The sequence below is a fragment of the Calliphora vicina genome, chromosome 1 (genome assembly GCF_958450345.1).
Source record: "Calliphora vicina chromosome 1, idCalVici1.1, whole genome shotgun sequence".
In the NCBI taxonomy this organism is placed as follows: Eukaryota; Metazoa; Arthropoda; class Insecta; order Diptera; family Calliphoridae; genus Calliphora; species Calliphora vicina.
This window is the reverse complement of record NC_088780.1, coordinates 50,236,241-50,473,694: the sequence shown is the minus strand read 5'-3', so window position 1 is coordinate 50,473,694 and position 237,454 is coordinate 50,236,241. Positions and strand designations below refer to the sequence as shown.

The following is a 237,454-nucleotide window of genomic DNA, read 5'->3' as shown; positions in this document are numbered from 1 at the left end:
ATCTCTCGACGAGAAGTTTGAGCAATTCCACATAAAGATTATTTGGATTTCAGGATACAGGGGCTTACTCTTTTGAGACTGTCGATGCACCTTAAATTATTTCAAGTTGTAACAAGTAGCGTCATCTTTATGACACTGCCGGATGAGTAGCAGATTGGTAATATGATCAATGACAATGATTTTTATTCTCTGAAGATGATGACGATTACTTTCCTCCAGAAGTTATTAGAGCTCTTCAGCAATCTGAGTAATATAAGGGATATGGAAACTGGGCTAGATGCTTAAGAACAAGCTATCAACTCACCACGTTTATTCCCGAATATATTCTACTCTTTTTTTAAATATTTGGATCTAGGCTTTTAAAAACAAGTAGTAGAAAAAAATCAACGTATGTTAGGCACAAAATCGCAAGCTTAAATAAATATTAACTATATTTAGATGATAAGTTTTGCTGGTGATAATGGGCACATTATCTTCCCTTAAAGGAAGTGCTATTGAAATGAAGACATTACCAGCTACATACCGGAGTTACAATTAACCGCAACATATTATTTGAGATCAGAAAAAATCAGCAGTTTTTATATAGCAATCACCGAAATGGCGATGATAAACTTTGGCAAATTACAGCCAAAACATTCCTTCTAAGATAACTTAAACCAGAAACCAAGCCTTACAGATTTTTACTTCAGCGAAAGACTGAGAAGGACAAAACAAAAATGCAAAATTGACAGACCTTTTAAATCAGTGCACAACCTCGGTACCATAGAGAACATAGAGCGGAAACTAGAAAAAACTCAAACAAAAAAATTACTCAAAATAATCATACATACGAGTGTTGTTTTTGTTTTCAAAGTGGGTTCTCTACTGAAACAAACTAATCTGAAACAAACTAATTTTAATAAAAATTAAGAAATATTTAAAGTATTACTTTAATAATCACCCCTAACGCGAATCAATATTTCACATGAAATATTTTCCCTTTTTTCGTTCATCAACTTTGTTCACGTGAAAAAATTCGCCTTGTTGTTAAATTTTTAAATGGAATTTTGTAAACAATAAACAGCTGTTACGAACAAAATTCACTATTGTGAATGAAAAGTTCAGGATAATATCACGATAGCAATTTTCCCTTCGAGGGAAATGGATATTTCATGGGAACATACATTTCACATGTTTTTCACGATAGGGGTGAATATTAATATTGTGTCACTCCTAGTTTATCTTAATTCCTGAATTATTATATCGTTTCCTAAATGAATTTAAACAATAATATAATGACTTTGGGAATTTTCAAGCAAAAATGAATAATATTGTTGTATTTAAACATTTCATAATTTGAAGGTGAGGATAACAGGATTGTTTTTGAGAAATTCATATATTTTTTTCTAAAATATTGAAATTTTAAATTTAAAGTTTTTTTTACGAAAATGCAGTCTATAATTTATACTTAATAATTATACATAAATTGTTGAAATTTATTTTATTTATTTGGTTTCCAACTTAATTTTTTATGTATTTTTTAAAAAAAACTACAAAATATTTAAGCTTGTTTTTTTTGGGGGGAGAAGGGTACTGGTTTTGGGGTCGTTTTTAAAGCATTTTGTTTTAAATTCTAATTGTTTTGTATTCAATTTAATACTCATTATATTTTTAATCATAATAATAATACCAACTACCATAAAAAAATGTGGTTTAGTAATTTAGTTTAATATAAATTTTTATAAATTTTTGCACAATTAAAGTTGTATTTTATTTTTGTTATATGCATAATGTTTGGTCTCATCATTTTTATTTAGAAGATGTTTAATTTAAATTTTTTGGGGGGTTTTTCTAGTTGATTACAATATACAAAATGATCAAAAAAAAAGTAACACTAGAGTTTGTTTTAGTGAATACAAATACGAGTATTAATGGCACACCCTGTAGTATGTATGTATACATTATTTTTAATGTTGTTGTAATGTAGAGAAAAGGCTCTAATAGACCTTTCATTTAATGTATATTTATATGTAGTTTAGAATACTAATTTTAAATTAGTGTTTATATGTATTTAGGTATTGTAATTAGTTTTACATATTTATTGTTAGTATTTATCATATTTATATTGTTTTTAGGCGTGTATAATAATATATTTTCATTAAATTTTTCTAAAAAAAACCCATAAAGCATTTAATTATTTATTAATTTACATGTTAAGTCTTTTTATTTATTTGTTTTTTTTTTGCAAACATTTTACCAAAAAAAAAAAATATTTGTTTTTATGTTTGTTTATCTAAAGCTCAATTGTATTTGTTTTAAATTTTCCATCTAAAAACTGGCTAAAATAAATTATACGATTATAGTTTAAAATACATACAATTATTTCACTGATAGTCTTCTACACATTTACAAAAGTAACGAAAATCGTAACGGAAAAAAATCAACATTCATATTCAAAATTTTCCACATTGTAAATAATATCGGTTTAAATATTTATTTATTTATATATCTATATCTATAGTATATATGTTTTATAAGTTTCTCTATGTATATATTTATATATAATTACAACATTAATTATGTGTGGTGAGTTGGGATTCGAAATTTTATTTTTTTTAATTTTATTCCGTTTCAATATTTAGAATGTTCAAAGTGCAAAAAACGTTTAAGCTACTTTTTTCTTGTATATAAAATTTGTTATTATTACATATTTTAATTTTGTTTAATGAAAAATTATAAATAATTTTTAGTTTCGAATCAGTTTTCACTCAATTTTTATTTGATTTTGTTCCGAAATATTTTGTGTGCGCGTTTGTTTTTATTTTATTTCTTTAATCATTAATGATTTATTTGATTTTGTGATTAAAAACTTAAGATTTATTAAATAACATAATAGAAAAAATCTTAAACATAAAATATAAGTAAGAATTTGGGTGCTGAATACTTTTCACAAGGATCATTTATTATAATCTAGTTGACCGCCCGGCTTCGCCCGGTACCATTTACTAATGTTAGTTCGCCAAGTTTTTCCAACCCTGTCTGTTCTTATTTATTTGCAAATAAAATATCTAAATTTGTACTGCATACTTTAGGGACTTTTTATTACAGATGAATGGACTCAAAAAAGCCGGTTTTAGCCGTAATTTCTTTTCTTTACAACCATCTCCTGAAAATTTCGAATCGAATAAAAAAAATCAGCCAAATCGCTCCAGCCATTCTCACGTGATGACATTACATACATGAACCATTTCATTTTTATATATATAGATACCAACGTATGAGTAATATTGATTTAAGAGATTTATTGTACGCAACGTATGAGTAATAAATATGAGGTGTAGTTGGATATTATTACTCATACGTTATCATAATAACAATTAAACAAGTACCTTTCCATTGAACTTCCTATCAGTTTTAAATGTAGTTAATGTATTCCTTAGAGACAGTAATTGTCTGATCACTTGACTGCCTCCAATTAATATATTTTGGGTCATTTGACACGTGCTCTTTGTAGTACAAATACAAGTCAATTGGTTACTTTATACATCTCAATTCAATGTGTATTTTTAGCAAGAGAATTCAATAACACTGTGTGTAATTTTATAAGTCATGGAAATATAACCATATACGGGTACCAGTACGTGATAAAAGACCATATACGGGTACCAGTACGTGATAGCATATTTATTTAATTGCAAAGAACACGTTATACGCATATCGAACTACATTTTGTTTCAGAAAAGAACACAAAGAAGGCTAAAAGGGAGGACAAAAGGCATCATTTATTCCAGAAAACGCCATTATTCGAACGTGCGGGATTTTTTTTAACTTTTGGGATTTCCTTATTTGATTTCGAATAAAAAATAAAGAAATTTATATTGATGGCAATCGAATTTTTACTCGAAAGCTAAAAACCATTCGAAATTTATTTCGATTTCGACTTTCAAATTTTCTTTAGCTTCTTTCCGAATTTTCTTTCAAACGATATAATTTTGAGTAGATAACACCAAGTTCCAAGCTATCATTGAATACAAAACTAGCTTAGTGTATCAGTAAATGTTTATTGGTAATAAAATTTAATTCCATTATCAGTAAAAATTTACTGATAACTGCATTTTTTTCAATAATCAGTAAACATTTTTGTTAGTATTGGCCGGTAAAGCAAATCTATATAATATACGGTGCTAGATTTTCGTAACACAAGCAGTGTTTTTGAAAATTTACATCGCAGTGTTTTTGCTTTTAGGAACGATTCACAATCAGAGCGAATGGAATATTTTGTTCACAACTTGGAACGTGGATCATCACTATCGAAATCTGTAATATCACTGATTTTATTTTATTTATTAACACTTGTAATAAGTATAAAGTCGATTACCGCATTTTATGTTTTATTTTTTTGTATTAAGTGCCTAAATTATTTATTTCGTGTGATGAGAGAACATTGAATTTTCAGTAAAAATTTACTGGTAATGCAAATTAAATTGCAGTATTAGAAAAAATTTATTTTTACTGCAATTTTACTGGTACTGCAAAGTACCCATCTACGATATACACATATATCAGCCCAATCATAAATAAAAAATCCGAGGAAGTTTTTTCCCTTTTCCCATTTTTAACACTGAATTTGAATAGGAAAAATGGGAAAGGGAAAATCTCCCGCGGATTTTTTATTCATGATTGGGCTGTATATCTTTTTACATAAGAAGATTAGAAAATACATTATATTCTTCGTATTAAAGAGTGAGTAAAAAAACCTTTTTTTAAAAAATATTTCTAAATCATACATTTTTATCTGTTATTTCGGTCACCGAAAGAAAAATACGTGATAAAACAATTAAAACTTTTCAAAAAATCCAATATGGACTTTCAAAAATAGCAAAAGTTTTGAAGGTTCATTGTCACACTGTTTCAAATCCATTAAAGGAAGACCTGGACCAGGAAGAAAAAAAGATCTAACAGATATTGGCAAGGCAAAAAAAATCGTACAACTGTTTTGAAGAGCACCGAACACTTCTATCGGAAAAGCTGCTCGCAAAGTTAAATGCTCTGATTCTTTTGTGAGCAGAGCCAAAGCTAATGCTGGGTTGAAATCGTATAAAGTTCAGAAAGTTCTAGATCGCAATGCGGTAAAGAACTTATAAGCAAAAGAAGAGCGAACAAATTGAGGTACAATTTTATAAAAAAAACACCTCTTGTATGATGAATGACGAAACTTATGTACTGTCAGACTTTCAACATCTTCCGGGTCAATATTTCTATGTGGCTGATGGACGAGGTAATATTCAAGAATAATAACGGACAAAAAATACAAGGAAAATTCACCTAGAAGTTTTTGAGGTAGCAAACAATTTGCAGTTGTGGCAAAAGAATACGATAACACAGAAATATATGTATATTACGAAGAGTCTACAGAAACGGTGTTTATCTTTCTAAAGCCGTCTTCATATTTCTGGCCCGATTTGGCATCATTCCGTCAAATGGTGGTATTCAAAGAATCACCCCTACCACGAATCAATGTTTCACATGAAATATGTTCCCTTTTCTCATTTTTCGTTCATCAACATTGTACACATGAAAAAATCTCCCATGTTGTGAAATTTTTAGATGGAATTTTGTAAACAATAAACAGCTGTTACGAACAAAATTAACTATTGTGAATGTAAAGTTCATGGGAATATCACGATAGCAATTTTCCCTTCGAGGGAAATGGATGTTTCATGGGAACATAAATTTCACATGTTATTGTCGATAGGGATGAATAATCAGCCCAATTATGAATAAAATTTTCCCGGGAGTTTTTCCCCTTTTCTCATTTTTCCTATTCAAATTCAATGGGAAAAAACTCCCGGGGAACAAACTTCCGCGGAATTTTTTATTCATAATTGGGCAGAATGTCAATTTTGTACCAAATCCACTCAACTGTCCAGGCATGTTGAAAGGTATTGGGGCTCTAAAGAATTAAATAACCCAGGAAAGGTATCCCAGGACATGTCCAATTTTAAGCGTCAGTGGACAACATTGTCCAAAAAGGTAACGGAAGCAACTATAAAACCTTTAATGGCAGGATTTCCGGAAAAAGTATATATATGTATAAATACCCAGTAATATGCCAATATTTTTTTATGTTTAATGAATTTATACAATATTTTAATAAATTTGCGTATTTTTGAGAATTTTTATATTGAACGGTTTAAGTTTTATTTAACTTATTACAAGTATAAGTTTTTTTTTGGCTCACTCTTTCAAAGAAATCAAATTTTACGGAGAAAATTCTAGTAAAAAATTTCTGAAATAACAAAAATATCTTTGTCAAAAACTCAATCCGCTTAAGATGAAGAACAGTGCTCCTCAAGCTTATTAACACTAGTCTTATTTAGTTTGTCTTTAAAATCTCTGTAGTACAAAGTATTGCAACATTTTAAAATTTTATTAGAAAATTAGATCCAATATCCCACCTTCAACGATTACTAACAAAGTATAAGTTTTAAAGAAAAAAAAAAAAATAAAACCATAAATATTAAAATTATAATTTTTTCATTTATTTTCATGTAAAAACAAAAAAAAATAAATGTGTTTTTTGCTTTATTGTTTATTTTAAAATTAAATGGCTTAACTAAAAACATTTTTAAAAAAATTAAAATGAAAAAAAAAATCACTTGCTTGTTTTTTGTTTGATTACACTAAACATTAGTTAATTTATAATTCTTATTGTTGAGTTTTCTTTTTTTTTTTTTGGAGAAAAAACTTTTACTTAACGTTTACCAATTCTTTTGTTTAACTGGCTAAACAAATGTTTCTGTAGGGTTATTTTAATTTTGGATTTTCTTGTCTTCATTTTTTTGTTGTTGTATGATAATTGCACAAGTTTTTTTGTTGTTGTAAATAATTTAACAATTCTTTTTGTTTGTTTTATAAATTTTGCAATGCATACTTATGTATTTTTTTATTTCATTTTGTTGAAGTTTTAAATAATTTTTTTTTCGTTTTTGCTGGTTTGTTTAACATAAAAATGTTCGCTTTTAAATAATTGTGGTTAATGCATAGTTAATATTTCTTGCTGTTGTTGTTATTTAAATAATTTAGTTTAGTTAGTTTTTTTTTTTGTTTGTTTAAATTAATAAAATGTGGGTTTAAATTCACGACAAAAGAAAATCATTTAATTATGTATTTTGTTTTGTTGGTTTTCTTCTATATATGTATATAATAATATTATTAATTAGTTGTTGTTTTCTTTGAGGTCTAAATAAACTTATAATTGAACTTAAATTCTAAAAAAAAATAATTAAGAGAAATAATAATAAAGAATTCTTTGTATCAAATGTATGATGTATAATGGATGGATGCATATGAGGGAAAAATAATAAGTATAATATAATGTCCAGATGTATGTAAATATATAATATTTGCAAAATTAACAATCAAGACAAAATCGATAAAAATTGAAGAACATGATGAATGATATTGTTGACGACAGAGAGACATCTGACTGTCTTTTATTGATGAAGGCAAATTTCTTGATGATGAGACAATACAATAATTATTTTAATGTTTATTTAATGCTTTAAATTGCTGTTATTTTTAGCTTGTGGTTTTTTTCTTTTTTTTTCTTTTTCATCTAAATATTTTTGTAGCTGTTTCAATTAATATTTTGTTTTTATAACAACAATTAAAATCAAGACTTGTTGTATAATTTTTTTGTAAACATTTCATATTTAAGCGCTTGTTTTTTGAAACGTTTAAATTATTTGTATAATAAGTATAATAATTATTTGTTTTGTTTTGTTTTTTTAATATATAAAAATATTTTAAATTAATGGTTTTCTTGTTGTTTTCATTTAATAAAAAATATATATGTTTGTATGTGGTAAATAAAATGGTGGTTGTTTTTGAGGGGGAGTTTTGGATTGGTGGAGATGATGACAAAAATACATCATAAACAAAAATTATATGAATTATTATTAATTTCTGTTTCTGTTTTTTGTTTTGTTAGTTATTTTTTTAAACAAATGCCCAGCATTCGAGTGTTTTTATAACAAAATCTTCTTGTGGCGCCAATGGCTCATTGCCGTATGTACTGCAGGATTGTGAACGACCTTGATTTAAATCACCATCAAGCCATAAACCAAAACGGCCACTATAAATAGAAAGAAGTTGAAAGGAAATGATTAATAAAAGGGTTAATATTTAGAAAAGTTAAGTTAAAATAAAACTCTGATCTAAAATTGTAAGTATTTTTAAATTAAATTCTATTTCAGCTGAAAAGTTCGTCGCTCTCTGCCTACTTATTCACTTCGATTTATATTAAAAACCTTTCGTATCGAAAAATAATTTCGATAGGGAAGTTATAACAAAATGTCCTAGATTTCTTATTCTATATCGATTGACATAATCTCATAAAGGAAAACTACGATAAATTGTATTAGAGGAGTTCATAATTAAAAGAAAATGTTGCTAGGAAATCTTGCATTTGTAATTTCCCAAAATCATTTGCTGTTACTGCTGAACTCCCTACTATATTTTCATTAATAACAAATTGTAACATTGTAAATAAATTGTTATTGTCATTATAGACCACTTAATTGCAATTAAAAGTTTATTAATTTGAGTTAAATTTGGAAACAATTTAAAACTACAAATTCAATTAGTGTGAAAAACTTGTGGCTTTTAATAATTATAAATTTAATTTGTACTATTCTAACCAAATTCTTCCGCTAATAATAAAATTACTAAAGCTTTCTATAATTGAATTAATAATAAATTAAATTAAACAAAAAAATACTTACTCTCCAGCACCAATTGACAAACTTTCCACATTGCCTTTAATAAAGTATAAATTTTCACCAGTCCAGTGGAAAACTTTAAAGCTGGGATTGAATTTGTATAACAGGGATTCGCCGGTACCATAAAAATGATCTGATACATGCAGGGAACAGGAGGTTAATGCACCGAAAACCTACAAAAATAACAAAGAAGATATGATTAATAAAAATTTAAAAAAAAAACTAATTAAAAATAGAATAAATTTGAAATTGAATAAAATATTTAAATTAATTTACAAAATTTGTTTTATAAATATTTAATAAATTTGAAACTTTATTAGTCCCCGCTGTTCTATGAGACAAATCTGAGTAACATTTTCGTTTTTAAACGATTCACACTATTTGCTCATTTTAATTTCGAGTAAACAAACATGCTAAATCGAACAATTTGCAGAACTTTAATTTGACTATTTTATTCGTTTTTGAAATCACTCGATTTACAGAACAGTGAGGGTAGTCGATTTTGAAAATCAGACGATTTCGAAATTACTCTATTTATAGAACAGTAATTATAATGGAAATATTCTAAATTTAACAAAAATTCTTTATTTTATCGTTGGTACTTCTTCCTCTTTCTTTAATGCAATTTACCGTGATAAACATAAACAAAGTGCTACCAAGTTTTTGCCTCACATTGCTGCATTTTTGCAGCTTGATTGGCAACGCTGTTATGAGTACACTGTCAAAATATTTATTTTAGGAGTTTAATTTTAAAAGTATTTATTCTTTATAGTTTTATGTTATTTAAAGTGTTAAATAATTATTTATTTTTAAAAAAAGTAATAAAATTTACTTACATTCTGTTCTGTGTCTTGTATAACTATGAGTATGGGACTCTCAAGTCTCTGCATTTTACGATAAAGGGAATTTAATGAGAATCCATGTTGAGATGTGCTAAATACCAAAGACCAGGAATAACCTTCAGCGCGGGCAGGTAAATGGCCACAAAGTTTTTCACTAAAGTTAAGAAAACATATTTATAAAATTATAAATTTGATTTAAGTATGAATAAGTTCAAATAATTGGCAAATCAAATGACAATTTACTTATAAGAATAATACGAAATGCTTTATTTACATTTTGACAGTATTTTCCGGAATAGATATAAAATAACTTCTTTTGTGTTTTCAATATTTTGTGTCATCAATATATAAAGCATTTCGAAATACTCCCATAACATTAATTAATAAACATTTTACGAATATGTAAATGAAAAACTTACCGATGCTCTTCTGTTAAAATTTCTGTTGTTCCAATTAGATCTGGTATGGGGAAATCTAAATCAAATGAACCTGTCTGGAATATTGAAGATTTACGATAATCTTCACTGCTCATAGACAGCACCTTTAAATAGTAAATAAAAACAAAAAGAAAAACAAAACGAAATTAGTTTAAAAATCGTAAATAAAAATCAATTGACAGCAAAATTCAACAATTATAGAAAGAAAACAGGTGGTGTGTTTCAAATAAAACATCCTAGCTTATAAATTGGTGAGTTTTACAATAAAATTACAAACTAAACTAAATAAATAATACAAATAAATAAATAATTGATACAACTTAAAATTTAACTAGGGTGTTTTTAAAAACATTTAGTTTTTCTTGGTTTTTTTTAACAGCACACATTGAAATAAAACAGAAAAATTTCAAAAGCTTACACACAATAATTTCTGTGAGTGTAAATAAAATACACTACAAATCAAGACGACAGACAGTAAGTGGTTGTAGTGGAAACTACTTGTTCAATTTAAATCAAATCAATATCAACTAAAAATAACTTTTTATAATTCTTTAATAAATTACATATCTATAAATGGCGTTTATTGTTTTTTTTATGTGCTGGTTTGATGATTAAAAATTATAAAAAAAGATGAAGATGTTTAACGAGTATAGTGGAAAATTTCTGATGGTTATGATTATTTACAATGTTTTGTAAGGTTATGGTTGTTATTGTTTTGGTTTTTAATTGAAAATGTATTAATAATTTATTAAGTAGTATTTATTGGCTGCTTATTTTATAATTTGTTTACGTTTTTTTCTTAAGTATTATTTATTGTAGATTTTTTAATCAATTGTATTAACACGTTTCTTGTGGTTGTCATACTACATATATAATGTGTAATTGACCACGTGTTTTTGTTTCATCTGTATTTAATGTTAATTGGTTTAGACAATTGTGAAATTTTTTTACGTCTAGTTTTTTTTTGTTTTCTTTATCTAGTTGAATTTTTCAATCCCTCACTATTAACTAAATTTAGTAGTGATTTCTGTTTAAATAATTAAAGGGAATTAGTTTTTACAATTAATAAGGAAATTATTATATTTATGTCAGTAAATCGGGTACTTTTTAGTTTTTAACTCTTTATAAATTATAAACTTTTATTTAAATTAATATTTGCATAAACCCATGTCTATACTTGATACATATTATTCTTTATTTTAACGTTGGTACTTCTTCTTTCTTTAATGCAATTTACCGTGATTAACATAAACAAAGTGCTACCAAGTTTTTGCCTAACATTGCTGCATTGACAAAATCATGATATTCTTGAAAATAGTTGTCAAGAGAAAAACTATTTTTTATATTCTTCAGTACGTCAATGATCATAGTTTTCTTTGAAATTTTTTAAAATGGCTGTCCTTTTGTGTGAAAATGACATTTGATGTCAGACATAATTGTGCTAACAATTGTTCTGACAACGTTGTTCGAAGAAGAACATAACATCGATCACAGTTGTGCGAACACAAAATGTTGCGCTGTGTGAATAAATTGATGTCTTGTCAAGACGGTCACGTTTGACGTGAACCAGATAAATTGCTTTTTATCTTGCTAAACTTGTATTATGAAGCAGTGGTTTAACATTATCATTATTGTTTCACGAATATCGATATTTCTTTATTTTCATAATCCATATGATCTAAGATCGGACAATTTCCAAAAATCAGTTTTACAAATTTTGGCAAGTTTTCTTTAATTAATATTTAATACTAAAATATCCAGACAATATCCTAAAACTCACATCAACTCGTTCTAAAATCTGTGATGTTTGATAAGACCATAGCTTTCCTATGCAGTTTCTTTCATAATGATTTTCCTACAGCTATTTCTCAATTGTTGAAAACCACTTAAATTCTGATTGTAACCATAAAATGGATAAGATTTTAATTCTATTGTTTCTAAATTATACATATTTTCTTTCATATGCAATTACGTAGTAACCCCCCAGGTTTATCACATCTATTTAAAGCACTTTTATCAGCACCATCTATGTCAACATCTTTATTTAATTTTTTTTTTCTGTTTAATTTAAAATTATGGCTCAAAATTTTAAACGTAAATCTTATTAAATCATGATAATGATTTTTTATTAACGCTCTTCTTTATTTTTGCTCAAAACGTGATATTGCTTTATTAACACATTCAAAATTCATACAAACTGGAGTAAAATTTTGGGAATTACAAATCAAAATTTACATATTTCCATTGAGTTTTATAATATACCGCAGGGGACAAATGTCAATATTTGAATAGTGCTTGAAAGTGGAAAAATAAATAAGAATAAAACGTAATTGTTATAATAAATAATTTGTTTATTGTTTAACAGCAAGATAAATAGATTTTTTTTCAGATGACACACATTCAAATTAACTATAAATGGTCGAATAGTAATTGAGTGTCACGAATATCGATTGTCAGGGGAGTTAAGAAGAAATTAAATTTAGTGGATAGAATGTGTCTTCTTTAGGAAAAAATAGTGTCAATTGTTTTAAACGCAGAAGTGTCGTGCCAAATGGTCATATCACTCAAGTCGCAAAAATCAATTATGGTGGAATTCTAGTTAAAAATAAGTATAATTCCAGCCTTGAGTCCAGTGTAAAGTAATTTAATTTTAGTTAAATTCCAAGAAAATGTTCAAATGCTAGATTTTTTAAAGTTTTTAGTGGTTTGAATGTCTTAAAATAATGACACTTTATCAATTAATTTTAATAATTTGGTAAAAAAATATCAATTTGTTTTAATATTTTAGATACAATTTTTATAACAACCACGTTTTACTAGTTCAGAGTGACCAGTCACAGAGTTTGCCATGTTAAAGTGACAAGCATTTGTATATGATGAATAAAAGGAAAAATTAAAAATTGTTACACATTATATTTTTACATTGCTACATCACAGTTCTGTTAATATGCTAATATGGTTGGCAACGTTGCAGATGACATGTTACCAACACATCAAATAAAGACACATTTTCCGGTTTTTGGGACTTATCAATTTGCTTATTTTTCACATTTTTCAAACTATTGTATTAATTATGATACATTTTGTAATAAATTTAGTAACCATATTTAAAACAAATAAATTACTTTTATTAACGAATTTTCTAAATGACTTTTATTTGTTTTCTTTTTTTGTTTGATGCACTTAGTATTTTTCAATTGTTTTAAACACACCACCATTACTCATTTTATTATTTATGAAAATAACAATAAATCACTTTTATTTAATTAATTAATTCCTGCTTAAACGTGCTGTAAGTCATATAACAACCACGTTTTACTAGTTCAGAGTGACCAGTCACAGAGTTTGCCATGTTAAAGTGACAAGCATTTGTATATGATGAATAAAAGGAAAAATTAAAAATTGTTACACATTATATTTTTACATTGCTACATCACAGTTCTGTTAATATGCTAATATGGTTGGCAACGTTGCAGATGACATGTTACCAACACATCAAATAAAGACACATTTTCCGGTTTTTGGGACTTATCAATTTGCTTATTTTTCACATTTTTCAAACTATTGTATTAATTATGATACATTTTGTAATAAATTTAGTAACCATATTTAAAACAAATAAATTACTTTTATTAACGAATTTTCTAAATGACTTTTATTTGTTTTCTTTTTTTGTTTGATGCACTTAGTATTTTTCAATTGTTTTAAACACACCACCATTACTCATTTTATTATTTATGAAAATAACAATAAATCACTTTTATTTAATTAATTAATTCCTGCTTAAACTTACAGCACGTTTGCGAGGATAGAAAAACGAACGTCTTCGGGGACGTTCCGGTTGTGTTTCTAGAATTGTACTTTTAACCATTTTTACAAGAGTATTATTGAATAACGAATGATTAAAGTCTTTGCAAAGTACGAACATTTATAGGGAAATCTTTACACTCAAAAAGCAGTAGCTATTAGTAATGGCTGCGAAACCCAAATAAAACCCACACTCCAACAAAATCAATTTTGTTAAACAAAAAAATAAATCGTTAAATAGTGCCATAAATTGATAAAGAATTGTATAGACGAATAGAATGGAATTGGGGAATTGGAGAGGAGGTTTTTTGGCATGTTATATATGAGTTATTAACCACTCGAAAATACTACGTAGCATTTATTAATATTTCAAATCACAGTAGTTGTCAATATTAGCTAAAAGTTGATAAGAAACGCACGGTCCTAAAAAAAAGTTTTTAAAAAAATGGCTAAAATGTTTAAAATTAGAACATTATTCGTGTATTCTAATTGTTATTAGAGCAATACATGACAATATTTATTGTTAAGCATAACAAGACTTGAGTAATGGCAAAAGATATCATCTATAATTTATGGTTGGTCAAAGTGTTAAATTAAAACACATTTTAAATACAATTTGTTAAGGCGTAAAAATAATTTAAGCAATTTTATTTTGCTTGTTTTGTGCCATAAATTATAATTTAAAAAGATAAGTAATCGCTAACTGAGATTTTGGTTGCTTAAAAACGTGAAACACAGCCATAATCGATTATGATATATTAATGTTTAATGAGTAATCGATTAAATTATTTAATCCATGTTATTGTTTTTCTCTAACCACCAAAATTTTGTCAAATAATTGTTACCAAGAGTTCCTAACAGCTAATGAGTTTAATGAAATATTTGTTGTGGTATTAAAAAATAACACACACTATCGGTTGGCATCGTTGTGTACAACAATAATAAATATGAGTTGGCAACTGTAAAAAAGTCACGTTTACCTTTTGCATACACAGTGGACGTGCAGTAAACAAAGTAATTTTAAATTTTGTTTTTAAAACCAATAAATAATTAACTATTTATAGATTAATCTTAAAAAGAAATCTTGATAATAATTATAAGACATAAAATACTTTATTATAAAATCATATTTCATAAAATTTTAAAAATAAATCAGAAGTTTAATGATTTTCTTAAGTATTATAAACAAATTAAGGTTTTTTAGTTTGAAAAGTCTATTTTTGTTAAGGTTATTGGTTAAAAATATTAACAAAAATATTTAAGTATGTTTAAGCAAATGTTTAGCACCGATTAAGTAGAAATTTTAACAATGTTTAGTTGAGTTTTGCTTAAAATAAAATTCAAGTGTATGATATTTTTATTTTTTGTATAAAGTAGTAGTAAATCAATTGTCACCATTTGTTCGAAAGCGTTAATGAAGCTTATCTGACAATAGGCTAATTTCCAACACATGTTTTCAAAGAATTTTCAATGTTTATATTATATGTCAACAATACCTATATTTTGTGTGTTATCTCAACAATTTTTAGATGTTTCTGAAATTGTCATCCAAAGAGAGACATATTAAAAAAATTCTGTATAAAGTTATTTTTGTAAAATTCATAGTACAGATATACCCTTCAACAAATTATACTTCAAAATACAAATTTTAAATATTTTTAGGTAAACAAAATTTATTTTTATTTTTCCAAAGTTTTTTAATTTTTAAATTTTTTTTTTCGAATTGTTATTTTAATTTTTTTTTTTAATTTAAAAAAATCACCCTTATCGCGAATCAATATTTCACATGAAATATTTCCCATTTTTAGTTCATAAACTTTGCTCACGTGAAAAAATTCCCCATGTTGGGAAATTTTTAGATGGAACTTTGTAAACAATAAACAGCTGTTACGAACAATCAACTATTGTGAATGAAAAGTTCAATGCAGTGCAATATCACGATAGCAATTTTTCCTTCAAGGGAAATCGATATTTCATGGGAACATAAATTTCACATGTTTTTCATGATAGGGGTGAATGTTTGGTTTTTTAATATTTTTTTTTGGTGAAAAAAAAACAATTCGAGTTAAAAAATATTTTTTCCGATTTTGACCCATTGTAGGTCCAACTTACTATGGTCTTATATACGTCGTTGCAAAGGTCTTTGAAATATCTATCATTAGATATCGTTATTGTCTATATTAATGACTTAGTAATCCATATATAAGTCAAAAATCGAGGTTGTCCTGGTTTTTTCCTCATATCTCAGCCATTTGTGAACAGATTTTTTAAATAGGAAACTTCTCGAAAGCATTTCTGGCAGAATTATTGAAGATTTGGATACCGAAGATATCTGGGGTATTCAGAAAATTGATTTCAACAGACAGACAGACGGGCATGGCTTAATCGACTCCGCTATCTATAAGGATCCAGAATATATATACTTTATAGGGTCGGAAAATTATATTGTGGAAATTACAAACGGAATGACAAACTTATATATACCCTTCTCACGAAGGTGAAAGGTATAAAAAGGTATAAAAAGCGGTGAATAAATTTGATCTCGAAAATACTAAAAATGCTTAAAAATTAGCAAACTAGGCGTACATAGCTTACGAATCCATCGAATAAAATGTACAACATAAACAATTTTAAAATATTTAATCTCGGTGTTCTTCATGAAAGTTAACAAACATTTGTATAAACTATCATAATATATTAGGACAATGGGCCTTTTCGGAAATGCATCACTGCGCTGCATCTGATGCGCAGTACGTTCTAAAATGCAAAAGTTTACGTTCTAAACTGCAAATGTTTTGAGTTCTAAAAAGCAACAGCAAGAGCATCAGCTGATTTACATATGCATCGCAAACTAATCACAGATGCGCATCAAATGCAGTGCAATGATGCATTTCCGAAAAGGCCCAATATGATTTAATAGCAGACCGTTTGAATCCTGAATTATTTTCATGGTATTTAACTAATTTGATTATTTAAATCAAAACTTTTCAGCCCGCCCTCATACCAACACAGTTTCCATGGAGGAAGCGAAACAACTATTATATAAATTAAGGTAAATTAAGGTAAATTTTTTCAAACATAAAAAAGAAATGTAAAACAATATTACGCAAAAAACGTTGCTCTATCATAATGTCTGCTAATTAATAAAAAAAACTCAGTCAAGGTTTGTTTTGTATTTATTTTTTGTGTAACATTTGTGCACTACAATGGATTGAATTAGTCAGTGTAAAACGTATTTTCCCACATGTTCTTGATTGACCCTCTTTTTTTTAATTAAAAACATATTTATATTTATATAAAAAAAGCGTTTTAATTGTAAACTAATTATAACAATTTAAGTTAAAATAAATACAGAAAAACCACTACAAAAATAACAACAGAAAAACGTAGTTAAAATTACATAGTTTGATATCATAATAGACAAATAGACGTCATAGATAGACACGGATGTTATAACACGTTGAACTGAACTATAAAAAAAAACAATTTCCATTGTGGCATTGCTCGTGCATGCATTGTATGCTTTATAACAATTTGTTTTTTTATTGTTAGAAATTCCTGGCGCCATTCGCGCGCCTTCTGTTCTAAATGCTTTGTTTCTATACAAATATTTAGTTATTTAAAAATAATAAAAAATGAAAAATAAAATGTGCATAAATTTCAATTTGACTTTGAAATCTGAAAAATCGTTTTTAAACATGTGTAACAACAGACTTTGCTTGCTGTTTGTTGCATTCATATAAATAAGAGTAGTTTATGTACATAGTAATTAAATTGTTTAAAAAGAGTCTTAAAATTTATAAATATTTTAAATTAAATTGTTTAATATCAATGTTAAAAATTTGCTTGTACCGAACGAATATTCTTTTTATATAGCTTTACCTGGAACTTGTAAAGTTTTATTGCTTCATAATAATAATAATAGTAATTAAAAAATCGTTTAAGTAAAATTTATTTGAAATATAAAATAAAAGAGAAAGTATGTTCAAGTACTAATGCAAAGAAATATTAATTAATTTTGCGAAGAATATCGTATAACGTTAATATTGTGTCACTTTTAATAGTTTGCATTGTACACTTCACGTACAGACAAACAATAATATTTACATTCTTAATTGAACTACCTACACTGAAAATTACACAGTGTTAAATAGTGTTTTTATTAGCAGTAATGTCAACTAATGTTTTAATTACAATTTGAGATTATCTGATTATTACAGGATTGTTGCAGTAAGATGTTAATTTCCCCGAAAACTTTAAGTCCGGGAAATACATTCTAACATTTTTCCCAATTTACAAGGAAAATAAGAAATTCTATTTAATTAATTAACAAATTGTTGTATTTTTTATAACAAATTAATAAATGACTAATAAATTTACTCATCTTTAAATACAATTCTAATCAAATTGTTTTTCTTTTCATTATTTAAAGATAAAAATCAATTACACATTTTCATTTGTTTAACATTGTTTATAACAATATTATTTTAGTTGTAAATAACTATTAAAGTATTGTAAATTATACAAAGATAACATAGTTAAGTTATCTTCACAAAAAAAAAACTGAAATTAAATAATAAATAGTAAACATCTTCATTTATTATTATTGATTTGAATTTATAAAAGGGAGATAATGAAAACAACAATAAATTGCATGGCATAAATTATTTATTAAATAAACGTATAATTATGTTTTATTTATTGTTTGCAGTTAATCTTCAGAATGTTGCGTTTTGTTTTTGAAATAAAACAAAATCATTAATAAAGGTTTGTTATTGTTTAAAAAAGGGGGTAATAAACTGTTGTTGTTTTTTTCAAGTGTATGTACTTGTCTATAGATTTTCAGTGTAATATTTTTTCTTATTATAATTTTGTATTGAAAACAATTCAATAGTTGAGTGACATGGTAATGGCTCATATAGAACACAACTGTTACTGTCAAATGTGACATTTTTTTTAAAGGTTTGATTGAAAATAATTGAGTTGTAATTTATATAAAATTAAAGTCAAACAATGTCAAAGCAATTTGTTAAAGTATAATATTGAATTTATTAAAACTATAATGCAACAATATATCAGATAATTTAATGAAATTGAACTATTCCTACACAGATTACACAGATATGAATTCCAGTAATATGGTAATAGAAACAAACAAAAGAAAATGTCAAAATGGTTGTGGTTTGGAAAGAGGGATAATCGTTGCCAACTGAAAATTTTATTTTTTCTCTTGTTCTGCAAACCACAACGATTGAAAAGTGTTTTTTTAAAGTCAAAATAACCAAGATAACTGTCACTTGTCATATAATTTTTTTTATTTGTCACAATTGGTCTCCAAACTATAAAGCAATAAATGTAAATTTAGGCCAACTTAACCTAATAATAAATTACATATAAACTAAACTTTCACCACACTATTTATAAGTAATATTTGCTAAAATATATATAGAAATCTCTGCAATTTCTAAATAGTTGAATTAATTGTCCCCTAAATGTCAATAGTTATAATTATTTGTTATAACCTCTATGAGAGTTAATTATTAATTCTCACAATTAAACGGTGTCATTCGTTTCAATTGTTTAAATTCCTTTCTGCTGTAAAAATATTTATTTAAAATAAAACAAGCCCAATAAACATTCTTACTGGAATTTAAGTTTAAAACAGGTGCATTGAATTAAAGTTATATTACACTTTATACAGGCGCGGATCCAGAGGGGGTGAAATAGGAAATTCCCCCCCCCAAAAAAACCGAAAAATTTTCATATAAAAAAAGGAATAAAAAGAAAAATGTAGAACAAATTTTCATTTTTACCACCCCCCAAATGACCTGGATCCGCGCTGATTTTATATACACATAGAAAACAGAATCGTGACAGCAACCGAATTTGTTACCTTAGTGGGCGAATTCTACAGTTGTGGCCACAAAATTTTAGAAGGGATAACAAAAGTTTGGTTGCTTCAATATTCAGGAAACAGTTTAAAAACTATTTTTTAAACTGTTTCAATTTATATATTTATAAGATATTCAACTAGTTTCAATTGATTCGTAATTTAATCGAGCCTTTTGTTTTATATGAAGGGAATCGAACTCACAACCCTCACATCGATAGTGTAGCACACTATAGTCTAGTCTATCGGGGTTAAAAAACAAAATTGTCTACCAAATTTTAAGTATTGAATTTTATAATTTGAGCTAATGTTCCGGGTTTTATTCATAAAAAGCTATCATCACAATTTATAAGAAATATAATAAATATAATAAAATATATAAATTTTCAAAACAAAAATTCGGCAGAAATTAAGCTATAAAATATGATTTAATCCCATTTATTTTATGCCTGGGAATTAATAAAAGTTTGATTTGACATTAAAGGTCATTCTAGATTATAATTTAAACACAATTTGTTTATTAAAAGAAATCTGCAGGTTCTTTAACTTTTGTTTCTTTTATTTATTTATGTTTTTTTCTGCGAATTTTAAGCAAATAATATTCTTTTAACAAATTGCTGCTTCATGGGAGAAATGAGTCATTTTATATTTGAAAAATATTATTCAGGTTTTGTTTATTGTTTGGTTTCTTAATCAGTCGAAAAGTTCAATTCGGTTGAAAGAACAACAAACGTTAAATAAAACCACTTTTTAAATAAGCTTTTAATGGAAAAACCTTCACAATTCTAATAACGAATTTAAATACTTATATTTTTTTTTAAATAATTTTAACCGCAATTCAAATTAATTTAGGAAAAAATTTGAATATTTTCAGTTTTAAACCACAATTCAAATTAACTTTGGGAAACATTTTAATATTTTCAGTTATAATGGAAATTTTTGAAAATAATTGGTCAAAAAGAAGACGCCTTAAATAATGTGACACATCAATTGTTTTTTATGTTTTTATTATTCTCAAAACTGTTTAAAGGTTTCATTTAACTAATAAAATAATATCAATATTTTTATCAACAATAAATTTAAATTGAAGAGTTCTATATTTTCAAAATCGTTAATCATTTGTTGAATGTCGGTACCTATGTTAGAAGTTATAAAGACAGGACTTTGCAGGATATTTAAATTTGTATGCTTTGATAATTTTCTCGTAATTAGAGCTTCATCCTTCCCAGTGTTTTAAACCAGTAATTCTAAGAACACTATTGTTACTAAATTTCTTTACTCAAACCTGTTAACTATCTTTTGATATTTCGTATATGTCAAAAGTTATAAAGTTTCGATGTTGCTGTATTTTTATATTTGTATGCTTTGTTATTTCTCACATATTTGGAGCTTAATTTTTGTGTTTCAAATCTGCAATTGAGCTAAAACAATACAAGATTTTTCTGGAAAGATTTTTTTTTAAATAAAATAGGTATAATTTATTTTCACTCACTTCTACGCGTTTAACGTTTGTTTAGTAACAAACGTAATATTTTATTAATATTAACTGTATTTCTATAAAATATAATTTAAAATAAATTGCTGTATAATAAAAATAATTTGTTCAAGTTAACTATTATAACTATTGTTCAAGAATATCGATTGCGGAAATGAAAAAAAAAACTGCAAACAGTTTGATTTTATTTTATTTTTTGTTGACAAACACATTTAAACAGGTCACGCTTTTGTTGAAAATAAAAAAAGTTTAACAAAAGAAAACAAACATAAAATAAAAATTTTAAACTAAAAATTTAGTTTAATGACAAAATTAGTTGAAAACGAAAAAAAAGTAAAGCTTCACCCAATATTTAGAAAAAAATACAAAGAAAATTTTAACAAATATAAAACGAAATTAACTCGTGCTTTAAATACTATTACAATTTATTAACATTAATATGTTTGTTATTTTTACCTCACAATCCATGGCGGGATTTAAGATTAATTCACACATATTTTAAAAGTCTTTCTTTTTTTTATTTCAACACTTTTATTCAAAAGGGGTTCAATTGCTTAAATTAAAAGCGTGGTATTTATTTTTCAAATATATGCTAAATGCAAACGATTAAAAAGTTTTATTGTTTATTTATATAGAAATACGTATTCTGTATTCTTAATTTTGCATTTATAAATATAACAACGTAATTTATTATTATTATTAGCTGTTTGTTAAATGTTATATTTTATTTCAAATTTCTAGAAGCAACAAAATTCTTGTAATGCACTATTTAACCGAATAATTTTAATTTTAACTGTAAACATTAAAATTAGCCATCTGTCTACAGACTGTCACCGGCAACTGACACATCAATATTTGTTTGATTTGGTTTTTAACACTGGTTATTGTTGTTTTTGTTTATTTTTTCATTCCATAATCATATCGTATTTCACTTGTAGTTGTTGTACAACAAAGAATTGTTGTTTATTTACGTTTGTTAGCGAATGTGTAATTTAGTTGGCAACGCTCGTTGTACACCATAATACACGTCTGTAAAGTTTTACGTTTGCGAATAAACTGACTCAATGACTACATGTATCATTTTATTCGTAGTGTCTTGTCTGTAGTAGGTCTGTCTGTTATTCCATTGTATCTAACAGAAAGCCGACGACTGACTCAATCATGCTTTTTTTTCTCTGTATTTAATTCATACCGGTTTATTTTATTTATTTATTTTGTTTTTTATTTTCTTGTTTTTCTTACTCATTCACAGATTTTGTTATTGTTGTTGGTTCGGGATTCGTTCTCTGTTTGAGTAAAAATAAAGACGAACTTTTTTTTTTTTTTTTTTGAAAAGTCTAAGCCATTCCAAGTTTTAAGTATAGCTATTGTAGTTGAGAATTATTTAGGAGTTTTTACAACTTAAAATTACGTGATATTAAAAAATGTGCATTCTCTAGATACATATTTACTTGAGTTTTTAATTAAATTTACATAAACATTTTATTGATAAAAGATTTTATGCGGACTTTGACACATCATTAAAAAATTAAACATTTTATCAATGTCAATAAGGCAGTGGGTCGATACAACTGTATTGCTTTGACAACCGTGGAATATTCTTTAGAAAACGAAAAGAATAGAGATTTAAAATTTGTTTACAGAGTTAAATATTGGCAATTTGCCTCACATAGTAATTAACTGCTTTTGTAGGTCAGTACTAAAAATAAATGGGAATTTTTATTGGAAAATTGTACTTTTATTAGGAATTTTAATTCCATTTATTAAAATTAATGATATTGAAATAATTTATTATAATAAATGACATTAAAATTCTTAATAAAAGTACAATTTTCGAATAAAAATTCCCATTTACTTTTAGTACTGACCTACAAAAGCAATTAATTATTATTTAATAATTATTATATTAAATACATATTTTAAACATTTCAAGTCGTTACAATCTGATTAAAGGGCAATGAGTAAAGTTCTTTAAATAACATTAATTTAAAAAAAAAATTTTGGGGCCATATAAAGTAGACATTGGTATATCAAAGCTTCCAAAGAATTAATTCTTAATTCTATATTCAAAATCAAATAAAATATTATCTCATATACATTACGAATTAATTCATGGCCTTAATTCTTTATTACTTCAAACGAATTGATTTCATTCCCTTGAGAATTTATTCTTTATAGAATTAATTCTGTATTGAATCATTAAAAATTTATTTAATTCAAATCCATTAAAACCTTTGAATTCTAATGACAAAATTAAATACTTAGGGCCATTTTCTCATTAAGTGATTATCTTTTTTCCCAACGAAAAACTGCAGATTAAAGAAATTTGGTTTTTTCAATGTCTCATTTGCTTTTATTCTGTCGCAAAGCTAACCCGACCTCATCTGTCAATTATTTATTTATTTATCGTACAGATAAATTCAATCAGCTGACTGCTGTTCATAGATTTTAATTGTGTTTGTGTTTTTTTAAACGAAATTAAATAGATTTTATAAAAAAAAAGTTTAATGGAGGAATTAACATTAATTTGATGGAGGATGAACTCGAAGAACATGAGTTCCAAGTGAATGCTGAAAGAGTTTATCATGCCAGGCCTAACTACCTGACATACATGCAGGATAATGAATTTTTCAAAAGATTCCGACTGTCGATGGCCACATTAAACAGCTGATTTATGTTTGTCACTTGAAGGCAGGGTTCCCAACTTTCACATCTATTTTGAGAGGTATTGCCAACTGAAAATAATGTTTTTTGTCGGTATATTGAGAAAATCAATATTGCTAACGGACAGTTTATCGTTACATTTAGTAACAGGCAGTTTGTCGATACATTGAGAAAACGGGCCTTATACTTTTTCAAATTCAAATTAATTTCTGTACATTTTTTAATAATTTCCGTCATAATGGAAATTTTTCAAAAGAAGTTTGCCAACTTTAAATAAATAGAAGAGAACCCGATTTTGGAAAAATATTTTTCTATTACATTTTTTTAAGAAAATCTTGAAAAAATCGTCTGGTGTGCAGGAAATCGTTGATGCGGGGAACTGCTGCTGCAGTAGTTCGACAAAATGTTTGGTCACTGCCAATGAAACCTAAATCGATCCTGCTTTTGTGCTTTATAATCGGTCCCAGAGTGTAGAAGAGTTAAATATATCTATTTGAGGTCGATATTGGACATTTCATGTTGAAGAGTTCAATTTAAAAAGCCTTAATAGAGATTGGCTTAAATGAGGGCATAACGATTAATTAAAGACGTGTGTAGGGAAACTCCCTGTTGTCCAATCAATTTGAGTCTTCATATCAAAAAAGTGATGTTTTTTTTATAAAAACATCCCACAAATGTGATATTGCAAACATATAGTAGTAAAATTTATTGAGGTCTTGACATGTTTTGTTTTTTAAAAAACACAATTGAAAAAAATTAAACTAATGGATGCTATAAAAAACGTGCCACTTAAGTGATAAAGAAAGTTAAACAAATAAAAGTGTGATTTCATAAATATTTCCCTTGATAATTAAGTACGATTAAAATAAATTATAAACAATATTGCACGAAAACATTTGTCAAGGGGTCACAGCGTCATAGACCTATAGCTTTAGGCAAACGCCTAGAAATATTATTTAATATGGCCACATATCTTTATAATGTTGAAAACATAACTGAGAGATTAAAGAATAAAAATGAATATAATACAAATGTGGGGATTTTTATTCGATCATATCATAAAGGGAATTTCACATTATAATGTAATCGTTAACCATTTTAAAAATGTATTTCCATTATGCGTATTATTATTAAAATCAGCACTTCAATTTCTTAGTATTTCATTAGAATTATACGTATTTCCGAAATTATTTTTAATTTAGTTTAAATAAAAAATCGACACATAATTAATTAAAATAAAAATAATAATAATGACACTTGAAATAATAATAATAATAATCTCTACAATAATAAATAGTAGTACATATGTATATAAAAGTATATTAACAGATAATCTTATAAGTTCTTTTTTTTTGTTTTTTTAATAAAGGCCCAAAGTCAACTAAAATATTATTTCCTAATTATGATAATATAATCAATACCCATTTAAGTATGTATATTTGTGTATTTGCTTAAACTTTAATAATTATTTATTAAATATATTAATTAAAACAAAAGATAAGCTGATATTTTGAAAGGGGTTTGGTGTCTTTTGCCCGTTAAACGATTAAATACAAGTTTAACATCTACGCAATCATTTGTTTTGTTTATAAAAATTTTCGAAAAAAAATCATATTCTAAATAAGTATATTTATATTTGTACCCAAAATTGATTAAAATGTTTTATTAAATGCACTAAAACAATTGTGAAATACAAAGCAAGTGCCCTAAATTTAATATTTCATTAAATTTATGGTTTTTTTTTCAATAAACTGATAAAATAGATAGGAATACAAATAATATACTATTTATTTTGATTTTATATGTGATTTCAATATTTTGTTTAAATACGTTTTAAATTGTAGGAAAATTACCCTTACTTTCACTTTGTTTCAAATTTTAATTTGTTAAACCAAAACTTATGCTCTACATAATAAATGACACAGAAACTTTTTTCTTTTTCACTTTTTTAAACAAGAAATTTAAATTTTTGTGTCGTGGATTGGTACCTTTTGTGCAGTTTGTATAGCTGTTGTAAACATTTTCTTTTTTGTTTAATTTATTTTTTTAGTTTTATTGTTTGTTTTGAACTTCTTAAGGTTTAATATTCGACTGTTTAACTCTTTATTAAATAATTTTAAAAGTGTCAACAAATGGTTGGTGGTGTTATTTTACATATTTTTTTTGCAATTACAACTAGTTTTGTTGTTGTTATTTTTGTTGTAGTTGTGGGTAATCAAAACTATTGCACAAAATGGTGTTGATTTGCATTGACTCTTTGGCATGTCTTTTTTTTTTTTTGGTCTCATTCATTCACTTTGTCGCTCACTTGCGCTCAGTGTTGCCACTGCTAGAAAAATTCCCTTTACAGATGGTAAATGCCAATAACTGGGATTTTTTTCTAAGAACTTGTAAAAATAAGGTTTTCGTGATGAATTGTAAAATAATTTCCGTTACCATTTTCAATGGATTCATTTATATTTGAATAATATAACTCAAATGGATTAATCTATTTATTTATACACGGACAAATTTTAACCCAAATTACAATTGATATAAATGCTAGGTTTCTTTTAATTTATTTTGAATTTACAGAATAATAATTTTCAAACCCAATTTTAAACAAGTTTAAACAAATGTGCGAAAGAAAAGGTTTATAAAACAGATTTTCCATGCAAAATTTGTTTTATAAACATGTAATAATTTAAAAAATTGATTATGAATAAGGCCTATAATTTTAAAAATCAAATTACATTTTATGTCTTAAATATTTCATTAAAGAATTCATAATGTAAGGTGTTGATTTCATCCCTTGAAAATACATTCTTTATTAGGGCTATAACTTTTTTTTTGCATAATCGAAGAGACCAATGAAAGTTATTTTATAAAATGGTATTACTTTTTCGCGGTTGTCAAATAAGTTCACCCACAAAACGCGGTAAAGTTCAATTCATATCAATCTATATTTAAAATTTGCGGTAACGGGAAATAATCCGCCGTTTTACTATAAAAAAATAAAAATGTAATAAAAATTTGAGAAAATTTGGACTTTAAAATATCGTTTTTGTGGCTGAGGTTTTTATTCCAAAATGACACGAAGATAATGTTATCGTAAATAACACAACATTTGGCATCGCGGGGTGCTAGGGCCAAAATTTAGTTATAGCTTTATTCTTTATAAATTTAATTATTTATTGAATCATTCAGATTTTCTTTAATTCACATCAATTGCAAAAAGCTTAATAAAACTAGTTGAATGTTTAAATTTTTCTTCAATTCAAATCTATTACAAATAGGCATTAGACTATTTTTTATACCCTTCACCTTCATGAGAAGGGTATACTATATAAGTTTGTCATTCCGTTTGTAATTTCCACAATATAATTTTCCGACCGTATAAAGTATATATATTCTGGATCCTTATAGATAGCAGAGTCGATTAAGCCATGTCCATCTGTCTGTTGAAATCAATTTTCTGAAGACCCCAGATATCTTCTCAGCAAAATCGGTCCACAAATGGCTGAGATATGAGGAAAAAACCGGGACAACCTCGATTTTTGACCTATATCTGGATTACTAAGTCATTAATATAGACAATATGGATATCTAATGATAGATATTTCAAAGACCTTTGCAACGACGTATATAAGACCATAGTAAGTTGGACCTACAATCGGTCAAAATCGTAAAAAATATTTTTTTACACGAATTTTTTTATCACCAAAAAACAAAATTTTTTTTTTTAAATTTAAAAAAATTAAAATTTAAAAAGAAAAATTTTAAATTTAAAAATAAAAAAAATTAAATTTAAAATAACAATTCGAAATTTTTTTTCCAAAAATTAAAAAAAACAACTTTGATAAAAAAAAAATATTTTGTTTACCTAAAAATATTTAAAATTTTTATTTTAAAGTATAATTTGGTGAAGGGTATATAAGAAAATAGCTCTCTAAAAACCAAAATGAATTAAAACAAGTAATTTAATTCATTTTGGTTTTTAGACAAATTTTAAAAATTTGTTTTGTAAATGATTAAAAACTTTTATCATTCAATTTGTTTTTGTATTGAATAAAGAAAATATATTTTCATTCAATTTGGATTAGATTTGAATAAATTTTGTTATTAATAAAATTAAATTATGAATGAAAACAACAACGAATGAATTATATTTATAAAAGAACCTTTGAATAAAGCTAAAGATTTTATTTTGTTAGGAATGGTTTTATGGAATTCATGCTAAATTTTTTTAATTCTGAATTAAAATTTTAATGAATTAAGCTAAAATTGAGTTAATTAATTCTAAACTCAGTTTTGATTGTTTTATGAAAATATGAGAGATTATTGGACGTTATAGTTTTTTCACGCCAAACGATTTAAATCCATAATCTGCATAGCAAGCACATCAATCACATCTTCAAAGATTGAATAACATTAACTTGGAAGTTGTGGGAATAAAACGGAATCAAATCCAGACTGTACACGACTGTATCGATGGCATGATTTCCAATATTATGCTCTCATATTTTCGTTTCGATACCGAAGGAGAAGTGACTAGGTGGCAAACAGTTTCCCTTTTCCAAATCCGAGTAATGTTTTCGGCTTTTAAACAAATGCACATCTTTTCAAGTAATAAAACCTTATTTAATCGTACGATTTTCAGAAAATTCAAATATAAATAAATAAAGAAAAGCAGTACATAAATTGTCAATGAGTAAATGTACTGAAAATGTACAATAGTACTAAATTCTCCATCCCTGTTACACACTACATACATACATACATACATATTTCGCTATTTTTTGTAACCTAATACTCGTAATATTATCACCAAAGTTTTTCTACATTGTTGCATTAATAAGCTGCCGAAGACCACATTCGAATTAAAAGACGTAACAAAATTTTGTCATAGAACCTCTATGATAAAATATGAATGAAGGTTTTTAGTTTAATGAGCTTAGGAATCGAACAGAATACAAAAGTCAATACATAATTCATTGAAACGCAAAAGAATTCATAAAAAACAAATACCAAGAAAATTACAAGTTTTTTTTCTGCAAATATTAAACAAAAATGCCCTACATTCAATGGTTTAAAAGTAATTGCAGACATATATATTTAAATGAATTGTGCAGTAGAAATTAGCAACACTGCCAATCAATGGCTTTAAAAAGTGTCATTAAGTTTGACGTAATGCAGTGATGCCAAAATAGTCTTTTTTCAACGCTAAACTTTTACTTTGCTGCAGTGATGCAATGACCCCTTTCACACTAGGCAATTTAGTTGCGCAAGTCTCTTGCCCAACAACAAAACAGCATGTAAATTTGTCTTCTCCTTAACCCGACATTACCTCTGGCATCTACAAACACAAGAGACTTGCGCAACTAAATTGCTTAGTGTGAAAGGGGTCAATATTACGGCATTTACAAAAGCAGTTAGATTTTAGATCTAAAAATTGTTCTAACTTGTTGAAATATGTTTCACAATCAACATATTATGAATTATAACTAAAAAGTTAGGTTAGAAAAATGGTTCATTCTAATTAAATTGTAGAACAATTTTGAAATTCCTTTTGAAATTTATTGCACCGCTTAATTATTAGAATATTTCTACAATATTTTTGTTAAACATTTAATTATTAAAATAACTACAGCAACTTGCTTTGTTCTATAATAATGCCAAGGTAAAAATAATTTACCAGGGTTATTAACTTGTAAATCCATCATTTTGTTTTAGCAACTTTGTAACACTCTCCCATCAATTTCAGTTAATAAACAATTAGTCTACATTTATAACAGTTAAAACAAAAAACAAAAAAAAATAGCAAACGAAATTGAAAATTTAAAATATAGACAGTCATATGTTAATACGTAAATGTATGTATGTGAACAAAGTAATAACAATAAATTTCGTGTACAAATATTTCAAACATTTAATTAAAAACAATTAAACTATAAAATCATTAATTAATTATTGTTTAGTAACACAAATGTTTCTCTGTTTCGCAGGTTTTTCGAAAATGAATGCAAATATTGCATGATGTCTTTTAAAAGTTCTATAGAAATTAATCAGCTGACTTGAACAATTTTAAATATTATATAGCAAAATCATAAATATAAAAAAGCTTTGAATTTGCAATACACTAAGTCATATTTAATAACTGAGTACACAAATAAAACGAAAAAAAAAACTTAAATAGTTTTGACAAATAAACAAATAGAGATATTGTTAAACTTCAAAAAAAAAGTAGGCTTACAATTATTTAAAAAAAAAAATAAATAGGGTTTCTAGTGAACAAATAAATTTGTTTTTTTATACTAAACAAGTAAGAGTGCTATATTCGGCTGTCCCGAATCGTATATACCCTCCACCAAGTATAATTTAAGAAGAAAGATATTTTATTAAAAACTATTTTTGGTGAAATAAAAAATTATGGTGAAAAAAAATTTGTTGAAAACAAACTTTTTGATTAAACAAACGCGCCTATCGGCAATAACATGTGAAAGTTAGTATGTTCCCATGAAATATCCATTTCCCTCGAAGGGAAAATTGCTATCGTGATATTCCCATGAACTTTTCATTCACAATAGTTGATTTTGTTCGTAACAGCTGTTTATTGTTTACAAAATTCCATTTAAAAATTTCACAACATGATGAATTTTTTCACGTTGATGAACGAAAAATAAAAAAATACAAATCGAGGAATTCGCGTTTTTATTAGTTTTTTGTTTATATCTCAGCCATTTGTGAGCCGACTTTCTCGATTTTAAATAACAATCAATAACGAATGGAACTTTTTTGAGGGCGTCGCAAAGTTGATTTCAACAGAAAGATGGACATGTCCGTATCGACTCCGTTGTATATTACGATCCAGAATATATACTTTATGGGCTGGCAAATGAAAAATGAAGAAATTACAAACTGAATGACTGAATTCCATGAGTGGTTTCATGGAATTGTGAGTCCAAAATTCTCAGACCGGTTTTTTCGAAATTTGTTTAATGTTCAATTGTATTTAAATTACACAAAAATGTATTATTCAGGTCTGTCACAGAATTTTTACGAAAATGGAAATAATCGTATGATCCAATTCGTAACGTTGTCAGCTTTCGCAAAAACCTTTTGCTATAAAAACGTCACATGCCTTAAGGCGCAACTTATAAATTTTTACGAAAGAAATATTTATGTGTCACTTTTTTATTACTTTATATTTCATACGAATTTAATGTCTGTGACATACCTTATTGTTTTATTTTTATTTCCAATTAAAACAATCCAACTCAAATATTTGCTATCAAAATAATAATAAAAAAAAAAACATATTAAAATTTGTGGTTAAATAAATTTGTATTTCTACAAACACACACGTGTTTCATATTAATATGACATTAAAATAATAAAAAAATACATATTTGTATATTTTTAACTGTATAATTTTAAGTACATCATTTTGAAAAACATTTTTTAATTACTTCTAATGGCATGTTTTCGATTGAATCATACAGTAAACAAAACAAATATATTATAAAGAATTTACTTCTATAAATTTAACAATAAATTTATGTACTTTTTTTCAAAAACAAAGACTAAATGTCATAAAGGGTCAAATAATATGATGCAATTTTCATTTAAATTTCATATTTATGCGAATACAACAAAATGGCTTCCAATATTTTGATATCGATTGGTAAATTATTAGTATCAAATTATAACCACAATAGGCGAAATTTTTAATTTTTACAAAAAGTCCTTTACATTGTTTCATAAACATTAGACTTTGATTCTTATGATGCTCCCAAAAATAGTTTTATTAAAATTTGCAGCCATTAAGGCAAGCGGAAATATTTCAAATCTTCCCCCATTTTCTATGTCGATATAATCACTATTTCCTTTCAAGTAGGTCAAGGTTACATGGATATCTCGCAATAAACGAATACAGGCCTTTTGAAATTTGATCACATTCATTTGTCAAAGTTTTATAAAAAAAAAATTTGTATGGAATCTTTGTTTTATAAACCTTAGATAATTTTAAAAATTGATTATGAATATGAGGGTTAATATGTATTTCAAATTTAAAAAAAAAAATAGTTTGATTACAATAATATTTCGACTTGTTGTGGTTTAACATGTTTTTGCCATTAACCCTTCAATTTTATCAATTCTCTACAATAAAACTCTTAAGCTCTCTGCAGAATGTAGTTTCAATAAAAGCTTTTAAAAATACCATCAAATGTAGTTTGTATGTAAGCTTTTATTTTTTTAAAAAAAATGTGTTTTTGTTAAAGCCATTAATTCCAAAAAGAATTTAACTCAAGTGGTATAGCAACATGTGATTTGAATATTTAAATATGTATCTTTATTTGATGTCTGAGGAATATAAATTGTGTACTTATTTAGTATAAAACTGTCCAAATTATTTATAAAAAAAATCATGGTTAAATTCCTTTGTAGGAATTTAAATGAATTGGCAGGAATTATTGGAGTGCATAGGTATTTTAAGTTTTTATTATTTCTTTAAATGATTATATTATACCTAATAGATATTCAACGTAATACATACTCAATTTATATTTTATTATAGCAGTTAAGGTAACAGAGATTATTTGATATTGCTTTAATTTATGCTAAAAAAAATCTTATTCCTTTTTTATTGAAATTGTATTTGAAACTTAATTTGTATGTAATAAAATTATATGAGGATCTGCGGGTACTTTTTGAAAATTTAATAATTTTATAAAATGATTTTTTGGTATTTTTATATTTGGGTTGTAATCTCCTAGAAAAAATCAATTTCGAAAAATACCAAAAAATCAATTTATAAAAAAATCGAAAAAGTACATTTTGTTCTGTGGCTTCTCATATAAATTAGTAGTTTAAATTCTGCAAAAGTAATTTTTGACATATTGGAAAGTGGCAACGCGATGTTTAAAATAACTGTAAACGCCTTTGTGAGAGGATATTTTGGAAAAATTGAATGCAAAGAGAAACTTTAGCAAGGCGTATATAGTTAACCAAGGCGTATATAGTTAACTGACTGTTTTTTGCTCTACTCATGTTTACCTTATGAAATGTCAAAAACTTGTTTACTAAATTTTTTTAAATTTGTTATAAGAGTAAAAAGATTATATTATATTTAAAAAATTATGTTTTTGTCACCGCTTTATGTACCTAACATATTTTAAAGTGACAAAAAAAACTATTTCATTTTAAAAAGTGTGTTTTTATGAATTTTGTTTTTGACAGTTTAGAAGGTAAAAATGCCAATTGTTCTTGTATGTTGTAATTGTTGTAGTTACGCTGCCACCTGGTTAATACATCTTGAACTTTAGTACCTATTTTTAGTAGAATTGTAAAGGATTTTTTATACAAGTTATTTTCAAGTATTTTATTGTATAATATTAAAGCAAATATTGATTCATTTGTATAAATATATAAAACTGCCACTGTTTACCATAAAAATAGATACCTATCTACATTATAATAGCAATCAATCAAAGAAGAATTTGTAATAGGTATCGTAAATTAAATCAACAAGATTAGCAAGTGTAAGACCGAACACCTTCAACTTGTTGAAAAATATAAACAAAAAAACAGCGATAACATTCAAATAAAGTAAACAATTTTGAAGAGCCACTTGTTTACAACAATATGATAAAAACAAATACGTTTCATTCAAACATTTCAAGTGTTTTTTAGTTCAAAAAATCCAACTTGGACTTACCGTTTCATGCATTTCCCCACTTTCATCCAATAAACCCTCTAGGGTTTCATCATTTTTCACCACCGATGGCGAAAGTGGTGGGGTGGGGGCACGATTTTTTGCAGCCAACATGGAACGGGGCAATATGAAGCGACCATAACGTAAATAAAGCCAACGACCCCATTTACGACCGGCCAAGGCAAAACCAATGGCACAAACACAAAAGGAGATAAGGAACCACATTTTGTAGGATTTTAATATAGGAGTGTTGCCACACGTTAGTTTCAATAGTCAAAACAAAAATCAACAAGTTGTTGTGGTTGTTATTTTTAAATGTAAACAATCACAAACAAAAATAGCTTTTCATTTAATAAGAAAAAAGCCGGTTGCTGTTGTAGTTTTTAAGGGAAAAAAAGCTTTTTTTAATGTTTACTTTTTTCTTTTGGTTTGAGATTGTTGTGAATGAAAAAGGTAAACAAAATCCCAAAGCTTTTAATTTTAAGCGCACACTCTTTCATCACATTGATTTGTTGCTCTCATTCTTCTTCTTTTTCTTATTAATAACAACTTGTTTTCTAGTTTGTTTTATTTTCTCATTCTTCCATACTTTGTGTATGTTTATTCTGTTTATCTCTAATTTCGTTTTATTTTTTTTGGTGTATAGTCTTGTGACTTGTTTTTCCTTTTGCTTTATTCTTCTTGTTCTTCTTTCATTAAATGACGTTTAACAAAAAAATATTTATCAGACACAAAAAAAATAAAATGTATGCATTTAGAAAGTTGTGTCTTAATTTTTGTTTAAACCAAACAATTAATTTCACTTTTTTAATATATAAATAACACTTTATATTTAAATAATTTAATTGTAATATCTTTTTATAGGTTTACACATTTATAAGAAACACTATTGATTGTAAGATTCCAGAGTAACTTTTTAGAGTGCGTGCTGACAGCTAAAAAAAAAAGTACTAGCCAGCCAGTCGGCTGTCATAAACTGTGGGTAGAGAGTGTGGCATGTAACAGTGTGTGTATAGATTATTTTCGTTAAATGTCAAGTTATAAACTACACAATAAAAGCTTTTTTTAAGTTTCCATAAAAGTAGACAACGAATAAAACAAAATTGAAGAGCAGCTCTCTTAAATTTTTTCCCGATTTTACTCTTTCAATTTGTAAATGTGCAAATTTTATGAGCAATTTTTATGTTACTTTTTGTTGTTAACTAAAGAAAACAAGATTTTTTTGTGTTAAAGCCATTCCTTTTTTATTTTTATTTCATAAGCATTGGGTATAGACTTGATCTGTTGGCATTTTCAACTTTTATTCCAACATTCTGTAGGAATTTATTACTGGTTTCACACAAAAATTATTAACAACAAAAAACCGACCAACAACTTGTGTAAAGTGGTTCAGTATTTTAACAATAACAAAACTGGTTTGCTTATATTTTAATTGTTATTATTATTATTAGTGAGGGGAGAGTTTAGTATAATTGTTTTATTATAAACAACAAAAAAAGACTTATGATCCCTTTAATTAAGTCAAATTAATTGGGTGGCGGTGATGAGTACAACAACATTGATATTGAGTGGTGAAAACAAGTTTTTAAACAAATATGCTTACATTTGTACACTTGAACGTATAATTAATATTTCATAGAATAACGGACGATTTTTAGTTTTCTGGGTTTAACTGAAAAATTATATGGCAACATTATCAGTGACAGTCTAATTCTAGTGTTGCCAACTATGGGAAAGAAAAATGCATGCCAAATGGTCAAAAAGGACCAAATTAAAAAGCTTAAACTAAATTTGTAGAAAACATAATTAAAAGCGTAAAATTCAAGTGGACAGATATTAGTCATACTATAACACAAGCAACAATAATCTATAACTATTGATTTTTAAAATTAAAGTTGCGTTTCAATGATCTTTTTCATTAGAATAACCGAATATTTCGAGCTTTTTGTAGGGTTATTTTAAAAGATACTATTTTAGATTGCAAAAAATAAATCGATGGAAACTTTATCAGATAAGGTTATAAGGGAATGCCCACATATTTGAAAGGAGACGATTGAATCTTCAATTAGTTCAATGCATCGTCGCTGTGAAGTAGTAATAAATAACAAGGTATATCCAACAAAACACTGAGCTCCCACAATGGCTGGGAAATGTTTGCAAAAATGAAACCTAGGTTTCCAATGTACGTGTTTTAAAGAGGCCTGCCCAAACGCCAGATCTCAATCCCATAGAAAACATTTTGAAAATTGTAAATCTAAATAATGACTCAAAATTAAGGAAGGCACGGTCCAAATCAATAGTTTGGAGGGAAAAATAAAGGAAAATTTATTTTACATTTTTATTTTTTTCCTTTATTATATTAAAACTTTTCGGTTTTGGGGGCGATCCACGCCTGTATAAGGGAACAGACAAATATTTGAAAGGAGACGATTGACTCTTTAATTGGATCAGTGCAAAGCCATTCTTATAATTCTTATTCTTATATAGTAAATAAAAGTATATATTAATGAAATACTACATTTTGAAATACTTTGCTTTGGGCCTATTAATTGAACATTTGGAAAAGTTTCCATTGTATTTTGAACCACTGTATTTCAATATTTTCAAATGCTTTTGCTTCAATACTCTAATTACTTTTTTTCAATATAATAAATTTCACCCAAGCCCCAGTAATTGTTATATTATTTTAATGAATGTATGATTTTATCCAATTAATTCATAAAATCCGCATTCTATACAACTTTAATTGTTATATTGTTTGTTTTTGCCACTGATATGTTGGCATTAAATAGATTTCTAGAGCATGTTTTCTAATTAATTATATTAAATTAGAGTTATTTATATGATTTAGTATAACTGTATAACAATTAGAATCAGACAGACAAGCAGAACAATAATTTTAGAAATGGCAAAGTGAAATAATAAAACACATGGCGTCATAATTTCATAATATTGTTAAAACAAGTTTAATAAAAAAATAATAAATATTTGTTTTATTATTAGAAAAAAAAATGAGGAGAAGTATTCCCCTATTAAAGAGTTTAAATAGTGGAAAAGTTTTGAGGCTGGTTTCAGGTTTTTAAAATTATAATACTACGTCTATACTTAACAAATATTTGTCATGATATATTTCAAAATGATTGTCAAGAGTAAAAATTATCAGCTATAGTCTGCATTTATTAGTGTTATTGTATCGGTATGACAAAATTGTCAGAGTTACAGAACAGGCATTTTTGTCTTGATAACAAATGTCATTAAGAGATAAATATTTTGTGTATATTTTTCACATAAAATCTGTAAATTAATTAAAATATTCTTGAAATTTTAAACAAGTTTGATTTATGGTTATGCTTCTCTGTTTTTAAAAATATCTTTGCTATAATAAATAAAATAAAAGAATGATATTATGTTTTATATTTAATGAAACAGCTTGTTTTGAAATCATTTCAAGTGTATGAGCTAGATATTGCTGTTTAAGCAATTATAATAAATTCTTTAGATAGGTACACATTATTGATAGGTACACATTATTGAATTAGATAATTGGAATTACGATCACAGGCGCCAACAAAGTACGTGTAGCTTTACCTACGATTATTTACTGAAATGTAAAAATTACTTAAATATGCTGAAGGCGGTCTAGTTTTTCCTAGGTGGTTTCTAAATAGAGTTAAAAAAGATCTCAGCTGAGTCATATAATTTGGCAAATCAACGATTGTATGCACTATTTCCAGATGTTCTCTATGGAATTATAAGAGAATTAACGTTTTCGTTCACATATTTGGTGCTACGCAAATAGAAATCTGTCCAAAATCGTGTCAATTATTCGTTTACTAAAATCGATCGGTTTTGAATTCACTCTATTTATTTCCATTTCAAATTCTAGCTTAATTTATTATCTGGTTAAGTTACCACTTACAAAAAACAAACAACAACGTAATTGAAACATAATCTCTTTAAGTAAACAAATATAAATTCTTGATTTAATTTTGTAAACAACCACATAAATTAAACGCCATCAATTGTAGTTTGAAACAAATAATCTCCAATGACAAATTCCTAACCCATGTTTTCTGTTTTGTGTCATTATTTCTATATGAGACGATCACAGTACAATTTAAATTGTTTAATTATGAAAAGTAACCAGAAAATCAAATATTTGTTTGACTAATTGTTCAATAAGTTTCAAGTGTGAAAGGCTGTCATTAATTTAAAACACTTTTAAATTGTTTACATTGTAAAAAGGGAAATATGTATATTAGAGTGCTCCAAAAAAATAAAATTGCGAATTTTGACCGCCCCCCCCTCTAGAATTGTTCTATGTATTGTAGAAACACATTGTGTAAAATATTAGGATGATAGGATAACGTTAACTGGTGGCGCAACGACGCTGAAGTTTTGAGGTGCATTTACAAGGGGAAAATACGCAATTTTTTCAGTTTTTGTAAAAATTTTGCCATTAAATAATGACTTTTACAATTTAATTTAAAAGAATCGAAATGTGTACGTAATTGTCGTTATAATAAGATATAAAAGACAAAAATTGGTGAAAAAATGTTAATGTTATTAAAAAATCGCCAGGCCATTAACGTGTCTCAGGCCACTAGAACAAGAAATTTATGAACAAAATTAACATATTTTGAGAAATATTAAAATAAAAGCTTATTTTTACTTAAAATATATCCATATTTACTTGTATATGCAGGTATTACCAAAAAAATTAAATTTTTTTAACGGCAGTTTCAAAACTCCAATTTCAAATTTTTAAAAATTTTGTTAAACAAATTTCAGAATTTTTTGATCATCACATGGGGATTTATTAACAACATAATAGGGAATAAAAATGTGAAAAAAGTATGTCAAGACCTCCTATAGTTTTTCCGTACCTGCGATATAAATTTTGCGATTTTCGAGAAAAACTAATTTTTTGGCCAAATTTTGGGTAATGACCAGAATTTCCTTACTGTAATGATTTTTAAGTAAAAGCTATTCAGAATAATATAGTCCAGGTAATTTTAAATATAGTCTGAAAGTTTTACTAAAATCGGAAAACTTTAACCCTTAAATCGTGAAGGTCAATTTTTTCAATATTTGGAATTTCTCGTGGAAAGATAGCGAAATATTATATATTTTTGGGCCGATTTTGATGAAACTTACGAAAAATATAAAATGAAGTCTAGTATTCACAATAACAGTACAAAAATTGAAATTAACCCTTAAGAGTACTTTAGGCCAAAATGACTGTGTTTTTCGTGATTTTAAAAGTTGAGGGTCATTTGGACCCCAAGTGCTATTAAGGGTTAATTTCCATTTTTGTACTGTTATTGTGAATACTAGACTTCATTTTATATTTTTCGTAAGTTTCATCAAAATCGGCCCAAAAATATATAATATTTCGCTATCTTTCCACGAGAAATTCCAAATATTGAAAAAATTGACCTTTGACCTTCACGATTTAAGGGTTAAAGTTTTCCGATTTTAGTAAAACTTTCAGACTATATTTAAAATTACCTGAACTATATTATTCTGAATAGCTTTTACTTAAAAATCATTACAGTAAGAAAATTCTGGTCATTCCCCAAAATATGGCCAAAAAATTAGTTTTTCTCGAAAATCGCAAAATTTATATCGCAGGTACGGAAAAACTATTGGAGGTATTGACATACTTTTTTCACATTTTTATTCCCTATTATGTTGTCAATAAATCCCCATGTGATGATCAAAAAATTCTGCAATTTGTTTAACAAAATTTTTAAAAATTTGAAATTGTAGTTTTGAAACTGCCGTTAAAAAAATTTTATTTTTTTGGTCATACCTGCGAATAGGTTAAAGGTATCCTACGAGGACAAAAACTCATATACAATTAAATATGGATATATGTTAAGTAAAAATAAGCTTTCATTTTAATATTTCTCAAAATATGTTAATTTTGTTCATAAATTTCTTGTTCTAGTGGCCTGAGACACGTTAATGGCCTGGCGATTTTTTAATAACTTTAACATTTTTTCACCAATTTTTGTCTTTTATATCTTATTATAACGACAATTACGTACACATTTCGATTCTTTTAAATTAAATTGTAAAAGTCATTATTTAATGGCAAAATTTTTACAAAAACTGAAAAAATTGCATATTTTCCCCTTGTAAATGCACCTCAAAACTTCAGCGTCGTTGCGCCACCAGTTAACGTTATCCTATCATCCTAATATTTTACACAACGTGTTTCTACAATACATAGAACAATTCTAGAGGGGGGGACGGCCTGTACCTAGAAAGTTTTTTTCGTCCATACAATCTTGGAGCACTCTAATGTATATACAGTGAGTATTAGATAAATTTTCCATTTACATAGGAAATTTTGTATGACAAATATTGATTTTACATAATTATTTGTATAAAACAAGACTTGATTACTCCCTTGGAATAAACAAGTGTTTTAAGAAAAATATGATAAAAACAATAAATGTTTCAAAATTCACACGATTTAAGTAATAAATGTACAATAATTTCAAGTTTAATTCATCATCTACTATGATATCAAGTTTCATGCAGCTCGAATAAACAATTTTGAAGTTTTATATTTATAAATATTTATTGCAAAATCGAGCCCACGGTGTGAGAATTTTACTTGTTAATAGTTGGCAACACCAAAAGAAATTACACGTAAAGTAAACAGACTGGAATAACGGTACAAAACGTCACTAACTTTTTAAACAAATTGTTGTTGGTAGATAACCTTGAAAAACAGATTTATTAGAATAAATCTGCAAATAATTGAATACATATTCAAATAAATCAAACATAAATTTATGCTTTCAATTTGAAATAAAATTTTCCTTAGTTTTGCTACTTTTATTTCAAAAACATATTTACCTAAAGATAAGTCAATAACTTTTGTTAAATATTTTTTGTTTACAGTAAATATTTAACATTTTATAAACTAAACGTGTCTGCATTAAAATAGATGGTGGCTGAATGGCAGGCTGGTTTATTGAACATACAAATGTCTCCGATTGATAAGATTTTAAATATTTACTAGGAGCGCTCTATAAGGTGCCCCTTTGTCCAAGTTGTATACTTTACACAAGTCACGTTTACAACCTGACTTACATAAATAATTAACCACACACATTACATATTAATTTACAAGCAATAGCTAGATGATGTCGGCGATATTTATTGGAATTAGCGTACCAGTCTATAGATGGTGTAAAATTGATTTCCAATTTTGGCATTAAGAATAATTTGGACAACAAAAAAAATGTTTATATAATTTGTTTTTAAAGGAAGGTGAATTATTGCGTAGATTATATTATGGGGAAGTTTTAGTTTGGATATAATATTTGTACATAAATATTTCATAAATATATAATTTGAAAGTAAATTTTTAATTAGGCTTAAGTTCATTTATATTATAATTTATTTGTAATAATCAGGGAAACCGGAAATATGCTCTTAAAAAAGCGTTTTAGGCGCTTTAAATATGCAGTAAAAACTTTAAAATATGCTCTTAAAATTTAAAAAATATGCTCTTAAAAAAACAAACTTTTACATAATTTTTAACCAAAAAAATTTACTTAAATTTTCAAATAAAAATCGTTGTCTATTGGATCTGAAAACATTTTTATACATAGAAAATGTTCTTTCGAAATCAACTGATGTTACAGGAGCAAATTTAAAAGACAATATTTCTTTAACACTTCGAACGGTTAAGTTTGAATTAGAACTAAAATTTGATATTTAGATGGAGCTATTATTGCCGAATCTTATATACCCGTCACCTAATTATACTTCAAAATAAAAAATTTAAATATTTTTAGGTGAACAAAATTTTTTTTTCAGTTTTTTAATTTTTTGGAAAAAAATTTTTTTTTTTTTAGGTGATAATTTTTTCAGTTTTTTAATTTTTTAGAATTGTTATTTTAAATTTAAAAAAAAAATTTCTGTTTTTTAATTTTTCAGTTTTGAATTTTAAACAAAGGAAGTAAAACCTGTAACACAACAGCGAAAAATAAGTAAGACAAAATTTGTTTTTGATAAACTCAAAATATGCTATTAAACAGTAAAATATGCTCTAAAAACGCAAAATATGACATAAATATGTTCTTAAAACAAATATATGCAAAAATATGTATTTAAGGGTAAAATATGCAAAAATATGCACTAACAAATCGATGCCAAAATTCTTAAATAGTTCTGAAACGTGTAAATATCTTATCCATGTGCTCATTAGACTCACCAGAAAAAACATGCATTTGCATATTTTGGTTTCCCTGGTAATAATTCATAAAAAGTTGTTAATTAAAATGTGGTACACCTGGAGATTTAGTTGTACTAACTAAAAACAATAAATTTTATTAACAGCTAAGACTCAGTAACTCCGACATTTCATTAAACAGCCAGTGTTCAATATCGTCCCTTGGAAATATGAATATGGAGTTTAAATATTGTTTCAAATATATATCCCAATTAGGGTTCTAATTTCCCGTACTTTTAAATATTCACCCCTATCGGCAATAACATGTGAAATTTAGGTTCCCATGAAATATCCATTTCCCTCGAAGGGAAAATTGCTATCGTGATATTCTCATGAACGTTTCATTCACAATAGTTGATTTTGTTCGTAACAGCTGTTTATTGTTTACAAAATTCCATCTAAAAATGTCACAACATGGGGAACTTTCACGTGAACAAAGATGATGAATGAAAAATTGGTAAAGGAAACATATTAAAAAATCAGTTCACCTGGAATTCCCGGTAAGTTTTTATTCAAATACCTGTAACATTTTTCAAATCTGTCATTTATTCCCACTTAGTTATTAATAGGGTATTCAATCGATTAACCGTTAATCGGTTAACCGATTAATTTGTGTCGATTAACCGATTAACCGAAATTCCTTTTTTTTGCACTTTAACTTATTTTTACAAATGTCAAAGTAAAATTACATATTTTTTCGAACATCCAATAACAACTGACATATTTAATTTACGTGTATGTACATATTTGTTGGATGAAAACATTATAATTGACGAAACTGGAGACTTTACTGAAACGAGTCTTTTATCAGAACTTGTAGAAATTATTGAAAGTATTCAAAATCTAAAAAATTCAAAAAGGACTTCAATGGTATAAAGGACGATTTTATATGCTTAGAAAAAATAAAAAAAAAATACTGAGATGTTGGATATTCTTTATCATGCCTTATTTTCGATTTCTATAACATCTACAATCAGCGAGAGTTTTTTCCAAGTCGAGTTTTATTAAAACTCAGGAAAATTATTTATTTTTTGGCTGAATTGTTATGTTTTGTTTATTTTTATGTTTTTGTTCTTTTTATTAATAAAATACTTAAATAAATACACAAAATTCGTGGTTTATTTTCAGTTTGTAACTTAAATATAAATTATTCGGTTAATCGAATAATTTAAAATTAACCGATTATTAACCGATTAAATCTAAACCCCGATTAATTATTTGCTCGATTAACCGATTAAACCAGTAACCCGATTAATTGAATACCCTAGTTATTAAACATTATAGGGCAAACAACAATGTTTTTTTTTTGCTTCGAAAATGTCAAATTTTGTACCAACAAACCGTCATATGCGGGAAGTTTTGCTTTACTTCTTTAATTGAAAAAGCTTATGGTGAATGTATTCCATCGGTTTCAACGTGCGAGAGTATGTTTTTTTCGTTTCAGAAGTGGTGATTTTGACACGGAAGACAAAAATTGCCCAGGCCAGCCAAAAAATTTTGAAGACCAAGATTTAGAGATTTGGAGGCATTACTCAAGAAGAGCTTGCAAAATAATTGGGTGCTACTCAAGAAGCAATTTCAAAACGTTTGCGAGCAGCAGGGAAATCGGTTACCATACGAATTGAAGTCGAGAGACCTTGAAAGTCGATTTTGCACGTCCGAAATGATGCTTGAACGCTATAAAATAAAATCATTTTAGCCCCGAATTATTACTTGCAAATAAAAAATGGATCCATTACAATAATCCGAAGCGTAAGAGGTCGTATTTGAAGACCGGCCAATCAGCCGAATCGACACCAAAGCCAAATAACCATGGCGATTAGGTAATTCTCTGTATTTGGTGGGAGTCAAAGGGACAGACATTACAGGGAACCTGTACCTAACGCAACTGTTTCGTTTGAAGAACAGAATTGGCTGAAAAACGCCCAGAATATGTTGCCAGAAAGATGGGTGAAAAACTTCAGCATTTTTAAGTCATACACCCAATAAATAAACATTTACCCTAATTTCAATTGAAGTATTAATTCAAATATTGGAAATTCTCTTTATAATTTCTCCCGAAAAAGTGTTTTTATTTCAAACCCGTAATCAATTGACAATTTCTTTACAAAATTTCAATTGAAGGTTGGTAAATTTCAATCCAAATGTAAATTAAACTGTAAATTTTATTAAAGATATTTAAAATTTTAGAAACCTAATGAACTTGGGGCAAAATATAATTATTATAATTAACAGAAGCCATTATCAATTGAGAGCACACCGGTGTATAAATTAATTGCTATTTTTCTACAAATTGTATTTAAAAATCACACAGAGTTGTATTCGTTTTTACTTTATTTGATGAGCCAACTTTGACCCACTTACTTAAAGTGTTAATGTCAAGGTTTTTTCTTACATTTTAAACATCAGATTATTAACGTTTAAAGTGCTGTTAACTTGGTTTATTACTCAAAACAAGTGTGTGAATCCAATTTAATATTTTAAAATGTTAGAGGTATTAATTAATATTTTAACTACAATTTAAGTAAGCTAAAAAAATTAACATTAATAATAATGAGATGACAGCTAAGAATACTCATTAAGTTTGTGAGAACATATAATTTGTTTTGTTTAAAGTCCAGAGGCAAATGTAAATAACTCAAAAATTCTATAAAGTTTTAAAATATTGTAACATAATACTAAACTGAGAGCTAAACAAAATACTAAATAGCTATTAAATATAAATTTAAATATTTTATAGTCCTATTACAAATCTAGTAAATAATATTATCTCATATTATATACTACATGAGCTAATCATTTAATTTAATTTTGTTTTTTAATAAAATGTTTCTTAACAATTTAATTAATTTAATAGTCAAAATCTAAGAATCGTGACAAATTTTTACAAAATAATCGTTAGCATTTAAGTTAAATTGTTTTTCTCAATTGATTTTTTTTTTTGTTCATTTCAAAATTTTAATAGAAATTTTATTCAAATTTTTGCTCAAAATCGTAATTAGAAACCGCCATCGCAAGTGCATTTAATTTCTTTTAAAAGTTTTTGCATGTAAAGATTTTTTTTTAATGAATTCGTTTGTGAAAATAAAATATAAAAAAACAGCAGCAATAACAATCAACCATATTATATAATAAAATAATAAAAAAAAACTGCGAAACAAGACAAAACGTTTAAAATGAAAATAATTTGTAAGATAATAAGAGGAACACAAAATAATAACCAAAACATATGTTGAAATGAAAAAAATTAATAATTTTTTAAACACATTTCCTTAAAAAAACGAAATATGAAGGTTATACACCATTTCTCAAGTTATATTTTTCGGTTTTTATGGAAAATATTTTTAAAAAAAATATAAGAAACTGTAAATGTATCTTCTTCAAGAAATCCTAATACATATTTATGTTAAATGTAGCAACACTCAATTCCTTTATTATATACAAAAGCTTGGGGCTACAGATACCTGTCAAATGTTGCAATGTTGTCTATTAACATTTCGTTCTTTGATTACTGTTTAGCCGCACTCAACATTTTTAGGAAATTTATCTTAAATATCGATTGGTGTGTCATTTTTATCAAACCGGGTATATTAGAAGATTCAGACATCGATTCTAATTTATAATAATATGCGGACGTTAAAAAATTACTAAATATTGAATACACATTCGCCAGGAGAGCCAAACACGGCCCAGGAGGACAAACTTTAATCATTACGAATCCCAAAAAAACTCTCAACAAAGAATTTAAAATAAACACACAATTCATCAGTAGCATGCTAGGTTTTTTGAAATTTTAAATACTTAAAGGAATTATTAAGGTGATAAACATTAAACCCCTAAGGATATTTAGAGAAAATAATGATAATAATGCTGGCCTAAATTGATTTGAAAACGAAACGATTTACATTTTTTTTTTTGAAAAATTTGACTGGTTTTGGCTCAATTTAGAATTACAAAATTCCCGGTAATTAACAGATTTTTTATTATTTCCCGGGAATGGAAACAGTCCGGAAAATAATAGGAAACGTAGTTCTAATACGAAACATTAATGTAATAAATGTCTAATATAAAAAAGAGAGAGAGAGAACTGCCTATTTTCTGTTACTATTGAATTATCCAAGAGACATGAATTAAAGTGTTTTAAAACATCCCTGTTGAAATTGCATTTCATTTATAGATCATTCGAATCAAGGCTCATTTTAATGATCACTGTAATTATGGAGAATATTACAACAAAATCATTCCTATTCTAATAGATCTATATCTCGAGGTCAACATGGCCCGTATACGAGCAAATAAGGCTAATTTGTACTTTTATTACAGGACACTGCATAATTGGAAGACATGCTAGAAGAATGGGCCAACGGTTTAACGATTACCGTAGAAGCTGCCAAAACGAAAAAGAGGAGGAGACTGTGTTCCATCTATTCTGCCAATGCCCGTTTCTGACGTATTCTTGGAAACCCCTTCCTCTCGTGTTTAGATGAGTTATCAAGGATGAATCTGAGACGCATCCATTCCTACATCAGAGAATCTGGTTGGTTCACTATGGAAACAACGGAAGTACTATAAATGTTCTGCTATTTACTTCTTGGGTATCACAATAGGATAAGTTTTTAATAGACTCATGAAAGCTGCTTGGAACCTGACCTAACCTTTAGGTCTATATATTGAAATATGTCACATGCCACAAGTTTGGTTGCTTTAACCGAAATTCTTCTTTGTCAACTGACTTTCTGTTGATAGAACCGAAAAATTCTATGTGTGCAACCGAATCATTCGATTGGCAACAAATTCGGTTGCTATCATGAATCTCTTTTCTCTGAGTAGTAAATGTAAGAGAGACATGCTCAAAATGAAGATGTTTTAAAAATGGGTGTAATGTCTTGATGAGCTATCGTTTTGTTCATGTTCCCCACTGTGGGGAAAACGTGTCAATGTTCATGTCATTAATTTTTTGGTAATTTTTAAAAATGGCTGTCTTTTTATGTGAAAATTACATTATATTTGAGCTAACAAATGTTCTGACAACGTTGTTCGAACAAGGGCATAACATCGACAAGAGTTGTCCACACGAGTTAAATTCATGTGCGGACAAGAAACTGTTCGCGGGTCTAAAACACCATTTAAAAGAAAGCAGAGTTAGCAAATAGGTTTCTGTCGAAAAATAACATTTACCAGCAGATAAATTTACCTAGAAGTTAACTTCACATTAATTTAAAATTTACCAAATATTTTTACTCCATAATGTACTAGGTTTTAAAAAGAAAACGTTACTCGGATTTGGTTTACAGAACAGGGGAATTATTTCGATGACAAAACAGAGTCTGAATTGCTGAATGTATTCCCTGCATTCAACAGTTTCGGTGAATTCTATGTTTTCAGTCTTAAAAATGTCTGGATTATAAAATATTTTTCAACAATGGCGATGTGCCGTTTGCAAATCTAAAATAATGAAATATTTTCGTAATTATACCCTTCTCCATGAGTGGCAACTTACATACATGATTCATACTTCGACAAAATCGGCCCACAAATGGCTGAGATATAAGGAAAAAACCGGGAAAACCTCGTTTTTGGCCTATTTTTGATCTAGTATATCTGGATTTCTAAATCATTAATATAGACAATATCTAATGATAGATATTTTAAAGTCCATTGCAACGTTGTATAAAAAGCTATAGTAAGTTGGATCTACAATGGGTCAAAATCGGGAAAAATATATTTTAAACCGAATTTTTTTTTTCATAAAATTTTTTTTTTTAATTTTTAAAAAATTTATGAGAAAAATTTTTTTTTTATTTATAAAATTAAAAAAAGAGTTTCGAAAAGAAAAAATTTTAAACAAATTTAAAAAAAAAAAAATTTAATTTTGTTTACCTAAAAATATTTAAAAAAAATTATTTTTTAAATATAATTTGGTGAAGGGTATCTAAGATTCGGCACCGCCGAATATAGCTCTCTTACTTGTTTTATTTTAATTCGTTAGACTGATTTGGGAAACATTTTGATGGAGCGAATGATATTTTGAAAATCCGGAAAATAATAATAAATTTTTTTTAAAAAAATTGCTAGAAAATACATTTTCAAAGCGGCATATGAAACAAAACATCGTTTTAAATTGATTTCAAACTTAATTTTCATTGAAATAAACCAGTAATCAAGTCACAAACTTTTGAATTAATTAGTCCTGAAATGATGTTAGTGTGATATTTTGCTATTCAACTACATTTAAAAATCAAAAATAAAAGAAATATTTAACATATACTAGTGATATTTAAACATTTAAACTAACAAAATAACACATTAAGAATAAATACCGGTTTATGGTTAATCGATTGAAACGAATCGTTTGTATTACTGCACCAGAATTATATGAAATATAAACAATGATGCGTTTTGAATGTTTAAAAAATACAAAATTTAAATTAAAAACCACACAAATACACTTAAATATTTAAAGAATTTGCAAAACACTATTGACTAATTAGTTTATGTTGTTTAAATATAATAAATAAGAAATAATTTATTTAAAATTAATTACTTTTTTATTTAAAGACATGATGGATGCTATTTTATTGATTTAAAGAAACACACTGTTAACAAATTTATTTTAAAAACTTATTTAGTTAATAGCAAAGAAGATGAGAAAAAATACAAATTCTAAACACGTTACTAAACAGTTTTTTTGAAATAAATTATTTATGGTTTTCATAAATTTTAATAAATTTAAAACTTTCACTTTGTTTTTATTTTTATTTTAAATAAATTTTGAAAATTGTGTAATTTTTGCTTATAGCTTTAGAAACCGATATGATGATGGTATTTATAATGAATTAGTTTTGTAAAACTTCAATGTTTTTGGCAAAAATTTGTTTAAACAACTAAACAATTGTGCTGATGTTTCTTTCTAACAAAATTTTATTTTAGGCCAAATGCTTAAAAACAGATGTGGGCTTTTTTCACTTTTTTTTTCTTCTTTACAAATAAAAATAGATAAAACAAAATCATTATAATAAATAAAATAGACAAAAAATAAATGAAAAAAAGAACTGATGAGTTGTTTATTTTGTGTATTATTTTTCAGTTTCTTTTACCTTTTTCTTAATGTATTTGGCAATTTTTGACAGTTTCTTTGACTTGGCGCTCATTTTGGTGGCAAGCAATTAAAACACACACACAATATACACTATTAAAGTTAAATCTGGATGACGTTTAAGCTTTTTTTTATTAAATTAATTTTCACAAATATTTTGTAATTCAATTAAATAATTAGGAATATATGTTTAACAGATATCACAGTAACGAAATAAATTTTTTAAAAAAATTAAAACTTTTTTTAAATATTAAAAATTTTGCAGACATTTACTTTTTAAAATTTAAAATTAAGTCACATTTTGTCACAAAATTTTGCTTTTCTTTTAAATAACACTTTTATTGAAAATTTTTTATTTACGAAAAATTGATTTATTTCTTTAAATTTATTTCTGTCAAACATCAACAAAAAGATCTACATGAAACGCGTAAGAAGCACAAGTTGTGACTGCGCATAAAATAAATAAATAAATGGTGGTTGTGTGGTATTCGACTTGACTGTATAAAAGAAACTTGGCTCAGTTATCTGTCAGTTAGTCAGTACGTCCGTCTGTCTGCCAAGTTTTTGTATGTGTGTTGCTGTTGTTCGGCGCTCAATTCAGTTCAACTCTGTTCAGTTGATTTTTCAATTTTGAAGTATAAATAAAATAAAAACATTTAAATTTCTTTGTAGTTGCTGCTTTTTATTGCTGTTGTTGTTGGCGGGCGTTTGGTATGTGTTTTAAATTTCAATAGAAGTCAGCAGCCAACAAGTGGATACAAAAAAAATTGAAAGTAGCCAATATATGTAATCAATACACACGCACACCGAGTCACACTGACGTGACCACCGGCACAATTGATTTGTTACAAATGCGAATTTATTCGAAGATGTTGCACCTAAATTATTCTACCAACTACATAATAACAAATTCATACTCTCATGTATTTGTACTCTGTACAAGATCATCGTAATTGATCGATCGTTTAGCTCGCGACGTTAGGGGCAATAAGATTTTTTTTCTAATCGTTTAAATATAATTGACACTACCCCCTATATGGTCAATTGATTTGTTCTTTGTTTATAATAATATAAATAAATACATATGTATAAACATTAGCTTAAACACAATATGAGCAACAGACGATAAAATAGAGGTGTTCAATAGAGTCATAATTAAGCTTTCGAATTGAAATTCAGATGAACCATACATTTTTCAATTTTGTTTTCATTTTATTGTGAATATTAAATTATTATTTTTTATCACATTTAAACAATAATTTATTTTTTTGAATTTCTTTCTTTAAATATTTAAGCAAGATTTGTATGGTTTTTAAACATTAAAAACGCATCATTGTTTGGCGTCTATAAGTATATTTGCTGCAGTGTAATCGATATTATGATCATCGAAATCCACTTTAAATTTCAAAATAATGTCAAGAAACTTACTTTTTTTTATTTTTAAATACAGTTAAATTGCTAAATATCACACTAAGGTCATTTAAGGACTAATTGAATCGTTTATTTCAAAAACCAGTCAAGCAACAAATTATTGATTTTGAGTAAATCAAAGAAACCTAAAAATTACTTTTAGAAAATATACATTTTTTCTATGAAAATTATCCATTTGTGTAACTGTTTGATAAACATAAAACTTATATTTAAAAAAATAATATGAAGTTTGCACTTGACTGGTTTCTGAAACAAACAACTGTCACTATTATAAATTTCATACGAAATATTAAAATTTTATGAGCAACTTAAAAAGTAAAATGATAAATGAACTTTTTAAAGAGTTTAACATCATATTCATGTATACATGTTTGTTCTGAAATAACAGTCAAGCGCTGTCACTTGACTTTTTTCTGCACTAAACACGGATTTCTCGGCTTTACTTCACCATAATAGAGGGGCAGTATTTTTTTTTTTTGCATTAAACCATGCATTTACCTTTACAAAACAGTAATCGCTTAATAACTCAATTTTAGATTTTTTGGTGCTTGACTGGTTGGTTTTTGAAATAAACGATTCCATTGTAGTAAACAGTTCGTTCCTGGTCCAGTTCGTTACCATTTTGGCACAATATAAAAATTGATTTTAGTTCTCAAAATAGGGAACAAAATAAAAAGTATTTATTCACCCCTGTTTGTTCACGTGAAAAAATTCCCCTTGTTGTGAAATTATTAGATGAAATTTTGTAAACAATAAACAGCTGTTACGAAAATCAACTATTGTGAATGAAAAGTTCATGGGAATATCACGATGAATATTTCATGGCAACAAAATTTCACATGTTATTGCCGATAGGGGTGATTATTTATTTTAGTGTTAATGCTTCAAAGCGACGATGCATTACACCTATTTAGGATTCAATAATCTCTTTTGAAATATTTTGCCACTAGCTTACGCATCTGATAAATCTTCCTTCGTGATATAATTTTGAGTCCGTATTTTGCAATCTACAATTTCAATGGTAACCATGACCTGGCTCATTTGCACTGTAGCCAAGAGATCTAGAACTAATTTGGTTTTTAAACTTTCATAATCTTTGATCTAGCATTTTTACTTCTATAAATGTACGAGGACAGGCCAATAAGTCCGTGACCTTTTGAATTTTCCGTCTCTTAACTAAAAGGGCAACACTACTCCTGTCAACAGGCAACTGTCAGTTGACTCCAGTCTAAATTTGAACAAGCTATGTCATTTAGTTTTTATTTGACAGCCATAGACAGCAGGCTAACGTGTGACTTCAGGAGAAAATGGAAAAAAGTGAATTTCGTGTGCTCAAAAAACATTGCTCAAACCAAGGCTAAGTTTAATAAATGAATTGGGAACTCTTCATCATCAATTTCAATGATAAAAGAATTTCGTTGTGGCCATACTAGCACGTTAGATGTCGAATGTTCTGGACACCCAGTTGAAGTCTCTACATCCGAAACAATTGAAAAAATTCATGCCGATCGGATATGGAAGGTGCGAAAGATCGTGAGAGCCATAGGTAGGTATCTCACATGGATCAGTGGTTTCAATTTTGAATGATCACTTGGTTATGAGAAAGCTTTACGCAGTCAAAACAGTGGGTTTCTCGGAGCGAATGCCTATTTCGATGATTTCGACAAATCTTATATTTTGGAAGGAATAAAAAAATTGGAGAAACTTTGGACAAGATGTATATAGCTTAAAGGATATTATCTTGAAACAAAATTATTTTTTATCCAAAAACTTGTGTTTAATTCAAAAAGTTACGGAGCTATTGGACCGCCCTAGTATTTTTGTTAAACTTTAATGCTGAAAATTTCAATATTTTAATATAAAACTTAGTAAATTTTAATTTATCTTAGAAATATTTTTTTGTTTTTCTCATTCTTATTTTGGCTGGGGAGCCATAACTAGAAGTATTGAGTATGAATTGAAATAATTTGTTGTTTTTTTTTAATTTTATATATCTTTATTCAGGAATAAATCTTGTAATATATGTTAATTGGCCTAGGAAGGCTTTTTTATATTACTGTGAATAAATAAATAAATTCAAAAAATTCAATGTACAATTTTCATAAAATTCATTTAGTTAACAACTAAATTAATCACAGATACACTTCATATTTCAAGCAGTGAAACATAGGGTAACATAGAGACGAGTCGTAATTGTCAAAAACATAAGTCTGTTGTCAATGTATTTTGTTGTTGTTGTATCAAACATATGATTTGTTGTATTTTTGTTTGATAAATCGGAGTGTCTCGTCTCTATGTATAATTCTCTATGCAGTGAAGCATTTCCGAACACTTTTGTTATTTTAATATCATGTGTGTCTTTGACGCCCGCAGTCCTAATGTAATTTTATTTATTTTAGGTGTGTAATAATTGTTAATAAAGACATCATAATCATCAAATTTTTTAAATAACAAAACAAGATTGAAGTCTATCTTATTTAATTTGGATTTTAACACCTTAAAAAAGTTCACACTTTCAAATATTTGTAGACAAAGATGGCTATTACTCATAACAACTAAATGCAACTGGTTAATAAAGGGAAATTATTAGATTTCTATAAAACTTAATAAATTGTTGTGGTTAAGTTTAAAGAAATATTAACGAAGATTAAGATTTCAAAGTTGTTTTCTAAGCAATAACTTAACTTGGAACTAAGAATGAGGTTTTTTTTATTATTAAATTAAAGTTTCACAGAAACTGATATAAATGTAGATTTATTTTACAGAAACAAAGTTTAAATTTAGTTTAGGAAATAAGAAACTAATTTCACCAATTTTTTTAAAAATTTTTTTTTTGGGATTTAATCGGCAATAACAGTGAAATTTATGTTCTCATGAAATAGCCATTTCCCTCGAAGGGAAAATTGCTCTCGTGATATTCCCCTGAAATTTTCATTCACAATAGTTGATTTTGTTCGTAAAAGCTGTTTATTGTTTACAAAATTCCATCAGTCGTAAACTCGCGCGTCAATATTAACGAAGATTAAGATTTCAAAGTTGTTTTCTAAGCAATAACTTAACTTGGAACTAAGAATGAGGTTTTTTTTATTATTAAATTAAAGTTTCACAGAAACTGATATAAATGTAGATTTATTTTACAGAAACAAAGTTTAAATTTAGTTTAGGAAATAAGAAACTAATTTCACCAATTTTTTTAAAAATTTTTTTTTTGGGATTTAATCGGCAATAACAGTGAAATTTATGTTCTCATGAAATAGCCATTTCCCTCGAAGGGAAAATTGCTCTCGTGATATTCCCCTGAAATTTTCATTCACAATAGTTGATTTTGTTCGTAAAAGCTGTTTATTGTTTACAAAATTCCATCAGTCGTAAACTCGCGCGTCATTGCAATTATTTTTTAAGTGCAATCAGGCCCTTTTTAGTTTTTTTGCCTTCGACAATTTTGCGTCTCACTCTGGCACGTGTGTGATGTAAGGCTTCGTATAACGGTTCCTGTTTTACGTCGTTTGCACCAACCGCGTGTCTTTTAATTTGTTAGACCCTGGTGGAGACCATTAAAACTCTTCGTTACTGGTGGACTCATATCGTGAAGTCTTTTAAGCGTTCCAGCTTCCTATATGAAGATATAGGTCGACTAGGGACTTACTTAAATCGTGTGGGATACCCTGGCGTTATGGTTACGTACCCTTGCCATAAATTTTGAGAATTCAAAAAAAAAAAAAAAATTTCACAATATGAAGAATTTTTTTACGTGAACGAAAAATGGGAAAAGGCAACATATTTCATGTGAAATATTGATTCGCTATAGGGGTGAATATTTATTTGTCATGCCTTCAATTGAGTGGGTGGGTGTGTTTTGTGTAGCCATCCTTTTGCCATTATCTTTAATTAAGTGGGTGTGTTCTCAAACCCAAAGTAATCGAACACTTTGGTTATGCAAAGATAAAAATTTAAACAATAAGTTCAAAAAATTAACAACAATGGTCATTATTTATTTGACAAATTACAAGTAATTAGCATGTTTACAAAGCGTTAAGTGATTAAATATACAAAATAGTGAGAATTATGTAGGCTAAACAGAGAGTTAAATAAATGGAGATATAAAATAATTGAGAGAGGCGCGATCAGTTTGACAATAAGTGGCACTATTATTTACCAATGGGATATTGGTGAAGATTTTAGGTCATTCAAAAGTTTAGATTAATAAAAAGTTATTTGAATATTCTCTTTGAGAGTAAATGCTTGAGGATTAAAATTGTATAATTTATAGAATTGTACAAGTTTAAAAATAAAATTGTAATGAAACCATAAAAGACCTCAAATTTTAACCTCGACATTAAAAAACCATATTAATATTATGGTTTTTATAAGTTCAGCCTGTCATTAACTTAAAACTGGCATTCAAATAAGTTGTTAGTTATAATAAACGCGCCTTTTATCAACTTCATCATCATCACTATTTTAACAATTGATTAAAACAGAGAACTTAAACATGTTTCATTATTTTTGTTTTGATTTAGATTAAATTGTTTTTTCTTGTATAAATAAAAAAAACTCTAACCGGTATAGCAAACAAATTAATTTTTTGCTTACTGGCAATTCTTCTCTTTTTTTCTTCTGGGCAATTTATTTTAATCGGCTTTTTTTTAATGTGATGTGATGATAACCCCCTTCCTGCTGTATTGTGCAAAAAATTAAACAAATTTTTCTATTTGTTTAAAAGCAAATATTGTTTGATTAAATTAAAAAAGTTTTCTAATATAAATTGGAATTTGCGTTATTTGTTAGAAAAATTAACAAATTGTTAAGAGATTCTAAACATTTTTTAGTAGATTACTTATTTTAATTAAGTTGGCTTTAATAATGTGAAATAATTTCAGTTTTAAAAATAGGTTTTATTTAAAATATGTGTCTATTTTTTAGTTTTTTTTTATTTTAATATTTTAAAATTTCTATTATTTTAAACCGTCACTAAAGTCAAACTTGTTTTGCGAGCTAAATTAATAACATGTTCTATTTATTTTTAATATTTTGTTTAGAAATAATTCACAATTAATAAGCAGCTGTCTAATACAATCCTGTTTCATAAATTTTCAAACATAATTATGTGTTAATGTTGTCCACATTTAAAAAACAAAATACATTTTTATTTATTAATAGTTAAAATGAGTTTTTACAACCATTTTTGGTATGTTAAAACACTTTAGTAAATTTGCCAACACTTGTGATTATAATTATTAAGTAATAAGGAAATAATTAGAAAATTTTATGAAATTAATTGGTAAACGATTAAATAGAGTGCAATGCATCTACTAGACAAGGAATTTTTAAAACAATTTATAGTTTTGAGAGGAGAGAAATGTCAGACATCATCGGCTGTGAAGTTTGATTACATTTTTAGAAGACTAAAAATAGATTTATTTTCATTTTTTTTCTCAAATTAAGTATTTAATTATAATAAAGTAATTTTTATTTAGATACTAACTCAATGGCATCATGCAGTTTCTAGCCTGCTACGACCTTCATCAGCATTCTTGTGTGCCATATAAAGGGGGGTTTTTTAAGCCAGATAGAACTTGAAATTGAAAATAAGAACACAAAAAAATAGTTTATTCGAAAGATCAATACCTGGCATTAACATTTGAAAATGATTTCGGGCACATCGGTGGCATGTTCGGCTGTTCTTGATGTCCTTGGACGTTTCGAGCATTGTTGGCCTCCAATGCGTCAATTGATGCTGTTTTATTAGCATAAAGCTCTGACAGGAAGTAATTAGAGGTGTCCATATCTCGAAATCAAGTTATCGCCAAATATTTATTTCAATAAATCGATGGTTGCGGTCATCCTGTCTCACCCCGATCAATGTCATCCATATTTTCAAACAAAAAAACCTTGATCATGGTGCGGTAATAACGATCGCCATTGATCGAAATGAAAGCTCCGGCTTCATTTTTGAAGATGATGATGAACCTCACCAAACGTTGCATTTTTCTGAATGTAATGGAGTCTAAAGGGTCTGTTGTAGGTTGGTATCAGCCCAAATGCGGCTATATTGTTTTACAAACCCGTTAAGCCAAAAAATAGCCTCATTGCTGAACATAATCACAGTAAAACTTTCAGTTTTTAAAAAAAAAAAAAACGCAAACTGCGAAGCTTTTTGCTTGTCTTCAGATACATCCAGAGTCTCTGGTGGGAATCGAAACCGCAACCCTCAGATTAATACTTCAGCACACTATCGACTTGTCTATCGGGGCATCCAAGTTCTATCGGTCTTAAAAAATACACTTTACATATTCTAATGTCAGCAGCAAATATTATCTGTTAAACTCATAAATTTTATGAAATTTATTAAAGGACTCCTTAGCAAATTTCTTTAATAATCTTTCTTTGACCCCCCAACTTCTTGTCCGCACATGAAATTGTCTCGTGTGGACAGCTCTTGTTCAAACAACGTTGTCAGAACAAGACCGCAATTTTAAAAAATTACAAATAAACTATTGAACACATTTTGATTTATAAATCTTTAATAAATTATAAATCTTATAATGAATAAGGTTCTTCAGATTTATTCCTTGGTTACAAATGGGTTAAACCATGCCAGACAGCAACTTTGGCGGATTTATACCTTGGTTCTTAATGGTTTAATCGATGCCTGACACCAACATTGCCAATTAAATTTGGATTTTTTTTTCAAACTTATTGATCTTTAGGTAGTCACTCATTGCTCTTTATTTTAATTTTTAGCCCGATCGAAACAGAAAGCTAAATAAATCGTTAAATTTTTTCTGTTTGCAGGAAGTTTTCAAATGTATGTATGAGCGAATGTTTGGCTGTAATTTTTATCTGTATATTTTCTCCTTCCAGTTTAAACTGCTTTGACATTATCAATAATTTTCAATAACAACATCATCATCAATTGATGGAGAAATACAATTTAAATGCGTTATAATTAAACAACAACAGAAACAAAAAGTAACAACAATCTTATGACATTTTATTTTATCTCTGTAAGTAATATACTTTTTATGTTCTTTCAATGTTATTGAAGAAGATGTGTTTGTTTGTTTTTTTCTTAAATAAATTATTATTATTATTATTCACTAAGAAAATTGATGTGTTAAATAAATTGACAGCAGCACATATTGATTAAAAATATGCGATGATATTATGTACGCATGGCAAATATAAATAATAAAAACTGAATTTCATTATTTGTTAGTCATATGGTAATAAGAATAAGTCCCAAAAACACAAAATATAATGACTAAAAGAATTCTAAAAATAGCTTAAAAATCACATAAGAATACGAAAATGTTGTATGGTGTGATGTTGAAACATAAACGGATTTGTTTGGAGTTTGGAGGCTTGATTTAGGGGTTTTGAACCACTTGAAATTGTTTAAGTGTAGTTCTTATTTATACGCCAATTGAATTTGAATTGTTTTAGCATCCGGCATTTATAATTTTTAATACTTTATATAATGGCAAGCCTTTTTTAAGTATTTGTTGTTATTAACAAATTATATGGGGTTTTGTTTAAAGCTTTAAATATTTAAATAAATAAATTATTCATCTACTCAAAATATTAAAAAATTTTGCAGATTATATCACTTAATGTTTCCAGTTCTGCATTTTGTTATGCCAGATCAAAAGGCTTCCACACACATTTTCTCAAATATGTTGGCAATAAGACCCCAAATCAACTCATGAGAAAAAACATTTTAATTTCACTACACGCTGCGAACAATTTTTTGCCCCCATATGAATTTGTCTCGTGTGGACAACTCATATGTCAATGTTATGTTCTTGTTCGAATAACGTTGTCAGAAAATTTGTTCGCACAACTTATATCTGACACATAGTTTATATTTTAACATAATTAATAATAATTTATACTAAATCATCTTTCCAACATGATCTGTAATACATTTTCGTTTGGAAAATATTCAAGTTACAAAATCCTTTGGATATTACGGACCTTAAACCACTTGAATATGAAAAATTGGGATTTCCAAGAAGGACATAACAATTCTCTATACATAATTTTAACCAAATATCTCTGATGTCTAGTTCATCAAATTCCCATTGCCTAAATGATACTTTTCATTCACACTTCCGGCATGCGATCCACATCAAGTGATCACTTTCTGTGGATAAAATGGATTATCTTGAAGATCATGTGGATTTGTTGCTGTCCAATAGCACATATGTATTTTACTTATTAACAAAACCATTATGCCAAAAATGAGCTTTGAAGAAAGCGTTCTTAAAGTTGTGACAACCGCCTCAGTAGTTTTGTAGTTTTTAATAATTTTTAAACGCTGCTCATTTGTGAACTCCATCCACATGAAACAAATGTAAAATAGTCAGTCAAGTTTTTTGATATTACCAGACCATAAACAAATTTTGCATTAAAATAGATGGATCTTGAACCCCCAACATTCAGGAAACTTTCGAACTCTAAAGGACACTTATTTTTTCCCTGGGTAATGATGGCATTCAAACGAAATAGTTTTTACTCGAAATATAATAAGCATTCGAAATTTATTTCGATTACGAGTGCTACAATTAGCCCCCTGTTACAGATGGCAGTATATCAGCAGACCTACAGGAGAATATCGTAATTTTGATGTTATTACTCTTACTAATCTTTAGATCAAGTCTGCGTCTGTCACATGTGCCATCAATGGGGACAACATATAAGGTAGTTTTCATTTCAAAGTAAGAAAAAACTTCACAATCTAAAGCTAAGCTTTTTAACCCAATCAGCAACTTTTTCTTTCTTTTGGAGACTATGAAATATATCGTTGATGTCTACATTAGATCAACGCTTGAATCAGCGACTTTATCCAAGGTTCAACATGCCTATAACTAGGGAAAATCGGAACGAAAATGCTTTCTATAACGTGCAAGCGGGATCAGTTACTGACACCATTTGTTGGAAACATACTCACCTTCAGGCGAATATAATCTAATTCCAACACGAGGTATACCACAGGGCGGAGTACTATCAGAACATATCTGGAAGCAAAATATTAATATTATACGCATGGCCCTGAATGAAACATGCTGCAAGTCTGCAAGCATTGGCGGCAACGTGCCAAGATTCTAGGCTACTATAGAAATTTCTGCAATCAGCGCTAAATCTATTACAAAAATGGTGCTATTGATGCGAATTGCTTGTAAATGCATATAACACATTTTACAAACCCAAAGATCGTTGCAATAACCCCCTCGCTATCCGATAATGCTAAATAATTGGGGCTATATCCGAACATTTATACGCCTCTTTTATTTCACCAATTCTGTGCTATATGGCTCCTGTTTGGTGGAGGGTGTTGGAGAAGACACATCTCAAAAGAAGGTAACGGAAGCTCTTAGGAGAACACGTACCAAGGCAGACGCAGACTGATAGGTTGGAATAAACAAATGGCTTACACGGTTGATGCCTACATATCATTGCCATTCAAAGATAGGAAATCTGAAAAATCTGGCCCCGTAGAAATGCGCGAATTGTGGTTAATCCCTCGAGACTCTATTTATGGCTCGTAGGCTACTTCCGTACATCGGCTTTTGCAGTAGCTGTAACAATGAGGAGAAGGAGACAATAGAACACCTTCCAGCCTTTATGCTCTGGTGGCAGTCGGGCAAACGGTTTAAAGTACAGAGAATAATTCCTTCACGGTTGCAATTGAGAATACTATACCAGATGGATCTCAATTGAGATGAAGTGGTTCTAGTATACTCGGCAAGTAGCCTCCCACTAACCAAGATTCCCACACAATTAGCAATGCATTCTAAGCATTCGCAAAAAACAATCGGTGCAGTCGAATGGTGTAACATCCTGGATATATGGAAGAAGTGGATCCTTATATAGAATCTTTTCTGTTAAGCTACACATTATATTGGCTGAACGGAAGCATACTGGTCTCCATCTAAATTCATTACTAGACAACACTATTAGAAATGTAACATCCTGGATATATCGAAAAAGAGGATCTTTGTGTAGAATCTGTCTGTTAAGCTAACATAATATTGACTGAACGGAAGAATACTGGTCTCCATCTACATTTGCAATACTGAGTAAATTATTTTATACTTCTAATTAATATGTTGCAATACATTACTGCACTTAGGTTGTTTGTATTATAAAGTTTAAAAAATAAAATTTTGTAAATTAACCCTTTTATGGCCTAACTGAAGCAAATTTTTAACCGACACACTTAAACTAATGCCAGTAAAAATCATTAACAATTAATTTTAATTTATCAACAGCATCTTTCAACCTACATAAACAATTGCTAATGAAAACAATAACAGGTTTTAAATGTTTATTTTTTAAGATACAAAACGATTTGTTATAACCCAAGCAAAAAAAAACTAAATAACATTTTTAAAAATAACTTAAAATTCCGTACACAGGTACCGTTCTCATTCAAGAATTGTTTATGTACATATATTAAAAAAACTCACTTATATTTTAATAAAAAAACAAACTTTAAAAAGGTGTGTTATGTTGGTTTATAAGATTTTTTTATAAAATAAATTATCCTTAAGATAATATCATAAAAACGAAAACAACAACACATTAAATGCAATGAAATGTAGGACATGTAGTGCCATTGAAAGAAATGAATGGAATTAACGATTGTATGATGAAATAGTGATGGACAAATGCGAAATCATTTTACGATCAAGATGTAATGAAAAGAAAACTATATTTTTGCTAACAAATACTTATAAATACTTTGTTTATAATATATAAAAAGGTGCCTTTGTAACATTTACAAATTAAAAAAAAAAATAATTAAATAAGTGACACAAAATCACTCTACTACTCAAAACACATTAAAAAAACGACTTTGGTGGCTTTTGTCACACAACACTACAACTTAAAATGATTTGAGAAAAAGAAACTAAAATTTTCAAATAATAAATAAAAGAAATTTAGCTAATTGTTGTAAGGAAATTTTGAAATAGATTTCAAAACATTAATTTTGGTTGTTTGTTTTTAATAATTCAATCCTAACCTCGCCGCTTAATAAATCCAAATCAGCAGATGCGGCATGAGAAGCCGTTTTAATAATGTTGTAGGTCTTTGCAAATGGAGCCTTAATAAGCTGATTTTTATGGTTTGGTTTTTTTGGTTTATCAATAATATAAAAATAAATAAATTTCAGAAAATAAATAAAAAGTTAATTTCTTTTTTTTTTGTAATAAAAATTTTTAAATTTTTTGGACAAAAAAATAAAGCGGCTTAAATAACTTTTAAATTATAAAACAATACTATTATTAATAATTAAGATTTTACCTATTTTTTTTAAATAAATTAAATACAATTTTTATGATTTTCTTAAAGTCAAATATAATAACAAACAAAATAGAAACTTTTGAACTTACCTCCCAGGATTCTCTAGTTATATCGGTGATTTCTTCACCCTCTTGGCTGCCCGAACGTGTTTTCTTGGTGCCACTTTGGGTCCATTCAGTATCGTCTTGTATCAATTCAAAGCCACGATTCTTGATTTGTTCCTCATCCAATTCACCATAGAGATGAGGAACCCAAGTATTGACAAAACGATACAATTCATCAATGCTGTAATTGTAATAAAAATTTAAATAATAATTTGAAATATTTTTGAATTAAAAACAAAACAAAAAAAACTCTTACCGATTTTTAGGTACACTGAACCAATATTCAGGTCTCAATTTATTTTTACCATACGACATTACCGATGTTGGCAATGGTATGGCCTTGCCCACTGGTTTACCCATGCGCAAGCGTAAATACAAGGGTGGATCTGGACAAGCTCGTGCCGGTCTGGGTATAAGTTCTATAAAGAAAATATTTATTCATTAAATTTCTCGGTTTCTTTTCTTCAAACATGTAAGCATTTCATGCTAATTTTATTTTAGGGGGAGAGGGGGGTTTGTTTTTAACATGTCAGGATGTCATACATTTTATTACATTTTTATGTACAATGTTTTTTATAGAGTTTTTATGTACAGCTTTCTTAAAATTATATTTTATACAAAAAATTACTTATGATGTTTTCTTTTTTACAGATTATAATGATGAAACAATCGCCAAATAGATTAACTCCTTTTTCCAGTGTTTAATACCACAGCACTTGACTAACTCCTAATTATTTACATTTATTTAATGATCTACTTTAGGTTCGATGGATTTTATGCCAAAAATTGTAAGAGAGCTATATACATAAATATTGTAGATAAAGATTCAAAACAATTTTTGTAAAAAAAATGTTTGTTCGGGTTAAACATTTTTTTCCGATATTTGTACAATGTTTTTCCAAAAAATATGAATTGTCGAGGTCACCAAAATAGGTATTTGTTTCATCGTTGGAGTCAAATCTCATTCTTCAGTTTTGGAATCAAGAAAAAGTCACTTGTGACTAAATCCAGAGAATAGGTCGGATGAGTTAGCAATTCGTTGCTAAATTCATAGATTCTTGCCATGGAAACTGCACATGGTTTAAGGTTTTTTCCGCAAAAATTCTCTTTTTTTCCATTTTCTCCTCAAGTCACCGGTAGTCTGCTATCAATGGCTGTCAAACATAAACTAAATGACGCAGCTTGCTTAAATTTTGACAGGATTCAACTAACAGATGCCTTTTGGTTAGGTTAAGTAGATGGGCATTTACATACATGTCCCATACACATTTCGGGTATGTTATTGGCTCTTAAGGAAGTGTTTTTCCCAATCTCCATAAGCCTAAACCACAGTTGTATAGCTTTTAAACATAATTTCCTCAATGTAATTACAATGATCTCCAATCCGAAATCATAATATATTCCAGGTTTTTCGTCTTTAATTCTAGTGTTTCTCAAACACTCTGCAGGTCGTATGGTAGAGCTGTACGAGCCAGATTCGTATCCAACATTGTATGTCCAGTTAACACATTAATCAGTCCTCTGAGTTTTGGCCTATTTAAGTTCAGAATCTCTTTTATTATCTTTATCTTTTATTATTATAAACCCCTAAATAGCAATTGAAGCCAATTGAGGCATTACAAAATAAAAACTAAAAAAAAAACATTTATTCTCACTTTTATCTGGCTTATGTTTTTAGGAGTTAATCTATTTGACAAGTGAGTCATCTAATTAGTATAAAGTATTTTATAAATTACAACAATTATGTACAGATTTATTGCAAAATATATATTTAAATTAATAAATATTTATAACAAAGTTTAGATTAATTTTTATAGTATTTCGAAAACATTGTCTCTTTTCAATTCCGTTTAGTTTGTACTACTTATTACATTTAAAATGTTCCTTATTACATTAAAAAACTACTTTTAAATCAAAAGTTTGATTGTTACAATAATTAAGTTTGATTGTTACAATACCAGACTAGATCTGGACAAGATCACACGAATGATTACAGGACACTGCACAGTTAGGAAGTTGGAAACTGTGGAGCATATTATTTGACAATGCCCGGGACTTCGACGCCACAGGTTAAGGTGGTTAGGTCGGCCATTTCATGAGTATGGTAGATAATTAGCACGGGAACAGATATATAATGGATTCACTTAATCAGCGACTTTTAATATTTATTCAAAGCCATACATATGGTTTGAAAAGAAACAAGTAAGAGAGCTATATTCGGATGTGCCGAATCACCAAATTATACTTCAAAATAAAAATTTTAAATATTTTTAGGTAAAAAAATTTTTTTTTTATTTTTTTGAAAAAAAAATTTTTTAATTGTTTTTTTTTAATTTAAAAAAACGTTTTTTTTTAAATTTAAAAAAATAAATAAAAATTTTTTTTAGCAAAAAAAGAACTTTGTGAAAAAAAAATCGGGTTAAAAAATATTTTTTACGATTTTGACCCCAACTTACGTCGTTGAAATATCTATCATTAGATATCCATATTGTCTATATTAATGACTTAGTAATCCAGATATATGTCAAAATGTCCCGTTTTTTCCTTATATCTCAGTGGACCGATTTTCTCGATAGAACAGAGCCGGAAGAATTCCGGAGATATTGATGTATGAGTTATTTGGGGGCTTCGGAAAGTTATTTCAACAGACAGACAGACATGGCTTAATATACTCCGCTATCTATAAGGATCCAGAATATATAGGGTCGGAAAATTATATTGTGGATATTACAAACGGAATGACAAACTTATAAATACCCTTCTCACGAAGGTGAAGGCTATAATAACTATTGGGGGATTACTCTGTAATTATATTTAAAATGATACAAAAAGGTTTTATTCATCGAATTATGGGTAAAACCCTACGTAAAGTTTATTTTTTTGAGTCATCACTTTCAATCGAACTATAAAATAGCACCCCGTACTAAAATGTAAAATCTACCAGAAATTACTTTTGGAATTACAATAATTTTTTTGTAATCAATCCTTACAAACACAGGTTCTACAAAAATTTAATCTAAAGTCCGTATAAATTTCAAATATTATGCATCAAAATATACATATATTTTCAACACAATTAAAAAAAAACTAAAATAAATTAAATTTTTATATTTTAAATACATATGTATAGTTTATTCAAACATACCAACTATATCAAAATTTGGAAAATTTGGTGCCCGTACTACAAGAGTTTTTTATGTTATTTGATATTGTGTTTTTGGCAATTGATTTTGGTTTTTGGATTTGTATTTAAACGTTGGGTGTGTGATGGTGAATTTGCAAATGAAAATGTGAGAATTTCAATTGTATAATTTTTATTAATAAGGTATATGTAATTGATTTAAGGTTAAATATAAAACAATAACATGAATGAAATAAAGAAAAAAATGGTATTTTGTTAATTAAAAGTTTCAAATCATTTGAATACAAAGTGTGCTTTGTTTATGATTTTGTAATAAAAACGGGTTTTGGTTAGATTTAAATTAAATTAAGTCTGTAATTATAACAATATTAATACGCAATTAACAGTTTAATAACCTTATAAATGTATATATTTAGAATTAACGAATATGTTTGTATTTGAAAAGCGTAACATGTTAGTAAATAATATTTATTTCTATATTACAATATATAGTATGTAAGAAGACTTTAATCTCAAATAACTTTAATTTCATTTGAATTCCCGGATCATATTTAAAAACGGTTCTGAATGTCATTTTTAATTGCTTCGTTATTGACGAATTTATTTGAATTTAGAAAGGCAGTTATAATGATTTCTAGTGTATTATTGCTGAAAATAACATTCACTTTGAACTACTTCCAATTTCTTTGGATGGGAGCGAATTAGTATTTTAAAATCCACTCAGCTTTATGATCTTATTTACTTTATTTATTAACGAACATATTAACATGTACACAATATAACAAATTAAAAAAAAAACAATTTAATAAAGTATTATTTTTAATGTTTGTTGTATAAAAAACTCATCCCTTTTAAATCCTAACATAATACCAAATTATAGTGTCAGCTCTTTTTTTAATTTTTTTTTTAAAAAATTTGTTCAATTTATGCAATTTATGAATGGTTTGGAAATAAAGTTATTCAAAAACAAGCTATATTCGGCTGAGCCGAATCTTATATACCCTTCACTACTATACTTCAAAATAAACATTTTAAAAATTTTTAGGTAAACAAAATTTATTTTTTTTTCAAATTTTTTGGAAAAAAATTTTTTGCAATTGTTATTTGATTTAACATTTGTTATTTGATTTAACAATTGTTATTTGATTTAACATTTAATTTTTAAATTTGGTTTTTCAATTCTTTTTTTTTTGTTGGTTAAAAAAAATTCGAGGTAAAAAATAGTTTTTCCGATTATGACCCATTGTAGGTCCAACTTACTATGGTATTATATACGTCGTTGCAAAGGTCTTTGAAATATCTATCATTAGATATCCATATTGTCTATATTAATGACTTAGTAATCCAGTTATAGGTCAAACATCGAGGTAGTCCTGGTTTTTTTCTCATATCTCAGGAAACTTCTCGAAAGCATGTCTGACAGAATTATAGAAGATTTGGATCCCGAAGTTATCTGGGGTCTTCAGAAAATTGATTTCAACAGACAGACAAACGGACATGGCTTAATTGACTCCGCTATCTATAAGGATCCAGAATATATATACTTTATAGGGTCGGAAAATTATATTGTGGAAATTACAAACGGAATGACAAACTTTTTATACCCTTCTCACGAAGGTGAAGGGTATAAAAAAGAGGTGAATAACCCCCTTTAATACCAATCATTTTAGCATGTGGTAAACACTGATTTGTATTATAAAGGTTTCCTGGTTTAAAGCATTTAAATAATTTAATTTCTATAACAATTTCAAATACTAGAAAAAATATTAATTGACAAAACTAAATTAACCTTAAACAATTTAAAATTATATTGATAAAATCTGTAACAGGTTTATATAATTACAAACAAAATGTATACTTACTATCGACACTGACAAATAGTCCAGGCTTATCATCCACTGAAACCATAGAACGATAATCCAATTTTGGTTGTTGCTGTTGTTTGTTATCCTTTAGCTTGGTAGTAGATGCAGTACCCTCCGAAGATAAAGGACGTATAAATGTACCTATAGAAGAACGTCTAAACGAAATAACAAACAAAATAAAAATAAAACCACAAAACCATTAATAACTTAATAAATTTTTAAACATAAAACACAACAAACCAACTAATAAACATCAATAAATATACATATTTGAATGATGAAAGAAATTGGTTGTATATTGAAAACAAAATCAAAAAAATCCCATATAATTTTGGTATTTATTTGGTACATATTGATTGATTGTCAGTGAGAATGAAAATGATGACAAAGTTAAGGCTTACTAACAATTATTGTTAAAGAATTGATTGATGATAATGACAATGGAGATACAGAAAATGTGAAAGTGAAACCTAGCAATATGAACAAATTTATTTATACAAATTAAACTTGTATAGTGGACATAAATAATTAAACAGTGCTTTAGATTATATTCAAATACGTTTTCAAACAAAAAGAAAAACGGGTGTATTTATATTTAAAAAAAAGAAAAGAGTAGGAGGAATTAACAAAAAAAAATTTGTTTACACTTTAAACAAGGCATACACAAGATTTATACTAAGAAATAAATAGAAATTAGAATTGGAAATGAATCATAATGTAAAGAAATTATATCAAACGTAGTTGTAAAGGAAACAACGTGGTGTAGAACAACAATTAACATATGTTTATGTATTTTACTTTAACAAAATAGAAAACATTATAGTTGGAAATAGATTATATATAGTAAGTAGATAGAATAGTAAGTTAAGTAGCCCCTACAACAATTGAACAACAATTTGAGGTGATTTGTTTGATTGATTGTTTGAATTCTTACCCTGACGAAATGTGACCCTCGGAATGAGTGGAATGTGGTGTCAGTGGTGGCACCGGAGAGCCACTCGAATCTTCGGACGGTGTTTTTGAAAATAAATTACCACCCAACTCTGAGACCAAAGTAATGGGTGAACTGATTTTGCGATTTTATTTTTATGTATTTTAAAACCAAAAATTTAAAACAAATCACAAAATTGTTTAAAAAATAAAAAAAGGGGGAAAGGGGACAAGTGTTTTATTTGTGACAGAGTTTTGAAATTATTAATAATGTTTGAAAGTGTCCAGTGATTTGTTGAGGGAATGTGTTACAAACAAAACATAAGTGTAAGGGAGTTGTTTAAAGCCGAATCCAAAATATGAATGCATTTTTTTTTTTTTAATTTGTAGTTGATTTTAGAATAAAAATAAAAGAAATATTGAAAATAAGTAAAAAATGACAAAGACAAATTTATATAATCAATGGCTTTTTATGAAATTTTATTCCACACTAGTTATTCAAAATAAAAAATAATAATAAAAACTTACCTAGAAAATACTTTTGAGAATACACTTTGATTAGAATCACCAGTATTGGGAGCTGATTCTTGATCCTGAGACTTGCTAACACTGCCTGCAGAATTGGGAGCACCATCGCCAGTAAGACCTTCAACCCAAGTCAAGGGATAGGAAAGACGTTTCAACATCTAAACAAAAATACCAACAAAACACATAAATAAACCCAAAATTCATTCAAATTAATAACAAACCAAACCCACCTTATTCTTTTTATCAGCATTTTTATCTTGCTGAATATTTTGATTATTGCCAGCAGCGCTGCTCTGGGGATTCTCATCATCTACACTAAAACTGACACTAGAAGTCTTTTTGCGTGTACCGCCCGCACCCATGCCCGCATCTAAGCTGGCTCTTGGTGGCGATTCGCTAAGGGGTGTTATTGCTATGGGCTTGGGTGGCACCCAATCGGAGCTTAATACAATATCAGCATCACTGTAAACAGTTTTCTTTGGTATGGGTTGTACATTTGGTATAGGATCGCGTATATCGATACCCGAATCGTAACACGATTGTTTCGACAATTCTTCCAATTGCTCTAAATCTATGGCATTCACATTACCGCTGGCTAAATTGGCCATAATACCGCTAATCGATGAAGTTGCCGAGTGAGGATCTTGACCACGAGCTCCACTATCGGCTGTGGTATTCGATTCATTGTCGCCCTCATCTTCCGATGATCTTCGAGAATTAGATAAACAAAGTCTGAGTTGTTTGGCAACAAATAACAAGTGATTTTTTTTTTTGGTTTTTTTAAATGAAAATGATGTTTTTTTTGGAAAAACAATAAACAACAATACGTTGATGTATTTGATGTGGGGTGGTGTGCATCATGATGTATTTACAGAAATTAAGTGCAGTAAATAATATAGACAACAAATGTGCAGTAATAAACGGTTTTTTGTGTATAGTTTGAAATAAATGAAAGAAAATAAATATGTGTAGTATTAAAATGAGGAATTTCATAATTTATATAAAAAAATACATAATTTATTTTATAAAAAATATAAAAGAATTTTTGTATATAAAATGCAAGGTTGGCTACCGATATTTCAATAAAAATGTTTGATTTCTAAAATTGAGTTTCTTGAATTCTAAAGAACTTAATACCAACTTTGTCAACAAAAATTTAATTTATTTCAATATGCAATTAAATTTATCATTAAAGCTACCGCTAAGCAAATACCGTTACCGAAAAAGCCAAAATACTATTACCACTAAGTTACCGTTACCGAAATAATTCAAATTAGCGTTACCGTTAACTTTTTACCGTTTTGAATCGGTAGCCAACTTTGATAAAATGTAATATACAAGTATTTTAATTTCAAGGTGCATGAATTTGTAAATGTTTCAAAATATTGTCAATGATTTTGGAGTTGTTTTTGTCCATTTTAGAAGGAAATATAATAACTTAGTTGTAGCTGTAAAAAGTCCTCTGTAGTCGACATTTTTTTCCTAAAGGATCAATCTTTAAAATCCTTTTTAAATTACTTGTTTATGTTGTTGTCTACGAAAGTTCTTCCCTGGAGAAAAAACAAAACTTCCGGTTGATACAGCTCTCGCTGAGTTGACAATCTTTGGCCGTGTAAGACTCGCGACATATCGAAGCGATGATGCAATTGTCGTGTTATCTTGTGTCTATGTTATAGGGTGGTTTAGAGAAAGGTAGAAATTATGCCAATTCAGTCGGTCAATTGAAGTGAACCAACTGTAACAAACATTAGCGTATGGTTTCTGTAGACAGACCGGCAATTATTTAAAGTGGGCATTTATGCAAAATCTACTAGAGCATTTGCTAAAGATATTAGTTCGAAGTCATGTGCGATGGCGTCCTGAATGTCATTGCTATAGCGTTGCAAATCCAATAGAATGTGTCGAGAAAGTGGATCCAGCATTAGAATCGTAACTTCTCAATTTAGTACTAAAAGTTTAATGTACTGAAAGTAGTTATTGTACATAACACTAATAGAACTCTGTACTAAAAGTACTTAGTACTAAAAGTACTTAGTACTAAAAGTACTTAGTACTAAAAGTACTTATTACTAAAAATACTTAGTACTAAAAATTAAAAATACTTAGTACTAAAAGAACTTAGTACTAAAAGCACTTAGTACTTAGTACTAAAAGTACTCAGTACTAAAAGTACTTAGTACTAAAAGCACTTAGTACTTTTACTATGAAGAGCCTTTAGTATTTTTAGTACCTTTAGTAGTAAGTACTTTTAGTACTAAAATAAACTTAGTACCAAAAGTACTACAAATGCTTAGAACTAAAACTACTTTGTTTTAAAAGTATTAAACTTATCGGTTTGGTAAACATATTGCATGTATGTATGTGGTTTTCGCTTAAATCTGTCCTCAAATAATTACAAAAACAAAACAATACATACACCATGAAATTATAAAACATAAATAAAAATAATAATAAAAGCAAAATATCGTCTAATAAACATATTTTTAAAACAAAAATCATCTCCCTTTAAACCACAACGCAACTGACCTATCTTTACTAGGAATAGCCCAATGATGATCCAACAGACTTTTACGTCTTTCTTCTAAGGTGGTACGAGAATCGGAAAGATTGTTAGATTTCTTAGCCTCGTCGTCTTCGGTGTCATTGGTGCCAGAACTGGCAGCATCAAGCTCAGTCTTCAAACTATCTTTGGCTTCCATAGATTTATCAGCAGTTTTCTATCGAAAAAAAAACAAAACATTTTTTAACTTTTCATATAAACAAATAATTTATATATGCACCACCAACCTCAGTCTCACGACCTGAACCTGAGCATATAGACTCTTGATCATCTGTTTTCTCTTTGCACTCTTCTATTTTCGTTTCCTCATTTTCCTGCTTCTCTTTGCCATCTACCTTATCCTCACCACCTTCTATGCCTTCCTCACCATCCTTGGTCTTTTGGGCATCTAATACTGTTTTGGGATAATAAATTTCGGGTTTTTCTGTTTGTGCTGCCCCACCATCGGCTGGACCGCCCGACACACGCATATGGGCTATATCATGAAAGATGGCAGCATTCACACACAATTCCATAGGAGCTATAACACCATAACTTTCGGGACCATGTTCGATAACCAAAGGATCCGAAACATTTGGATCGAACATGACGGCATTGGGTGTCACCAATAGAACACCGCCCACCACACCCTGGCCATCGGTTATGTGGCGTACATTGATTTTAAGGAAACGTTGTGTTATAACCGGATCATCGGATTTATTGGCATCTGTGCGACCGGTGGAGTCAACGCGTTCAATGTGTCCGGGTTTAGGAGAGCCAGGACGTAAACTTTCTAAGATATCTGGAAAAGTAAATAAAGTAAATATTGATTAACTAAAATACATAACATAAAGTTTAAGTGTAGATATGTTTTTAATTACATGTACTTATAAAATACACCCAATTTTATAAGTATTATTTATTCCTTGTTGTTGTTTTTAAATGATAAATTATTTTTCTATATTTTGACCGAATTTCTATTCTTTTTTTACATAGTATAATAAAACTATTGATAATTTGTTATATATTTTCGTTTATTTTGTTTAGATAAGATAAATTTCTAAATTTATTTTATTAATTACAAACAGTATGTTCTATTTAGTTCTTTTTTTATATATATTAGAGTGACAGCCGATTTTTTTTTCTTAGATTTCAAAGAGTGCCGGGTGGAATATTGTGACACTAGGCCTAAATGTTAAGTGCTGAAAATTTGAGCCAAATCGGGCAACGATTTCTGGACGCGCATCGAGGTCAAAGTTCAGATATATGCAAAATTATACTATTTATATGGAATAAATAGGTGAAACTCGTTAAATTTCTGCATTGTTTTCTAGAAATGTATAGACTTATTTATATTAATGAATATTACATTAAAAAAAATTTTTTGGAAGTTAACCCTGCATCTCCTTTGGGTCAAAATGACCCAAAAACTGTATTATCGCCAAAATTCGGGAAAAATGCAAATTTTTCAGATATTTTAAAAATTTTGCTACTAAATAAATACTTTTGCAATTGAATGCAAAATAATCGAAATGTGTACGTAATTATCGTTGTAATGAGATATAAATGACAAAATTTGGTTAAAAAATTTTAAAGTTATTACAAATTCGCCAGACCATTAACGTGTTTCAGGCCACTTGAACATAAAATTTAGAAAAAAAATTAACATATTTCGAGAAAATTTAAAATAAAGGCTAATTTTTATTTAAAATATATCCGTATTTACTTGTGTACGAGTTTTTGTCTTCGTAGGATATCGTTAACCTATTCGCTGGTATGGCCAAAAAAAAATATTTTTTTTAACGGCCGTTTCGAATCTCCATTTTCAAATTTTTAAAAATTTTGTTAAAGAAATTTCAGAATTTTTTGATCATCACATTGGGATTTATTGAGATCAAAATAGGGAATAAAAATATGAAAAAATTATGTCAATACCTCTTACAGTTTTTCCGTACCTGCGATTTAAATTTTGCGATTTTCAAGAAAAACAAATTTTTTGTCCGTATTTAGGCGAATGAGCCCAATTTCCTTAATGTTATAAACTTTAACTAAAACCTATTCATAATATTATAGTCCTTGTAATTTTAAATATGGTCTGAAAGTTTTACTAAAATCGGAAAACGATAACCTTAAATCGTGAAGGTCAAAGGTCAAATTTTTCAATATTTGGAATTTCTAAAGAAAAGATAGCGAAATGTTATATATTTTTGGGCCGATTTTAATGAAACTTGAGCAAAATATACATTGGGGTCTAACATTTACAACAACAGTGCAAAAATGGATTTAGTCCTTTAAGAGCACTTGGGGTCAAAATGGCTGTGTTTTTCGTGATTTTAAATGTTGAGGGTAATTTGGACCCCAAGTGCTGCTAAGAGTTAAATTCCATTTTTGTGCCGTTATTTTAAATTCTGGACTTTAAGTTATACTTTCCTCAAGTCTCATTAAAATCGGCCCAAAAATATATAACATTTCGCCATCTTTTCTTTAGAAATTCAAAATATTGAAAAATTTGACCTTTGACCTTCACGATTTAAGGTTATCGTTTTCCGATTTTAGTAAAACTTTCAGACCATATTTAAAATTACAGGGACTATAATATTATGAATAGGTTTTAATTAAAATTTATAACATTAAGGAAATTGGGCTCATTCGCCTAAATATGGACAAAAAATAGTTTTTCTTGAAAATCGCAAAATTTAAATCGCAGGTACGGAAAAACTGGAAGAGGTATTGACATAATTTTTTCATATTTTTATTCCCTATTTTGATCTCAATAAATCCCAATGTGATGATCAAAAAATTCTGAAATTTGTTTAACAAAATTTTTAAAAATTTGAAAATGGAGATTTGAAACAGCCGTTAAAAAAAATAATTTTTTTTGGCCATACCTGCGAATAGGTTAACGGTATCCTACGAAGACAAAAACTCATACACAAGTAAATACGGACATATTTTAAATAAAAATTAGCTTTTATTTTAATTTTTCTCGAAATATGTTAATTTTTTTTCCTAAATTTTTTGTTCAAGTGGCCTGAAACACGTTAATGGTCTGGCGAATTTGTAATAACTTTAACATTTTTTAACCAAATTTTGTCATTTATATCTCATTACAACGATAATTACGTACACATTTCGATTATTTTGCATTCAATTGCAAAAGTATTTATTTAGTAGCAAAATTTTTAAAATATCTGAAAAATTTGCATTTTTCCTCAATTTTGGCAATAATACAGTTTTTGGGTCATTTTGACCCAAAGGAGATGCAGGGTTAACTTCCAAAAAATTTTTTTTAATGTAATATTCATTAATATAAATAAATCTATACATTTCTAGAAAACAATGCAGAAATTTAACGAGTTTCACCTATTTATTCCATATAAATAGTATAATTTTGCATATATCTGAACTTTGACCTCGATGCGCGTCCAGAAATCGTTGACCGATTTGGCTCAAATTTTCAGCACTTAACTTTTAGGCATAGTGTCACAATATTCCACCCGGCACTCTTCAAAATTTTAACAAAAAATTTTTTCCATACAACTGATTGTCACTCTAATATATATATTAAAAAAGAAAAATAGAAAAAGTTGGTAATTAAAAATATTTTAATAAAAATAGTCATAGTCATCATCATCATCATTATATCATTAATAAAATATATTGCATTTATTTTATCAATAACTCTATTCATATTAGTTTTTTCAATATGTTTGTTTGTTTATTGAAAACTCATGATAATGGTTTTATTTAATTTAATTTGTTTAAACTTTTTTTTTTGCTCTTTTTCTCTTGTTATTTTAAATTTTAAGCTTTTCAACTTAATATACTAATGTAATCTATTAGCTACTCGTACAATTAGGCGAAAACTGTTTTATTATTATTTGTTATAAAACACTTATCATTAAATTATTTGTTAGTTTTTTCGTAAAGAGTTGATAAATTAATATAATTTTATTAGACACTATATAACGGTCTCAGTGTCTGCTTAAATTTATAATAAACCACAAAGAATAACGATTATTTCGCAAAGAAAATTATTAAAAAAAGCACCAAATTTTATAAAATAAAGCTAATTTTGAAAATAATTTACAAAATTAATCCATTTTGAATAACTTTCAGTATTTTTCCCTTCGGCCGTCTCAGAAATGTTTACTGCCTCTTAAATTTTATTTGGATTCATCCGAAAAGAGAACAGTATTCCATTTCTGTCTCGACCAGTTTGAATTTTCTAAAAACCGTACTACTCGTACTATAAGAGGTTTTTTGTCGTGTAGTAGCAACAGAGACTAGCTAATAGTTGCAGAACTAATTTGCAATTTTAGATTATTGATAACCTACCGGGGTTTCAGTTTTGGGAATTTCTTAAACTTTCTCCATATTAAATTATCTTGCTTTGGATGATGAGTTTCAACAGTACCTGTTCCACGAAATGTTTTTATCATTTTTAAAAATGCTGATTTATGATATGGTAGGTATTTGTTTCAATCTAGTACTAAAATCGTTTATAATTTTGGTTTTTAAATTTTCGCAAATCTTGAATCTCTAAATCTTTAAAAAACTAAAATAAATATTAAATTAAGAGCAAAACATGATGCTTTTTACATCGTTTTCTTATACATTCCTTTAGTTTTAGTCTCTATTCTTGCATAAGTTTAAAAGTTTCCATTGTTTTGCAATGCTAAGAAGTAGAACGACATTCTATAAATGTATGCTTGTTCAAAACCTAGTAAATTTTAATTTATCTTAGAAATATTAATTTATAGTTGGTAAAAGGTCGTGTTTTTGAAAAACTGACATTACGGAATATAGTTTTCAAAATAAGTTTTCCAATGTATTATTGGTAAACTAATTCATTTTGAATTATAAAAACTAGTTTTTCAAAACAATTCGTTATTTGTATAAAAAAAGAAATAAACCTTTTTTGAAATAGCACTTAAAATTTTTAAATTATATTTAAAAACATCTACAATTTCACCAAATAATAACGATTACTTCACACAATGTTTTTTAAAAAAAAAGAAAAATTTGCAAAATAAAGCTGTTTTTGAAAAAAAATTTGATTTTACAACAACAAATCTGCATGCTTACTTGTTTCAAATTGAAATGATTAACAAAATAAAGTCATTTTGTATAAGCCACAAATAAATAATGAATTTTCATTACACACACTTTAATTTAAAAATTTTAACTCAAACGGAGTTTAACAGAGATATTAGTTCATTTTTATACATATTTATTTGTATTTGAATATTTAATAAAACAATTTATTGTTGCATTGCTCTCTCCAGTCATCGTTAAACAAATAAATGTGTTTAGTGTTATGTATTTGAAAAATTAATTTAAATATTTACTTTGTAGGTTATTTAAAATACACACAAAAAAGTGTTGTATTTGAACTTTTTAAATTAATATTTAATTTAACTAAAATGTTTGTTTTTCACAGAATATTTTTAAGGTATACAAAAAATATCATAACATTTCGTATATATTAAAATTTATTACAAACACTTAAGTCAATAACATGTCTTAACGAAATGTAGTCCGAAAGAGCTAAGTTTGAAATATGACAGACAAACAAATTCAATTATTATAATACTAAGATCTAAGAAATCTAAAACAATACCTTTGTATCTTACTAATACAAGATGAGATCTAAACGTACACGACTGTGATATTTCCATTGCAAGACTAGACATTTCATAGTCAAAAGATTTAAATTACACTAGTAAAAATCCTGTATTTTAGTATATAATAATAAAATACAAAATAATACAAATCATAAATTCATAAAACTAATAAATATCGTCTAAAACTACTACTACTGTGTAGTTAGGTACAGTAGTTAACAATTTTATTTAAGCTTCAAATACTAACTGGGAACAATAAGGTGTGAGTGAGGTAAGCAATAGCACAACAACTGCAAAAAAAAACTTATCTTAATTCCTTAAAAATACAAGAACATGACATGACGAATATAAAACAAGTACAACAAAACGTTTTAATGAAAATTTAAAAGGGGGTCTTATTGAAAGATAAACATTTGATTAACTAAAGTAAGTAATCGCAAAACAAAATTATAATTTAGACTGGTTATTCAAGGTTCTTTTAATAACACTACCAGCAACTGGAACACTCACTCTTACGCCCTGGCGTAGTAGCTTAACCTCTGTAAGGCGTTTATAACTAAATACTATACAAAATGTATTAAATTATTGCACTTTTTGTTGTTAACCGAGCTACTGTTGTTTACACAAAATTTACACAGCCAATCAGACAAGTTTTTGTTTTCTTTTTTATAAAAAGAAAATGTTCATATTTCAACGTAATCATAAAGTATATTCTAATTTCAACCAAATAGTGGAATATGAAAGTAATTAACAAAGTAAATAATACACGTAAAACTAATTTTTTATCACCTCCATTCCGCCAAAATACAGCCGTATGCATTGTAGTTCAAGTTTGTTTTTTTTGCCAATTCTTGCCTTTATTTTATTGTTTGCTAACGCTTTTATTTGTTTTATTACAATTTGTAATAAAGCTTTAACAATTGCTAAGATTTTCTAATTATTCTTTATAAATAATTTACTTTTTTATTAAAGAATGTTGGAATTTTCTACACCACACACACAATAAAAAAAAACAACACCAGTAGGAGAGAAATAAACAGAACAATAATAATAAAAACATATGAAGAAAAAACTGACGGTGAATTGTCAATTCAATGTCAGAATCAAAGGGTGAAGTAAGATATAAAGGCCGTTTTTACACTATCTGAACAGCAGAACAGCTGTGTTGATTAACAGTGTAGTATGTTAGTTTAACATTTGTTTATAGGTAGATGGCGAAACTGTTATAATTAGCCTGTGTGGTGTGAGTTTGTGCTGAAGCAAAACAGGGGTTCTTAACTTGGGAAGAGGAAAAATATGAATTTGAATGGAAAATACAATAAAAAATAGGTCTGTTCATTTATTTCCCAGTAAATACTTGCAACGAGAGAATAAAATCAAAATTTACAAAATTACTCTCTTAAATTCTCAAAAATAGTAAAAAGTAAATGAACGATTTTCCAGTAACAATTGTTTTATACACACAATTTTCTTATTTTATTCCTTTTAAAATGGAAATAGCTAAAGATGTTGTATAGAAAATAGTGTTATACAGAAGATTTTCTTTAGAAAAAGGTTTTATACTGAAGATTTTCTATAGAAAATTCTGTTATACTGATGATTTTCCTTATTTAACACAAGATTTTATATATAAAATACTTTTATACAGAGGATTTTCTATTTCAAAAAGATTTTCTACATAAAATACTTTAGCTATTGTCTAATGATAATTCTGAGTATACAGGAATTTGTTGTTGTAACAGCTGTGCTGTCGTCGAAAGTGCTTCCCTGGCGAAAAAACTTCCGATTGATATATGTAGCTGTCACTGAGTTGACAATCATTGGCCGAGTGAGTCTCGGGTCCGTCCGGAGCGAAGATCCAACTGTCATAGGAATGTACAGGAACTTATCTTGTTACATAAAATAGCTTGAGAGTATCAACCGATTCTCGGGAATGCTACCACACTCTTAAATATGAAATATTAAATAATACAAAATTAAAAATTGTTTTTTTGTTTGTTGAAAAAAGTAGATAAACAATATTTTGAGTTTTTTGGTAGGTGTGTAAACGTAAAGCTTTTTCGGCATTCCAACTCTGAAGCAAGCAACATAAAGCAGGACGTGCAAAACACTCATTTTCTAAGTTTGAAAGAACCCAAATTCGTTTGAATTTTTTTTAGAAGGACTACAATTCCGTTTAAAAATTAAAATTTCAAAAATCAAATCAATTTTACCAGTTTTTACCCCCTTAAAAATAGAATTTCCAAATATCCCTTTTTAGTGGATCTATACATCGGGAGAGGTGCCTACATACAAAATTTTAAGACATACAAATTTTCAAAAGTTAAAAATTATAAAAAAAATTTTGTATGGGAAAATTCGAAAATCAGCTTCACGAATGGACCGAATGTTTTAGGTGTCTAAAACCATTTTCACAAAATTGCCTAAACCATTATAAAGCTCATAGGTTGAATGGTTTCATAGGAAGAAACATTGTTTGTGTTTTATATACTATTCAGGTATGTGATGAAAATCGATTTCGAAAAGAAACGAATTTATTATTTTTGTTTTGTAAATTTTGTAAAAATTATAATTTTGATGATTTCGAATTATTTTTTTATAACATTTCTTGAATAATTTCTGTTAATTTATTTAATTTTTGTCAGCTTTGCTAAAAATTGATATGCCTTTGGTTAAAAAATTACTCTTGAAATCAATCGAAATTCAACACACATTTCCAAAGCGTTCGTTTTGAAATCGATAGATTTTCATCACATTGTTTTAAAAGCAATCGTTTCCGTAATCTTTATTTCCATTTTTTTGTTTTATGAGTTTTATTAAATAACTAAAACCTGGAAATCTAACTAGTTCTGGAGAAGATGAATTATTTATTTCATACAATTAATCTTTAAATTTTCAAACTGGAAACTTAAAGTTTCTTTATATTTAATTGTTAACAGAGAAAATTGTTAATGCAATATAAAAGTATATGCTCTACTTGAAATAGTTTGATTCATTACATTGTAAAATTGCCCACACTTATGAAATTACTTAATACTTGGTAAAAAAAATTAAAAAATTTCTTTACAATTACGTTAGAATTTTTTACAGTTTTTCTTGGAATTTTTATATTTATTTCACAAGTGATGCTTTGCAATAATGAATGAAATTCTAACGTAAATTAAAAAAAACCTGTTTTGAAGCAATGTCTGTGTTACTATGGAAAATACTAGCTGAGACTTCTATCTAAATATGTATATATTCAATAATGTTAAGTAATCGTTTCTATATGGGGAAGTCCCTATTTAATCTCATTCAAATGTAATATTTTGCATTCATTGCTGTTTTATATTAAAATAATCTTTAGTCTAATCATTAGACTCTAATGTATTATTTATAGACATTTTTTGAATTTGAGTTCCATTTGATTATCATGTTTGTTTTAATTAAATATCAAAATATTAACCCCCTTTATCATAATCAACATTTAAATTTATAAAAGCTTTATAAGACAAAAATTCTATAAAAAATTTGTTTTAAAAACCTTTGATGAATTTATAAATTGAATAAGAAAAAGCCAAATATTTTTATTTGCTCGAAATTAGAATTGTTCAAAATGCGAATATTTCTCAACAAATTTATAATACTTACCCTCAGTAACACGAAGCCTGGTTATGCCTTAACTAGTAGTTATACTGTCGGTTAAAATTATTTTTGTATGAAAACTGTCAGTATAACTATTAGTTAATATATAACCAGCCTTCGTATTACTGGGGGTTAGGAGTATATTTTCCTTTTAACATTTCCTTTAATCGTATATGGTAATTGTTGTCATGCTAATTATTATAAAATTCTTCTGTTCCCACAATACTCACATAATCAGCTTCATGCTGGAACAAAAGAATAACTGACCATTCCATTTTTTACATACAAACTATAGCAAAAAATATGCAGTACATAGTTTGATAAAAATATTTGCATTCAACATAAGTTTCATAACGATTTAATTTTTTATACGTTTAGGAATTCGTTTTTAACTTTGAGTTAACCACAAAGATTAAAAATAAAAACTTGCCTCCAAAAGAACATTATATAAGTTATTTAAAGCAGAAAACCTCTTATCTCCATTCAATTCGATTTAATTATTTAATAAAAAAAGCCCACAAAACTAAGTGTTTAGAAAAAATATTATAAATATTAATTGATAATAACAAGCTAACCTTTCTTGACTTTAAAGTAATTTGTAACGACACTATCAAGTGTAAAATTTACTTATTGCATGGAATCATCTTTCGAACTTATTTACTTAAGGTATTTACAGACGACAATGCTGTGTATTAATACTTTTTAAATTTAAAATATTATTAAATTCATTAAATCATTTTGAAAAATACAGTTCATGTACTGTAAAAACACAAGATTTGGGAGGATGGCCTCGTAAAACTACTCCAAGGCAAGAGAGTTTAAGAAATTGACAATTGCTTCCCGTCATCTAAAATTGGAAATTAGTTCTCGAACAGTTAGCCGCAGGTTGCTATCGCCCGCAAAAAACTCTTATTTCTAAAATAAAAAACGTGCTGCTCGTATACAAATTGCCAAAGAACCTTTAAACTTTTGGGGACAGAAAGGTTTGATGTTCTCTTTTCGTATGAATCCCAATATAATTTAAGAGGCAGTGATGGAAGAACATTTGTAGGACGGCCAAAGAGAAAGAGACTAGATCCCAAGTACACAAATATGACTGTTGTTGTAATAGCATAAACTGGGGGGTTCTGCATGCTTTGACAGGATGAGTCCATAAATCCACTGGACATAGTGAAGAAGGCTAGATCTGGACAGTTGAATATTTGGGGGTGTCATGAGGACTCTGACCATATGCTGGGCATAAGTACGGTCTATGCGGGACCAAAAGTCATTAAGCAAATTGCTCCATCCTTAGTTGTGCCAAAACGACTCTTGTTTTACGTGGCAGAATCTTCTCGACGTTCGCTATCGGTATCCTGCTACCGCGGAATTGATGGCGTCTCTATGAATGTCGTTAAAAGCTGTCATATACGAGCTGCGATTAAATGAATCCTGCACATAGCTCTGTATGCTCTCCTCGTATATATGAAGGTACAGTCTGACATGCCTACAACTTTGTGATGTCGAAGTTTGGACGTCACCTCCGGTGACCTGCGGAACCTTTGTTTCCTCGTGAAGGTGGTGTTCGGAGGTAATTTGAAGGCAACATGTGTCGGCCCTTGAGGTTGCATTTTGACAACTTTAAATATTTCTCCACTGAGCATCACTCAACAAAGGCGACCTCATTGAAGCATCATTGTTGACCACTGACCGATCAATCGTATTGTACGTAGCTAGCAATGACCATTCCCCAATTGCTACCGGCTAGTGACTTGAGGACCTTGTTCCTATTTCGCAGTTTATGCGTGATTGCAGTGGCGTATGCTGAGGAGGTAAAAACCTATCAAGAGTGACACCCAACTCGACAGCCGGTTCTACGTACCGGAATGACCTGAAAATTTTCGGCCAAGGGCTGTCAAACCAGCAAAAACAAAAATATGACATTTAAGTTTGGTGGAGGCAATATTATGTGGTGTGCCTGTTTTACAGACCAAAGTACGATGTTAAAGTATACATACGATGAAAATATTCCTCTGTTTTCCACGACAATGACCCCATACACACCTCTAGGATTGTGTTTTGAAGCAGGCCATACAAAACATATGGGAAATTGTAGATAGCAAAATACAGACTCAAAATTATACCTCCAAGCTTGCTTTATCAAATGCGATTATAAGGAAATGTATAAATATTTCAAAGAAGCCGATTGACTTTTTAATTTGTTGAATGCATCGTCGCTGTGAAGCAGTAAGAGTATCCAAAACCGAAAACCGGTCAACCGGTTTTTTAATCTTTGTAAACTCCATTTTGATACCATTTTTAAAAATATTGATTTATTTTATAGAAAATTATAGCATTTGACAATATTTCATAAAAGATATAAAATAATTTCATAAAGATAGAGCCTTAAAAATTCAAATTAAAAATAAATTTAAGGAGACCTTTTTCATATTAAATAAAAATTTAATATAAACCGGTTAACCGGGTTTTTTGAAGACAAAAACCGAATGCGTTTAACCGGTTTTTTAAAAGGCAATAATCAAAACCTTTTTCGGTTAAAACGGAAACCGGTTTTTTAAATTTACAGATTTTTTGGACACTCTAGAAGCAGTAATAAAAAAAACAAGGGATATCTAACAATATACTGAATCACTAAAAGGGCCAGAATTGTTTTTTTTAAATGAAACCTAAGTTTCCATTGTTTTGTCAATACCATAATCATAGATAAATATATGTACATAGATCGAGAACTTTACTGTAAAAAACCTAACTCTGTAGAAAAAATTCTAAATTCAAACACAATTCCATTAAAAAATAACAATAATATTTAGAAGCTTTGAAATCTTCCTTCGAAAATTACTTTTACCCAAGAATAGATTTATTTTTAAATAGGTATAGGTATGTAGGTATTAATATTCTCATATCATTAAAATTTTGATGAACTTTCCGATTTGTTACAATAGAAATTTTGAAACTGATTTAACTTCATTCGTATTAAAACAACAAAGAAGACATAAAACCTAAAAAGTGCACTGATTACTGATTTCACTAAAAAATTGTGCAAGAAAAATTAAAAAAAAAAACATAAAAAAAAACTTACCATAACTTTGCTCTTCAGCCGATAGTTTGCGTTCAATCGGACTCGATTTGCCCGAAGCACTAGAACCGCCAGTTTTATCATCTGTCGAACTGGTGGATACATTATCCTTGGCACTTTTATCAGGTACCAACAATTGTTGGCCGGGGTAAATAAATGAACTATTCAAACGATTCAAATGAGTCAATTCCGAGGGGGTAGTATCAAAACGGGCTGCCACCGAAGTCAAGGTATCACGATTGCCCACCGTATAATTAACGGTGGGTATGGTTGGTAGTGAAGATTTTTTGCGCTCATCTAAAATATCGAAAATAAATATGATTTTGTTATAGTTAACGGACAAAAAAAAAAAGAAACAATAAACTTTTGCTTAGATAGTTAGAAGATTAGTAGTTTACTTATTTCATAGCTGGTTATAACAGTTTGTTCAAATATAACAAAATCTTCAAGTTCATCAAAACAATGATGATGACTGCCATAATCGTCATATTGATTTTGAAATTCTGATGTTATATAAACCACCACAAAATCTTTAGCAATTGTTTTGTGATCCTGCTCAAACGCCAGAGAACTATTGCTCATAGAACGACGATAAATTTTTATTATTTCCATTGTTTAGCATTTTATTTTTAATGCGGCTTTTTAAGGTTACAATAATAATCTATTTGAGATATCTGCACACACACAAAATACTTAGGTATCTAATTAAACGAGATAGCACTTTATACAATTGTATTTATTTCGAACAAAATCAAAAAAAAGCTTCGCCGGTCAAAATAATTTATAAACACTATCCAGCCACATTCAAAATGTAAACAACTGTTAACGAATATTTTGAGTTTTACAACAATTAGACGTCAAATAAAAACAAACTACATCTGACTACTGATATTTTGTTTTTGTTTCGGTTAAAAAAAATGAAACGAATGTAAACAAAAACTTAAAAAATAAAGAAAAGAGACTGAGAGAGAAAATCTAATGTTTTTTCACTCGTTATTAAAATCAGTGTTGCCAGAATGAATGAAGCGATTTTTAATGACTGTTACAAAAGTGCAAATCTGTTTATTTTTGCCATATATTTATTTTAATAATTTTAACCCCCTATAAATTTTTATCATGATAAATGTCAAAATCATTGTCAAGATAAAAAATTATCAGGTATAGTCTCCATTTATTAGTATTATTGCTTCGTTATGACAAAATTGTTAGTGCTTTGTCTTGACAACAAACGTCATTAATTGTTATGATAAATATTTGTCAAGTATAGACAGGGGTTAAACGTTTTTTTTTTAACAAATTCTCATTATTTTGATTTGGTTTTTTATTTCAGTGTTGCAATTAATATTATAAATAAAAAACAATTTAGCGATTTTGCTGTTTAATGTATAATTTTATGTAACTAAATTATTCAATTGAAATTGTCTTAATTTTTAACCCCCTGGTTATACCTGATCAATTTTTATCATGATAAACTTCAAAATGGTTGTCTAGATAAAAAAATTATTTTTAGTATTTTTGCTTCGTTATGATAAAATTGTTAGTGCTTTTGCTTAGACAACTTTGTCTTGGCAACAAATGCCATTTATTGTTATGATGAATATTTGTCCAGTATAGACAGGGGCTAAATGTTTGTTGAAATATGTCTTCACGGCAACACTGCTTCAGAAACGAAGCTGACTGATAAAAACGACGAATGTGCAAAATATAGTTTGTTTTGTTTTATTGTATAAACAATTTTTGCTAGCATTCGATTTCATTATTTTATGTTATTCTCATATTTCTGTCGTTAATTTTGCTCATTTGATTTGACTTGATCGCGTACATTTTTTATTTGTATTTTATTTGAATCTTGCTGCCATTGGCGTCAGTGATGGGATTTTAAATATTTTGTATAGTGCCAATTTTATCTCAAAAATGTGTCAAAATGGAAACAATAGTTCCAAATCATTCTTCAAAGGTCTGCTTCCTTTGAAATCTTCTGTACCACAGTGCTGGGATATGATTGTTAATGGATGAAACTTCTAATAGAGAATTGGACGAGATAAACGTTTCGGCTCTCGGTAGGCTAACGACTAATTATGGATAAATCTATGGTGACATCCGACGAGATAAATTCTTCAGCTCTCGTCGTCTAACACAACTTATTGGCTATGACTAGCTAATGTGTACAATCCGACGAGATAAAAGTTTCCGCTTTGGGGTACATATAGCACACCCAGTTCAAAAGTGACACAACTCAAAATTTAAATTTTTCAGAAATCGAAAATAAATATGTATGTATATACCAATTGAAACATAATGAAAGACATTCGTGTTTTTTTAGCCTCAGTTAACAACAACAGAATACACTGATATCTTTTGTATAGATAAAAAAGTGTATTGTGCATAGTTTAAGCGTAAAATTCATGAGTTGTGTCACTTTTGAACTGGGTGTTCGATATGTATATCTAGCCGAGGAGATAAATTCTTTTGCAAAAAGAACTGCACGATACAACATATCGTCATATAAAATAAAAAAAGCTGTAAGTGACATTTTAAAATGAAAAATAAAATTTTTTCAAAATTTGTTTCAGGTTAAGGTTGTTTTTTATTATAAAATGAATATGTAAAGAAACATTTTCTAATTTTTCTATTATTTATAGAGATATGAAACTTACGCCTTTGAAGATTAGTTTTTTACATATTACATGTAGGTATAAATTATTTTTAATAACAAAATGTTTGTCTAATTTTTCTTCTGAAGTTCAGTGTTTGTGCAAGATGCATTCAGTAAAGAGACCACACAAAACTTTAATCTCTGTTAGATTTGTTCTTTTTAAATGTAATAATTTATTTAAATGATACCTACATAAATATCGTTAGATATTTGTTTTAAAAGCATTATTAATACCTACAACAATATTTTAAATTATTATTCGGTAGTCCGGATAATTTGATAATTCGGATTAGGGGTAGGGTCTGCAATCAATTATCCGGATTATCAAGGGTTTACGTAGGTACATCGAATTCATTCAACCTTTGAACGTTTAAATGTTCGTTAATTCAAATCTAATCTAATGATAATATTTTTTTCTTCATTCAATTTGTTTTTGTTAAAATTTAATATCGAACAATTTTCTAAAAATAATTTGTAATAGATTTGACAGTTTGAAAATTATTTATGTCTTGTAATCAATATTAATAAAAAATTAATTCGAATTTTCTTTACAATTAATTGCTTTTTAAAACTGCATTATTTTCAAACCCCCACTTTTGTCCATAGACTCCCCAGACACAAGATTTAACTAAGCCAATGTTTGGTGAATATATGATTGTATTTTAAAGAGTTCTCATTAGTATTTATGGGATAAATAAATGATTTCATATGTAAATATTTTTAATTATTCGCGGTTTTTAATTTTAATTTAAAAAAGCCACATAATTTATACAATATATATGTATATATAAAAATGTGAATTTTATAAAAATAAAAAAAGGGTAACATTTGCTTTAGGCTACTTTAAATATTGTAAAATATACGCTTGTTTTATTAACAGAAATTTAAAAATACTTATTTCTGAAATATTGCAAGGTTTTAATCAAATTAAAGTTTATATGAGTAACTTTGTGTAATTTTTCTAACAGTTGCACAACTATCTTGTTTGACATTTTAAATCAATTTTAAATTTGTTGAAATGTACAACAAAAAAAGATAAGATAAGAAAATTCAAATGTATTTGTAACTGTGTGTTAGCAGTATTATTACCCCTTTAATTTATAAAAAGCAATAAGACAGAAACGCAAAAAGAAATACAAATTTGTATAAGTTTTTCTATTTATGAATGGACCTTATGGAGAATATCTCCTTTTAAGTTGGCAATGTAATCCACATTAAGAAATGTAGCATTGATATCTGTTGTCATTATTATACTTATGTCTACTTGCTAATGGAAGTTGTATTGCACTTAGCAGTAAGATAATGGTAGCGATCTCTGGGCACTGTTTGGAAGTCATGCGAAACGACTTAAATCATCTTTCAATGATTTCTGTCGAAGTTGCCACCAAGCTTTTATTTGTTTGACACACAACAACATTTTGTATAAACTATCATATATACGACAATATGACTTAATAGCAGACCGTTTGAATCCCCCAAATATATATTTTTGTGTCGATTATGAAACTTGAGAAAAATATATTAATACCCTAAGGGCCAACATGACCCCAAACTTTTAAAACCATGAAAAACACTGTAAATTTGATTGTGAATATTATGGTTAATATTTAGGAAAGCAATATACATTTAGCAGTTGTAGAATACAAAACATAATTGGTCTCTTAACAGTCATATTGTCATAATGTCGTAATATATCACGACTCGGCAGCATTCGGCGCAGGTCTCTGCTGGTTGGTTACGATAACACAATAAACATAGCATACAGAGTATTATTATTTTAGGACATTTTTTTGCTTGAAAATAATAAAAACCATTGTGAAATATTAGGACAATATGACATGATAAGAGACCTTGTGAATTGACCAAATAATAACGTTACACTCAGTTTATATCAACTACTACAATTTGTATTAATATTCAAATATGTATAGAAATAATTTAAGTTTGTTTAGTTATAAGCAAATAATAACAATTGAACTATTTCTTCCAGTGTATTATTTGAAAATATGTGGTTACAAAATCACACACAATTATTTGATAAACTATGAGACCACTATTGAGTGCTTTTTTATTTTAATATTTTCTTTTTGTGAACGCCTTAAGATATGCTTTAAAATATGTTAGTTTATCGTTATTATGAACAAAAAGTAAGCAACAGAAAATGTAAACAAAACAAAATCCATACATAGATTAATATTACTCATACTCACTTGATAATCTGTCAACACTCTCGAAGCGTCCTTCGACTTTTGAGCGCAACGAATCCAAATCGAAAGGTGCCGCAAGGCCATGATCAACACTGCGTGATTTACTCCTGTAAAATAACAACAATAAAAACATATATGGATTAGAAATTAGATTAAAATTAAATTATAGTCTGTAGTCAGAGCATATGATTGAGTCAAAGTTTATTATTGTTTTACAGCTTTTGGCGGGGATTTTTTTGTTTGTTTTGGTTTTTTTCAAAATCAATTTACAAGTGGAAATAACCATAAATGGTGGCATCAAAACTAAATTTCTAAAAACTTAAATTGAGATATCGATCGTGATATGTACGTAATAATTGTTGTGCTGTTGTTTGTTTTTTTTTCGAAAATTAAATGCCATTTAATTGAATTTTAATTAATTTTCATTTATATTTAGAAATTGTGATAAAAATAGCTTATATAAAAACGGAAAATTATAAACATGACAGGTGTGATAATGATTTGTTAATAAAATATGTCTATAATGCATTTATTATTTCTTAATTTATTTTATTTTCAAAGTATTTTTGCAACATTTTATGTTTATAATTCATTTGAACTATCAATAATTGTTTATTGTTAAATATTTGTTATCAATGCAAACTGCATTCAGTCCTTAAAATAGTTTAAGTTTGTTTTAAATTTTCATGAAATTTGGTATTTTGCTAATATTAACAATTTTTTAATTGTTTCCAAATAAAATGGTTTTGGAACAATTTAAATGAATTGGAAACAATAGTTTGTAACTACACCATTATAATAGAGAAATACACATAGAGCGGAAACTCCCCTGTCAAAGACCTAACTCTGTTGTCAAAAACCTAAGTCGTAAGAATGAATGGTTAAAAAAAACTATGTGAAAACAAAAACAACACTCGTATGTGAGATTGTATTGAGTAATGTTTTTGTTTGAGTATTTTTCTGGTTTCGCTCAAGGTAAATTTCTCTATGGCCGTTAACAAGGCGAATTTATATACAAGGTGGTGTCGGTGGCGAATTCAGGCAAATACGAGCGAATTCATGCATTTTTTATATATGGAGTTTGACATTCGAAACAATGAGAGTGTGGTTTGACACCACCTTGTATATAAATTCGCCTTGGCCGTTAAACTTCAGGGCCGATAAAGCAGGGGTTAACAATATTGAGATCGTAATTGTTAACGGAATATTCTTTGGGGGTTTTTAAAAGATTAAGTGCAAAATAAATCTGTGCATCAAAAGGGAATGAGGACCCCTATATTAAACCCACTCCTCTGAATTCAAGGTTATCAAATAAAAAATATTCCTAACACTTTTACATTTAGCCACTCAATTTTAAAAATATGTCTATATCAAATGATAACGAACTTCAAACGTTATTCGTTTAATAAAAATTAAAGTGTTTAATTTAATTTTAATAACAAACAATATCGTCAATAGCAAAACATCTAAAACCTAGACAATTGAAAATTACATTATTAACTACAACCACACTTGAGGAATTAATAGTGCCACATACCACTCCACTTCAATAACGAAAGCAAAGAACATTTCAATAAATGAGTTTCATTTTTGAATTCTATTAATAAAAAAAAAAACAGAAAATAGAAGCTTGACATGAAAGTAAATATTAAACACTATTCGAAAACGAAAAGTTATTGAAAATTATCTATCAGCAAAAGGAAAATAAACTAATCGAATTGAAATGAAATGCTTATCATTCGCACAAAATCTATTCAATGAGAATAAATACCAAAATGTAAATAAAATAACAACAAAACACTCTTCACACTTTAACTTTTATCACCAATATCAATAACAGCAACAACAACAACATCCCATCATCATCTCTAACGCCAAGAGAGATGTTATCGAAAGCGATAACAAAACACTATTGTTGATGGTTGAGTGGATGTAGTGTAACGATACCAAAATATACTGTGAACGTCAAGTGTACAACAACTGTAATGTTAACAAAACAAAAATGTGGAGGACAAGTGAGAAATGCAAAAACTTAAACAAACTTACATTAAATACAGTTACTTGTAGTTTGACTGTCATTCTCATAGATTGACAAAGTTAATTTCCGCAAAAATGTCTGCTACTTTCAGCATGTAAGAGTTCTAAGAATTCAATTTTCTTTATTTTTGCAGAAAATTTCATTTTATGGTTGCTTTGTTTATTAAAATTTTATACATACATATATTTTTCCATTTAATTTCATTTTTTGTACAATTTTGTTGCTTTGTAAATGCAACAATTAAGTTTTTATTGAACAAAAGTTCATTAATTAAATGTATTTGTATGTATGTTGTTGCTTGTTCAATTGATATTGCTTGATATCATACGGAAATATTGAATATTTATAAGCTATTTTTAATGAATAAATTAACAAGTGCTCGCTAAATTGTGTTATTTTGAAATTGACAAAACATTTTTGTTTTAAGGAAGTATAAATCAAACAAAATAGGAACTGTTAGAAGCTCTATAGCTACTATTTCCAGTAATCTAGTTTCTTATAAAAACTTTTTAGAATCTAATGAAAAAAAAAACAATTTCTTAGGTATTTTATAACTCATAATACAATTGCATTATTGTCATCCTAAAAAGTTTTTGAATACTTCTATTTCAAGAAAATTGCTTTGGATTTGAATTATCAAATATTTAAGAAAATAATCGCAACTAAAGGGCTTTCAAATAAGGTCGTATATATGTTGAAAGTCTGTGGTTGTTTTCGGACGATAGCGCTGTGACAGTCTCGGCATGACATATCGATGAAAAAGAGCTGCTCGCAAATGAAGTTACTCATAGGAGCTGGCGCGGATCCAGATCAACTATTTGGGGGGGGGGGGTGTTTGAAATTAAAATTTGTTCTACATTTTTCTTTTTATTCCTTTTTTTATATATAAAAAATTTTCGGTTTTGGGGGGAAATTTCTTATTTCACCCCCTCTGGATCCGCGCCTGCATAGGAGTAAGAGTTGGAGGCCATGATGTGTCTTCCAAATCACAGATTAAATATTTAAGAATCATTTTTGATGCAAGGCGAAACATCAATGCAATTGAAATAACGTAGTAGTTCTTTTCGAACTACCTCAAACGATCAGCGTATATCTTAGCGGGAATGATTTCGATAGACATTCTAGCCAACGAAGCCAAACGACTTTACGAATGGAAAAGAAGATAAGGTATGAAAACTATGTACACAATGCGGAAAGACCGGTATCACAAAATTTATGGAAGTCTAGATGTGAAAAAAGCCAAAAAGGGAGATGGACATGAACATGAAAAAAAGAAGAGGAGAGAAGACTCTACAACAAAATATAACATAGTCTAACAATGCCTTTTCGGGCCTGCGATGCAATACCTTGATAGGTGTATGGATGACGAAGGAAGTGCATTAATCCATACTGCTCAATGTCTCTGCTGTCCAACGTGGTCTCATACGGTTTCCTATCAAAGCGACTTTTGGATATAAATTTAGTCTGCTATTCTACTTTCCTTGACACTCCATTCAACTTTATAAATGTTTACTCCAGTTTCTAAGGATATACAAGGGAGGGTCAAAATATTAGTGCCTTTTTTGAATGAAACACAGGTTTTTGGATAAAAAATAATTTAATTTTTCAACATAGTCTACTTTGAGCTCCATGCACTTTGTCCCACGTTTCTCCAATATTGTGTATACCTTTCCAAAAAAATAAGATTGGTCGAGGTCATCAAAAAAGGTATTTGTTTGTGATATGATTTCATCGTTTTATTCAAATCTCTTTCCACCGAGACATTTCTTCAGGTTTGGAACTAAAAAATAGTCACTCGTGGCTAAATCCGGAGAATAGGGCGGAAGAGGGAGCATTTCGTAGCCTAATTCATGGATTTTTGCATTGGGAACTGCTCATGTGTGTACCTATTTGTGCACCCGCCGCAACCATCTTGCGGAAAGCTTTCTCATACCCAAGTGATCATTCAAAACTGAAATCTCTGAGCTGAGATGCCAATCTATCGCACTTTTAATCTCCGTATCGTTATTTTTTCAATTATTTCGGATGTAGAGACTCAACTCAACTACACGTCCAGAACATTCCGCATTGATGGTGCAGTGATGATTTTTCCGCAAGTGATGATTTTTCCCCAAAAAATAATGCTTGATGAGCAGACAAATTTCAATTTCTCTCAAGTCACGAGGTAGTCCCCACAAAACAAAGTCTGCTATCAATGGCTGTCAAACTAAATGACGCAGCTTGTTAAAATTTTGACAAGAGTCCAATGACAGGTACCTGTTGAAAGGAACAGTGCTGTCATTTCACTTAAGAGCTGGGATTTATTGACCCAGCGTTGTATGTCAGTAAAACTGAAAAAATGTCTTTTTGATTTTCAGGTACATTTGATTAAAAATTAGCTAAATATCACGTAAAGTGGAGCATCCAAAGTATCCATAATTAATTGTGTATGAATACTTTAATGCCTGTGTTCTTTAGAATCCTTGATATTTTCATAGCTATTAATTAAAAAATATATTTCTCTAAATTCGTCGCCTTTCCTATGGATTGAGCCAAAAGTACTTGAAGTCTAAAAATTCGATGGATTTCCCTGACTAATTTCAGTAATTGTTTTCTTAGTTCCACTCATCTATACTTTAGAACAGTGGTCGGCACTCATAGCCACCAGGAGCCGAACATAAATGGTTATTCGCCTTGTGGAAGCCCAAATGTCACCAAATTTTATAAAAATTATCAAATTCAAAACAAAAATCACAATCAATAGTTGAGCAAATTACAATAGAGAAAGAAAATACATAACAAAATGTTAATATTATTCATGTTCTCTTTATGATGATCACTGTTTTAGAATTTTTAGTATCACCAGGAGTCTGATCCCAAAGTTTCAAATAATTGTGAAACTATATATTCTTTTTCCATGAGATTGCCTTTCCAACATACTACTTACCCTAGGTGTATTTGGTGTCAATTAACGAAACTACTTATTGTATGTTCTTTTTAAACTCAGCTCAATTAGTAATTAATGCAATAATTAAGAGGAGATTTAAACAAACTCATGCTAGATCTATATTTTCTAGGTAAAATTTCATGTGTAAGTTTACATTTTTAGAGGACATAATAAAATGAGTGAATCAGAAAGTAAATAGAAAATTTACGCATTATAAGAGAATACTCATGCAAAAGTCCAAAACAGGATTAAAAGACAATTCTAAAGCAGAACCGCTTGTCCAAACCCAACCAAACTGACCAGAGCATTTACACATTTTATCATCGTCGAACTTTATCCGAACGTTTCTCTTACGAACATTCGGAACGACTATCGCAAACGATTCTAAAAACGAAGCAGTAAGTCCTTCTTTCTCGAAGGCTCGATAATGATATAAATAAGCAATATCGATCGAGATATGTTATAAAAAAAGTCTTTAGTTCCCATCCATACTGTGAAACATTTGCTGCAAAACATTTGAGTTTGTTGATGAAAAGGGAAAGAGGAATGGAAAAGGGCACTCTGTTTCATATACATGAAGTTTTTGTTGAGTATGTCATCCACATTTATTCGTTCGTATTCGTTCTGTAGTCTAGAATGTACCCCTGTACCAAATGTTCGTAGATTTCAAGTATATGGAAAGCATCGAGAAGAAAAGGAGTACCCCAGAAAATAACTCAAATCATCAGAGCTATGTACGAGGATGCAGAACTATCAGTTCTCCACAACGGGAATATAAGTCAACCATTTCCAACAAACGCTGAAGTAAAAGAAGGATGTCCCCTATCACCTCTGCTATTCACTATAGTGTTGGATTACATCATGAGCGAAGTCTGTTCCGAGAGAAGAGGAATGACATGGAGGGTCTCACGCCAACTCGAGGATATGGATTATGCGGATGATATTTATCTACTCTAGCATAAGATCTCCAACATGCAAGCAAAGATAGATGATTTGGAAAGATTAGTACGCAATGTTGGACTTGAGATAAATATTAAGAAAATCAAAGCTATGAGAATCAACAACGTTAGCACCGACAACAACCAGTTGAATACGTAGAAAGCTTCTGCTATTTAGACAGTAGCGTTATTCATTTTTATTGATAACTTTATTCTCATCATTTAAAATGAATCCCAAAAGGCACGCAAAACTTGAAGGGAATAGATTGTCCTGACATGAGACAGTTTATTTCTAAAATAATAGTTTAAAAAAGAGAATTACTATTACTTACTAGGATCCAATTTATTTCACAAAAGAAGTCTGGATTATTTTGGCACGTTTTAGGCACCTACTTGACACTAAATCAAAAATATTCTAATCCCATAACTGCAGACAACTTCATAAAGTTAATACAATCATTTGATAACGATGAAAATATGTAAACTAAACAAGTTTTTTATTTAATCTTTATTTTCAAGATTAACTAAACGTTATGGTTGACAGCTGACTAAAAAACAAACTTCTCCTTGTCTAAAAACACATTTGGGGCGCAATTTCAAATTTGTTATTCTTAAGCAGCAAGCAATAACACTTAAAACAGAAATATTTATAACATCTTTCCAAAAAAAAAGAGTAAAATCCCAGAATTATAAATTCTGATAAAAATAAATTTTTATCTGTTTTTTTTTCTAAGATAATAAAATAAAAGCACACTTTTGCGTGATCTAAATTCAAATATATTTGGTTATAAAACTTCATACAGACATAAGTATTTCGAATGCATAGAAGAAAAATAATCAAGTAATAAAATTGACATTTCGATAACTGTTACCCTCTCTGTCATTATGCTTTCTGTTAAATCTGCCATCCCTAAAACGAACCACTGCATTTGATAACTGTAAACAGTATCTTTATCTTTAGTTTCTTTTATAAGAATTTATATTGACGACTGTCTGCACTTACAGATAAAATCAATCCTATAAATAAAAACACTCACAAACTATCAACAACAAGTGTTTTAACATTGGATCTAAAAGAATTGTCTATGAACTACTGACATCAATATTTCTTTATAATAAATTTAATCGTTTAAGGGGCTTTGTGCTTGTCTTATGATAAAATGCAGCCGCTTTGAAATGCATGTGTTACAGGGTTAAAGTTTGTTGAGACATTTACGTTTAAGGGGAAGTCAATAAACTGTTTTTTTGTTGTTGTTTATTTTCTGTAAATGTAACTAAAATGTTGTGATTATGTGGTATTTGTGTTGTTGCAACAAACGGTAGACATTTTGTCGTTAATATGGATGGAATTCTGGCGCCACATTGGCATCGTCTATGTGGAGCCAATCTTATAAACGTGATTTTTTTTCAAACTATTTTTAAACTTAAAAGGAAATGAAATGTTATTTTTTTATTTGGTATGAAACTTTTATTGCGTTTTTAGTTTCTTGGCCAGAGTTCGGATGCAGTAAATTAAACATTGAAGAGTTTTCAAAAACGTTCTACTTTACAATTGGAGACCATAAATAAACCATCATTGTTAGAGGTGCAAGATTTGTTTGTTAAGTTTTAAGTTATCTTTTTTAGAGAATTTATGGAGAGTAATATAAAAATAATAGAACTTATTGATCAATCTTTACTCTTAACCATCTAATGCTTAAGCATGCCTCAAGGCACTCATCGCAAAATTCCAATAAATGCAATATAACTGATAATTCATTTCGAAAACTTTGAAAGCTTTTTAAAATAATTTAAGTGCATTTTTTAGCAACTGTTACATGAGTTTTATATTTGCATTTTTGCGATGAGTTCCTGGGGAATGCTTGGGCATTAGAGGTTAGATTTGCGTTTGTAGGAGTCCAAAAGAAACACTGCACTTAGAGACACAAGAAATCGGCGACTCATATAGTTTTATTCACTACGTGAACATACGTATGAGTGAGATAAAGAGAAACAAAGGCACTGGTCCTATATAAAGAACTAAAGCAGTGGTCGGCAACAGAAATACAACAGCACTTTTATACTTGTGTGTGAATTAGAGGAAAACAAAGTATAATTTAACAAGCAAGAGAGCTATATTCGTCTGTGCCGAATCTTATTTACCCTTCACCAAATTATACTTCAAAATACAAATTTTAAATATTTTTAGGTAAACAAAATTTATTTTTTTTCAAAAGTTGTTTTTTTAATTTTTTGGAAAAATTTTTCGAATTCTTATTTTAAAATTCGGGCTAAAAAATATTTTTTTCCAATTTTGACCCATTGTAGGTCCAACTAACTATAGTCTTATACACGTCGTTGTAAAGGTCTTTGAAATATCTATCATTAGATATCCATATTGTCTATATTAATGACTTAGTAATCCAGATATAGGTCAAAAATCGAGGTTGTCCTGGTATTTTCCTCATATCTCAGCCATTTGTGGACCGATTTTGCTGATTTTAAATAGGAAACTCCTCGACAGAATTATTGAAGATTTGGATCCCGAAGATATCTGGGATCTTCACAAAATTAATTTCAACAGACAGACAGACAGACGGAAATGGCTTAATCGACGCTTTCTATAGCGATCCAGAATATATATACTTTATTGGGTCGGAAATGAAAAATGTAGAAATTACAAACGGAATGACAAACTTATATATACCCTTCTCACGAAGGTGAAGGGTATAAAAATGTTTCGCAATTAATGGTGTAGATCCCATGTGTGTAAATCAAGACATAAAATACGATTTGAGGTGGGAAGCTAGCATTAAGCCGCATTTACTTCCCTCATTATAAATACAAATCTTATAGCAACATTGTGGAATTTTTTGCCGTCTTCCGGAATCCACTGAAATATAAGAATTCAGACCTCTCCTAATGCTTGGATATTATAAAATATCGAAATTTTCTCCGCAATATACTCTTGCCCACTTTTAATAAAGTACAGATATGTTTTGACTGAATTTCTGTTCATGTCTATAGATAAATTTGTACTGCAAGTCACTTGTTTTTCCAAACTCATCATAGCATCGAATATCTATTTGAATCTTAGTTCAAGTTGAAGATTTCAAGAAACAAACTATTCCCCGTAGGCTTCTTATTGACAATATGTCTGGACATATGACCTAATTTTGGATATAGCTTGGAAATATTAAAGATAATAGTTTAAAATCACTGGAAACTATCTTATACACTTCTTTTATAGAAGCTAAATATTTTAAATTATTAAAGACATGGAGAATAGACATAGTGCGGAAACTCTCCTGTCAAAGACCTAACTCAATTATCAGAAGCCTAAGTGTTGAGAATGTATTAGTAGAAAAAACTATGTGAAAACAACTCTCGTATGTGTGATTATTTTGAATAATTTTTTTGTTTGAGTTAAAGATTTTATTAGTGATTCATGTCATTTCGTATGGAATATGACATCATTAAAATTTTCGACGGGTTTTCGTACGATACCACGGATCGGAGAGGTTCAATTTTCAATAACTCTGCCGCATAGATCGTACCGAATTTGAGCAGTGGCCTGGGATATATTGACTTTGATGTCATCGGTTGATTGCTGCTTATTGGCAAAGTCGTTCAAATCGTTGATGTAGAATATCCATGTAGTTCGCTGTGGGATCGTAGCGTTGTCCTGTTGGAAACATACGTAGTTTCCAACAGGACTACGTATGTTTCAATTTCAATTCGGTTTAAAGGACATTAGTTATCAATAATCTGTATCGTAATTAGCTGATCAGCATAATTGAATCACAGACCGTTGTGATACCGTCGACCAAAAACGCATTGCTAATTGGTTAATTTCGTGAGAACTGACATGAGTTCAAGAAGATTATCAGCAGTGGAGAGCCACAGTGAAGAGGACACAAGACAAAAAAGGAATTAGCCAAGTACTCAACAAAGATACAATATCAGGAATTAATAATAAAAACTGTGAAAAGAACAAACCAAGTGTATTTAAATGAATGTAAAGGATCATGGGTGGACTGAGCTTTATCCCAGCTTGTTTGATTTTTCAGGTTGAAATGTCAAATGTCAATATTACAAATATATGGAAGCGATACTAGTTTCAACATTCATAGTCAGACTTCTTTAAAGGCCCTTAATTCTGGTAATATCAAGTCCAAAGCAGTCAGCATTGTAACGCTGTGCTGGGAATGGGAAGGCAATGAATGGGAAGTAAGAGTAGCTCTGAGTTATCGGAAGTGGATGTTTACCAGCCTATATCTCTACACAGAGAAAACCTATTTATTTTGGCAACCAGATTTAGGGTCATTCGAATGATTTGATGTTTTGGAGGTTTCTAGGGTTAGAAATAATGTTGATAAAGATGAATTACTATTGAAATAATCAAATATTTCCCATCACATGTCAAATTTAGCAGCCACTTACTATGTGAATGTCCTGGCACATATTTTTGGGCTGTCATTTTTTTCAGGATTAGAGTAATTCTTGAGTAATCTTGGCATTTTTAATGGTCTGTAAATGCAAAGCATATATACATAGAAAATATGAAAAGGTTTATCTATTTCCTTCGATATAAGACCCCTTTCACACTAGGCAATTTAGTTGCGCAAGTCTATTGTGTTTGTAGATGCCAGAGGTAATGTCGGGTTAAGGAGAAGAAAATTTTACATGCTGTTTTGTTGTTGGGCAAGAGACTTGCGCAACTAAATTGCCTAGTGTGAAAGGGGTCTTATATCGAAGGAAATAGATAAACCTTTTCATATTTTTCCTATTAAAATTCAGTGTTAAAAATGGGAAAAGAGAAAAAACTCCCTCGGATTTTTTATTGTTCTCTATGGGCATTGATTCTTCAACTTGCCGATGACATCCTTATAACCTAACCTATTTGCAAATTAGGCTTTCAAGAAGGAAAACGATTCCAATTCCTGAAACCAATTTCTAGAAAAAATCAAAATTTTCCTAACCCTGCCACTTTGATTTCAATCTCTTCACTCATTTCGTGATGGGATTTTCATCCGCTATCTTTTAGTGATGGCACACACAAATGCATTTAATGTTGACAATTGTGTTAAAAGAAAAAGTGGAAGAAATGTGCTTTTTTTTGTGATGCTGTTAAGAAATTTGCATAATTGAATCATCTAACAATGATTGGAAGTGTGTCTTAAAATGGGTTTCTATTGTTTCTTCAATTTAAAGTTTCGTGCTGCAGCCATAAAGTAGTGGCAAAATAATAAAAAAAAACTTTTTCTTTTATAATGCAAAACTATGTATAACTAAAATGAAAATCAAATAAAATTTAAATGAATTTTTTATTAATGAAATGTCATTTTTCTTTACTAAATAAATAAAAATAAAACAAATGAAATAAGAAAATGTAAATGAAATACAACACTGGGGGAATTATATTTAGCATTATCGCCACCTCTAGTTATTTATCGATAGCTGTTATCAAACAGGGTGTATATAATTTGGCTTTAATATAGCATTTTTGGTTATTTCCTCTTGTAAACCTTGACTTTTAATTTATTAGAAATTATTTTAAAAAACATATAACCATATATACAATAATGCAACATGCTGTAATTATATTAATTTAATATTATATTATATATATGATTGTGCTCAAGCATGCAAAAAAGTGTTATAATTTATATTTACAATTAACAATAATGAAAATATTTACATTTCACAAACTAACAAACATTATGCGTTTGTTTATTTGTTTTAAAATTTACTTACCTGCGTACTGGTATTGATAAATTATCAAAACTGCGTGACATAAGCGATACATCTTGACTAGCCCTACGTGACCTATAGGGGATAATGTGGCAAAAAATAAAAATAAATAAAAAAAAAAATCATAAAAGAAAACAAATCAAATAAAAACTAGAACCCAATACTATATTATATTTAGCTTGAGTATCCAGGAAAGTAAAGGAATAAATGTCTTTCGGGGGTTGACAAATTCGCTTTACTTTATTGAACACTCAATAATTATAATAGTATTTTGAAAATTTTGTGAAAATAATGCTTTCGATAAAAAAAAATCTAAATTAAAAAAAATGTTCCTCAAATATGAACAAACAAACAAATTTAAGATCAAGAATTTTTAATAATTGCAAATACGTTTTAAAATACTTCTAAAATTTAATCGTACAATTTAAGTATCCAAAATTTTACTTATTTCTATTTAACATTTAAGATTATTGACTTAACAATCTGCCTCTTTCTTCCATATGATTAATCGATAATAATCTCTAAGTTATTAATATAAGTCAGTGGTCGGCATAAAAATAACTTGGAATAATAATCATTAACAGTTATGTATTTTCTTTCTGTGATGTAAACTGTCCAGGTATTAATTTTTATTTTTGATTCTCTTTGGAACTTCGTTGACCTTCGTGTTGTTTACGTATTAGTAACCAATCATGTTCGCTTCCTGGTGGCTACGAGTGCCGAACACTGTTATAAAGTAATATGATCTGGGAGAGCATTTTTTGTTCAATAATTTTTAGGAGACAGTATTGAGATAATTTCATTAAATATAACTAAAGAAGAACAGGAAATGGCTACAAATGTAATTTAAACTAAAATTCTAATAGGAAATTCCAATTAGAATTGGAATTTCCTATTAACACGAATTTCCTATCAACACGACCAACACAACCAAATAGAGATCACATTAAATCACTTGGAATTAAACCCTCAATTGAGATTAAGAAATCAAGGACTATATTTGACACTTGCAAGGATTCTATCAAGGTGGATTAATCAAGAATGGTAGACAAAACCGGAAAACTAGAGCATTTTAGAATGACAGCTACAACTTAGGTTTATGTACTGTATAATGAAATGAGCCCGTTTTTCGGTAATATTCAAACTCAAAACCTATTAAAAGTTTTCTATTATAAAAACGAGGATAACAAAATGATGGAGCTCAATGGCTCCATCTCGTTCGAGGTCTTGCGAATTGGTATAATACTTAAAGAAATCTTACACTTGGAACTAAATCCTCAGTTGAGATTAAGAAATAAGAAATCAAGGACTATTTTAGACACTTGCAATGATTGTATCAAGGTAGCGATCAAGAACAGGATTAAATAAAATGACAGCTACAACTTAGGATTACGAACTATATAATAGATAATGAAACGAGGATACCTTAAAATGGTTGGAAGTAAATGTGTAACCAATAAGAAGGTGCTAAACTATTTACTAAATCAAATGCTGATGTAAAAGTCATGTCTAGAATTAATTTATCACAGATCCTAATCAATCTCAAACATTTGGACTTAAGTCACGAATAATTTATTAAATAAAAATGTTCTTAAAAAGCCTATGTTATCACAAGGATCCACTTCATTCGCGGAACGAATGTATAGAATATTGGGTGAATGGAATTACAGGAGTTCGAGAGTCCACACATATCGAGTCAGTATGTAGAATACTGGAAACCGATCCGTTGTATATCTATATAAAAGGTTTTCAATTCCATTCAGATTGAGCCAAATGATCCACTCAATATTAGAAGATCTAGACACTCATCTGTGATATGAAAATATCCCTTAGATAATACTAAAATCCAATACAAAACATTTCGCCAAAAGATAACTAGCAGTCTTTTAATCATAATACTAAAGGTATTAAATCATTTACCAATGAAAGTTAATGTCACGAAATGTCGATTTTTTGCAAGAAGTTGGGGATTGTAGCTCTAGACTAACACTGCGGCAACCAAGTTTAAATATTTGCGGAGTCTGATGCAGCTAGACTGTTGACTATTCCTATATTTTCAGGCTGCTTTAAAGACACTCTGCGATAGAAATATTAGAATATGGGTTGTCAGTGTGCTACAAGTTAGTTCTCAAAGATCTGTTGATCGTGTAATGAAACTGTGCATTAATTAGCAAATCTTAATATAAACATGAGTTGTGAGGATGCATATCAACCCCCGGCCATGACTTTGTATAGAAAACGATAAAGGATACATTTGGACATGATGCAGATTGTTCTCTCTCGTAATAAATCTTAGTCGGTTATCAGGTCTCAATAAGATATTGATCGAGATCTGATATTGAATATAATGCATTTTAGAGCAGATCTTGTTGTGAGGATATATTCCCTAGTCTTGATATACAGATGAAAAAAAATATATTGTTACAGACATAAATGTTACAGTTAAGTGAAATTTCATCGCTTTAATTGATCTAACTACTTTACAAATGAAAAAATCTGTGTTTACTAACGTTAAGGAAACAGTATGATCAATACGGTCAGCTCAATCAGTCTTTACAAAAGAATCTGTTGGATTATTACACCGCTTAACATTTGTTAAGAACTTTATTGTATTTATTATAAGTTTGTAGAGAAAGCATTTCCTATTAATGTTAAAATAAAACATCAATAACAAATTTACATTAAACACTGCAAAGCTCTTATACTGATATTTAACAAGATAGAACAAGTATAACATTGACAGTTATAATTGTGGCATTAATAAATAACGATCGATTAAATTAATGAATGGAATAATTAATTATTTAAGTAGAAAAGTTCATTTCTATTTGTGCTGAGTGACAGCCGTAAATTATTAGATGTTAGACAATCTCTTAACTGTCAGTGACATTTTAGATGGTTGGTGATTTTTATCTATATATTTCTAATTTAGAAATTCTTAAACATTCAGCCTTGTCACAGAGTTTTATGATTGCAACCATAGAGTATTATACATAGAGACGAGACATTCTGATTTTTCAAACAAAAATACAACAAATCATATGTCTGATACAACTACAATAAACATTGACTTTGTTGTTGCAAGAGTAAGGTTTTTGTCAAGGCGAGTTTATGTACCAGGTGGTGTCGGTGGCGAATTCAGACAAATGCGAGCGAATTCATGCATTTTTTATATATGGAGTTTGACATTCGAAACAACGAGAGAGTTGTTTTGAATGATTATTGACTTAACAATCTGCCTTTTTCATCCAAATGATTAATCGATAATCATCTCTGATATGTAGTACTTTAACACTTCATTGGCGTTATTTATATAAGTCAGTGATCGGCATGGAATAATGTTTATTAAAACATGTTATGTACTTTTTTTCTGTGTTGTGAACTGGCCAGATATTAATTTTTATTATACCCTTCACCTTCGTGTGAAACATATAAGTTTGTCATTCCGTTTGTAATTTCCACAATATAATTTTCCGACCCTATAAAGTATATATATTCTGGATTAGATTAAGCCATGTCCGTCTGTTGAAATCAATTTTCTGAAGACCGAGATTCAAATCTTCTATAATTCTGTCGGAAATGCTTTCGAGAAGTTTTCTGTTTAAAATCAGCAAAATCGGTCCACGAATGGCGGAGATATGAGGAAAAAACCAGGACAACCTCGATTTTTGACCTATATCTAGATTACTAAGTCATTAATAGAGACAATATGGATATCTAATGATAGAGGGTTGTTTTGAATGTCAAACTCCATACATACAAAATTAATGAATTCGCTCGTATTTGCCTGAATTCGCCACCGACACCACCTGGTACATAAATTCGCCTTGGTTTTTGTCAACTACGTCTCGTCTCTATTACTACGTTTATACGCCCGACTTATTCGCAAAAAAATATGTTGAAAGTAGAAAAATTAGCCGTATAAACAGTGAATTAATTTTTTATTTGCAAATAGCTAACTCACGAAAACAATTCCTGATTAACGACACTATTTGCAAATAAGATTTTAAACATTGCCATATTTTTTAATGTTTTTAGTTTTTCTTTAGTTTTTTAAATATTTCATTGCGTTTTTGCTTTAATTGGATTGCAAGACAATCAAGAACTTTAAATTCCTTAATTTTTGCATTTAAAAAAACAAGAATTTTCGTAACCAAAGTGACATATAAACAGAGAGTTAGTTAATTGCAAATTATTTTTATTTGCGAATAGGCTACGTATAAACGTAGTATATGTTACCCTATGATTGTAACATTCTCGTTATTAAGTTGCCATGTATTTTGTGTCACTATTGTGACAATACTGTTATCATTCACAATAGATCTGTGAATGTTTGTTAATACCAGGCATGGATAAATAGGAATTTAAAATAGTATTAAAATCAAACCAAAACAGTATTTTTTTAAGATTGAAAGTACTAAATTAATTTTATGTTTTCTTTACAATAGAGTTGGCAAGCATTGTGAATGTCCCGACAAACTCCATATATAAAACAAGTAAGAGAGCTATATTCGGCTGTGCCGAATCTTATATACCCATCACCAAATTATACTTCAAAATAAAAATTTTAAATATTTTTATTTGATTTAATTTTTTGTTAAAATTTTTTTTAAATTTTAATATATTTTTTTTTTTATTTTTAAAAAAAATGTTTGGTTTTTTAAATTTTTTTTTTTTGTTAAAAAAAATTCGGCTTAAAAAATATTTTTTCCGATTTTGAACCATTGTAGGTCCAACTTACTATGGTCTTATATATGTCGTTGCTAAAGTCTTTGAAATATCTATCATTAGATATCCATATTGTCTATATTTGTGACTTAGTAATCCAATTATAGGTCAAAAATCGAGGTTGTCCTGGTTTTTTCCTCATATCTCAGCCATTTGTGGAACGACTTTGCTGATTTTGAATATGAAACTTCTCGAAAGCATGTCTGACAGAATTATTGAAGATTTGAATTCCGAAGATATCTGGGGTCTTCTGAAAATTGATTTCAACAGACAGACGGACAGACAGATAGATGGACATGGCTTAATCGACTCCGCTATCTATAAGGATCCAGAATATATATACTTTATAGGGTTGGAAAATAATATTATGGAAATTACAAACGGAATGACCAACTTATATATACCCTTCTCACGAAGGTGAAGGGTATAAATAAAATGAATTCGTTAAAATTTATCTGAATTCGCCACTGCAACAACTTTGTTTAAATTCAGCTTGTACATAACCAAGTCAACAAAAAAATATTTAGCTTAAATTGGAAAAAAACAATCATTCACATTTAATTATTTTGATTTCAACAACTTCATAAAAATTATGACGGCTGATGACGATCGCCAGGGGTGTGTGTACGTGACATGCGTCATATAAAAAATTTGAAAGGAAATTCGTTAAATTAAGAAAACAAATAAAGACTATGGATATAATAAGTATTTCTACAGAATGAATGATCAAACATACACACATGTATTCTAGAAATAGTATTTGAAATAAATTCATTTATGTTTTATTAGATTGTTTGTTCATACTATGTGACACACTTCTTTCTACTTAAGTTATTTAACAAAATCTTTTATTTATTGATAAAAAAAATAGAAAAAGAAATAAATAAAACTAATTTATGGCTTACCAGAAATGAGCTGAAGGAATAAAATTTTGCATGTTTGAAGTAATTTGTTTTAAATACTTTTTATAAAAAAGATTTTAACAAAAAAAAAGGTTTTTTAAAAATCTTAATGTTTTATACAGTTAAAATTTAAACGGCGATTTTAAATTAATAGTTTCTTAAAAGACTTTAAACATTATTTCTTTTAATTTGTTTATATTTTATTTATCAGTTTTTTTTTAATATTCTATTTAACTCCTTCCACATTCTTTCTTTCAGTGTATGTAGTTTTTCACAACTATAAATAATCAACCAATTACTACCGTGTGTTCATTGCTTTTGTCACTCTGTAAATCATAATAATTATGAATTTGCTGCATTTGTTACAAGTCATATAATTAATTATAAGTTATTGTTTTTTTGTTTGTTTGTTTCGCTGTTGTGTGTTTTTTTTTAGTTTTTTAACATATGTGCATCAAAAGTTAAATATTTTATTTAAAACCAGCTGTATATAGTTTATTATTGAATTCTGTATTCTAAACAGTAGTCACGGGTTATTTCGTCAAACAGACTTTAGCGCTTTTTTATTTTCAGAAAAATTAATTTATACACTTTGGCGTTATCGCTTCAATCACGTGAATTTGCAAAAAAAAAAATATAGAAAAAAGAAACGTATTCTGTTGACAGTAGGGAAAATATTTAAAGGTACATATCAAGCCTAAATACATAAAATAACTGCAATCTAGGTAACTTCACTTTGTATTGATTCAAAATATTAAACATTTGCTGCTCTAAATATCAAGCTTTGAGGATTTGGATCCGTTATTGTTATGCTCCTTTATTTTAATTTAAATTATTGATTAAAGAGGAGATCAAACTCTCCAGTTTAAACTACATTTCGAAACTACTGGATCATCCAAATCCCCTTGCCAGGGAGTTGCTGTCATTTGAGGGTCATAGACGACTGAGGCGATTGGAAACACTGGATCTTGCCAGATAATCATTTTAACGAGCACTCATGTTGGACATTGCAGCGGCAATAACAACTTTAGTTTTAGTTTAGGTTAAAATTTTAATTATAATTGTAAATTTCTCTAAAGAAAGATTCAATAAAGAAATAGATTAAAAAAAAATGAATTTTGAAATACTTAAACAAAAATTATCTTCATCATCGGTGCAATTGTGATATTTAGAAAGAGGCCACACAGAGTCTTGAATCGTAAATCCGCTAGGTCGCTAGTGGGAAAGATGATGCACAACAGACTTCTACAGAAGTCGTAATATGGTAGATTTAAACTCATAAGTTCCTTGCCGTCCTACAAATAGTCTTAGTAGACCATCCATGTCGTTTATATGTAGTCACAGAGTTTAATCCGAATCATACGGTACTTAGAAAAATCTATCAATTGCAGAGCACCCTACATACGAACAATTGGTACTAAATCCTCAGTTGAGAATATGAAATAAGAAATCAGGGACTATATTTGACAAGAACAGGAGCAAATAGAATGACAGCTACAACCTAGAATCACGGAATATATAATAAATAATGAAACGAATGCAAAATATTCTGTCTCAAAACCAAAGTTTTGTATTATAAAAACGAGAATACCTTAAAATGGTTGGAAGTAAATGTGTTATTTAAACTATTTACTAAATCCAATGCTTATGTAAAAGTCCAGTCTAGAACAAATTTGTTTCAAATTCCAATCATCCTCAAATCGCTCATTTGCTGCAACAACGTCATAATTAAAAACTCCAAATTTCGAGATAATATTACCATTGCATAGTGAATAAGTTGTTTTAATAACTGACAGTCTTGTGAACTAGTTTCTAAAATTACACACAGGATCGCCATAGAAGCATTTTGTCCTAATTTCAGTAGAAGCCATGAATAATTTATTGAATATAAATGTCCATAACAAATCCAATATTATCACAAGGATTACTAGTATGGTGGACGTATCCATGCTTCATTCACGAAATGGATGTATAAAATATTGGGAGAATGGAATATAGTATGACAGGAGATCGATGGTCCACACCTATCGAGTTAGTATGTAGAATACTGGAAACAGATCCGTTGTATATCTATATCAAAGGCTTTTGTCTTTCAACTCAATTCAGATTGAACCAAATAATCAACTCAGTATTAGAAGATCACTCATTTGTTATATGCAAATATCCCTTAGATAATCATAAGTTCCGAAGTTCATAAGATTCTCTTATTCGCCTTACGATTCTTGACTATCTGAAGAGCACCCCAACAAGCGCACCTTACATTAGCGTTCCCACGACAATTGGATCTTCTTTTCGGAACGACTCAAGTCTCACTTGACCAAAAACCGAGGGAGAACTTTTGACGATAGCAGAGCTGATACAACAACAGTCTTTTATGAATTTAACCATCAATTCGAAGAGCTATCTATTGTTCTTTAGAACAAGCCTCACCTATTCATTCTACATGAATAAATGCCCGTAGCTGCTTTGGATACTCTACCGATTCCTAGTTTACAATATTTCAACTCTTTCGCTTGAAGTAAGTTCCACTTAATTCAATCAAAAGAGTTGAAATATTGAGATACTCCTTAATGTGTGTTCAAATTCCACGACAATTTAGAATCTGGGAACCCAGATATTTTGCATTGGCGGACAAAGTTCATAGTGTTAATATTAGGATCTTATAGTTTCTCGTGAACAGTACAAAGTCCTTCTTGCTAGGGTTTACACAGAGTCATAACCCTTTACTGCAAGCTAAAAGTGACCGCAGTGGTGATCCTATTATTAGGGAGATTGTATCCAGGTATTTCCCAGATACTGTCATGGAGACATCGTAATAGTTTTAAATCAAGCTTCATATGTAACGAGTTCATTTTGAGATTTCTCAAAAGAACTCGTTACATATGAACCACCTGGTGGATTCTCACAATTCACCATCTTAGAGATGGTGAAAACCCTCAGAAAAGTCTCTTGGAAAGCAATAGTGGATTGGTCCTCAACTAATGTGATTGGAGCTGCTCAGATCGACAATGGATTAACTTTAATATTGGGTTTATAACTTGAAAATTATTTACAACAGATGGCGTATCTTTTGAACGCGGTTTTTGTCTTTAATAATAAAACTACCGCTAAAGCACAACGATTGCTCACCACAGCAAATGTTTTTCATCAATTTCAATGTGCGAGCGATGGTTTGTGTGGTTTAGAAGTGTTGATTTTGACACGGAAGACAAAGATGGTCCAGGCCAGTCAAAAAAAAGTTTGAAAACCAAAAATTGGAGGCAATACTCCATGAAATTTTTTGTCAAACTCAATAAGAACTTGTCAAATCATTGGGAGCTACTCAAGTAGCAATTTCAAAACGTTTATGTGCAGCAGGATTCATCCAAAAGCACGGAAATTGGGGACCATTCGAATTGAAGCCAGGAGACCTTGAAAGATGATTTTGAATGTCCTAAATGCAGTTTGATCGCTATAAAAAAATCATTTTTGCACCGAATATTTACTTGGGATCTAAATTGGATTCATTACGATAGCCCGAAGCGTAAGAGATCGTATTTGAAGCCTGGCAAGCCAGCCCATCGAGGTAATTCTCTGTATTTGGTGGGAGCGAAAGGATTCTATCTATTATGAGCTGCTAAAATCTGATCAGACCATCACATGAAAGCTGAACCGAACGTAACTGATTCGTTTGAAGTGAGCATTGGCCGAAAAACTCCCAGAATATGCGACCAGACATGAAACCGTAATAATCCATTATAACAACATTCGGCCACATGAAGATTTGCCTCACCCGACTTATAGTCCAGACCTTGAATCGTCCGACTACTACTTGTTTCGATCGATACAGAACACTCTCTATGGGATACGCTTCACTTCAGAACAGATTATCCGAAATTAGCTTTATTCGTTCTTGGCCTTAAAATATGAGCAGTTCTTTTGGTACGGAATCCATATGTTGGCAGATAGATGGGAAACATGGCCAATACTTTGAATAAAGTTATATTGTACAAATGTTTGAAATACACCAAATAAAATATCCATTAATATCCAGAAATGCTATTGTATACTCCCCATTCTCAAGGAGTAATTCAATAGAGCTCACAAGTCTCAATAGATTTCCCATTCATAGGTCACTCAAAAACGTAAGGAAATTTAGTTTAAACAGGACTTGTTGCTTAAGTGACATTCCATCCAGGTTCTCGGTTACATTAAGGAAACTGAAAGTTGGATAAACCTGAATTCAGTTTTCTTTTACTTTTATTTCACTTGGTTGTTACTCATGCTTAAAATTTTGTTTAAATTGCTTTAGATTTTTTTTAAATTTTTGTTCAACATTCTTTAGTACACCTTAAATTATTACGCCCACTGTAGTTTCTTCAAAAACAATGTACATAGTAGTAAGTCTGCGTTGAAGACAGAGGTGTAGTAGACAAGTATTTTAGATAAATTAAAGATAATGAAATGAATGCTTAATTTAAATATACGTATACAACAATAACAAACACCTTATTAATAACAACGAGATAGGAATTTTAAACTGAATTCATTGAATTAATAAGTGTGCGTTGAAAGCTGTAATGAAGACTATTATTTTGTTTACAAAAATGATTGAATGGAATTCCTTTAAATAGTAAATAAATTAAATTCTAGAATATACTAAATTGCTGGTAAAAGGTAAATGTCTTTAACTTGGAAAATCAGCTATACAATTTTGATCACAAAGCAATTCTATTTTACGCGGCGGCATTTTGCGTTTGTGAAGAATAACCATCAGAGCTAGTTCGAACTAATGATTAGAATGATGACGATTATGACAAATGGACTTAACATTACTTTGTAACAGTCCAAACTCCTATCTGACCTTACCTCTGACGAGTGGTGTGATCTTGTCAAAACGAGGTCCCATTCGACTCTGATTGTTCGCACGCAGTGAACTACCATGTAAATGAACCAACAACCTATCTCTCGGGAGATCATCTCTCGAGAGATCTGCGCTACTTATTAGTCCGATCATGCTCAAGCACTGTTCACTATCCTTTGGCAAATTTAAAGCAGTATTTTTTAGAGTTATGCCGCTTAAAAACTTAAAAAACTGCGATTTAGTTCAGATCTAAATAGAATTCAAATAAATATTTTTAAAGTGTCTTCAATTGATTTTGAAATTTCTGCTTTATTTGAAGAAAAATCTTTTCTTATTTTCTTGAATTGATAAATTTATTTCCTAATTTCTTTATTGTGACATCAAAGAATTTACGCAGCCGAAAAAAAACAAAGTATGTTTGTAATAATAAAACATAAATTTTGATTGATGAAATTGTTAAAAACAAAATCATAATAATGACATTAATCAACATCTATAAACAGAGAGGAGAGACCACAACAAGTATTTATGTATGTCATTTTATATTCATTAAAAACTGTTTCTGGAGACAGACTAAACGAACGAAATTGATTTCACAATTTGTTATTGTTTTCGCAAAAATTTAATAAATTGTTATATTAAATATCAAATAATAATAATAATAATAACATCAAGCAATTGTTGGTAATTTACTTTTGAATACTAAGGAGTGTATAGATTTTGAATCGCTTAGACAGATGGTGTTTGACAAAATATTTTGCATATATTCAAATTCAAAATATATACAAATTAAAGCAATTCAGTGGGTCTTGTGTTTAAACCACGCGTTTTGTATTTATATTATTTTTTTGGGGGTTTCGATAAAAATTATTAATACAGCATACATACAATCCCCCACATATGGTTAAGTTTATTTTGGAGGCTTGTATAGCAGTGATATAAAGATATGAAATCATGAGGGTAACTAATGAATAAAGAAAAGCTATGTTAACGTATAAATGGTTTTGAATAAGTCTTTTGAAATGTTCTCAATCACAGTTATGAAAACTTCAAGAACTTAAAACTGTCTAAACATGGACAAATTTTGAAAAAAGAAATATATGAAGTTATAGCCCGATTACAAGTGGCACAAAACCAATGCGCGTTTGATCATTAAGCATGATATGGTATTTGTGGCCTGGGTTCGATTCCCAGCCGCTGCAAATCAACAACATCAGTTTATAATAATTATTAGTTTACTAATAACTATTATTTATCACAGCGCCCTCCTTCGGTGGTATAACACTAAAACCCCACCGAAGTAAAATAATTAAATAAATGTTGTTGACCAGAGGCGCTGCAACCTGCACTAATAACAAACATAACGCGCAATTGCAGAGTTGTCAATTAAAAGCTTTTCTCCTCCTTTCACCACCTTTTCCTCTACACTATATCCCCTTTCCAAAGAAAGTAACACATTTATATATAGGCATATTAATTGCCTGAGTGTTAATTCTCTTTTTTTAAAAAAAAAAAATATACCCTTCACCATATTAAACATTAAAATATTTTTTTTTAAATATTTTTAGGTAAACAAAATTTAATTTTTATAAATTGTTTTTCAAAATTTGTTTTTTTTAAATTTTTTTGGAATTTTTTTTTTTTTGGAAAAAAAATTTATGACAAACAAATTTTTTGATGAAAACAAAATTCGGGTTAAAAAATATTTTTCCCGATTTTGACCCATTCTAGGTCCAACTTACTATAGCCTTATATACATCGTTGCAACGGACTTTGAAATATCTATCATTAGATATCCATATTGTCTATATTAATGACTTAGTAATCCAGATATAGATCAAAAATAGGTCAAAAATAGAGATTGTCCCGGTTTTTTGCTCATATCTCCGTTATTTATGGACGGAAAGCATGTCTGACAGAATTATTGAAGATTTTTACTGTAAAAATGTTAGTTAAATCCTAAAATTTTATTATATTGAGATCTTTAAAAGAACTGATACCTTTCTATGTCTTTTGTGTAGCCCACAAACTTACATATATCTGTTGTTCCTCAATTTAGTTATTTAAATATTTTTTATTGATATTATCAATTAGCAGGCATGCGTAAATTTTGAGACAAGTTAACGTTTATTTGCGCTATAATTGAGTGATGGGCAGCGATGACTGACTGACGCTGCTTTGTGTTGAGCGTAGTCCGTACCTCCGTCCGTCTGTCACACAAATCGCATTCGAATTTTTGAATAATATTTTGGTTATTTTGTTTGTATTAAATCACATTAATAAATCATTCAATCAGCTGTGCTTCTTAAAAGAAAAATATGTACATTCATTAAATAATATTATTTAATGATTTTTTGTTTTCATCACTGTTGTTAAGGGGTTGGTCTTTATTGTTAACACTTTTTCTTAAAAAAATTAAGATATTTTTAGAATGTATAACGTTGTTTAGCTACAACTTAATTGAGTTGTTTTAGCTTAATAAAATTTATTGTTTTGAAATTTAAGAAATGATATCAATTAAATATTTTTAAGGAACGAACTTTTAAAATCGATGTCTTCCGATCGGGATGAAATTTGCACCAAGGTTAGACATATTGGATAGTAATTCAGACAACAAGATCGGTCAAGAACTCTCTGAGTTAGAGGGGGTCAAAATTTGACATTTTGGGCAAACATGTGTTTTTTTCTCATCCATATAACTTATTACCTATTGTTCTTAGCAAAATGTGTCCCAAATAGTTTAGATAGCTATATCTTCATTATTTCATAAAAAATATTTAAAAACAAGTAAGAGAGCTATATTCGGCTGTGCCGAATCTTATATACCCTTCACCAAACTATACTTCAAAATACAAATTTTAAATATTTGTAGGTAAACAAAATTTATTTTTCATTCCAAAGTTGTTTTTTCGAATTGTTATTTTTTTTATTCTAAAAAAAAAAAAAATTTTTTGGTTAAAAAAGTATTCGGTTTAAAAAATAATTTTTCCGATTTTGACTCATTGTTGGTCCAACTATGGTTATATACGTCATTGCAAAGGTCTTTGAAATATCTATCATTAGATATCCATATTGTCTATATTATTGACTTAATAATCCAGATATAGGTCAACAAAAGGTAAAAAATCGAGGTTGTCCTGTTTTTTTCCTCATTTCTCAGCCATTTGTGGACCGATTTTGCTGATTTTAAATAGGAAACTTCTACAAAGCATGTCTGACAGAATTATTGAAGATTTGGAACCCGAAGATATCTGGGGTCTTCAGAAAATTGATTTCAACAGACAGACGGACATGGCTTAATCGACTCCACTATCTATAATGATATATACTTTATAGGGTCGGAAAATTATATTGTGGAAATTACAAACGGAAGGACAAACTTATATATACTTTTCTCACGAAGGTGAAGGGTATAAAAAAATAAAATTAAAAACGTTTTTTTTCAAAATGGGCCCTTTTTATCTCAAAAGAAAGCTTAGATGTTTTCCTCGAAGACCAATTTGGTGGCTTAGTGGATGCGAGTTCGATATCTCTCAAAATAAATGTTTTGTAACTCAAAACATACAATTTTCGACTTTTTTTGCTAAATCAAAAACTTTGTTGACTTTTTTTTTCAAAGTGAACCCATTTTTTGCTCAAAAGAAAGCTTAGGTTTTTTCCTTGAAGACCTATTTGTCGCCTAGTGGGATGTGAGTATGCAAAATCTAACTTTTTTTTACATTATTTTTAAATATTGTTACGAAATTGTATTTGAATTCAAGACTTCTTATTGTGGACAATGTTGTTTACCGGCCGATTAATAGCAGTAAACATAACTGTGGACATTATTAAAGTATCTGTGGAACATACAACAATGGAATTCTTAAACTCTCTTGTTATATTAAATGCTCTTGTTTTATAGTAGTTTTACGAGGTTTCCTCTGAATTTTTTACACTCTCATGAAATTTTTTTATAATTTTTTAAAACTGCTGATTTATTAATGGAATATTTATCACAAATAGTTTTTTTCTTCAATCCAGCATTAGAATCGTTTATTATTTTAGTTTTTCAGTTTTAGCAAATCTTGACTATGAAAAAATTACAAAAGGAATTGATCAAAATAAATATTGAAAGTTTCCATTGTTTTACAAATGCTAAACAGTATAAATACATTCTGTAAATGTAGTTTTTGTTAAACTTGAACGTTTAGAAATGCTGAAATTCACTATATTTTAATAGAAAAGCTAGTAAATTAGAAGTTATCTTAGAAATATCCATTTATATTTGTTTTTGAAAACTGAAATTTCAGAAAATAGTTTTCAAACAAAAGTTTCTATTGTATTGTCACTCACTGTATGTATAGTAAATTGATAAGTAGTAAAAGTATGTTAAATATACTACAATTTACCAAACGTTGATTGTAATTGAATTATGATTTCTTATTTGTTTCTACATACTTATTATTGTCAATCAAAGTTATTATAATAACAAATTAAATTGTTTATATGCATTTCTAGCTTTGGCAAATTGAATTGCCAACAAGACGCAATAAATAATACACAATGGCAACGCAATTTATGACATGTTAATGACAGTAACATGAAAGAAATATGCACTAAATCAAACTGTTAAGTATTTTAACAAATAATTTCTTTAGGTGCATACTACTTATTATTATTATTATTATTAGAGGTGTGTGTTGCTACGAGTATCTAGATATCGATGAGTGTTTTTATTTGTTTATTATTAATAATAAAAATTAAATTAAAGTAGAGTAGAGTAATGAAAATATAAGATATTAATCGTAAGCATTATTAAACAATTAGCAATGAAAGAAACTTAATTTCTTTGTTGGTCTATTTTAAAAATATATTAGGACCAAAAATTATTCATATTAATTACTATCATAAAGTAATTTCAAATACGTTTTCACGCCATATGCATTTCACAGTTTTTAATAATAATGATATATAAAAAACCCCCGAAATTTAGCTAAACAATAAATTTTATGGCAGAGTAATCATGAATTTAACCACACCAGCAAAAACTTGGTAATGACTTGCAATTTTCCAAAGTACAAAACCAAACGTGACCTGGTCCTTTAACTATCCTGTCATGCCATTTTAATGCATTCTGTAAGGTCTTACTAGTAACTAGTTATTACAGTCGTTACATGTAACTAGTAATTTTAGTGATATTAAAATAAAGTCTCTATGGCAAGCCATCAATTTGTTTACTCAGCGAACACTTTTGTCATAACATTCCTGTCCACACGAGACAAATTCATGTGCGGACAACAGTAAACAAATTGAGTTAAAATGCTACAACAATATTGTATTTTTATACCATTCACCTTCGTGAGAAGGGTATATATAAGTTTGTCATTCCGTTTGTAATTTCTACATTTTTCATTTCCGACCCTATAAAGTACATATATTCTGGATCCTTATAGATCGCGGAATCGATTCCGTCTATCCGTCAGTCTGTTGAAATCAATTTTCCGAAGCCCCCAAATAACTTACATACACGATTCATACATCAATATCTCCGGCTGGTTTGCTATTTAAAATCGAGAAAATCGGTCCACAAATGGCTGAGATATAAGGAAAAAACCAGGACAACCTCGATTTTTGTCTGGATTACTAAGTCATTAATATAGACAATATGGATATCTAATGATAAATATTTCAAAGACCTTTGCAACGACGTATGTTGGACCTACAATGGGTCAAAATCTGAAAAAAATATTTTTTAACCCGAATTTTTTTTCACCAAAAGTTTTTTTTCTCTAAATATTAAAATCAAAATTGAAATATTAAAAAACAATTCGAAAAAAACTTTTCTCCAAAAAATTAAAAAACAACTTTGAAAAAAAAAATTAATTTTGTTTACCCAAAAATATTTAAAATTTTTATTTTGAAGTATAATATGGTGAAGGATATATAAGATTCGGCACAGCTGAATATAGCTCTCTTACTTGTTTTATTAATAAATTCTCACAAATAATCTATCTAAATCTGCTAAATACTTTGTAATTATGTCACAGTATTTAATCAAAATTGAAAACAGAGTTGTATACAAATCGCAACCCAACTCAAGTAGTTTGATTTCGTATTAGAATTGTTTGCTTTATCTTATGGATTTACCTAAATCTTTCTAAAATTCCTAATCATATTACGTTGTATTATGAAATCAATGATAGATTGTTAATCGAAAATATATATTTAATATTGTACTACGCACAATCATAATAAACCATGTATTTTTCACATGTTTTATTAAAATTATTCCAAATTAAAAAAGAAACAAATACAGATAAGAATTGACATAAAATTAATAGCTTAAACTGGCCATGGTTATCAAAATTATTTAGAAACAAGGTGGCGCTAAGTTATAATAAAAATTCATATAAACTCTCATATATAGTAATTTGTTTATAAAGTTGTAAGAATTTATTAAGATTTTTTATTAAATAAATTATTTACCGCATAATTTTTTTAAATTAGTTATTTTTATTAAAATAGAAAGTTGGTAATGATGCTGATAATTAAAAGTTAAGCTGGCGGTATTTTATTTCAATAAACAAATTAATTAAAATCACATATAATATTGACATTGATGGTTTTATTTAGAAATAAAATATGTAAATTTTAAATCATTAAAATAATTATAAAGTTTAATTGTTCTTGAAATGAAAAAGAAACATGTGCATGAAATACACAGAATATAAATACTTTTATTCCCTTGGTGGCACATTATTTAATATGTCTTCCCTAGATTACAATTGAATGCTGACTTAATCAGTGCGTTGCCAATTAGAGCGTTGCCAACATCGTCCCTTGGTTACTGGTTTGATTGCACTTAAATGTTTTATGAAAATAATGTTAATGAACTTGACTTGAGCCATGTGTGTGTGCACATGGATTTTTCTTGTTTGAACACCTTTTGTCAATGTTATGTTCCTGTCCACACGAGACATACTCATGTGGGGACAATAAATTGTCCGCAAAGTAAAGTAAATTGATGGCTAGTCAAGACGGGCGGTTATAATGCCCTGTCTATACTTGATAAATAATTATCATAACAATTACTTGACGTTTGTTGTCAAGACAAAGTTGTCTGAGCAAAAGCACTAACAATAACCTGATAATTTTTTATCTTGACAACCATTTTGACGTTTATAGTGACAAAAAATTATCAGTATATCCATAGTGTAAGGGTGTCTCAAAACCTCATACCATTTTGAATTTGCCGCCATTTGTGCAGTAAAGTGTTGCCAACCCAAAAAAAAATGAAGAAACAGTTTGACAGCTGACCGTTTAGATTTATTGAAAATGCAATCTTACACGAGAAAACAATTGATTTTCATTGTTGAACAAATTTTTAAATAAAATGAAGGTTTTATATTCATATAATTTCCCAGTTAAAAATCACAGCAAAAACTACTGTTTTAATTTGTTAAAGAGTTTAATTTCTAAATTGGCATTGCCTACGTTAACAAATTGCTTAAAAATTAATTATTTTTGTGTTTAAATAATGAGCAATAGTATTTAGAGTATTAACTTAACATTTTTTTTTTAAATTTTTGAGGCCATAATTTATTTAAAACACACAAATAAACACATGACGATACAGATTTCATTTTTATGGCAAGTTATTGGTCGGAAATGCAAGTCATCTCTTCATGCATTCAAAACACTTATAAAGACCACAACTTTTGGGACTCATTATACATTTTTTTTAAAGATAATTGTAAACAAGTTTTGAAAAATGCAGCTTAAATTCAATAAATTTAAATGAGAATGCACTATTTTAAGTATTGTATTGAAGTGGTATTTTTTTTGGCAAATTTTGACATTTGAAAGAAATGGAATTTCCAAGAATTTGTTTACTTTTTATACCCTTCACCTTCGTGAGAAGGGTATATATAAGTTTGTCATTCCGTTTGTAATTTCCACAATATCATTTTCCTACCCTACAAAGTATATATATTCTGGATCCTTATAGATAGCGGAGTCGATTAAGCCATGTCCGTCTGTTTGTCTGTCCGCCTGTTGAAATAAATTTTCTGAAGACCTTAGATATCTTCGGGATATAAATCTTCAATAATTCTGTCAGACATGCATTCGAGAAGTTTCATATTTAAAATCAGCACAATCGTTCCACAAACGGCTGAAATTTTTGACCTATATCTGGATTACTAAGTTATTAATATAGACAACATGGATATCTAATGATAAATATTTCAAAGACCGTTGCAACGACATATATAAGACCTACAATGGATCAAAATCGGAAAAAATATTTTTTAACCCGAATTTTTTTTTATCAAAAGTTTTTTTTCCGCTAAATATTAAAAAAAAATTGAAAAAACAATAAAAAATTAAAATTTAAAAAAACAATTCGGAACATTTTTTTCCAAAAAATTAAAAAAACAACTTTGGAAAAAAATATAAATTTTGTTTACCTAAAACCCGAATTTTTTGTTCACCAAAAAATTTTTATTTTGAAGTATAATTTGGTGAAGCTTCGGCACAGCCGAATATAGCTCTCTTACTTGTTGAAAGGTAAAAACGTAACAATATAATTAAGTTTAAGATCAGCTGAAAACGAAAAATGCTCCTGCACCTTTGGCAATTGTTAACAAAATGAGGATTATATTGATTCTTCGTATGACACTTTATAATTATTCGCCAGTGCTTTAAGGTTCTAATAAATAAGTACTTAAATATCACCTAATAAATAAGTCATAGTCGTAGACTAACTCTAAGTAATGCATGCGGTATATAGTAATCTTTGAAAACCATGTTACTCAGTAATTGCAAATCATTGCCAAGTTTTTGCTGCAATCATTATTTAATTTAAATAAATATGAATGTATTTTTATAGTTTATTAACCTCGCCAACAATTGTTTTTAAAAATTATTTTAGTTATTGAAAAATTAGGTCACCACATTAAAATCTATTCAATGTATAAAATGTCAAAATCATTATTAAATTAATTCCATTTTTTATTTATTAATGGCTGAATAATTTAAATGCTGTGTTAAAGTAATCAAATTATTCAATTCTAATCATATTTGTTAATGTGGTGTAATTTATTTGTCTGTGATTTGACGACAATTTAAAGGTGTGAAAACAATGTGTATAAAAATAGTTAATATTTGAAAGTTGGAAAAAAAATTCCATATGGCGGCAATTTATGTTTAGAAAAATTCATAACAAACTAATTTTTAGATCAAGAAATGTAAATTAAGTAACAATTTAATAATAAAATTATGACTATTATAAAATATTATTTATGGTAGTTAGGTTTATAACATATTTTTTGAGAAACTTATCATCTTAAGAAGAAAATGTTTCAATTATAGTATAATCAAAACCAACTGATTTAATTTAGTATTTGTAAAGTTTAATAAATTTCGGAGCTGTTCGTCTTACCAGTTCTTGAAAATATTTGCTCTTAACTATAATCTTCTCTATGGATAGTTTCTTTCGTAGCTAATCCTATATATCTATATATATAACAAGTAAGAGAGCTACATTCGGCTGTGCCGAATCTTATATACCCTTCACCAAATTATACTTCAAAATAAAAATATTAAATATTTTTAGGTAAACAAAAAATTTTTTTTTCCAAAGTTGTTTTATTCATTTTTGTGAAAATCTTTTTTCGAATGTTTATTTTAAATTTAAAAAAAAAAATTTTTGTTTTTTAAATTTTTTTTTGATAAAAAAAAAATCGGTTTAAAAAATATTTTTTCCGATTTTGACCCATTGTAGGTCCAACTTACTATGGTCTTTGAAATATCTATCATTAGATATCTATATTGTCTATATTAATGACTTAGTAATCCAGATATTGGTCAAAAATAGGTAAAAAATCGATGTTGTCCTGGTTTTTTCCTCATATCTCAGCCATTTGTGGACCGATTATGTTGATTTTAAATAGGAAACTTCTCGAAAGCATGTCTGACAGAATTATTGAAGATTTGGATCCCGAAGATATCTGTGGTTTTCAGAAAATTGATTTCAACAGACAGACGGACATGGCTTAATCGACTCCGCTATCTATATGGATCCAGGTCGGAAAATCAAGTCGAAATTTTCGGTAGATGGTATGTAAAAAAAAAAATCAAAAATTCCGGGTAAAACTCGGAAATTTTTTTTGGGTCCTGTCAACTGTAATAAAAAAACAACCTATAGTATGCAGTACAAATTTAGATATTTTATTTGCAAATAAATAAGAACAGGCAGGTGTATATGGGTTGGAGAAACTTGAAGAAATAACATTAGTAAATAGCTACCGGGTGAAGCCGGGGCGGTCAACTAGTTTTATATAAAAGATTCAGGGTTGCTTGTTTGTGAGATTGCAACTATTTCACGTCAAAACTACTGAACTGTTTTAATGAAATTTGGCATACATATAGGTCGTTCTCCGGAAGAAATTATAGTCTATTTTAGGTCTTAATTTATACCCACGCCCACTTTTTGCAAAATTCTATTCACATAAAATCGATCAAAAGAACTATTATGACACATTTTTGCTAGATGCCACGCCTCTATTTACGCCCAGCTTTTATAATCATAATTGTGAAAAATTCACGCCAAACTGCTTAACTAAAAAACCAGACAATGCTGGCTATAAACAGCTACATTAAGAATAAAATATTTCAAAACTTTTAATTTTCGATTTACTTTTTAAGCTGAGATAGTTAAGTATCTACAAAAATTAATAAATTCTTGACAGCTATTTTATAAAAGTGTTCTTGACCTAACTCAACAATATCCCGATTGAGTTGAAAAATTTTTTCATTTGCATCTTTTGTGTCAAACATGTTACGCGCTAATAGTTTTTAGTAATACAATGCGAAAATTTTAAATATGTTTGAAGTTTTATTTAAAAAATGCTCGAAAAAACTTTACGCTTTTGTGCAAATACAATTTTGGCACGCAAATACATCATTGGTTTCAGTAGTCGGCAGTTTTTCCAGAAAATCAGTTATAAATAATAAACTTTGAATCGAAAACTTAACGAATTCAAATCTATTTTGCCTGAAACTTAATTTATAGAGTTAAGACGGTTATGTCGCAAATGTCTGGATATAGATAGCTATTTCAATACTGTTCTCCAATCAATCAATTCGCGATGCAATCTTTAGCTCAAAGTACGAAAGTTGTGCAATTTGATATCTTCCCTTTGTTTGTCTAGTCATGAAAAATATGAGGAAATATTAATTTTTCAATACGTTGCACAGAGGGGCCAAACATACAAATTTTGCGGATTAATTGAAAAAACCAATTTCAAGTATCGTGAAAACTGAAAGTGCCAGATTAAAGAGCACAAAATTCTACATCAGCAGGCAAAAAATTAATGTGAAATATTAAAAGGTATTTTTATAGTCACGTGTTGAAATTACATATTGTGAGAAGAAAACCTAAAAAAATTATAAAAAAAAATAAAACATTGGGCAAATAAATACTATTTGTGATAGGTAATTTAAAAAAATTAACAAATCTAATTATGCATACATCAAGTTCAGGTATTTATTGATATGTTTTGGTTAAATTTAAATTTGAATTATTTGCGGAAGTAGCTTTGATATTAGTTTTTATATTGGAAGTGCAAAAAAAAAAGGAATTTTGTCAGTTCAAATGGACATAAAGTTATTAGCTGGGCTCAGCTGGGCAGAGAATTTGATATAATTTAAAAGCCTGGACAGATAGGCGTTATTTCAGAAAAAATTAGGTTGCGCATCGCTGCGCCTCAGAAGTTACATGTAAATTAGTAAAAGCTTCACCCTTTAAGTCTACCATCAAAAAGCACTTTGCGATTCTGATAAACGTTTTATTGCTGTCGTTGTTGTTGTTATTGTCATTGTTTTTTTTTTGAGATGTGCAAGTGCTGTGATTAATAATACGAGAGTCACGTGTGAGTGAGGCCTGGACGTGGCTATATCCTTGTATTATAATGAGATAAACAATAATAAACTTTTACCAATTACTTTTCTTTATTTCAGTTTAGTTTTCCATCTATTGATTTTCTAATCGTGAATGAATAGCACGCGGAATTTTAACAATTTAACTCTCATGCACTCACGCTTGTATATGCTTGTTTAAAAGTTTTTTATTGTGGTTAATACGAAGTCATCCGATAGCAGGCAATTTAGCTTAATAAAAAAGTCATGTTAGTAAGCGCGATCGCGAGAATTTTAATGTTTTATATCGGGAGCCAGTTATCACTCACGTTCAGATCTGTAGTTTTTATATTGTCACATTTCAAATATTGTGTTGTATAAATTTCACAGCAGTGCATTTAAAGTTTGCAAGTCTTTTAGTGTCATGAGTTGGGAAAGATCTCTATTATTCAACCGCCCATTACTAGTTAATATTTTAAGATGATATAAAACAATATGGTAGTTTTTTTATCAATAAAATGCATAAATTTAGTGTATCTCACTGATGTAGTTCTATAGATATAGGAGAATTAATAATTCATTTGTATGGGGGGATCCCGATTCCACCCTCGTATACCCTTCCGATTTTGGCGGAACGTGTAGTTTGTTCTTAGAGTTACCCACAGCAAAATTAGTGTGCATAACTATTGTAGTTCTATAGATATAGCACAGTTAATAATTATTTCATATGGTGGGTAATTGACTTCCCCCTCCTATATCCCTAAAATTTTGTTACAATATGCGGATTGGTCTAAGGGCTAACCACGTAAAATTTTGCGAGAGTCGCTATTATTGTTGTTGAGATATTAATAAATCCGTAAAAAAGGGGCATTTGACCCCACTGTGCGTTGTTTATTTTATTAAATTTATCTATTTACAGAAAGACTTCTTCAATTGAGTTTATTTTGAAATTATGCTAAAAAATAATATATTTCTTTAAAGAGATAGATATTTTTACCTGCTGTTATGATAAAGATAACATAATACTTGATGATAATCTTTAATTAATTACAACTATGTATGTTGAGCATAAATTAGGTGTGAATTATCAGGAGTCTTTGTTTAACTAAGTAATTCAAGGTGGTGACTTTGCAAAAAGTTTCGTGAGACTTATTATGTAAAAACTCAACAATTGGAAGAAAGACTTACTACTCTAATATAAGATAATAAAAAATTCCAAATAATGCCTCTCCGGGAGGTTATCAATAATGAATCCAAATACAATTTAAGAGGCCGTGATGGGAGAACATTTGTAAGACGCCTGAAGAGAGTGGTCCCCAAGTACAATAAATAAGAGAGTCAAATTTGGCGGTGGAAATATGGGGCTCAATTTATATCATAAAAGATACTATAACTGAAATCGGATGCAGATCAATTTTAAACGATGTAATGTATCTATACCAGCGAAATGCAATGAGCTCTCAAATGAGCTCTCTTGTTTTTATTTTCACATGTAAGCAAGCACACACATTGTATAAAAACAGTCAGTCTCGCATGAGCATTGATAGAAGCAGGTTGTGTTACGCTTTTATGCTTGTTTATTTCATTATTTCAGCTAGTTGTTTTTGTTTTTGCCAGAGAATAATTCTCAACTCATACAACTACAATATCTAAAAACTGTAGTGGTGTGCGTTTGCATTTCGCTGATCTATACTCAGAGAAAAATATGCCCCTTGTTTGGAAATTCCATCACGACAATGATCCCAAACACACTTCTAACGTTGTAACCGAGTGGTTACAATCCAATCAGATACGTGTTTTAAAATGGCCTGCCCAGTCGCCCATCGAACACCCATGGGAAATTGTAGGTCGCAAAATACGAACTTAAAATTATATCATGATGGAAGTTTTATCAGATTGCCCTTATGCGAGAAGTTTTGCTTGACTTCTTTAATTTAAAAAAAAGAAATACCGCTGAAGCACACCAATTGCTCACCAAAGCTTATGGTGAATGTGTTCCATCTGTTTCAACGTGAGATAGATGGTTTGTTCGGTTCCGAAGTGGTGATTTTGACAAGGAAAACCAAGATCGCCCAGGCCAGACAAAAAAGTTTGAAGTCCCAGAATTGGAGGCATTACTCAATGAAGTTTGTTGTAAAACTCAACCAGAGATTGCAAAATCATTAGGAGCTACTCCAAAAGCAGGGAAATTGGGTACCATACGAATTCAAGCTGAGAGACCTTGAGAGACGATTTTGTATATCTATACGCTATAAAAGAAGATCACTTTAGCACAGGATCATTACTTATGGTGAAAATGAATCCATTGCGACAAACTGAAGCGTAAGAGATCGTTTGTGAAGCCCGGCCAACCAGCCGAATCAACACCAAAGCAAAATATCCATGACGCTAAGGTCATCGTATTTGGTGGGACCAAAAGGGTCTTATCTATTATGAGCTGCTTAAATTTGGTAAGACCATCACAAGGAACCGTAATATTCCATCATGACAATTTATTATCACATGTTGCAATACCTATTAAAAACTATTTAAATAGAAGTGGTTGTGAAGTTTTGCCTCAGCCGCCTTATAGTCCTGACCTTGCCTCGTCCGACTACTATTTATTTTGATCGACGCAGAAAGCTCTCTCTGGGACACGCTTTACTTTGGATCAGAGTATCCGAAATTGGGTTGATTCGTTCTTGGCCTCAAAGGATGAGCAGTTATTTTGGCTCGGAAGCTAATATCCACTATGAAAATGGTGGTTATATTTCGTAAAAAATCATTTTTTCAGACGAAGACCATTTTCACTTTTCAGGGTATGTCAACCAGCAAAATTGTCGCATTTGGGCTTCTGAAAATCGTAAAGCGATTATTCGCCTTTGCATGCTCAACGTGTCACTGTATGGTGCCCTTTGTGGTGTGGAGGCGTGATTGGGCCGTTTTTTTTTTTTCGAAGATGAGGCTGGAAATGCGGTAACGGTCAATGGATCACGCTATCCCGAGATGTTAACAACTCAATTTAGGCCTATTATTGATGAGTGGTTTCAACAGGACGGTGTCACACAGCCAATGAAACGATTAATTTATTGCTAACCAAATTTCGCGATCGCATATTTTCACATAAATCAGCTGTTAAGTGGCCAACCAGATCGTGTGATTTAACACCACTGGATTATTTTTTGTGGGGCTATGCTAAGGCCAGTGTCTATACGGAGCCAATCGAATCGATTGCAGCCTTAAAACCCAAAATCCGTGATGTGTTTAACGAAATAGACCTGCCATTTTGCCAAAAAGTGATTAAACATTTTGTTGAAAGAATCGACATCTGTCAAGGTGGTCGTGCTGGATATTTGTCAGATATAATTATTCATTCATAATTGCAGAACTTTTCTGTTCGTAATACAATAGCGCTATTCACAATGTAGAGTACTTGGCCTGGTAATGTAGTAAAAGAGCACAATATAAAAAAAAATAAAAACAAAATACATTAGAAATTGAAATGTTTGTCAATAAATAGCTTTTCTGCTTTTTTACTAGGCTAAGTACTCTACATCGTGAATACCGCTAATAAAAATTTGAATCATTTCTTGTTGAATCAGTTCTTGTTGAAAACCCCTTTACATTTAATACATTTTTAAAGCTATTTTGTAATGAAAATTAATTAAAGACTAGTTGAGTGACTCAGTAATGAATTAATATTATAAACAATGAATCATAGATGACAACTAGATAGGTAACGGAGAGCCAAAACCTAAGGCTGCCGTCAAAAACCTAGTACGTGAGAATGTATTACGATGCATTTTGGTATTGTATTATCTATGTATATGTGTTAATTATTTATTGTATGGAATGAATTCCCAGAGCAATGAGTTCAATACGTCTGAAGTATTTAGGAATTAAGCCTTTGAATTAATTCATAATGAATTCATTAAAGGAATTATTAAAAGATACAATTTAATTTGTTTTTGAAAATTTAATGAAGAATTAATGCTTTCAAACTTTTGTTTAAGAATCATTTTTCCTAAAAATCTTTGTAAAAAAAGGAATAAATTTCATACCTTTGCTAATTCTATTATTAATTGCGCATTTATTTATTTATTATAAACATGGCTGGAATGTACCTATGTCTAAATTGTAAAAAAACCTTATTTTTTTGGTTTATGTAATTAAAATTTCATTTAAATAATACATAGTATTATTATTATTTTTATTGTATCAGCTGATTTTGTACATAACTTCTTTTTTTATTATTTGTAAAATGAAACAAACAAAAAAAAAGCTGGCAGGTATATACTATAGTAAATTAACTTTATTACTATTACTATATTTTTTTGCAAACGTAACAAACTCAGTAAATATTTATTTATTTAACAACAAAACAAACAAACACAGTACAAATATAATTGTTAACAGTAGTTGGTCCGTCTGTCTGTCACTGGCAAAATAGTGAAGTTGGCAATGCGTGAACATAATTACACAAACAAATACATACAATTTAACAAATTTGTAAACACATGGCTGCCGTATTTTAGATTTGTTGGTACATTTTAAAATTTAAATTTTAAGGAATTTAAATAAAATATATTAGGCGTTTTATCACTGTTTTTTTTTAGTTTCGTTTTTGTTGAGTTTAAATATTCAAATTAATTATTATAGATAAGACAAGCAGTTTTTATCAAAGAATAAACTTGACATTGTCAAATTTTTTTTTACTATTTCTATAATTAAGTTAAATTGTGGGTTTTAATTAAAATTTCTATTTAGAATTTTAAGTTATTGAATATTAATTGATAAATATGTTGTACTAGGTTGTTAAATAATTTGTTATCATTTAAAACACTTGGAAAATTTCACTTTTTAACGCTTTCTTAGAATAGGTATGTAGGTACTTTTAAAAGTAAAATTAAATTTTAATATTTTGTTTAATGATTGATTATTGTTATTTTGAATATTTTATTTAATGATTATTATTATTGGTAGATATTTTAAATATCAATAATATTTAAAATAATTTCTTTGTCTTTTAAGTTGTTTTTTTTTGTTGTATTTTCTTGTAAATTTCACTCGTAATATCGTGTGTGTCTCTATGGTCGACCCGTTCGCGTTAAACTAATTTAATAAAATTTGTATAATAAACTGTTGTCTCTACTTTCTGTCATAGTGTTTGTTGTTGTTTGTCATTTCCACAGTGTGAGTGATTCTTTTTAATTTCATTTTTTACAATTGTTTGTCATGGAGTTTTATTTTGTATTCATCTGCCATCCGTTCCATACAACCAACCAAAGCATGTACTATTTGTTGTTATTTCTGTGTTTTATGCGTTTTCTCTTATTTTCTCTTTCTCCTTTTTCCCTTATTTTTTTGTTTTCCAGCACTGTGTTATCATTTTGTTTTGTTTTTAGCTTCTTTATTTTATTTTTTTGATGTTTTTATTTTGTATTTGTTGCCTCCAGTTTCGTTTTTATCTTTTGCTGATATTAAATTGCCCCCGCTGCACACACAACAAACAAACAGTATGAAAATGTATGAGTTCATTCACTCACCACTAGTAGTTGAAGCACACGTCGACCCTTTTTGTAACACATTGCAATCAATACATGGCATCCCAGCTGACAGTTGATGTTCTGATTTATTTTGAAAAAGTATCAAATTGGTGACCACCATTAAGATTTGTAAATGAAAATTTAAAAAAAAACGGAATGAAAAATATTTTTTTACTTCAATTTTAACTGAAAAATGTCACATTACTAATAATAAATCAAAAATTTCGTGAGTCTGGGCTGTTCCACTAGCTTGGAGGATCCACACAAACATGAGTTTAAATACGCCTCTAGGATTGTAACCTGCAATCCTGCGAGGAAAGTGTTTTGAAGTGGCCTGGTCTCAATCCCATAGAAATTTGTAGATCTCAAAATAGATCTTTAAAACTACTGGATGATCAAAATTTTGAATATGTTAAAAAGTATTTAAATTCAACAAATATCTCTTAGTGTAGCCTTATTAAAAGGTATAGGAAAAGGTAAAAAAATTGTTTGCAAAGATCTTAGAGTTCAAATAACTTCATAAAAAGAAATCCAATGCTGTAAAACCACACGATCTAGGGGAGGTTACTGAAACGAGAGAGAACAGGACCTGGATATGTCTCATGCTTCACGGGCTGTACACATAAATATCATTATATTTAAACCTAAAGAACTCTGTTGTCATGTCGCAATATCGAGCATTACTCAGTGCTTGAGCAGTCTAATTTTCGAAGAAGTAGGGATTCAATGATGATTCCAGTTTAAAATCCTCTCCAAAAAATGACACTTGATGGATTAACAAAGCCATCAAGTAACAAGTACTTCAAATACAAACTTTAAATATTTTTAGGTAAACATTTTTTTTTTTCAAAGTTGTTTTTTTAATTTATTGGAATTTTTTTTTTGTTTTAAATTTAAATTTTTTTTTTTTAAATTTAAAAAAAAAAATTTTTGAAAAAAAAAATTCGGGAAAAAATATTTTTTCCTATTTTGAACCATTGTAGGTGTAACTTACTATGGTCTTATATATGTCGTTGCAAAGGTCTTTGAAATATTTATCATTAAATATCCATATTGTCTATATTAATGTCTTAGTAATCCAGATATAGGACAAAAATAGGTTAAAAATCGAGGTTGTCCTGGTTTTTTCCTCATATCTCAGCCATTTGTGGACCGATTTTGCTGATTTTAAATAGGAAACATGTAAAAGCATGTCTGACAGAATTATTGAAGATTTGGATCCCGAAGATATCAGGGGTCTTCAGAAAATTGATTTCAACAAACTTTTATTATAATATATTGAAAATATTGTTCAACAACTAACTGTCAGCTGTCAAACTTTAGTACTCAAATGGCGGCAAATTAAAGTTTTGCCTGAATTTAACCCTATGTCTGGATAAGTTATCAATTCTGTGTTCCCTTATGAATTTGTCTAGTTTGAAGATCTTTTGTCAATGTGTGGACCAAGGTCCATTAATAATGTCTGCGCAACTAATGTGAATTCGTCTTGAAATGTACGTTTGGTTGGGTATTGTAATCAATTGTTTTTGACAAACTCAGTATAGTTTTATAGAAACAAAAACAGTAAAACTGTTTGTTGTACAGTTGCACTGATCTATTTAATAGACCTTGGTGTGGACAAGAAATAGTCCGCTAAGTAAACAAATTAATGACTTGTCAAGACGTAGAGTTAGTACTGCCAGATAGATCTTGTCATTAAATGGCAACACTGATGCTCCAAGTTAACCATTCATGATGAGTGACAATTTAAAAAAAAACAACTGAAATAGCAGTTAATACAACTAAATAAATTAATAAAATGAATTAATACTTCATCAACACTGTCTTTACAAACTCACTCAACACATCACTAAACTTCCAGCTGTTTTTTTTATGCAAAATAATCATTAATTTTATAGGGGTCCCATTGTACATTATTATACCGTAAAATGTACATAAAATTCTACACAATTTACTACGTCCACAAACATTAATTTATAACTTAACTTAAATAATAACTAACATAAATTCATTAATTAATTTAAAAAAAAAAACAATTTTGCACCTCTTTAATTGATGACGAAAAACTTATAAATATTTATGAGAATATTACAATCTTTTCAAGAAAAATATTTAATAAAAAATTTTTTTTCATCTTTTTCATACATATTTCTTGTTATTAAGAAATAAAACGTAGAATTATTGGACATTGTAAACACATTAATTAAAAAAAGATGTTGCCTATACTTTTTTTAAAATGTTAAAACTGCCAACAAATTGTAGCTGTCTCAATCTACTACATAGTATTTGTTGTTGTTAATTTATGTCCGTCCGTCCGTCCATGTGTTTGGTGGGTTGTTTGCGTTTTAAATGCAAATTAATTGCACTGGATATCAGAAAAGTAAATAAAATTTATTATCGTTTATTTCGCAACACAAAACAACACATGTTATTTTAATGTTTTTATTATTATTATCATCATTATTATTATTGTTAAATATTACTTTAAAGTGTGCTGTTTTTAATAAAAATATATTGTAGCATTTACAATATTTGCATTTAAATAAATATTGTAGTTTACTTGCTAAATAATTAATCGATTTTTTAAACTAGGTTCAATTAAAGTCTAAATTACAATTGCGCGTAGTCTGTCTGACAGTGCCTCTGACTACGTTCAATTCTTCGATACAATTTTTATCGCTGTTCTCAGTCTTCAGAATCATATTTTTTTTATATTTTTATACAATTCACCGTCGTGAGAAGGGTAAATATAAGTTTGTCATTCCGTTTGTAATTTCTACATTTTTCATTTCCGACCCTATAAAGTATATATATTCTGGATCCTTATAGATAGCGGAGTCGATTAAGCCATGCCCGTCCGTCTGTCTGTCCGTCTGTTTGTTGAAATCAATTTTCTGAAGACCCCAGATATCTTCGGGATCCAAATCTTCAATATTTCTGTCAGACATGCTTTCAAGAAGTTTCCTATTTAAAACTTCCACAAATGGCTGAGATATGAGGAAAAAACCAGGACAACCTCGATTTTTGTCCTATATCTGGATTACTAAGACATTAATATGGATGTCTAATGATAGATATTTCAAAGACCTTTACAACGACATATATAAGACCATAGTAAGTTGGACCTACAATGGGTCAAAATCGGAAAGAATATTTTTTAACCCGAATTTTTTTTTCTCCAAAAAAAAAAATTAAAAAATTTTTTTTTTTTAATTTAAAGAAATTTAAAATAATAATTGGAAAACATTTTTTTGCAAAATGTGAAAAAACAACGGGAAAAAAAATAAATTTTTTTTACCTAAAAATAATTAAAATTTGTATTTTGAAGTATAATTTGGTGAAGGGTATATAAGATTCGGCACAGCCGAATATAGCTTTCTTACTTGCTGTTGTTAATATATGTACGTAAATAAATGTATATATAAAATACTAAAAAATACAAATTTATTAATATTTTTGGGAATTTCAACCTCTTAATTGAATATTTGGAAAAGTTTACAATGTATTATCAACGATTCTATTAATCCTTATCACTCATGGTAAGGAGTATAACAAAGATGTTTTCAAACATTAATCTATAAAATAATTTCCATTTTAGTTCTTATAAACTCAAAACAATGGGCCACGATTACAATCTCTTATAAAAACAAACACAAAATCTTTATAGTGGCCTATGAGTCCATTTATTTTATGAGTGTTATTATTGTACTACTACGAAATTAAGCTAATAAAATTTGAAATATTACTGTTTTAACGATTGCCTACGATTTAGAAGGCCAATAAAATTTTGAAAAAAAAAACAAAACACATTCCCAAGTAGTATAAATTAAATGTTAGACCAATGGAAACGATAATGTCAAGCAGAGTCATAAAACATTATAGCAATTACTTAGCTGTATAAACAAAAATTTTTAAATAATAATATATAGGAAATCCTCTTAGATAAATAAAATACAACTCTGTGGTTTATAGCAGAGTTGTAAAATTATAAATATACGACCACAACAGTAAATTAAAGATAATACAAGGTTTACCACTTGTTTAAAGAAAATAAATAACACAAAACTCAATTATAAACAATCAGTAGACATTTTCAGCATTTTAAAGAACTGTTTTAAATGACCTACATATAAAATTTCCAAGATTTTTGTTTAGTGGGCTTTAATATTTTCCTGTGGTAATCATTAATCTTAATCATTATAATTGTTATTTTACAGCATTTATTCTTTCTCATTTAAAGCTTATTAATTATGTTTATTAGTCTACCTTTAGCTAAATATTATCTTTAAAGATTAATAACATTGGCTATGGATATTTTATGGCTTTGGTTTTCATTTCAGCAAGATAAGACCATTATTTGAAATTTCCCTTTGTTTACCTTATAAACAACTTAAATTTGATAAATATTATAACATCTCTTTAAAAAAAACTACTTATACTTAATCTTACCACATTTTTTTTATTACATTGGCTTTAACAAATTATTGTTATTATTATTTTTGCATTGTTTATTTTTCAATTTATGATTTAATTGTTCAAAAAAAAAATCGCGTGCCATAAAACGTGTTTGTTTTTATATAAATATGTATTTTTTTTTTGTTTTCTTTTAAATAAAATGTTTACTTTCATTTAAACGCCAACAAACAAAAAAAAAGTTTGAAATCAAACTCAATTGACTCTTTTGGGTGGGTCTTGTAATGTAGATACAGGGTATTAATAAAACTAAAATTGCGTTGTTATATAGAAGACTATATTAGACATTAGAAATCAATTGTCAATGTAATTCTATACAGAAATATTCTCTTAATTAACTATGACTGTCTATTTTACGTTGCAATGTTGGGACTAAAGTCGCATGAATTTAGGGTTGCATTTTTAAAATGCTTATAAATAACATCTCTGTAACATTCATTAAGCTTTTTATTGCTAAACTAAACAAAAAGATCAATAAAGATGTTCTGGCTGGAATTTAATTTGCATCAATTAATAGTAAATATAGTTGTAAACAAGTATTTATATTTAAATAGGAAAATATCTATAAAATTTACAATGTAAGCAGAACTATTAAATATAATAGAAAGGAATTTGTTTACATTTCCGATCTCTATTGTTTATTTATATAAGAACTCGTTTAATGGCAACTTGGATGGTAAAGATGTTATATACTTTCGTATTCAAAATTACCGCAGCATCCCATAATTTTAAACAGAATTCAAGACTCAGAATGATGTGTTGCTCGATATAAGCATGTCCATTCATGCCGTGTTAATCTTCTTTACTTTTAATTTCGCCATATTGAAAAGAAGAGAGAAGAGAATTTTGTGTATAACAGATTTATCTATAGATAGACATTTATATGTTTACAATAGTATTTTCTATAAACAATTTTGTGTATTCTTAGTCCGTCCAGGTTCTTCTAGGGACTGCTTCCTTTAAAATCTATTTTACCTTGTGTGTTAGAAAGTTTCGTTTCAATGTGACTATGCTTCTAACACAGTATGTCGATTTTGCTATTATTAAGGATTAGTCCATATGAAGAGGTTTTGTTGGTTTATTCTCGTAATTTAAACTAGAGTCTTACTCGTGAGGACTTAAATATAGCATCTAGAAACCTATGTAATTATCTCAGACGCGTGGAGACGTGGTTTAAAAATTGGAAAATACTAGTAAATGTAATCAATAACGTTTACACTTAGTAGAGGAAGCTGTCCACCAGTGACACAAAACAGTTTGAACATCCCACAGTCTGATCATGTTATATACCATGGCCTTAGTTGGCGTCGGCACATAGAAGCCAAACGGCTCCACATTAAACTAAAAGCTTCTAATTTACACTGGCTAATCCAACATCAATCGAAATTAAATTAATTAACTGCAAAGTCATCCTGTATAAGACAGCCTTAAAGCCAATTTGGAAATATGGAATCCAATTCAAGCAATATCAGTATAGATCTCATACAATCCACAATCCAATATTCTTAGAATCATGACAGCAGCTCCATTTTACATAAGAAATGAGAACATCCACTGAGACTTAGACGTGCCTTTGGTCAAGGATGCGTAGAGCTGATAGATAGCCTTTCGCAAGGCTATCTAGGCTGCGTAGAGCTGATTTACTACTCTTCTAATTATGATTCTCCATTGAGAGAACAATAGTTGTTTAGTTGTAAGATGTAATTACTTATTGTAAATCCTAGACTTTGAAGGCAGAAACGATATTATAATAAACGTACAAAAACTGTTCACAAAAAGACAAGCTGTAAAAGACTGGCTTATTCTATAATTTTAGAAGAAAAAAAAGCCTACTTAAAATATTTGAATCTAAATATCATAGACAATGAAAACACAGACGAACTATCCAATATATTGTTACGAAATTGCATTATCAATTTGGATTTAATGGTCTGTAACGTCTGCTTGCAACATTCATCATGTTTATAAACATTCCAGTGCTTGAGACTTCTACTTATCAACAATGTTGATAACAACATTAACTAGTTCTAGAAATAGAACATTTTAGTTTTGTCCGTTAGATAATTCATGAAACTACTAGAAGATGGCACTGTGTATGTAAATAGTAACAGAGGAGTTAATATATTGTATGCATTGTTATACCTAACATCAACTGTATTACCAGTGTGTTTTTAAAGTGTGTAATATAAGTGTGTGTATTAAAAGATAGTGGTTATTTAAATTGTTGTGTAAATTTAAATAAAGAGTGGTGACGAATTTTAAACTGCTGATCGTTTTTATTTGCAATTAAAAGAATACGGTTTATTTAAAGAAAATATACCACCGATTTTAAAAGGTAAAAACTTAACAATATGTTCCACTATGGATATAGTTGTCAGCTTTAATAATGTTAAACTCTTCCGGAATTTAAAAAAAGGACACATGAAATGTGCACAGATTCATGTCACAATGACATTGAATAGACTACTGAAATACTATCGGGGAATTATGTTAAAAATAGAATGAATAAAATTCTGAATTTGAGAACACCATTATAGATCATATTGAATTGAAGTCACTGCTTATAAGCAATTGGTTCTTAGGCAATGTAGTCTGTGAAGGGGAGGACGAAACTTTTTGCCAGTATTTCAGCTTTTGGTCGAATAAGACACAAATGTTTATTAGGAGTTACAATATGCAAAGGCAACCAGAACACTAATTGGGTTGGATAGGAAAAGTCTCAGGTTAAGGTACGTTTCCGTATACACCGTAATGAAATTTCATACATTTGTACAGAAAAAAGTTCGTTTCTTAAATCGGCAACGAAAATTGGGAACGAAACGGCACCGATCAGTTCAAGTAGGTTGTTTTCGGTGCTGTAGGAACGAAATTATTTTAATTATTTTTTTATTTCAAATTTAAAGAAAATCAAAATGAATAAAAAAAATAAATTTTCTTTATTGGAAGAGGAAAAAATAATAGATTTTGTCAAAAATAATGATATTCTATTTAATGTGCGACATCCAAAATAAAAAAAAAATCGTTTCTGTTTTATGCCGCAACGCACCCAACTGAAACGAAAACGAGAAGGTGACGAACACCAACGTTTTTCAGTTTTCGTTATCGGCGCCGATTACGGTGTATGAGGAAAATTTAGACTGCAGGATCTCAGGAAAAATGGCTAGGTAAGAGGACTTTTTTTAGGTAATAGGACTCTGAGAATCCCAGTCCATACTTATATCCTGTCATTCTTTTTCTTATTTTTTCTTTGGAGTGGGTCTTTCACTTTAATTATCTTAATGACTCCTGACTTTTTTATTTTTTTTTCTCCAATTTAATTTCTTCCCTTCACTTTAAGTTCACATCGAGTTATATCTCTTAAAGGTATAACAATGGATCCTATGGGTATCCGAGTGGTGTGTACTTCCATAGATCACACCCCCTCAAATATATCTATGTATCTAAGTACAATACCAAATCTGAAACACGAAGGGACCGATCAAATGCAAACAAAACCTTAAATATATTAATGACACCGACTAGAAGACCCTGAGGTGTAACGTAGATGAAACTGGGTAATCGAAATAGTCTCTGTAGAGCGCAAAATGTAACGTATATTCGGCTATCGTGAATACCTCAACTCTGAGATATGGAATGTGGCTTTTGGGCAATGTGGTTTGTAGGGCATGTGGAGAGTATTACGAAGTGCAGAATATTACGAAGACTAATGTTTATTAAGATATAACTAACCTGTTAAGGTCTCCAACTGTAAGACTCTGAGGTTGGCCAGGATAATCTCTTAAAAGCGCGCATTTGGTAAGTAAATTCGGCTTTTGTTAAAACTTCTTTCTATGTTAATGTATTTTAAAAGTTAGGATATTTGAATTCTTTATATTTTGTTGTACCCTTTTATTTAACATACCAAAAACATTCATTAATTTCCTTGTTATATTTTCGTTAATTCTTTCCTTTTTTTTAGTTTTTTGTTAAATTTGACAGGATTAATGTATTCATTAAAAATTGAGGTTAGATTATTAATGGGAGGCATAATAAATAAAAAAATGTTAAAAAAACGTTACATAATAAAACAACAACGAAAAAACAAACAATAACAAAAGAAAACTGAAGGTTATTGAACGTTATTAACCAAAATAAAGAGAAGAAAACAGAAAAGAAATTAATAACACATATTTTAACGAATAAATTATTAAGAAACATGCCGTTATTAGGCAGCAATATATAATTCTGACTGGTCCTTGGTTAGCAGCATATTAGCATTAAATTCACAAAATTTCCAGGTTAATTAAAACAAAAAAAATTATAAAATAAAAAAAAAATAATCACCTGTTTTTAATATTCTCGGGCACAAAGATATTCCACCACGAGTGACGTTTTTGTCGGGGAAAATAAGCGGTATGATTGGGATCAACATCATCGTCGGTTATATCGACGGACGAGCCGATGCCTGTTGTACTATCATTGGTCAAATCGGTTTGTGAATTACTCTGCTCCAGTGTGGAGAAACTAACTTCGTAGTTCTTGCGACGACGTCTATCTAATTTGGTTTGCAATGAGCTGCGTCTGCGACGATTACGTTCTTTATCGATGGGCGTATCATAGGAACCGGTAACGCCCATGCCCTTAACGACACAACGTATATTGGTGCCATCATCGAAATAGGATACCTTGCCGGGTTCATTGGGCGATGAGGCGCGTATATTCTCCTCGGAACTGTACACAACATCGGGTGAGTTGGGCGTATTGGAGGCATCACTTTTTTCATGTTTAACAGCGGACTCGTAGGAATCTTTGGATGAGTGCTGGAAACAGAAAATATGAAGGTTAATAAAGGGTTTTGAATGAAAAGTTGATTTACAATGGGGCCTTCACTTGTGGCTATTAAAATGGAAATTATTAAGTTATACAGAATAAAAATTCCCCGGGAGTTTTTTCCCTTCTCTTATTATTAACATTGAATTTGAATAGGAAAAATGGGAAAAGGGAAAAAACTCCCGGGGAATTTTTATTCATCATTGGACTGATAGTTTCTGTTTGGAATTAAAGTGATTTTTAACCCTTTCAAGTCATTCAATTTTGAAACAAGTGAAATCCCTTGCAATCTTTAGAAATAAATAAATTTGTTTTTTTTTTGTTATAGTTCAATGCCTACCTTATTACTATCACGTCTCAGGAAAGCCGTTGCTATTGAACTGCGTCTCTTTTGACTCTTATCCGATTTGCTGGAGAACAAACTCAGGGCCAATGAACTGCGGCGCGGTGGTTTCTGTGGTGGCAACTTGGCATTCACATTCTCTGTTATATTCTCCGATTCATCATCATCGGCATGCTCATCGATATCGACCAATGATGGTATAGAGGCACTGGCCCAATCCTTTCTCAAACGATATTTCCCACTATCTATGATACTCATTTTGTATGGTTTCTTAGGTAGCTTTTGGGGCTCCGTTTTTGATGTTTTAATAAATTAGTAGTAGGTACACAAATTAAAATTATTAAAAAAATTAAATTTAAATAATAAAGGGGCGGGACTGCGTAATCAACCAGGATTCGCGTTTAGACACTCACAAACACACACGCACTATCGCACAATATAAAAACAAATTTTAAACGTCTTCAGCGTTTTTATTTAAAAAATGAAAATAAAAACAAAATTTTAAGCTAAAAAAAGAAAAGAAATAAAAAATATTAATAAAAAATTAAAAAAATAAAAATTTTAGGTTAAAGTTGAATTTTTGTGTAAAGAAAAAACTGTGAATACTGTAACTATTTTAAAGCTTTTAAATCTCCGTTTAAAATCTTTGCTAATTTTTAATTTGTATTTACGGTTTTATTTCTATTTGTTGTTACACGTTAATGAATTAATACTACTCAGCTATTTAGTTAAGCCCATTGCATCTGCATCTGTCAATCACCTTTTGTGTAATTTTACACTTGCACGATCACTTGTGATCGTCATCATTATCATTACGTTGTAATTATCATGTTGCCAGTTACACAGGCAGTTGGGCAAATACTATTTACATTTATATTATAAGTTTTACCCCCCCTCCCCATTTTATAGTGTAATAACTTAACAATTTATAAGAGTTTGAGTCTGTCATGATGTTAGACAGACTGAGAGACAAACAAACAAATATTTTTTTTTATTTTCTTTAATTGAAAGTGATTAGCAACTGATTATCGTAGATTTTCAAATTGCTGTCATAATCAACTTAGGAATTTTTCTAACTAGTATTTGAACAATTGAAAATTATTGTTGAAAATGAAAGTGTTAGTTTGTTATGGTTTTGGAATAAATGTTATTGTTTTTTTTTTTTTTGTTTAAGTTTAGTTTGAGGGTTAAGTTCTAAAGTGTTTAGTTAAACTTGCTTTAACTAGTTGGAATAAAATTTCAACAATTTGTTTTGAGATATTATACACCCTAATACAAAATTGCTTGCTGGTTTTATACCTTTCGCCTTCGTGAGAAGGGTATATATAAGTTTGCCATTCCGTTTGTAATTTCTACATTTTTCATTTCAGACCCTATAAAGTATATATATTCTGGATCCTTATAGATAGCGGAGTCGATTAAGCCATGTCCGTCTATCTGTCTGTTGAAATCAATTTTCTGAAGACCCCAGATATCTTCGGGTTCCAAATCTTCAATAATTCTGTCAGACATGCTTTCGAGAAGTTTCTTATTTAAAATCAGCAAAACTTTTAAAAAAAAAAAAAAAATTTTATAAAAAAATTTGGAAAAAAAAATTTAAATTTTGCTTACCTAAAAATATTTAAAAAAAATTATTTTTAACTATAATTTGGTGAAGGGTATCTAAGATTCGGTACAGCCGATTATAGTTCTCTTACTTGTTATATTTAAGCTGTTGAAAGCTGTATCATTCTAATCCATTAACTATTGTTACCTTAACTTATCTATAGAAAAAAATCACATTTAAACATATGTATGTTATATTAATTCCTCAGGGGAAAAATGTTTTAAAAATTTGCGTGCCACCATTCAAAACGTCCTAGAACCATAAATTGTTTCAACAAATATCAATTTAGTTAACTTTAAATGCAGGTTTATGAACATTAATTACCATAATTCAATTTCTATTAAAAACTTTTGTTTAACTATTATTTAATATCAGAAAAAATTACATGAATTATCATCATCATCATCATTGTCTTATTGAGAATTTCACACGAGTTTTATTTTTTTGTATTATTAAATGTGTTATATTTTCTCAGTAGATTTATAAGATATAGCTAGAGGTATTACTAAATCGCCCCCTGTAATTTGTTAATTTAGAATAAACAAAATGACTGAGATTATTTGAATAATATAAGGAAAATGTGAAAAAACTAGTAGTATTAAAAAAATATAGTAAAATCTAAGTATTATGGAAATTATTATTATTTTTATAAACAATTAGTAAAGTATTAAAGTGGCGCTATTTTAGTCTAATGACCCCATTATTCTATTAATGGCCTATGGATATTTATATTTTATGTTTTTTATAATTAATTTAAACTGCTATTATTAAATATATTAAAAACATGTGCAGTTTAAATAAATAAATACTTAAAAATATAAGTTTCCAAAATGTTTATTAAATAAAATTATTAAATAAAATTACTGTAATTTGTCAATTATTCAAATACTTAACTTAAGATAACCCATTAACAATTACTATAATCATATAAAAATCAATTTCTAATTTCGTTTAAAATTATTCTGATTAATTTCTCTGTGTTTACATAAAACATAAACACTTAGAATAAATACCTATAGAAAGGAAGGAGACAGAAATGTCAACGAAACAAAAATAAACAATAAACAAAACCAAATACATGGCAATACATTCTCATGAATTAGGTTTTTGACACATATTTTATAGACTTTAGAATAATCGTTTTAATTCTGAAAAAAGTCGAAATTGTCTTCTTGGGCTTTTCTCATCTGAACGGCAACTGGGACCCAAACGTCCCAAAGCGGCACAAAAGCCGTTAGATAAGTCCTTTAGCGAGATTGCCAAAGACAACCTGTTAGGGCAGTTATCGACAGGAGTGTCTGTAGCGGATCTCAACTTGATTGGAATATGGTGAAGCAAAAACTGGTAGGGGTGTTCTGGAAAGTTCTCAAAAAGAACCCAGGCACTCCTCCGCAATACGATGTTGATGTAAAGTTGATGTCTTGTGACGACTGTTTTTTCAAAAACACACTTGTTTGGTTAAACTGGAAACCGGTTTTTTAAATTTGCCGGTTTTTTGGACACTCTATGCTAATAAATCCGGCAACTTTGCATTTTTTGCCAGGTTCGAAAATGAAATTCGAAAACAATCAGTTTAGAAATAGTTTAAAAATCGAAATTTTATAAATAAGTCAAATTCAAAAAGTCGACTATATCAAAGAAAGTCGAAAGTTTGTTTCACCTTTAGAAACCTAATTTTGAGAACTTGTTTCTAAACCTTTTGCAAAAATTTAAAAATGTGATTTTCTCATCCAAAAATATTGTATTTTTCGTTGAAAAGAGTTAACATTTTATAAATTAGCAAAAATCAAAAAATTAACTATTCAAAAATATACAAAAGTCGTAAAGATGACTCTTCAGAAATCGAAAAAGCGTATATACGACTTTTTATTTCAACTAAAGAACCTTTGATTCATATATAGAACCCTAATTTTGAGAACTAGTTTACAAAGCGTTTGCACAAATTTAAAAAATTATTTTCTCATCCATAAACCTTGTATTTTTTCTTAAAATTTAATAAAAATCAGAATAATCGAAAAGTCGTTGAAAAGAACTGACTTTTTACAAATTAGCTAAAGTAAAAAAATCTACTATTCAAAAATATATAAAAGTCGTAAAGACGACTCTTCAAAAATCTAAAAAGCATAAAGACGACTTTTTATTTCAATTATAAAACCCTAAAATTTTGAGAACTAGTTTCTTTAAATATGTCTGGTGTAGTCATAAATTTAATTTTAGAAACATATTCTTTTATATAGTAGTTTCAATTTTGAAAGTATAAATTCTTGACATTTTTTGTTTTATTATATTTCTAATACTAATTTCATCTTGTCTTAATTTGTCTGAATTCATTAATTTTTGTTATGTTCCCATAATAATAAAAAGTAATTCGAAACTACAATCACTAATAAAAAAAAGTTTCGAATTATATATTCAGTAATTTATTCAACTTTGACACTATTTTAAAAGTAATTAAAAATACAAAAAACATTTATAAAAAAACTGACTCAATAATTGTGCAAAAAAGCACGTGCTTTTTTATTTATAAAAAAAAAAATTGTTATGACAACAAATGAAAACAATAACAACATGTTTAATAAATGACAACTGTTTATGCCTGAAATGATTTTTTGCAAAAAAAATATATAAAAAAAATTTAAAATGAAACACTAATCACGACAACAAATCTCTTTTATACTTGTTTAAATTGCTACAACATTCACGTTTTATAAACAAATACTGATTTATAATAAAATATATTAAGACAAACATAAATAAATTAATTTTTTTTAAACAAAAATCTAATAATTACAAATATTTGTATATGTTAATGTTACTGTTTTATAGCGGTAGTTTTGTGGCCAAAGAAAAACGGTTGGCAACTTGAAAAACTTGTTTATTATTAAACAGTTGTTACTTTCACACTTTAACAGCGGATAAAAATGTTTTATAAACAAGGAAGACATATTTTCTTGTTTCAAAATATTTATTATTTTAAATTATGTAGCTATAGGTCAGTCATTCCCTTATTAAAGTTATTATTTGCTTATAATTTGTTTTTTTTACATTGAAAATGCTTGTAATACGTGCTTGATTTCACATGTTGAACTTAAATTTATTTTAATTTGTTTTTAGAGGTAATTTATTAAATAAAACCCATCGTGCGCTTGAGTTAAATGTAAATAAACTAAGTTTAATTAATTATAATTATTAAGCAATACGTTTTTTTTATTTTGGTAGCATATATCTTTTGCCTGCACATGATTTTTGACATTTCGTTTGTCATGGCTTTTTCATCCGGTTTATATTTGCCTTTTTTTCAGCTTAAGAGTTTATTAAAGTTTACTTGACAATATTTCTTTTTTTAAATATCTATTTCTTTTTTTATTTGTTTATATAGTTTTCTATGTCAATGTCACGGTTACAGTGAGTAACTTTAATAATTTACAATTCAAATAAAACAAAGTTATGTGATATTCAAATGATGTCAGAAAAAAGTCGTACTAAAAATAGTTTTAAATTTTAAGAGATATAACAAATTTAAATCAAAATCCAGAAATCTCATACCACTACTTAGTAAAAGTTTAGCGTTTTAAAAAGCATATTGGTTATCACTGTTTGACGTCAAACGGTTGGCAATCCCAAAGTTAGGCAGTGATGTCACATAAGTTTGCCACCAAAGTAAATACTTAAAGTTCTCTGTAGTTACAAATTTATTTATTAAAGTCCCATTTTTGTATTTTTTCTATTTAACTAAAATTAAATGTTTCTTTAGTTTCAACCCCTTTAATTAACAAGTCTAAATGACCAATAAAAACCTCCATAAATTACTGTCAACTTCTATATATTTTATTGCTTACAATTTTAAACATTATAAATATTTATACCTATCAATAACAAAATATTTGACCCACTTCAGATTACTGATCTGATAACTTTCTTAATCATTCTCAATTGCTTGTTCATGTATTATTGAGTCATTAATTTAACGTAACACAAAAAAAAAATCCAATTTTTTTAATCTATTAAAAAAAACTAATCGCATTTAATAGAAATTACTCATAATTTATAATAATTGGTGTCAAATGTTATCTTTTTAAAATATTTAAGTTAATGTTCATGTATGCTTAACATTAATTCGGAATAAAAGAAAACTTTTAAGGGAAAACCAATTAAGAGAGCTATAATCGGCTGTGCCGAATCTTATATACCCCTTCACCAAATTATACTTTAAAATAAAAATTTTAAATATTTTTAGTTAAACAAAATTTATTTTTTTTACAAAGTTGTTTTTTCTATTTTTTGGAAAAAAAAATTTTCGAATTGTGATTTAATTTTTTTTTAAAAGTTTTTTAAATTTTTTTTTTGGTGAAAAAAAAATTCGGGTTAAATTTTTTTTTTCGATTTTCATCCATTGTAGTTCCAATTTACTATGGTCTTATATACGTCGTTGCAAATGTCTTTGAAATATCTATCATTAAATATCCATATAAATCGAGGTTGTCCTGGTTTTTTCCTCATATCTCAGCCATTTGTGGACCGATTTTGCTGATTTTAAATAGCAAACTTCTCGAAAGCATGTCTGACAGAATTATTGAAGATTTGAATCCCGAAGATATCTGGGGTCTTCAGAAAATTGATTTCAACAGACAGACAGACGGGCATGGCTTAATCGACTCCGCTATCTATAAGGATGCAGAATATATATACTTTATAGGATCGGAAAATTATATTGTGGAAATTACAAACGGAATGACAAACTGATATATGTATACCCTTCTCACGAAGGTGAAGGGTATAATAAGGTTTCCATTTAAATCTAGTGTTACTTACATCAAGTCCCTAAATGTCTTGAACAATACTTCATATTGATCTGTTGAACAAGTATTGTATAGGAATGATATTCCTAAAGCAACTGAATACTCTGGATCATCGAACATTCGAGCGGCCAGGGGCTTGTCACGAGGTTTTTGGTGTTACTCGAATGCTGTACAGGAACTAAAGTCAGTAGTCGGAACTCAAGTCTCAAATGCGCGTTTTTAGGCACAGATTTCCGATTTACGATATCCTCATCTGTTTTGTTGAGTATTTGAGAAGGGAATTGGTTAACGGTGACACTAGGATCGGTGTTTATAACCTCAACTCTCAAATGGTCGATTATCCGTCAATCTTTCAGGCAGATATACGACATCCTCTTCCTGCTCTGTTGAGAAGGAAATTGAGTGACTGTAGGATTTTTGTGATTGGTCTATCCGACCAATCCAAAAACTTGCTATATCTCGGAAAGAGAGATCCGAGAATACTTTCGGTACTTTTTCCCGTAAATTGGGGACTTGAATAATATGAATTTGCTTTGGAGACCATTCTTCTATCTTTACTATATTCCAATGTGCTAGAGAATGCTGAAATTTGTTTTTATTTCCATGAGTGGTAGCATAAATTATGAGACTTATGGCCAATAAGTTGATCATCACTTCTAATCAAAACCTTCTTAGCTGCTCTGGAAAAGTTCACATGCCTCTCTAAAGAGTCAATTAATGAAACTGCTTTGCATGAGATTGTAAGAGCAATGAAGTGATAACTGGAATGTCTTACACATACAAGTTCTTCGCTTCTCTCGAGTAGTCAAAATGTCTACCTAACGGGTCACTCAATAGAAATTGCTCTGCATGAGTTTTCAGAACCATAGGAAAATCACTCGAATATCTCACAAACATTTAAAGTTCTTCGCGGCTCTCGAGAAGACCACATGACTCTCTAATGAATCGCTCAACGGAAAATGTTCTCCATTAGGTTGTAAGAACAGAATGATTCATACATAAGAAAAAGACTTGAGAGTCCTTCGCTGCTCTCGAGTACCCAAAATCTCAACATAAAGGGTCGCTCAAAAGAGCATATTATAAGAACCATAGAAAGATCATTGGAATGACCTATATAATACAAAGATTTGTGAGGTCTTCGTTACGCTCGAATATTAATATGCCTACATGTAGAGTCCATCTTTCCATGAGTTCGTAACGTTTGTCTTTCCTAATCCTAACTCGGACTCACTCATTGACCCACAAATAAGACATACACTTGAAACTTCTTCGCTACTCTCGATTATAACCATGTCTACCAAAAGTGTCGCTCAACGGAAACTGATATCTTGAAGTTGCAAGGATCATTAAAAGATTACTGGAACGACTTACACATAGACATAGGATTAAAACTATTTCGCTGTTCGCGAGAAGTTCACATATCTCTCTAAAGAGTAGCTCAACGGAAACTGCTAGTAGAGTGATCACTGAAATGACTCACATATAAAATAATAAGAATTAAAGAATCATCTACGAGTTCTTCGCTACTCTTAAGTAGTCAAATTCCCTACCCTAAAGGTAGGTCAATAGAAACTGCTCTCCATGAGGTTGTAAGGACCATACAGAGATTACTGGAATGACTGTTCTCCATGAGGTTGTAAGAACAGTATACCAATCACTGGAATGACTCGTATTAAAGCAAATATCTAAGAGTTCTTCGCTATTCTAATGTAGTTAAAATGCATACCTAAGCGGTCGCTCTCCATGAGGCTGTAAGGACCATAGAAAGATCAATGGAAAAGTTCTTACAATAACATCAGTCAAAGTATTGATAGATTCAAAATATAATAATGCAAACTTCTGTGATCGTGAGGGTCATAAACGTAAGTCTTATTTTAACAAAAAATCATGCTTGATTTTTCTAACCTATGCTATGAGACCTTCTTTATGTTTGAATTGTTTCTTATTTTAAAATTATGTTTTTTGTTGCAATTATTTTGCTTTATTCTCTTCGTTTCGCTAGCGCCATGGTCATTTCAAAAACTATGCATTGTGTGTTGAATAAATTCAGCTGTGCAAAATTATCATTTATTGTACTTTATGAATTGAAAATACAAGAGAAGTAATGTAATGTACACTTCCATTCTTTTATTTTTATATACATATGTACATTTATTAATTGTTAATATTTGTAAAATTGTTATGGAACTCAAAGGCCATTAAACATTTTATTTTTGCAAAACTACACTTAACACTTAGAGAAAATATTTATAATCCAAAGCAACAAACCGTAAAATAATTTCATGAATTGTCAGCTGTTTTTAAAAAAGAAACATGTCAGAACTCTATCAAATACAACATTAAGCTCACAATATCATTTCTGAAAGTACGAGTACTTTGGTGGAATGGCTTTAAGACTGGATTACTCAGTCACCTTATCGTAATCAGCGGAGAGTTGGAAATATGTATAAATCATCAGTCAGATTGAGTTGGTTTAATCAAGACTTAACTGATTCCTATAGTTAAAATTTTTTCAAGTGTATTTCATCATCATTTCCACATGCATTTATTATTGACTTTTGCAAAAATACAAAAAAAGAAAACAATAAAAGACAACAACTGATGATGATGATGGAAAACTACAGTAAAAAAAATGATTTAATTGCAATACAAATTAAAAACAACAATAAAAATATGAAAAAAATCTTAAGCACGTGATAAGGAACACACTTCAACTTCCAGAAGAAGGCCCTGAGGTTTTGCAAAGCATACAAAACAAACCAACAACCCTTTCGCTGCATTGAAGCAAATCACAGAGTTTGTTTTGTTGAAAGTAATAAAGTTTGGCTTTTAATAAAATGATTGTAATATGCCCAACAAATGATTTATGGCAAAGGGAGGCCAGTTTTTTAGTTTAAGCATGTTGGTTGCCATTCATCCGTTCATTCATGAACCACTCAACCAGCCCCATCTTTCATTGATCGTATGTTTTGTTTTCTTCTGCTTTTTTGCTGCACATGATGTGTGTCAGTGCGGACGGATTGGACGACTGGTCAGTCGCATTTCATTATGATGAAATTAAGATGATGATGATGATGAGGCGAATTTTGTTTGGGGTTTTGTAATACAATTTAATGCATGTTGTTCGTTCATGATGATTGGCTGGCTGGTTATTTGGTTGGTTGGTTGGAGGTTATTGGCCTGCTAAAGATTGGTTACAGTTTCTAAAAATAGCCATTGCTGTGGCATGCAAATGGTTGCAATAACTTTTTTCTTTAAGCTTAGTCTCTGTGGCGCTATTAAATCTTCAGTAATTATTACATTAAATTTATTTGTGTTTTTTTTTCTTCTTTATATTTTATTTGAATAATAATTATTGATAACGTTTTATTATTGTCCATTTTTATGAAAAATTTCCATAAAAATTTTCCACTGCTATTGCTATTAAAAGAATTGTAACGTATTTTTATTTATTATCATTATTATTTTCTTGCTAGTTGATATCAGATGCGGCAATGATGAAATAATTGGCGGAAAATTGTAATATGATTACTAAGGAGGAAACTTTTGTTATATTTTAAAATATTGAATAAAGATTTTATAGGAATTTCTTTTTCAACACAATTTCGCTGCCCTTTCAAATTCCTTTTTCTACTGCATCGATCATTGTTCGAAATTATTGAAGACATTCACTCCTATCGGCAATTAAATGTGAAATTTTGTTCCCCTAAAAATCCATTTCCCTCGAACGGAAAATTGCTATCGTGATATTCCCATGAACTTTTCATTCACAATAGTTAATTTGTTCGTAACAGCTGTTTATTGTTTACAAAATTCCATCTAAAAATTTCACAACTTGGGGAAATGGGAACATGTTTCATGTGAAATATTGATTCGCGATATGGTGTGATTATCTCCCTGGATAAAATCTCATGGCCCTTTGATAGCTTTTCCCTTTACACATCTCATTGACCTGATGACATTATTCCTCGTATGCTGCCGATTGCAAATAGCTCCACCTCTTTCTCAACTATATTCCAAGGGATGGAAAAAGGCTTGTTTTTATTCCCAAAAATGGTAAGATAATTCCTGAGAATTCGAAAGACAAACTACAAATTAGTTCATCATCATTGCTGGCAAAGAGTTAAGGATTCTTCACATGTAAGATAATTAATTCAAAGTTCTTTGCTGCTGTCCAGAGTCCACGTGCCTTTCTAAAGGGCAGCTGAACGGAAACTTATCTTCATGAGGTTGTAATAATAAGAGAGAGAGAGATCATTGTAATGACCCACATATAAGACAAAGTCGTTAGAGTTCTTCGCTACTCTCGAGTACTCAAATGCCTACCTAAAGAGTCGCCCAATAAAAACTGTTCTGTATGATGTTGTAAGGACCATAGACACAATACTAGAATGATTCATAAATAATACAAAGACTGAAGTTATTCGCTGTTCTTGAATATTCCACATACCAACATAAAGGGTCATGTTATAGAAACTGCTCTCCATATGGTACTAATGACTATAGAGAGAGACGATGGTAGCTTTCTTACACATAGAGAGATACTTCAACAATGTGCAAATCTAGTTTAAAATATATCTGCAATAGGATAGTTTCCATGTTGCAATCGAGAATCATCCCCACAAATGTTTTCAATAGCTAGAAGTCAAAACTAGTTGAACAGGGAACGTCCCAATCTCTAATCTTAAACTTATCTTCATGAGGTTGTAATAATAAGAGAGAGAGAGATCATTGTAATGACCCACATATAAGACAAAGTCGTTAGAGTTCTTCGCTACTCTCGAGTACTCAAATGCCTACCTAAAGAGTCGCCCAATAAAAACTGTTCTCTATGATGTTGTAAGGACCATAGACACAATACTAGAATGATTCATAAATAATACAAAGACTGAAGTTATTCGCTGTTCTTGAATATTCCACATACCAACATAAAGGGTCATGTTATAGAAACTGCTCTCCATATGGTACTAATGACTATAGAGAGAGACGATGGTAGCTTTCTTACACATAGAGAGATACTTCAACAATGTGCAAATCTAGTTTAAAATATATCTGCAATAGGATAGTTTCCATGTTGCAATCGAGAATCATCCCCACAAATGTTTTCAATAGCTAGAAGTCAAAACTAGTTGAACAGGGAACGTCCCAATCTCTAATCTCTATTACTATGTATATCTGATTGTTGTTAATTCGATTCTGATGCAACTTTCTATTGGATGCGATACCATGAGCAATATTTTTGTTAATCCAAACAAAACTGCTTAAAACAACCATGGCTACGGAACTATCTGACAGATCGAAATATTATTCTACGTTATAGATTATCAACGAAAGTGAATATGCGATTTAGACTTAAGAAGAGTACGATTGGTACCAGGATATACACTAACGGATCTGTGGAAAACTTTGTCGACAAGGCTCTAATCCATGAGCATAGAACTACTGCTGGAATAGCTAACGGATGAATTAGCAAGAACGGTACTTCTAAAAGTGGAATCTTCAGAAGACTAATGATAGTCAAGAACAATAGAGAATAGAAGGATATTTCGAGATTAGTGGTAGGTAAGCATGAGCGTATACCTCTAATTCCTTTGACTAGTGATTGTCGCTAGCATCGGAATTGTGAGGAGCAGAAAATTGGTTTTCCTCTTCGTGTAATAAGATATTGATTTTTTGAACAAATATCACTAGATTATCTATCTGAGGTGTCGGAGACTAGTCTCTGTAAAGACCTTGTTAGATACCTCATTGCAAAAGATTGGATGTAGTTACTAGAATATGTTATTGATGTTGTAGCTTAATCTCAATGGTGAGCTCTTGTCAATCAATGAATCAATCAAACAATTAAATTCAATATTGAGCTTAAAACTTATTTTAAACGAGTCATTTTTTAACATAGGTTCTGAGCTTTCGGACATGAAGTTAGATTGCATCAATGCCTTTATCAGGAATTGCAATTGCCTAATCAGGCCAGACATGGGAATCTCTACGGAGAGACCTAATATCTGTCAATTGACTGGTGCATAATATTCTAATCTCCTATCTTTTTCTGACATTCTTCCTTTTCACTTCTTCTACCTCTTCATTCTATCAGACTGTCTCCTTTATTTCTATCTTTATGTTCAGGTAACACAAAGGGATCTATTGCTTGGACCCAAGAGAGCTGCTCTCTTTCCTGTCTCCATTATGCGACTGCCTGTGTTAGCCTAGCCTAAAATAGATCCATGGAGTTGGAAAATAATCATATAAAGCCAAATCTGGAGAATATTGCAGTTAGAATAATATTTTATGAGCAAAGTGGCTAATTATCATGGGATTCGATTCTCTGTGATCTGGTTCTTTCGGTCTTTCAAAGACTCTGGATGATTACAGGGTCAATTATAATCTGTTACATGATGGCAAGAGATCCCTGAACGGTTCGAGTGTACCAGGACACAGGAACATCGTGAGCATCGTGAGATTGCGGATGAACTTGCAAGACAAGGCTGAGAATTATCCTTGTTTTATTGTTTTTGAGAAAATTCTGCTCTGAACTAATCAATTCTGGATGAGCAGATTGGACAGTGAAGGTTTAAGGATGGGCCTGAATACGTCCGCTACCAGACTGCTACTGGACCTGGATAGAAGTATTATTAGGATAATCATAATTATGGTTGCAAGTTATTGCACAGTTTGAGCTGGGACTTGCAGAAGGAACACTTATCACTCTGGACTATTGTTGCACGTAAGGGGATGTTAAGAAGTTAGGAACTGTAGAGCACATCGTCTGTAATTACCAGGTTCTGCAATGACTATGCTGCATTGAAAAATTGTTGTAGAACGTCAAAATAACCATACGGTTTGATATTGCTTTTTTGGCAACTGTCATTTGTTGCATATCTGCAATAATCTGTGACATATAGATTCAATTTGCTACATAATATGATTTGAAATACATATATGGTCAATTCACAAGGTATCTATCATCATGTCATATTGTAATAATGTCCTAATATTTCACTAATCGGTGGCTCGGCTTAACCGACTATTAGGCGTTCGGCGCAGGTCTCTGCTGGTTGGTTACGATAACACAATAAACATAGCATACACAGTAGTATTATTTTAGGACATTTTTTGCTTGAAAGGCAATAACAACATTTCCAAACCATTGTGAAATATTAGGACAATATGACATGATAAGAGACCTTGTGAACTGACCAATTATGTACATATTTCAAATCTTATTAACAAATTTCGTTAACAAATATTGAAAAGAACTAAATAAGTTTGTTCACACATGATTGAAATGTCGGCAAATGTCTGTTCAACTGTCAACACTCTGATTTTTTTAGCGACATAAACGCAATTTTCTTGTCTATACCAAGTAAATATGCAAATGTATTCTTAAACAATAAATCAATATCAAAATAATGCATTCTTTAAGAAATATTTCACAATCTAAAAGTTTTAACATAAACAAGAAATTGCAAAAACACTGCAACAAATGACCTTATTGTTTAATAATAATAATAAAGCAAAAAACAAATCTAAGAAAAAAACCCCAGATAAATAAACAAACTCAAAACATAATAAGACAGCTTGTCAGAAAAAAAAATTAACAAATATTTTGATTTATAATAATACACTGACAGTTATTAATGGTTCAATGACTCAAATTCAAGTGACATAAAAGTAGTAACAAAAAATAAACACAATTATGTAATTTAATAAACCAAAATTAACAAAATGAAATGAATACAAACAAACCTAACCAAATAAAAACAATTGTATTTAATTACTTTTTGTATTTCGTGCAACACCTTTTAACTGAATTTATGACTTTGGCTCAAATGACATTTGGCTAATTTTGTGTTCGAGCGAATAATATGAATAAGTATTTCACACTCATATGATTTATTGTCAGTGTTTCAAATTTCAACATTTTGTCTGACAGCTACAAGTACTACTGTTTTTTTATACATACATATGTATATGAGTTTTATATTTATAGTTTGAAAAGGTTTGAAATTAATAAATCAATTTATTTATTTTTTTTATTGAAAACATATTTGTTTATTGGCTTTGTCATTCATTTTTATACTTTTATAAACAAAAATTTATATTTGTTTTATGAGTTCAAGATTTCACAATTCTAGAATATGAATTACGTAATTTCCTTTTTTACTTTGTATTAAGCTTTATGAATTTCTTTCAGTGTAATTAATGTACAATAATAAGCAGGTACAGTTGCAGTTAAATGAATTTTAAATATTTGAACTTTTTTGGCGCCTTGCCCACATGTTGCTTTATTTCTATGTTTTCTTGCTTTTCATTTTATTATTTATTTCTGTTTTTCTTCTTCTTTTTTTGTAGCTAATTATAAATTTTGGCAATTTGCAACATATATTCGTCATGTGTAGCAGAGTAGATATGTAGATATATTTATTGCTTTTGTTTTATTTTATTTTTGTAAATAATCGAAAGTGTAGACATGTCTGTGTTTACACATGCCAACCAACTCTCAAACACACAAACATAATGACATACATATAAACACCAACAAATATATGCAAATATCCCCCGGCTAATTTGTTTGTTTCAATTAAATTTGTATGAAAAGTTTAAAGTTTTTATGGTTTTTTAAATGATTATTTTATTTTTTGTATTCATTTGGAAAAATGAAGAACCACAACAACAATGTACTGGCAAACTTGGCAGCACTGTTGAGTATTTTACACTCAGCGGAAAATGTTAGTAAAATTATTAGGTCAGAATTAAAGTTAATAAATAAATCCAACTAAATATTTGTAAAGCAATTTCAATATATCAGAAATATGATAAAAATTAAATGCATTATTTTAGCTCAAGGCAGCACTAGCAAGGTACAATTATTAGAAAGTATGTTCTCAATTATACATTCCCTATAACGTCAAACAAATAAAAAGAAATGATTTCAATAATTGAGTTTATTGAAATCTACCAAATCTAAAATACCAGCTTTGTCAACTTATTTTTAATATTTGTAAATTAAATTATCGTTATCATAACCATAATAACGCCAACTGCCTTTACCGATTACTGCTAAAATATCGTTAACGAAATAATCCAAATAGGTGTTACCGTTTAACCGTTTCGAATCGGTAGCCAACCTTGAAAATTATTTCATTATAAATAACAGAATATCCCAAGCTATTCTGTCGGAGCTTCGGCATGAGGTTCCTTCCACAGAAGTCTTGCACTGATCACAACAGCGCACAGTGGGGTAGAATCAACATTTTTTGGAAATAAATCTGGCATTTCTAAACGGCTCATCCGATCGGGATAAAATTTGACATGGACGTAGCCAAGGAGTATTCGAGTTTAACTTATTAAAATGGCCCCTACAAATGATCCAGAGGCGGCGCTATGCGGGCTGAAAGTAGGGTACCTTCGACATGAACAATTTTTAATCACGTGCAATTTTTTTGTTTCCCATCCGATTTTATTTTTGGAAAGCGCTCGGCACATAGCATGCTTGCGTGTGCTATCTCTTATAATTTCCGAGTTATATGCATTTCAAAATTGAACTTTCAAAATTTGTCTATACCTTGGTTCGCTTTTTATAAATATAGGTCGGACTTTTGGACCGAATGGACTCGAATTTTTTGTGTTGGTTATACAACTAAATTATTAATAACATACAAAAGGTTTCAGAGCAATATTAATTATGGATCCAAAAATAAACAATTTTCAATTTAAGTATTCAAAAATTAGTTATTTTTTGCTGTTTTTTGGGCGAAAAGGTGACTTAACTTTTTTTTATTAAAAATTAACTTTCTTTAAGAACATATAACAATTTTATATTTTTCTGTAAGGTATCTTTACGAAGAATATTTTGGTATAAAACCCATTTAAAATTTTCCGAGTATGTCGCCTCTACGCCCTTCGGAATGTGACCAATTTTTTTTTTATCAAAATTTCACCTTTGGGCCACATGTTCTAAAATCCCAAAGCTGGGATCAAAAACAGGAAGCAGCAAATTAGTATATGGCAATCGAGCATTCGGCATGTTAAGTCCAATATGGAAATCAACCGTCATATCACTCAACACCAAAATAAAGTTGTTCAACAGCTGTGTCAAATCCGCGCTCCTATATGCCAGCGATACGAGGAACACGCTGCCACGTGACATAAATGCTGTGCAGGTATTTGCCAATCGATGCTTGCGAAGAATTCTTCAGATATTATGGACTGCAACAATATCAAATGCAAATCTATGGAGCAGAACAAATTAACGGCCAATCCAGATTAAAAATCGAAAATGGCGATGGATTGGCCATACTTTGCTCAGGCCCAAGGAGACATAGCAAAAACCGGTAAAACGCGGGGAAGAGATCGTCCAACCACATCTCTATTATTTAATTTGTTCAATGAATGGTCGCTGTGAAGCAGTAATAAAAAACAAGGGATATCCAACAAAATATTGAGTCTCTGAAAGGGCCAGAGAATTTTTGTTAAACATAAGTTTCCATTGTTTTGTAATTTAATTCATTATCATATGTTTAAACCTACTTCTTGACGAGCCATCAAGAGCATAGTTTTCTTTGTAATTTTTATAAATGATCGTCTTTTTGTGAAAACGACATTTGATGTCAGATATTCTTGTGTGAACAATTGTTCTGACAACGTTGTTGGAACAGGAAAATAACATCAAAAAAGTTGTCCACACAAGACAAATTCATGAACGGACAAGAAATTGTTTAAATAAATATTTAAAATATTCAATAATCAAGCTCAAGGTCTTTTTTGTTAAATTTTCTTTTATTTATTTCGATATTTCGTTATCCATCGGATAATAGGTCGAATAACATAGAATATTATTTAAAATATTTATATATACATACAACAAATTCTGTTTGAATTAATTTACAAATATTTAGTAACATAATAAATTTTGTATTTTTATATTATTATTACCAAATATTTATTAAATTTTTCTTCTTTGTTTTGCCAACCTCTTCCGTAGGAAGTAATTTAAAATCAAATAAAGCAGTTTTTTTGTTTCAGTTAATCGTGCACTGAGTATAAAATGTAGAAACCCAAACTAAAGCTATAGATATTCACTGAAACATTTTAATTAAAATTCTATAATGATGTTTAAATCACACCAACAGGTAGATTTTTTGTTTAAACACAATAAAAAATAGAAAAAACAAAAAATTAACAAATACTAATTAGAAAAAAAATAGATAGATAATTTTCTAAGAAATAAAAAAAAGAATAAACGATTTGTTTCATTATCATCTAAAAAACTACAAGAATAATTTGAAAATAATTAAATAAAATAACAACAATTTTGAGTAACTAAAAGACACACAAGAAAATACATAAAAATTTGAAAAAAAAATTCAAAAAAAATAGAGGAAGTTGTTGAATGAATTTTTGGCAAGCGCCATTGTCGCCTCAATGTCTGAGTTCTTTTTGTTTAGAAAACAAATAAAAATATAAATTTTTGTTATTTATTTCAGCTTCTAAACAAAGAAGAAATCAAAAGAAGACCCAACAAATTATTATTAATAAATCAACATGCATAATTTATATACAATAAGTATATGTTGGCTTCCATGTTGATGTTAGCAATTAGACATTTAATCAATTTCCATGTTATTTAGCTCTAATCTATTCAAAATTGCCGAATAAAACAACATAAGATTGTCTAAAATATTGTATTTATAGAAATATCAAGATGTATCTATCTATCAATTTGTTGGGTTGTTTTATTTGATTTATTTTGTTCAAAATAATTCAAATAATAAAATCATTAAAAGTCAATGAACTGTATTAACTTTGGTATTTTTGGTTTCGTTTTTGTTTTTTAATCGTAAAATATTCAAAGTTTGGTTTTCATTGAGTCTTTTTGTAGTTGATTTTGAAAGTCTTTAGCTGAAGTCTTAGCAATTATTGTTTAAGTACGGCTTGTGTATATTATTTTAATTTAGTTATACAAAATACTTAGCTGTAGTTTTATTTTTTCTTTTTTTTGGATGGTGCAATGAATATTATTTAGTTGGTAACACTTGTTTATACACTCAGAGAAAAGTGTTGGCTAAAGCTGGGGAATTTCTTATTGTTCACTTTTGGGTTCATATTAGTAGGAGGATTGGATTCCCTTAATTGCGGATTGTATTCACTAATCCAGAAACAGTTTTTAAGTAACCAGATTGGAAAATCTATTTATGTTCATCTAAACAAAAAGTACAGCTTTAATGTACTTCAAATAAAACAACAGAAAATAGTGATAATCCGTTCTAGATGGGTCTCAAAATGAACATATCAGTTTTTGATAGTAAAGGGTCTTTTTTTGTAGAGGTATATAACTTTGAAATGGAATAAAACAAAGATGAAGTTTTTAAATTGATGTGAAATTTACTTCATTCGAAAGATAATCTTGTGGCATTATAATTAAAATATGACTTCTGGTATATGACCGCCACCGCTGGCTCGGACGTAATCTACCTAATCTGAAGGTCCAATTTTCGATGACTTTTTCCAACTACGGCAATAACTCGGCGAATGTTGCCCTCCAAGTAGACTATCGAGTTCACACATCCCCACAGAAAATAGTCTAGCGGCGTTAAATCGTACGATCTTGGAGGCTAATTCACGGGTCCGAAATATGAAACTATGCGGTTACCAAACATTTCCTTCAATAAATCAATTGTGGCACGAGCTGTGTGACATGAAACCACATCTCGAAAAGGTCTCTATAGCGGTTACCATGGCGGATAGACTGATTCGGGTCTTCCTTTACGGTACGCTCTACAGCAGCAATGACTTCTTCTGTACGCACTATACGACGCACTGTGGTATGGGTTCATACATTTTTTTTGCGCAAAAACTAGAAGGAGTGCTCCTATGATAATAAAAGTTGGTACACTTGTCTAGTATAGAAAAGCTAAATATTAAAAATTGTTCATATCGGATAGTCCCTAGGGGTATCTCCCATACAAGGGTCCTTCCAAAATAACGTTGTATCAGTCATAAATTCTTAAATAATACAGCGATCATATTTAAATTTTGCATATGTTAGTTTCAAGATATCATACTACAAAGTATGAAGAAAATCGGTCCATATTTTAACCTAGTCCACATATAGGTCCCTTTCTGAAAATAGTTTTATCGTTCAAAACTCACATAAAAATAATAGTATCTTGATGAAATCTATCTGTTAAGTTTCATAAGGATAGCATAATTGCTCAGAACAGAACCATGATTTCAAAATAAATTTATGCTATGTTCACACTTGGGCTTTTAAACGCGTTTAAGCACAATTTTGATTAAGTTAATCAAAGCCGTTCACATTACATTTGAGATGATTAAGTTGACACTAAAATGATTAAGTTGACAAATAAAAAACAACAAAACAAATTGATATTTCTTTAAGGCATTAAATATGAAAATAAATACTTTATTAAAGATATCAGCAGATTATTTTAAACTTTTTAATTATGAAATTGTGAACATTGATGAATTATTTAAGGTTTTTTAAGGAAAAAAAACGTCTGTTAAAATTTATTTATCGGTACTACACTAAAAGGTGGCCGATGCTACATCATCATCAGTTTGAGGTATGTTCAGTTGATTCTACGTGATTAATGAAGTGATTAAGATTTAATCATGTCAATTTGAAGTGATTAACTAATCATTTAAATGTATGGATAACCATCTCGATTTTGAAGTGATTAGAGCTTAATCACGTTTGATATGATTAACTCTGCAAATGTGAACATAGTATTACACAATTTGGAAGAGTTGTTCAGGCGTCAGTCTATTCATGTTGAAATGCCAAACCAAACTAAACATAAATCACTTGACTGACAGCTGACAAAATGGTCGCCAGTTAAAAATGTGTTGCCAACTTAAAGTTTTATACCTCTATAAAAGGCACCCTTTTTAATTTCACAGTATTTTGTGTTCAATTACCTTTCTGTTAGAACATTCTAGTTTTGTCCCTTGGATAGATAATTCATGAAGCTACTGGAATATGGCACTGTGTATATAAATAGTAACAGCAAGTTGCAGTCAGTTAGTTTATAGTAGGCTCTATCAGACTTAGCATGAGCTGCATTACCAGTGTATTTTTTATAAAGTGACTATTTAAATTATTGTGTAAAATTGAATAGAGTTGTTATAATTTTAAACTACTAAATTGCATTTATTTGCAATTAAAAGAATGCGGTTTATTTAAAGGAACTATACCACCGTTTTTAAAAGGTAAAAACTTAACAATATAATAAAAGGTCTGTCAATAGGGACCTCAAAATTTTGACAGTTGATTGCGGCCATATTGCTGAAGCTACATCTGTCGAATTTGAAGGTATTTATCAAGTTTGTTTTGCCAAATCACCATGGATCTAATGTTTTATTAAAATGGTTGCTATGTTCGGTCAATGAATTATTCCATGATTTATTACAAGTTTAGATTAAATATTTTATTTAATGACAGAATTTGTTTAAGTGTATATTTTTTAATTTACAGTTTTTCAATTCAAATCACGTTACTATTATTTAAATTTTTATTGCATTACAATTACTATAATATATTCTAACTATTTAAGAGACTAGTGTTAAAGAGTAAAAAACTTGCATTAAAATCAGTCTAGTATTTAGTAACCTATTAAATAACCTAGATTTTAGCTAAAATAATAAAACGTTTTCCAATATAATGAGATTTAATTTAAATAATTACCAACTATATATATTTAAATATAACTTTAATCAATTTATAAGGCAAATTTAAGTATTAATCCCCTTTTAATTTCTTAAATTTTAACTTTTTTTTCAAAAATTAAGGAAGTTAATTAAGATATTCTCAAGTCCTCCTTTCTTTAAGCCCATAATTACCCCTACACTGACACAAATAACTTACTTACAATATATTTAATAAGAATTTACTCTAAATATTTATACATATAGTAAGTGAATTTACAATTTAAATAGAAGTGTAAAAATACTTGTAGACAGATAATAAAATTAAACAAAAATTTGCAAATATTTATTTAATATTATCATAACGTTAAATAAATACATTTTAACTGCAGTTTAAAATAAAATAAATAAAAGCAAAGCAAAGAAACAATGTTGACTATTGTTGTTAAAAGCAAATAGACGCGTTGCCAAACAAACTGCTCCTTATGTCTGGTTAAGTAACTGACAACAAGAACAACGTTTAACTAACTGCTGCTGCAGATCGTTTTGTTTTATTTAAACAACAGGATTTTCTGACAACTTTATCGGAATATTTCAACAAACAAAGCCAGCAAGCCAGCCAGAAAGAAAGAAACATTAAATAAATAACCATTAAATAATCTATATTTATGATAGGTTTTTCTTTATTTCTTTTTTTCTTTATTGTTAATAATAAATATTTACTAAAGCATGTATTTATTTAATAACAATTAAAAGTAATAACAATAAAACGTGCTAAAACTTCCTTAACTATAGATAATAAAATATCTTAAGGTTTATTTCAAAAGCTTTTGCGTTCTTTTTAAACAATTTTATTAACTTTAACAATTATTTAATTGTATGCAAAAAAAATACAATTATTATAAAAATCATATCAATTAAAGGGAAATATTAATGGCAAAAATTACAGTCAGCGCCATTACACCTACGTGTGTAAAATGGTTAACGAACTTAAACACTTGAATAAATTATAAGGTTTAAGATTAGTGATCGGCACTCATAGCTACTGGGGGCGAACATGCTCATAATAATGATTAAATAGCAACGAAAATGGCCATCCATTGCTGATAAGAGTACATTAGAGATAGAAAATTACCACATACTCGTATTTATAATTAATCTTTAATTAAATTGCCGACCACTGCTTAAATATATAAAAGAAAACTTAATTAAACGTTTCCATTAGGCTTTTCATCCGTTTAATTTATAACTATATTTGCTTTTTAATTTATAATCAATTTTTAAATATAGATGGCGGTTGTTGTCATTCCATTTGTAACATATCGAAATATTGATCATAGAATCAAAAAGTATATATATTCTGGGTCCTCATAAGATTCTAAGACGATCTAGCTACGTCCGTCTGTCTGTTGAAAACACGATAGGGCCCAAACGAAAGAAGCTAGCTGGCTGGCTGAAATTCCATAAATACTGTCTAAGGTTTGTTTGGTATTGAAAATTTATTATTATTTCTAAACAACAGCTATATTTTTTTGAATTTTTTTTTTTTGAAATTTTAAAAATTTTATTTTTAATTTTTAAAAATGTTTTTTTTTGGAAAAATAATTTATAACAAAAACAAATTTTTTGATAAAAAAAAATTCGGGTTAAAAAATATGTTTTCCGATTTGACCCATTACAGGTCCAATTTACTATAGCCTTATATACATCGTTGCAATGGACTTTGAAATATCTATCATTAGATTAGATTCTCTATATTAATGACATAGTAATTTAGATATAGATCAAAAATAGGTAAAAAATCGAGGTTTTCCCGGTTTTTCCTTATATCTCATCCATTTTTGGGCCGATTTTGTCGATTTTAAATAACAACCGAGCCGCAAGAATTCCCGACATATTGATGTATGAATCATGTATGTACGTTAATTAGGCGATACGTAAAGTTGATTTCAACATACTTCGCTATCTATAACGATCCAGAATCCACAAAGTATTTGTGGGGTCGCAAATGAAAAATGCAGAAATTACAAACGGAATGACTAACTTATATATCCCTAGCCACTCATGGTGAAGGGTATAAAATTACTCAAATATGTATTATACTGTAAAGTAAGGCGAAAATCGGGTAACATTTGTCCCCATGCAAAGTCCCCCTCAGAGAATGACTTGAACATTCATAATTGTCTTCCTTAATCTCTTTACCAACTTTTATGAGTATCGCTCTATAACTGATCCCAATATAATCCCTATACCAACAGTGTTAACTGAAAGAGAAACACTGGTCGTGTGTTTCAGGCATCTGTCAGTTGACTCCTGTCTAATTTTGAACAAGCTGCATCAGTTAGTTTCTGTTTTGCCAGCCATTGATAGCAGATTATCTTCTGACTTGAGGAGAAATTGGAAAATAGTGAATTTCATCTGCTAATTAAGCATTGTTTTTTGCAGAAAAGGCTAAGCTTGATAAATACTATGGGAACTCTGCACCATCAATTTCAATGGTAAAAAAGTGGTTTACTGAATTTCGTTGTGGCAAGTGGTTTACTGGAATTTCGTACAAGCACGGAAGATGCCGAATGTTCTGGACGCCCAGTTAAGGTATCCTCTACATCAGAAACAATAAAAAAAATCACGATATGGTGTTGGTCGATCGGAGATTGAAAGCTTTCTGCAAGATAGCTGCCGCGTTTGCTCACAATCGGGTGTACAAATTGGTACACACATGTGAAGTTTCCATGGCAAAAATCCATGAATTAGGATACGACCTATTATCCGGATTTTGCCCGAGTGACTATTTCATGTTTCCAAACCTGAAGAAATGTCTTGGCGGAAAGAGCTTTGACTCCAACCATGAAATCATCTCACAAAAATACATATTTTGAAGACCTCAACAAATCTCATTTTTTGAAAGGGATAAAAAAATTGGAGAAACGTTGGACAAAGTGTATAGAGCACAAAGGAGACTATGTTGAAAAATGAAATCATTTTTTTATCCAAAAACCAGTGTTTCATTCAAAAGTCATTTAAAGTTTTAAAAAATTAATCACTCTAATTCTGTATCATAACTGATTCATGTCCCTTTAGAAGGCCAAAACTACATAGGTGGGTATAAAATATAGACGAATATAATACTGGTATTTGTAATTTCTACATTTTTCATTTCCGAGTATATATATTCCGGATTCTTATAGATAGCGGAGTAGATTAAGCCATGTCCTTCTGTCTGTTGAAATCAATTTTCTAAATACCCCAGATATCTTTGGGATCCAAATCTGTCAGACATGCTTTCGAGAAGTTTTCTAATTAAAATCAGCAAAATCGATCCACAAATGGCTGAGATATGAGTAAAAACAACCTCGATTTTTTACCTATATCTGGATTACTAAGTCATTAATATGGATGTCTAATGATAGATATTTCAAAGACCTTTGCAACGACGTATATAAGACCATAGTAAGTTGGACCTACAATGGGTCAAAATCGGAAAAATTATTATCATAAATTATTTTTCCAAAAAAAAAAAATTTTAAAATTAAAAAAATTAGGAAAAAATATTTTTAAAGAAAATTAAAAAATAATTTCGAAAAGAAAAAAATTTAATAAAACTTTTTTATAAAAAATTTCGAAAAATAAATTTATTTTTTACCTAAAAATATTTAAAAAAAATAACTATTTTTAAGTATAATTAAGAGAAGGGTATCTAAGATTCGGCACAGCCGAATATAGCTCTCTTACTTGTTTTTTTCTAATTATACTCATTAAATATGTTTATAACTGTCTATAGGGCGGGTCTTTGAATTTGATTTAAATACGAGTTATAAATTTCAATTAGCCATGGTGTCGCATGTAAAGTAAGTAGTCAAGCGCATTATTTATGAAAAATTTCTGCTATGTTCAACTTGAACTTGTAGCGTGGATACATTTTTTTAATTGATTTTATTTTTTAAAATGTTTTGTTAAGTGTATTTTACGATTATAATTTATTTATGTTTAAAAGTAATTTATTTTTACAGAAAATCTTTATTTTATTTGATTTTCACAATACTTTTTCAAAATATTGCTCGGGTTTTAAGATCTTTCATTCCATTTGTATATGGACGCTTTTCAATTCAATAATTCTCACTTATTTTTCGATAAAAAATATTTATGTTTAAATCGATAGAAAGTAATCAATTTAAAATTCGTTAAATTTTCAAATTGATTGCTTTTATATCTTAAACATTTTCTGTTAAATAGAATTTAAAATTAATATTAATTACATTTTTTATCACACCTAAATTTTAATCATAGGTTTAACTACACTTTTAAGTAGTTTGTTTTAAACTAAATTTAAAAGCCATTAATATTTTAGAGGTGTGTCTTACAAATTAAATTTTTTTGTTTATTTTAAATTATATTTAAACGAAAATTGCAGTAGGCACTCGTAACACGCTGTGGCTGGCAGTATATAATATTAAGCAAAAATCTAAAGTATACAAACAGCCAGACACTAAATAAACAATTTGGAAATGAAATGGTCCCAAACATCTTAACTATTTAATTTTTAATATTTGTCATTTCATAAATATTTTTATTATTATTCAATTTGCCTTAAAGTTAATAAGCATATGCTAGATTTTACACAAATCGCACTAGAATAATCAAATTATGAACTAAAAGTTAGTTTTCTGATATATTAGCTGTTTTCCGTTTTATCAAATTGGCAATACTAGGCTAAAAGTGCTACCAAGTTTCTCTTGTAGCTGTTCATAGAAAAATACATACAGATCGGAAACTCTCCTGTCAAAGACATAATTCAGTTCATAGGGTAACATAGAGACGAGACGTAATTGTCAAAAACCTAAGTCTGTTGTCAAAAACCTATCTCTTGTAACAACAAAATACATGCTAGTCAATGTATTTTGTTGTTGTATAAGACATATGATTTGTTGTATTTTTGTTTGACAATTCGGAGTGTCTCGTCTCTATGTATAATTCTCTATGATTCAGTTATCAAAAATTTAAGTGTTGACAATGTATTATGCATAGAAAAATACACATATTGCGGAAGCTAGAAATTGTTCTATAAAACTGCTTTAAAGTATAAAATATATATTATTAATTGGATTTAAAGTATTATAAAGTATAATAAAAATAAACAAATAAAATATTTAATGAAATTTGGTTTATTTATATTTTATTTTTATGTTCTATAGACTTTATAGTTATTTATTTAATAATTGTTTGATTTATTTATATTTTAATTTCCGTAAACTATTTCGTTTCTAAATACTACATTTTTGTGCACAAAAAATATTGTGTTATTGTAGTTCATTTTTATTTTCTTTAATATAAAACCAACAAAAAAGAAATAACGATTAGCCATGCACCAAAACATTTTGAAATAATCATTTGAGTGAAAAATAAAAAAAAATATACGGAAAATAAATTCTCAAATCACTCATAAATGTCAAACTTTATATATCAAAATGAAATATTTGGTAGGTAGGTATAAATAATGTTTACATAAATCACGTATAAAAATTTTACATTATTTGTCGAGCAAACGAGGTAGGTAACATAAGCCTGCGACCAAGAGTGGCAATATTGCAAATGCAAATTTCTATGGCCTTTTGAGTGCACTTTTTTTGCCTAGTGGCAAGACTGTTCGTACTTAGACCTCTTTCACACTAGGCAATTTAGTTGCGCAAGTCTCTTATGTTTGTAGATGACTGAGGTAATGTCGGGTTAAGAAGAAGAAAATGTTGCATACTGTTTTGTTGTTGGGAAAAAGACTTGCGCAACTAAATTGTCTAGTGTAAAAGGGGTCTTAATACTTTTTGAACAACCTTCTTTTATATTTTTGTTGCACTTTTAAATTTATTGCGTTGTATGTTTCATTTCATAAAGTATTCTTATTTATTTGAGTGTTTTTTTTTTATATTCTAATTTGATAAATCCACATAAATTTATTACGAAACTTTTAAAGGTTCAAAGCACAAAATTGTATGAATTTGAAAAGATTTTAATATTTATTCAAACTATAAGAAAAGAACTCAACAAATTTCAACTATTGTGGTTATATTAAGAATTTATTAAAATTTAGAAAAACTGAGTAAACAAATATTTTCTTAACAAGTTAAATCCTATTTCTTATATTCACATCTGGATCTTCAAACATTTAATTGGTATGAAAGAATTTTAACAATTCTTACAATTGTTAATCATTTAAACCAGTGGTCGGCACTAATAGCCACCACCAGCTATTAGTAAAACGAATACAAACGAAGTTGATAAAACTTATGAATTAAGATGATTTTCTATAGAAAATACTGTTAAACCAAAAAAGCTTGTCTGTTGAAAATACAGTTAGACACAAGATTTTCTATAGAAGAAACTGTTATACAAAAGATTATCTACAGAAAATACAGTTAGACACAAGATTTTTTATAGAAGAAACTGTTATACACAAGAAAATGCAGTTATACACAAGATTATCTATAGAAGAAACTGTTATACACAAGATTTTCTACAGAAAATGCAGTTAGACACAAGATTTTTTATAGAAGAAACTGTAACGTACAATTTTTTCTATAGAAAATACAGTTAAACACACAATTTTCTACAGAAGAAACTGTTATACACAAGATTTTCTAAAGAAAATACAGCAAGACACACGATTTTCTATAGAATATACAGTTATACACGAGATTTTCTATAGAAGAAACTGTTATAAACAAAATTTTTTTTTACAGTTTGGCACAAGATTCTCTATAGAAAATACAGTAAGACACACGATTTTCTACAGAAAATTCAGTTAGACACAAGATGTTTTATAGAAGAAACTGTTATAAACAAGATTTTTTTTTACAGTTAGACACTATATTTTCTATAGAAAATGCAGTTAGACACAAGACTTTCTATAGGAAATACAGTTAGACATAAGATTTTCTATAGAAAATACTGTTATACACAAGATTATCCATAGAATAAACTGTTATACACAAGAATTTCTATAGAATAAACTGCTATACACAAGAATTTCTATAGAATAAACTGTTATACACAAGATTTTCTATAGAAGACACTGTTATATACTAGATTTTCTACGGAAGAAACTGTTATAAACAAAATGTTCTGTTTTTACAGTTAGGTACAAGATTTTCTATAGAAAATACAGTTAGACACAAGATTTTCTATAGAAGAAACTGTTATAGACAAGATTTTATATAGAAGAAACTGTTATAAACAAGATTTTTTTTTTACAGTTTGGCACAAGATTCTCTATAGGAAATACAGTTAAACACAAGATTTTCTATAGAAAATACAGTTAGACACACGATTTTTTATAGAAGAGACTGCTATACACAATATTTTATGTAAAATAATCTGTTATACATGGGTTTCTATAGAACAAAGTCTTATTTATAAATGTTTCTAAAAAAAATACAGTTAGACACAGGATTTTATATGGAAAATATTGTTAGATACAGTTCGACACAAGAAAATACACAAGATTTTCTATAGAACAAACTGTTATAAACAAAAATCATAATAAATAAATAGCTGGTCAGATTATCACAGAGAAAAAAAGTATATTATAACATGTTACAATATTTAATCCATGTTCTATTTAAATCCTACCAATATTCAGAAAATCCACTTAAATCAATTTGAAATTTGTTGGTATTTTTGTAGCATAGATTTTTTAGAATTCGTTATTAAAAATGGAAAATTAAATGAAATTTTATAACTAAAACCATTAAAAGTAATTCATTTTAACCGAGAATTCGGTTTTCTTTATGCCAGATGTTTTTTGTAGAAACATGTTTAACATGTAGGGATTTTAAAACAAGTGTGTAATAACCGGGTATTTGTTATAATAGTTTTTTATAACAAAGTTTTTCTATATAAAAAATTTAACTTAATTGAACAACTTTTTATATTCAAAACAATAAAACTAACCATTAAAATCAAGAAATTTATAAAAAAACATCAAGTTCGCTAATAAAGATATTTAGAAATTAAACACTATCTTATTTCCTTATTCTATAAATGAAATAATTTCAGATAATTACATCAGCAAATATAGAAAGTTATAATGTCGCTGTTAAACCAGATTTATATCTAATGGACACCACTTAAAACATAAATACTGGTTACAGAAAAAAAAACACCAGGCAAAACATTAGATATGTGATCATAGTAATCAAGATCTAATAAGAAACAACTACAAATAAAAATGTTATGTTACAAGTAATTATAAATAGAATAACAATATGTATTTTTTTTAAACAAAATAAATGTTCATTCACACGCTTGAATACATAAAACAACATGTTTAAATAATAAAGTGCACTGAACATACCCCACCCCATTAAACCAAGTAAATGTGAACCAGTTGAGATTGATCAAGAAAATTGTGGAGCAAAACAAATTTGTTTTAAAGGAATTTGTGGGTGTGATTTACACAGGTTTTTTTGTTGTTAAATCATAGTTGTTATTGTTTAAATAGAATGTACTACTCGTAAGTAACCGGTATTTGTTTTGAAAATAGTGACAATATCTACTAACATCATATCACTTGTAGTGTGTGGAACAAAAAAACTAGATTTTGTTTACAATTGTTTTGAAATCTTTTCAAAAATATTTTATTTAAAACATTATAAATTATTTATGCATAATAATTTTTAATAAATTTATTTAGTTAAGGAAGTATTTAAAAATTTATAAAATATCGCAGGTATTGTTTATTTTCCTAACAAACTAAAAAGTTCTAAATGTGTGAATTGTAGGTATTGTTGCTGTTTTGTTTTTAATAACTTATTTAAATTAGCCGCCAGAATAATTAGTTATAGAGTTCAAGAAAAAAAAAAACAAATCGTTGCCTAATTAATATTCGGCATGCCATTAATAATTGTTTATGTAGTTACAGGTACCTGACAGCATTTATGATTGGATTTTAGTATGAATACTAAGCAATTACACCATTTTCGAACAAGAATACTGTTATACATGAAATTTTCTATAGAAAGAAACTGTTGTACACACAAGTTTCTATAGAAAATATTGTTATACTCAAGCTGTTATGTTCATTTTATATGTTTGAGAATAAATTTTCTCTAGAAATGGTGTTGAGTGTCTTAATAGTAAATAATTAATAATAAATAATTTAAAAAAAACTATTATTAAGTTATTAATGTGTGTTGGTACATTCAATCACTAAACGACCAGATTCATTCACATGCATGTGGGGCCTGAGGTAAGCGACACACTGTGAACGTTCTAGTGTTTATTATTGTTCTGGTACCTGCTGGTATTTTGCACCCTCTAATACTGGTTTACGTGTGACTGGTTCTCCAGTACCACTCAACAACAATTTATTAGTAGTACTAAAGTAAAGGGTGTTTTTTAAGACCGATAGAACTTGAAATTGTATCAATACATATCAGTAACATTTGAAAATGATTTCGGGCATATGGCCCACGAGGCTGTTCGTGAGAAAGTGCATTCTGGACGTTATGTCACGACTAATGTTGGCCTCCAAGGAGTTAATATTTGCTGGTTTATCAGCATAAACCAGTGACTTTAGGTGGCCCAACAGGAAATAATCGAGAGATGTCAAATCGCACGACCTTGGATTGACAGGTCCATTTCTCGAAATCATCGCCAAATTTCAATAAATCGATGGTTGCCGTTGAGTCTGTAGGGTCTGCATTGGATTGGTCTCACTCCATATTCGGCAGTTTTGTTTATTAACAAGTAAGAGAGCTATATTCGGCTGTACCGAATCTTATATACCCTTCACCAAATTATACCTACTATTCAAAAATAGGGCAAAAATTGATCTTTTCCCGGTTTTTTCTTATATCTCAGCGATTTGTGGGCCGATTTTGTCGATTTGAAGTAGCAACCGAGCCGGAAGAATTCCCGATATATTGATATATGAATCATGTCTGTAAGTTATTTGGGGGCTACGGAAAGTTGATTTCAATATACAGACGGACAGAGGGCATGGTTATATCGACTTCGCTATCTATAACGATCCAGGATATATATACTTTGTAAAGTCGCTTTGTAAATACTTTGTAAAGTCGCAAATGAAAAATGTAGAAATTACAAACTGAATGACAATTTTATAAAAAATTCGTTAAACTGAACACAATTTTGCGATAAAGGAGTCGTCTATAAGATGCGATAATCGATGACTGATTTTCAAAGTAAATTTGGATAATTTGGTAGCATTGTTCAAATGCCAATAGAGACCTGCGCCGAACGGCTGTAAGCCGGCTGAGCCGATCAGCCAATCAATTTTGAAAAAATAAATTTCATAAAATTTCACATTTTAAATGTTTAATTCTTTACAATTTGAGTAGTTATCTTTAGTCGGCTTTGAACCGCTGCCGATCTTTTTCGGAGTCAGCCGCCGGCGCCGTGAAATTTAGTCGACGTTGGTCTCTGAGTGTCAATCTATTCTGAATGATTTGCCAGTTAAATTTAATCAGTCTTAAAAAGCCACCCTCTTTTGTTTTTACTATATAATTTTTGAACCAATGAACTGATTGATATATTAACCCTGCAATATCAACAGGTTTCTTTTCATTCATTTACTAATTAGATTTGAAAGGGTATCAAAAACAAGTAAGAAACTTATTGAAATAAAAAAACTGATTTCCGCCATTTACTGGGGGACAACAAAACAAACATTTTACAAAAAAATAAAAAATAAATGGATGAATACGGGCTCTATATAATTGCTGGAACCATGTTTGTCTATAAAATTCTATAAATTATTACAGGCCATAAACCAATATTGTCTGTTTTTCGTTGAAGTGCCACTATGGAATTTTAATGGTTTAATGATTGTATTCTAATGTTTGATTTTGCTTTCATCTATTGCTTATAGAATTTTTAATTAAAAATTAAAAAAAAAACGAAAATATTGATGAAATGCTCGGTTGCTTGCTTGCCCGCTCGTATCATTAAATTGTCTTAATTAAATTCCGATTATGTCATTTGAATTTTAACAGCAACCACATTGTTTTACACTTCGATTTATATATTTATTTAGAATATTAATTTAATATTAAAAAATGAATAAACAGTTGGATTTATTAAAAGAATTATGTGAGTTAAAAAGTGTATTCAAGTGTGGCATCGCTGTAATTTAGTGTTGTCACTATAACGAGCTTTTGTTGACGATTACTTTGTACTTATTTTGGTTATTTATAAAAAAAACTTTCAACGTTTCTTGTAAAAACTTTTTAAATATTTAAATATGATTAAAAATGGAAACAATTCAGATTATTTACTGGAATTAAGGTTCATGGCCTTAAAGCTCTCCTTTAATTTGTCTTTCAATCTTGATGACACATCAAACTTGTATCGTATCATAATCAGCTGAGAGCTAGAGATGTGTTTAAGCCATTAGTCTATTCTTAATATTCTATGATACGATTTGAGATTACTACTATATTGATGAGTTTTATCTTTAACCGTTACTTTGCTATGACCAGCCCTAATAAGTAAATTTTTATTCATTATTCAACAAAAAATTCATAAATTTCATTTTCATTTATAAGTTTAGAATATTTTAATACAATTTGCGTCTTTTTCTTTTCACTTTTTTTCTATACTGAAATAAAACTTAGATTTGAATAATTTTTTATGGTTTTGAAATAATGTTATAGAAAAATTTATATGTTTAATACGTGACATAGTGAATAAATTTGACAATGGTTTTGTTATTCGTTGGGTGGTGAATTAAAATTCTATATTTTAGTCTAATGAGTGAGAATTTTGGTTTTCACTTAAATATAAACTAAAGGTACTTTAAAAAATGTATTATAAACTCGTGCCTCAAGAAAATAATAATTAAGTTTCGAAGTAATTATACTGAGAAGTAGCTAACACAGAAATAAAATTAAAGAAATCGTTTCATAGACAAAACTGTTATACTCAACATTTTATTGTGTTATATACAAGATTTTCTTTTGAACAAGCTGTTATGCACAAGTTTTTCTATAGACGAAACTGTTATACATTCGATTTTCTTTAGAAAATACTGTTATACATGAGATTTTATATAGAAAAGATACAGGTAAAAGCATAGTTTTCTATAGAAAACAGAAAATACTGTTAAATACTGAAAATTCTATAGAAAATACTGTTATACACACAATTTTCTAGAGTTTTAAAAAAACCGAAGAATTTCAAAACCGCGGTTTCGGTTTTAAAAAATTGAAACCCGATCGGTTACGGTCGGTTTTGTGATAATTTATTAAATGTCAAGTGTTATAGAAACAAAATCAGTTGATAATATAGGAAAAGCTAAATTTAAAATTCAAACTTGACGGGTGTTCAGGAAAATAAAGGAAAATTGGTACATTTTCTTTTAATGGTATTTTTTAATATATTAAATTAGTTAGCTTATATGCTTCTCAGTAAAGAAATAATCAAGAAAAGGAGAACTAAAACAAACTAAGAAGTACTTTTTTGTTCTTCAAAATGGTACTTTTTGAATATTCTATAATATTGAATCTATAATCAGGAAATTACTTTGATTTCAAACTTGACGGGGGTTCAATTATGAAAAATTGGCACTTTGTCTTCTAATTGTACTCTTTATTATATTTAAATTTAGACACACATGATTCTGTATGAATTAGAATTCGCAAAAGGTGACTTTAGTGGTACATTTCTTTTGCATTTTCAATAATAATCGGCCCATTCATGAAGCTGAGTGGGAATACAAAATGTGGGTCTTCATGGTACTTTTTTAATTCTAATAATACGTTTCGAATGACTTGAAACTAGAGACATGTTATCCTGAATTATTATTACTTCACAAAGGGAGACTTAATAGTACTATTTATTTCTTCAATTTGGGGTAGCGAAGCGCACCGGGTCAAATAAACAGTTATTTGAATATTAATTCTCAGGAAATACTTGGATGAATCTTTGGATGAAAAAGTTTGTTTTTCATTTCTAAATTTTTAATTTTCTACTGAAAATAAATTAAAATAAAACCGAAAAATAATTGTTGGTTTCGGTTTTAGGCCTTGAAAAACCGCGGTTTCAGTTTCGATTAAAACCGAACACGAAACTCTACAATTTTCTATAGATAAAACTGTTATATACACATTTTCCATATATTACTGCATTAAATTGGACCAGGCATGGATTAAGGTCAACCATTTAGGGGTTATCCCACTTTTTTTCCTTTTTATATTAAAACTTTCCGTTTTTGGGGGAGGGTGAATTTACTTTTTTCACTCCCTCGCCAGTATTTTGTAGTTCAGGAATAAACTACTTCAATTGAACGATTCAATTGTTTCTGGTGCTTTGTCAAGCGGATTCGGAACAACATCGGTGCTTCAATTGCTCCTCTTTCGACTGCAATCAATCGGTGCCTGTAATACCTAATGCATCTTGTACTACTTATGCCTAAAATATTCTTTAGAACTCGGAATGTTTTATCCTCAACGTGGACAAATCACATGGTACGGATTGTATTCCAGCACAAGTATTTTAAAAAAATGTCTCATCGCTGGCCCATCCACTTAGGAACCTTTTCTAATTTTCAAATCAATCTGGAATTTTTCACTATTGTTGAAAGGTTGCTCACCAATCCTGATAATTATCGCCCAATCGCAATTAGTTCGGCGCTCTCGCAGGTTATGGATAGCATAATAAATGGGGCTTGCTGCGAAAACTTCATATTGAGCTCTGGAGTCCCCCAAGTCTATGTTCTTTCTCCTTCCCTTTTTTTAATTTTCATGAATAATTTACTAACAATCCACTCGTATTCATTTGACCATACTCCAAATCTTTCTGAGATTAAACTCTCAAGAATGAATACGGATAACTCGATAAATCGTGACCTTAAAACAATCTCCAGAAGGGGTGAATTGAACCGACTCAAAACTCAGTATTGCCTATTGACACACAAACATCACGAGATTTCACCACAATCAATTCTTCATAAGGGGTAACGAAACTGTTGGAGTTTCAGATAACCTTTTGATTTTAGGTACGAGAATGTTGCGAAGGAAACTATTAGGTACTTGGGCTTCTTGAGACGGTGTCGGACATTTTTCTCCCTTTACGACCTTCTTCGTAAATACATGGAATATAATTCCAGCATATTGGCCGGAGCTGCAAGGTCAAATCTAGATCTGCTGGACCGGATTCAAAGAAGGGCGGTTAATGTTATAGGGCATGAAACTGTTAACCGGTTTATTGATACTTCAGAACATCGTCGGAATGTGGGCAGCTTATCCCTTTTTTACAGATATTTGCTATAAATTTGAATTCGATTCGACCGCACGACACATTATAGAGAAAATTCGTTTTATGATCGAACCATATCTAGGTGGTATCTACTACCTGCCAAAGTATTCCCGGCGATCCACACTACTCCCTCTTCCCACCAACTCATAACTTTATTTCCTAACATCAACCTGGAAAACAGTCCCACACCATAATATTGCCACTGCCGAACTTGTCTGTGTTATTACTAATGTTCTCCCTCTTAAGTTATATTTGGATTTATTCGAAAAGATAACAGTATTCCATTTCTGTTTCTTTGGTAATTCGTATATGAACTATACGTTTTTAGGAATAACAGATTCCAAAAGCTTTTATTATTTCGAGATCTAATTTTCAAACTTAGATTGTTGATAACCTTCCGGGGAGTCATTTTTTGGAGTTTCTTAACCTATTAAATCATGTTGTCTTGAAGTAATTTTAGATATCAGCAAATTGTTTTATCATTTTTAAAACTGGTGATATTGAATATCTGTTAATAATCTTTATCTGATGGTGAAATTTAATCGCTCGATGAGTGATTAAATTTGATGTTAATACTCCAGATTTGAGATTTTAAAATAGAATACAAAACAACTTTAAGTAAAAATTCCAAAAATATTCCAAATACTCTACAAAACGTTTAAATAATTAGATATTCATCCAAAATTTTAAGAAAATTAACACTTTTAAAACAAAGTAACTTGAATTTTTATTTAACACAAAATTTCCACTAACAAGCAAATGTTTATTTCGAAATTGTTATATAAATTCAAATTTATATTGATAAAAAAAACACAAAACTAGGCCTTTTTCTTTATTGAATCAATAATAAAAACAATGTAAATTGACTTACAACTTTTAAATATTTAGTTTTAATAATTTTAAAACAAATAGTTAAACAAAAACCCCGCAGATTACCTATCGTTGGCAGTTATTATTACAAAAGATTATTATTTTTATTACAATGGCCCTAAAGCACAAAAACAATCATATTTTTTTTATACATTTTAGTTTATTATGTTGATGACCTTAAGAAACCCAAATCGAAAGAAAAAAATAATAATAATTGTATACAAATTTAAAAAGAAGAAAAAAAAATAAAAAATGTTAAACAAATTAAACTGACCACAAGCAAGCGAAAGACAACCAGCCGGGTAAATAGTGAAACACTTCCCCAAAAACAGACAAGTTTTGTGGTGGTTGCCAAGACCCAAACAAATAAATGCAAAGACAACAATTTAATAGTTTATATGTAGTTATATATATAATATTTTTTTTAGTAATTGTTGTTAGTTACGTTTTGGTTGTATTTATTTATTGTATAGTTTTTTTTTTTAATTTGAAATTGAGGTGGCCGAAATGAATTTTGTACTAACACCAATTTGGGAATATGGATATAAGAAATGGAAAATATTAATGCAATAAATTACCGTTGAAAATAAATAAAGAAAGAAAGCAAAAACAAAAAATAACGGAATAGAAGAAATCATAATAATAGACCTAAAGTTAAACATGACATGAAAAAGGCGGCAAAATCTCCAGTTAAATAATATGACAACGCCAAACACACATGTAAATATATGAAATCTATGTCTGCTTTTTTCTATATGGCAACACTGAAGTTTTTGTTGAATACACTCAAAAAATTTTATAAACAAACAATAAACGAAGCAACAAAACCTGCCAAGCACGAAAGGGAAAGTGACAATGTGTGAGTAAATACGAGACGTCACACCACTGTGTTTGTGTGTTTGTATGATTTTGTAAGTGGCCGAACCACAAACAAAACAAGACAACTTGAGACAATTTGTATTAAACAAAAACAAAACAAATGAGAGTGAATGAATTCTTTACTCTTTTTTTTTCTTATTTTAGAAAAAAAATTATTTAAACATAAATAAAGGGTGTTTTTTATAGAAGCTGAGAACTTTAAATTGAAATAAAACGGAGAATAGCTTTTTTTATATCCATCCAATTAAATATGATTTCGGATAGGTGGTCGATGCGGCAAGCGCGTACATGAGGCTGTATTTCGGCAGAAACTCGTCGAATATTCGCTTCCAAGCGCTCGATCTATCTGCATAGACCTGGGACTTTATATATCCCCATAGAAAATAATCGAATGGCGTCAAATTACATGAACGAAGTGGCCAGTTAACTGGTCCATTTCTTAAAATTATTCGTACGCGAAATGTTTCTCTCAGTAAATAAATGGTATCGCGGTCAGTGTGACATTCGGCAACACCCTGTTGATGCAATACTAATGCCTTCAAATTGAGGCAAAAAAAGTTAATAAGAAGTAACGACCAATGATATCACCGGCCCCTAAGTGCATCAAATGCTGAGTTTTTCTCGAATGGCTTGAGAATTATCATCGAATTATTATTGACGAAACCATTTAACCAAAAGTGTGTTTCATCACTAAACATTTTTAAATAATTTTGTTTGTCAATAGCGTTGTTTTCTTCGGTCCATTAAACAAATGTATAAGGCTTCAATTCCTGTAAGTGGATGGGCACAAGTTGAATTGTAGAATATGATGACGAATTGATATGATTTAAATTATGAATAAGTAGGGATTATTGGTCCTAACATTTTAGAATTCCAAATATGGACACACCAGGAGAAATGCCCATCCACTAATATCCTGAAAAATTCTTTAAAAAAAATAATCTATTCGAAATTAAAGGAAGGGCCGATTTCGGTATTAAGTAGGTGCCAGCAACAAATATGGAGTTCCATACAGGACAGATTATTTAGTTCCTGAAGCTCCTATGAAAATGGTGCCCCAAACTGTGCTATCTAATTCCGAAGAAATTCATTAAAAAGTGAGGATAAACTAAACACGGTTCAATCAATTTTGAGGGCAGAGCGGAATTCGGCTATTTTTCAGAATTCCAAATGAATGAAGTATTATTCAAGCCGAAATATTAGCTATTACAAGGGCTAAGTGGCTCAGTTATAACAAGATACCAGGCATGAATATTCGTATATATACTGCTAGTGAAGCCGCCATAAAATCTCTGACAGGTGTGTATACAACATCGAACATAGTCCAGGAATGCCGGGCATCCATAAATAGGATGGCGAGACATTCAACAGTCGTACTCATGTGGGTATGTGGACACGGAAATACTTTTGTCAACCGTGTTACTGGCAAAAAAAGGCGCCATGATGCCTGACGGAGACATAGACTTCCTATGCCGAATTCCGTTATCTAATTGCAAGCAGCAAATTAGTAATTTTTACTATGAGCTCAGGCCAAGAAGATATGCGGACAACATATCTTCTTGGCCTGACAAGCTCACAATTAAGCAATATAGTGGCCGGACACTGAAAATTTGGCAACCATGCGAGGAGACTTGGCCTGCCCTATAATGACTTCTGTAGAAATTGTCAAAATGAAGCGGAGGATGAGACCATTTTTCATATTATTTGTCATTGCCTTGCATTAGGAGATCTACGAATCAGGTTACTGGGACATCGTTCCTTAAATAGTCTTTCTGAGCGATCGGACATGAAATTAGAATGCAGCAATGCATTAGAAATAGCAATTGGCCACTCAATGCAGGCAGTGGAATTTCCACGGAGTGGCCTCGCTTCTCCTTTTGTTCAGGTTACACAAAGGGACCTAATGTTGGGACCCAAGTGAGCTGCTCTCTTTCCAGTTTCTACCATGCGACTGCCTGTTAACCTAACCTAAGAGTAGAGAACCACGCCAATTTTAAATGGTCGACCCGGAAAGAAATATTATAAAGGGGTTCTGAAACAGTTCTCTCTAAAATAAACATGTAAGTTACTCTAATTAACATCCCTTTTTAATATTGACTACGTTGATTACACTTAATCAGTTGGAAATGAGATGAGAGACTTAAAGAAACGGATTTGGATCTAGCTATTGAAATAGTCAACAAATTAAAAAAGGATGATAAAACGAATTTGGGGCACATACGAAGAAGATTTGGATACAGATACTGAGGATGATGGTCTAAAAGTCGTAGGATGTGATATTTGCCCTCAGTGGTTTTACCTCAAATGCACTAATATTTGTTTTTTTTATTAGAATTTATTGAAATGGCTGAGATTTTAAATACAAAATAATTTGAATTCTTTTAAAATTTTATTATTTGCTTAATAAAAAATGCAATGCCTACAATTGGTTTATAAAATGCCGACATTAGGAGAAAGGAAATAAAAACAGCTTGAAAAGAGTTAATTGAGTCTAAAACTATACAAATAATTAAGCATCAATAACACATTAACATTCTAATACCATTTCACACTCAAAAAACTGAAAAAAGTTAAACTGACTACCGGTGCATTTACCCTAGTATAAAATAATAATTAAAACAGTTTTATAAAATCCTGCAAAAATTGGACAAATTCCAAATTTTTCTAAAATCACCTCCACGAAATTCTGTCCATAAATTAACCATGAAATCTCCAATTTGCGAAGAAATTCCCTCATCAGGCTACACTGCTACAGTACCATAATAATCATGCACTGAAAATATATTTAATTAAACTTAGTAAAAACTATTAAACAAATAAGTATTAATTTTATTTATAAAAATAAAAAGAGAAATTGTTTTTTTCCAGTAGTAGCCATTTTTCTTTAAGTGTAACAAAATGCACATAAACAAAAGGCTACAGCAACAACATAAATGCAGAAAACGAGAGTGCCAGTAATTGTCGGAGTAGTGTTGTTGTTGTTGTTGCATTTAGCTATGCTTGTTATTATTATCACAGTCTCTTACATTGTCCGTCCGTCTGTCTGTTAGTCTGTTTGTATGTATGTATGTATGCAATGTTATTTTTGGAACAAACAAAACAATGTCAAAGCGGAATTCGCAAAACAATTTTAAGGTCAAACAAAAATGTTAGTCATTTCGTTACACATTCATTAATTACACTAACCTGTATTTACTGTGTTGTATAGTCTTATTTTTGACAGACAACATACATTATAACAAAAAAGATAAATCATGGATAAACAAATTCAGTTGTGTTGTATTTTTTATAGTACATAATTTTGTACTTTTTTATTTGGTACCATTAGAAATTGAATAATTTTTTTATTATCAAAATCTTTAGTATTTTGAATAGAAAACTTTGTGTATTACAAAATCTTCTATAGAAAAATGTTCGTATTAAAGTATTTTCTATTGACAATTGAGTGTTTACAAAAAAGAAATAATTAAAAATTTCGATTTGTTACTATTATGGTGAGAAAAGTACTTTTTGAATATTATTTTAATACCAAATAAAAATTTTAAAAAAGTTTGTTGGCGAAAAAATATTATTCTCCATTTTGACCTATTGTAGGTCCGTCCTTGAAAAGGTCTTTGAAATATCTATCATTACTGTCTACATCATAGACTTTGTAATCCATATATAGAGAAAAATATGTAGCTCAACAATCGAGGTAGTCGTTGTTTTTTGCTTATATCCCAGCCTTTTGTGGGCTGATTTTTCCGAATTTAAGCAGCAACCAAACCGGGACTATATCGGATATATTGATGTATGAATCATGTATGTATGTAAACTAGTTGAGGGCTTCGGAACATACAGGTGGACAGACGGACATTGCTATATCGACTCCACTATCTTTAAGGACCTAGAATATGTTTACTTTATGGGGTCGCAAATGAAAAAGGTAGAAATTACAAATATGGCGAAGGGTATCCTCATGTTTTAACGTTATTTCTATATTTATTTTAATAAATTCTTCTTTTCAACTAGAGAAAAATTTTGCAAAAAATTTAAAAACCAACATAATAAACGATTTTAAGCTGGATTGAAGCGAAAGATTAGTAATAAATCAGCAGTTTCAAAAATATAAAAAAATAATCGTGAGTTATCTACTGTAAAAACTGAACATTAGGGAGAAACTACTACAAGACAAGGTAATAAATTCCCAAACATTACTCTTCGGGAGGTTATCAATAACTGTTAGCCCCAATACAAATGAGGCTGGTATTTTTCTTACTGCTCGTATACAATTTGCAAAGCAAATTTAAACTGTTTATGTTCAAAATAAAAAAGAAATAACATAAAGAAAACCATTCACGGGATAGTATTGTAATTTATATACGACACTGATACCCTCACGGAATCTTTCAAATATAAATTTTTCAACAACTGGCTCCAAGTTGCACGATATTATAGGTTATAAAGGATTTTCTAAAAGGGAGTCAGTCAAAATCCACATTTTTATCTGAAGTTCACGGAAGAACAACGTTGGGAAATTATTAAAAATTACATATGAAATGCTGTGTCTGTGGTCGCAGCTTTAAGGACACTCCATTGCAACCAGGAAAAATGCTGTGTGATGTGGAATTGCACTATTTTTGTTCAGAATATAAAGGACTTGACTTATTCTACATAATACACAACTGTTGTGTCCTTATTAGAAAATCTTTTGGCCCAGACATTTTAACCTATGTATTCCAAGAAGTTTTCTGGATCACTACAGTGTTTTTCTGGTGCTCCGATAATCTGAGGGTTACGGGTTCGATTCCCGCCAGAGACTCTGGGTGTACCTGCAGACAAGCAAAAAATTTCACAGTTTGTGTTTGTACGGGTTTGCTGTGATAACGCTACCTGTAGAGAGCTTATGTCATCGAATGAGACAGTACATCCGATGACATAAGCAGCGACTGGATGTTGAGTATAGTGGCTTTCCTCGGATCTGTAGAGATTCAAATGAGAAGGAGAGTGTTAAGCACGAAGAAAGAAACGATCTTCATGAGATCTACAGTATTTGAAAACCATTCTGATCTGATAGGACATTGAGCTTTGTTAGCTTTATAACGAGTTAAGTTTGGCTCTACATTGAGTACTCTGCGAGAACAGTGTCTCATGGAATTAAAATAGATAAGTTTTTTTAAGAGTGTTGGAATTAACTCTGGAAACCACTGTTACCTAATGTATTCTATGAATTTAGAAAATTTGTGAATGTATAACCAAAACTAGGCCATATTTAAATTAGAATTAATTGCACTTACCCTCATTAACACGAATTCTGGTTATATGTTATGTAATAGTTAAACGGATAGTGTTTTAACCGGCAGTATAACTATTAGTTAATACTTAACCAGACTTTGTGTTAATGGGGGTAAAGTCTTACAATGGAACATAAAACCAGATCAAGAAATTTCTCGGATTTATTGGTGATTTAATTGATTCCTAGCTGTCAAAGTTGAATACAAAATAAATATATGATAACTTGGTACTTTAGACCTCTACTAAGTACTTTTTATCCAACCATTTTATTTGGGATAATTGAATTCTTAAACATACTTCAAATGTCAAACTTAAAATAATAATAAATCAATATCCATCAGTTTTTTTTTAACACAACTTTAACCTTTCATTATTTTTAAAGAATTATTTAACAAAAAAAAAAAAATAATATTTTTTTTAACCCACCTTTTGTTTTATATTTATAGTAATTTGTTTTGCAGTTTTATTTTTTGCTGTTTTTATTAGTTTATTTATCTTTTTTTCTTTTGGTTTTTTGCTTAGTTTGAAGTTTTAAACAATTTGTTAATGTATTAAGTAATATTAGTCACATTTCAAGATTTTAAAACTTTATTTTCTTTTTAATATTTTATTATTATTATTTTGTTTTCGTTAAACTTTCGTTTTACATGTAGAAGGCTTTATTTTAAATATATTTTCGCACTTGAGTAAATTATTTACGTTTTTTTTGTTTGGTGTAATAAATGATCGCGTTGGTACTTTTTTTATTTTATTTCTTTCTTTGTTTCTTGCGGTTTATGGTTGTAATATTTAAAAATTCACTTTAATTTACTGAATTTAATCACTGGAAATGATGAAATAAAGAAAATACATATATGTTTTAAATTTAAGCTCTCAATCAGTTTAATGTGTGGATTTTATTTATGGTGTTTTTGTAGTGAAATTTTGTATGTATTTTTAAGTTTAAAACTTGTTAATATAAATGACCTAATTTCGTTAGCGGAGATGTTGCGAAAAGAAAGAACAAGTGTTGATTCTTTTTAGCATATTTTAAGATTATAAATAGTATTTAAAAGAACACCGAGTAGGCTAACAAAATCTTTGTTATTAGTTTAGAATTTAAAACTCAATACTATTTTAAATTTAAAACGAATTTCAAAGGAACAGTGAGCATTGATTGAATGCTGAGTAGAATAATAATGTCTGATCTATAGAGATTAGAACGAACATAATATCATTGAACACTTCCTATATCACTTTCCTTCCAGGATACAGATGATCTTCATCTGATCGACAGTGTTTAATGAACATTCTGACCTAATGAAAATTGAATTGGAGTATTTTCTGAGTTTTATAACAAGCTCGGGTTGGTTCTACTATAGGTATTCTGCTTGAATAACGAACCTGTGTTTATTGGAAATGATACGGACAACAATTATTTTGAAGATAACTTAAGACTGTCTCATTGGGCTGTTTCATCACTAACTATTAGAGATGAGCGATCCCGTGATTTTTGAAGAACGTCGTTCTCAGTGAACGTGATTTATAAATCACTGTTCTTTTAAACAGTGACTGCGATCACGTTTGGTTTATGTTAAGCAAAATAATAATTATGTTAAGAAGAATCATTATGTATTATTTTCATTCTTAAATCTGTTCTTATGTTAACCAAAAACATAGGAAAATAACAAAATTAAGCTAACTAACTGATATGTTACTTAACATTTTATTTGATACACTGTATTGGAGATATATAAAATTATTCGCCTAAAAATATGCTCTAACTGTTGTTTCCAGTGAATGTTGAAAAATATAAAGAACGACATTTAACAGTTTGTTGAAATACATAAAAGAACGACATTAAAATATGTACCTGTTACTTTCTCCATTTGTTAGCAGAGATTTTTTTTTAAAACGTTACCAGTGAATGTTGAATAATATAAAAGAACGACATTTAACAGTATGTTGAAAAATGTAAAAGAACGATATTAAAAGTACCTGTTACTAAAGTTGTTCCAGTGATTTTTCTAAAACGTTACCAGTGAATGTTGAAAAATATAAAAGAACGACTTAAATGTACCTGTTACTTGCAATATTCAGTAACTGTTGTTACCAGTGATTTTTCAATCACAGTGATTAAATCACAGGTATGGAAATATCGCTCATCTCTACTAACTATATTGAGTATAATAATGTTTGTCTGATCTATAGAAAATAGTACGATGAGGAGAGCGTTTAACACTTTTTATGTCACTTATGCATTGACTAGAAAACGAATGATCCTCTTGTTAACGACCGTCTTTAATGGACATGCTGTCCAATGGAACATTGAAGTGTAGTTTGAGCCTTAAACTACAAAAAACATTTGGAACTCAATAAGCTCCCTAACTCACTTAAAATCACTTCAAATAATAATTTTACAATCGCTAAGATATGGAAATGATTTAAAACCAGCCTGACATTATCGATATTCCTTGTGTAATATTGGCACTTCACTCCCAAGATTTTAGAATTAAGAATATTTGTAAGAGATTCCTAAGTTTCCTTTATCAAATTCTGTTTTCAGAACTCCTTATGAGAACCTTAACTTGAAATCTTCCAAAATCTTTGTAGATTCTCTTTCTTCTAGTTTTATTTAAATAGAACCCAGCAAGACCTTCACTCCACAGACCTAAGACATTTCCCCCGGAGAGTTTGGTTATCATTTTTGTTACCTAAAGTTTATTAAATTCAATCATTAATCTTTATCTACAACTGGTTTTGAAAGTTCACATACCAACCATAACTTGAACTTTTTCAAAATCTTAAAATCTCAAACAAAAGTAAATTTTTGCAACACAAATTGTTAAATATTTAACTGATTTTAATATTAAATACTTGTTATCTTCTAGTTTTATTAAAATAAATCTTTAAAACGGATTATGTTGTTATTTTAGATCCCAATATTCCAACTGCTGTTAGATAGTTCAAATATTCTAAACCTTTCAAGAAAAGAATATGATATAATTTTCGATATACAAAGCTTTTACTTCCTTATTTTAAGTGATTTTAATAGTTTAAGCTGGTTTGCTTCTAGCTTTATTGAAATACATCCCTTAAACTATTGGAATTCTACTTTTGGATCTCAATATTCCAACCGCAGTCAGTAACGTCCACTCCAAGGATTCTAAACTTTTTACGAAAAGAGTTTGATTTTAATTTTCGAAACTCAAAGCTTCTTCTTCTACTATTTAACTAATGTTATTGTTAAAACCATATTAGTTTTATTGAAATAAATCTCAATATTCCAATTTGTGAGAGAAAGTCCCACTTCAAAGAAACTAAACATTTCCCTAAAGGATATTAAATATAGTCTATACTATATTTAATGGCTTTTAATAGTAAAAGCTTGCCTTCTTCTAGTTTTATTGAAATCAATCCTAAAAATTGCTGAAATTCCTCTACAAAGATTCTAAACATTTTACGAAATGAGTTTCAAAATAATTTTCAGAACAAAAAACCATTTATTTCTTCTATTATTTCCTCTAGTTAATTGATTTTAATAGTGAGTTTTCACTTTCTTCCTGTTTTATTACAATAAATCTTAAAAACTGCTTAAGTTCTAATTTTAAATCTCAATATTCCAAGGTTCAATCTACTAAGATCATAAATATTTCACGAAAAGAGTTTGAATATTAATTTCGGTACTCAAAGCTTTCAATATTAAATTGATTTTAATATTTAAGGCTTAATTTCTTGTAGTTTTATAAAATTAAAACTTTATAACAGCTTAAGTTCTAATTATGGATCGGAATATTCGGTAACAACCACTAAAAAGATCGTAAACATTTCACCAAAAGTGTTTTAATATAGTTTTCGGTATTGAAATGATTTTAATAGCAAATAAATCCTCAAAACTCCATAAGTTCTAATTTTAGATCTGAGTATTCCAACTGCATTCAGTAATGTCCACTCCAATGAACCAAAACATATCACAAAGCTTCTAATCTCTTTGTTATATTAATATAAAGCTTAAAACTTTAGCTAGACATGGTAACAAATATCAATATTCCTGGTCAAATTTGAAAATTTTATAAATTTAAAAGTTTACTACAAAATTCCTAAACATTTCACGACAAGAGTTTGAATATAATTTTCGGTACAAAAAGCTTCTAATATCTCTATTTAACTAAAACAAAGCTTGAAACGTTTGTTAGGAATTGTAAAAGAGATTCATATTCCAACTGAAGTTGAAAAGTTTATAAAATTTAAGAGTCCAAGCTAAAGATTTTTAAATTTGTATGAAAAGAGTTTGAATCCGTACATAAAACTTCTTTCTACTTACTCTCTCTATTAAACTAATAATAGCGAAGAATAGTATCAGATATCCATATTCCAACTAAATTTTAAGTTTTTGACGTTTACTATGCGGTAGGGTGTAAGGGAGTGTGTAAGGTGAAATGGTTAAAACATCCCTTAGTAAGATTTCTCATCTTAAAAAAGTGAAAAACGTAAGGTAAAGTGTTTCCACTATCCTTTGTAATTTACTTGAAGTCGGTTCGTAGATCAGCATGCTGATACCATTGCTTTTGTAGTGGCCTCCTCACGGTGCTCCCTAGGGACCACCTTTTTTGTGGTGGAAGCGAATTCGTCGCGACGGTCTTTATCAGAGCCCTATTTTCCACTGGGAATTAAAGGATTAAATATATAGGGGATTTCATGTCAAGTAAATCAACTTTTGAAATCGATGTCTTCCGATCGGTTAGTTCTATTTAATAGTATTCAGACACAATTTTTCAACAAGATCGGTCGAGATCTCTCTGAGTTAGAGGTGGTCAAAATTTGACATTTTGGACAATCAAGTTGTTTTTTCTTATCCATGTAACTTATTACCTATTGTTCTTAGCAAAATGTGTTCCAAATAGTTTAGATAGCTATATTTTTTCAATCTTTCTAAAATTTTTTTTTTACATTTTTTTTTCCAAAATCAAAAACTTGCCCTTTTTTTCCAAAATGGGCCCATTTTTTCAGAATAAAGCATAGATATTTTCCTTGAAGATCAATTTGGTGACTTAGTGGAAAGAGAGTTGGATATCTATCAAAATAAATGTTTTTTGTAACTCAAAAAATGTTTGACCTTTCTTTACAAAATCAAAAACTCTGTTGACTTTTTTTTCAAAATGGACTCTTTTTTTTGCTCAAGAGAAAGCTTAGGTACATTCCTTTAAGAGGTTTTTGGTTGATTAGTGGGATGCGAGTGGGATATCTACTCAAGACATAACATTTTTTTTCCAAAATGGGACCTTTTTTAAATTTTTTTTGCTCAAAAGATAGCTTAGGTTTATTCCTTTAAGAGGTGTTTGGAAGACATAGATTTCAAAATTAGGTTCACTTGACATGAAACTAAATTAGCTGCACAAAAATATTTTTTATAGCGGAAATGTTCTGGCATATAATTTGTTTGAAAATAACGGGCATTCTGCGGAATTTGTTCAGAAAATTTGAGTATTTATCTTGGAGAAATGTGATTTGCAAAGGCCTATAATAGTAATCATGGGCGGTAATCATAGTCTACAGGGAGAGGAAAACAAATCGGTTATTTCTCTTTATGCCGATCACTGGCATATAACTTCCAAATATTACAGTGTACTCAAAAATCAAATTTCAAAAACAAATAGAAGCTTTTTTCTATAAATTTATTGGCGAAACTCACTTCTAAAATCTAATTGGAGTGTATCATTACATATGAAAAATGTATTTATTAAATTTTTTTTATAAACATTTTAATATTTTCAATTTAGTTATAAAAGGTTGATATATGGAGGTTTTTTTTATGAAAACTTAGTTTGATTATTAACAAGATTTATGGTTTTCTATTGAAATAAATTAAAATACAGTTTAAATTTTATAGTTTAGGCAAATTTGTCACAAACATTGAAATTAATTTATTCTGTTAAAGTTTACAAAATACAAACGTAATTCTATTGCCATAATAAATCTATTTTAAAGTAATCAATCAGTCAATAAATAAATTAAAACTTTCGAATAACATATGACAGCAACTAATAAACTTAATTGTTTTCTATGGACATTTTTTCTTGGGCTTAAAAGTTTTTCCTGCCTTAAACATGGAAAACAAGGTTAATTAAAACTGATGTATTTTATTTTGTTATAAGAAAAAGAAAAAAAAATGGCAAAAATAAATTTGTCTTGTATACATTTTATTTATTTTCATTTATATTTAAATAAATGCGTCTTTTTTCTATAATGAAAGACACTGAAAATATGTAAATTTTGTTTTACAATATAATCTTTTTGAATTTTAAAAATAACGTTTAAATTTATTTCACACAAAAGCCCCATAAATAAAAACACATTTAAGTGAACACTTTGGCGTAGATTTTTTTATTTTTTTGAAATAAATATAAAATTTTATTATAAATTATATTTAATTTTAAAAAATTCTTTTCTTTTTTTTCGTAAAAAAAAAATCACTCACACATACACTTGAAAACCTTTGACAAAATTTTCGATTTTTTTATTTTTTTTTGTAACAAATCAACTACAGTACATTGATCGCTATTTGTTGCTGCAATTTTTCGTTAAATTTATGTTTTGTTGTTATAACGGTTTGGGGTTTCGTTAGAATTTGTTTTTTTAAATCATTTACTTGACATTTATATACTAAACGTTTTGCTCCCGTTTATTTAAAATTTTCGTTAAACACTGTGAAAATTTTGTATGAATTTATTCGCTTTTTTTTGGGGTAATAAAAACAAAATTATTCTTTAATTTTTTTCAAAACTATTTTTCGTATCATGCCGTTTAAGCTTTTTATTTTGTAAATTTTTAATTTAATCTTTTTTGTTTCGTTAATATTGATCAATAATATATTTTTGTTGTTTTTTTTGTTTTTGTATAATTTATTATAGTTGTTGTTATTGTGAATATCGTAAATTTTCTTTGCTTGTGTTCGGGGCAAATGAAAAACTTAAACTGATCGAAAATTTCTCCGTTAACGTCTCAGAAAGTCAAAATAAAATTTGTTTTCATACCGCAACCAAACAAATTGGCTGCTTGTACATATTGAGCGTCGACGACCACGATCACGACGACGCAACGTTATCGTCGTTGTAGTTGTTGTCGTTTGTTTGCCGTATATTTTAATATTTATTTCGAAGCCGAATGAACTGCAGATCGAAAACAAAATATAAATAAATAATAAAAACAAACAACAGAGAAAAACAAAAGTAAACACACTGGCATGGCAAAGCAAAGCAACGGCGTTTATCGAGACCCAACCAACAACCACTACTAAACGACGCAACCAACTTAGTAAATGACAGCCAGAACAACTAAACGACCGACCGACCGACCGATCATAAAATTTAAAAGCTGCAGCACAGCAAAATACCTCACAACCTAGTAGCAGATCTATAAAACGATCAACCGACCAGCTGACTGACTGACTAACTAACTAACAAAACCACTAACAACAAATAAATATGCAGCCAGCAGCGTCTTAATAGAAACTGACTCACTCTGCTTACTAGAGTCACTTGGTAACTTAGATTGGCCATATGTTTTTTCACACATAAAAGCTCTTAAAAAAACTGCTGTAAACGGTAGCTAAAAGTCTATTCAAACTCTTACACTTATTTGCTCTCTGTTATATTCACAACAATGTTGTTGTTTTATTGGAGCACCTCTTGAGACCTCTTGTTGGTATCAAGCGTTTGATCATTGCAAACATTTTGTTGTGCTAAAACTTAGTTTCGATCTTCTCCTTCTTACCATGCTACCGCACAGTGGGCTAGTTAATGGAAAAATTGTGTATGATAATAAATAAAGAACAGAGAAAACCGATTCGTAGTAGCAACCGAATTTGTAGTCAATCGATTGATTCGGCCTTAGTGACCTAATTTTACAGTTGTTACTACAATATTTTAGAAGGGATAATAAAAGTTTGGTTGCTTCAACCGAAATTCTTCATTATCAACTGATTTTCTGTACGATATAACGATTGCTACTACACAGAGTAAACAGATTTGTAGTAGCAAACACATTAAGTTTTTCGGTTCTATCAACAAAATGTCAGTTGATAAAGAAGAATTTCAGTTGAAGCCACAAAACTTTTGTTGACCCTTCTAAATTCGTAGCCGCAACTGTAAAATAAGACAGAATCATTCGATTGGAACTAGAAACGCTCGTAGCGATCGCCTCAAAATGCAGATGTTGAATAATGCTAAAAAGGAAATCTGTAATATTTATGGTGACAGTTATGAAAGTTTATGGATAGGTTAGTTTGAGAAGAGGGACGAATTAGTTGACCCATACATATTTCAGTTATAATCAGATGCGAGTTTCGATTAGAGTATTCAAAACCGGTCAACCGGTTTTTTAATCTTTGTAAACTCCACCGGTTTCGGTTTTTTGACAAACCGGTTTTTCTAAGACGGTAAACCGGTTTTAATAAAATATATTTTCTAAAGCTCTTTCAAACTTATCAAATATATAAAAAAATTAAATGGTCCATGTATGTATTGGCATCACGTGAGAACGACTGGAGCGATTTGGCTGAGGAGATGGTTTGTAAAGAAAAAAAATTCAAAAATTCCCGGTAAAACTCGGAATTTTTCTTAGTCCATTCAACTGTAATAAAAAAGCCCCCTAAAGTATGCAGTACAAATTTAGATATTTTATTTGCAAATAAATAAGAACAGGCAGGTGTATGTGGGTTGGAGAAACTTAAAGAACTAACATTAGTAAATAGCTACCGATACCATTTTTAAAAATATTGATTTATTTTATAGAAAAGTATAGCATTTGACAATATTTCGTAAAAGATATAAAATAATTACATAGAGATAGAGTCTTAAGAATTCAAAAATGCTAAATTTCCGAAGATTTAGTACACAATTCTTGACACATTTCCTAGTAATGTCCAAAAAGAAAAATAAATTTAAGGAGATATTTTTCATATAAAATAAAAATTTAATATAAACAGGTTAACCGGTTTTTTTAAAGACAATAATCAAAACCGGTTTTTTCAAAAACATATTTTTTCGGTTAAACCGGAAACCGGATTTTTTAAATTTTCCGGTTTTTTGGATACTCTAGTTTCGATATAAATTAGTAAAATAATTCCTCTTTTGCACTAAAAGTGAAGAATGGGAAAAAAATTCGAAAATTTATTCGTTTTTGCAAAACTTCTCGAACAAAAAAGTTTTTAAATTTATCGAATTCACAATACCGATTAATTCTTGATAATTTCTGAAAGGTAAATCCGAGAAATTGTAAAGAATTTTTAATAATAACGAATCCATGTAATTGTATACAAATATCCATCGATATTGCTAGTAATATCATTCTCGAAACTTCGAGAGTGAAGGTTTTGCTGTCATAAACTGAACGAATGGTGGACATGTCGTTTTCCAACATTAATAAAAGAAATGTTCGTGTTTTGATCGAATGCTTTAGTAGGTATTATTTGTTAGTTTATTGCACAAATTAAGATTATATGCAGTCTTGATTCTGGCATAGAAATAAGACATTTTTCAGCACAGTATCGGTGTGTTTCAAGGGAGCTAGAAGCTGTTTCAGTCTGCAAAAAGACTTGACATTTACAACGTGATATTAGAACAATGTAGTTTCAGAATGCTATATACATATATCACCAATTGCTTGTCAGACAATTGTTGGAAAAAATATACAAAATTAATAGTAAATCATTGATTAATTGTGCAATTCAATTATAATGAAAACAATTTCGAATCGAATTATATAATAACTCCCTAGTATTTCAAAAATATTTATTATCATTACTATTTAATTACAGTCATCAGCCCTGGTTTGTCATCATATTCACTCTCCTCCAAGAAATCACCGGCTATTATCATTCCGTCCAAACGTTGAGGGGTTTGGAAGCTTTAATCTATCTTTAAACGCTAGTTAGATACTTTCTAAGCATCCATCATGTAAATCTGCGATGACGGTATGATATCTGTTTTATTATGCAGTCCGAAAGCTGACTGTTTGGGCGCTTAAGTTTATCAACGCTTTTAGCCACTTTCTAAACATTTCCCTATGACTTCTGTTTATTTTCTCACTTCCAAGGAAGCACCGGTGATTATTATAGCATCTGAACGTTTAGAGTTTGAATTATTTAATTGAATTCAAAAGTTTGTTCTACCCAATCCAATCATGATTCAATCATTATCATAATTTATGTTGTGTTCTCCAAGAAGATACTTATCCAAGATACTGGTCATCATGCCATCTGAAAGCAGGGTGTTTGGACGCATCACGCATTTATCATCATATATGATTAATTTTTATTCTGTCACATCCAAGATAGCACTGGCCATAATCAGTATTTGGCGATGATGTTAAATATTACAACACCCCTAGTTACTGGATTCCACTTTAATAAAGATTGCCGAATTGTAGCATTTTAGGTGCAAAATTTGCGTGTTCGCCAGGCTGGCGAGCTAATGTCAATGTTACCAATATACGATTGCAATATTATCTTTAATAATAGCGAGACAAATTCAATGCCACCATTTTAAAACAATTTCATGTAAGAGGTAATCATTTTTTGTCACAAAGAGCTCAAAGATCCCTGTGAACAACACAAAATTCGAATTTATAGTTTAGGTGGAAGTTGAGCATCAGAGAAAGTTAACTGGTGCGATATAGAGCGAAATGTATTAAACAAACGAAATTGTTAGGGGAATAAACAGTGAATGACATCTCAAATCACATTGAAATAATACAAACTATATCGAGAAACCAAACTAAAATCATCACAATAAATATTTAAGCCCATAAACACAGACAATATTTTAGTTTAAAAATGGCAAAATCTTAGAAAATATATTTATATGAAATACATTTGAGATAAAGGGTATGCATAAGTTGAGAACAAACGTATTTCTCAAATTGAGAATAAATTTCACTAATTGTTTATTACGCTATTATTCTTAACATATTGTTACGAAGTTGCATTAAAGATTTCAATCTAACGGTCTGCTTGCAACATTCAGCTTGTTTCTAAACATTTTCAGTGCTTGTAAAGGTAGGGTCACACATGGCAAATATTTGCTCAAAAAAGCGTAACCACTTTATATCGCTCCAATTTATTTGACGTGTTTACTTACAAGTGTTTTGTATGATCAAACAGCATCAAATAAAATAAAACTAAATTTTTTGTTCTGAATCATCAAAAGTGAAATAAGTTTTTGACATAAATTAAAGAATGTGTTTTATTTAGTGGTTACCTTAACTACCTACCTTAAGTTTTACTTATCAACAATGTTTATAACAACATTAACTGTTAAAGCTGCTAACATTAACATTAAAGCTACTAAAAGCAATAGAAATAGAACATTCTAGTTTTGTCCGTTAGATAGATAATTCATGAAACTACCAGAAAATGGAACTGTGTATATAAATAGTAACAGCAAGTTGCAGGCAGTCAGTGTATTGTAGGCGCTGTTAGACTTAAGCTGAAGGTCTACACCACGCGTTTTACGCTTTCTCGCATTCTACGCGGCTGTCAAAAAAGTAGAATCAATGTATTTGTATGCTGCAAGTTACAAGTACAAAAGCGTAGAATGCCTTGACGCGTAGAATGCTTTAAGTAGATATAATTTCTACTTTTATAAGCGTCACAATATGTCAGCTGATTTTGACAATTTATACAAGGTTGCGCAAAAGTAAACTTCCGATGTTTTTTGGCTGTAATTAAAAAAAAATGAAAAACTTTGTTTCTTCTTGTGGATTATTTTTATTTGGTCTTTTATATTTTTTTACATCAACTCGAGAATATGATGTCATGTAAATGGCCGCCGCCACAGTTGATTGTCATTTGAGCCCTTTTTATGGCATTTTCCATCACTTTGGCCAAAACTTCCGGCGATAGGTCCTCACAATCTTGACGGATATTGTCTTTAAGAGTCTGAGGCTTGTTGACATAAACCCGCGACTTCAAAAAGCCCCACAAAAAGAAGTCTGGAGCGGTCAAATCAGGCGATCTTGCTGGCCAGTGCAAATCGCCAAAACGGGAGATTAGGCGCCCGAGAAATGCATCCTTCAGCATATCGGTTGTGGCACGTGCAGTGTGTGCCGTTGCACCGTCCTGTTGGAACCACATGTATTCCAATCCCAATTCATCAAGTTGCTGCAAAAAGAACTCGTTGATCATTGCTCTGTAGCGCTCACCATTCACATTAACCGTTTGGCCCGCGACGTGTAATGGCTCTTCGTGGGTTACACGCGGATTTTCAGTGCCCCAGAAGCGTAAATTTTGCTTATTTACGTACCCGCTAAGATGAAAATGGGCCTCATCACTCATGATTATTTTTGCCAAAGTCACCGACCGATTATTGGTCAAATAAATAGTCAGCAATATTCCGCGTTCTGGACCGGTGTAGCGTAACATTGTTTATTAACGTGTATTTCGCATGTGTTTACTACACAAATGTCAAAACAGAACTGACATTAGGGGCTAATCGCAAAATTTATAGCATTTTCTGATAGGAGGATTACTTTTGCGCCACCTTGTATTCTTTTGTTAATGTGTATTTTTCCATTTTAATAAATTAAAACAAGTTTAATGGTGAAAAAAGCATCGCATGTAACTTAAAGCGTAGAATGCGAAGTAGGTATGAAAAGCATGCAAAGCTTTGACGCGTAGTGTGGACCTCCAGCTTTAATATCAACTGCATTCTTGTACATTATAAAGTGTGAATGTATTAAAAGAAAGTGGCTATTTATAGTGTTGTGTTAATTTCAATAAATAAAGAGTTGTTACAAATTTTAAACTACATATCGCTTTTATTTGCAATTAAAAGAATCCGGTTTATTTAAAGGAAATAAACCACCATTTTTAAGAGGTATAAACGTAACAATATTTTCAAACGTTGCTATTAATAACAACAACCCTATTTTCAGTATTCAATCATCAAAAATACCTATGGAATTTTTTCAGAGTTGCATTTTTAATAAAAATATATACGACACACTGAAAATAAAATTATGTAAATTTGTTTGTGGAGAGAAATATGTACATATATAATTCTTTATAATTTTGAAGTACCTAGAAATATTCTTAAATTGATGTAGAAACTTTATGTGTTGTATAAGAATATTTTTAAGTAAATCTCAAAAAGGAAGTTTTGTACGGCTATCGAACAAATTCCCAGTTGAAGTGACATCAAATAGTAGTTTAAAAGTTCTTTATTCAAAAGGGTCCACTGTGCATGAGTAAAATAAGTAACGAATACCATCTTAAAGCAATAACTACAATAAACTAATTAGCTATTCATGAGTTTAACTATAAGGAAAAACTTAAACTTGGTTTACGGCCTAATCAGAAAAACTGTATCAATATAAATTTATTATACGCGCCAAAAAATCCATTATCCCGCCCATCGAGCACTCGGTGTTAATTCTTCATACTTTTGCTTTTCGATTACCATCTGTTTAGTTTCTATTTTATGTATTCGAGCAAAAAAAATCATTGGGGTCTTAAAAGATTATTATATCGCTGTTGCTCAGCCAAATACTCTTAGCCAAAATTTTATCGCTTTTGATTAACACACCTACCTCTTAAACAAATATTCGATTTATGGTAATAAAAAAAAACAACAACAACAAACTCTCTTAAAATAATTTTTGTTTACTAAATTTCGTTTTATTTATGTTTGTTGTAAATTTTAAATGTGAGTATATAAAATTTGAGTACCACCTTAAATTTAATTTATTTATTGACTCTTTTTCGTTAATTTTCTTGGGTGTATGAGTTTTGGTTTCGATTAGTTTAGTTTAGCTTTTGCCATTATCGATTATCGCACACGATGTATTTATGGCGGTTGTTTTTGTTGTTACTAAAATAGTTGTTGTTGGTATCATAATTTTGTATGAGTTTTTGTGGTTTTGTAGGTCTCTGCTATGGTTTCTTGGCTGTCTCTTGGCGTTCTCATGAAGGAAATTCATACATACATATGTACACTAGGGTGGCCCTTAATAAACGAAAGTTGGATTTTGGCCATTCTCACCCTCCAGTTTGGTGAACATTAGTAAAAAAATCATCCTGAAAATTTTTTAGGTAAATCGGTTGGGGTTAAGACGTGCCGCAAGCCCTCTGAAGTTTTGAGATGCATTTACAAGGGAAAAAAATGCATTTTTTTCAGTTTTTGTAAAAATTTTGCCATTAAAAAATTACTTTTGCTATGTAATTTAAAAGAATCGAAATGTGCACGTAATTGTCGTTCTAATGAGACATAAAAAACAGAAATTTGTCAAAAAATGTTAAAGTTATTAAAAATTCGCCAGGCCATTAACGTGTCTCAGGCAACTAGAAGAGGAAAGGTAGGAACAAAATTAACATATTTTGAGAAATATTAAAATAAAAGCTCATTTTTACTTAAAATATGTCCATATTTAATTGTGTATGAGTTTTTGTCTTCGTAGGATACCGTTAACCTATTCTTAGGTATGAACAAACAAATAAAATTTTTTTAACGGTAGTTTCAAAACTCCATTTTCAAATTTTTAAAAATTTTGTTAAACAAATTTCAGAATTTTTTGATCATCTCATTGGGATTTATTAAGAATATAATAGGGAATAAAAATGTGAAAAAATTATGAAAATATCTCTTATAGTTTTTCCGTACCTGCGATTTAAATTTTGAAATTTTCGAGAAAAACCAATTATTTGGCAATTTTTAGGCCAATGAGCTCAATTTCCTTACTCTTATAAATTTTAAGTAAAACCTATTGAGAATATTATAGTCCAGATAATTCTAAATATACTCTGAAACTTTTACTAAAATCGGAAAACGTTAACCCTTAAATCGTGAAGGTCAAAGGTAAAATTTTTCAATATTTGGAATTTTTCATAGAGAGATAGCGAAATGTTCGAAATTTTGTATATTTTTGGGCCGATTTTGATGAAATTTAACAAAAATATAACACAAAGCCTAGTATTTACAAAAACAGCAGAAAAATTAAAATTAACCCTATATAGCTCTTGGTGTTAAAATGACCCCAAACTTCTAAAACCATAAAAAATTATGATTTTAAAAGTTTGGTGTCATTTTAACCCCAAGTGCCATTAAGCGTTAATTTCCATTCTTGTGCTGTTACTATAAACCCCAGAGTTTATGTTATAGTTTTGTTAAATTTCATCAAAATCGGCCCAAAAATATACAAAATTTCGAACATTTCGCTATCTCTCTATGAAAAATTCCAAATATTGAAAAATTTTACCTTTGACCTTCACGATTTAAGGGTTAACGTTTTCCGATTTTAGTAAAAGTTTCAGAGTATATTTAAAATTATATCGACTATAATATTCTGTATAAGTTTTGCTTAAAATTCATAAGAGTAAGGAAATAGAGCTCATTGACCTAAAAATTGCCAAATAATTGGTTTTTCTCGAAAATTTCAAAATTTAAATCGCAGGTACGGAAAAACTATAAGAGATATTTTCATAATTTTTTCACATTTTTATTCCCTATTATACTCTTAATAAATCCCAATGAGATGATCAAAAAATTCTGAAATTTGTTTAACAAAATTTTTAAAAATTTGAAAATGGAGTTTTGAAACTACCGTTAAAAAAATTTTATTTGTTTGTTCATACCTAAGAATAGGTTAACGGTATCCTACGAAGACAAAAACTCATACACAATTAAATATGGACATATTTTAAGTAAAAATGAGCTTTTATTTTAATATTTCTCAAAATATGTTAATTTTGTTCCTACCTTTCCTCTTCTAGTTGCCTGAGACACTTTAATGGCCTGGCGAATTTTTAATAACTTTAACATTTTTTGACAAATTTCTGTTTTTTATGTCTCATTAGAACGACAATTACGTGCACATTTCGATTCTTTTAAATTAAATAGCAAAAGTAATTTTTTAATGGCAAAATTTTTACAAAAACTGAAAAAATGCATTTTTTTCCCTTGTAAATGCATCTCAAAACTTCAGCGGGCTTGCGGCCTTAACCCCAACCGATTTACCTAAAATTTTTTCAGGATGATTTTTTTACTAATGTTCACCAAACTGAGGGGTGAGAATGGCCAAAATCCAACTTTCGTTTATTAAGGGCCACCCTAATGTACACTCTCAGTTGTGAGACTACAAAGTGAATACGAAATGCAGTCAGTCACTGCAACTAGGAAGCCAGATTAGTAGCATTTTATTTTGAGTGGGGGTGGGGTGGTTTGTGTTTTTTTTTGGCATTAAATTGCGAAGTCGTTCAAAACTTTAACTCGATTACTCCCTCTGGGAGGATCCATGTGAAAGCGGACAGCAGTCGGATTTACCATCTCCGATTTTAATGAAATTTACCACATATATAATATATCCAATATGTTTCTCATATCTGTGACAAGGTATGACATAAGGGTCTAATACACAAGATTAAACTCACAAAATACTAGAGTCTTACCTATCGGATCGCTTGTTTACGATAAAATGCGGCGATTATGTGACAAGCGACTATGCGATCAATGCTGGTGTACCTCAGGGAAGTGTTCTAGGACCAACCCTGTACTTATTATACACCTCAGACTTGCACGAATCCGAAGAATTAACCATTTCCACCTTTGCAGATGACACTGTAATTCTTAGTTCTCATGTGGACTTAAATGTAGCATCTAGAAACCTTGATAATTATCTCAGGCACGTGGAGACTTGGTTAAAAAATTGGAGAATACAAGTGAACGAAATTAAAAGCAAGCACATAACGTTTTCACTTAGGAGAGGAAATTGTCCACCAGTGACACTAAAAGTGTGAACATCCCATAGTCTGACCACGTTACATACCTCGGCATTCATTTAGATAGACGTCTTACTTGGCGTCTACACATAGAAGCCAAGCGGCTCCACATGAAACTAAAAGCTTCTAATTTACACTGGCTAATCCACCAAGAAACGAAATTAAGCCATAACTGCAAAGTCATCCTGTATAAGACAGTCTTAAAACCAATTTGGACATACGCAATCCAATTATGGGGAACAGCAAGCAATACCAGTATAGATCTTATACAGAGGGCACAATCCAAAATTCTTAGAACCATGACGGGAGCTCCATGGTACATAAGAAACGAGAACATCCACAGAGACTTAGATGTACCTTTGGTCAAATATGAATTCAGAAAAACTCGTGAAGCTTATTTATCAAAATTACATCATCATCCGAACCCGCTCGCAAGGCTACTTACAGTAACTCAAGACAGCTCAAGGCTGCGCAGAGCTGATTTACCACTCATCTAATTTTCCAAATATAATTCTCCACTGAGAGAACAATAATTGTTTAGTTTTAAGATTTAATTACATATTGTAAGGCCTAGAAATTAAAGGCAGGAATAATATTATAATAAATGTAAAAAAAAAAAATATCTGTGACTTTTTCAATAGAAAATCATTCCGATGTAAAGCTGTCGCGATTTGAAAATTGAAAAACATTTTAAAATTGTCTAAACGTTTTGGATGTAAGCAATTTTATTCACACCATTTAAAATCGAAGATAACAAATCCGAAAATAGCAGTTTTCTGTCCGTTTTAATATGGGTTCTCCCCTCTGTTTCGCCTAAATGAAATTTCATGCCTGTCAGAGCAGCCATTTGGAAATGGCAGATTTATTTCTAAAATATTTTAATTCTGCCCACCTGAAATAGAATTCGGTATTGATTTCATAGCAAACAAAACGTATGAAATTCAATTATATTTTCGATTTTTTATTTTTTGGAAAAAAAAGAATGCATTTTTTCTGACCCTATCATAAAAAATCATAAAATTAATATCAAATTAAAGCTATTTAAAAGACCGGTCCAATAGTATATAAACAATTTGGAAAATATATCATTATTTTAAAAGATTCCGAAATATTTAAAATTTATTTTCGACCATATTGTACAATTTTAGAATATTTTTCTTTGTTTATTGTGATAGATCTTGTTAAACTTTGCCAACTATGACTATAACTATCTTGTACTTTACATGAAAGTATTTTTCGAAAAAGAGTGCAGAAAAAAGGCAAAATTTTTTGCCAGAAAATAATGCGGAATATTTGTGAATATTTGCTGTAATTTTAGCAATGCTTGTATTTCTTGCTTTTTTCTCCATATGTTGATTTTATTAGTTAAAATATGAAGATTGCTGAGGATCGGCTTAGTTTTTATGTTATTTTTTTAATTATATTATATTAAAAAAAGTTGATTGCAACATACAGACGGACATGGCTATATAGACTTCGCTATCTATAACGATCCAGAATATATATACTTTGTGGGGTCGCAAATGAAAAATGTAGAAATTACAAACGGAATGACCAACTTATTGTCACTCATGTTGAAGGGTATAAAAATGTCAAGAAATTTAAATGTTACGCCTCTGCAAAACAAATACAATACTGCTATGAATTTGTTTGCTTACTATTCCATATGCAAGTACATACATTAGGAGGACCCCAGTTGTAGGAAGCAAAATGTCCCTGAACATCATAATGGAGCAAGAATTGTGTTAAATATTTTAATATTCTTCATAGTTAAAGTTGTTGCAATAATATAACTAGAAACTTTCGATACATTAAAAAAAATCAGATTTCAAAAACTAAATATATGTACATTTTTACGTTTTTACCTTTTAAATATGGTGGTTTATTTCCTTTAAATAAACTTGTACATTATAAAGATTGCTTTTAAAGTGTGTAATATAATAAAAAATAGAGTGACTGTTTAAATTGTTGTGCAGATTTAAATAAATAAAGAGTTGTTACAATTTTGAAACTACTGAACTGCTTTTATTTGCATTCAAAAGTATCCAGTTTATTTAAAGGAAATAAACCACCGTTTTAAAAGGTTAAAACGTAACAATATGTATGTATATTTCTAAGATAATTAGAAGCAATTAAGTTTATAAATATAACTAGGTGCTTATAGTTAAAATATTCTTAACTAAATGAGAATTATATTGATTTTTTCTATTGTTCCTTACAACTGTTTGTGTGGGCATTTGAGAGTTCAGTAATGAAGCGAGTAAATAATAGTGGTTATTGAACAATATGTAATTTAGTAATTACTAGTCATTATTATAGTTTTTCTGAATATTTATTAATTTTATTGGAGAACATTCTGCACCACCCTAATGTAGATACAGATGTCAGTATGACTATGACTGCGAGTATCTGTATTGTTTATTTATTTTTAAATTGCATTCCATTTTCAAAAACAAGTTTTGCAACAATGTTTTTTCGTCTTCTTCTTCTATAAAAAAATAAATAAAGAAATAAACAATAAACAATAAACAAACAAGTTACCAACGAGAGTGAATGCATTGATCAACTATGAACAACGAGTATTAATCGGGTACGATTATGCGAATAGAAGTTAAATTAAGCCTGCGTAATCATGCTCACACAACATTTAAAAGCATGGCTGGCTAACTTCTCTAAGCTTCTCTTTTGGCTCTAAATGCAAGTGTAGAAATGTATGTAACTCATTCTACACTGTAGTGTATACTCTTAAACGTTGGATTAAAACTGACTTTTAAGCTGAATTTATAAACTTGTTTTAAACCTCAATAAAAAAATTACTTGGGGAGCATACAATTACTAATTTAAATTTAAGAAAAATGCATAAAAAGAGAAAAATAAAAACTCTTAACATCAGTGTTAAGTACATAATATAAAATTGTTATTGGTTTGGCTCTCCTTTTGATGTTTAAAAATAAAACAATATACAATTTAACCCTGCAGTTTAAAATTAACTATAAAAGAAAAAAATATTCATAATACCCGTAATTTCAACAAATAGATATAAACTAGAATTTAAAAAAAAACGAAGAATTTCAAAACCGCGGTTTCGGTTTTAAAAAATTGAAAACCGATCGGTTTCGGTCGGATAAAGAAAAATTGGTACATTTTCTTTTAATGGTACTTTTTTAATATGTATGTCATTAAATTAGTTAGCTTATATACATTAAAGTTGGCTAATATGCTTCTCAATAAAGAAATAATAAAGAAAAGGAGAACAAAACCAAACCAAGGAGTACTTTTTCGTTCTTCAAAATGGTACTATATGAATTTTCTATAATATTGAACCTATAATCAGGAAACTACTTTGATTTCAAACTTGACGGGGGTTCAATGGTGGAAAATTGGTACTTCATCTTCTAATTGTACTTTTTATTATATTAAATTATTTTAAATTTAGACATACATGATTCTGAATGAATTAGAATTCGCAAAAGGTGACTTTTGTCGTAAATTTCTTTTGCATTTTCAATAATAATCGGCCCAGAAATATGAAATTTGGCATTTATGATGCTGAGTGGGAATACAAAATGTTGTTCTTTATGGTACTTTTTTAATTCTAATAATACGTTTTGAATCAGCTAGAATTCACATTACAATGAACCAATAAACTTGAAACTAGAGACATGTTATCCTGAATTATTATTAATTCACAAAGGGAGACTTAATAGTACTATTTCATTCTTCTAATTGGGGTGGCGAAGCGCACCGGGTCAAATAAACAGTTATTTTAATTTTAATTGTCCGGAAATACTTGGATAAATCTTTGGATGAAAATGTTTGTTTTTCATTTCTAAATTTTTAATTTTTCTACTGAAAATGAATTAAAAGTAAAAACCGAAGAATGTCGGTTTCGGCTTTGAAAAACCGCGGTTTCGGTTTCGATTAAAACCGAACACGAGCAGATAAACTTACCTAAAACGCAACATTAATTTAAAATCGATTACAAAATATTTTTACTCCTTTAGTAATTAAGCACTCATAAATATATATTTGTTGAAATTGCGGGGATAAAAGCAAAACCCCCTAATTCATACATACTTTCAACTACTCCTAAATATCTTCCCTATGTTAGCAATTGACAATATTATTCGAAATTACAAAGTTGTTAGCAAAAAATAACTCACATATCTACATATATTTTCGAAAATATACTAGTGCAGAAGTAGCCTCCAAATACCATGTAAATAGATAGAAAAGTTACTAGTAGTAGTTTTCACCACGGAACTACCCACGGACAGTAATAGTCACTTGTCTGATTCCAATTTATATATTTTGGGTCAGTTTGTAGTGCAGAGAGAAGTCAATTGGTTAATTTATATTTCCCAGGTAATCTAGCGTGAAGACAATTGTCACTTAAGTGTCTCCAAGTAATCTAGAAAGCAGTTATATTTCCAAGCAAAAGTAATCTATTGGGGAGATATCGGAGGATGGTTTGTTTACAAGCTATCGGTTATTGGACTGCCTTTTGCCGAATCTTATATACCCTACCCGTTGTAATCCAAAAGGGTTAATTAACTCTCTGCTTAGGACATCCAAAATAACTAGTCACGTAGCTAGTTATGTAACTAATTGTTACCCTAAATGATAGGTAAAATCACTAGTTCAGCACAGTCTCCTAGAACTGATGGGTAATTCCTTGATCTACAGGGTAATACAAACACAGTTGCACTTCTAGAGTTCAACAAAGTGTAGGTGTGTATTTACTACAAATGTAAAAATATTTATTTTTTGTTTCTTTTGCAGAATTTGTTGTAATTTTTTTTACAACATATTTGGTTTACAACATATTCATAAAACTTGTTAATTTGCGTAAAGTGGTAGTAAAAAGCAGCATTTAAATTCTAGTTTTTTATTAAATAAAAAAAACATGAATTTTTAACGTCGCATTGATTAAGGGTGGGCGTGGTTGATTACATTATTTTCCTCAATTATTAGTCACAATTAAGTGCTATAAAAAGACTTAATGAAAGTTAATGTAGTTAAACTAGGTTTATAAAATTTTACTACTCCTTGTTAAGAGTTCCTAGTTCTTTAATTTTAATTCGTTTAAGAAAAACGTATGAATATTACCATATTTTATTTCTAATATGATGTTCATATATAGAGGGAAAGAAACCAATGCAGATCCGGTATGTTCTTCGGGTCTAGGGACCGGTTCTAGTTCTTTTTATGAAAGGGATCTTTAACATCATTATATTGACTTAGTAGGGTGTAAAATGATACCTGTTAGACTGTGACACCTCTCGGAACTAATTGAAAGGAACTTGTTCTATAAAATATTGTAATAAGTGGTTTAGAAACGTTTTTTTTTTTTTGGAAATAATTCAGTATATCGGAAACGATTGGAGATATTGTTACGAAATTTCACATGGTTGGAGTTGAAGTGTTTTCGAATTTAAATTTTTCAGCTTTTTATGATATCAAATTTAAAAACAAAATCGCCAAAAATGCATTTATGATCCGAATTAGCTGAAATTTAAAATATAAATAGTCCTTAAGAAGGTCTACAAAAAATATGATTACATGTGGAAGCATACAAAACTTTTGAAAGGGGGCGAGGTTTGTGAAGAGTAAATAAGAACTTTATACATATAAGTATTTGGTTAAAACCTTAGGACTTGGAGATTGATATTTTAGTGAAACGAAATAATTTTACGAATTTTTCGGACGATTTTCCATGAAAAAAAATTTTAATTGGAATTAATGTAAGATATCATAACAAAATTTGGAACTAATGTAGATCCAAGTGTCCTTAACCCTTAACTGCATGATTTTTACTTTTATTTTTCTATAAAGTATCAAATATTTAGTTGATTTTTATTTATTATATTTCCTTCAGCTTTAATTTGATTTAGAATTTCTTTAGCTGAAACATTTCGTATTCCATTTGATTTTTCGGAATTAGAATCTGAATTAGTATCAAGCTTATATTCGTCTAAAATTAAGTGGGTCTGGAATGTAGACAATTGGCAACAATATGCATTAAAGGGTTAAATCAATGGCACTATAATTTTTGAATTTTTTTATTCCAAAAACTAAGTTTTTTTTAGAAAAGTGACTACTGTGACGTTATTTACCATGTGATAGTAAAAAGCTTTGTATATATTTAAATAAGATATAAGGTTATACAAATATGGAAATTTTTCGAGGATCGGTGTTTGCGTTTTTTTGAATTTTTTACTCAAAACTATTTTTTTTTAAATTTGGCAAAGTTTGGATATTTCTGGTAGGGACTAGGTCCACTTAAGTGAGCCAAATTTTACTTTATACGTTTTTATACCCTTCACCTTCGTGAGAGGGGTATATAGTACATACATATAAATTTGTCATTCCGTTTGTAATTTCCACAATATAATTTTCCAACCTTTAAAGTATATATATTCTGGATCCTTATAGATAGCGGAGTCGATTAAGCCATGTCCGTCTGTCTGTTGAAATTAACTTTCCGTAGCCCCAAATAACTTACATACTTGATTCATACATCAATATATCGGGAATTCTTCTGGCGGTTGCTATTTAAAATCGACAAAATCGGCTCACAATTGGCTGAGATATAAGGAATAAACCGGGACAACCTCGATTTTTGCCTTATTTTTGATCTATATCTGGATTAATTCTGTCATAATTCTGTCAGACATGCTTTCGAGAAGTTTCCTATTAAAAACCAGTAAAATCGGTCCACAAATGGCTGAGATATGAGGAAAAAAACAGGACAACCTCGATTTTTTTACCTATTTTTGACCTATATTTGGATAACTAAATCATTAATATAGACAATTTTTCAATATTTCAAAGACCAAGTTGGACCTACAGTGGGTAAAAATCGGAAAAAAATATTTTGTAACCCGATTTTTTTTTCACCAAAAAAAAAAAAATTAGAAAACAAAAGCATTTTTTTTAATTTTTTTTAAAAAAAAACATTTAAAATTTAAAAAAAAATTCGAAAAAAATTTTGTTCCAAAAAATTAAAAAAACAACTTTGGAAAAAAAAATTAATTTTGTTTACCTAAAAATATTTAAAATTTGTATTTTAAAGTATAATTTGGTGAAGGATATATAAGATTCGGCACATTCGAATATAGCACTCTTACTTGTTTTTATATAAAGCCATTATTAATTTTGATCGAGTAATGATTTTCCTTTAAAAGATTTATTTTACATTTTTTAAAAAACATAAATAATTTTTACAACAAACTATGACTTTCAAATAAATAACTTATTAACTATAAACACATAAATTTAATAATTTGTTACATTTTACATTTATAAAACATAAATAAATTCTCGTACATGAATCCGTATCGGTTATTTATTTACCTGAAGGTCTCACAGTTTAAACAGAGTTTAAAAAAAAAATTTAATAGCAAAAATAAACAACAATAAATTATAGTTCAGTAAAATGCCCTGATTAATAACACCTTTAAACAACGAAAAAAACAACATTAATCTTATTACTCTCAATTTCCTTTTTCATAAATAAAGTAATACAGTTTACTAATATGATCACTGATCATGTATTAAGATCAAAGTATTTATTTTCATTTTGAGAACGTTCGAATCAACAAAAAACATAATAATAAATAGTAAATGACCTTAAGTCGGCTTAAGATTTATTTATGTCAAAAACTTAAAAGCAATTTACTCGTTAAGTACAAATCAAATCAAATTCAATTAAAGTTAATTAAATTGAACAAAATTCAATAAAATGTTTACATTTATAATGCGTTTAACAACTGAGAATTTTTACAAATACTCGTTGTATGTATGTAGCAGGTATAAATTATCTCAATATTAATTGATCAGTTCCTTATTGCACAAAATTTCTTTGCAATTTTTAATTTAAACTCATTATTTTCTAGTATATACTTATTGCACTTGTTTAACATTTAGTTTAAATTCTAAATACTTAATGAGGTTTTGGCGAAAATGAGCCATATTAAATGTGAGATATTTATTTGTCTTGGAGGCAGACCGCAGTCAATTGCTGTTACAATTACAGCGTGTAATTTAGATTTTTTTTGCATTAATTACAATTAGTTGGTCGTAGTAATTGTAGTTTATAATTTTAATTGCTATTAGCATTTTGATTTGTATGGATCAAGTTTATTTTATCGCAGTGTGTTTTGATTTATAACCATGTAAGTTTTTTTTCTAGTGCACATTAGTAAACTAATTGAATTAGAAAAAACTTCCGGTTTTTTTTCGTTTGCTGAAGTACTTGCTGTGTTCTAATTAACATTTGTTAAACCCTTATGGGCCGGATAATTCCTTTTTTACATATTATAATGGTGATCATATTTAATTTGGAAGTGAAGCAAAACAACTTTTCAAATTTTCACCGGTGCTGATCTTGAACTGGGGAATTTTGGTAGTAGATCCTTAAACAATTATGAATTTTTATTTGCTCAAGTCACGAGATGAGATAAATTTGATCAGTTGCCACAAATTTTCAACCATAAGTTGTGGAGGTGGTATCACAATTCATCAACAGCACTCATCACTATGTAGAGGAAAGAGGTAAAACTAAACTTAGGCATCATAGTAGACTGCGTACAGAAAATTGTGAGTGTCTCTTTTGAAAGCCTTTTTACCTCCTCGGCATAAGCCACAGCAATCACCCAGAAACTTCGAAAGGTCCTCAAAATATTAGCCAGCAGTACCTGGGGAATGGACAAAGAAACTTAGCTAGGAAACTTTACAAGGAAACTCTGCAAAACAATTGGTCCATCAGTAGTAAACTTCGCTGGTCCAGTAGCACCGTAGTTGACAGGAAAAACATTAAACCTTTTCAAAATGAAGTCTTAAGGATCCTCATTGGCTGCCTTAATTTAACCCCTTCAAACTTTATCTTCATGAGGAAGCTAAGGATCTACCAGCAAAAGAAAACAACCCATTATTGACGCAAAAGTTACTTCTTCATTCAAAAATCGACATCAACCAAGGTTTGCAATACAGGTTCTACGTTGTACGAGGATACCATATAGAGGTATCTGCAAAATCCATTTGATTGTAGACCCTACTTAACAGCTTTGAAAAACATTCATACTGCATGGAAGTTGTATTTCTGCCCAATGCTTATTGCAGACATCAAGAAGATCCTGGCCATAAACCAAGAGACGTTCTGGCACAACTGTGGACAAGGGGGACAAGGAACAAAATTGATGCCTTCTTGACCCCCATAGAACGTTACCTGCTCAACATATTCCAGAATGTTGCAGGGTCCTCATGACATCCCTCATTTATATAACTGTTCAGCCAACACTAACTCCAACCGATTTGTGGACTCATCCTGTTGAAGTAGCTCAATTCCTTGGACTTGATCTAAATGTAGAACCCCAGTGTTAAATATTGTCTAGTTTTTTATCAGTTCCAAACTTTTAACAAAATATATAAAACATTAACTAAATGTTAAATATGATTGTAATGTAACTTTATAAATAATATGAAATTCGTCATATGAAGGTTAAGGTTTTTGTCTGTACTATAGTTAGATTTCTATTTTCAACTCCATTCAATTAATGGTGAAGTGGGCGAAAAACAATATTTGAAAATAAAATCAGTATTTTAAAAATGAGGCTACTAAACTGTGGCCGTAAAAACTGGTTTCGAATCTCTGTAGAGGCGCAAACATTTTATTGAAAAATTAAAATAAAAGAACAATAGAAAAACAACAAATTTCAAAAAAGTACCAAATATGCATACTGAAGAAGTTAGCCCTTCTTTTTAGCCGTTATCACTTCAGTTCCAAATTGCATTTTGTAACTTAATGTATTTGTGTTATGCATCTTATTTTATCTTTAATAATTCGTTAATTTAAATAAATTCTATCAAATATTATTATTTTTCGCCTTTTTGGACACCTTTTTATCCCGCGTGTAAAATTATTTTTTTCGAAAAAATAATTATTTAGCAGTAATAAGTACTATTAGAAAATAAAATTTCATGAAGAAAATATATTTTAATAAAAAAGTACCACAAATTTTCTCCTTGAAAATTCGAATTTCAAAATAGTACCAAAAAGATTTCTGATCGTTGTTGTTCTGGGCTAGATGAATTTAAAACTGTATTTCTATGTTTATTTAGGAGATATAAAGGTTAACAGAGGGTTCTACGAGTACTATTTTTACCCCTTTTGGGCACCTAGCATCTTGAATTTCCAAAAGCACCAAACACCTGTCGGCTCTTTTTATTATTAAAGGCAGACACAATTAAAATTGTATTTCTATGATGATTTGTTTTGAAGATATAGAGGTACAATTTTCTCCCTTTCTCCATAAATTACTTCTTAGTGGATCTATCTGATGCAAAAGGAACCCATTACTCTAATTTAAATTTTTTAGCTTTAGTGGTATGGGCTGTGCGATAAGGAATCTGTCTAGCTTGTAACTCGCTACTTTGAATAAATAATATCAATTATCCGGGCCCCTTTTTCAACAATAATCATACATATTAGTTTACAGTAAAAAGTGCAATTAGAATTCTTGGTCCTTTTATTAAAAAATAATGTTAATACAAAAGTACCAAAAAGGATACCATTTTTCACTCTTGAAAATTCGAATTTTAAAAAAGTACCAAAAAGACTTCTATTTGAATTAAAAATTTAATAATTTAGACGATATAAAGATTAATAGAAGTTTCTACTGGTACAATTTTTACCGGTTTTGGACATCTATAATATCGAACTTCCAAAAAGTACCAAAAGCCTGTCGGCTCATTTTTATTAAAGGCGGACACATTTAAAATTTTGTGTTTAGGTTTATTTATTTAGGAGATATAGATATACAGGATTTAATGGTTTTTGCTCGTTTTATCCCCCTTAGCGTTCGAATTTCCAAAAATCCCGTTTGGGCTTGGCTTTGTTTATTATAATCTCGAAAATGATATCAAAACGTTGCTCGATTGCCGTTTGATTTCAACTATAGTAACAATAGAGTATTTAAATTAACAGGGTTAAAAAATAAGTAATAGAGATGAATTAAAACATTTTGAAACTTATTTAAGACGGTATTTTGTAAAATGATACTTATAACGTTTTCAAAATAAGCTAACGATAAGACCTTTTTGTTAAACCAGAAAAAACGTTTTAAAATTCCTTAAATATCATTCTATAATACATATGATATTTAATATTAACAGAAAGGGAATTGTGTCCTCTATATGTAAAAGAGTAACTGGCTAGAGACACGAAATTTGGACTGTATGACCCAAATAGATACACTAAGAAGAAATTCCAATTTTTAGGAAGTAAAAAATTCTTAATTTTGATACCTTATGTCTTCTAAAATAATGTAAATACAGAAAACACTTAAACAGGTCTAAAAGGTTTCGAACTTTTTAGGGGAGAAAATGGCTAAAGCTGTATCTTTTAAACCAATAATAATAGAAATAATATAGAAATCACAATCGTCACCACTCAAAAAATAGCAAAAATTAAAATTTTGTAATTAGAACCTTTAAGGAGTAAATAGTTTAACTATTTTTGGCACTTTTTACATGAACTATCTGTCTCTATATATTGACATACTGCTATACTAAAAATTTATTGGAATAACATTTTTTATTACCTCTATAGGTGGAAAAAGTACCAAAAATTGCTACTCAAAATTGTTGAGCCGATTTTAATAAAATTTTAAAAGATTGCTTTCATCAATCACTCAAAATTAAACATAGTGTTATTTGTAACTCGGTTGTAAATATAAAGATAAGTCCAAATTCGGCCAAACAGTTTGTTACTTTTACAACAATTTTTTTTTCTTGAGCAAATGAACAATGCTATGAGTCAGAATTGTGTTACACATATGTCCGTCAAAATTCAGTAGTCTGAACATTCAAACTCGCCGGGTTTAAAGGGTACTTTACCTTGGTACATACTTTTTTTCTTATAATTGGACCATACTCAAATATTAAATTAGTGAACTTAGGACATAAAATATAATCATCAAGGATAAATGGGCATAAAGGAAAGCCAAGCGGTACTTTTTCAAGCTTGAGGTACTTTTTGAATTTTCTGTAATAATGAAGCTAGAAATTATCACAAAGGGGGCCCTTTGTGGTACCTTTTCTACCACCAAATGGTGCTTTCCTTTACGAAATTTCCGAGAAACATAAAATTAGACATATGTTTATGGTCCTGAAATAAGGTAAATAAATTGGATTGTTCGATTACAAAAAACTTGGAAACATGAAAATTAATACGGACTTCTTTCCCGGGAGGAAATTAAAAAATCGTTTCATTCCCGAGAATTTCCGGAAATTTTTTAACACTAAATAAAACCAAAAACCAGGCATTTTTTTCGAATAAATTGACTTATAATTTTACCAGGGTCGTAGTTTTAATCAGTATGAAATCAATAAATTCATTGTTTAATTAAAAAACTTAAGAATTTCGACCATGTTAAATCTACAAAACATGCGTTGTTAGAGAAATTTTTCAAATCTGATTGTAGATAAACAAATTTGAACCACTATTATTGTTATTATTTTCTCTAAATATGAATAATGATCATAGCATATCCCTAAAAGATGTAATGTTAGGCATCTTAATAATTCGTTTAAGAGCATAAACTTTAAATTTGATTCATTCTTAATAACCAAATTTTTCTGCTGTGGCTTGGTTTGAATTAAAAAATTCGGTTATTTCAATAGTAATACTTCTTTGCTAACTGACTATCTGTTGTTAGAATCGAAAAAATCTATGGATATAATAGAGTAATTCAATTAGGAACAAATTTGGCCATCGAAACGTATCTGAATATAGTAACTTTTAGAAGAAAACTTATGAAGAAATTCCCGACAAATATTTCCCGAAAATTAACAAAAAAATATTCCCGGGAATTCCAGGGAAATTTTTCCCGCGTAGGAACCCTAGTGGGAATCCATAAAGCGGGACTCAATGGTACTTGTTCTTTATTTTACTGGTGCTTTTTGAATTCTTTCTTGAGGAAATGAACTTAGATTTTCATCGTTTGAGTCATATGTGTGTCATAAAGTAATCTGAAAATTCACGCTCGACTGTACCTTGGTACATTTTTTCTTTAATTGGACCTTTCTCAAATAATGAATAATCAAGGATGGTTAAATTTAACTTGTTTTCTTTGAATGATAACAAAAAGGGGAGACCTAATGGTATTTTATGTTCTTGTAAAGGTACTTTTTGAATTTTCTATAATAATGAAGTATCAAATAAGAAATGATACTGAATGAGATAGATTTCACATGGTGATTTTATGGTATTTTTTTTTCATTTAATAGTACTTTTTGAAATTTCTATAATAATGGACCTAGAACCTTGATATTAAACATAAATGATCCTCAGTGAATAGGGATTTACTTTGAAGAGGGATGTACGTATTCTCATTGTACTATTCTATTATAATGAACCTGAATGACTGCGAATCCAGAAATGATAGAAACACGAAATTAAACATATACAGCCCAATTATGAATAAAAAATCCGCGGAAGTTTTTTTCCCCCTTTTCGCATTTTTATACCCTTCACCTTCGTGAGAAGAGTATATATAAGTTCGTCATTCCGTTTGTAATTTTCACAATATAATTTTCCTACCCTATAAAGTATATATATTCTGGATCCTTATAGATAGCGGAGTCGATTAAACCATGTCTGTCTGTCGAAATCAATTTTCTGAAGACCCCAGATTTCTTTGGGATCCAAATCTTCAATAATTCTGTCAGACATGCTTTCGAGAAGTTTCCTATTTAAAATCAGCAGAATCGGTCCACATATGGCTGAGATATGATGAAAAAACCAGGACAACCTCGATTTTTGACCAATTTTTTTACCTATATCTGGATTACTAAGTCATTAATATAGACAATATATCTAATTATATATATTTCAAAGACCTTTGCATCGACGTATATTGTAGTAAGTTGGACCTACAATGGATCAAAATCGGAATCGGAAAAAGTTTTTAAAATTTTAAAAAATATTTTAAAATAACAATTCGAAAAATTCCAAAAAATTAAAAAAACAACTATGGAAAAAAAATTAATTTTGTTTACCTAAAAATATTTAAAATTTGTATTTTGATGTATAATTTGGTGAAGCGTATATTAGATTCGGCACAGCCGAATTAGCTCTCTTTCATTTTCCTATTCAAATTCAATGTTGAAAATGGGAAAAGGGAAAAAACTCTCTCGGATTTTGTTATTAACAATAAAATTAGAATGATCCTAGTGCTACTTTTCGATTATTCTATTATAATGAAGCTGGAGTCATGGAAATATATGCATGTAATCCTAATTAAATGGGACCGAATAGTATTTTTATTGTAATAATACTTTTGGAAAAGCCTATATTAATATTAAAAAAATAACGCCTTTTGTAAGTTATTGATTGCCCTACAATTTAAACCAAAGTACAGCCAGTTATCATATAATAGCCATAAGAAATCACTGAGCCAACTTAATGTTCGCATTAAATAATGTAACTTGAACTAAACTTCAATCTTTTTATGTCTTAAGACAGTTTATTTTGCACGAAAAAAAAAAATAAGGAAAACGTAAAAATAAGTTGTGTTAATGTTCATGAAAGGCTAAAAATAGCTTGACAACAAAAAGTCTTAAATTGTTGATTGATGATGCTGGCAAAAAATGTCGTTAATGGAATTTGCTGCATAGATATAAAAGGCACCACGAAAAACGGGTTGGTTTTGGATGGATGGAGGAGACCAAAAAGCAAACCCTGCTTAACGCAACTTACAAACGCCCATACTCCATTAAAAGCACAAAGACACATATAATTGCTCATAATACCAAATATTACAAAATGCTACTACCAGTCGAACAGGAAAACTTTTGAGTTTAGTTTTTTTTTTGTGGCCAAAAGTAAGAAGAAAAAAAACAAGCAAATAAACATAAACCAAAATTAAACTAAAAGGAAAAGTATTTAATTTCCTCATGCCACTGGGTTTGTTGTACAGACTCGTTTAAGCAATCTTCATCAATCAGCCCTATTGCTAAAGTCAGTCTAGAAAATTGTTATTATTTAATAAAAAAAAGGTTATTACGAAGCTTAATTAGTTTTAATCAATATCTAATTAATTTCATCATTTAAATTTAATACGAGTTTAGTTTACCCTCCTTACATAAAAGTTGCTGATTTTTATTTCAGCATGGGGCAGATGCAAAGTTGTAGTTTATAATTCAAGTTGCATCATAACCGGCAACAACATCGGCATCAATCAACTACAACAAAACAGCTGTAGTAATCTAAACAATCTACTAAACTAACTGACTGACTAATTGACACTATACAATATTTTTTTTTTGGTTTTGTTGCAATCTTATACGTTTACACATGTGGCAGCTAAATTAATCTTGGTGTTTTAACTTTTAAAAAAAAATTCATATACATTTCAGTTTATGCTTACTCTATCTAAATTGTATAAAGAATGTGGAATTTTTCTAACGTTTGTTGCACATTAAAATATTGGTAAAATATCCAACAAATTTATTCAGGGATTTGATGAAATTTCCAAAATGATCGCAAACACGAATTAGACTTTCATATATAGTGGAAAGAAATTCATTATCATTTGGCTTCACAAGATATTCAAACTTTTCCAATAGGGGGACTTTCGAACTTTGACAGTTGATAGCGGCCATTTGGTTGAAGCTACATCTGTCAAATTGGCTGTCATTTATTTAGTTTGCTTTGCCAAATCGCCATGGTTGGATATGGCGTTCAACAACACGTTCAAACTATAAAAGTGTTTTATCAAAATGGATGTTCTGCTCGGGCAACGTTCCGCTCGCTTTGTTCATTTCTGGATTGCCGAATTTGGAAAGATACCAATCCACATGAGATTTAAAAATGTCTAATGCATACCGAAAATAACACAGTTTGGTGTGGATTTTGGGCTGGTGACGTCATTGATCCGCATTTCTTTGAGAATGGCGAGCGCTATAGGTCGATGATTACCAACTTATTTTGGCCAGAATTGGATGATATGGGCATATGGTTTCAACAGAACGGCGCGCCAGACTAAGTGCCACTCAGTTCATGCCACATTAGACATTCCACACGAGCGATTTGAGGAGAGCGTGAAATGACCACCGAGATCATGCGATTTAACCCCGTTAGACTTTTTCTTGTGGGCTATGCGAATAAGTCACTAATCTCAGGGGTCCTTAAATCCAACATAACCCATGCAATCGCTTAAATTCACACTGATTTATTCACCAGAATCATGGAAAATTGGACATTCCAGATGCGCATTAGGCGAATATTTTTACGATGTTATATTCCATCGATAATACTTTCAAATGAATGAAAAATGTCGATGATAACTCACATACACGATATTTTATTTAAATTTAAAGATGAGAAGAGCTTAAAGAAATACTCTTTACAAATTGTTTTTATTTCTGAAATTTGTGAACGATTTCATGTAAAAGGAAAGAACTTCCAACCTCTTTCGTAATTAAGACAATGAAAAGACTCTTTGATGTACACATAAGGGTCATTGAAGTACCTCTCGGGTAATCTGCCTACCTATCTAAAGGGTCAGTCAAGAGAAATTACTCTACAAAAGGTATTAAGTTTATACGAAGTTTATCTAGAATAAGCTTTCAACAATTAATGGGATTCAAAAGGGAATACATCCGAAACTGGTTAGTATCCATGTTGAAGAGGAGAATTGTCACCGCAGTTCTCAGTAAAAGAGAGATGTGACAACAATTTGAGCGAGGACTATTGCTATTTTTGAATTTATCAATGAATTTCATTAATTTGGCAAAGAAATTAATTGATCTGCATTATATATACAAAAATGCATCCGCATTCCTAAGAAACCACTGAAGGAACTAGTTCTGTGTCAGTTTCTCCCATATAGGGAAATATTGGAACTAGAACTATTGAACCAAAAACGAGACTAGTTCTCTGAAAGTTCTATTAATATGGTAAAAACTCAATTAATGTATATCCAAACGGTTCAGTTAAGAGTTCAATGTATTTAAAAGCTGATCATTTCCACTCCATGTTACAACAAGACTATCTGTAACTGGATGATGAAAATCGAGAGCCTACGGTCTTACAATTATCATGCTTTTGATAACCTCCTTTCTAAACCAATCTTCTGACTATACATCACATAACTAGTAAAAACTTTAAAAAAGTTTAGGGGCTACAATTTCCTTACAGGCTAGAATGGAGAAAAATTTGTTTGATTTGCCAATATACCAGGGGATCTAGGATAAAATGGCAAAGCTGCAGGAGACTAGAACACAAATATTCACGGAATCACTTTTAAGGACAATTTGTTTCAAGTTTACTCACTCATTAACTCCTCCTGATCTTCTGTATATCATTGGAGGAGTCATCCCAAATATCGACAAGGAAAACATACAGAGATATGTGCAAACTTCATTTGATCGCAGCTCGTACTTGACAGTTTTCAATGTCAGTTTATTTATGGACTTATACTGTTGAAACATAAAGAATCCGTCCCTATGGGTGCCCGAATGCTATGAGTCGGATGAGAAAATCGTGGCCGGAATATAATGATACATGCTCTGCGCATGTTATGATATATTTGATCTAATTTTCAATTGTTCTGACAAGAGTTTAGGGCTATAACTTATCGCATCCTTGTCGGATATTCTTTTTGAGAGTTTCCAGAGTCATTTGCTTGTACACATAGATCCGAGTCTTCTTAAAACCTCTAAAACAAGTATGGATCGGTCATATCTTGATAAATTGCCGGACACAGCAAATCGTGAAATCCTCAATTCGGAACAGCATCTTTGAAAATGTCCACTGCCGCATGAGCTGTGTAAATCAGTCCTAGACGCAGGTCAACCCGAAGAAGACCGAATTGCCGAATTTTTTTAGAAGATATAAAAATCTGTAATTTAGATCGCCACGATAGGATGGTATTACGAGCTTTAAAATTAGTTTGATGCTGGATATACCTTCCATTAATAATTGCATAAAATTCATATCTACTAAGTAAGATCTAAGACTCAAAGAGTCAGGAAAACTAAAGTTTCAGCAGGCCAAGGCTTCACCAAATTTTGATAAGAACTTTAAGGTCAAATTGCCAACAAGAAGTTACTGAGCTACTAACTCTATACTACGGAATAAAGTGATATAAGTACTGTATAGACTATACTATGTTAATATGTTTCCCAGGACACGAGGGCATATGGGAAAAGGAAATTGCTGACGAATATGCAATAAATGGGTCGTCCGTGGAATAAAATATGGGACATCGTATATAACTTATGAATTAGTTGGTCAATTCACAAGGTCTCTTATCATGTCATATTGTCCTACTATTTCACAATGGTTTTTATTGTTTTTCAAGTAAAAAGTGTTTTTAAAATAATAGTACTCTGTATGCTATGTTTATTGTGTTATCGTAACCAACCAATAGAGACCTTCGCCGAATGCCTAAGTGTCGCTTAAGCCGAGCTGCCCAGTCGAGATATATTAAGACATTATGACAATATGACTGATAAGAGACCTTGTGAATTGACCAAGTGTTTAGAGATGTGGTGGTCTACTACTTTCATTTGTAGAATATCCAGAATGTTCTCTAGTACAAATGCTCTCTTTTAGCTCTTTTTGGACGAAGAGGAGAAGGTTTGGTACAACGCAGATTAAGATATCTTGGCTGCCACTTATTTTACATAAATTAGTTTTGGTGCAGGGTATGTAAAATTCTTCACTACCAAATAAAAAACTGCTACTTATTTTTTTGTATAGATATTTTTTCTAAGTGTTGATTACTTTATTTTTTGAGTTGAAATTCTGTCTGTTTTTGTTTGATCATAAATATAAAATAATTATTTGACTGTCTGTCCGCTTAACTGTCAGTCAGTCTGCCTAACTAAGTATGAATGTATGCAAAAAGTCATTGTGCGATGGTGTTTTGGTTGTATGACTATGCGTGTATCTGTGGGCTTTGCGCCTTTTTTTTAAATATCGATGATTAATAAAAACATTTTTAAGGTTGACATGCAAATTAAGATTAATTACTTCAAAATAATGATATGACTATAAATTAAATAATAATATAAAAGTAAACAAACAAATACTAACAGAAACAAAACTAGCATTATTTATGTTTAGTTGATTTTTTAGCATGAGATAAATTTAAACAGGTGTTTTTGTTTGGAGTTTAACTAATAGACAATGTTTAATTCCTTTTGAATTTTGTATAGTTTATGTAGGTGTTTTTGCAAATTTATTTAAATATATGCTTAGTCTATAAAGTTTAGGGAAATTCTAAGAAACTAAGTCACTTTACACAACTGTTTAGGAAAAACCCCATCCATGGACAAGTTCTGTGTTCTCATCTTGATGAGAACATTTGATAAAATAGTTTGCTTCTTGATGAGTTGTCATTGTGTAAATAAGTGAATGTTAATAAGGAAATGATCTCAAGTTTGTCACAGGTTATTTGGTAATGTTTGTAATGATGGTGGTATTCTTAGTAACACATGTAGCCAAGTCCTTGATACTTACTAGTACTTACTTTATATGGTAGGCAGTTAGTAAGTCTGGTGAAACCTGTCCGGGGAAGAATTAATATGTGATTCGTCTACATACGACATTCTGTCATGGCCTAAAACCAATCATTCCCACGTCAATTAGATCATTGTTCCGGAACGATCAGATTCTCATCAGGAGATCAGGCGAAAACTGAGCAACCAGAAGTTTTTCATCAGGAAAAAACTTTCGACAGCACTGGAACTAATAAGACTTTCCAATATCTGAATGAAAAAAAGGTTAATTTTTCAACTTAAGCTGGATTTCCGCATACACCGTAATCTGAGCCGATAACGAAAACTGAAAAACGTTGGTGTTTGTCACCGTGTCGTTTCTGAATTGTTTTCGTTTCAGTTGGGTGCGTTACGGCATAAAACAGAAACGAAATTATTTTTTTAATTTTGTATGTCGCGCATTAAAAAGAATTTCATTATTTTTGACAAAATCTATTATTTTTTCCTCTTCCAATAAAGAAAATTAATTTTTTTTTTCATTTTGATTTTCTTTAAATTTGAAATAAAAAAATAATTAAAATAATTTCGTTCCTACTGCACCTAAAACAACCTACATACTTGAAGTTGTTTTCGTTCCGGTCCCAAATGATAGGTTTTTCGTTACTGATCGTTGCCGTTTCGTTTTTAGTTGCCGATTTCTGAAACCATCTTTTTTTCGTTTTCGGTGGCGATGACGTTGTATGCGGAAACGTAGCTTTAATATTTAGAAATGGTAATAAACTCATCCGCGTTCCCGAACAACCAATCAAAAGACTTGTTTTGTTCAGTTATTTTTCCTTTGGGGAAGTCATGGAACTTGTTCTGTGTTTAAGAAATTGAAGAGGAACCAATCAAGGAACTAGTTCTATATCAGTTTCCTCCACTCTAGAGAAATGTTGGAATAAGTATCATTTCCTTTCCGCAATGAACCAATCACAGGTCTAGTATTGTGACAGTTCAGTTTCATCTTGGGTGAGATGATAATAAAAAGGGGAAATTTCACTTAACTGGTTTAAATTTGTTAATTTGATTTAGAATCGTTCTCTTTCCTCAAAGTTTCCCACTTCCACGACAACGTTCCATTTCATATAAAGTCATTGAACTTGAAGCCAAGCTTATACCATAATAACCAATCAGGGCACTGGTTCTGTGTGAGTTTCCTCTGAGGAAGTATTGGAATGAAAACTACAAGAAAAGGGACATATCATTAAGCTGGTCTAAATTTGTTAAAATATTGACAATTTATCAATGAATTTTATTAGTTTGGGAAACGAATCAATTAATCTGGATTATATGTCTAATACGGGTTTTCAGATTGTCTAATGGAAGCCAATTTTCAACTCCTAGAACAATGTTTTATTTCATATAAAGTCTTTGAACTTGAAGTTAACCCCACGCAGAACTAATCAGGGGACTAGTTCTTTGTCAGTTTCCTCCTATCTAGGGAAGTGTTGCAACTAGAATCGTTTTCATTCTTCGATCTTCGTATTCGGTTCATTTCATATAAAGTCTTTGAATTTGAAAACATCCCTATGACTGATAAAGCCAATAGAAGACAAGTTCTGTGTCAAAATCGATCCTCTCCTGTAAACCGAACCGTTAACTTTAACTTGAACCGTTAACTATACCCGTGATTACTTCAGGGAGTATGTAATTTGAGCCAATTTCCTAGCTCAACGTTAAATTTCATATAAATATTTGATTATGAAACCATTCCTATCCCTGAGGAACTAACCAAGGGTCTTCTTCTGTTTCAGTTGCCTCCTCTCTAGCGAAGGGATGAGAACTAGAATTCACTCTAGTTAGATTTGTATAATATCTTTAGTTTTTCTAAAGCCTTTTGGGAAAAGGTTTACTGATGATCTGGCCTAAGCTACCAGTGAAATGCACATAGGAACTAGCTTATCCCCCAACAATGAATGTCAGTGAATTTATCAATAAAATTGGGAATTTAGCATCTTACTAAAATATTAATTTTGTATTCCCGAATAACTGAATTGATTTCGTTTCTCGATGTACTAATCACGGGGCTAGTTCTGTGGGATTTCGCTATCTTCTTCGGTAAGAAAATAACAAGAAAATGTAGACAATTTATCAATCAATTATATTAGTTTGGAATCAATAAATCAGGAATTTTTATTCAAAACGTTTCAGTTTAATGTTCAGATTGTCTAAATGCTGTCAATTTCTCAATCCTGGTGCAGCGTTCCAATTTATATAAAGACTTTGAAATGAAGCTACACTATCCCTGAGGAAACAAAACAGGGAACTCGTTCTGTGTCAGTTTCCTCCGCTCTAGATAAGTGTTGAAATAAGTACCGTTCTCTTTCCTTAATGATCCAATTACAAGACTAGTACTGCGGCAGTTCCCTTTCATCTTGGATAAGACAATAACAAGAAAAGGCACATTTCACTTAACTGATATAAATTTTTTAAAATATTGACATTTTATTAATGAATTGTATTAATTTGAGAAATAAATCTATTCTAAGGATGCCAATTTCTTCCCTATAGGGTGACGGTCTAATTCAAATAAAATCTATAAACTTGAAGCCATCTCTATGCCTACACTTCACGGTCCACACTGTGAAACATTTGCTGCAAAACATTTTTAGATTCTCCTTTGAAACTGCATTCGTGTCTAGACAGTGAAGTTTTTGCTTTTTAGTTTTTGACATTTCCGTACAGAACAGAAACTTCGTGTACTTGAAACAGAGTACCCTTTTCCATTCCTCTTTCCCCTTTCATCAACAAATTCTAATGTTTTGCAGTAAATGTTTCACCGTATGCATGGGGACTAAGGACTAGTGTAGTTCTGTATCAGTTCCTTAACTCTGGGGATTTCTTGAAACTAAAACCGTTCGTTTTCCTTAATGCATCAATCAAGGGATTTGATCAAGGCGAATCTAATAAGGTGACCTCACGAGAACAGCTGACTGTTATTCTTGAATTCGCCGAATTCGTTCAACTGTCAAAATTCCTCATTTGTTTACAATTGTTAACTGTCATTAAATTATAATTTTAGTTTTTAGTTTGTGAAATTTTTGTTTTTGCACAATAATATATAAAAATCGATTAATTTATCAGTAAAAAATTGAAGTATTATAGAATATATCAATTTCTTTAGCAGTTTTTGTATTAATTTGTTTTTAATGTTAATAACTGCTTGCATGTATTGGCAGCCTTTGGCCGGACGCACATCTTTAATACTTAAAAATGTCATTGAAGTATACAGAAACTTGGATTATATATAGTACAAAGTACAAAGTTGTTGTATAAGGCGCTGTCACCTTATTAGATTCGCCTTGGGATTTGATTTTGGATAAGATAAAGACACTAAAAGGATCGTAGCATTTAACTTTAGTAAAATATTGATCAATGAATTCTATTAATTTGGCAAATAAGTCAATTTATCTGGACTTTATATCCAAAACTGTTCAGTTTAGATAAGAGTTCCAACGTTCCATCTCATATAAATTCTTTGAACTTAAAGCCATCTATATACCCGAGGAACTAGGAGACTATTTTGTATCAGTTATCTTCCTCCTATACAAATATTGGAACTAAAACCGTTCACTATACCTCAGTAGCCAAGCACGTGGCTAGTTCTGTATCAATTATCTTCGTTCTAGAGTAAGAGAGCGCAATTGTATTGCTTGACACTAAATGTGTGACTTTTACAAAGAAATTAACATGAATTTTGAAGCTGGCCGCAACTTAACGACTCTGTATTATACTTTAAAAGCGTTAAAACAATTTGGAATACCCCATTATCATTTTAATATATTTTCCATGACTAATAGATTCGTTAAGTTGTTTACAAAGTATTTGAAGTAAAAACCCCGTGAAAAACACTGACCTAACCCAGCCTTAAAATTGTTAAATATTATAGTTTTCTTAAACATATTTTCAAACTCATACGTATGGAGACACATGCTCAAACCTCATGCCATAGAGAAATACACATAGAGCGGAAACTAAAAAAAAACTCAAACAAAAAATTTCTCAAAATAATGACATATACGAGTATTGTTTTTGTTTTCACATAGTTTTTTGTACCAATACATTCTCACCACTTAGGTTTTTGACAACTAAGTTAGGTCTTTGACAGCAGAGTTTCCGATCTATGTATATTTATCTATGCCTCATGCAACTAACATGTGAATGATATAGTTAGCAATAGACGATGACATGTCGAAAGTATGTCTAAATATATATTTAATTCGTAGTAAATGGACCATTTATTCAACAAATCGATAGTTTAAAATACATATTACGGCTATGACCTTAAAGCCACTCATTCAAATCAACTATTTGTTCCACAATTGTAAACAAATGGAGACTCATAATTTACCGCTTCTTAATGTTAAATTATGGTATGAGACGTAGAACGGTATGAACGTTACTTTAAAAACTATTTCATTTAGTGTGGCTGTAGTTGTTTTAACAAATGTATGAATTAATAATTTGTAGATGATGACGATGATGATGCAACATTTGTTTTTTCAAACATTACATTAATTTCGATGACAACAAACAAGTTGGCTGCCAAGAGTGCAGTGCAGTGTAGTGCTGGGTATGTCTGGTTTAATTTAGACGTCTGATTTGAAGAGTCAATAAACCAAAAAATACTTCAAATTTAGCTTGTAAATAAAACTTTAAGTAAAAACAGAATCTTACACATGAATGAAGAGAATGACTGCAACGTTTTCAGCTTCTTGATGACACTTTCAATGGAGACCTAAAGCGACTAATACCAAGTCTCTGGTATTAGATATACCACACTACATCCCAGCAGTTCTAGGAACTAGTGATTTTACCCATCATTTAAGGTGGGAGCTAGTTACTTAAATTTTAACACGGGCTTGTCCTAAGCAGGTGTCAATTGTCTTACAATGAGACTGTCTAATAGCTGGTCCAAAGTAGGCAACGTACTGGATTCACATACTGGTTATATAGCGTCAGTTACCCTACTAGCTTTGTAACTGGTTTGTTATTTTAACAAGTGCATGTTCTAAGCAGGGGATCAATTGACCCTTTTGATTACAATGTGACTATCTGATAGATGATCGAAAGTAGTCAACGCTGGTGGGTAAAATAAAGAGCAGTACAAAAAAAGTTTGAAGTGACTTCACCATAAGTTACTAAGAGACACTAAAGTGAATATTGACTTCATGCTATGTTACGTAAGTAAAAATAAAAATAAACTGTATGAGAATTATATCAACACAATTTGTATAAAACCAGTTTGTACGAATTACTCACAAAACGTTTAAAGTGACTACACTCCAGATTACTTAGAGACTCTTAAGTGTCAATTGTCTTTACGCTAGATTACTTGGGATGTATAAAGAAACCAATTGTCTTCTCCGTGCACTAGAAAGTGCACTCACGTATCAAATGACCAAAATATATAAATTGGAGTCAGCCAAGTGATAAGACATTTGTGACAATTATTGCCTTTAAGGGATACATTGACTACTTGCTTAACTGCTGGGATATTTCAACTCTTACGTGTTTCATTACACAAATCCGTGTGTCTAGTCTATTTGATTTTTATTTTTTTTTTTAAATTTTTGTGGAAAAACAAAATGTTTAATTTACAATATTATTTTTTCATTTACTTTTGTTGTATGTAGTGATTTTAATTCATTTAGACAATAAATACACACATTTATTTTCATTTTTGTGTAATTTTTATTTTGTTGTTGCTTTTTGTTTAATGCAGTTTGACATTGACCCAAAAAGAACAAAATTAACAACAAAACATCAGCAGCAGCAGCATTAACAGATACGTTAAAAACACTAAACGAATACAGTGCGATTCGACGACATGATATTAAAATTTAATATCATTTCATTTTAGTACGAGAGTATTTAGTCGTTATAACCCGCAGTGCAAGTACGATATGAGTACTTGCACTTGCAGTGCATAACAGCCAGCGACCAACCAACCGACCAACCACAATATCATGACATACAGGATGTAACGTTATTATTCGGTGTAATTTTATTTTATTGATTTTATAAATTTATTTACAAATGTAACATATATTAACTTCGAAAGATTTTTATTATAATCTACACCTACAGTTTTTTTTCACCTCTCCTTAAGTAGACAATCCCATGGAACATGGTGAACTTCAAATCTCTTGTAATATAAATCAAATGAAGTACTTTAAAATGTCAGATCTCTTCCATCTTCAGAAATATTTGAACTGCAATCATTCAATTTTTTTTTTTTTTTTGATTTCGCTAACGCAAGACCTCCTAAAATTTGCGTAATTGATCGTAGATTACCAAAATGATTTTAAAAATAAAATGAAACTATATCTTTAGGGCTCTATCGATCTTCAAAGTTTTGAAAATTAGTTATTTTCATGATTATATTTCGCTATCCATAAATTCGACACATATTATAAATATGCCACGACTATATATAAAAACGACACAAATTTGCTAGATACAGTGGAGTTCGTTTATAACGTACAACGGTTATAACGATTTTTTTATAAAAAAAAAAATTCCGGAAAAAAAAATTTTCCTGACCCAAAACATTCACTTTCAAATTATATACCAATTATTACGGTTAGTCATTTATTATAAGTTTTATTTTATTGTACATTAATTGCAAGTATAAAATATATCAATAAAAAAAATTTGTATCAAGTTTTTTTTTAAGCATACGGTTCAGGTTTGTAAAAACGTTTTCAAAAGTAGAGCCCTCAAGTTGGCATGTAATTCGATTTTTTTCACTTTTACCGTAATCTGTGTAAAATTACGCAAATTTTGATACCTCTTGTGAAAGTGTTGCTGGAAAAAACATGTTTCTCATCCCAAGACGGGACAGCCTAACGCACATACCATTTTCTGAAAATAAGCGAATTCAAATAAATTCGAAAGTAATCCATCGATTTTTATGATCGGTATCTCATTTTCTTCCTATTACATGTGGCTTTGCGATAAAGCAATAAATCTAAAGAATTTCTGCCGTTTTCGATTTTTCATGATTTTTTTAAAACAAAAAAATTTGATATTTTCACATAAAAAATATATTTTTTTGCTTGAATTTGTTACTATAACTCCGAAACTACTCAGCCGATTAAAACGCAATATATATGTATAAATTTGTACATAGCATGGGGAAAATACTTTCAAAATTCAATCAATCGAAAGAAGATTATTAACTACTAAATTTTATGTATATCAAACAAATAGGTAAAATTTTTTAAAAATGAGCAAATTCACATAATTGTGAATAAATTCGAAAAGAATCATTCGATTTTAATGGTAGATATCTCATTTTGTTGCTATTACTTCTGGGTTTGTGATAAAGTAATAAACCTGAACAAGTTCTGCCGTTTTCGATTTTTCATTAGTTTTTTAAAACAAAAAAATTAGCTATTTTCATGTAAAATATATATTTTTTGCTTCAATTTTTTAATATAACTCCGAAACTACTGAGTCGAATAAAACGCAATATATAAATGTGTAAAGATGCTGACATGACAAATATTATTCGTTTTCAAAAACAATGGAATAAATATCACTTTTTTATGAATTGTCATTTTAAAAGAATTTGAAACAATTCTTATGAACAAATTTAAATAATTTTAATTTTACCTGCTTTAGTGTTCTTATATTTTATGTATAAAATATTGTAGAACAAATTTCTGATAAAAATTTACCAGTAGTTAAAACTCATAAATTAAAATCGCATAAAAAAAATCATAAAATTTATTTAAATATTTTTTTTTCTATTTTGTACCACTGTACATATATCTATTTGTTCTCACCACTCGCGACAAATATGATGCAAATCAACATATGTTAGTAACTAGTTACTTCTTAAGCATTTGTAGTTCGCGCCTGTTTTTATTAAGCAATTTGACTAATGCTTTTGCTAAAAATATATAAGGACCGTATTAGCTTGAACACGTTCTTTATTACAAGTCTTAATTAGATTACGCTAATAGCTTAAAATAAAAGTACAGACAGCGTGTTTTTACAAAATTTCACAAATCACAGAATTATTACAATTTCAAAATAAAATCAAAGTTGCTAATCCAAATAAATTTGGTTTATATCCTATAAACATAAATATTTTTCAATATAATCCTTGGTGCCACATCCCTACGGGTAAATTCTTTTATACATTAAATTTAATATTTAGCTAATACAATCCAAATATCACTACAGATTTGGCACCAAATTTAGAATTTGAGTATTGTCTATTGGACTCTTTATAACCTCCAGATCAACTATTTTTAAACCTGCCAGATAAAGTTTATTGTTCTAATCTATGGCCTAATCTATTTTGGAACAATCTCAATATTCTTTAACATCAAGTTCATCAACGGTCCATAAGAAAATCCGAACATCGCTCTGAAATTGGCTAACACAGTATCTGAAGACATTTTCCAGTCACCATGCCACAAATCCAATAAAAATATTCAATACAACACGAAGATAGTTTAAAATTTAAGGATGTACAACTAGTCTTCATCTAATTTGCTCACAATTATTATTTAACTAAACTACACAAACTACAGCATCAGATTGAGTAATTTTTCTTAACCTCGTTTAACTAATTTAAAGGAGGATTAGTAAAAACAGTAAAAAAGGGATTCCTACAGGGGACATTACCAAATGTTGCTAACACCCTTTGAAACATGTTGCTAAAATCTTTTTGATAAATTTGTTTTTTTGTTTAAGTAATGCAGAATATGTAAAAGAAGAATTACAAAAATTGCGATTCAATCACAACAACAATCAAATTTATAATTGTCTCCCTTCAACGTATTATCTAGGCATTGCTGAATGGCCATTCAACGATGGATTCATTACGACAAATGTAAGTGTCATCTCATTAATTTATATATTTTGTAGTTAGTTAATTATCACTACCAACTTTGTGAGCATATCAAAAATTAATAGAAACAAATATTTTTAATAAATTAATGTTAACAATGATAAAAATAAATAATTATAAAATGTGCTAAAGTGAAAATTTATATTTTAAATAATAATACCTACCAATAGTTATGAATTTGGAATGTATAAAATAAAATAGATCAATTATAAATTTGTGTTTGAAGTGAAGTGAAGAAGAAGAAAAAAATAAGAAAAATAATAATATAAAAAAAAAAGAAAATTATCAAAAAATTTATGAAAAAGCAACAAAGAGAAAAATAATAATTAAAATTTATTAATATTTATAAATATAGTTTTTAAAGTGAGTTTTTTTAAAGTCAATATTTATGGAATATAATTGCCTAATAGCTGCGTTTTATAAAGTTCAGTGAGTTTCTTAAATTTCAATTATTAAATTAATCTAACCCCTTCACACATTTACTTCTTAAATTTCCACGCCTCTGTTCTTTTTTATTTCTTTTATTCTCAATAACTGACCTACATTAAATTGACCTAATTTTGATTCTGCTTTCCTCACATTCGTTCTTTCAATACAGGGTAAAAAGATCAATTTGATAATGTATATAATTTTTTTCTTAACAATATTCTTTTTAATTTCTAATTAAAAATATATATATATTTAAAAACAAAACTAAATTTATTTAAATTTAATTTAAACTTCAATCTATATTGTTGTTATTTTTTTTTATACCTATATACGAGTAAACCTAAAATAAAATCACACCAATGAATTATAAATGTAATTTACTAAGTAAAAATTATTTGAAGATTGTTATTATTAATAGATAAACTGTAAAAATTAAAATCTTTCTTTAATGAAATGGTTCCAATTGATTTTCATAATAAACTTAATATCATGAATTGCTAAAATTTCAAGTTTTTGATTCTTTCGGCAAAACCAGCTAAGTAGCGATACCACTATGTTAGGGATCATCAGCAAAACTTATTTTGGTATAGTAGTAGATGATCAAGGTAGGGATGGGCATATTGTTGCATTTACCAGCTATTGGCAACAGGAATTTTAGATGCTATAATACCTCAATTTCATTTCAAATTTCGTGTTTCTCAAAAATTTAATTTAATATTGCTAACTACGTATAATTTTGTTTAAAGACTGTTCATTTTTTTTGTTTAATTCGCATGCATTAAAATAGTTATTATTATGTGGGTTTTTTTTTCATCTTGCGTTAAGTTCATGGACCCTACCCGATAGCGACGAGCCAGAGCCGGAAAAGAAAAGCATGCGAGAACTTAACCAACTAATTTTTGAAAAGAATACATTTCTTTTGGTTATATGCTACATAGATAATAATATTTTTGGCGCCCAACGTGGGGCCCACACTGAGCAAATCATTTTTTTTATTAACACCTAACTTTTAGCGACAGTGGGTCTCCAAAAAAAAAAAAAAAAATCTGGTATTAAAATAGCCCAAACAAATCTCTCAAAATCTTTAAAGGTTAATTTTAAATACATACATATAATTTGGAAATCATTTATTTGAAATACATTTTTTGAATAATGACCAATAGTTAAATTAATTTTCCTTTTTTCTTCTGTGTATCTATTCGGGGTTTTCAATCTTTTGATTGGAAGCTTAAGGCTGAAGTAGTTTGGCCTTATGCCATCAAAAGAAAACCATCATTATTCTTCTTTACTTTGAATTGGAACTTTGATTTCGTTACCTCAAAATGAATCAAAGCCATTAGATAAATTTTTAAATTTACTTCTGTACTAATCTTATTCACGTCTCGAGAGATTTTCAATTTCAAAACTGATATATTTTTAATTTTAGCATCTAAATCTAATTTATCGCTACTTAGTTCGAATTTAATTGCCGGTAAGAATCAAAACACATCATTACATTTCGTATTTATACATTTATATATATAAATTCATTTAAATTATATCATTCAAATCAAAAAAAAAATCGTAAATATAGCACGTAAACGTTTTTCTAAAAAGAATTTCATGTTAGTTTTAGAAAATAAAGCTTTTATTTTTTTTTATTTCAAGAAAATTAAATTTTCTATATCGACAATTTTAATTTAACCTACGTTTTCCTATACATTTTCTATTTGATTTGTTTAAAACCTTGAAGTACGTTCATCCGAGTTGTATTTCTTTTGTCTTACGTGATTTTTATTGAATAATTATACTTTGTCATTAAAATTGGTGAAAGGAAAATGTCGGTAAGACGAAGTACGGAACATTTGGCTGTAACGCCTTCGCCAGCTTCACCAAATGTTCCACCTCAAGCACCTCCTTCAGACAATTTAGATATTTGTGGAATTTGCAAAAATTATATATCGTCAAAAGTAAATTCCACAAAAACGATTTGCAATCACGTTTTTCACAAAACATGTTTTTCTAAATCGACCAAACTAAAGTCGACGTGCCCAACATGTAATACTCAAATTAAATTGCCCAAATTTTCAAAGCCTGGGACAGCTTCAACAGCCACTATGATAACAAGAAATCAATCTAGTCACCAGAATGTTGACATAAATAGGTCAGCAAATGATTCAGTCTCTAGAAACGTACATACAACCCTTAATACTACGCAATCCTCAGATTCGTCACCTGACGGTCAAAGGCATATGATACGTAACTTGGTTACCGCTGCAGTAGGGGCCCAGCAGGCCGAAATGTTAGTGTCGTTAAATGATCAGCTGACTCAGTTGGTACAAAACAGCATAGAAGCTGGATTTCGTAGACTCAGCATAGGAAATAATAACCAAACTAACACTCCAGCCGTGGCAACAACACATAATCATATGGAATATCCAGAAGATATTCATTGTCAAGCACAAACTTTAGATCAACTATTGGGGCTTCCACCCTCTGTTTCTGCTAACAATAACAATGAAGGTGAAGTAAGGTTTCAGACAAACCCTACTTCCAATTTGTCAAGGGTGAACTCTGGTTTTTCAACTGATCTGGCAATTCGTCCTGACAAAATTAGCCAGATAATAAGTAACTGGCGTTTGAAATTTGCTGGAAATTCGTCAAGCCTTTCTGTTGAATCATTTCTGTATAGAATTGAAGCTCTTACAAATCAGACCTTGGGAGGTAACTTTGAGTTATTATGCCGGAATGCTTCTGTGCTATTTGATGGTAAAGCCAGTGACTGGTTCTGGCGTTACCATAAGTCGGTACACGAGATTAGATGGCCAGACCTTTGTTTATCACTTCGCCGACAGTTTAAGGACACTAGGACTGATATGGATTATAGGGAACTCATACGCGATAGAAAACAAAAACCCGGTGAGAGTTTTGATGCTTTCTATGATTCCATATTGGAACTAGTTGACCATCTTGAACAACCAATAGCTGAGTTGTCTATGATTGAGATTTTAAGGCGAAACCTTTTGCCTGAAATCCAACATGAAATATTGAATTTACAGATATTTTCCGTAGCGCACTTGAGAGATGTTTGTAGGAAAAGAGAATTTTTCCTACACGATATTAGGAAGAGAAATTCTGCTCAAAGGCCTTTAGTTTTTCCGAAGAAAGTGTCAGAATTATATGATGGAGACTATGAGGAAGTTGATACTAGGGACGATATGGATATTTCTGAATTAGGACTGAATTGTTGGAACTGCAGGAAAATAGGGCATAGATATCAGGAGTGTCTGTCTGAAAGAAATATTTTTTGTTATGGATGCGGTACAGCAAACGTATATAAACCCACATGTCCAAAGTGTAACCCTTCAAAAAACTCCTCATCGAGTGCACAACCAAGTGCACGCAGACAGATACTAGTGAAGAAAACAGACCGTTCCACAAGCACCGACTAAATTATGCGTCTTACGATGCATATTCTAACGATAACAACCACAATTTTAAAAATAATAATGAACGCAAACTTAAACCAATTATCCCATTTCATATACGCATGACTAATTATAAAAAGATCCGTTCAAGAATATTTAATTCTGAACTAAGTAAAAAGTCTAGTAGATCAACTAAGCGAATGAGGGATTATTGGGCCCAAATTAAAAGGAAACGAAAAGATATTGTAGATAGTATTTTTGAAAAAGATAATGATTTGCGTCCATATGCAGAAGTAAGTCTTTTTGGAGAAAAATTGAGTGGTTTGTTGGATACGGGTGCAGCTATATCATGTATTGGAGGATGTTTGGCAAAAAGTTTTATAGAATCCGGAAAACCTTACAAGAAGATACTTTCGAAAGTTTGTACGGCCGATGGCAACCCACAAAACGTTGTTGGTTTTATTAAAACTAAAATAGTTTTCAAATCTATTGAGAAACCGATTAATTTATATATTATACCCAGCCTAGCACAACCTCTATATTTAGGTATTGATTTCTGGCGCAATTTTAACCTTTTACCACCCAATTTCTTTCAACAAATGCCAATTGCAACTATTAATAGTCCAGACATAGTATTAGAAGAATGTAAGCTAGGCGAGAGCGACAAGCAAAAGCTGATCCAAGTTGTTAACTTATTTCCCTCTTTTTCGAAAGAAGGACTTGGTAAGACCAATTTAGTGAACCATGTTATAGATGTAGGTGCGGCAAAACCCATAAAGCAGCGACATTATCCGGTATCCCCAGCAATAGAAAAACTTATGTACGAGGAAGTAGACCGTATGCTTAAATTAGGGGTGATTGAAGAATCTAATAGTGCTTGGAGCTCGCCATGTGTCTTAGTTAGGAAACCCGGGAAAAATCGCCTTTGTTTGGATAGTAGAAAGGTCAATGAAGTAACGGTGAAGGATGCATATCCCTTACCTAACATCGATGGTATTCTAAGCAGACTTCCAAAGGCAAGGTTTATTACGAGCTTGGATCTTAAAGATGCCTTTTGGCAAATCCCTTTAGATCCAAAATCAAGGGACAAAACAGCATTTACAGTGCCCGGACGGCCTTTATATCAATATAAAGTAATGCCGTTTGGTCTCTGTAATGCACCCCAAACTATGTCCCGATTGATGGATAAAGTAATACCTGCCAATTTACGCAACGAAGTCTTTATATACCTTGATGATCTGCTTCTCATTTCAGATAGTTTTAGTAGACATTTGGACGTACTAACAATCGTTGCTGGACGATTACGGGACACAGGTCTGACTATTAATGTAGGAAAAAGTAAATTTTGTATGGAGGAAGTTAAGTATTTAGGCCATATAATAGGTAAGGGAATCATTCGAACTGATCCAGAAAAAATTTCGGCCATTCTCGATTATCCTATACCACAATCAGTTAAGGAAATCAGGCGGTTTCTTGGTATGACGGGGTGGTATAGAAAATTTATAGGGAATTACGCTTCATTAACAACCCCATTAACTGACTTGCTTAAAAATAAAAGAAAGATTATCTGGAACGACGAGGCAAATTCATCATTTGAAAAGTTAAAGTGTCTACTTAGCTCAGCACCTGTTTTGCATAGTCCGGATTTTGAAAAGCCATTTTATATCCACTGTGACGCAAGCAAAACAGGCATAGGAAGTGTATTGGTCCAGTTAAATGCGGAGGGTGATGAAGTTCCTGTGGCATTTATGTCAAAGAAACTCAACAAAGCCCAACGCAATTACTCAGTGACCGAACAGGAATGCTTAGCAGCTGTGCTAAGTGTTAAAAAATTTCGGCCTTATATCGAAGGACATGAGTTTACGATAGTGACAGATCACGCGTCACTAAAGTGGCTCATGTCCCAAACAGATTTGAGCTCAAGATTAGCGAGGTGGGCACTAAAACTGCAAGGTTTCGTATTCAAAATTCAACACAGAAAAGGGTCCCTTAACGTCGTTCCAGATGCACTTTCCCGCACAACTCTTGAAAATCCTATCATTACTTCTCCCGAAGACGAACCCGATTTAATAGTTAGCAGTCTGTCCGAAGATGACGGCGTTTTTATTGACTTACAGTCGAAATATTTTGAAACGGATGAATACCAAGCACTGTCTATAAATATAAGTGAAAATCAATCTAAGTTTCCGGACATGAAGGTTCTAGATGGTTACGTTTATAAAAGGACAGAACATGCAACCGGCGAACAGCTACACGACGATCTTTGCTGGAAGTTATGGGTGCCTAGGGAGCTTACTAAGGACATTTTATGCATGGCTCATAATAACCCCTTATCGGCTCATTGTGGTATAAATAAAACCATTGAGCGTATTAGAAAATACTATTTTTGGCCTGGTTTGGTAAACAGTGTTAGAGATTACATAAACGCGTGTGAAATATGCAAATCTACGAAACATCCAAATTTTGTACTTCGTCCGCCCATGGGTCAGCCAGCCATGACACAACGTTTATTTCAGAAATTGTATGTGGATTTTTTAGGTCCATACCCCCGATCAAGAAGCGGACACATAGGAATTTTCGTCGTTCTAGACCATTTTTCCAAATTTCCATTTTTAAAACCAGTAAAAAAGTTAACTGCAGACGTGATTTGTAAATATTTAGAGGAAGACATTTTCCATATATTTGGTGTGCCAGAGACGATTGTATCTGACAACGGCGTTCAGTTTAAATCAAAAATCTTTAAACAAATGTTAGACCATTATAAAATTTTTCACACCCTAACAGCTGTTCACTCCCCTCAGGCAAATGCCTCGGAGCGTATAAATCGTTCTGTCATTGCGGCCATAAGGGCTTATGTTAATCCAGATCAACGAAATTGGGATGAAGTACTCAGTAATATCGCTTGTGCTCTTCGTTCAAGTATACACACATCCATAGGTGTTGAACCATACTATTTAACTTTTGGTCAGAATATGGTTACTAATGGACTCTCATATTCATTACTAAGGAAACTTGGTATTTTGGAAGATAGGTCAGTTAGTTTTTCCAGGGAAGATTCAATGGACATTATTAGGAAGAGGGCAACAGAGCTTATGGAGAAACAATTTCAGCGGAATGAAAGAAAATATAATTTACGCACTAGAAAGGCAAACTTTAAAGAAGGTCAAGAAGTATATAGACGCAATTTTAAACAATCAAATTTTGAAAAGGGCTATAATGCCAAACTAGATAATGTTTTTGTAAAGGCTAGAATTAGAAAGAAAATTGGTAATTGCAATTATGATTTAGAGGATTTGAGTGGCAAATATGTGGGGAAATATCATGCAAAGGATATAAAACCTGGCTAAGATTGTTGTCAGCTGGATCAAATTTTTGTGTTTATTTGCCTAAACCCCATAATTTGATCTTGTTTGGGGGACTGTGTAAAGATGCTGACATGACAAATATTATTCGTTTTCAAAAACAATGGAATAAATATCACTTTTTTATGAATTGTCATTTTAAAAGAATTTGAAACAATTCTTATGAACAAATTTAAATAATTTTAATTTTACCTGCTTTAGTGTTCTTATATTTTATGTATAAAATATTGTAGAACAAATTTCTGATAAAAATTTACCAGTAGTTAAAACTCATAAATTAAAATCGCATAAAAAAAATCATAAAATTTATTTAAATATTTTTTTTTCTATTTTGTACCACTGTACATATATCTATTTGTTCTCACCACTCGCGACAAATATGATGCAAATCAACATATGTTAGTAACTAGTTACTTCTTAAGCATTTGTAGTTCGCGCCTGTTTTTATTAAGCAATTTGACTAATGCTTTTGCTAAAAATATATAAGGACCGTATTAGCTTGAACACGTTCTTTATTACAAGTCTTAATTAGATTACGCTAATAGCTTAAAATAAAAGTACAGACAGCGTGTTTTTACAAAATTTCACAAATCACAGAATTATTACAATTTCAAAATAAAATCAAAGTTGCTAATCCAAATAAATTTGGTTTATATCCTATAAACATAAATATTTTTCAATATAATCCTTGGTGCCACATCCCTACGGGTAAATTCTTTTATACATTAAATTTAATATTTAGCTAATACAATCCAAATATCACTACAGATTTGGCACCAAATTTAGAATTTGAGTATTGTCTATTGGACTCTTTATAACCTCCAGATCAACTATTTTTAAACCTGCCAGATAAAGTTTATTGTTCTAATCTATGGCCTAATCTATTTTGGAACAATCTCAATATTCTTTAACATCAAGTTCATCAACGGTCCATAAGAAAATCCGAACATCGCTCTGAAATTGGCTAACACAGTATCTGAAGACATTTTCCAGTCACCATGCCACAAATCCAATAAAAATATTCAATACAACACGAAGATAGTTTAAAATTTAAGGATGTACAACTAGTCTTCATCTAATTTGCTCACAATTATTATTTAACTAAACTACACAAACTACAGCATCAGATTGAGTAATTTTTCTTAACCTCGTTTAACTAATTTAAAGGAGGATTAGTAAAAACAGTAAAAAAGGGATTCCTACAGGGGACATTACCAAATGTTGCTAACACCCTTTGAAACATGTTGCTAAAATCTTTTTGATAAATTTGTTTTTTTGTTTAAGTAATGCAGAATATGTAAAAGAAGAATTACAAAAATTGCGATTCAATCACAACAACAATCAAATTTATAATTGTCTCCCTTCAACGTATTATCTAGGCATTGCTGAATGGCCATTCAACGATGGATTCATTACGACAAATGTAAGTGTCATCTCATTAATTTATATATTTTGTAGTTAGTTAATTATCACTACCAACTTTGTGAGCATATCAAAAATTAATAGAAACAAATATTTTTAATAAATTAATGTTAACAATGATAAAAATAAATAATTATAAAATGTGCTAAAGTGAAAATTTATATTTTAAATAATAATACCTACCAATAGTTATGAATTTGGAATGTATAAAATAAAATAGATCAATTATAAATTTGTGTTTGAAGTGAAGTGAAGAAGAAGAAAAAAATAAGAAAAATAATAATATAAAAAAAAAAGAAAATTATCAAAAAATTTATGAAAAAGCAACAAAGAGAAAAATAATAATTAAAATTTATTAATATTTATAAATATAGTTTTTAAAGTGAGTTTTTTTAAAGTCAATATTTATGGAATATAATTGCCTAATAGCTGCGTTTTATAAAGTTCAGTGAGTTTCTTAAATTTCAATTATTAAATTAATCTAACCCCTTCACACATTTACTTCTTAAATTTCCACGCCTCTGTTCTTTTTTATTTCTTTTATTCTCAATAACTGACCTACATTAAATTGACCTAATTTTGATTCTGCTTTCCTCACATTCGTTCTTTCAATACAGGGTAAAAAGATCAATTTGATAATGTATATAATTTTTTTCTTAACAATATTCTTTTTAATTTCTAATTAAAAATATATATATATTTAAAAACAAAACTAAATTTATTTAAATTTAATTTAAACTTCAATCTATATTGTTGTTATTTTTTTTTATACCTATATACGAGTAAACCTAAAATAAAATCACACCAATGAATTATAAATGTAATTTACTAAGTAAAAATTATTTGAAGATTGTTATTATTAATAGATAAACTGTAAAAATTAAAATCTTTCTTTAATGAAATGGTTCCAATTGATTTTCATAATAAACTTAATATCATGAATTGCTAAAATTTCAAGTTTTTGATTCTTTCGGCAAAACCAGCTAAGTAGCGATACCACTATGTTAGGGATCATCAGCAAAACTTATTTTGGTATAGTAGTAGATGATCAAGGTAGGGATGGGCATATTGTTGCATTTACCAGCTATTGGCAACAGGAATTTTAGATGCTATAATACCTCAATTTCATTTCAAATTTCGTGTTTCTCAAAAATTTAATTTAATATTGCTAACTACGTATAATTTTGTTTAAAGACTGTTCATTTTTTTTGTTTAATTCGCATGCATTAAAATAGTTATTATTATGTGGGTTTTTTTTTCATCTTGCGTTAAGTTCATGGACCCTACCCGATAGCGACGAGCCAGAGCCGGAAAAGAAAAGCATGCGAGAACTTAACCAACTAATTTTTGAAAAGAATACATTTCTTTTGGTTATATGCTACAAATGTTATATAAATTTGAACTCTTCCAAGTTTATTTCAGTAATATCGGACTAACCCTTTTTGAGTTATCTTAAATTATGTGGAGAAACATCTAAAAAAATTCCCAATTTTAGAAAAAAAAATTAAAAAAAACTTCTCCGTAGAATTTAAAATTTGGACCATATTTGTACTACTGGAACCACAATACATCAAAATTGTGTAGTGGTTTAAAAAGCCTCTAAATTTTTTTTCTATTTTGTTGCCCTGTGTAATTTTATATTATTTTATTTAAGTGGCGCTTAACATAAGAAATACCGTTGTGTGTAGAGATACAGAGAAGAATGTGGAACTGGATTGGACACACACTCCGTAAGTCATTATCGTAAGTCATATTGCCAGGAATACTATAGAATAGAATCCTCAGGGGAGTCACAGAAGATGCCGACCAGCACATACATGGCGAAGGCATATCGATAGCGTGGCTAGAAAAATGTATAAAAGCTGGAGTGAAGTAAAAACGATTGCGATGAACAGATCTGACTGGAAGAAGTTTGTTGAGGCCCTCTGCTCCTTAAAGGGTCGAAGGGAATGTATATATATTCGTCTATGACGGAAATGGTCCCACCAAAGTCATTTGCGAAGAAGTGCGGACGAATGATGGTGATAAACAACAGCTTTGAAAAACGCTGGCAAAACAACTTGGCTGTCGTATTTTAGTATTTGAAATCTGAAGAATTTGCAAAACAGAGAGCAGTATTATTATAATTTATTATTCGAAATGCAACATACTTTTCTAACACACTGTACTGTATTGATTGTTCTCATATGACTTGAATTCCATACCATGCATTTCGGTACGATGTTTATTCAGTCATTCATTCATTTGTAGGTATGAAATTGTCTGTTTGTATAGATATTTGTATGTAATTTCGATAGATAAAAATGTTTGAAATAATTAATGAAAGACACAGTCGTAAAACAACAATGTGCATGTTTTCTAGAAATTAATTAAAACAATGTGAGATTCTAAATGCATAAATGTAATAAAATTCAATGTATGAATATTATTCTAGCAATTGTGGGTTATTTGAATAAATAAAATTACTTATATGAATACCCAAAGCAAACGATTTAAAATAAAATAACTGAAATTCACAAGCTTTTAAACATGTTGATTAATTTATAAAACATTAAAGAACCTGTGGCGAATGTGACATACTGTGTGCCAAAATGTCTTTTAAATTAAATTCTTTCCGATTGTGGTAACCATTTCAGTTCCTCTAGAAAATTGTAAATCTTTTTCTTAATAATTTCTTCACTTTCATTCTTGTTTTTTTTTTCATTTTGTGTATGATATTGTCTTGATAAATATTTGTTTATGATTTTGAAAAGATATAAACAATTCTTGTTATCTATTGGTTAAGTAGCAAAATTAGATAAAATATTTAAGACTTTTGTTTTTCCACTTAAATACTTGCTGTATAATTCACCAGAGTATGAGAAATATATGAAATGAAATGGTGGTTTTACGGCGGAATAAAACAATAAAAACAAAATTCTCCTTCATACATAATAATGTTAAATGTTTTTAAAAGTATTTAACTGCATTAAAGTTTATTTACATTGTCAGAACGGCAGCCGTCAACTGATTATTTATAGCAGTTATTTTCAACTAAAACTAAAATATAACGGCCAAATGTGTTTTCATTCATATGTTGTAGTCAGTCATACTAGAAATAAGAAATTATTTTAATGGTACTCTATAGTAGGTATTATGTGGGGATTTTGAGCTATAAACAGCATTATCTCCTATTGATACCCGTGCAGTGATGTGAATTTTTGAATTTATTTGTTCAAAATTTCTTTGATAAAAACATGAGATTTGAAATTCTAAATTGATTAACCCTTTGAGCCACGCATTTTTGTGTATAAGTTTAAAATCAAAACAAGTGCATTTTTACTTTAATCAAGGTTAGTTTATTATAAAAAGTAAGAAAAAATAAATCAAAACAAAAATAAATCAAACAAAAAATAAATCAATCGGCTGTGCCGAATCTTATATACATTTCACCAAATTATACTTCAAAATACAAATTTTAAATATTTTTAGGTAAACAAAATTTATTTTTTTTCCAAAGTTGTTTTTGTAATTTTTTAGAATTTTTTTATTTTAAAATATTTATTTTTTTTAATTTTTTTTTGGTGAAAAAAAAATTTGGGTAAAAAAATATTTTTTTCCGATTTTGACCCATTGTAGGTCCAACGTCGTTGCAAAGGTCTTTGAAATATATATCATTAGATATCCATATTGTCTATATTAATGACTTATTAATCCAGATATATGTCAAAAATACTCAAAAATCGAGTTTGTTCGGGTTTTTTCCTCATAACTCAGCCATTTGTGCATCTCGATAGCATGTCTGACAGAATTATTGAAGATTTGGATCCCGAAGATATCTGGGTTCTTCAGAAAATTGATTTCAACAGACAGACAAACAGACATGACTTAATCGACTCAGCTATCTATAAGAATCCAGAAATATATACTTTATAGGGTCGGAAAATTATATTGTGGAAATTACAAACGGAATGACAAACTTATATCTATATCTCTATATAGGGTATAAAAACCACCCCATTCCAAGGGTTTTTGTGGAGTGGGGTGGTTAGTTTACTAACCACCGTGGCAGTTGGCATACAAAATAATTATGATAAAAATGTTCGTATCGAATACATTTGATTGGAATTGAATGATTTTGACTAAATTTTCTGAGCAAACAAACGAAATAGCAAAGTAACAC

The 237,454-nt window shown here is 29.4% G+C and overlaps 1 protein-coding gene across 13 annotated transcripts; it reads right to left on the bottom strand.

The window, feature by feature from the left end:
* Positions 1–7,972: 7,972 nt before the first annotated feature.
* On the bottom strand, positions 7,973–186,536 carry mtd (mustard). Of its 13 annotated transcripts, XM_065512204.1 has the most exons (19): positions 185,960–186,536; positions 179,929–180,325; positions 137,137–137,645; positions 136,311–136,786; positions 99,622–99,693; positions 87,987–88,090; positions 83,124–83,417; positions 71,042–71,595; positions 70,781–70,971; positions 68,485–68,962; positions 68,255–68,412; positions 67,731–67,862; positions 66,794–66,951; positions 62,046–62,208; positions 61,775–61,970; positions 10,024–10,145; positions 9,599–9,758; positions 8,766–8,935; positions 7,973–8,116 (listed from the first exon to the last, which is right to left on the bottom strand). In XM_065512204.1, the coding sequence occupies exons 3-19, from the start codon at positions 137,395–137,397 to the stop codon at positions 7,981–7,983; spliced, it is 3,825 nt and encodes a 1,274-aa protein (XP_065368276.1). In that variant the 5' UTR covers positions 137,398–137,645; positions 179,929–180,325; positions 185,960–186,536; the 3' UTR covers positions 7,973–7,980. The 13 variants fall into 13 exon arrangements, with proteins under 13 accessions (XP_065368276.1, XP_065368188.1, XP_065368196.1 ...); XM_065512116.1 differs by lacking the exon at positions 67,731–67,862 and having other exon boundaries at positions 68,485–68,986; positions 185,960–186,534; XM_065512124.1 differs by lacking the exon at positions 67,731–67,862 and having other exon boundaries at positions 68,485–68,986; positions 185,966–186,534.
* Positions 186,537–237,454: the final 50,918 nt, after the last annotated feature.

Bases quoted from the DNA above. Each gene is read 5' to 3' on its own strand.
- mtd (XM_065512204.1), bottom strand. From the start codon at position 137,397: ATGAGTATCATAGATAGTGGGAAATATCGTTTGAGAAAGGATTGGGCC. The intron at 99,694-136,310 runs GTGATTATTTTT...TATCCCCTATAG, and splicing joins CCCGAGAATATTAAAAACAG to GTCACGTAGGGCTAGTCAAG. The intron at 9,759-10,023 runs GTAAGTTTTTCA...TCTTAACTTTAG, and splicing joins ATTTTAACAGAAGAGCATCG to TGAAAAACTTTGTGGCCATT.